Source organism: Gobius niger (assembly GCF_951799975.1).
Source record: "Gobius niger genome assembly, chromosome: 2".
Classification (NCBI taxonomy): Eukaryota; Metazoa; Chordata; class Actinopteri; order Gobiiformes; family Gobiidae; genus Gobius; species Gobius niger.
Window position 1 is genome coordinate 41,216,789 of NC_136853.1, and position 288,358 is coordinate 41,505,146.

The 288,358-nt window shown below is 40.2% G+C and overlaps 7 protein-coding genes across 8 annotated transcripts; 4 read left to right on the plus strand and 3 right to left on the minus strand.

The window, feature by feature from the left end:
- Positions 1-11,449: 11,449 nt before the first annotated feature.
- Positions 11,450-13,859, minus strand: med21 (mediator complex subunit 21). Its single transcript, XM_079552549.1, has 4 exons — positions 13,797-13,859; positions 13,452-13,566; positions 13,082-13,182; positions 11,450-11,689 (listed from the first exon to the last, which is right to left on the minus strand). The coding sequence occupies exons 1-4, from the start codon at positions 13,836-13,838 to the stop codon at positions 11,507-11,509; spliced, it is 441 nt and encodes a 146-aa protein (XP_079408675.1). The 5' UTR covers positions 13,839-13,859; the 3' UTR covers positions 11,450-11,506.
- Positions 13,860-13,892: 33 nt separating this feature from the next.
- On the plus strand, positions 13,893-21,162 carry fgfr1op2 (FGFR1 oncogene partner 2). The gene is made up of 6 exons (XM_079552536.1): positions 13,893-14,183; positions 15,262-15,398; positions 15,735-15,852; positions 16,178-16,320; positions 17,514-17,627; positions 20,911-21,162. Exons 1-6 carry the CDS (start codon positions 14,159-14,161, stop codon positions 21,046-21,048), a joined length of 675 nt encoding a protein of 224 aa, XP_079408662.1. The 5' UTR covers positions 13,893-14,158; the 3' UTR covers positions 21,049-21,162.
- A 2,684-nt stretch (positions 21,163-23,846) lies between these two features.
- On the plus strand, positions 23,847-49,209 carry tm7sf3 (transmembrane 7 superfamily member 3). The gene is made up of 12 exons (XM_079552454.1): positions 23,847-24,124; positions 32,109-32,263; positions 37,256-37,400; positions 39,960-40,080; positions 42,125-42,296; positions 42,486-42,663; positions 43,569-43,655; positions 44,150-44,230; positions 45,555-45,707; positions 47,144-47,244; positions 47,329-47,491; positions 48,940-49,209. The coding sequence occupies exons 1-12, from the start codon at positions 24,049-24,051 to the stop codon at positions 49,191-49,193; spliced, it is 1,686 nt and encodes a 561-aa protein (XP_079408580.1). The 5' UTR covers positions 23,847-24,048; the 3' UTR covers positions 49,194-49,209.
- A 6,510-nt stretch (positions 49,210-55,719) lies between these two features.
- Positions 55,720-83,910, minus strand: gas2l3 (growth arrest-specific 2 like 3). The gene is made up of 9 exons (XM_079552449.1): positions 83,726-83,910; positions 79,824-79,879; positions 67,460-67,640; positions 63,321-63,439; positions 61,909-62,047; positions 60,332-60,395; positions 60,010-60,151; positions 58,932-59,039; positions 55,720-57,347 (listed from the first exon to the last, which is right to left on the minus strand). The coding sequence occupies exons 2-9, from the start codon at positions 79,845-79,847 to the stop codon at positions 56,067-56,069; spliced, it is 2,058 nt and encodes a 685-aa protein (XP_079408575.1). The 5' UTR covers positions 79,848-79,879; positions 83,726-83,910; the 3' UTR covers positions 55,720-56,066.
- Positions 83,911-121,659: 37,749 nt separating this feature from the next.
- Positions 121,660-175,712, plus strand: arid2 (AT-rich interactive domain 2). Of its 2 annotated transcripts, none has more exons than XM_079552371.1 (21): positions 121,660-122,152; positions 122,277-122,370; positions 125,506-125,603; positions 144,868-145,001; positions 149,774-149,992; positions 151,189-151,256; positions 151,649-151,718; positions 155,804-156,045; positions 158,209-158,305; positions 158,523-158,732; positions 160,196-160,360; positions 162,188-162,266; positions 162,348-162,482; positions 164,162-164,358; positions 164,494-166,556; positions 168,197-168,369; positions 170,208-170,346; positions 170,422-170,507; positions 172,550-172,676; positions 172,793-172,884; positions 175,568-175,712. In XM_079552371.1, exons 1-21 carry the CDS (start codon positions 122,061-122,063, stop codon positions 175,695-175,697), a joined length of 4,710 nt encoding a protein of 1,569 aa, XP_079408497.1. In that variant the 5' UTR covers positions 121,660-122,060; the 3' UTR covers positions 175,698-175,712. The 2 variants fall into 2 exon arrangements, with proteins under 2 accessions (XP_079408497.1, XP_079408498.1); XM_079552372.1 differs by having other exon boundaries at positions 155,807-156,045.
- A 6,057-nt stretch (positions 175,713-181,769) lies between these two features.
- Positions 181,770-202,393, plus strand: scaf11 (SR-related CTD-associated factor 11). The gene is made up of 16 exons (XM_079582894.1): positions 181,770-181,931; positions 183,012-183,058; positions 184,269-184,417; positions 188,572-188,655; positions 188,741-188,820; positions 188,910-188,983; positions 189,052-189,089; positions 189,159-189,229; positions 190,980-191,096; positions 191,183-191,277; positions 191,359-191,612; positions 193,893-195,813; positions 197,044-197,354; positions 199,674-199,817; positions 200,149-200,268; positions 201,714-202,393. Exons 2-16 carry the CDS (start codon positions 183,040-183,042, stop codon positions 201,807-201,809), a joined length of 3,573 nt encoding a protein of 1,190 aa, XP_079439020.1. The 5' UTR covers positions 181,770-181,931; positions 183,012-183,039; the 3' UTR covers positions 201,810-202,393.
- A 4,271-nt stretch (positions 202,394-206,664) lies between these two features.
- slc38a2 (solute carrier family 38 member 2) lies at positions 206,665-222,747 on the minus strand. The gene is made up of 16 exons (XM_079552479.1): positions 222,585-222,747; positions 220,229-220,339; positions 220,068-220,152; positions 219,869-219,984; positions 215,144-215,217; positions 214,890-214,982; positions 214,549-214,621; positions 212,593-212,675; positions 211,766-211,824; positions 211,451-211,621; positions 211,285-211,364; positions 209,915-210,015; positions 209,478-209,602; positions 208,458-208,602; positions 208,232-208,329; positions 206,665-206,774 (listed from the first exon to the last, which is right to left on the minus strand). Exons 2-16 carry the CDS (start codon positions 220,336-220,338, stop codon positions 206,676-206,678), a joined length of 1,512 nt encoding a protein of 503 aa, XP_079408605.1. The 5' UTR covers position 220,339; positions 222,585-222,747; the 3' UTR covers positions 206,665-206,675.
- Between the last annotated feature and the right edge of the window lie 65,611 nt (positions 222,748-288,358).

The window sequence follows — 288,358 nt, forward strand, 5'->3', positions numbered from 1 at the left end:
AAACCAGGTCTAAACCAGGACTAAACCAAGACTAAACCAGGTCTAAACCAGGACTAAACCAGGACTAAACCAAGACTAAACCAGGACTAAACCAGGAATAAACCAAGACTAAACCAGGTCTAAACCAGGGCTAAACCAGGACTAAACCAGGACTAAACCAGGACTAAACCAAGACTAAACCAGGACTAAACCAGGAATAAACCAAGACTAAACCAGGTCTAAACCAGGGCTAAACCAGGACTAAACCAGGACTAAACCAGGACTAAACCAGGACTAAACCAGGACTAAACCAGGACTAAACCAGGTCTAAACCAGGACTAAACCAGGACTAAACCAGGACTAAACCAGGACTAAACCAAGACTAAACCAGGTCTAAACCAGGACTAAACCAGGACTAAACCAGGACTAAACCAGGACTAAACCAAGACTAAACCAGGACTAAACCAGGAATAAACCAAGACTAAACCAGGTCTAAACCAGGGCTAAACCAGGACTAAACCAGGACTAAACCAGGACTAAACCAGGTCTAAAACAGGACTAAACCAAGACTAAACCAGGACTAAACCAGGACTAAACCAAGACTAAAGCAGGACTAAACCAGGACTAAACCAGGACTAAACCAAGACTAAACCAAGACTAAACCAGGACTAAACCAGGACTAAACCAAGACTAAACCAGGACTAAACCAAGACTAAACCAGGACTAAAACAGGACTAAACCAAGACTAAACCAGGACTAAACCAAGACTAAACCAGGACTAAACCAAGACTAAACCAGGACTAAACCAGGACTAAACCAAGACTAAACCAAGACTAAACCAGGACTAAACCAGGACTAAACCAAGACTAAACCAGGACTAAACCAAGACTAAACCAGGACTAAACCAAGACTAAACCAGGACTAAACCAGGACTAAACCAGGACTAAACCAAGACTAAACCAGGACTAAACCAGGACTAAACCAGTTTTAGTCACACGGAGGACACAGCTCCAAGTGGAAGAAGGAGCTTTGGTCAGATGAGACAAAAATTGAACATTTTGGCGTTTGACGTTATGTATGGAGCAAACCTGACACTGCTCATCGTCCTGAGTGCACCATCCCCAGTGTCAAATATACGGGGGGGAGCATCATGCTGTGGGGCTGCTTTTCCTCAGCGGGGACTGGGAATACTGTAAGAATAGTTGGGAACATGGATGGAGCCTAATACAGAGACATTTTGGAGGAAAACCTGCTGGAGTCAACAAGAGAACTGAGGCTGGGGCGGAGATTCGCCTTCCAGCAGGACAATGACCCTAAACACAAAGATAAATCTACAATGGAATGGTTCAATAAAAACATATTAATGTGTTAGAATGGCCCAGTCAAAGTCCAGACCTAAATCCTATAGAAAATCTGTGGAAAGGTCTGAAAACTGCTGTTCACAAACGCTCTCCTTCTAATGTGACAGAGCTTGAGTTGTTTTGTAAAGAGGAATGGGCTAAAATGTCAGTCTCTGCATGTGCAAATCTTGTAGAGTCAAACCCCAAAAGACTTTCTGCTATTACTTCAGTAAAAAGGGGGTTCCACAAAGTATTCATTCATGCTGTATGAATACTTATGCACGCCGCACTTTCACTTTTTTATTTTTTGAAAAATAACAGAATCATGTATCATTTCACTTTCACTTCACAGTTGTCTGTTACTTGTGTGTGAACATTCAGTAAAAAAAATAAAAAATAAAATCTTTATGTTTAGGGTTGTAAACATGACAAAATGTGCAAAAGTTCAAGGTGTATGAATACTTACGAGAGGCACTGTAAGTAAGTGAGATTTCTTACCGATTCAAGGTCATGTTTTCCCCTGTTCACTTTGAAAAGGAAAGTAGATATATTCAAAAAACCAGTAACCATAAAAGTTTATAGCGTTGCTTTTATCTAGACACCGGCAGTAGATAAAGCACAACAATAAAATGATTATCACTGTGCCCTATGTGTGTTTATATATAAAAGCAACTTCCTTCAAGCTATCAGACGTATAAGTTGTCCTAATATAAGTTTATGATGGGTATTGTCCTAAGGTCTGTGGTATTGATTTATAGAATAATAAGATAAATACTTGGTACAATGATTTGTTTTTGTGTTTGGAGACGTGTGTATAGCAAGTTTACAAAGTACAACTGGTAGTAGTAATTAATCCCTATTTTATGAGTACCACTGATATAATGCCATAAACAGGTTTTGCTACTACTACTACTAGCAATAACAATGCAATGTACTATATAATGTACTATATTCTACTACAGACAGTTTTACTCAGTTTGGTAGAAATTTTAGGCCGTTTTCTCTCAGTCATCCCTTGTCTTCTTTAGTACATCTTTAGATATTGTACCAGTTAAGAATCTTCCACTATATGACCAGGGGCTAAGCTACTACAAATTCTACTACAAAGTGCAGACGTCAGTAGTAATTTTCCTAATTTGGAGAGCTCCCGTGTTCCTGAGCCGTGATGACATCAGCTCACCCTCTGGATGGGTGTGCCCTGCCTCGTTCGCCTGTGACTCTGGGTGTGGTGCACTGTTATAGATCCATGGCTGCACTGAAGACAGGGCTGCTTTTATATTCACTGCCAGGGCCGTGCAGAGAGCTGCAGAGGGGCAGGGGCTCATGAAACAAAAGGGGCACTACACGAAATATAATGTAGAGAAATAAAAGGCATGGGCTCCACACACTCCACTGCCCTTTATATAGAGTATGTTATGTGGGAGAGTATTTTTCCTGAAGTCCATGATCATATCTTTTGTGCTGCAGTGGTGTCCTTCTGACACAGTGATGAGGTTGATTCGTATTGTCTTTTTGTTTAAGTAAACATGGCCCAATTGTTGAGGACTTTGTCAAATGGTGGAGTCGTTGAGACCATTTACTAAAAGCAGCCGCCTCCTGAGAATTCACAGGTCAATCCCACGCAGGGGCGGATCTAGGAAAAAACATCACGGGGTGCCAAGCAGGGTCAGGGATAACTTACAATGTTGAATGTTTACAGGGGGGTACGAAAGTTTTGCTTGATCGCAAGGCAGTTTTTCCGTTTAGATACAGCTGAGACTCCCAAAATTAAACACAAATAGCAACATTGTCCATAGCAATGGTTCTCAACCTTTTGGAGCCCCCCATTATAACAGTTCATTAGGATCGTGACCCCCGCCCGGGTCAGACAATGGGAAAAACAGGGACATTAACCTATATAATCCTTAAAAAACAATGGCTAAATACCATACCAATACCATAATAATAATATATATTTTTATCTATATGCTCTGGTGACCCCCCAAATCTGTCTCGCGACCCCCAGGTTGAGAACCCCTGGTCCATAGTATAAGAACAGGGGGTCTAACTCAATCAATCAATCAATCAAAGTTTATTTATATAGCACTTTACAGCAACACCAGGAGGACCAAAGTGCTTCACAGAAAGATAAAACACATTTTAAAACACCAAATAATTACAACATAGACACAATTCAGTGCTCAAAGTATTAAAAGCAAGTTTGAAGAGATGAGTCTTGATTTAAAAAGGGACAGGTCCATGAGAACACGCAGACTGAGGGGGAGCTGGTCCACAGTTTAGGCGCGGCAACAACAAAAGAACGATCGCCCCACTGTTTGTACCGGGACCTGGGCACGTCCAGAACCATTTGATCGGCAGACCGGAGACTCTGCTGGGGCGATGTACGGTCAACAACTCAGTTAGATATAACGAAGCGAGTCCATGGAGGGCTTTTAAAACAAGCATCAACATTTTAAAATCAATCCGAAAACGGTCCGGGAGCCAGTGCAAGGAGGAGAGGACGGGAGTGATGTGGCCCAGGTAAAATTAAATTATTTGTAATAAAAATAAAATTTAAAAATGATCATCTTTGGAGCCACAGGAGTTGCACCTGGCTCCTTATTTACCTCTAAAGTTGTGATAATACTTTGTCCTGTCAAAAAAAGAAGTAACTGAGAGTGAGCCTCTGAAGCACCCGAGTAGCTTCTAGAGCAGATGTGAGACATCGCGTGACAATGTGGGGGCAGCTGGGGTGGCAAGACCTTTACTAGGGGTGGCAGCTGCCCCGTGCCACTCCTCTAGATCCGCCCCTGCTCTCACTTCTGCTGGTGTGATGTTCACTCCTTGATGTGGATGAACCCATGTTTCTTGTAAACCAGGGGTCTCCAGCCTTTTGTACACGGCGAGCTACTTTTACACAACAAGAACATCGGAGAGCTACTTATGCTTCAAAAACATTTGCGTAAAATGCGACTTCACCCTGGAGAATTAGTAGCCACACAGTATTTAAAAGAAAATGACTTGAATTTAGTCCTTACACTCTACAATACTGAGCCAAGTGTTTGCAGATTGTGTTCAGCATATTCAGAACAAACAAAAAATGCAAGTAAAATGTGAGTAGTCATGCGTATAGAGATGTAGAAAGTCTTCGGTGAGCTACTGCTTTGAGATCCCTGCTGTAAACAAACAAAACATAAACACACCTCTTTTCATCTTTAACATTGTACAATTAGTCATAAATTAGATGAAAATTTGCAAGTCATTTCCTAAGTCATTCCTCAGATATTTCAGTTTCATCTTTCCAATGTGAGGAGCAGGCCATTGTTCTTGGCCACGGTGAGTGATATCCATGGATATAGTTTCAGTATGAAGCATCAGTGACACAGCACATTTTATATTTAGATTTGGACCAAGTACTTTCTGGACTCCAGCCCAACAAATCCAGTGACATCAGTTCACATTATAGAATTTGGTGATTTTATATTTTCACATGGATGGAATCATTATAACTTCACTATTACTAAAGAAAATCAGCAGACGGAAAATCCTAACTCTGTGATAGATTTGAATCACAAACCGTGTCGAATAATGCTTTACATATCATAGGATTAGTGATGTCATAAGCTTCACTCTGGTCTTATGAAGCAGAAGGTATTTGAGATCATGTGACCACTGCAAACCAGGCCTCAGATCTGTTGTTCCCATGTTTTCCAGCCAGACACTATCGCTCTGAGGTTTTGATTCTTCATGAGAATAAATCGACGCTCTCAACATGAATCTGTGCGCTTTTAAGAATGTTATGTTACATGAACACAACCAAAAGAGAATACGGCAGGTTCTCTCTTCTTTAAGAATGAGTTAATAAGTTTGATGAATAATTAAATGTTGTAATAGCATCATGTAAAGTGGTTGATGTTATTTTACAGTATTAGACTATAGAGTGCACCAGTGACATAGGAAGTAAGGCTGAAAAATATGTCATCAAAGTATTGTTGTTGTTTGGCATCCGCACAGTAAATTATTGATTACTGCGCAGTAGAGGGAAGATTACTGCGCGGATTTCGAATCACTCCTGGTATTATTACGCCTTACAATATAGTTCCCCCTTTTATCCGCTTTGAAAATCCACAGTGTTTAATTTTGTGTAATCATACTTTGTAGTGGAACACTTCACGTAACCATATTTAAATAGGGAAAACGTGGAAGAGCTTGGTAGCTTCTATCTTGACCTGTTTTGGAGCTATAGAGGAGAGAGGGAGAGGCTAAATGCTAACGACGTATGTGCTGTGTTTACGTAACTGAAGGCACGGGTGAAGATCAGACAGGTCCTAAAGAACTCGTCAAAGCTACGGTAAGAACATATCTCAGTTTGTAAAAACGGTGGCCTATTCCTTTAAAGAGGTAACCGCAGTGCTGTGTCGGGATTTGGGAAACGACCTCACAAGAAGCTGAAGGATTTTTATACTTTCTGTCAGTGACCCAAGCCCTGATAATTGGAAATACGTGTGTTGTAATAAGAGTCTCTTTTTTCAGATTGTTCTCAAATTGTCTGAACTCATATACGCCACTTGATCTAACACCAGAGGCGATTGAGCAGCACAAAACGAAAAACATCTTATGACCCTTACTTTACTATTTACAGACCATAATTTTATTCTTTGTATAAACTTTGGGGAAAAGCTTGTTGTTTAACTTGTCATGGGAGTTAACTTTCTTACTTCTAATGTGAAAAAGAAAAGTCGGTAGAAAGAGGAAGTGAGGTTGACGTGACGATGAGGTAATGGCAAGTTATATCTGGAAACAAAACAAGACTTAAGTGGGAAAATTACACACATCTCCCTCCTCTCAGAATGTGGTTTGTGTATTCACCTCTTAACTCCCACCTGAATGGATCCCACTCTCTGCAGTTTGGCTTTACCCTAATCAAAAAGCTTCTTGGGAAAAAAGCACCAAAATAGCCACAATAAATGAGAAGAAAACAAGGATGTAAACGCAACAAAAAAATGTGACAAAAATGTGACAAAAATTCAACAAAAATGTGACACAAATTCAGCAAAAATGTGACAAAAAATCAACAAAAAATGACAAAAATTTAACAAAAATTCAACAAAAATGTGACAAAAATTCAACAAAACTGTGACAAAATGTGACAAAAATTTAACAAAAATTCAACAAAAATGTGACAAAAATTCAACAAAAAATGACAAAAATTCAACAAAAAATGACAAAAATTCAACAAAAAATGTGACAAAAAAATCAACAAAACTGTGACAAAAATGTGACAAAAATTCAACAAAAATATGACAAAAAATTCAACAAAAATATGACAAAAAAATCAACAAAAATGTGACAAAAATTCAACAAAAAATGACAAAAATTCAACAAAAAATGACAAAAATTCAACAAAAAATGTGACAAAAAATCAACAAAACTGTGACAAAAATGTGACAAAAATTCAACAAAAATATGACAAAAAATTCAACAAAAATATGACAAAAAAAATCAACAAAAATGTGACAAAAATTCAACAAAAAATGACAAAAAAATCAACAAAACTGTGACAAAAATGTGACAAAAATTCAACAAAAATATGACAAAAAATTCAACAAAAATGTGACAAAAATTCAACAAAACTGTGACAAAAATGTGACAAAAATTCAACAAAAAATGACAAAAATTCAACAAAAATTCAACAAAAATTCAACAAAAATTCAACAAAACTGTGACAAAAATGTGGCACAAACTCAACAAAAAAATGACAAAAATTCAACAAAAAATGACAAAAATTAAATAAAAATGTGACAAAAATTAAACAAAAATGTGACAAAAATTCAACAAAACTGTGACAAAAATTCAAAAATGTGACACAAACTCAACAAAAAATGACAAAAATTCAACAAAAAATGCCAAAAATTCAACAAAAAATGACAAAAATTCAACAAAAAATGACAAAAATTCAACAAAAAATGTGACAAAAAAATCAACAAAACTGTGACAAAAATGTGACAAAAATTCAACAAAAATATGACAAAAAATTCAACAAAAATATGACAAAAAAATCAACAAAAATGTGACAAAAATTCAACAAAAAATGACAAAAATTCAACAAAAAATGACAAAAATTCAACAAAAAATGTGACAAAAAATCAACAAAACTGTGACAAAAATGTGACAAAAATTCAACAAAAATATGACAAAAAATTCAACAAAAATATGACAAAAAAAATCAACAAAAATGTGACAAAAATTCAACAAAAAATGACAAAAAAATCAACAAAACTGTGACAAAAATGTGACAAAAATTCAACAAAAATATGACAAAAAATTCAACAAAAATGTGACAAAAATTCAACAAAACTGTGACAAAAATGTGACAAAAATTCAACAAAAAATGACAAAAATTCAACAAAAATTCAACAAAAATTCAACAAAAATTCAACAAAACTGTGACAAAAATGTGGCACAAACTCAACAAAAAAATGACAAAAATTCAACAAAAAATGACAAAAATTAAATAAAAATGTGACAAAAATTAAACAAAAATGTGACAAAAATTCAACAAAACTGTGACAAAAATTCAAAAATGTGACACAAACTCAACAAAAAATGACAAAAATTCAACAAAAAATGCCAAAAATTCAACAAAAAATGACAAAAATTCAACAAAAAATGACAAAAATTCAACAAAAAATGTGACAAAAAAATCAACAAAACTGTGACAAAAATGTGACAAAAATTCAACAAAAATATGACAAAAAATTCAACAAAAATATGACAAAAAAATCAACAAAAATGTGACAAAAATTCAACAAAAAATGACAAAAATTCAACAAAAAATGACAAAAATTCAACAAAAAATGTGACAAAAAATCAACAAAACTGTGACAAAAATGTGACAAAAATTCAACAAAAATATGACAAAAAATTCAACAAAAATATGACAAAAAAAATCAACAAAAATGTGACAAAAATTCAACAAAAAATGACAAAAAAATCAACAAAACTGTGACAAAAATGTGACAAAAATTCAACAAAAATATGACAAAAAATTCAACAAAAATGTGACAAAAATTCAACAAAACTGTGACAAAAATGTGACAAAAATTCAACAAAAAATGACAAAAATTCAACAAAAATTCAACAAAAATGTGACAAAAATTCAACAAAACTGTGACAAAAATGTGGCACAAACTCAACAAAAAAATGACAAAAATTCAACAAAAAATGACAAAAATTAAATAAAAATGTGACAAAAATTAAACAAAAATGTGACAAAAATTAAAGGAATAGGCCACCGTTTTTACATACTAAAATATGTTCTTACCTCACTTTAGTCGAGTTAATATATCCCCGTCTGGTCTTTGTCCGTGCGCTCTGTCACGCAAACGGAGCACATACGCAGCCTCTCCCACATGTCACATAGCTCCAAAAAAGCTCACGATAGAAGCTACCAAGCTCTTCCACGTGTTCCCTATTTAAATAAAGTTACGTGAAGTGTTTTCATGCGAAGTTTTTTTAACACAGAAATGTAACATGTCGATTTTATAAGCAAATAAAGAGGGGGACTATATTGTGAGGCGTAATGATACGAGGAGCAAAACGTCCGCGCAGTAACTCCTAAAGGTTATTGACGGAAGTGAGCGGGGGAAGTCTTTAGGAGTTACTGCGCGGACGCTGTGCTCCTCGTATCATTACGCCTCACAATATAGTCCCCCTCTTTATTTGCTTATAAAATCGACATGTTACATTTCTGTGGAAATATACTTCGCATGAAAACACTTCACGTAACTTTATTTAAATAGGGAACACGTGGAAGAGCTTGGTAGCTTCTATCGTGAGCTTTTTCGGAGCTATGTGACATGTGGGAGAGGCTGCGTATGTGCTCCGTTTGCGTGACAGAGCGCACGGACAAAGACCAGACGGGGATATATTAACTCGACTAAAGTGAGGTAAGAACATATTTTAGTATGTAAAAACGGTGGCCTATTCCTTTAAACAAAAATGTGACCAAAAAAAAAAAAAAGAAAACATACAAAAGGTGACAACACAGCAACAACGCGAGGAAAAAGCTCAGTTTCCTGGGTCTTAGCTTTCAAATGAGGTGTTACACAGCCAAAAGAGGACAGAATGCATTTGGTTTAGGCGGGTGGTAAGAGGTTAATGTATTCATAATGTACTCATGTTGATTTGATCCACTGTTATTTCATTAATGCTTTAATGTATTCAAGTTGGTGTAAGTCTGTTTTGGTTTTGAGAACCCCTGCTCTACTGTAGGTCTCCTGTCCTATCATCAGCAGACACCCATGTACTCACGATCCCTCCCCTGTATGTCCAGAGCAGCTCGATTTAGACTCCATAGCACCGAGCATGAGTCACAACCTATTCTCTTCCCTAGTCCTTTAATTCATTTTCATGTTGAACACAGAGTATTAATACATTTTAGGATTGGAAAAGCGGAACAGGCATTGACTTGGGGAGTTTATTTGACAAAAAGGCTGAAAACAATAAATGAAAAAACATGCAATGAGGAGACACTGTCAAAATATACCCATGTAACGAAAAAATGTCTGTGAATATTAGCTTTACTGATGCACCTGTACAGCATAAACATGTTCTTTTAAAATAAGAAACGCAAGATACAGCTGAGGACGTTTTTTGCTGGGTTTGAGCTTTCTAGAAAACGAACACAGATTGGATTGTACAGGTCCTTGCAAATGAAAGAGGTGAGAGTTCAAATTTCAAAACCATAATCACAGTAGTCCATTGGTAGTCCATGTTTTGTGTGCCAGTGCCATACGTGCACTCCATGGAAAAGGATACATGATTAAACAAGTATTTCCTCAACTTCACTGTAAAGTAGTCCTCAAAGTCTCAAAAGTGGCTTATATCTTGGTAATGACAGCAAACAAAACATCGTGTCCATGATGCACAAAAACCCAGACTTCTAGGAGCATGTTCTGAAAATCTTGTGCAATTCTTGTAAAAAATGTACATGCAAGAATCGTTTTTTTCTGATCTGTTGTTAACCTTAAAGGGATATTTCAGGATTTTTGACATAGGGCCTCATTTCCTAGTTATCCAGAGTGTTGCTGATTTCTGGAGATATTTCTTTATGTAATTCATGCAGTTCTTATATTTGAAGAGTTTAGTGGTGCTGGGCTAATGCTAGGCTAGCGCATTTCTATGGTATCAGCTAGCCTGCATTAAAAACAGTCTGACTCCACAGAGCACCTGAGGCAAATCACTTATAACGCCCGACTTTAAAGGAATAGGCCACCGTTTTTACATACTGAGATATGTTCTTACCTAACCTTAGACGAGTTAATATATACCCGTCTGGTCTTTGTCCGTGCGCTCTGTCACGCAAACGGAGCACATACGCAGCCTCTCCCACATGTCATATAGCTCCAAAAAAGCTCACGATAGAAGCTACCAAGCTCTTCCACGTGTTCCCTATTTAAATAAAGCTACGCGAAGTGTTTTCATGCGAAGTATATTTACACAGAAATGCAACATGTCGATTTTATAAGCAGATAAAAAGGGGGACTATATTGTGAGGCGTAATGATACGAGGAGCAAAACGTCCGCGCAGTAACTCCTAAAGACTTCCCCCCGCTCACTTCCGTCAATAACCTTTAGCCAATTAACCTTTAATAAAACCAATAACCTTTAATTAACCTTTAATTAAACCAATCAACCTTTAACAACCTTTTTATCTGCCTTTAAAATCGACATGTTACATTTCTGTGTAAATATACTTTGCATGAAAACACTTTTAATAGGGAACACGTAGAAGAGCTTGGTAGCTTCTATCGTGAGCTTTTTTGGAGCTATGTGACATGTGGGAGAGGCTGCGTATGTGCTCCGTTTGCGTGACAGAGCGCACGGACAAAGACCAGACGGGGATATATTAACTCGGCTAAGGTTAGGTAAGAACATATCTCAGTATGTAAAAACGGTGGCCTATTCCTTTAATGCAGGCTAGCTGATGCCATAGAAATGCGCTAGCCTTGCACTAGCCTAGTACCACGTAACTCTCCAAACAGAAGAACTGTATAAATTACAAAAAAAATATCTCCAGAAATCAGCAACACTCTGGATAACTAGGACATGAGGCCCTATGTCAAAAATCCTGAAATATCCCTTTAATGTAGCATTGAACCTGTAGCGTTAACGTCCACATTGTCCATTTCAGCCGCCCGTTACGGTCAGGAGGCCTCGCTGGGTGAGGCCTGTGTTGGGGCAGCGTTTCTGGTGCGGAGCTGTGACTGTGCGATGTCGGCCAAAGCGCTCTGGATCTTCTCTAGCAGGACGTCCCCTCTGTAAACCACCTCCTCCAGACGCGCCGCCGCATCGTGGTTCTCCTCCTCCAGCTGACGCAAACTCGCTGCCTGAACACAGACAGATGCAGGGGACATGTTGGTTTTAGGTGATGGCAAAGTGATAAACTCTTATGTGCAGCAAGTGCCCTCTGGTCTGGATACTCACGCTCTTTTTCTTTTATTGGCAAACATTTAATATAAGATAATTGATCTCACAATGGAGAAATTTACTTGTTACATTCAGCTCTTAGAACACTCAGGGTGTACAAATAGTACGAGTGTGATAATCTATCAATATTTTTGATGACTTCATGCATAATAATGAGGCAGCCGTGCTCCACTGATTTCACAGTCAACAGAGGCCAATAATGATCTGGAATTCAGTCAGGACAGCAGGGAGCAGCACTACAGTTTTAAGCACTTGGACCAAACACTGTCGCACAAATAAATTACTTTCAATAATAGTTTTCATAATTATAAAGAAGATCAATTTGGGATTGATTTATTACTTTTTAAATAGGACTGTGGTTTCTTGTTTATTTAAATGTAAATGAAGTCACCGACAGATCTATGGACACATTTTCAGTGTGTAAATCAGGGATAATTTATAGAAGTGGCACAAATTACATGAAAAGAAAAGTAAATTATGAATAATATGTAGTATGTTAAAATAAAGGTTAAAAGTAGCATGTTTTTTTTAAATCGTGATGTATCGTAGGTTATTTTTGTGCAAAATATCGATATTCGCAGTATCGTCGTATCGTGAGATAATCATTATCGTAAACCATGTATCGCATATCGTGTCAAATTGTGAGGTACCCGTGCAGGTTTACATCAGTGACGCAGGTAAGTGATGTAAATACAGGGATTATTGTGTTTGCTAGTGCTAGTTGTTTTCTAAGATAAAATAAGATAATCCTTTATTGATCTCACAACGGAGAAATTCACTTGTTACATTCGGCACTCAATAAGATCACTCAGGGTGTGCAAAACAGATGTGCAAACAGTTAGATAGTAATAAAAAAGAGGAATCCTATGTACAATAAGTAAAAGCAAAAATCTCAAGGGGCGGAATGATAACAATGAGGAAATAAGAATAAACAAAAACAGAATAAAAATCTAAACAGACTATAGAAAGTAGAATATTGAGGTGCAAAGTTTACAGTTCTAGTGCACGTTGTCAATAGCTGACGCTGGTACAGGGAATAAAGTGGCGATGATCCAGAGATTATTGCACACGTTACTTTACAGTCTTGTTATACAGTCTAACAGCAGTGAGGACGAAGGACCCCAGCTAAGATAAACCTTTTAAAATAATCAGCTTGAGCCTTTAATGCAGTTGTTGGTCTGTACACAGGGTTTTTGAATGTCATAATGGCTCCCTTTAGCGACCATACAAGGAAGTTATAATCCATCTGTGAGATACAATGTTGTTCCTGTTTATGCTTCGTATCCACTGACCTGTAAAGCTGCCGTCGACTCCTCACTGGGCAAAGAGTCGATTAGTACATCCACGTCTTTGGCTGTTCTGGCGATAAGGGCAGCAAAAAGCTGGGCGTATTCTGAACAATGACGAACAAAACATATGTAATAAAGTGGGGACATTTCTGATTATTCCAGTGTATGGTTCAGTGCACTATACCTGAATAAAACATAGATAGGGAGATAGGTCAGAGTAATGAATAGCAAGCAGCTAGTAGAATTAAATACTCGTAGTCCAACTAACACAACACTAACACAGCTATCACTACTTTATTGCCACTATTCCTCAACAGAAAAATCCACAAAACAACAAAATCCAGTATGTGAGAATAAGCAAAAATGTATCTACCTTCAGTGGGGTTGGCAGGCTGGTCCTTGTTGATGGCAGTCTGGATGTTATTGAAGGAGGCTGGAGGAGCACACTGTTGCAGGACTCCGATGGCGTTACAAAACTGATCAGCCAGCTGGAAACACCAACAAATAAACCACATCGTAATTAAGTGTAATGAGGGAGGGACAATTTATACATTAATGATACAATGAATGATGAACGCTCGGCCCGTGTTATCGACAAAATGAGCAACACCTTCCTTTGAAATTAATGAAATAAATGTTAAAAGTATTAACAACTTAGTCTTCCAGCATGTGAAACGAACTAACATGTAAAATAGCCCAGAAAATGACAAATATATACCGAATTGACCGCGTCCTGAAGCTGCGTTAGCCTGTCCGCCATGTTTTCTGTATTTGGTAATCTCGCGAGGTTTCCATAGTATCTCGAGATTAGACGACAGAGCTTTGCAAATTTAGCATCTCAGCACTTTTTGCTTTGGGTATTACTAGATATTGACGAATTACAATCGCATTTCAACATATTTGGCCGTTGTAGTGAATTGTTTGATAGTTGTTGATTTTTAGATAGGATCGTACGAACAAAAACGCCGTCCATTCTTGTTTTACCCATGTTTTTACCAAGTAGGTTAGCCTGATGCTAATGTTAACTGTCAAACATCAACAGGAAGTCACGGATAAGCTATTATTATATACTATTTCCAAATGTCTTGCGCTGTGGGATCACCAGGTAAGGTCATCTTTAATGATATCCTAAAATCTTATGTCTGAGTACATTATAATAGTGCAGTGTCAACATTGTGGTGGCTAACTTTCAATTTAGCATAACAACTGGCTTGTCACTAGCATAACATCTAAGGAATACTGAGTTAGGTAATTACAGTATATATTACCGTATACATTTATATGTAAGATGTATTTTATTTGATCAGAACATTGAAATAAAAATAATTTAAAGCTTGGGAACGATTTCACTATTGGTCCAGGACAGTGGCGTTTTTGTTTTTTCTGAGGCGCTTTAACTGAGATGCGGTCACTTCTGCTCTTCTTCTCAAATAGTTTATTTATTCAAAATATAATAATAATAATAATAATAATGCATCGGTTTTATATAGCGCTTTTCTGGACACTCAAAGACGCTTTACATTGCACTATTCATTCACTCCATACTCGGTGGTGGTAAGCTACTATAATAGCCACAGCTGCCCTGGGGTAGACTGACGGAAGCGAGGCAACCAGTCTGCGCCATCGGCCCCTCCGACCACCAACCACTCACTCACACACTACATTCGCTAGGCTTCCTGGTGTTACCAAACGGTCTCCCATCCAAGTACCGACCAGGCCCTTCCCTGCTTAGCTTCCAAGGTCTGACGGGATTGGGCAGAGCAAAGGCGGTATGTGAAAGTGAACAGTCCTTCACATTTGACATCAGTGTGTATATGACATAATTCACATAACACAGTTTAAAGTAGACTGAGGCTACTTTTTTCTCATTGTCTCTAACAAGCATAAGAAGCTAAACAAAAAAAACATCATATTGTGTTTGAGAGTTATGACTCTTAAACACAGTCCAGAGTGAAGGGAAGAACATGCAAACGACACACAGAAAGGTCTTGTCCAGGTGGGAATCGAACCTAGGACCTTCTAGCTGTGAGGCACGAGCGCTAACCGCTGTCATGTATTTACACATGATCTAAATATGTAATATGATACGTTTATTTTCTTATTGTACGTGTGAAATTGTGAAATTAAACCAAACTGAACATCTGTTGGAAATGCTGCTAGTAACATATTCTTTTGCATTACAGTCATGAACTGCTCTCTCGAGAAGGTTTTGGCCGATGCCAAGTGTCTGGTGGAGAGACTCCGTAACCATGACAACGCCGCAGAGATGCTCATCGAACAAACAACGTCTTTGAACAAAAGAGTAGAGGCCATGAAACAGGTAGATGTGAAACATTAAAGCATGAATTAATTCAGATCTACCACATACATATATACCAAAGATAAAACCCAGACTGGTTATAGTTCTTTTCACACATCTTCAAGGGCATATCTTTTGATGAACGTCAGGAGATACTCTTAATTAGTAAACCACCCAAAACTAAGCCTGATGAACTGCATAATTTTTAAGCATGTCCCTTAGAGACCATGGAGTTGTTTAAAATGGATTGATTTTAATAACACCTGTCAAAACCAGCCTTTATGGCAATACATCAAGTGACAGTAAGAAAGTCATCTATATAAACTGACTAATGCCTAATTATGATTGTTTTGACAGTACCAAGAAGAGATTGATTCACTGAACCAAGTCGCAAGACACAGACCTCGGTCCAGTTTGGTTTTGGGAATTCAACAAGAAAACCGTCAAATCCGAGAGCTGCAGCAGGAAAACAAAGGTGTGTGCAGGGTTTACATTTCTGTGTTAATCTTGTGTGGAATGAAATTGTATCTGCTGATTTCCATCGATGTTATGATTCAGTATGTTATGTTTACCTCTTTGTAGTCATCTTATTGAGTTGGCTCGTTGAAGGTTTATTATTCTTTGTTGAAATAATATTTTTGTGACCATAATAGTAACGACTACTTTCCCTCAGACTTAAACTTTCCCTGTGCACCACATTGTGTTGCTTCTTCTCTTTTCAAAACAGTTACCTCTGCAATTATTTCCAACTGATTATTTTTGCTTGATTTGTTTTAAGCATATTTTTATTTTCATCACAGAGTTGCGGACTTCATTGGAGGAGCATCAGTCGGCCCTGGAGCTGATCATGACCAAATACAGAGAGCAGGTGTTCCGGCTACTCATGGCCAGTAAAAGAGACGACCCTGCCATAGTCACACAGCTCCAAGAACAACACACTACAGTGAGTTTACTCCTTACATTATAGCCTACTTATTATCATTACTTGTTATTATGTTATCAAGACATACTATTTTTTTTATTTTATTTTATTATTTATATATATATATATAAATCTTAGTGGTTACAAGACAAAAAGTCTGATAAAACTACAAACACATTTTGCAGTTTGACATATCAAAAATCAAAATACTGTATTTCCTTCATGAGTTCTGTTTTTTGAAGCATTGGACCGTGAAGGCAAAGTGCCCAAAAATGATCAAGGTAATTTATTTACAGTCTTTTTTTGGAAAGTCATGACCCACTGAAAACGGTCCCACGACTCACTTTTGGGTCCCAAACCACCAGTTGAGAACCACTGCCTTCTAGAGCTGAGGCTTAGATTCTCTATTAAATAGAGAAATAGGGTTACATTGTAATGTAAAGTAAAATGCTGGTTATTGTTCACATGTTGCCATCATATGGAATACTTCTACGTATTATTTAGGGTTTAAGTATGACAGATTCATGTTTTTTTCCATGTTTTGACTCGTATTTGCTCAGTAAGCATTCTCCCTTATCCAGTTAATGCTTAGCTGCGTATAGTTTTACCTTAGTTATACCTTTATCAAAACTGTCCCAGGAGAACCATTTCAGACCCCACCCCAGGTTGGACAGTGACTTGGACTTTTTCTCAAACTGCATCAGATGATTTACCATCATTGATACTAATGTCAATGTCAACTTTATTTGTAAAGCACATTTCCAACAACACTGGGTGCTATAAACAATATAAAAATAGAGTAAAAAAAACACAAGAAAAACACACACAATAGAGTCAAAATGTGTTTTAGACTAGAAATCTAAAGCACATTATAATTAATCATGATATGACGGTTGAGGAATTACTACTGTAGTATTCTGTAGAAATGTTGAACAAATACTGAAATATCTCACCGCAAACCTAGTCAGTGAATGATTAGATAAGATGAACCAAAGCACACGCAAATAACTCCAGAAAAGGCAACGAGTTGTGGATCGTTACCTTAAACGTAACGCAACGTAAAGAATACTACAATTTTGACAAATAAGTGACAAATACAAGTCATTTTTGGGTAATTCTTTCTAACCAGACTTTGGTTTGATTCAGTGTTTCACTGTGAGAAGACAAGGTTTCAACAAGTTTAGTTTGTTTATATCTTGTTTATGTGTTTGTAGGAAATGCAGGCTCATATAGACAAGATAAACGAGATGGCGTCAGTGATGAGGAAGGCCATCGAGATGGATGAAGGACGGATCTGTGAAGACGAGGAGCGAATCAAACAGCTCGAGGTAAGAGAGTGTTTACACAGCCAGAATACAGTATTAGTAGTAGTATATATATGTGTGTCATTCAACGCTGTAGACTAGACTTCTGCGCTCACGGCGGGTTCTCTTTAGCTTCAAACCTGACACGTAAGGCTGGACAGACCCAAGCTTTTTCCTCCTACACACCGTACCAGACTTGAATATTATCCACGGACTGTGGGTGGCCACGAGCACAGACAAGATATCGGTTGCAAGATATCAGCCTTGTCTTTAGCAATGCTGGTGTTGCGCCAGGTGGAAGATCGGGCCCATAGACTCTTCACTCATTTGTCATTGGTCATTATTGATACTCTGTGCTTGTGTTTGTAGCTTTGTTGCAACTTTCTATCTGCTCAATCACTGTAGATTAACAGCACACGAGCGCACACAAACTACATTTAAAGCTGTGACCTGATTCTCCAACCTTTTTGTCTTGTGGACCGATTTATCCCCCTGAGCTGTTACTGCAACTCAAAAATCCGCCCTTGTCATCTAAACTAATTTATATTCTCATTGACGTCATTGGAGGGCAAAGCTCACGTAAATCAGTGCTTTGTCTGCAGCACTGTTTACCCAGATTAGACCCAAGATTTGTCTTGACAAAAACTTAGCATAGTAAACTGACTTCAAGATACAACAGTGGTCCCGCTTTTTTTATTCTATATTGAACTTTTCATACCTATTACCACCTCAGAATATAGTGTCACTTCCAAATCCCACAAGGCCTAAAATAAACTTGAATTAGACTAAAAATGTCTTGGTGTAAACCATGTCTAACTTAAAGCATAAATTAAAAGTTCTCTAATTAAAGGCCATATACCCACATATCCTTCCTCACCTGCACCGGCCACACCTGAAATAATTCAATAAACAGTTTGCACCTTGTAGCATCCCAGTCGTAATGAAGCATACAAGTGGATCTTGTGTCTGTTTCCTTCTTTATTTCTATCATTAGAACAGTGAGAGCTAAAAGCAAAAACTATTTACAATATAGCATCCATAGATAGGATTAGTAGTAGAAATATTCCATAAAGTAAATACAATTACCCTTTTTCCCCATTCCAACTGGGAGCTAAACACACAACCATAAGGTGCCCTGTATCCTGCCCACCATGATGTAATACCCCACACAGGATATTACATCATCGGACATAAAGTACTTCAAATAACTGAAGTATTATGAAGTCCATTACACACCTTTATTGTTTTTGTTTCCTGTCTGTATGTTTTTGTTCTATGCTGCAATGAAATACAATGCACCATACATTGTACTGCCTCCCTGGGATGTCACCGAAAACTATTAATACAGCTGTGAATACAATACTATAAAAATACTATTTAAAAAGGCATAAAATCCAATCAGAAACAGACCATTATCACATGAGAACTATGTGTCAAATGCCCAAAATGTGTCAAAAGTGGCAACGAGTTCCAGTGTTTTGGAGCTGCCACAGCGAAAGCACCATCACTGTTTGTAACGTGACCTGGGCACCTCGAGCAGGTGGTGTTGGGGCAGAACGTTGGGCTCTGCAGGGCTGGTGAGGGGACAGAGTCTCACATAAATGTGCAGATGGAACCGAAAACGAACAGCAAAAGTTTGTACTGGATTCAGAAAAGGACCAGGAGCCAATAGATACAGACGACATCGCGTTATAGAAGGGGGCAGGACTTCGCCAAGGGGGAAATTAGAATCTTTTGGGAAACACAATAGAGCTCCACAGTCCCACCCACTCCCGGTCACGTGTCGGGGTCCAACATAAAAAAAAAACATGTATTATTAGCTTTGACTTTTCGAAAAGGTCAGTTATTAAGAGTTTAACATCACGGTGCCGGCTAATCAGCTATATGCTAACATGAAACATACAAGGTAAAATTGAAGATTTGTCTAAAATGTTATAAACTGCAAAATTTATAGAAGTAATTTTGTCGTATTTTTAAGTATTGTTTGTTTGTTTCTTGTAAAATACCTGCGCAAGTGTCAGCACAGTTAGTTAGCACGTAGCTGATTAGCCTGTATTGTGCCATTAAACTCTTAATAACTGACTTTTTTGAAAAGTCAATGTTGAGCTCTATTATCCACTCTTTTAAGCCATTTTCTGGTGGAATATGAACTTATTTATCACACATAAATAAAGTCAAGGGTAAATCGGGCCCATGTGGATATTTTCTCACAGCAGATTGTTCAGTGGAAGTCATAATTCAGCATTTGTTAAAGTAGTTTTTGAATAATTAGAGAAAGTTTATATTTTTCTCCAAATTGTTTTCCCCTTTTAAAGAGAAGATATTATGCTTTTTTTCAATCACATAGCACCAGTCTATAGCACACTACAATGATGACCAAACCTTCTGTTGGTCTGTAAATGCAGTAAATTAGAATAACTGCCTTGTATAAAATTGCTCTCTCAAAATGGCTGTAGTGAATGTCTTGAAATAGGCCTCTGTCTCTTTAAGAACCCCTGACCCTTTCGGACACGCCCCCTCCACACGCTGTCTGTGGCATCAGTGGGGAGGGGGTTCTGCTGAGGAGCAGTGGTTGGTTACTCGGCTGGTGACGAAAGCTCGGAGGCGTCTCCAGGAGGTGGAGGCGTTCCTAGGAGGACTCAGGCAAACCTATCCCTAAAATGGCCGCCATCAGAGTTTTTACAGATTACTCAAAAATACGTGAATGTGCCAAGGCAACATTTCAGGCATGTTTTTAATGAGGGAATGACATAATAACATGATGTAAAGCTTGAAAAAGTCGATTTTGCATAATACCCCCCCTTTAACAATTGACTTTTTTGAAAAGTCAATGTTGAGCTCTATTTTCCACTCTTTTTAGCCATTTTCTGGTGGAATATGAACTTATTTATCACACATAAATAAAGTTAAGTGTAAATCGGGTCCATGTGGATATTTTCTCACAGCAGATTGTTCTGTGGAAGTGAAAAAAACTGCAGTTGTAGGAAGCACTAGCTAGCCGTTAGCATTAGCCTGATGCTAACATGAAGCATCCTGTTAGCATTCTCTGTTATTTATGTATTTATGGGTTGTTGATCCACTTTGCTCCTCTCCATGTCTTTGTGTAGAAAACTTTATTCATAATTCAGCATTTGTTAAAGTAGTTTCTGAATAATTAGAGAAAGTTTAGATTTTTCTCCAAATTGTTTTCCCCTTTAACTGTTTTCAAACATGACCATATATGGGCGATTCCAGAGACGCCGTCTGTGTCTGTGTGATACGGTCATGTCTGCGAGACCTGATTTCTGTTTGTTTTCATCTCTTTCAGCTGGAGAACAAAGGCCTGCGGGAGCTGCTGGGCATCAGCCGTGAAGCGTTTTTGGTTTTGAAGGGAGAGGACGCCTCCGACAACACCTCCCTCTCTCCCCTGCTGACCAGCGCCGACATCAGTCTACGGAAGAGTTAACTCCACGGCGCCCCCCAGCTGCTGACCCTGCTTTAGGTTGTGTTCACGCTTACAGATTATGTAAAAAATCTCAGACGGAGGGCAGTGAGTGACCGATGTTACTCTATGGGCCAGACTAAAACAAAAACAAACTTACTTTTTAAAAACCTTGTGGCTCATGGTGCTCCTTGTTATGAACGTAATGAAGCATGTATGTAATTATGCCTCCGCCTTTTTTTTTATAATTACTTCTGCTACAAAAAAAGAGATCGACCTTGGATTTGCCCAGTAATTAAAGACATATATAAATTTACCACAAAGCTCAATACTGCCCCCATCAGTTTAAAACTATTGGCTCTTTAAAATATGTGAACACAACCTATTACTCCTGCCTTTGACCTACAGACTCTAGATCGAAAACCCATATTTTCTGATTTCATTCCAGCATGAGAATTCAGTGCTGCGTCATTTTTTTCTTTTTTAATCGATCAAAAACTGCTACAGCTCACACACTTTTGTTTCACGGTGATTTTTTTGTTGACTGCATGTGGGAATCTGTGGCGTGTGTTTATCTTTTGTATGTGTGACTGAGAGAATGTAAAAAAAACAATGCTTGAGATAAAATAAATTGAAAAGGTGTTCAATAGGGGATGTGCAGCTCGATTATGGGCTACATTTTTTTTTTTTTTTAATTCGTTTAGTCCACTAGATCTCGCCAGAATTCACATGATGATGATGATAAGAGGATTTGGAAACAGCTTTTTCTAGAGTACCAGCTTTGGATAAGTTTTCCGATTATGATCTCCAGTGTGAGTTCTTTTTGAAGGATGCAATTTAATCCTGGTTAAGTGCAAATTTAACCCTTGAATATCGGCCCTGGTTAAATTTCTGATAAAGTATATCTTTTGGTGTTTTAACCTCAACTCACTAATAAGGTTATATTGTTGAGGATCTTTTTTCTCTTCCAAATTTGGGCCCAGTTTTAAGAATGAACAAATAACGCATTGATAGATACAGACGGCATCTCGTCATAGCCGGGGGGGAAATAGAATTTTTAGAGAAACACAATTTTTCACTCTTTTTTGGCATTTTCTGGTGGAATATGAACTTATTTATCACACAAATAAAGTCAGGTGTAAATCGGGTCCATATGGATATTTTCTCACAGCAGATTGTTCAGTAGAAGTGAAAAAAACGGCAGTTGTAGCGAGCGCTAGCTAACCGTTAGCATTAGCCCGATGCTAACATGTAGCATCAAGTTAGCATTCTCCGTTATTCATGTATTTATGGGCTGTTGAACCACTTTGCTCCTCCCCATGTCTTTGTATCATTATTTAGTAGAAACTATGTTCATATTTCAGCATTTGTTACAGTAGTTTTTGAATAATTAGAGAAAATATACATTTTTTCAAAATTGTTTTCCCCTTAAAGGGTATCTAACCCCCCCCTTCCAGAGGCTCAGCCTGAGAGTGTCAGATTTGAAAAAGGCCACCGTTTTTACATACTGAGATATGTTCTTACCTTAGCTTTGACGAGTTCTTTAGGACCTGTCTGATCTTCACCCGTGCCTTCAATCACGTAAACACAGCGCAGACGGCGTTAGCATTTAGCCTATGCGAAATATCTGGACATTTTAGTCATAGTTTTAGTCTCACGGACTTTTGAATTAGTTTTAGTCCAATTTTAGTCGTCAAAAATATTACTTTGACTAAAATTAAGACAGATTTTAGTCGACAAAATTAAGACACTGTAATATAGAAGGTGCAGTTACATGTATGACCTGAGGTGGCAGTAGTGAGTATAAAATGGCCAACTTGCATGTAGCTCCTTTAACTTTAAAATGCTTTAAAATGTCTCTTCTCATCTTGCGACAGCCAGTGCTTGTTAACCGCTTAACCGAGTGCATTTTCTCCGGTTCAGCATGTAGGCCCGGGTAATGGCTCATTTGAAAGCTAAGACCTACAAAACTTTTCATCATGTTTTTGTTGCTTTTTTTTTTAGATGTTTTGGTCACATATTTGTGGCTTGATCACAGTTACATTACATTTGAAAAAAGAAATGCGGAAAAAATGTGACAAAAAAGCAACGAAAATGTGACAAAAAATCCTGAAAACGTCATAAAAGAAACGCAACAAAAACGACTTGAACATAATACCACGAACAAGGAAAAAAACTTTTGATTACTTTTGTAGACCTTAGCTTTCAACTGAGGGGTGACACTGTCCCACAGGCCAGGGGTAGGCAACGTCAGGCCCGGGCGCCAAATTCGGCCCTCCAGCATAAAACCTTTGGACCCCAAGAGAATTTTGAAGAAACATGTATTCATAAATTAGAGACCAACTATGTGAAAAGGACCCTAAAATGTGAAAAACATGTCAATATTTTCACATTTCCCAGCAAAAGAGCCCATTAGGTCATGTAATGTGCAAAACTTATATTTGTAGAAAAAAGGTGCTTTACTTTGGGCTAAAATTGTGTGTTTCGACCCTTGGTGCTTTGGCAATGAAGAAAATCGGCCCTCCATGACATAAACTTGCCTCCCCGTGCTAGGCTCTAAGCTCTCCAGTCCAGAAGATTTGGGTAAAAGTGGAGAAAATGTGCTCAGTTAAGGTGGGAGTTAAGAATAACATTCCTGTCCCACAGAAGGAAAATTGCTGTGAAAGCAACTGAAGTAGGATGTAGCATTTTCATGATATAATAGCCTATATAAATGTTAGTGTATTCATTATAGATCCATGAGTATATCTCACGAGGTTAAGCTATCGCGAGAGTTGGCGTGACGCCTCTCGTGCTCTGTCACTGCTGCGTTTGTGGTCTATGGTTTGTCCGCGCGGCAACAGCGGCTGCAGAAGGAGACGGAGCGACACGCGCACCGCCAAAAATCTCCTTTCGAAACCATCATGCTCAGGCGCTCCCCTGTCTCAATACGGAATACTGCATGCCAAATATGAACAATAATGAAATACTAACAAAATCAGTGTAGACTTGTACCGCTACGAGACTGCGCGGCGGAGGAGGAGGATGTCCCGCTGGAGGTGGAGAAGTTTCCCACTTCTGCTGCTTCTCTTCGCTTGTGAAGTTCATACGCAAGTGGAAAGTAAGTAATTACGCATTTCTGTAATCAAACTCTGAACTCAATACGCGCAGCCTTTAAACTCATTTCTCCATTCACTTAATTGACAGATCAGCCAATTCAACCAATTCAACGTTATTACTATTGCCCTACGTTTCGAGGTTTATTTGTCAATATTGCAAGTTGAGTAAGAACGATTTGCCAAGACGTGACCGATTACAACAGCGCATGAGTCGTTCTGCTCAGAGGTTTGTTGTGTTTGTGGTTTGAGGCCACATAAGAAGGACTGTGTAGTAACAAATGACATTCATATGATAAAAAAAAATATATATATACATGCTCACTCACTTGACTTACCTCTTGTTTTTTAGTTTTGTTGTTATTACAATGTATTTACAGTTTGCAGCAAAGGGCAGCATCCATCCCATAGCCCTGTGGTTCCCAAACTGTTTTGACTGGGACCCCAAATATTGACACTTAAACCCCTGGGGGTACTCGAGGACCTAGCAGGGGGTACTTGGAACTATTTCAAATTGGAAAAAAGGGGAAAATGTAACATCATTTTATAGGAAAAGCTATATTTTTCTGTAAAATGTGTTGCTTTGGGAGAATTTTAGGTTTATTCTAAATAAACTGTAACACCCTTGAGGTAGGGGGTACACGGTTGACCACTGGAAGGCCAAAGGGGTACGAAAGACAAAAAACGTTGGGAGCCACTGACTTAAACAACCCCATTGATAAAGGGCAGAAAAACATTTTTAAAATCATCTTAATGTGTATTTAAGCTCTGAACCCTCCCTCTCTCCCCCCTCTGGGGCCAGGACTCCCCTGAAAAAGAGATTCTTAATCTCAGTGGGACTATCCTGGTTAAACAAAGGTCAATAAAAAATAAAAAAAACACCTGAACTGAGCACATTTTCTGCAGTTTGGCTTTACCCAAATCTAGAAGCCTCTTGAAAAAAGTGTCAAAATAGCCACGAAAATGAGACAAAAACGAGGATGAAAATGCAACAAGAGAGTGACAAAAAAGTGACGGAAAAGCGACAAAAATGTGTGACGAAAATGCAACAGAAAAGTGACAAAAAGTGACGGGAAAAACCTCAGAAGAGCAATAAATATGAGACAAAAACAAGAATGGAAATGCAACAAAAGAGCGACAAAAAGCCGATGAAAAATTGCCAAACGTGTGACAAAAAAAAACGTAACAAAAAGTGATAATGAGGTGATTAAAAAGTGAGTAAAATACAACAAAAGAGCCACAATGACGCCTCTAGGCCTCACGATCACCCGAGGGGTCCCGAATCCCACTTTGGGAACCACTGCTATAGCTAACCTTTGTACTTTACAAGTTCCACATTTTTTTCCACACACTTGACTTCACACAGTTTGATTCCTCAGACTGTGGCCAGATTTCTGCGATAATTCTGCCCGTGTCCCATTTTTCTCCTGCATCTCATTCCTCCATCTGCATCGACCTGTTTGTCCGTCTGAAAAGAAGAATCTAAAAAAAAAAACCCACAATATAGTATTTAACAAAGGGCCTAGAATCCACTGATGCTGGATCACCTGGATTACTATGTCTTTTGTTGTTGTTGGTGGAGGTGTTTTTCTAAGTTCTCACTTGTTTTTAAATACTTACTCAGTAAAAAATCTGGGTAAATTGCCCTAACGAAAATATGCGTCATAATTCGTCATGCTGCACGGTCATACCAGTGTAGACAGTCATCATCTTGATTCCAAAATGAATGAATTTATAAGCTAATCGCTACACGCTTGCTAATGCTAACACGGCTAGTGCTAATGTCAACAACAGCTTATACTCACTGAGGAGGGTCTGCGCCTGATAAAAATAATTCCAAGTTTGCACTGTTCCATGTAGCCTTTAGAGCAGAGTCAACTCTGGTAGAATCGAGTCCAACAGCTTGTTTTTTCACATGTTAAGTAGCCATGTGCTCCGGGTGCGTCTCAGCCTTTCAAAGTAATCCACTAGAACTGGAAAGGCCTTTATGCGCCAATAGGACTTCATTCATTTTTTCATTTATTCATTTATTTCAGGCAATGGCTCAGAAAGTACAGCAAACAGTATGTAAACATGACGTTTCTGTGGTGTTTAAAAAGCTGTAAAATACTTCATGTTTAAGTCCCAAGTAACTGTCCTTCTCTCTTGTTTGCACGTTCGCAACTTGACTCAACATTGGAAGGGCGTAGGTTTGGTGTCTAATGTTGGTGGAGACTCTTAAAGGGGCTAGATGCAAGTTAGCCATTTTACACTCACTACTGCCACCTCAGGTCATACATGTAACTGCAGCTTCTATATTAAGCTCATGCATGACGGCACTTCGGACCCGAAGTAATACTGTTTTGAGTGACAGTGCAGGATTTTAGCAGCAGTTGTGGTGAACAGGTCTGGGCTCATTCTACACATTAGGACATGGCTGGGACATGTAGGGGGAGGGAAATACATAATTTCAACATTTTTAAACTCTGTGTAGTCCCTTTAAGGAAGTTACGCCCATGCAGCATTGGCCAAGCAAGTACTTCAAAAGTGAGGAATTCTCAAGAAATTCTGTGCCATCCATTTGTTTCTCAGTTTAACAGAGGGTTGAGATATGACATGATTGGCTTTAAAGGGGCAAGATGCAAGTTCACCATTTTATACTCACTACTGCCACCTCAGGTCTTACGTGTAACTGCAGGTTCTATATTAACCTCGTGCATGACGGCACTTTGTACCCGAAGCAACAACTTTTTGGGTGACAGTGCAGGATTTTAGCAGCAGTTGTGGTGAGCAGGTCTGGGCTCATTCTACACCTTAGGACACGGCTGGAACATGTAGAGAGAGTTAAATACATAATTTTAACATTTTTAAACTCCGTATAGTCCCTTTAATGGCACGTTGTCATGTACATCATCAGCAAAACAGTGAAATGCAATGCTTGTACTTTCTCAAAATGGATCCCAAAGGTGAAAAAAAGGCAAAGACAACTGGGCCCAAAATGCAACCCTGTGGTACGCCAGCTTTTACTTATTGTGCATAAGATAGTAAAGATACCTGTTTTTTTTTTTTTTACTATTTAACTGTTTGCACATTTACTGTCTATTTTGCACACCCTGAGTGATCTTATTGAATGCTGTGAGATCAATTAAGGATTATCTTATTTTATCTTATCTTAGAACTAATAGGGGCAGATTGAGATTGGTGACAGATACGATCAGAACCAACCTAGACTTTAACACCAACAGGCCATTCCAGACGAGATAATAAAAAACACATTGTTTAAATTGTGTAATTATACTTTGTAGTGTAACACTTCCCGTAACCATATTTAAATAGGAAAAACGTGGAAGAGCTTGGTAGCTTCTATCTTGACCTGTTTTGGAGCTATAGTGGAGAGAGGGAGAGGCTAAATGCTAACGCCGTCTGCGCTGTGTTTACGTGACTGAAGGCACGGGGGAAGATCAGGCAGGTCCTAAAGAACTCGTCAAAGCTAAGGTAAGAACATATCTCAGTATGTAAAAACGGTGGCCTATTCCTTTAAGACAGGATGGAAGCTTAGAAATCAGTGTATCAATCTCCTTTTTGAGTCACTGCACAATAACCTAAAAACAAATGACACACAACCAGTGAGTCAGTCGCATAACTCGGCTCAAATACCTCCTTGAGTAGTTTTGGCGGAGGGCAGTCTGTTGGACAGGTCTTTGGTGACTGGTTTATTGATGAGTGACCAACTGCCTGTTACTTCTTTAAGTGTAAAGATACTGCATGATACTTTTTTTGAAATTCAAAGGTTAATGCTCCTGGCTGAACGCTGCAAATCAGTAACTCATTATTTTATAAAGTTAAAGATTGTCTCGTGCTGTAATCATCCATCCTCAAATATAGGTTAACCTGGATTATCAGCGAGTTGTAGCAGTAAAACCAGATTAGCACAATTACACATGAAGAATTATCCTTCAGAACTATTTTCTATGCTCTTTGTGCTCCTGTTGACTGGCTTTGTTTACCGTTTATTTGCATCAGACCTTGTGCTTGTTGAGGTCAGGTTGACTTTGCACAAGACGGAAAAGCTTCATTCATCCAATCAATTTCCAATCCATGAAAACACATGATGAAGTAAATCATCATGTGTAAATCTGATCAGTGTAGTTCTCTGATAGAAAGATAAAACATAACAAGACAAAACAATACACGGGATGGAGGCAAAAATGGTCAGTGCTTTCGTCTCAGCAACAAGGTCCTGGCTGGGTCCTTCAGAGTCTGCATGTTGTCCGTGACTTTGTTTGGTTTTTTCTTCTGTTTCCCTATAAAAACAAAGCAGCAACCTGTAAAGTACTGTTACAGAACAAAAATGGTATAGACCTACTTGTGTGTTAACTCTGGAGTTAGTTGTTAAGGTGATATTTCTACTCTATTGAATAAAGTGACTTGCTTTTCCTCGTTATACTTAAAGCAGTACTAAGTAATTTGTTTACCTTAATAAATCCTTATCCTAGTCCCTGAGGGGGTAATACAAGTGTTTATGGGATGATTGGAGGGTCTTTCATCTCCCCCCGGTGTCTCTGGCCAGAAAACCACAATTGCAACTTGACTGCCACCAAGACACACTAATGGAATCACAAAGAAGAAGCTAACATGCTAGCGGGCAAAGCTAACTGTGGGCTAGCGCCACTTTAAACAGCATTTACAGCCAAGTTTGAGTGAAAAAAAATATTTCCATTGTGTAATTGGATGCACAATGTCCCTCTCTCCCTTCGCCTTTTCTGTCAGCGTAGTATTTACTCTCCAAGATAATTAATAAGTAAAAAAATCGCAACTTGCTACGACATCTGAGGTTGCGCTTGTGGCCTCTAGGGGCAAGAGTTACTTAGTACTGCTTTAAATTAGGGCTGCAACTAACGATTATTTTGTAATCGATTAATCGATCGATTATTTTTTCGATGAATCGAGTAATCGCTTGGCTGTGAATGGTGTAGGAAAATTTGAATTTTTCTATTTTTTTTAATCACATATAGCTTAAGTGGCGCTGCTTGAAGATGTGTTGATGGAGCAAACTAAAGGGAAATGTTTGTTGGAGGCTTTATTCATGAAATTTACAATGAACAAAATGTACACAGACCCAAACTATATAAACAAAGTTGGATTTCATCAAAAATACTGCATTTTTATGTCATTTTTGCTCCATTTAAGCCTGTGTGAACCAAAAAACGATTAATCGATTACTAAAATACTTGTCGACTATTTCAATAATCGATTAGTCGTCGATTAATCGATCAGTCGTTTCAGCCCTACTTTAAATGTTCAGAACAAAAATAACTCTTGAAATGTGACTCATCAAGCAAATGAAGATAGGATTATGGAAGGGTTTGCAAACTACTGCTCGGCGATCTTTGACCTTAAGTATTCCTAACTCAGGCACTTCGCTGCAAGTGGCAGTTTTTATTGAGATGTTGAATAACGACCATAATGAAATAAATCCCCAATGAGACATGGCAGATTCTACCATGCTGTTCTTCAGTGCCCTACATTAACCCATGGGCTCATTAGAAAAGAATGCTTTGATGTCACATGATTCGGGTCACTATTGATTCAGTTCATTGACATAAACGGCCGTCTTGCTTTTACATAAGCGCTTACTCTGACCTGGATTGACGTTACCTGGGCTTCGAGCCAAAACTGAGTGGACTAAATGAGTAGTGAGTCACCGCTGCTCGCGTGTAGAGGCTTCTCAGTCACAGGGAAGGCCCTCATCATCACAAACTGGATTCTGTGGAACTATTTTTTTTTCCAAATGTCTTGCCTATAATCCTGCTTCTAAACTGTAAAATGTGTTGGTGTTGAACTGTGACAGCGTTTTGTTAGGGCATAGGGCTGATATATTTATGTTTAGTAGATGCTTTAGAGCAGATTCTAAAACAAAAAAACAGTCTCTTCTCTTATGGTTCTGGAATTATACGCAAAAGTCTGCAACATAAAAATATATAAAATACGAGCTGAGGTCAACAAACCCATGACCGATTTTCACCGCGATGTTTCTCAGCTCCCCTGAGGCTGAGGAGTTGTGATTTGTCTTTCCAATGCAAAAACATGGAGTCGAGTCTCTACCACTTCCAGAGCTATCGGCCTTTTATCGCCCAATAGCATCGGCTGATATTGTAAAATACCCACATATCGGCCTGATATAGTGATGACTCTGAACAAGGCAATTTCATTTTTGCATGGACGTTTTATTGTACAGCATTTTACCCTTAAGTTTTCTTGTGGCATTTGATTGTTTTTATGTCATGCAATGTCCTTTTAATTGTTGACAGCGCGAGAGCCGTATAGAACTCCTTTTTCCCAATGTGTTTTGATTCTACAAATGGCTTAGACGGCTTAGAAATAGAAACAAATGATTTTTTTTCTGGTCCAAAGCTTGTGGAATTGATTCAGACCTTCCCTTAAAGGTACTTTATGGAACCTTTGACCTTTGTATTTGACCTTTCAGTGACCCGGTGGCTCTATGTGTGGTTAGCATGGTGCCTTTACTTTCCATCATTGGCCTCTATGATGCTTCAGGATCAATTGTTTTTAGAGTTTCTTTTCTCACCAGAAAACCGACAAAGCAATTGATCCTGGAGCATCGTAGAGGCCAATGATGGAAAGTAAAAGCACCATGCAAACCACCCACTGGTCATAAAAAGGTCAATTACAGTATGCTCAAATATCTTTTTGTTTTCACATAAAAAAGCACCTTTACGCAAACGTCACTATGGCCGTCATCGAAACGCAGCATTAAAGCTAAAATGTCTCAACCAAATCAAATTAAACCAACAAAAAACAAAAGCACGTCTACTCTCCAGGAATGTAAAACATAAAGAAAACATATGGTGAAGCGCGCACTGCCCTGTTTCTGACAAAACACTGACACGAGGAGAGGCTTGTAACGATCATGTTGTTTATGAGACATGTGATGTTAGTATCACAGTCAGGCTTGGCGTATTTAGATTATGAGAATTAGTTATTTGGGTTAGTTAACCCAAATGTAACCATTTCAGCAAAGTTTTAGGCATCTAATACGAGCGATCGCTGTTATTCTTTACTTCCACAATTTTCGCCGGATGTTTTGGTGAATGGTCGGCAACAGCTGATGCATCCAGGCCTCTAACACGGTTTTATAAAATGATCGATCTGTTACAGCGCAAGAGAAGCAATGCCCTGTATATGAACATTGTTTTTTGCCGATCATAGGATTCTTATCATTTGTTTAAAACGTAAAATGCCAACCATGGACCCCGGACGTGACGACATTGTGATCGCTCGTTGTGTTATAGGGCTCTGGGGGACCAGCAGCAATATAAGTCTTGGGACTGCGCCAGGTTTTGCGCCCACTTCGTATTCGCTGTCCATTAAGTCCATGTTCACGAACCATTCGTCGGTACAAAGCCGTGCACAAATGAGAGCCTTTTTGTTCAAAGGATGGTCACCACGGACAAACTCTACATTTATGTTGGTTTGTGCCATTTGTCTGAAACTTGAAAATGCCGCTCTGAAGGTTTTCTTCATTATGGTTATAACGTCTATCTTTGTATTGTTGCTGTCACGAGGGTTTTTCATGACTACCATGATCAGTTCTATTTCTTTTTATATATATATCGTTGTTATTCTCTTCTCCTTTCTTTCTCCACTATCTTATGATTGTGTATCATATGCATCCACGCACACATTCACTCCACACACCCCAATATTTCACACACAAAACACTCAACTGTTTGTACATCCTATTCCATCTACCTCTTGTTATTTGTGACCTCATGTGTTCCTCCTCTGCCTATGTGTTGTATGAATATTTTTGTCCTGTATGTCAAATAAAGAAAAAAAAGAACATGGGTCTTCCCCTTGACATCCAAAGAACCATATTCCCGTGTCCCTGTGATGACCACAGTGTTGCACTTCGAGAAACCTGTCAAGCTTTTCTCATCTCTCTTCCCCCTCTCACCGTCTCGTTACTGTTTCTCTCTCCCGTTTCAGATCGAGTGGTGTTTCTTCCCGGGGCGTTTCAGAACTTGTCCCTGTCCCAGAATGAGACCGTGCTGGTGGAAGTGTCCCGAATCCAGATCGACACCGCCTTCATCACGCTGCAGTTCCACACGCAGCACCAGAACGCCACCCTGGCAAACACCAGGGTGAGAAGAAAACACTCCTGAATACTGTATACCATAGTACAGGGGCAGGGGTGACAGGTGACAGGTGGAGGGACGATTTATTTCAATATTGCCAAAATGCCAAGGGCCAAACCTCCCAATTATGGCCCCCGTACAGGGTGCGTGTGTTTTACTAAAGGTTTAAGACAACCAGGAGTGACAACAAGTGCTTCAATTCACCTCCTGAACATAGCGCGGGGAAAAGCGAAGAGATGAGGCAGTGGTTATCAGGTTATAGAGACGAAGTTTCCCCTCGTCTTTCAGGGTTTGCGCACGTATGAGCAGCGGGCCATCACGGACTTTTAAACATCTCCACAGAAACGCGAGGAGGGTTTCTCTGCTCAGTGCGGGTCTGAGTAGGCCTGGTTTAATCGCATGTAGCGGGGTAATAGCGACTTCTTACCGCTCTCTCCGCGTCCTGTTTTCACGTCCGTTCTCACTCCTTTCTCCTCTTAGCCTACAGTAAACTACACAGGTTATCGGAGATGTTGTTATTGTTCTCCTGCGCTGGCACTTGTGTGGATTTGTGGGATTTCTCAGACGAAGGGGGGACACGGACTGAGCGATGGTGCGAGTGGTTTGACGCAGCAGGTGGAGTGAGTGACAGAGGCGCCGGGCCAGGGGGAGGGGACAGAAAGTGGTTCGCGGTAGCTCGAAATCTGATCAAAAGCAAGGAGAACGGACACGCAGAAATATCCGAGTCCTGATCGGGAGGTGTTGCCCGATTCCGATCGAGTCCGTAGCCACGTGATCGGATCGGGACATCCCTAGCTTTAATAGCTTTAACACTTCTCAAAATGATCTTTTTCAAAAAAAAAATTTTGTTCAATTTTTATTTTATTTTATTTTTAACATTTTTTTCCCTAATTTTTAATTTTTGGATTATTGTCACTTTTTTGATGGATTTTTGTCATTTTTCTGCTGGATTTTTGCCGTTTTTTTTAATGGATTTTTGTATTTTTTTGCCGGATTTTTGTCTTTTTTTTAATTGATTTTTGTCATTTTTTTGCTGGATTTTTGTATTTTTTTGCTGGATTTTTGTCATTTGTTTGATGGATGTTTGTCACTTTTTTGATTGATTTTTGTCACTTTTTTGATTGATTTATGTCATTTTTTTGCTGGATTTTTGTCACTTTTTTGATGGATTTTTGTCATTTTTTTGCTGGATTTTTGTCATTTTTTTGCTGGATTTTTGTCATTTGTTTGATGGATGTTTGTCACTTTTTTGATTGATTTTTGTCACTTTTTTGATTGATTTATGTCATTTTTTTGCTGGATTTTTGTCACTTTTTTGATGGATTTTCGTCATTTTTTTGCTGGATTTTTGTCATTTTTTTGCTGGATTTTTGTATTTTTTTGCTGGATTTTTGTCATTTTTTTGCTGGATTTTTGACACTTTTTTGATTGATTTTTGTCATTTTTTTGATGGATTTTTGTATTTTTTTGATTGATTTTTGTCACTTTTTTGATTGATTTTTGTCACTTTTTTGATGGATTTTTGTCACTTTTTTAATAATCGTTTGAATAATCGTGATTTCAATTATGACAAAAATAATCGTGATTATTATTTTTTCAATAATCGAGCAGCCCTACCAGAGGGCCAGAGGCTCTGTGCTGGAGGGCCTGATTTGGCGCACGGGCCTGACGTTCCCTATCCCTGCCATCATGTAAAGAGTGAGAACAGTTTACTTTTCACCAAACAAAACAAAAACTCAGCTCAAAGTTCATTTTATTTTGCACATGTGAAACCCGTGTAAGTCAGGAGCATTAGCATGTGAGAGAAGACTGAATTTATGCATTTCTCAACCCAAATCTAGCTTTATTCACATTGCTCAAACGCTGCTGGACTATTTCATCACATGCATTTTTTTTTTTTACCAACGGTCCTTTTAAATCACAGATATCGCCACATTTTTTCATGAAGCAGCAGAAAGTTGTGTGAAATCCGAGACATGCCGATGGCGTATGACTGAGCAGATCCCTCTCTGATCTGTAAAAGAGCTCTTTGTTCCTGTGACCCGCTTGGCAGAGGCGGTCAGCTGATTCACATACAGTTCAGACAGAACGGGGTGAAGGGAAAACCCGGCTGAAGACTCTCCCGGAGGTTACGACAACCGTGGGGGCACTTGGGCAGAAAAGGGCAGTTTATTTTTGGGGGGGTGGGAGCAGTGTTGAAGGTAAATATTGGTGAAGATGAATGTTTCTGGATCTGCGTCGAGGTCTAAAGGGGAGACTGGTTGACGTCATTGTAGGCTAAAGGTTGCGACAGACGAGACCACGTGCAGATGGAAAGTGATAGTGTAGAGGAGTGTTTCCCAACCGGGGGTACTTGCAACTATTACAGATTGAAAAGGAAGGTGAAATCGAATGTTATTTTGAAAGGCAGAGCTATATTTTGCTGTAATATAGTAATAGCATGTAGATTTGAAAGAGTTTTAAGTTTATTTTGAACACAATATTGTATTTATACTGACAAAGTACTAAGTAACTTGTTTACTTGGGACTACGCAAAGGATATTAAATCCTTTCCTTAGTCCCTCTGGGGGATACAAGTTTTAATGGGATGATTGGAAGGTCTTTCATCTCCCCCTGGTGTCTCTAGCCAGAAAACCACAATTGCAACTTGACTGCAACCGGACCAGAGCCACCAATAAACACTAATGGAATCATGAACAAGAAGCTAACAGGCTAGCGGACAAAGCTAACTGTGGGCTAGCGCCACTTAAACAGTATTTACAGCCAAGTTTGAGTGAAAAAAATTGTAATTGGATGTACAATATCCCTCACTCCCTTCGCCTTTTCTGTCAGCGTAGTAGCCTATTTACTCTCACGGACAATTAATAAGTTAAAAAATCGCAACTTGCAACGACACCTGCAGTTGCGCTTATGGCCTCTAGGGGCATGAGTTACTTAGTACTGCTTTAAAGGAACAGGCCACCATTTTTCCATAGATACAGACGGCATCTCGTCATTAGGGGGCGTGGCTTCGCTGAGGGGGGAAATAGAATCTTTAGAGAAACACAATTTTCCACTCTTTTTAACCATTTTCTGGTGGAATATGAACTTATTTATCACACATAAATAAAGTCAAGTGTAAATCGGGCCCATATTGATTTTTTCTCACAGCAGATTGTTCAGTAGAAGTGAAAAAACGGCAGTTATAGCTCGCGCTAGCTAACCGTTAGCATTAGCCCGATGCTAACATGTAGCATCGAGTTAGCATCCTCCAGTTTTTTATGTATTTATCGGCTGTTTAACCACTTTGCTCCTCCCCATGTCTTTGTTTCTTTCCTTAGTAGAAACTATATTCATAATTCAGCGTTTGTTAAAGTAGTTTTTGAATAATTGGAGAAACTGTTTCTTAACTGTTTTCAAACATGACCATATATGGGCGATCCCAGAGATGCCGTCTGTATCTATACTGAGACGTTCTTACCTGAGTTGATGCGTAGCTGTCTGGTCTCTCGCGCTCAGTCACACAAAAAGCCCAAAGATGTTGTTAGCGTGTCGCGTCTCCTCCTCCTCCTAAGGTGTTATTACGCCTTACAATATAGTTCCCCTTTTTATCCGCTTTGAAAATCGATTTGTTTCATTTTGTGTGACTACTCATTTCACTACTCTTTAAATAGGGAAAACGTGGAAGAGCTTGGTCGCTTCTAACTTTAGGAGGAGAGGCTAAATACTAACAACATCTTTGGGCTTTTTGCGTGACTGAGCACACACGTAAAGACCAAACAGCTACGTATCAACTGGTCTAAGCTCAGGTAAGAACATATCTCAGTATGGAAAAACGGTGTCCGGTTCCTTTAAACACGGACGACCGCTGAAGGGTCCAAGGGGTTTTCTTTAAATATGCTGTTTTGGAAAGGCTGCAGGATAATCAAAGTAAAATCAAAAGTGTAATTTGAGTGGGCGCATACAGCCAGCTGCAGCGTCTGCAATCGTTAAGGTCATATATAATGTTCTCTGCAGGCTAAAGAGTAGGTCCTGTCTCCATTGGCCTGGGCTCTGGGTAAAACCCTGTAGTTTAAACCTCTTGAAACATGTTCTGAAATGCATTTGATCTGTACTGTTTAAAATTACAATCCATTTTTAAAACAAAAATATCAGATTTTGTTAGATAAATTGAATTCTTAAAGGGGGGGTGTTATGCAAAATCGACTTTTTCAAGCTTTACATCATGTTATTATGTCATTCCCTCATTAAAAAACATGCCTGAAGTGTTGCCTTGGCACATTCACGTATGTTTGAGTAATCTGTAAAAACTCTGATGGCGGCCATTTTAGGGATAGGTTTGCCTGAGTCCTCCTAGGAACGCCCCCACCTCCTGGAGACGCCTCCGAGCTTTCGTCACCAGCCGAGTGACCAACCACTGCTCCTCAGCAGAACCCCCTCCTCACTGATGCCACAGACAGCGTGTGGAGGGGGCGTGTCTGAAAGGGTCAGAGGTTCTTAAAGAGACAGAGGCCTATTTCAAGACATTCACTACAGCCATTTTGAGAGAGCAATTTTATACAAGGCAGTTATTCTAATTTACTGCATTTACAGACCAACAGAAGGTTTCGTCATCATTGTAGTGAGCTATGGATTGGTGCTATGTGATTGAAAAAAGCACCCCCTCTTTAAAATCTTTCATGCTTATATGCAGTTATTTTAGGTGTGGATTATAGCAAGTTGTATGTTTATCAGTGCATCCTGTTACTGTCTCAGTTTTTTTCCGTTATCGTCTTATCTCTTTTCAGTTTCCTCTTTCAGTAACACAGTCTTTAAAGCTCTCACTCAAACCAAACAGCATGCCCAAATGTATTTAATTTTAATGATTAAAACTATTAGAGGATAATATTAACATGTTCTATTGGAGTATTTTGCTATTGTCTGTTATGTTTGTGCACCTGCTCTGCCTTGTTCATGATAAATAACTATCACCCACTCCTTGTTCATCCGTTTAACAATCTGTTTTCCCTCCTCTGCCAGCTCCCAGGTTCTGGCGGGTCTTTCTCGGGAGTTGACCCAGGGCTGCTCTCTCGTCTGGACCCAGGGCAGACGGCAATGGCTCTGTTCCTGTCGACCTCTGAGCCAGTGTCGGGCACCGGCGTCATCCTGCCCTACTCCAGCTCTGGTATTTATATAACGCAGCAGTCACAATCTGCAGAGCCGTGCAACAACAAAGGGCACAGTTTGGTCGAGGTGGGACTGGAGGAGATGCAAATCACTGTCATTCGTTGAGTGCAGTGTCTCTTTCCCAGGGGTTTAAGCAAGTTCTAAACCCAAAAAAGGAAAATAGGGCAATATATATTCAAAATAGTCGACTGAATATTGTGAATTCAGTTAAATGGAGACTTTGCATTGCAGGATTCTCCACATGTTGTTTTTGTAAGACTGAAAGTTCTTCTGCTTATTCAGTGCCCTTTTGCAGATATCACACAGGAAGTTGCAAATGTTTTGTGATGTCAGATGCAGAAAGTTTTGATCGTGAACCACGTTTAAACTTCTTGCAAAAACACCCACAGCTTTGCCAAGTATCACCTGCAGATGCGATTGTTGTGATAATTGTTCAAAGCTGCGTTTCTCGAAAAGTCTTGGTGAAAAAAACTATAGTATACTGAAATAGTTTTAGTAAAAAAAAGAAAATTAGCGATCAGTACATCAAGTTGCTATTATTGTTAATTTATCCAGTGGTTGAAGAAGTACTAAAAAAAAAAGGTGCAGATACTGGACCAAAAATGTACTTAAAGCAGTACTAAGTAACGTGTTTACCTTAATAAATCCTTATCCTAGTCCCTCTGGGGGTAATACAAGTGTTTATGAGATGATTGGAGGGTCTTTCATCTCTCCTTTGTGTTTCTGGCCAGAAAACCATGTTTGCAACTCGACTGCCACCGGACCGGAGCCACCAATACACACTAATTGAATCACGAAGAAGAAGCTAACAGGCTAACGGGCAAAGCTAGCGTCACTTTAAACAGTATTTACAGCCAAGTTTGAGTGAAAAAAAATATTTCCATTGTATAACTGGATGTACAATCTCCCTCTCTCCCTTCGCCTTTTCTGTCAGCGTAGTATTTATTCTCCAAGACAATTAATAAATTAAAAAATCATAACTTGCTACGACACCTGCAGTTGCGCTTATGGCCTCTAGGGGCAAGAGGTGCTTAGTACTGCTTCAAGTAAATGTAAAAGTTTCTGATAACAATATTTTTTACTGAAGTTAAAGTATAAACGTATGCATTATAGAATGTACTTCATAAGTAAGTTTAAAGGAATAAGCCACCGTTTTTACATACTGAGATATGTTCTTACCTGAGCTTAGATTAGTTCATTTGTGCCTGTCTGATCTTCACCCGTGCCTTCAGTCACGTAAACACAGCGCAGACGGCGTTAGCATTTAGCCTCTCCCTCTCTCCTCTATAGCTCCAAACGAGGTGAAGATAGAAGCTACCAAGCTCTTCCACATTTTCCCTATTTAAATATGGTTATGTGAAGTGTTACACTACAAAGTATAATTACACAAAATTAAACAATGTGGATTTTCTAAGCGGATAAAAGGGGGAACTATATTGTGAGGCGTAATAATTCCAGGAGTAGTTCGAAATCCACGCAGTAATATCTTCACTTTCGGACGCCGAACTACTCCCGGTATTATCTTTTGTTATCGATGATGGCTTAAAGAAAAACATTAAACGAGAATTACAGGACTTTTTACTCTAAATATATGAGGTTACATTAACATGAACAACTTACATAAACTGATCTGTTCATTACAACTGAAATGTGTTCGCTCAGTGGCTGATTATCTTTTATTAGGCTACTATAGGTTTTTTTTTATCATAGTTTCTGACCCAGCTCTGATTAGTTGACGTTAGCATTAGCATTCTGCCACCTTTATTTAGTAGAAAACTATATTCATAATTGAGCATTTGTCAAAGTAGTTTTTAAAGAATTAGAGAAAGTTTAGATTTTTTCAAAATTGTTTTCCCCCTTAACTGTTTTCAAACATGACCATATATGGGCGATTCCAGAGATGCCGTCTGTATCTATAGGGATGTCAAGATAATTACTATATTGACTTATCGTTCAATAAATAACAGATAAACGATATTATTAATATTTATCGTGTATACAGAGTATAGTTGAGAGTATCTTGTATCGTTAGAGTCAATAATGTCGTTTATCGCGATACTTTCCTGCCTCAATATATCGAACTTCAAATCTGTTATCGTGACAGGCCTACTTCAGTATCAGATATGTGTAGCCGATACTCGATATTGTATTTTTTGGGTTATCGGCTCCGATATCTGACACCAGTATCGTATCAGTGCATCCCTAGTATTGTGGCTTGCGATATTACATACATTTGTAATCTGGAGATCAATATGTTTTGCTTCAAGTTTCTATGACATGAAATAGTCTTCAGAAAAACTATTATTAATTTTAGGTATAAGGATGTTTTTCTTTCTTGTCTCTGGTTTATTGCATTAACACAGTTAATTACATTGCTACACGACTATTGCATTAGATTTGCTTGTTTCCCTTTTGAGTCTTTGGGTCAAACCGGGACAAAGAGAAACCGGAGTCACATTTTGAAAAGCTGAAGGGAATTTGAATTAGGGCCATCGATCTGAACGGAGCCATGAGATCTGATCAAATAAATCATAATAAATGTTTCTGTGTGTTTCAGACCCTGTGCCCGGAGCCTGCAGCATGAATTTTGACCTGGACATCGACCCCAACATCTACATTCACTACAACCTCTACGAGACAACCATACGCTTTGCCCCGGCCAACTTAGGATACGAGCGGTGAGGACAGACACGTTTAAAGTCTTATTGTCTGATTAGATTCTTACAGTAAAGTGCATCAGACGAGACAGCGGTTATCGAATTACCAATTTCAGGAATTTGTTTTGTTCACTTCCAAGTCCTGACCAAAAGGATAATCTCTGAGCTCTTACCCAGGACTTTCAAGGACATCGTCAAAGTCTAAACCACGACTTAAGCAGGACCGAGCCAGAACTACACTCTTTATACATTTGGACAGGATTTAAAACTGGACAAAGCAAAGTCAAAACCTGGAGTAGTGAAGTAGAAATAGAAATTAGACCAGCAGTACCTGGAATAAATCAACTTGGTTTATGGTAATAGACCCTAATTGATTTTTTGATTTGACCCTAATTGATTTGATTGATTTATTATATACAGACAAAATGTTACTATTACACACTTTGGCATGTTTTCTAATAACTTATTATACGGCTCTTCACAACGCAAGTCGAACACTCCCATGACTTGAATGGGATTTTCCAACGTTCTACCGGTCATTATTTTCTGCTAGAGGAAATAAATTCTGACCGCTGCCAATGGCAACGGGTTTGTGCTTCTAATACAGGTCGTTCATATCACTCGTACATACGCACGTAGTAAAAGAGGACACTGTCTCTGTCCCGTCACTGTGAGAGAAGTTGGGGGAATTTCTTGTGAAACTAAGAACTACTAGCCTTGCTGTTACTAACCTAGCAACGCACAAAATTTTGGGAACTGTTTACCGCGGAAGTCCTTAAATAAACCTTTCAGCCTTCATAAAAGTGTATGAAGTTTATGTTGTGTGTGTTCAGTTGGCAAATGGCCGTGTAATAATGGGGATAATGTATAGAACGCTGGTCATTATCGGGAAAATAAGCACCGACAGGGCGAAACCTGAAGGTTTATTATCCCTTATTATACGGCTCTTCACAACGTAAGTAGAAGCTCCATTGACTTGAATGGGATTTTCCAACGTTCTACCGGTCATTATTTTCTGATAAAGGACCACTGAAAAAAACAATGGCAACGGAATTCGTGCTTGTAATACAGGTCTTTCATATCACTCCGCACGAGTGTTAATTTCGTCGACTAAAATATTTAGTCTTAATTTTAGTCAAAGTGTTATTTTTGACGACTAAAATTGGACTAAAACTAAATTAAAGTTTTTCATGAGACTAAAACTATGACTAAAATGTCTAGATATTTTAGTCGACTAAAATAAGACTAAATAAAAATGAAAGGGAGAGACTAAAATCATCCAAACTTCTATTGACCGTCTGAAAAAGCCTCAGATCATGTAAATTCACTGCCAAAGGATCAGCTCTGAGCTTTATTCATGTGGAGCAGCTCCATGAAGTCGAGGAGCACGATTAAATATCATTATAATGAATATCATCAATGCAAAGTCGACTAAATTCGTCTTAAATTTCATCAACTAAATTTACTTGCAATTTTAGTCGACTAAAACTAGATTAAAATTGAAGATATTTTTTTGACTAAAACTAGACTAAAATCGAATTACATTTTCGTCAAAAGACTAACTTTGGTTTGCCCTGTCGGTACTTATTTTCCCGATAATAACCAGCGTTCTATACGTTATCCCTTACTTACCTGTTGGTCTTCCAAAAAAAAGTGGTCTTGTAGTTGAACCGCAAGATTTAAAGATGTTTTTTTTTGCATTTTATTGTTTCCCAATAGCAATTTTCAGCAAAAGAAATAAAATAAAAAAGTGGGGTTATTTATTACTTTCAAAATATAAAGGGTGGCTCAACTTACCCCATTCTCCACTATGTAGTATAGCTGAACACAGTCTTTCCCTGAAGGATAATTAATCAATTATGTGCTTATTATGTATTATACAAGTAAAACATGTTTGGTGCTTCATGCAAAATATACTTGTGTTCAGCCCGTGTCCCCTTTTTCGGTGTTTTCTGTGGCCCTTCTTGACAAAAATTGGCCCCTCTTGACTAGAACTGTACCAGAACTAGACCGGGAGTAAACAAGGACTAAATAAAATCTCACTGAATCTCCCTCTCTCTCTTAGGGGTGAGCTCCCTCCGGCCTGTGGCGCCTCTTCTGCTCAAGAGTCTCATTGGAGACTTGAGTACGACGTGTTTCAGTTTTTCCTCCCAGAAAACGACCTCTCGGAGCGCAGTCTGTTCAGGGCTCTGCAGGCTGTGGCCGGCACTGAGGGCATGGTCTCCAACGGCAACAAGGTGAGCCAAACCTGCCAAATGTCTTTTTTAATCTAGCTTTAAGTGTGTCGGGCTGAGAAGGTGAAACAGGTCCGTCATTACGCATAAAAAGTAATGTGATAATGCTGAAAAACAATGACAATATTCTTCATGGTCCATGCATTTTCGATCTGTTTTTTGCATCTGTTAACATGTTTCCCTCTCTCTCAGCTGCTGACCCTGTCCTCTGCAGACCAGACCTTGGCCGTGTTCAGCTCTATCCCAGGACAGGGCGTCATTTACTCTGTGATTGTGAGGGACCCTCTGTTAAACACCTCTGCCTCATACGTCCCAGTGCACACCTACGCCTGCAGCTTCTCCTCCAGCCTCGACGGCTGCTACACACTCGGTCAGACTCTGGGTTCTGTTTGTGTTTAGGAAATCATTGCAGTTTGATCTGTGAATGCAGCAACAGTGCTTTATGTATGAACTGTTGTGTTACTCTTTGTATTGATGAATATTGATCATACACAAAATATCTTAATATTGTGCTCACAAGAATATTTCTGTGAGCACCAAGCCTTTATATTATAATATGAAAATGATGCAGTTATACTAATGATTATTTGATTTTGATGAATAGCTCTGGAGCTCAATTGTGAAGGTCCAGACCCTTGTACAAAACGCAATGAGTACGAGGGTCTGGTAAAATCAGGCTAGTAAGTTGGATTCTGGTCTGAAATTGTTAAAATCCTTACAGTCCAAATTGCTCTTCTTCAACAGGGGCCTCACCACCGCCCCTTTAAAGGCAGCAGGGAAGATCCTCGTCTGCAGAGAGCAATTCATCATGTTTAGAAGCTCGTCTCTAAAAGATCCATAAAATGATTTAAAAAACGGGGTTGGGACCGGGTCTAAAAGACATGTGGTGGACCTCACTGAGGAGAAAACTTCATCAAGCAGCTCTGCATTAACCAGGACAAAACTGTCCAGTGTTTCCTCTGGAAAAAAATAGACAATCAGATGTATTTAAAACCATCTGATAGTGTCGATCTTTCCCCTGAAGTGGTCTGCAAACGCCTCACAAAGGGAGTCACTTGGGGTAAAATTGGTCTTGTTAAAATCAGGATTGATTAAATGTTCTATAGTATTACGTTATTAGCCTGTTTTTACGTTAACGACTTATTGCATTTTATTACGGTATCGTCCGTTATTACGTTATCAGTTTCTACAATCCCACACATCAGCCTGAGAGAAGCTGTGAGACGCCTCCTGAGGCGTTTAGTAATTTATGTCTTTTTTTTTGTTCTTCTGCAGGTAAAATTTCCACCAAAGTCTTCTTCACCATCAGTGGTTTGGCCGGTCTGTTTATCTGCTTCCTGGGTCACAGGTTCTTTAAATGTGGTGAGTATATATACTGTACTGCATGTGTGTGTGAACACTTCCTGACTCCCAAAATGTTTGTGATGCTCAAAGAGTTTCAGGTTTGTCATTCAATAAAATGTCACAAAGTAAATAAGTGAAGTATACTTTCAATATAACTTCACTCGAGTCTCAGAATAAATGAACTTTCCCACTCGCTGACGGGCTGGTCTCATCTGTTTTGCATGTGATATCAAATGTGTTTGTTCCAGGGTGAACTCGTGACTGCGCCGTGGTTGAATGAGAAAGTGTCCAAAAAGATAATCGTCGACACTGCAGTGGATTTATTGTGATTGTATAATAACATTAATTCGTCTATTTTGCTGCTCAAATGTATTTGATTATTGACTGTTCAATCGATTCCCTGTGCACTGATGGGGAGCCGTTTTATCAATCACGTGATAATGAACATTATCAGACACTGTGTTTAAAGCAGCGTTTCGTTCGTCTGATGTTTATCAACCCTTGTTTTCCAGAGCTGTTTTGTATGGGGTTCAGTTTTTCTGCATTTTTCTTCTTTGTGCTGATCTCGAGGACGACTGACCTCGACTACGACCGTGAGTAGTTGTTTTTTTACAGGAATGGTTTCCACAGGGAATTAAAAAGCATTAAAATAAGTTATATTATATATATAAACCCTGACCGGAGTCTCACACTCCGACAGGGTTTCCCAGACAATTCGGGCCCAAAATCACCAGACCAACTCCGGGGGGCCCCCACTGTAAAATACAATTAGTATTTATAATACATTCAGGTAAACAACATTTAAAATCTGCTTCATCGATGTTTGTTTTGATATTTGGCTTGATTTCACTAAAATATCAATCAAAAATTCATCAAATTTATTGTTTTTTTTAATATTGTTTTGAAAACATCTCGCAACCTCCACTTTGGGAACCCTGGTCTCAGGCAGTGTTTCCCAAGCAGGGGTACGGGGACCCCAGGGGGTACAAGAGCACATAGCAACAGTTACCTGGTACTATCACGGTGCTGCAACAGTTAGCGCTCGTGCTAGAAGGTCCCGGGTTCGAGTCCCACTTGGGACGGGGCCTTTCTGTGGAGTTTGCATGTTCTCCCCGTGTCTGTGTAGGTTTCCTCCAGGTACTCCGGTTTCCTCGACCACTAAAAAAACATGTGCAATAGGTGCATCCTCCAGCCGCTGCCCACTGCTCCCCACGGGCCGTCCAGAGGCGTCGATGGGTCAAATGTACACATTTCGTTGTACAGTTGTTGTATAACGACAAATAAAGCACCTTTACTGTTATCTAAAAAGAGGCGAAACTAACAGCATTTCAATATTATTGTAAAAGATTTATTTTTTTAATGATAATTTCAGTAAAAGGTTTGAATTTCACAGTGTTTTAATACAAAACTAAAAACAAATAAATCTGAGCTCAGTAGACCATTTTCTAAATACTAGTTGGCTTCATCTTACAGTTTAGTTGGTGTTTTGAGTAGAAATGAAGGACTCACGGGTACGTTGAGAATCACTGCTGTAGCAGGATCTCCTGCAGCCAGACCTGCCATGGGACAGAGTGACCGAGACATTTACACAGTTTTGTGAGATGTCTTGTCTAAGGATGCAACTGATTATTTGTTTTTTTTACATCGTCATGTGCACAATGTTGCTATTGCTGTTGGCCAATCGAGGAAATGTATAAAGGTGGCGTTTATGTGGACTCACAGCACCTTCAGCTGGATTGGAACGTGTGCTACTGAAAACTATAAAGATCTGTTATTTTCCTCAGCTCAAGAGTTACAATTGTCAAATTGCTTTGACGCCGTCAGGCAGGGGGAGAGTCCCTTTGGTTACCGTATTTTGACAAACATCCTGCCTTGTAACCACATCGCCCTCTCTGTGCCTGCGCTCTCTCTCCTCAGTGCGGTTGGCCCTCTGTGCCCTGATCGGCGTGATGGGGGGCGTCGCCCTGGTCATGAGCTGGTGGAGGTTCGGTTCCGTTATGGCCTGTGTCGTCGTGGTCGGATTGATGATGGGTTTCCTCATCGCGTCCACTGTCCTCTTCACTCCTCTGGGTAATAAAGTAACTCCCAGTAGTGACTTTGCATTGTTGCTAGTGTCAACGTAGTAGAATCTATGCAGTCACATCAGATGTTACTTAAGAGTGTAGCAGTTTTGATTTGTTAATTTGCTCATACAGGTAAACAATTCCTCGTATTTTTTTTACCCTTTATCCTTTTGCAGAAGTTGTTTCCTGGTTATGATGTGAATCCTTAAACGTTTGGTCTATCCATAAAGAACGACAACAACTTTCTCACAATAACAAATGGTGACGTTATTTAAATGTAGTGTCTCAGGATGTGCTCCTAGTGGTTCAAAAAGGCACTACAACTGTACAAGAGTTTCTTTATTAAAGGGATATTTCAGGATTTTTTACATAGATTCAGATTCAGATTCATTTATTGGCCATTTGCAGTTTGAAAAACCACATTGGAAAAAAATGTGCAAAGAGCTCAAAGTGCGATATGTAAAACAAGTAAAAAGACACAATATAAAAAACAGAACAAACAAAAGTGCCTTGTTTAAAGTGATCACAGCTTGAGGAAAGAAACTGTTCATATGTCGATCAGTAGAACATATGATGGAGCGATACCTTCTCCCTGAAGGAAGCATCTCAAAAAAGGCTTTAGCAGTGTGGCATGAGGCGTCATTTGCTAGTTTTAAAGCTCGATTCAGTAGTCCTCATTTCCTAGTTATCAGGAGTGTTGTTCATTTCTGGAAATACATTTTTTGTAATTCATGCAGTTCTTATGTTTGAAGAGTTTCATGGTGCTAGGCTAATGCAAGGCTAGTGCATGTCTATGGTATCAGCTAGCCTGCATTAAAAACAGTCTGACCCGCTCCACAGTGCACCTGAGGCAAATCACTGATAACACCAGACTAACCATATAAATGTCTGTGTTGATCATAATTAATCAATAATTTTTGGAATATAACTGACCTTGCATCACATGAATGATCGCATTTTGAGAGACTATTTTCTAGCAGATCACTCCGCCGCTGCGTAGCTTACACAACCGCGAAGCTGATCAAATATAAGGTCTTTTAAATCCAAAATGGTTAAAATTACTCTATCGACACAGACATTTATATGGTTAGTCTGGTGCAGGCTAACTGATACCATAGAAATGCGCTAGCCTTGCACTAGCCTAGCGCCACAAAACTCTTCAAATATAAGAACTGCATGAATTACAAAAAAAAATATCTCCAGAAATCAGCAACACTCTGGAAAACTAGGAAATGAGGCCCTATGTCAAAAATCCTGAAATATCCCTTTAAGCTGGAAAGCGCAGTCACATGTGAACAAGTCATTCTCTTTCTGAAAGCTAAGCCCCCCAGAGTTCAGCCGCTGAGCTTTAACCACTCAAATTAGCCACTTAATAACTTTAATAATATATAATATACCCTCACATACTTGAGTTAGAATGAAAAGTGTCATTGTGTTCTGCAGGAGACTTGGACATCTTCAGACGCTCAGACGCCGTTTTCTGGGTGACTTTCTGCTCCATCATGATCATTGTGCCACTTGTCTTCATACGGTGGCCAAGAGAGGTCAGACCCCGCCCCTTTTTCAAACCTATTGCCAATCTTTTTATTGTAACGCCAACAGTTTGGGGTTTTCTTTTGTTTGCTCAGGGAAACATCACGACCTGTGGAGTGGTGGGGGCCTATGCCGTGGTGTTAGGAGTGAACGCCTATATCTACACCAGTCTGTCCTACATCACGCTCAACATCCTCAAACGGTTTCTCAACTCCAACTTCAGCTCTGCTTTCACCGACGTGCCTTTCCAAGGGATAGGTGGGATCAGTCATTATGTTTTGTACACTCTGACATGTACTATATCTAAACTCATCCTCCCCAACTTCTGACTGACTTCATTCATGTCGTCTTTCATCCATAAATCTCTTTCTCAAGGCCTTTCATTAGCTCTAACCTCAGCATCCTTCAACAAAACATGCACTTCCCTCCTCTGTACATGTTCAAACCATCTAGATTTGGACACTTTTACAAAACAGTTGATTTCATGCCTATTTCCAAACCATGTCATGAACAAAAGTATTAGTAAAGCTCCCTTAACTCATTGACTACCAATGACTTCTATAGACGTCAATTAGGTTTTTCAATGGGAACAGCTGAAGCAAAGCCTTAAAGGGGGGGTATTATGCAAAATCGACTTTTTCAAGCTTTACATCATGTTATTATGTCATTCCCTCATTAAAAACATGAGGGAATGTTGAAGTGTTGCCTTGGCACATTCACGTATTTTTGAGTAATCTGTAAAAACTCTGATGGCGGCCATTTTAGGGATAGGTTTGCCTGAGTCCTCCTAGGAACGCCCCCACCTCCTGGAGACGCCTCCGAGCTTTCGTCACCAGCCGAGTAACCAACCACTGCTCCTCAGCAGAACCCCCTCCCCACTGATGCCACAGACAGCGTGTGGAGGGGGCGTGTCGGAAAGGCTCAGAGGTTCTTAAAGAGACAGAGGCCTATTTCAAGACATTCACTACAGCCATTTTGAGAGAGACATTTTATACAAGGCAGTTATTCTAATTTACTGCATTTACAGACCAACAGAAGGTTTGGTCATCATTGTAGTCTGATATAGACTGGTGCTATGTGATTGAAAAAAGCGTAAAACCCCCTCTGTAAGCATGTCTGGTGTTAAAATCTTAGTTGTGCTGCCTAATGCTGCCACTAGATGCAATGTGGGAATGCAACAATTCCAGGCCGGCTAAATGGAGTAGCTGAGGTCAGCTTTAAAGTGGACATATTATGCATAATTCAGGCTAAAAAAGCATTATTTTTGGTGCCCCAGCATTTTTTTTTTCACATTCTATTTGCCTGGAGCTCCCTCTGCAGGCAGTAGAGGGAACAACACGGTGATAGGGCACTGAAAACAAACTAAATTCATGGCGTCGTGACTCTCTGCTGAGCTGATACAGGAGATAAATGTATTGTTTTTATGTGTGTCTTTTCTTTTAATATGGACCATCATTTTAGTGTCCGGGATAAAGTCAATAATAATAATACTGGGGTCATACAGGTGCTAAATAGTGTGGGCAAGCTGGAAATAACCTACAGCTTTTTGTTGTCGTGTTGCACCTATTTTACCATTTGGAATTGCCTGTATTACAGTTCTAGGGCCCCAAATCTGATATGTAAATGAGATACTATTGAGCACGCCTGGATGACTGAACCACTATTGCAGATCTTACCTCCACCTAATCCCAACCTTCTCTCCTCAGACTACATCTTGCTGACCGTGTGGGTGGTGCTCGGCGTCTCGGGGATCGTCCTGCAGTTGTTGAGGGAGAGAGCGCGGCCGTTTTTCCCTCCGAGCCCATATTTAATGTGGCTTCAGGAAAGAGAGCGGCGAAAAACCAACGTTCTGGACCCCAGCCACCACTTCCCCCCTCTGCCCAACCGCTTCCTGTCCCGACTCAGGCAGCTGACCCGAAGGAGTGAGCCGGCCGGTGAGCACACCCCCCTGCTGCTGTAGAGTCGAGAGGGACCACCTCGGAAAGAAGTAAACGTGGGACATGTTGTGGGACTAAAAATTATAAAAGATGTAAAATACTGCCTTAGCACCTTTTCAGTGGACCTTTTCATCCTCTGAAATTCCCCCTGTGACTAAAATGTCAAGTCAGGCCAGGCCAATCTTGTAAGAAATGAAAATAACGTTGTAGTCCAAGTGTTGGACGTCTCGCCTCTCGTCCAACAAGCTTCGTCAGTGACACTAACGACCTCTGGCCACAGTCGGACTTTTAACACACAAATGTTTCCCTATTTTATCAGCTGCACTTCATGATACATAGACGAGTTGAGTTATCTGTCTGGTCTTTGTGCGTGGGCTCAGTCACGCAAAAACGCCAAAGATGGCGTTAGCATTTAGCCTCTCCTCTGTACAGGGGCGTGGCTTCGCCGAGGGGGAAAATATAATTTTTAGAGAAACACAATTTTTCCTTTTTTCCTTTTTAGCCATTTTTCTGGTGGAATATGAACTTATTTATCACATATAAATAAAGTCAAGTCTAAATCGGGCCCATATGGATATTTTCTCACAGCAGATTGTTCAGTAGAAGTGAAAGAACGGCAGTCATAGCTTGCGCTAGCTAACCGTTAGCATTAGCCCGATGCTAACATGTAGCATCAAGTTATCATTCTCCGTTATTTATGTATTTATGGGCTGTTGAACCTCTTTGTTCCTCTCCATGTCTTTGTATCTTTATTTTGTAGAAAACTATATATGGTAATTTTTGAAAACAGTTAAGGGGGGAAATAAGTTGGAGAAAAATTTAAACTTTCTGTATTTATTCAAAAACTACTTTAACAGATGCTGAATTATGAATAAAGTTTTCTACTAAATAAAGATACAAAGACATGGAGAGGAGCAAAGTGGTTGAACATTTCATAAATACATAAATATCGGAGAATGCTAACATGGTGTTTCATGCATCGTGCTAATGCTAACGCTAGCGCTAGCTACGACTGCCCTTTTTTCGCTTCTACTGAACAATCTGCTGTGAATAAACATCCATATATATCCATACATAAAAATGTATTATCGCTGCTGTTGTGTTGAAAGGTCAAAGGTTATCTCATCTCAGGAACTCGGGCATCAAAATGATCTCCCAGTGGAAAATACCACTTGAGGAGGTTTTTATCCGCTTAGAAAATGGACATGTTTAATTTTGTGTGACTATACTTGGATCATGTAACTGCTCACGTAACCGTATTTAAATAGGGAAGCCCCACAGAGGAGAGGAGGAGAGACTAAGCTAACAACATCTTAAGTCTTTTTGCGTGACTGAGCACACGCGTAAAGACCTGACAGTTACGCATCAACTCGTCTAAGCTCAGGTGAGAACATATCTCAGTTTGAAAAAACAGTGGACTGTTCCTTTAAACGTTAACCAGACCTGAATCATGACTATAGTGGGACTTGACCAGGCCTAAGAGTAAGTACAGGCTATGTCTAAACTTGCCAGAAGACTCGGGAGTAATCCTGATTCTGTAATCGTCAGTAATACTGTACCTGTACCACAGTTTGAGAACACAGAGCCTTTGCCGTAAGTGCCTTCACTGTATTTTGCACTTTTGACGCCGTTACGGTGCTTATGCCTCACCCCCCCCCCCCCCCCGCTTTCTACACTGCTCTTCTCATGCTGATTTTAGAAACGCCCTGGATATTTGTTTGCAATGTCTTTGTCTTATGGGTCAAGATGGAAATTCAGCTCATGTAAAAATGAACGATTGTTTTTCGTTTTTAATTAAAAACTGTAAAAAATAATAATTGAGAATCACAGTGTGTTACTGAACACAGTGTCTGCGTACATTGGTGTATGAGAGTATGATTGGGTGAGTGGATCCTTGCTGTAAAGCGCTTTGAGTGCCTAATGTAGGTGGAAAAGCGCTATATAAGTTGAGACTATTTACCATTTACCAAGAATTTAAAAAAGGTTTCAATTCAATAATGACAAACCTGTTTTTAGGTAACTAGTAGGGCTGGGACGATCCACTTTTGTCACGATCCGATAGTATCACGATACTCAGGAGCCGATCCGATACGTAGTGCGATACAGTAAGTAATTATAAGTAACATGTCTACTTTAAAATGTGTAAAAAGTGATGTGTCCAAAGTTTAAAAAAACAAATGCTATTTAACAAGTGTTAAGATTGAAAAGTGCATTAACACAAAAAGTAACAAAGTGCTGTGTAATTGTTACTGGAAAACAGGAGTGTTTGATAAAAATGCCTCCAAACACAAGTCTTGAAAGTATTGCGATACTTCATAAAGTATCGATACTTGGTATTGCAGCACAAAGTATTGCAATCAAAGTCCAATCCGATGTTTTGTGCCAGCCCTACTATCTAAGCTGGCCATGAACGTTGTCAATTTGATCTCGACCACTAGGGGGCAGTGTTTAACCAAGGTTTCAATAGAAGTGAGAAGATTGTTTTACCTTAGGCGTTTCATTGTTTCTTGTAGAAAAAAAAAACATACAAAAGTAGACAATTAAAATGATTAATTATTCTTAAAGGCACGATGCACAACATTTTGGATTAGGCTGTGGCCAGTGAAGCAAAACATGCTCCTAATGACCAGCCCGACTCAGAAAATGATATTTTTTACTGTGGTTTAGCAAAGAATGGATTTGGATGTGAACCTAACCTATTCAAGTCTAATATTTGGCTGCCTTCAGTCGACATTGAGACGAACTGGAGACGAACTGGAGACGAACTGGAGACGTCCCGCTCCCAGTAAAGTTAGTCAGGTCTGAGGAGAGATTTTTCAACTAAAAATATTTGTAATAAAATAAATGCTTGTGTAATATTCTGTTTATTGGGTGAAATATTACATTGTGGATTCAAGTAAAAGGCTGCATAGTAACTGTAACAATGATACAGTATTAAAATTTGATGTATGTGGAAATAAGCTCAATACAAGTTCATTTAAGTTTACCAGAATGCTGAAATGTAGGTGCTTACGGAGTCACCCCAGGTAAAGTCTGGAGTCTGGACAAACATTGCAAACCTGATATAACACCGGATGCAAAAAGAATCTAAACCAGGATTAGAATTAGAATTGAGGAAAACCAGCAGTACCGCCAGAAGAAGCTCAAAGCCTTTTCAACTAAACTTAGAAATGCGTTGGGAAAGTAAGGAATGAGTCTGGATCACAATCTAAAAGGTAAACACTCAAAAGGTTTCTTTGTATCAGTGTGATAGTCTTAGATTGCAAAATGAGGTGAGAATGAAATATTAAAGTCCACCTCCTCGTCTCCTGAATGGACCAGACACACCTAGTTTGCAAAATAGAAAGCGAGAACAAATTTCACAAGTAAACTATGAATCAGTTCACAGGAAAGATCGTCTCATTGGTCAAAGTGACGAGACCCGGGATTCTCATTAGTTGCTGAGCTCAGCAAAGGGAGGGCCTTTATTATTATACTGTATAACAGGGGTAGGCAACGTCAAATCCGGCCCTCCAGCGCAGAACCTCTGGCCCCCCAAGATGACTTTGAGAAATATTAATAGCAAATAAGATAATACCTGTTAAAGTACTCTTAAAATGTGAGAAATAGTGTCAGTCTTTGAAAATCCCGCTTGGTCATACAGTGGGGAAAAAAAGTATTTGGCCAAAATCCAATACAATGTCTATGTGAAAAAAAAAATTCCCCACTGTATATAATGATAAACAGTGATTCTCTACTGCTGGGTTGGGACCCAAAAGTGAGTCACGAGCCTATAGGGAACCTTTATTCAATATTTTCCATCTGAAACGGCATGGAAACACTAACTGTATCTGTTAAAATGAATGTTATTGGGTTGTTTTGATCATAATTTCAGTCACTTAAAGGGAAATCTACTGCTTGTTCAACAAAAACCTGCGTGGAAAATACAATATTTTATACGATATGACAAATTACAGTTTTATTTAGGTCCTCGGCTCGTCATCCGAGGGTAACGGTGGGTCCCAAAGCCCGGCCACCTGAGAACCAGTGTTAATTTCGTCAACTAAAATATTTAGTCTTAATTTTAGCCAAAGTGATATTTTTGACGACTAAAATTGGAGTAAAACTAAATCAAAAGTTTTTCATGGGACTAAAACTATGACTAAAATGTCCAGATATTTTAGTCGACCCTAACAAGACTAAATAAAAATGAAAAGGAGAGACTAAAACCATCCAAACTTCTATTGACCGTCTGAAAAAAGCCTCAGATCATGTAAATCCTCTGCCAAAGGAGCAGCTCTGAGCTTTGTTCATGTGGAGCAGCTCCATGAAGCAGAGGAACAAGATTAAATATGATTATAATACATATTATCAATGCAAAGTCGACTAAATTAGTCTTAAATTCAGTCGACTAAATTTACTTGCAATTTTAGTCGACTAAAACTAGACTAAAATTGAAGATTTTTTTTTACTAAAACTAGACTAAAATCGAATTGCATTTTCGTCAAAAGACTAAATTAAAATATGTTGTCAAATTAACACTGCTGAGAACTGATATAAACATTGGCATTTACAGAAAAGTTATTTACTTTAGGCTACAATGTTGCGGTTCGGCCCTTGGGTGTTTAGACAATGATGAAACTCGGCCTCCACGATGGAAACTTGCCTCCCCTGCTGTATAATATTACTTACATTACATCGAATTGCAGGTCCAGCTGCTCAATTTTATGCAATCTATAACATTTGTAAAACATTAAAAATGAAAGACTATCCCTTTCACACAAGACGAAAGAAAACCCCAAACCAGATTTGCTTTAAAAACACTTGTCCATTTATTAAACATTTAAAACTGGACAAAAAGACATGAAAAAAAAAAATCAACATTCAGCTGTGACGAACACCAGTTCCTATAAAGTGCCAAGAAAAAGCCTCACAATAATATATTTATTTGCTGCTTTACGTATATATATATTCACTCACGTACACCAACACTACGTACATAGAAAACTAGAGACTTTATCGACAAAAAACATAGAAAAGTCTGAAAAGTAGATTATGCAGTAACGTTATTGCAGCCACTAGAGGGCAGAGCGAGTTCTTGAGTTCAGTAGTTCCTTTCTATAGAGAGTGCCAGTTTACAGTGTGCAAAACCGATCCCGAAAAGCCATAAAATCCCCCCATCCATCCCATTGTAAGTCCTTTACATTCTCATAATCATGTTCTGTCAAAGGCACAACGGCAAAATGGTTTCTCATGGCACTGTCTGGTACCACTGAGGAAAACCCTTCCACCAAAAACTGTTTATAAATCAACCTGGCCAGCATTTTAGGTTAGTAGATTAAAGGGATATTTCAGGATTTTTGACATAGGGCCTCATTTCTTTGTTATCCAGAGTGTTGCTGATTTCTGCACATTTTTTTTTGTAATTCATGCAGTTCTTATATTTGAAGGGTTTCGTGGCGCTAGGCTAGTGCAAGGCTAGCGCATTTCTATGGTATCAGCTAGCCTGCATTAAAAACAGTCTGACTCCACAGTGCACCTGAGGCAAATCACTTATAACACCAGACTAACCATATAAATGTCTGTGTCCATGAATAATGATGAATGATCGCATTTTGAGGGACTATTTTCTAGCAGATCACTCCGCAGCTGCGTAGCTTATACAACCACAAAGCTGATGCTGCTCACATATAAAGGTCTTTTAAATGCAAAATGGTTGAAATTATTCTATGGACGCAGACATACATATGGTTAGTCTGGTGTTATAAGTGATTTGCCTCAGGTGCTCTGTGGAGTCGGACTGTTTTTAATGCAGGCTAGCTGATACCATAGAAATGCACTAGCCTTGCACCACGAAACTATTCAAATACAAGAACTGCTTGAAGTACAAAAAAAATATCTGGATAACTAGGAAATGAGGCCCTATGTCAAAAATGCTGAAATATCCCTTTAAATTGGCAGCATGAAGCTAATGAGAAGAAACTACTATGGTTGCAAAATAAAAATGAGGTCAATGAGAGGCAAGGCTCTGCACTAAGCCTGCATCTGAATGTGTTAAAAACTACTATGATATAAAGACTAAAACTATCAATTAATACCTCGAATGTTCATCTTTACGTTAATCTTTAAATTCATATCAAGAAAGTACAATATTTGAAGATTAAAATTGTATCATAGGGAGCTACTATCAACCAATGGGGGTTCATCTCGTAACACAAGGCACTGCATAAAGCCCCTGATCAGATAAATCATTACGATTGGTTGGAGTCATTTTTACTACTACTACATGAATGAGTTTTGCTGACCAGGTTAATTGATAAACACAAATACAAACACGTGACCATTAAAACGATCTCTCCAAACTTCATTGACTTTGGTTTTCCTTTAGATATGTTAAATCGTGGCAATGTTATTAAAGGGCATTTTCACACAGTGACTTTAATCAAATGTCATTTTTTTCTTCTTTTGATGGAAAAAAACAACAAGAACAAAATCTAAATCATTGGAAGCTTATAGTTTGATTTAAACTTGCTACAATTCATTTTAACATGGTCAAGTGTGAAAGTCACGTGTGAAAATGCCCTCAGTCATCGAGGTTAGTGTCTTAAAATGCAGTTAATGGCTGTAACAAAAGTTGTAACAAAAAATGTAAACAAAGGAGATTAGTGTTAACCTTGTACTTGGATATGAGCTCTGGAAAAAATACCACACGCCACAAAATATGACATGACCAACCACTTCCTATTAAAAAACTACAAACCACAATTAAATAACATACAAAAATTCCAAAACAAACAGCGATTATTATTATTATTATCATTATTAATCTAGATCGGATTTGGGTTAGAGACAGTGTTAGATCGAGAAGTGCTGGGTTCAGAGGGATCGACCAGAGAAGAACCAGCCGGCTGGTTTTTTTAGGCTACGTTTTTTTGTTTTCTTTTCAAGTTCATTTCGAAATATGGCTCCTCGGTTTTAGCTTTACCCTGCGTGGGTTTTTTGCGGCCACTTGCGTCCATCTTGGTGGCTTTAGGAATGCCGGATTTTTGTGCGGTCGCTTGCTCTGACTTAGCGTTGTTATTATTGCTAGCGTTAGCGTTAGCTTGTGCTTTCGGTGTCGACTTGGACTCGGTAACGCTTTTCTGACTTGGTTTTGGATTCGTGCCGCCAGCCGTGGGGACCCGCCCGTGGACTGGCGTCGGGATGTGCGAAGTAGCAACGGGTTTAGCATGCGGAGCGCTAGCCGTTAGCTTACTCTGCGCGGGCGTTTTAGCTTTAGCCTGGATATCGCTCGCTTTGCTGGAGGTGCTTAACGCAGGGGACGCCGCTCTGGAGCTGGAGCTGGAGCTCGGTGTGTAATTCTGGGCGGCCCGGACTCTCCTCGCCGTTTCTAAACGAAGACGAGAGGCCGGCGATCCGGGGCGCCGCTGGGCTAAACGCGAACGTTGGTTAGCGCCCGTGGGAGGTTTAGCCGTGTCAGCATTAGCTCGGGCCGGGGCTGTGGCGGGGCGGGGTAAGGGGATGCCTGTGGGGGAGGTGAGAGGGCTGGACGGTTTGGGACATTTGGAAGACGGTTCGGGGCAGACCGGACTTCGCGGCTGCTCCTTGTTGCGTGGATTAGCTCGTAGCTTTAGCCTGGATGCGGGGTTCGAAAGCACTGGCGAGGGCGTCATGGCTCTACGCTGGGCCACACCCCTTTGACCACACGGGCTGGGGGTCTGCTTTGGAGTAGACGGCAAAGAGGATGACGCGTTTTTGGTGATCGAAAGCGGGAGCTGAGTTGGTTTTTTAGGGGGCATTTGGAGGATGTTTTTGGGCACGGGGGCTGCGTTTTTCCTGGGGAGAGTCGGCGTGCACACTGGGGAGTTGGCGTATGATCTGCATGTTTGCGGAGGCTTACAGGGGGCGGTGGAGGAGGAAGAGGAGGAGGAGGAGGAGGAGGATGACGTGGAGGACACGAGGTCGTCGACAGCCGCGAGAGGGTCCATTTCCGGCGGAGGGGGCGGGGGCGCTGGGGTCCCGCCGTGGTGGTTGTGGTGGTTATGTCCCAAACCGGGAGGGCCCTTCTGAAACGCCAGTATCTTCTGCTCGAGAGTAGTGAACTGGAGCACGCGTTGAGGGTCATACTTCATGAGGAACCCGCGCAGAGTGTCCCAGCCGCCGCCCACCCGCACCATCACGTGTTTGCCATGCAGCATCTGGAGAGAAAAGAAACATTGCGTTCACAGGAGTGCACTACAGGAGACGTTATGTAATTAATGCACGTTTGATTTAGAGATGCATAACATAAAGCTTAGAATCCATCCAATTTCCACACTGCAACTACGTATTTTTATTGGATGGATGGTGTTCCTTAATTAATACAATCATGCTATTTCTTTAACACTATGTAGAATGTACTGTTTAAGACATAAGAATGTTATTCTGTGTTCATCTGTGTTCCATCTTTTAAATCTTAAAAAGTCCTCAAAATGGCACCCGAAACCAGAAAAAGTCATGTGACTGATATTACATAGTTTGCAAAATAAGAGATTGTCAGTGACAGTCAATCCAAGAGAGTAATATAGTCTCCTGGACATTAAAAGAGAATGAAGAACATTCGTTTCTCTATAAAAAAAAAAAAAAACAGACAAAGAAACAAAACAAAACCACAAACAAGTATTGAACAGGTATCAAGAGAAATGTCTGGGTATTTTTGATTAAATTCAAAAACAAAATTGAGACAAAATACATAGGACTAAAGTGTATTGTAAGACAATAGATTATGCCTTGAATTATTTATTATGGATCCTTTAACATCACAGAACATGATATACTTCTGATGCACTTTAATCCTTCACCTTTAATAGTATTGTTTGTTACCAAATGAAAAGAAGCTCCGAACATCTTCTCGAGCAAACATCTTAAAATACCTTGCGTGGATCTATAAATGTGTGTTTGTCCGTAGGCTTGGCACGGACCACTTTATGATGTAACTAAAGCAGAGCCGTACGACACTAACAAGCTTCAGAGAAACACGCTAACGAGATTATGCCGACAGGACGTCGCTGCCAGCTTTTGCTCCGTCACCATCGCACTCAAACTTAACTCAGCTGCAAGGATTTGGTGCAAAGTGATGTCAGTTCATACTGTGATGCATAAGAAGTCATTTGAATTCCTAAAATACTGTGCGATAATAGGATTTTGAAGGCTGTATGAAGTCATGTGAACTTCTAAACCTCATGCAACTGAACTACAACTGCTACTTTAATACTTTTTAAGTAGACTGAATTAGATTACTGATCATTGTAAAAATGTAAAACAAGAAAAAGCTTCCTAAAGTCTGTCTGTTCAATAATGATGGACATACTGTGTTCAGGAAGCAAAGTGTTTGAATGGGGAGCTGCAAAGGATTAAATTCTGAATTTTGTTCAAAAGCAACATTTCATGCCATATCGGGAGAAATAGTTATTTTCTGTCCCTTTCCAAAATTGTATAAAATTCTCAGGTCTAGTTACAACGAGAAACCCTCTGTGTCTTGAAGTCTTGTGAGTGTGATCGGGTGGGAACTTCTGAGTACCTCACGGTTCGATACAATACATGGCTCACGATAAAGTATCGATATCTGAATCTGAAATCTGAAAAAGTATCGGTATCGTCCAGCAAAATATCGCAATATATCACAAAATCGATATATTGTCACACCCCTAGAACCCTAACCAAAAGGATACATTAACCAAAGAAAGGCTTGTTGTCATCATTTCTATGTTAAGTATTTGATTATTTGATAAAACGCCACTCACTCGGATGAAGATGGTCTTGTCTCCCAGTCTGTAGCGTCCCTCAGACAGATACTCGATAGACACTCTATTGGCGCAGTTACACGGAGGTTCATCCATACCACCAGCCTCCTACAGAAAAAACATTGAACATATCACATTAAAGAAAAAGGTACAGAAATGGTTTGAGGAGGAAAAATATCCTCAACAAATCCATGCTTCACATTTAACTGGGAACATTTATTTTAATATATTAATAGTATTTGATCTTTTCATTTGAGTTCCTTCCGACGTCCACATTGACCACACACTTCGACACTGCATCCATTTCCAAATAGTCCAAGCTCAACCTTGTCAGTCCATGTTGGCATCTTGTTAAAAGCCATCACTCAATCGCGCAGCCGTTAGATGGGCTGCAGTGCATCTCCAATAGTGACATAAGCCGCTTATTTAAATGAGTAAACTCTTGGGAACACACGTACGACTTGCTTTAACGAAACATTTTCTGCTTCAATGTGTCCAGAGTTATTTTTAGCCAGGCCCCTCTCCTCTGAGACCAAACCGCCAGCCCACAGTGGTGACGCCTGGGTTATCTAATCTGGGAATATGACTAAATTTAATCATTTAAACACTCATAAATTCATGTGACCTTAAATATTAATCGTGGAGCTTTTTAAAAGTGCATGGACTTTGTGATGTATACGATGTAATATGTGCATGGCCTTAGGTGCACGTGTCAGTACGAGTCTTGTAGCAGACAGCACATGGTCGGCTACGGTGTGTCACGGACCCCCGGGGCCCACAACGAAGCGCACGGTCGGCCATCTTGGCTCTGCCTGAACTGGGTCGCACATGCACCAGCGCCGTGATGCTAACGTGATCAGCTGTGTCTATATTCGAGGTGCAGGCGAGTGGAAGAGTGATGAAAACACATGATCAGAGTTTGTTTGGAGTGCAGCGAAGTTAAAGGAGAACAATGGGCAACTTTTCTCCATTCAGGAACAAAGCTTTTAGTACAGACTTTTACAAGGAGCCCTGAAGGAAAAATGCTCCCCAAAAACAGCACAGACACAATCACAGCAGAAGTTGATGTGACCCTAACCTCGGACTGGTACAGGCCTCCATGTTGGCAGCACACGCTGAAGGTTTTCACGGCGGGAGGCGGCTCTTCAGCCAAAAGTAACGTCTCCTCCAACTCGATCTCCTTCTCCAGCTTCACCAGCACAGGAGGCTCCACTCCATACCTGAGCGACACAAGAGTGAGGTTTTTTAGACATCGAAGGGTCTTAGATGTGAAGCTTTGCATATTTTAAAACCAACTGTGCAAAGAAGATCTTTATAAGCTCTACTTCAGATGCAAATCACTGTCTTATTCTGGGCTCAACAAATTAACAAATTACATAAGGCTATTTTCCTGCACTCACTTTAAAAGGATCCGTCCAATTTCGAGCAGGCAAAGGCAGACCTGTCGAGGTTCTTTGTGCAGCACTGAAAAGAAAAACAATTGCTATAGGTTAGAGAGATACATTATTAGGGATGCACCGATACCACATGCTTGTACTCATACTCGTACTCATTAATGAGGTCCCGATACCAGAAACCGACACCAGTTACCGTGTGGCCAGCGCACCTACAGGGCGCAGCTCTCCACTGAGGTGAGAAAATAGCAACAAACTGGAGAATTCTTTAGTGGAAATACAATATTCCACATAGAGCGGACTTTATTATAGACGACACTCCCTAAATCAGAGTCTGTACTGGATTTAACCAGAGCCAAGTGTTGTTAGAGCTGCAGCGTGAAGTCTGCACTGTTTACAAGATACAGGCTAATGTTGCTAACTCGCGGCTAACAGTTCTGGGGCTTATTCATCTGAAAAACTAACTCGGCGGCTAAAAAATCCTCAGAAAATCTAAATGAAAGAGATACAGCATGTCCATATTGAACGAAAATGAGCTGCAGAAAACAATCAAAATGCTAAGTTGCTATAAACCATGAGAAAATCTACACAGAGCTGAAGTAAAGGTGAAGAGAGACCATTTAGCTGCAGTAATAAGAAACCATCTCAATACTATTGTTAAATAAAAATAGATAAATGAATAAAGCACCAGCATTGAGGAGCTTTTGTACATGGGCTGTTGTGTCTATGATCGACAGTGCAATAAAAATTGAAAATAATAATGAATGAAAAACAAAATGGCATCTGTTCTATTCTGATATAACTTCTCTTAAAAGTGTCACCTACTTTACTCAAGGAAATGTAAATGAATAAATTAACTAATTACAAACCAATCTGCTGTGAAAAGGTCAGTCTATAAACCGTATATTCACTTCAAAAAGTATGTTGAAGTAAATGCCTCGTACTCGTATCGGTTTTAGAAAAAGTGGTACATAGAATATAAAAAAGATTCCTCATAAATCCACCCAAAACATGCTGTAATGAGGTTGAATTAAAATGTGTTTGAAATGTGACCTAATGCGCAGAGAAAGTTCATTATTCCCTCGGAGGATGTGAGGCTAATTTATGCAGGATGAAAAAAAAGAAATAAACAAACATTTGGGAGCGAGGCCTCATTAGTTTGCGCATGAAGCATTAATGACCTTTCAAAATAAAAGCTCTCACTGGCGTTTTGGGAGGCCTGTAGTTTTTAATGAAGTGATCCTGATACTGTGTACTCAGCCTGATTACCCCCACAGACACATCCCATTAAACCATTAGGGAGTTAGGGCCTAATACTTAGATATTAGAAGATTACGAAACAGATCGAGACTTGGGTAAAACACTTAAGCCCGAGTCAGACTCCTGAGACAATATATTAAATTAACTGTGCAGACATTTGTTACAGGTAAAGCTGAGGCGAAATACCCTGGTAAAGGTTTAAAAGGAATCATCTTGTATTAACTAGGAGGAGGTCTTTAAGAAACAGGATAAATAGTTCACTCAGAGTTTAAGGAGGAGCATTAGAAATGAGGGGGCCAGGAAAGACACTGAGCTCATCTTACCCAGTCCCTCCGACTCAAACAGGTAGGTCTCCTCCACTCCGATGGTCCGGCACCAGGACAGGAAGTTGGCCGTGTTGTCTCGAGCAAAGAATGAGCCGGGAGATGCGTTGGTTTTATACGCCACTTTCCTGGGAAAAAGCTGTATTAAAAAAAAAACATTTTAAAAGGTCAGATATTTTGCAGCGACAAACAGTTTGAACTTTGAACTTCAATTTAATGTACTCATGAAATCAGTACAAGTAAAAATACAGTGCGCTTTGTTTCATTTGGCTCATGAAGACAGGATATTTTGTTGTTTTCAGAGGACTAAATAACTTAAATCTTTTGCGAATTGAAGCTTAAATCGTCGACTGGACTGACGATTTAAACCCTAAAAATCTGAAAAATCTATTCATCTAATTATAATTAAATACAAGTTAACATCTCTGTGCCTCATAAATTCATCCCTCAGAAGAATTGGGATCCTGGAAATGTGTTAGCAAAGTTAGGAACTAGCAATTAAATGTTTGTGTTTTTCTTGTTTGTAATAAAAAACAAAATCAGGTACTGGCCTTTAAGCTTCACTGTGATGAAAATCACTTGGGCAACGGAATACTTTGACAAAACTAAAACGTAAAAGACTGATTGTTACTTTGTCAAGTTTTTGTGGCCCTTTTGTTGCATTTTCATCCTGGTTTGTCACTTTTTTCTTCACTTTTCATGTACATTTTTGTTGTTGCGTTTTCCTCTCATTTGTGTTACTATTCTGACACTGTTTTCAAGTCGCTTTAAGCTAAACTGGAGAAAATATGTTTGATTCAAGTGGAGGTTAAGAGGTTAGAACAATAAACAATATTTCCCTCCGCCAAATATTTTTTACATGGTGTCACAATTATGAACAAAACATGTCTGTTAAAGGCGCTTTATAAATAAAGTTCTTCTTCTACTAAATAAAAACACCATTTTGTCCATACATTGGATTGTATTTAGTTATTTTCCAATTTAATTTATCATTGCATGTTTTAGCTTTTTAGTTGGGACAAGGCCTCGTGGAAGGCCCAGGACACGCTGGTGGGACTATGTCTCCGAGCTGGCCTGGTGTCACCTCAGGGTCCCCCCAGAACAGCTGGAGGAGGTGTGTGGGGATCGGGAAGTCTGGGCTGAGGCTGCTGCCCCCACGACCCGGCCCGGATAGAGCGGAAGAAAATGGATGGATGTGAAGCACTGGCGCTCACAACTTCATTGAGCAATGAGCCATTCACAGTCAAATTCAAATTACAATTTTGATTCACTTTCACTTCATCTTTCCATGTAAACCATTTCAATCCATTTTTCAAGTGTTCATCCTGATAGTATTTTGAGCGCCGTGTTTTCCCTTCAGTGCTTTTAGACCTAAAGATATTTTGATATTTTTTCAGTTGTGCCTGACTCACCTTGTCGACCGCAGAGGGGCAGCTCTGGGCCACTTTGGTCTGCAGCACTCTGATCAGCTCACACAGCTTCACCCCGTTGTTCAGCTCCTCCATGAAGAACTCCGCTCTCACGTGTCCCCCTGAAGGCATCACAGAGACCAGCAGCAAAAGGTTAGTCCGAGCCAAGAAAACCTGATCATGCTTTTCACACAGAGCACCGGGATCTCAGTTTAGACCCGCCGTGTACCCTTCGTGGCTCTCAGTTATTAACAGAGCTGGGAACCGTTACGTTTTCTTCGATACCAGTACTTTAACAATACTTGGCTTTTGATACCAATACCTGAACAATACTTTTTCTGATACCTATACTTAAGCATTTGTCATATAGCACCATAAAAACATATTAATAATGTTATTTTATTTTGCATTTGTATCATTTATTTGAAATAAAACAGCCAAGAAAATTCCCTTTTCTCACTTTTCAAATTCATTCCCCCAAATTTTTTCAACTTTTTGCCCCAATCGTTCAAATTTTTCCAAAGTTTTTTCTAATTTTGTCGACCTTTTCCCCCAATTTTTCCCCCAAATGTTTCAACATTTTCCTCAATTTTCCCAATTTGTCAACTTTTCTTTCCTATTTTCTCCTCATTTTTCCCTCAATGTTTTATGACCAACAGCATCAAAACTTGAATCTAAATATTTTTTTCTATTTTTTTCAGTTCCTGCTTTCATTTTTTTCCCCGATACTAGTTTAACCTAAACCTTTTTTACGATACCAGACCAGACTGGTATCGTTTAACGGTGCCCAGCCCTAGTTATGAATGCATTTTTGTCCTTCTATAGGTTTCAACAATAGAGGAAAGACTGTATGTGGCTGAAACTTGTCCAGCCGTTCCCATTTTATCCTTGATTTTCTGACCCACATTTTTTCTGACTGTTGTTTATCTTTGAAGGACACATTTCTTCTAAGGCCGTTCTCCTTGTGCATACTTCTGAGACACACCGTTGTAACTCCAAGTTTCACTCTCTGCCATTAGGAACTTCAGCTTGTTTTTGTACATTTGAACGGTCCCTCTTTCACCGCCTCACAAAGGCCATATCCTGTCCCATGACCTTCCCATTGTAAACCGACAGGTCAGAGTCAAAAGACGAGAGAAGATTCATTCACCGTCACAAAAGCAATTCCACTAAGTGACAAAGATTGGCGAACAAAAGCATATTTTCAGCACAAAAGTTTGGCCCAGAGGCTCGAAACCCGACGCGCCGCACGCCACCTGTTTGTGGGGCACCCGGAGAGGGACCACAGGACACAGGTGAATTTACACAAAAGTATTCAAGCTTAGAGCTGAGACTAATTTAAATATTGTGTTTTTTGCTCCATGTAAGAAAAAAAGTACTTACAAATTTAATGTATGTTGTTGATTTAAAGAGACTAGATGCAAGTTGGCCATTTTATACTCACTACTGCCACCTCAGGTCATACGTGTAACTGCAGCTTCTATATTAAGCTCGTGCATGACGGCACTTCAGACCCGAAGTAACACGTTTTTGAGTGACAGTGCAGGATTTTAGAGGCAGTTGTGGTGAACAGGTCTGAGCTCATTCTACACATTAGGACACGGCTGGAACTTGTAGGGGGAGGAAAATACTTAATTTTAACATTTTTAAACTCTGCATAGTCCCTTTAAAACAATTTCAAGAAAGCAAACAATCAATTACCAAAATAGTCACATTAATGTCCATGTGAAGTGTAGTCGCTTAAAAATCAAGAAATAAAACTATTCGAAAGAGTGTAAGATAGTGATAAAGATGTGTAATTAGAGATGCACCGATTCAGCTATTTTGCTACCAATACCGATACTGGGGTTTGAGTATCTGCCGATATCCGATATTTACCGATACCAAGAGACTTTCTTAAAAGTGGCTTTCTATGAGTGAAAATTTTTAATGACTCTTCTCCATTGTAAGATCAATAAAGTCTTATTTTATTGTCATGTTACAGATCAATTATCAATTATATCGATTGATAAACTCTTTCATAAACATTTAACAAGGATGACTTTTCTACACTAAATATCCTTGGTTAAGGGGACTACACAGAGTTTAAAAATGTAAAAACTACTACTGTAAAAATAACTTCGGGTCCGAAGTGCCGTCATGCACAAGCTTAATATAGAAGCTGCAGCTACGCATAAGACCTGAGGTGGCAGTAGTGAGTATAAAATGACTAACTTACATCTAGCCCCTTTAAATGGCTTTAGGTTACATTAAAATAAAAAAACTCATATTAAGTGATCTGATCATTACAAATATGTGAGATCAGTTATTTCTTGAACTAAAATACAAACACTTGGCCATGTACATGCCCATATTCCCTTAGATTTAGGTGGTAAAAGTTGTGTTTTTAAGGCGTTGAGCGCCAAAACTGGTATCGGTTCAGTATCGGATATTTGTAGCTGATATCCGATATTGTATTTTTTCCAGCATCGGATTGGTGCATCCTGATTTGTACTAGTTCCTTACTATGTTTTGAACTGCTTTAGGACGCCTTAGCCTTGATGTTTTTGCAGTGAAACAGTTGCCGCTGTGGGTCAGTGGTCGTGGCATCAATAACTCACGCTGAAACCTAGTACTTGCAAACATTCTCACCGGAAAAGAGCAAACTTAGCCCCCGCCTCAAAAAGCAGCAGTTTCAGAGACCACAATAGAGACAGTTTTGGTTTCCTCACTGCTCCATTGTGTCTGAGCGGACAATAGGCGTAATGACTGAGGGAAGGTGGAAAGAGAGATTTGGTGCCGCTGTTGGAAAAAACAGCTACTCAATACAATCACATAGAGCCCTGTGTCAATTGTGCGCTGGTATGTTCCTCGCCTCGGGGACCAGACTGACTACTGTGTGGCAGATGAAAAGTTGATTATACACACACGCACATGTCGCACACTGGGTTTCAGGCTTGTAGTAAGACTAAAATGTAAACAAAATAAAACTACCAACAGTATTGTCAAGACCAGACATGCTCCTGTTTCTACACCGGGAGTTTTTATATTATTCATATGTTAAATCAGGGGTGCCCAAAGTGGGGCCCGTGGGCCAAATTTGGCCCTCCGGAGCAATTCTGTTGGCCCGCCAGAGAGTGACCTTCTTTTGCGCTGCAGGTGGTTAATACAACTCTCTCCCATTCATTCTCAATGGTAAATATGGATGCAGTACACTTTTTGGCCACCAGCGTCAAATTGGAGGCGCTGTTTCACTCCTTTCGCAAAGTTAAGGAAACACTGTTGTGGTGTCTTGGTGTTTATCAATCACAGAGCGTTGCAGCACATAAACTTTCCCATTTTTCCAACTTTTGTTGCAAAGTTGGCATCAACAAAGGTACATGTTAAAAACTGACTTATAAAATAATGTATGCCCAACTGAAATTTTCAAAATTATCTAATGTGGCCTTTCCTTTGAGTTAAAAAATTAATGAGGTTTAGTCACTGTAGATCATTGACGGTATATTTTGAAATGAACTGTCAATGCTGGAGATAGAGGCATTGTTTACATTTTGCACTATATTGCTATAATAGATTTTGTTCTACTAAAACTTGGCTTTTGCCATAGTTAACGTTTGTTTTAATGTAGCATGTTATTTGCATAGATAGAATCAAATGCAAATGTATAGGCTACCAAAAAAGAAAATAAAGTCACTCACTATTATTATATGCAGTTATGTGTGTTTCACACTTGACATCGCCGCGTTTAACCCGCGACTCACAGGCACTTTTTCATTTTGGCCCGTGGAGACTAAAAGTTTGGGCACCCCTGTGTTAAATCAACCATTTATTGGCTGCCGATATTGGTGTTTTGATCACATTGAATCATCATTAACATCTTTATCATCTTTGTTAAATAAGTTAAGTCTCATAAAACACAGAAGACTAAACAGACACAGAACAGAATTCAGTCTGAACAAACCTAGAGCTACCGATCATCTTCTTTACTTTTGGTAATATGCGATAAGAAAGCACTCGAGTTCTTGGATGTTTTTTTTCATTCGACAGAACCCTGCACTAATCGCATTGCAACATTTCAACATCCCAAAAAAAATGGGGGCTTATTTATTGTCGTCTTCATCGCCAGTATAGCCCATAGTGTGTCAGTCACTCAGACTCCTTACCCAGGATCCCTGTGAGCCAGATGGCCAGGTCCTCCTGCATGGGGAACAACGTGGCCTCGTGTCGGACCGCGAGCCACTGGTCGTACTGGAACACATCGGCCAGACCGGGACCATGTCGCTGGGACAGAGGGCCGCGTGGGCTCTTTGGACTCAGCAACGGGGCCACGAACTTCTCACACACCTGGAGGAAAGACAGACGGTTCAGTCTAGCAACAATCAACATTCCACACTTTTTACTAATGATATAATGAGTGGGTTTAACACCACTACAGGTCGACCGATATGGGTTTTTCTAAGGCCGATGCCGATATCCAGGGCCGATATTTAAAAAAAGAAATTGTCCTTTACAATCCTGTGTATGATGCTTGAAAACTGTGACATCAGGGGGCGCTTTTTTAGGGGCATAGGGCTGATTTACTCAGGACATTCATGTTTAGTAGATATTTCATAGGGAGCTTGTTTGAAAGACAAAAACCAGCAGACTCAAAAAAAACGGTAAGTCTATCTCTCAGAGTTCCGAAGTTATGAGCAAGTCTACAACATAATAGGGCAGCATTTATATATTAAGAGATAATAAAATAAAGTGCTCAGTTTAAGAACAAGATGCTTGAGATTACGCGTTTCTTTTTGTTAACTTAATAGCTTATCTGAATTTGAAATACTCCATATGATCTAATTCCATATCTCATTAAAAAATATATTGATATATCTTAAAAATCGATATAATCGCCCAGCCCTACTACAACATAAAACATATAAAACACAAGCCAAGATGTATAAACTTGTGACTGATTCTCATTTCAATATTTCTCCTTTCCCCTGAGGCCTTAGAAGTTGTGGAAGGACTCATTTCAATGATCTAACAGAGCTCTTTCCGATACAAAACTTTCTCTTTCGGTTTTAGAGATACTGGCCGATAGCCGATAATGTAAAATACCCAAATATCGGAATCTTCATAGCAAGCAGTAACTAAACATGTTATGGACTTTCAGGGAGACATTTGAATGACAAATTTTGCATTTGCGAATTACTCGAAGCCTGTGTTTACTTCGTCGGAGCCACTACACTCGATACAACACCGTGGTCATAGGAAGGACGCTCTCTGCTGAGTAGTAACATTTATATTAGTAACATTAATCTCACAGCAGCAAATACAGCATTATCATACCCTAGTAACCCTACTTAGTCCTCCACGCTTGCCAGATACAAAGAGCATTATATAGAGGGAGCCAGTCATGCAGAGATTCAGATGATGTCATTGCACACTTTGGTTTGATGTTCGCTTCACTGGAGAGATTTCTGTGTGGCCCGACTCGCTGCGTTTTTCTACCGCACGGCCTGGATTGGCAATGCCACGAAATTGAGCCTTTACTTCGGCTTTTGTGTCCTGTGATGGATGTTTTATTATTAGGTTACAGCGAGTCCTGCGAGGTCAAACTATTCCAGGTAGTTACTTCAAAAAGCTACTCAAGTACTGGCTGCCTCTGCTCTCCTCCTCTCAAAGGCATCACATTTAGGGCTTTTCCACCAAGGTGCTGGTTCTGGGCTGGTTCAGAGCTGATTCGGAGCTGGTTCTGGTGCCGGATTGGTTCCATACTGACTTGGTGTGGCCAGGTGGTAGGTATTACCCAGTTGATGTGTTCTTTACAAACTAAAATCTTTTTTGTTGGGTGTAAAATGTTTAAACTAAATAGAGTGTGTGTGATGCTTAAATGAAAAGGTCAACCAAACAACTAAACAAAACAAACCCGGGATAGTTTAGTTTACTGTTTAGTTGGATATTGCAAAAAAAAGGACAAATGTGAAACAATGAATACCTGAACATAACTAACGTGACAAAATAAACTAAGGGAACAAAGCAACCTCCTACTTAGGCACAGCTCTCATTTTGGTGGAAAACCAAGTGTGACAATTGTCATAGCAACACTTTGGGAAGTCAACATCAAAAATGGATAGCAACATCTTACTACAGCCACTTCTGGTGATAAAATACAGAAAAATAAGTTTATGTTTCAGTCACAGCAGCCGTTAACATTTTGATTTTTTCTTTCTAACTCTTGTTTTAGCACAGTTTCCTCCACAGAGACTGTTTTTGGCTTCTCCAGGAAGTTCTAAGCACAAACTAACTAATATTGATTGTTTGTTGGAGGAGAGAGCCACGCCCCCAGCCGCTGACATCACTGGTGCTCGTTTCTTGGTCCAGCTTTTTAATTGGTTCCCAACCGGCACCAGATTTTGGAACCAAGAGCCAGCGTTTTTTTCAGTGGAAAACGAAAGAACCGGTTCTGAAACTGGAGCTGGCCCAGAACCAGCACCGGCACCAGCTTGGTGGAAAAGGGCTGATTGTGTCATATATCACTGCTGTTTGTCCATCCCTGTTGTTTACAGATGTCGTCTCATAGGAAACCCAAAGCAGATGTGTTGCGTTCGGTTCCAGACATTACATAAGTCCGCTGTGTGTTTCGCCTTCATGATCGTCAACATCTGTTTGAGCTACAGCCCTATAATCTTCACGTCGTGCGCTGTCAATGAGCAAAAAGGCCCCATTCAATCGATTAGTAAAGGGGTTATTGTGCTGGGACGAGGCTGAGACAGTGAGAGGGAGAGAGAGTGGAGTCGACAAACAGAAAGGGAGCATTGTGGTGTCAAAAACTCCAATATGGTTTACTCCAGCTGGGGTCGAGAAGTTGGGGAGAGAGAGAAAAGAGGAATGTAGGATTACGCAATATCACAAAAACATGGAACTTTGCTTTATTATGGCACACGCGGCTTGTAACATGTACTCACTGCAGTTATAAATCATCGGTGCAGTTTTGAGCCGTGCCACAATGGAATTTAGAGTTCCAACCGCATGTGATACTTTAAGTTTAAGGCGATGGCTGGTTTGCTGTAGAAAAGGTGTGTTGTGGTTCACTTGTAGAGCACAAACTGTTCATTATTCTCAATTTTCCAGTCATTTCTCATCATCATGTTAGGGAAAAATTCTATATCTGGCAAGCTATTTTTGTTTCAAACCCCAGAAATCGAGCCATTTCATGAAAAGTGTGGAAAGTTGCCGTTACTGTGCTGGCAAAGTTGACTCAAAAACTCTTCACTACCACGTTATCGCTCTTCAAATTCAATGTACAGTTTATATAAGGGATAAGCATTTATATATCGGGGGGAAAAAACGAACTGCATTTTGCGATTAGGATTTCAAGACTTGCAATTAATACACACGTTTAACTCACAGTGCACATTCTAAATGGCTTCAGAAGCGTCCACACTTGAGAGAAAAACATTATTCTCTGTACTTCCATGCTACTGTTAGGGGCAACTAATCAAGTCTGGGTCAGAAACTATGATAACTATGATACAAATACCTAATATCGGCCAATGTGTATTTTAGTTATGAAATGCTGTTAAAGAATAACTGAAGCAAATTGTAATGCACAAGATGTAATTATCACTTTTACGGATGCACCGATCCAATACTGGCATCGGATATCGGAGACGATACTAGAAAAAAATACGATATTGGGTATCGGCTACAAATATCCGATACTGAACCAATAGCAGTTTTGCCTCTCAACGCCCTAAAACACAAGTTATTCCACCTAAAACTAAGTGAATCTGGGCATGCTGTATGTCATTGTAACTATTAGAAACAGGAGAATTCAAACATGAGTTAGTTTTAACCTTCGCTAATGTGTTTTTGATCGCCACGCACAATTCTGCGGTTAGCAACAGCATGCTAAAGCTATTAGAGTTTAGAAAAGTAACTGATCTAACATATTTGTAATGATCAGATCACTTCATGTGAGTTGTTTACATTAATGTAACCTAAAGCCTGTCATATACCCAAGGATATTGAGTGTGGTGAAGGCATCCTTGTTAAATGTTTATTCAAGAGTTTATTAATAGATATAGTCAATAACTGATCTGTAACATGCCAATAAAATAAAGACTGTATTTATCTTACAATGGAGAATAGTCAGTGTATGAATGAGAGAGTGAATGGGTGACTGGTTCCTTACTGTAATTGGCTTGTGTAGGCAAGTTTGCTTGGTGGAGGGACGATTTTCTTCATTGTAAAAAGACCAAGGGCCGGACCTGCCAATTTTAGCCCAATGTAAAGCACCATTTTCTACAAATGCCATGGTTGTATGTACACGATTAGGGCTACCATTAAACAGTAGTCTGGTATCGGGAAAAAGGTTTAGGTTCTACTGGTATCTCAATGTAGTTACCGGGGGGAACAAAATGCTGTTTTGATGTTGTTTGGTCAAGGGACAGCATTAAAGGTCGTTTTCCCCATTTTTTTTATTACAATATTTTCTATATTTCCCCAATGTATTCCCCATTTATTTTTGTCCCATATCTTCACACAATTTTTCCTTATTTTGAGCCACATTTTAGCCACATTTTCCCCAAAATTATTCCCCATTTTTCACACATTTCTTGCCATTGGAGATGAACCCGATAATGTAAATTTGCAAATCTTCCAAACATTATTGTTCCGTTTTCTGTTTCTAAACGACAGATATTTTTGTATAGGTATCGAAAAAAATCATTCAGGTTCTGTTTGAAGATTTTATAAAGAATTGACTGTATTTCACCCATTTTTAGAGAATTCACAGGCTGTCACAGATGTCTCATTTGAGTCATAATATCATAAAAAGGGCCGGATTTGGCCCCCGGGCCTGACGTTGTCTACCCCTGCTATAATGCGCTTGGGCCTGATAAAGGTAGAAAAGCACTATAAGTTGAGTCCATTCACCATTACATTTTTTCACTGAGGGAATGCCACTTTAAAGAAAACCTCTTGGTATCGGTAAATATCGGATATCGGCAGATACTCAAACCCCGGTATCGGTATCAAAAAGCTGGATCAGTGCATCTCTAATGACTTTATATGCACCGTTTATGCAGCCTGTCCCAAGGCTAGTGTTGAAAATCCAGTGATCCTTTCCATTAGTTCATAGATATAACTGATAATTGATCTGTTACATCATGACAAGAAAATATATTGACCTCACAATGGAGATAAGAGGACCACTTTTTCACTCTGGACACTGGTATCGGTTAATATTGGATATCGGCAGACAATCAAACCTCCAGTATCGGCACCAAAAAAGCTGGATCTTTAATCTCTAATTTTCCGTCTTTAGAACAACTTAAGTCACGGTTTAGTCCATTTAAAGACTTGTTTTAGATCGTACTGCACTAAAAAAAACATTATAGGTGGTAGTTGAAGTAAAAGTTTGAGAATCACTGCACTAGTCAAATAAAATTAAGCAAACTCTGCGGTGAATCTGCCTTCTCTCCCCCGGTGCCCCCCCAGACATGCTTGTTTTAATGGGAACATACAAACGCAGTGATGTGGATGTTGCACTTTGTCTCAAATCTCCGTGAAGCAGCAGTTTTCGGTGTTTCTCACATTCCTGGGGCTAAGAGGGCAGTTTGGGCTCTCTCTTTCTCACCCCCGGCTCAGTGACCTCTGAACTTTGAGGGGGGGGGCGGAGCTTTAGAACAAACACACGGCAGGAGAAAGCTGTCAACACCTCGCTTCAATGGGCCAACAGTGCGTTATGTAAGAGAAGGCCTTTGGGAAGGAGCGGGTTCAGTGACTGTCAATAATCACTATTAGTTTAGAAACAAGGGCCTTCAACCTTCTTTCTCTCCCAAAACCAAAAGAGCTGCTCGGGATAGAAATGCAACTTTTTAATTGTTTATATCTCACTTCTTCCTGTCTGCAGTCACATGAGGCGGAAGATCAACTTTTGAGCTTTGGCACATTCAGGACATTGGTCTATAAGCCATAGTCCATAATCATCTGGTGGTGATACAAAAAAAACTACAATATTACTGAATACTGAGAGTTGTTGGCAATTCTCCATTTCATTTAGAAGTTACTTGGAATGGGGCGGAGATTTAGTGGTAGTTCCAAAAGTTCAGGCTGGAGATCTCTGGTTTAGATAATGCAAATGATGTGCGCTGTAGAAATCAGTCTTCATCACACCAATGCAACAGTTCAAGTGACTATACAGAATTTAAAAATGTTAAAATTATGTATTTTACTCCCCCTACATGTTCCAGCCATGTCCTAATGTGTAGAATGAGCTCAGACCTGTTCACCACAACTGCCTCTAAAATCCTGCACTGTCGCTCAAAAAGTTGTTACTTCGGGGCTGAAGTGCCGTCATGCATGAGCTTAATATAGAAGGTGCAGTTATACGTATGACCTGAGGTGGCAGTAGTGAGTATAAAATGGCCAACTTGCATCTAGTCCCTTTAAACAGACAATAGGATCATAGTAATAGTTGTATTCACTACTGCCACCTCAGGTCATACATATAACTGCACCTTCTATATTAAGTTCGTACATGACGGCACTTCGGACACCTTTTAGAGTGACAGTGCAGGATTTTAGAGGCAGTTGTGGTGAACAGGTCTGGGGCTCATTCTATTAGGACATGGCTGGAACATGTAGGGGGAGGAAAATACATAATTTTAGCATTTTAAAACTCTGTATTCACCTTATTCCGGAGGTTCGCGTGGGCGCCGCCATGAATTGTGCCCGCCCCTTTTCTCCTATGTGTTAAAATGGGGCTGGAGAAGTCCACATAAAATCAGTCACTACACGAAAACAAAGCCGTTTTCAGGCCGCGCAGAGAAACGGTGCAGTGTCGACATGTTGGTGCAAATGAACATCGGACATTTTACACAAATCCATCGACTAAACATTAGATTTGAGCGGAGAATATTTTCCCTCGTTCTCCGTTAAAATGAACGGGCTTCGCGCTCGACCGGAAGTGTCAGGAAAACGAGGTGCCGAGACAACGCAAAAAGTGGCAAAAGTGGGCGGGGCGGAATAAGGTGAATAGTCTTTTTAAATGAATGCAACGTGAATATTTGAGGCACCAACCTTAACAATGGCATTGATATAACTTGATTGAAGTGTAAATGTTTGATCAAAAAAGCTGCTTGAAAATAAAATGCACAACTAGTACAGAAAATTGAAAATAGAAAATGAGCGCTGCTTTGGGTCCCATAGGTGTAACAAGTTGTAGTGAACTCACGGGCCCTCTTCCAAGGAGCCGACAGTGCATGGAAACAGCAGAAAGACTGGCTGTGAGTGTGAAAAGCAGTCAAAAAGGTATGGAGGCACTTCATAGTTGCGAAAATTAAAAGTCCTTTATTGTGGCATGGACAAAAAGATTAAAAACGTACAGAAAATTGTTGGAACCTGGAGTAAAAACTCACCAGGTCATCCAATCTGTAGCAGCTTCATCTGCTTGGCCACTGTGCAGCACAAGCCAATTTTTGAGTGAGCAATGAGCATGCAACCAGAAAGGCTGTGCCCACATCGAGTTACATAAGTGTTTACAGCCTTTGGGAATGAGCGGCTTCAGGTATCGTCAATATGCAGCTAATTGGAACACAGACCGCGACAGTGTTGACATTATGTAAAAAATGTTTTCCGTAATTACAGAGAGGCGATAATCCTGTGAGTAATGCATCACCTGATGGACTCAGGTGCCAAGCTCATTTATGTGGTAATCTAAAGCTGGTAAACAATGTGTACATACAGCAGGCTAAGTCTGCTTTTTCCGGCATGAAATACCCGCATTAAAACAGGAATGTGCCCACGTAATACTGGACACAGGGGCAAGTTGTGGCTATAATTCCTCTGAACAGTGGGAGCAATCAAATTCTATGTTTTCTTTTGTCTTTTCTTTTGTTTTTATAACATTGAATTCACCAAGTGCTTATCCAAAGGAGATATCAAAACTGACCGATTATTCTCAAATATTCGCCAATGTCACCCATCCAAAGAAAATGTTTGGTCTCTTCCCTTCCGGGACTCTCAAAGAGTTTTTCTATAGGGATTTTGCAGATTCTCTCTGCACCAAGGTGGTTCCCCAATAAACCTACAACATGCAAAACAGGCTGATTCTCCATCTATTGTGGACAATGTACTCCCAACGTCAGCCCAGGACAAATTAACTTAACCGCAACATTGTTTATGCTTTTATGTCAACACACCATATGGACTTCACCTCACTTTGAATCTAAAAATCACATCCAGCTGTCAGTGCTGCCACGCAATTAGCCAAACTGAAGGTACAAGAAGAGGAAGCCAGAAGTTACAGTATTTGAACTTAATAGCCTAATCTAAAGTAACAGCCAAAACTATAAAGCAAACGTACAGAGGGAATGATCACATCCGAGTTGGATCATCCTCTTGAATCCTGCTTCAATTGTGGTTCACTGACTTCACTCCTAAGCAAAGCTCGTACATAAATAATGAGTCATAAATAAGCCGGCAGCAGATCATGAGAGCATTTACAAACAAACACATGAAAGCGAATCACGATTTCCAGCATTACAGCAACAATACATTACTGTTTCTATAGACGTGCTTCACACAACACACTATAGCAAGACTTATGTCTGTAAAGTCCCACAGTTTTACTTTAAATATTACTTCCTGGCCTACTTTTGAATTATCAGTGTGACAACTCCATTGTCTAGATTGGACACATGACTTGAGACTTCAGACCATTTAATGTTCTCCGTCATCTAATTGAGTCATAAGTTTAATATGGAAAGTTCTTTGGACTGATCGATTATAGGAGGTAATTTAATAATTGAAATCACGTCTATTGAAAGGAACATTTGTCAATGTAAACAAGTCTTCTCTTTACAAAACACTGCAAAATAGAGTTTGCAGGGCGCGCATTAAGTTAGTTAGCTTAGTTACCAAGTTATTTATCTTTATTCTCAATAATGGTATTCTTGTAATCTGTGTGTGATCTGTTTGAAAAATCTCCAATAGATTCCTTGAAATGGACTCGATTGAGGACTTTTGTATTTCCCATTCATAAGATATGCATCCTGAACAGTTAAGGCAACCGTAATTCTTCTTCCCTTGAGATCGTTGAAGGACAGGCCCACCTCCATTTGAGATAATATAAACATGATGAATGTCACTCAACCTATTTGGCCTGTTTCTCATCTCTATTGTGAATTTCATACCTTCAGTAACTGTGTATTGCCTTCATATTCATGCAGCTGCTGATAACCCAAGCTCCCGTATGCTCCTCACAGCAGATACACGAGTGCATACAATTTTCAGGTTGAGTGAACAGTGCTGTGTGTTGTTGAGTGTTCATCGAATGTGACTGTGCTCCACATGAGCACTGAGGCTGGAGACAAGAGAGGGCTATGAGGAAGATCTATGAGATCTGCAGTGTTAACGTGTAGCTTCACTGGAAGTGGATCAATAGTGAGTCAGGGAGGGTCACATACCGTCGATGTACAAGATATGCTACATATCATATCATTGATATTCATTTCCTGCTTCACATAATATTTTATGTTTATGCCTCTCATCAGTTGTATGGTACAAGTGGTCTCTGTGATCTGAGATTGCTTTCATTCTTGTGTTGTTGTCTTTCACTAAAACATTTCTCTGGGTGTGGCCTTAGGATTAAGTTACAAATTACACTCCTCCTCTGTAATCCCCAACACACTGACCGCTCCCGTAAAAACTCTTGTCTCAAACAGGTTCGTTGTGGTGGCTTCGAACCGCAGCATCTCGACCGCAGCTCATCAACAACTGCAGCCTCTTCACGACTTCCTTTCAACACTTCGGCTTTAGAGAGCTCTGTTCCCACATGTTCAGCACACTGCGCATATTTCACATTTCCGCGCCGTAACAAGTGGCTTTCCAAATCAGGCCGATGCAGAAAAGCCCCCTGCAACTAAAGACATATGTCTGAAATACTCAAGAGGTGCCAGGAGTAGACAAAAGTTAAATAGGTAGTGGACTATCAGTCATTACCCAAGGGGAACACAAAACAAGGGTCACATTCCCCCCAAGTAGTACGTTCAATACTACAAGTGCATCCCATCACAGCCCAGCTCCAGTAACATGAGACTTTTGTTGTTTAAATGGTTTTGGATGTTGCTGGGAGGGGTTACACTGGAAAGTATTGCACATTCTTCTCCTTCCTCCGCAAAAATGTGCAAAGTAAATCCTAAGGGTCTGATTGAAGGAACGCCGCCAGATACGCTCCCAAAACAATGCGACACAGGTGCTAATGCAGTTGTTCAGCCAGCGTGCGTTATAAATATATAGATATAACATGATGACTATGGCATCCTACGAGACGGCCAAGAAAACGAGCCAACAAGATGTGTACAGCTATAACATGACCACTCCCTGATCTCAGTATTGCACAATGTCCGTGAATGAAGAGCGCAAAACGGATTGATTTACAAAGCACGATGAAAGATTGATACTGCTACTTTGAATTACTATGTTGGGTGTCAGTGTCAAGCCAATTGAGATCATATCAAATCACGATGTTTTTGTATAGCCCAATATCACATCAGGAGTTGCCTCAGTGAAACAAAAAACACAAACTCGACCGTGTCTTACAGTGAAGTAGGGCTGTGCAATTAATCGAAATTCGATTACGATTTCGATTACAACAGTAAACGATTACAAAATTAGCATAATCGCAAAAAATCGATTATAAAACATTTTTTCACAAAAAAAAAATTCTAATTTTTTTTGTTTGTTTTTTTCAAATTTTTAATTTTGGGATTTTTGTCACTTTTCTGATGGATTTTTGTCTTTTTTTTGATGGATTTTTGTCACTTTTTTGCTGAATTTTTGTCTTTTTTTTGCTGGATTTTTGTCACTTTTTTGCTGGATTTTTGTCACTTTTTTGCTGGATTTTTGTCACTTTTTTGCTGGATTTTTGTCACTTTTTTGCTGAATTTTTGTCATTTTTTTACTGGATTTTTGTCACTTTTTTGCTGGATTTTTGTCACTTTTTTGCTGATTTTTTTTGCTGGATTTTTGTCACTTTTTTGCTGAATTTTTGTCATTTATTTTACTGGATTTTTGTCACTTTTTTGCTGGATTTTTGTCACTTTTTTGCTGAATTTTTGTCACTTTTTTGATGGATTTTTTTACTGGATTTTTGTCACTTTTTTGATGGATTTTTGTCACTTTTTTGCTGAATTTTTGTCACTTTTTTGATGGATTTTTTTAAAGGCAACAAATAATCGTTTGAATAATCGTGATTTCAATTATGACAAAAATAATCGTGATTATTATTTTTTCAATAATAGAGCAGCCCTACAGTGAAGTACACATAGGTTAAAAAAGGTACATGATGCGGTTTATCCAGGGTAAAAAAACTTTGATCTTAGTGTGTACTTGACCTTTCAGTGACCCATTACATTGTGCCTTTACTTTCCTTAACAGTGGCCTCTATGACGCTCCAGGATAATTTTTTTTCAGGTTTCTGGTAGGTTTCACTGCTGAAAGAATCACTTCCACAATTACTCATACATTCCATCCAGGAAATCTACCAGAAACCCCTAAATACAATAGATACTGGGGCGTCATGGAGGCCTCTGTAATGGAAAGTAAAGGTGCTATGCAAACCACTCACTGAAAGGTCCGATACAATATCAACTTTTTTTCCACATGAAAAATACATAATGCACCATCAACCATTTTTTTTGGCAGCCATTTCAGGACATGCACTAATTTTCACTCACCGTAAATCGCTTTCAAGTGCATTATTTGTAGTTGAAATTACTGAAGAGGCCTCGGCTGTGAATTGAACTAAGAATCTTCTAGTTAATGCGAAATTTTTGGATCACACCAGTATCTGTATGTGAGGTGAACCCGGTCCCAGTGACTACTTTTTTTCCTTTACCTAAAATTCATTATGAGTTTAGAGGCAGCATGTGTTGACACTGGGGCGACTAAGCTCAGTATTTGACATAATGCAACTGTGGAACCAAAGGAAATTGCTTTTCTCCAACAGGAAATATCGTACAAACTCCCAATTGAGTTTCATAAAGTAAAGGCCGCTCTGAAACCCATGTCTTGCAGAACAAACAGAAGGAATCTTGAGCTGCGGTGTTCGTAATAGTAATGTGCGAGTTTGATGGATGATTTTGCATATGTCCACTTTAAAGAGTATTGCACACTCAATATCAAAGCCCATAATCCAACATTATATCGGTTCTGAGCCGTTCTGTGACATACACTTGGCCTTTTCCCATCCTCTCCACCGATTAGTGAACGGTCTCACCCACTTTGCTGGTTCTTTGCCGGGTGCCAGAGGTAAAATACCCATTAATATTTCGCATTTTCAAAAAAATACAAGCACGACACAGGCTAATCATGTGCTAACTACCAGCATTCACACCAGGCAAATTACCGAAAGTGGGCGGGACTGTCGGGCTCTATAAAAAGTTGTGAACGGTGATGTGGTTGGTTGCCATGTCAGCACCAATCCCTACTTTGGCGTGACGAGTTCGAGAAGAGTTTGCATGTGAATCGTCTCACCTGGATGCCAGCCTGGACGGCCATCACTGCAATCACTAGAGTCTCACTTCTTCATTCTGCGAAAAGAAAAGACAGGAGCTTTTTTTAAGACCCAAGTACAAAAACACACTTCGACCTGGTCCAATCTTTGCTTGTTTTTTGGACCCCAGTGCCATTTGGAACAATTGAATTTGATTAGCCTGAATTCAATTAGTTTTGGAGACAGCAAGGACTCCACAAATAGACAACTGGATAATGCAGCTGGACAACCAATTACAGTGTTTTAATTTTGAGATAAACACGAAGCGGTAAACGAAAATGGCAAAACCAATTGATCTTTCATTTTCTTCCTTTCTGCCACAGCAAAACAACTTCCTTCTAGGACTGGGACGGGCACAGAGACTCCACTGTGCAACTCTTCGTGGTTATAGTTTTTATGACCAAAGTAATAATCCAATTGACCTCGCCTAATACTCTGCAATTTTAATCTTTTTTTTTACCATCTTTACAAACTGTTTGATAAACCACAAAAATAATCCCTAATCTTTATGGTTTTGACCTCTGTTCCGATAGCCCGCTCCACGTCCGCCCCGTCCTGGTGCGTTCTCACATTAGTATAATTGGCTGCTGTGTTATTGTGTGAACCAGACTCCATAAATCACATCTTGTTTCAAACAGAACTCTTTTAAAAGAAAAACCTGACCTCGGTCTAACAGGGTCCACACTGTCTCCATTCACTTAAGTTCATTCAGGACTTTGAACTAATGACAAACATGTCCGGCTCCAAGTAGAAAACACAGCTTGAATTATCACTGAAACAAGGTGTGCAATTTTCTTGTCAGGCTCAAGTGAAAGCATTCTCATGTTTGTACCCCTTTAATGAAAGTTTCAAGTCTAAATTTATTACATCTTTGTAGTAATACATTTACCGCTTTGGGTATGAATAAATTCTACTCTGGTCATATAATTGGCATCACAGATTTTCTTGGTTGTCACAGTTCTGTGAAATACAATAAGTTCTGCCTCTGTACAACCGCAGTAAGATCAATCTCCAAACCACGAGAATGAATCATTTACTTCAGTCTTGCAAAATGACCATGGCTTGTGCAAATATTAATCGAATTTCGTAAAACTAGATTAAATCTAAAGAATGATGCCAAAAATCTCTATTATGAGCATCACATGTTTTAATCAGCAGATCTACAACTATAGGGCTGGTTACTGTTAACTATACCAGTGTGGCATCAGAAAGAACAGTTTAGGTACTACTGGTATTGACAGAAAAAATGGTATCAAAAACAAGTCTGGAAAAAAATACAACATTATTCTTTAGATACCCAGTTTTGATGTCTGTTGGGACATCACTAAAGAAAGATACTTGGTTTGTCAAATGATAGAGATTTAAATAGCATTTAATGGAATAAATAAACATTATTGTTCTGTTTTATGGTTCTAGATGACAAATATTTGAGTATTTGAGTTAATCGTAAACCAAGTATGATTAAAGTACTGGTATTGAAAAACAAATGCAGCCCCCGATCTACAGTCAATCTTGTGGCAGCTACAGTTCATTGTTTTAAACAGTTTGGACTTTAAGAGTTGCCTCGTGGGTAAGACCGGACACAAATGTCCCGGCTTCAGACCGACAATTTGCTGAGTGTCTCTCCCTGCTCTTCATCTCCTTTTAACCAATTCTGTCCAATAAAGCCTATGGGCCATAAACTAATAATACATGAAAAAAAGCATCCACGTGTCGAGTCATTTTTCTGAAAGGATCTCAAACCATATTAATCAAAGCCATATGTTTTGTTTTTAAAGGGATATTTCAGGATTTTTGACATAGGACCTCATTTCCTAGTTATCCAGAGTGTTGCTGATTTCTGGAGATATTTTTTTTGCAATTCATGCAGTTCTTGTGTTTGAAGAGTTTCGTGGCGCTAGGCTAGTGCAAGGCTAGTGCATTTCTATGGTATCAGCTAGCCTGCATTAAAAACAGTCTGACCCGCTCCACAGAGCACCTGAGGCAAATCACTTATAACACCAGACTAACCATATAAATGTCTGTGTTCATAGAATAATTTTTAACCATTTTGCATTTAAAATGACTTCTATTTGAGCATGGTTGTATAAGCTACGCGGCGGCGGAGTGATCTGCTAGAAAATAGTCCCTCAGAATGCGATCATTCATGTGATGCAAGGTCAGTTATATTCCAAACATTATTCTATCGACATAGACAATTATATGGTTAGTCTGGCATTATAAGTGATTTGCCTCAGGTGCTCTGTGGAGTCAGACTGTTTTTAATGCAGTAGCATTAAAGTAGCTGATACCATAGAAATGTGCTAGCCTTGCATTAGCGCCACAAAACTCTTCAAACATAAGAACTGCATGGATTACAAAAAAAAAATCTCCAGAAATCAGCAACACTCTGGATAACTAGGAAATGAGGCCCTATGTCAAAAATCCTGAAATATCCCTTTAACATAAACAACAAACAACAATAGTCAACAAAATCAATAGTGATCAATATGGAGGTAAAAGATTGTGATTTATTTTTCAATGTATCACTGATGGGACCCCCAAAAACCCAATGTCAATAAGACGATCCTCCCTCGCTCAACGTTTGTCCCAGTTAAACGTCACACACCACAGTGAGACTAGATCCTCTGACGGATGAGTGGATTTCACTGAATCTACTACAACAATATCTCGTTACGGAGCGGCTCCATTGAACACAGTGGAAAGTCTGCGATTTCTGCCCGGGGTGAGAGCCGCTGGCCGTTTGTGATCTGGGACTCTCTGAGGAGGAAGTGAGGGGTTAGGTCTGTGGCCTCTCTCACACAGGACGTGGAGGATTGGCCCCCGAATCTCCGCTGTTCCGAGACTGAGCGGGGTGTTTGACAGAGTACACTGTGGGGGGGGGGGGGGATCCCAATAACGCTGATAATTTACCAAACACAGCTGAGGCAATAGTCCCCGCTGCTGCTGCAACCACCAGCCCCCGCCCCCTCCCTCTCTCTATATCTACAGGGAGACAATCACCTCTCTGCACCTGATGTCCCGGGACACCAAGCACCAAAACCAATGCATCTTAATCAAGAGAGCTCATTACAGATGCATACATGAAGAAATTAGGCTTTTGTTTCATGCCCTGTAGTTGTCAGAGGTACAAAATAGAAACAAAACACCTAACCCACCCCTTCTTTTGCTCATCTGGGTTTTGAAATCAAAATAGAAAGACTCAAAACTATCCAGCAGAGGAGAAGTCTGGCGTCACGGCTACAATGTCAGCATCGCATATTCAACTCCACATAAAAACACAATCTTCGGCCCAAAACACATAACTCTGGAGCCTTTCGGAAAGTTTAATCGAAATGAGAATGCAGGCTGAACCATCACATCGCTCTTCATTAGAACAACAATCATCTAAAAGTGCAAGCAATAGTTTAAACCACAATGCTCTGACCAACTTTGTACAATTATAGAGTTAGGAGCAGTTCAAGTACAGCATTTTTAGCTTGGTCCAGGACATTGGAAACACCCTTAGCCTATAGATTTTCAGCCAGTAACACTAGACTGATCAAAATCAATATCTGGGGCTCCGGTAGAAGAAGCTGTGTCCTTGGACTGATAAGACTCGAGGCTTGTGTTATGCACAATTCAGAAGTAATATCATAGGTTGGATGTTTTGTACAAGCTCCTTACAGCGCATTCCAACTACTATGGTTCCCTTGCATCATCACCTGTTATTGCTATCATAACAAAGTAAGAAAAAAAAAGATAAAACATTCAATTTCACTGTTAAAATCACAACACTGCTTAACTGGAAGTGTCTTCACAGCCGCATTAGAGAAGATGCAAGTCAGCAGCAAGCAGAGTGTCCCGATACAACCTTCTCAACCAACCGACACTTCTTTCTTACCTAAAGAGCAAATCCACGCGCATGGCTTTTCTCAACTGCATCACAAAACTGGACGGGATCGTTTCGAAAGCTGCCGAGCCTCTCCGGTGTTGCTGGTGTACTTTGGCGGGACGTCCTCCTGCCTGTGCGCGTCTCTCCACGAGTGAGCCGTGACAGGGCAGGATGGATGTGCAAAGAGAGAGAGAGGGAGGGAGAGAGAGAGGGGGAGAAGGAGGAGGAGGTGCCTTGACTAATGAAGTGGCTACGCTATGCTAAGCTCCTATCAGGACCCCCCCCTGCCTCTATACCAGCCCCCTCAGTACAATCCGATCGCAGTGAGGGACCCGCTCACAAAGCCCCTTTTGTTTAGGAGTGAACCACACACACACATTGTGGGTGTAAGCGGCACTTCACAGGTCGGATGATAGGAAGAAAGAGGAACTCCCCAATCAGAGTGTAACGGCATGGAAGGGAGACGGGACAGCGGAGTGGGGGGGTCTCACAACAACCTGCGCTGGGATTAGGGCTGGACAATACGTGGCAAAACAAAAAGTATGATTTTGATAACGGTCTTCTTGAACAGTGCGATTAAGACATGGTGATATTTTACCGCGTTTCAACATGCTGTAGTACCAGGCAACATCAGGCCCGAGGGCCAAATCCGGCCCTTCAGCACAGAACCTCTGGCCCTCAAGATAATTTTGAGAAACATTATCACACATTTCAGAGAGTACTTTTAACACCATTAGAGTTAAATGGGAGAAATAAAGGTAGAAATACTGTCAATACACCCAATTAAGTCACGTATTATGTACATGTATGTAACACTGGCAATTGACAGAAATGCACTGGAAAAAGAATTATCGTTTTAAGGAAGAAATTACATAAATCTACTTGAATTAAGAGATTAAATCTAAGGTTTGAGTAGATTTGGTCTGGGCTTAGACGAGATAAAACCTCTATTAGTAGTTATTCTCTTATTTTGTGTCATTTCACGTGAAAATCAATTATTTGTCTGATTTCAAGTGGGTTTTATTGTTGTTCCGTTGGCGCTATAGCATTTGTATCCTGGATTAGTTCAAACCGACTCAAATTCAACACAGAAGAACTTTTATTCAAGCAATTTTAAGTCATTTATCTAATTTAAGATGGTCTTTTTTCCAGTGTTGTGCTTTGGGCTAATAATCAGCGGATTTGGCCCCCGGTCTATTTACAATAAAGAAAATCGGCCCTTCGCCAAGAACACTTGCCTACCCCTGCTGTAGTACTTTCAACTAAATTTAAACAAAACCTTTTCAGCAAAGTGTGTCTATACACGACTTACACATACAAAATCACAAACAAAAATAAGGAAAATCGTGGCTTTTACTCATCTTTTAGTTACTGTATGTTTTGTTTATTTGCTAGCACAGCCTTAAACAAAAAGGCAATGTGTAAATCTCAGGAGAATGCAAGATACTAGGGATGATTTGACATGTGATGCATTATTGTAGGAAACATAGAAAGCGTTGATTTCTGTGTAAAAAAATATCTTATTGATCTTTATTTAACCAGGATAGTCCCACTGAGATATAGAATCTCTTTTTCAGGGGAGTCCTGGCCCATGAAACTACACTGTCTGTACCTTAATATTATGCAGTCTCTTATACATTGCTTCCTGAAATGAATATTCCCAAAGGAATTATCCCAACATGGGACTGACAAAGTGAACCCTCACTTGTGACCCCTTGTGGCTGGACTGCATTAAAAGATACACGGATTATTAACTTCTCAACCTCCCCCTGAACCGAGCACATTTCCTCCAGTTTGGCATCACCCGAATCTAAAAGCTTCCTGAAAAACGAGACAAAAAAGCCACATAAAAAAAAAAAAAAAGGGCGGCAAAAAAGCAGCAAAAGAGTGACAAAAATGAGACAAAAACAAGGCTGAAAATGCAACAAATGAGTGAAAAAAAGCCAAAACTCAATGAAAAACTGGCAAAAATACAATGGAAAAAGTGACGTATCACGGCAACAAAGAGTTAGTCTTAGCTTTCAAATGAGCCGTTACTCTAGGCTGTAAACTCTCCAGTCGAGAAGCTTTTAGCACTCGGTTAAGGTGGGGGTTAAGAGGTTAAAGCAGTTGTTATTGTGTTTACGGATGAAGAGGAAGTTGGACAGTTGGCGTGGGAAGAAAGGGGAGACGGTGAGCCATCGGTGCCCTGGTCTGACGGGCCGGAGCAGGTTCTCCGATCAAACATGACGTAATGTTTCAGTCACAGATGTGCCAACAGCTGTTATGACTGGATCTGCTCCGATGACGGAAGAACCCCCAGTTTCTCCATGTAACGAGACAAACTCCACCTTTAACAAGTCAAACTAATAAATACTGCCTGAGGTTTTCGAGGTTTTGGAGACGAAAATGTAAAAAACCCAGGGAGCACACAAGTAAAAAAAAGAAAAAAAGACTAATAAAAAAAGGCCGCTTTGTCAAACTAAAAACATGACATGGAGGTGGCAATAACATCTAACAGAAAATGGTCGAACAAATTCACAAAGTTACATTTTATGTCCTTTGCAATCAGAAACATATTCCGGCTCCATGTCTTATCGCAGAAGAATTTCTATTAAGTACGTTTCTTGTGCTAGTTTAGCAGTTAATATTGCAGTCGTCTCAATGTTTTATCCTCCTGCCTCAAGGATAAAATGTGCACTAGGGCTGCACGATATATCGCAAAAAATCTCGTGTCGCAATATTGGATGATGCAACATCTGTATCGCAAGAAGCCACAACATATCGCAAGATTCGTGACTCAAAATCGACCAATAACAAAGAACAGTTTATAAATGCTTAGTTCTAGTTTAACATTTACTAACTTCATTGAATTTTAGTTAGGGCGATTTTGGAAAACGATTATTATTCCCATATCGATCGATCTCGATTTTTAATTACATTTTTTTGTTTAAAAAGAAAAAAAAACAATAAATGTGGTCTTTCCTGGACGAGCATGTAAACAGATGATGCGGCCAAACTGAAAATTGCAGCTAACTCAGCAGCAAAGACAAGCTCTGCAACATCCCCATGTCACCCCATCACCGGGCCAAGCAACACACAAACATCTGCAAAGGAGATGCAAAAAATTGGAATGTTTGAAGAATGTCAAAAACGACAACGAGCGCATGTTTATGTGCGGAGCCTCAAAAGGCCACGACGTCACGGATTGAAGTGCATAAAGAAGTAGTAAAGTGAGTAAACCGCGCATTTATAAGTAAAAAAGACTTACAAGTCACTGTTAGAAGTCCAGCTATGTCACCGCTGCAGCCTCAAAACAAATCCACATGGTCCAAATCAATAGTTTTCCTCTTCAAAGGTAAACTCTTCCTCCCGGTGCGCTTCCTGTTCCTCTGAGGCTCCCGCGTGTTTCCGTTTTGCCCTTTAAACGAGTTAGCGCAACTTTGTAGCCGATTTTACACCTAAAATCACCAGGTCCTCTCCTCTGGCTTCCGCATGTGCCGTCCTGTGCTTCCTGTTTGTTTGGGCCGAGTGTTTCCCTGGGATTGACCTGGCAGGCGCTGCAGCATTGCACCATCCATATTTTTTACAGAATGCAACATGCGATTATTGTGATCGACCATTATTAAAATCACGTTTAGATTAAAATTCGATTAATTGCCCAGCCATGATTTTAATCTTGTGTTGGTCCTGATGTAGTCTTTTATTAAGTCTTCTTTTGGCACAATTTGCTGAAAAAGTCATTACTTACAATTTGTGTTTAATCAGAATGGAACATATCGTGTTGAAATGGTTTTGTGAAATATCGCAATAATATCGTCATTGTAATATTGCACAACCATATCGCAAGTTACTTCAATATCATTCAGCTCTAATGTGCACCATGAACTAGGGCTGCTCGATTATTGAAAAAAATAATAATCACGATTATTTTTGTCATAATTGAAATCACGATTATTCAAACGATTATTTGTTGCCTTTAAAAAAAAGTCTATCTTTATTTTATTTATTTATTAATCAAAACACTATGATGATGTTTTTTGTTTTCTGAACAGTCATAAAAGTACAAATGATTTCAAGTACGCCTTGATTAAAGAGAGGTCCCTGTTTCACACCTGCCCCCTGCTGGCCAGCCATCACACCTGTGCAAGTAAACTGAGCAGTGCGGCCTGATGACATCATCACACAGCGCTGTTTGTTTTTATGTCAGACAAAAGCATGAGCCATGGCACGTGAAAAGCGAAGGGAAAATAATCCCAGCGGCCTGAAAAAACGCAAGTCTGCTTTGCAAAAAAAAAAGTGAAAAAAATTGAAGAAAAAAAAAAAGTGAAAAAAATAAATAAATAATAATAATCGATTTTTTGCGATTATGCTAATTTTGTGATAGTTTACTGTTGTAATCGAAATCGAATTTCAATTAATTGCACAGCCCTACTATGAACTTGAATTTAGAACGTAAATTTACAGTAATCACCACACTTGTACAGCCCTTTGCTCTTTGCAGGACAGGTCAGCCAACAACTTTGGGACTTCATTTCTATCAATCCTTAGACATGCCGTGCCAGTTGTGATCCATAGAAGAGTTTCTCACAGCATTTAGCTCCGACATGACATTTTACCCGGACTCGCTTCCTTCACCACCACAGCTGCAAAACAGAGAGTGGCACAAGAAGAAAGTCGACATTCGAGTTGGGAGAATAGAGCGGCTTCTTTTAAGCCCCCTGCGTGACGTTGACGGGACAAAGGCCAGATCTTTTGCAGCACGGACTCCAGTTGTGCTGCAGAGAACAGCCCCCCCTGAGGAGACCAAAGGCTCCCACACACATCCAAATGTCAAATGGAGAAGAGGCCCCTCAGAACGGGACGGGACAGAGGCACGGGACACAATACGCTTTCTATGGAGGAGTTGAACTTGGGACGGGCCATTCAAAGTTCAGCCGCACCACGCACATTCCCACACGGTCAACAGGAGGAAAATGGCTTCACAAAGCGAGCTTAGTTGAAAGTTATATTACAGATAGAGATGCAACGATCCAGCTTTTTTGCTTCCGATGCCAATACTGGGGGTTTGAGTATCTGTATATATCAAGAGACTTTCTTAAAAGAGACTATGCAGAGTTTAAATATGTTAAAAATACGTATTTTCCTCTCCCTACTTGCAATAAATATCCTAATGTGTAGAATGAGCCCAGACCTGTTCACCACAACTGCCTCCAACATCCTGCACTGTCACTCAGAAAGGGTGTTCATTCAGGTCCGAAGTGTCATCATGCACGAGTTTAATATAGAAACTGCAGTTACGTGCAAGACCTGAGGTGGCAGTAGTGAGTTTTAAAAAGTCATCTTCCATCTCGTCCCTTTAAAAGCAATACTGTGAGTGAAAAAGTTGGTCTTCTTTTCTCCAGAGCGAGATCAATATAGTCTAATTTTTTTCTTGCAAACAAGATGTTGTCAATTATAGGCTATCAACTAAAGCAGTACTAAGTAAATCTTGACCCTAGAGCCCATAGGCGCAACTGCAGGTGTCGTAGCAAGTTGCGATTTTTTTACTTATTAATTGTCCGTGAGAGTAAATACTATGCTGACAGAAAAAGCAAAGCGAGAGAGAGATATTGTACATCCAATTACAAAGTGGAAATGATTTTTTTCACTCAAACTTGGCTGTAAAGACTGTTTAATGTGGCGCTATCCCGCAGTTAGCTTTGCCCGTTAGCCTGTTAGCTTCTTCTTTGTGTTTCCATTAGTGTGTATTGGTGGCTCCGGTCCGGTGGCAGTCAAGTTGCAATTGTGGTTTTCTAACCAGAGACACCAGGGGGAGATGAAAGACCCTCTAATCATCCCATTAACACTTGTATTACCCCCAGAGGGACTGCGGAAAGGATTTATTAAGTTTAACAAGTTACTTAGTACTGCTTAAATTAAACAATGGAAAAACATTAAAGAATAATAACTGGACTTTTCTATATTAAAAGATATGCCCGTTTTTTTAGGTTGCATTAAAATAAATAATCAAGTAATTTTCTGTCCCAGCCTTGATTTGTTGCCGCTAGCATTAGCTTGCTGCCGCTTTGGCTAGCCACAGCATTTTGCGCCGCGATCGGAAATATGTTAATTAAAACTAACTCAGCGATTGAATTCTCCAGGTTCTTAGCTTCAAAATGACTCACATGCCCATATTCACTTATATTTAGTTGGTGAAAGTTGTGTTTTTAGGCAAATGCAGTGAAATTAAGCAAAACGCCAATGCTTTAAAGCAATTGTTTTGACTGTTTCTTGTGCTACCGATATTGAACAATATGCTAAATTATTACTCAATAGCAAGTGCATGTCTTTGGTCATTCATTGTCCTGTGTAGTTCGACACCACGTCCTCCTCAAAACGGGTCTTCGTTCCTCCTTTTGAGTCGGCTTACACGCTCCTTTTGTTATGCTCATATGCGCAGAGAAAGGGCCGCCGCACATTCGAGAACAAAGCTATTTTGGGAGATCCTGTCGTAAATCCTCATTCAAACAGAAGTGTGGGAAACGATTAGAACGGCCGAGTCTGATTCAAGTTAAAATGTTCGCTCCCGTCCGTGACAAAAGCATTTTCGACTGATCTGCTAAGCCGCATAAAAGAGAGGATTATTGACACACAAAAACCGGGAACGCAGCATTGAGACTAACAGGAAGTCTGGCCTTTGATGATTGTTTTGAATGAATTATTATATTGATTTTAAGAAGCCTAAAATGACCATGTTTGAAATTAGGTCAAGTGGGGAGGAATTGCATGAGAACAGGTTAGCTCTGGTAAACAAGCACGTTCGATAATAATTGACTAGGGCCTCACTGATATGGATTTTTGGGCCCCAATACCGATATGAAGGGGGTTAGCGTGGCCGAAAGCCGATTTATAGCCTGATAAATTAAGTAATCTAATTTGATGCAGTCTAATTTTCTTTTAATCCCTCAAATAGCCTATTGTTACACATTTATTATTATTGTAAGTGAAACTCTCCACTCCCCTGAATTAGAATATAGGTAATCTATATGTCACCTACTGTATATCAACATTGTATGGAAATAAATAGAGTTTGGGAATGTGATGTCATACCGCTGAGCATTATGGGATTAGCAGCAATAATAAACCAAGATTTTAAAAAGGTGTATTTACCAGCAGTAACTTGGCAGCTAACAGAGCCTTTTTTTCTTCACTTTTTAAACCGTTTTTAGCCAATGTTAGTCTATGGAAATGCATGCTAACAGCTGCAAACATGGCGGATCTCCATGGTAACAGTGGAATTTACCGAACTCTATACCATGTTTTTGTGAATGAACAGGCCACGTTGCACTAGACTAAAAGACAGAGGAGAACCTACTTGAACGAATCAATCTATTGACAAGCTCTCAGTGAAGTCTTGACATGATTTTTTTGTTTTCTGTGATAATAACTAGAGAAGAGGTGCAACTATAGGGCTGGGCAATCAATCGAAATTGCAATCTCTACTTTAGTCAATCCAAATAAGCGTCATGGGACTTTATGATTGTCAGATTTGCAGCCATTTCTTTGGTAGAAACAGCATCTAATTTTGGTGTTTGGCCGAGACAATGGGAGATTTTTGTGTGAAATGATAATGGAGGAAACTGCATTTGTTTTTGTTTGGGCTGAGGTTTGAATACAAGGTGTGTCTATTGGTACATGAATTCCATTGATTTGTGATAAATTTTTTTCCATATCGTCCATGTGTAACCTCAAAATAATGGCCCTAAAGTACATTTTATAATTTTGGATTTCTCTGCGTCTTAAAATATGTACATGGAAATCAACCATACCAGGACCTGGGCTTACATTTTCATAGAGAACGCTCAATGTACAGTATGCAATAGCAAGGAGTGAAATATCTTGGAATACAACTTTGAAACGATGTGGTAGGGCTGGGTGATGTGGCCAAAAAATTAAATTGACTTTTTTACTCAGTTTGGACGATTACAATTTTAATTGAAATAAACTTTAAAGAGGGGTTATTATGCTTTTTTCAATCACATAGCACCAGTCTATATCGCACTACAATGATGACGAAACCTTCTGTTGGTCTGTAAATGCAGTAAATTAGAATAACTGCCATGTATAAAATTGCTCTCTCAAAATGGCTGTAGTGAATGTCTTGAAATAGGCCTCTGTCTTTAAGAACCTCTGACCCTTTCCGACACGCCCCCTCCACACGCTGTCTGTGGCATCAGTGGGGAGGGGGTTCTGCTGAGGAGCAGTGGTTGGTTACTCGGCTGGTGACGAAAGCTCGGAGGCGTCTCCAGGAGGTGGGGGCGTTCCTAGGAGGACTCAAGGCCTATTCATACTCCACAAGACGCGAGAACTTTGTTCTCGCACCCAGAGCTGCGAGAACAAAATGACGTCATTTTCTTCTCGCAGCTCCTGTTCGGCAGCTCTGGCTGACACTTCGGCCCAGCAGAACTTTGTTCGGCAAGGCTGCGAGAACTCTGGCTGGATTTTTAGTGGGCGGGGTTATTTTGGCGGAAGCGGGAAGCGAGAATCCAATGTTTACGTCCTAACACCGGTGCGGAAAACGGAGACAACATGGCTAGTTTTGCGGCACCGCTCGCGGCAGTAAAATACTTCGCTGAAGGATTACAAGGACACGCACTTGGCAAAAAAGTCCTGGAGAGAAACACACAGACTTTTTGGGCGAGGACGAAGAGGAAACAGAAGAGCCTGGTGTTACCTGCGTGAAAGAGGCGAGTGATAAAGAAAAAAGTGGTTCAGGCTCGTGGACGGAGGGAAAACAGGCTTGTAGACCCTTTCATCAAACACCGGGAAACGTCACCAACATGTTCAGTGAAGGTTCTTGGATGGACAAAACCTGTACTGAGCTGCACAGACGTCAAACAACATGGTTTTACCGAGTGACACGGAGGTAAGCTTTTAACGTTAACGCTAACGTTTTCTAACATAATAAACCAGCGGGAGATGTGGCTAAACATGAAGTCAGTCTTCAACATGTTTGCAATATCGTGACTGATACATTTTATAATAGTTTAAACTCAAATGGCTCATTTTATTTCGGTCATTCCTTGTTTGTTTTGGATGCGGAAAAAGGGGGTGTGGCAGTTCGGCAGCAACACGTCTTGTGGAGTATGAAATGTCAGAGCTCAGACGAACTTTGTTCTTGTTCTTTTTGCCTCAAGAACAAGAACAAAGTTCTTGCGTCTTGTGGAGTATGAATAGGCCTTCAGGCAAACCTATCCCTAAAATGGCCGCCATCAGAGTTTTTACAGATTACTCAAAAATACGTGAATGTGCCAAGGCAACACTTCAGGCATGTTTTTAATGACGGAATTACATACTAACATGATGCAAAGCTTGAAAACTGCTCACTCCTGCTCATTAATACATTTCATATAATGTAGCTAAAATTAGGCCCATTCAGAAAATATAACCCTTTATTTAAAAAATATTTCTGTTTTCGTCTGTTCTTAAAAGTGAAACCTCTTAATGGAGTTAATGGAGTTTTCAAAAATGTTTTAGTTTTATCGTCTTCATGCCTCTGCTGTGATTGACAACCGTCTCCATGGAGACTCAAGGGAAAGGGGCGGAGTTAAATGGTCCACTCAAAGCAGAGTGAGAGAAAGGCACAGGAGCAGACTGGAGGAAAGTGGGAAACTCTGTTAAACTCTGCTAAATTGGCCACAAGCCGCATGTTGGGGGAACATGGAGCGGCCGACTCAATTTTACAATTTAGCCATTTTCAAAATTGTCTGTTTTTAAAAGCAATTAATTCTAACGCCCAGCCCTATGATGTGGAATTTTTAATTTGTTTTTTGAATTACCTCATTCAGCATGTTCTGAAATGTTATTCTTATTTTTTTTAAACAATTCACATTATCAATGTTCTCTCACGTGTTAATCCTCACTGTTTATATAAAACATTTAACAACATAATTGAATCGGGCAAAGCAAAAACATCTGACATAATGACATCTGTATCTGTTTTGCTGCTGTTGTGGGCGGGTCGTTCGTGTGCAGCGTTTGACCCCAGCGCTTCTCCCTTTGTATCTGCAGCTCTAATCGTATAAGAGGATCAGGTCTATTCCAGACGGAGCCACGTCCATCTCCACGTCTCCGTCATCACAAACACTACGGCGGCGGCGGCACGTGGGGGCGGCGTGCACCCATCCTCCGATCTGCCCCGGGAGACGGGACGGGCGGGCGCTCGTGCAGAAGGAGAGAGAAATGGGACAGAGACGTTATGTAATTGGAGTTAAAAGTAGAAAGTTGATGCCCTTTTGGAGTTAGTTGTTGTGCGGCGTGTCGGGGAAACAAACACGTACGCAGGCGCGAGGAGATTTAAGGACACGTTTCCTTTGTATTACCCTAATGTTTCTTGTCTTATTTGACATTAATTATTGCTAGAATATGATGATGTCATCGGACCCAGGGGGGGGCAGGAGCCAGTTTTTCCTATTAACAACATTACACTTTCACAAGTCGTAGCTAAAAAGAAAATATATGACTTGGGTCCGTGATCTCTCTGTACAAGACCAAAATTTCCTTAAAAAACAAATGATTTTTCCTCTATATATTAGTAAAGGCCTTAAGAATGCTGTGATGTCACCTGCAAGCCAGCAATAGCAACTGCGAAGACACCTAGCTTCTTCACCAAATCTTCATGGGCAACCAAAGAAAATCGTTTCTCAGTGTGCAGCGAATTGCAAAAAGCTTAAAAGTTTGCAATTCCAGATGGCATTGCCCCACCTTTATTGATTGCCTGAGCTTAGGATCGGCATAAGAGCCGGTCACCAAATACACTTCCTATCACAACCAGACCCACATTGCTGGGTTGCAGGTGACATCACAGCATTCTAAAAAGGCCTATACCAGGGGAAGGCAACGTCAGGCCCGAGGGCCAAATCCGGCCCTTCAGCACAGAACCTCTGGCCCTCAAGATGACTTTGAGAAACATTATCACACAAATTAGAGAGTACTTTTAACACTCTTGACTTAAAAAGAAGAGAAAAAAAAAGGTAGAATGGTTGTTATTCTCTTAATTTAGATAATTTTGTGTAATTTCAAGTGAAAACAATTGTCTGATTTGAAGTGGGTTTTATTCTTGTTCCATTGGCGCTATAGTATTTGTATCTTGGATTAGTTCAAATGGACTCAAATTCAGCATAGAAGAACTTTTATTCAAGCAATTTTCATTTTCATTTTCATTTATCTCATTTAAGATGGTCATTTTTCCAGTGTAGTGCTTTACTTTGGGCTAATAATCAGTGGCTTCGGCCCTCGGTCTATTTACAATAAAGAAAATCGGCCCCCCGCCAAGAACACTTGCCTAGCCCTGGCCTATACTATTATATAGTGGAAAGAATGTTTAGTCTTTGAGGACATTTTTGGTCTTGTACAGAGAGATCATGGACCCAGTGACTGATATTAATGATCTTTTTTCTAATCCATCCATTTTCTTTTTAGCTAAGACTTGTGAAAGTGTAAAGCTGTTAATAGGAATAATTTGCTCCTGCCCCCCGCTGGGTCCGGTGACATCATTTTCTAGAACCTGCAACCCAGCAATAGTTGTTCATCCACCAGACTGGTGTTTTTGATTTCTGCGTTTATTTCAAAGTACTAAATACTTATCTGCTCATGTACTGCAGATAAAAGGCACATTTTTAGATGAACATTGTCTTCATTGCTGTAGCTTTCAGTTTGAAGTGGACTCTGGCCAAAACCACCACGGCCCTTCCCCTTTGCGGCGGTCCAAACCTCTCAGCTCTGGACTCTCTGGAGAATACTAACTCTCTCTCGATTAAACCACTTCCTGCTGAGCCCTTTGTGTCTGCTCTTAATTACTTTCTATTGGAGGGGCATTTCATTTAGAGCCAGGCCTCATCGCTCTCTACAGATGGGGCCCGCCGCAGTGTTTCAGAGGCCAACGCATTCACCGGAGGAGAATGGAACAGTAAATATACATCAGAGAAAGTCTTTAATAAAAGTGTAGTTCAAAAGCAGTTCACCTCCCCCTGGGGCCTGGACAAGCTGACTCATCGTAGTACCAAAGGCAAACTCCGCAGACCTAATTCAGGTCGGATTAAAATATTTCCTGACCAACGCTGCTCCTGAAGCAAGAAAACAAGACATTAGTTTGCAGTTGTTTGCAGCGGTTAGTGCCCTCGCCCAGGGGTGTCACGATTTACATTTATTGAGTCACGATTATTATGAGAGAAGATATTGCGATTTAATGATTATTCACAATAATCGACCGAAGCTATATTTTTAGTTTTCGTATGTGAAATGCTTTTTAATACTTGAACTTGAAACATTCACGGTTTCTAAAACTTAAAAAAAGGCTATAAAGATTATTTTTGCATTAAAAGAAATACATTGAATAAACAAAACGATGTCAACTTCACTACTTTATACTAACCATAATTATCAGAATTATTTTATTATATATTATTCACAGTCTAGGCTAGGGTTTAAGTCAAAACCAAAGCCAATATATCGGTCGACCTCTATGCCTCTATGCAATTTTGTGGCTGCAATGTTTGTTTTAATGTGGCATGTTAGAATAAAATGCAAATGTATACAGATGAAGCAACCATTATTTTTTGCAGTTACATGTGTTTCACGGCCCACAGGAACATTTTTATTTTGGCCCTCGCAGACAAAAAGTTTGGGCACCCTAAACTAAAGACTAAAGACTAAAAGACGGAGGAGAACCTAGAATTAGAATAACCGTTCCAGTGAAAAGCTTTCAGCAAAATTAGCATAGTGCTAAATCTTGTGCAGCCATCTTTGTAATGTAACTGCACAATGTCCTTTCCATAAACTAAACTAAAAAAAACTAAATTTCTAAACAATCATCGGATATTTTGATTGGCTGATGCCGGTATGCACCACTGATATATACCAGATGTTGAACTGTCACAGCAGGGGGCGCTGTATAATTATGTTTAGTAGTTACTTCAGACCAGGGGTGCCCAAAGTGGAGCCCGCAGGCCAAATTTGGCCCGCCGAAACAATTCTGTTCCATTCATTCTCAAAAGGTAAATATGGATGCAGTACACTTTTTGACCATCAGCGTCAAATTGGGGGCGCTGTTTCACTCCTTTCACAAAGTTAAGGAAACACTGTTGTGGTGTCTTGGTATTTATCAATTACAGAGCGTTATAGCATCAACTTTCAGTTTTTCAATTTTTTATTGCAAAGGTTGTTGACATCAACAACAGTATATGTTAAAAACTGACTTAGAAAAGAATTGATGCTGAACTTACACTTTCAAAATAATCTAATGTGGCATTTTCTTTCAGTTAACAAATGAGGTAAAGTTACTGTGGGTGCTGTAGATACAGGTGTTGTTTTTTTGCACTAAATTGTTACAATGGTTGATTTTTTTTCTACTAAAACTAGGCTTTTGCCATAGTTACCATTTGTTTTAATATAGCATGTTATTTACATGGATAGAAACAAATGCAAAAGTAGGCTATCGAAAAAATAAAATAAAGTAACTATATAATTTGCAGTTATATGTGTTTTTCGTGCTTGACATCGCCGTGTTTGGCCCGTGACTCAGAGGCACTTTTTCATTTTGGCCCTCGGAGACAAAAAGTTTGGGCACCCTTGCTTCAGACGGAGCTTGTTTGAAAGACAATCAGTAGATTCCAAAACAAAAAACAGTAAGTCTCTATCTCTTATGGTTCCGAAAATATGTAAAATAGATGCACAATTTTCACCGCGATGTTTCCCCTGCTCCCCTGAGGCCTCTCTATCACTTTCGGTCCCGGAGATACCGGCCTTTTTAGCGGCTGATTTTGGCCGATATTGAAAATATCCTAATATCTGCCAATATATCGGTCGGGCCCTCATTGTAACTGATTTTCATCACGTTTCTCAGTTCCATTGAGGCCTAAGTTGTGGCCGGGCTCATATTAAAGCTCTGATTAAGCTCTTTCCAATGTAAAAAAAAAATCTCTCCATCATTTTCCGTTCCGGCAATATCGGCTTTTATCGGCAATAGATCACCCGATAGCCAATACTGAAATTACCCCAATATCAGCCCGATATATTGAAATACCTCTATGACAACAATACCAATTGAAATTCACGCCCAGAAAACTGTCCTAACCCATGGAATTATCAATTGTCATCTTCAAAACTTTCAGGCACAGTTAGTGACAAACAAACAGCTCATTAAAAATGTATCTTGATCCACTTAACGTATGGCACCTCCACACATCGTCAGGCTGTTGTTTTCAAAAGGGTTGCCATGGTGTTTGTTGTGGTTACCATGGAGAAGCTCCTCCTCAGTAACATCAACAACGACCCTAGATGAATGATTGGTTTCGTGCGTCGCTCCATATGACTTTCAGCAGCGCATAAGGGCAAACGAAAGATTAAATACTGGACAAACACAACAAGTCAGCTTCTCTCAATATTGTCAATATTATCTTTTAGTCACATTTGAAGTAAGAGGGCGATGGTCTTTAGCCTCGTGTCCTGGCTGTGATGGAGCTGTTGAGTCTGGACTAAAGCCCCTTTATGGCTCGTTTCCACCAGCCCTACCCTTCTCTACTCTACTTGGTTTGGTCCTACTCTACTTGGCCTGGTTGTGTTTCCACTATTCTGTAGAATCTGATACTGTATCCATGGTTACCAGGGTGTATCCATGGATATGGCTTTGCTTTTGACTGTGTCCATTGGAAACAGTACCTGCTTGGCCTGGTTAGTACCAGGGCCAAGCAGGTACTAAAAAAAGTACCAGTTAACTGTAAAGTGGGCTGGTGGAAACATTTCAAATGCAGGCAAAGTAGAGCAGGGTAGAGTAGAGTAGGGTAGGTGGAACCGAGCCATTAAAGGCTGAATGAAAAGGAGCCACCTGCCGTTCCCGTTTTGATTTGTTGACGTTAATTCAGGGCTCGCTCCACTCCATGCACCAAACCCCCCTCTCGGCTTAGCGCTTACTCAAGAGACCAGCCGCATTCAGGTGCATCATCGTGACCTTACAGTAACAACACGTAAACTGACATAATGGCGTTTCCCACAAACAGAAGAGACCTGATGGTGTATCAGCTCAAAACAAGGATCTGTTGACTCCACACTTGCAACTTTGTTTACGGCCATGAGAGTCAGCAGTTCTCACACTTTTCACACCAAGTACCACTCTCTTCCAAGAGCCACCTCAAAGTCATTAATTCAAAACTGAACTGGGTCTGAAAATTACATGATCTCCAATTGATATGAAGTGTGAAATTGTAAATGACACCAAGTACCACAGAACTATCACCTTCCTCACCTTCCTCAGTATAGTCATAAGTGCTCTGCTGAGTCAGTGCATTGTGTGCTCCTGTAACCTGCTGCAGTCGGGCCCCGTGCCAAAGGCAGCCGTTATACAGTACAGTAGGTCCACTCACTCTCTCCACTCTCAAAGACCCAACGAACTAATGACATCAGAGTTACCGCATTGGAGCAGCTTGAAACCCAACAACTCTCTCTGCTTCAACCTCACAAACCATCAACGGTTACATGTTTGCCTTTGCTTTCCTTTGTCAAGTGTCAGCATTTCCACGGACTAATTGGAGCCAAACGTGCGCGTCATCGACCCGGCAGACGGTGCGACATTTGTTGTGAATTTGCAAACGGAATATCAAAACACAACTGTAGGAATGCAATTTCCTTGATTCATATGTACACAAACCAAGCGCTCACCATACGTTTAAGTGGCTCTACTTCCGGGTCCACCGATGTGCGAGAAACTACAAAAAACCCTTTAATACCACGATAAATATTTCTGAAACTCAACAGAGAGTTACTGAACATACTTATTTATCAGGCCCATTAGCCAAAAATGCTGTACCTATTGCTATAAAAGTAATATTTACCAAAATCGCTACATCCGGGTTAGCGGAGATAAATGCTAACGGCGCAGAAGCTACGCTAACGATGGAAGTACCGACTTTAGTAAATATTACTTTTGTAGCTGTAGATGCGGCATTTTTGGCTAATGAGTCTGAGAAATAAGTAGGTTCAGTAACTCTCCGTTGAATTTCAGAAATATTGATTGTTGTTTATGTTTTTTTCTCTCATATTTGCCGGTCTGCTAGAACCGGAAGCAGAAGTCGTGACGTCACACTTAAACGTATTGTATGCTTAGATTGTATCCTACCTGACCATTATTTTGGCGTGCTGGATCGAAACAGGAAGTCACTTCTTGGACGCCGTTGCTATGATTTGAAGTTACGCACAGCCACACTGTAGGTGAATGGGGCAAAAATGTAGAGATTTCAATTTGAGATTTTAAATTTTTTCAATTGATTGCAAGTTTTCTGCCATTTTATGTTTTCATATAAGAGAACCACATTTAGATTATTAGTCGTCTTTCATGCTACACGTGGACACCAAACATGTCAATATTTGTGCGTGCGTAAAAAGACGAGGGACTGCCGCAATGTTGGAACTATTTGTGAGGAATCTCCGGCTTGCGAGCAGACTAAACTTCATGGCAACGGGTGAGTTTAGTCTTCTTTTTAAACATTAAAACAAGATTGTTAAGGGAGATGCAAAAAATCTTAACATTGACCACTGCGACAAAACAAAATCAATGTTTTCACCTTGCATCATCTTTATGGCTGAAACGACAAATCGATCAATCGACGACTAATCGATTATTGAAAGAGTCGACAACTATTTTAGTAATCGATTAATCGTTTTCTGGCTCACACAGACTAAAATGGAGCAAAAATGACCAAAAAAATGTAGTATTTTTGATGAAAACCTACTTTGATTTTATATTTAGGGTCTGTAGTGTTTTGTACAATGTAAATTTCATGAATAGAGCCTTCAAAAAAACATTTGCCTTTAGTTTACTCCATCAGCACTTCCTTAAACAGCGCCACTTAAGCTATAATAGGGCTGCTCGATTATTGAAAAAATAATAATCACGATTATTTTTGTCATAATTGAAATCACGATTATTCAAACGATTATTTGTTGCCTTTAAAAAAATCCATCAAAAAAGTGACAATAATCCAGCAAAAAAGTGACAAAAATCCATAAAAAAAGACAATAATCCAGCAAAAAAGTGACAAAAATCCATAAAAAAAGACAAAAATCCAGCAAAAAAGTGACAAAAATCCTGCAAAAAAGTGACAAAAATCCAGCAAAAAAGTGACAAAAATCCAGCAAAAAAGTGACAAAAATCCAGCAAAAAAGTGACAAAAATCCAAAAATTAAAAAAAAAAAATTTGAAAAAAATTGAAAAAAAAATTGAATTGAAAAAAAAAAATTACAAATTAAAATTAAAATTATAATCGATTTTTTGCGATTATGCTAATTTTGTAATCGTTTACTGTTGTAATCGAAATCTTAATCGAATTTCGATTAATTGCACAGCCCTAAGCTATAATGTGATAAAAAAATTGAAAAAATAAAATTTTACTACACCATTCACAGCCAAGCGATTAATTGATTAATCGTTAAAATAAAAAATCGATAGACTAATCGATTACAAAATAATCGTTAGTTGCAGCCCTAATCATCTTAAGCATTTAGAGTCATAACAGTATTAGCAGCTTCTTTGCCATTATTTTATGCTTAATTATAATAAAAATCTGGACCTCTCGAGTAGTTGTGTATTGTAGGATTTGTCACCACACTCACTCACCATCCACACACACACAAACAAAGAAACAAACACATTAACCACACACCTAAAGACTGATTTGTAGTGGAGACAAGCTGTCAGGACTTAACACTGAGCAGCAGCAAATCATTACATCAGCTGGTTGGTGCAGTTCTAAAGAAAGACCGAAAAACTCAAAGTCTGTTTAAGAAGAAGGCTTTATTATTATTTCTCGCACACACAGCATTTCTCAAGTTGTATAAAAAAAATCCATTTACCAAAAACCTCCACATCTTTCACCTGGCCCTCTCTCTCTCCAAAGGTCGCGTTGAGGAGATATAGAGGTCACGGGGGCGATACCGCTCAGCCCAATTATCCGGGATTGTAGTTTGTCTATAATACTCTTCCTGCTCATTGTGTGTGAATGCAGAGGAGCTTTAAACAAGGGAGGGGGGCACCTTTCACCTTAATCAGCCTTAAGCAGAGAAACACATGCTTTCTGAGGGTCCAAAGTGAAGTAAATACGCTTGCACAATAAATGGGCCAAAGTATCTCACTGAACTCCACATAATTGACCTTTATTCTGAAAGTCCGGCGCTTGAACTTGTCCAAAAAGGAGTTGGATAAGAGTAGTTCAGCGGGTTCGGGGGTCATGACGTGTTCCCATTATGAGCGTCTAGATATGGAAGAAACAAAAAGGTGAAAAGACTAAATATCTTCAAGTTCTTTTGATTAATACGAGAGCTGAGCAAAATCTGCACCCTTTTTGAAATGACATGATATGGCTAATCTTTTATACATTATGTTGTCAGTAGCCATTCTGGGCCCCACCACCTGTTGCCTTTTTCCAACTGTTTTCCACTAAAACACAAACAAGCACCATGGTGGTTTGCGCAGAAAACAAACAACATTCAGCATGAGTAAATAGGGGAGAAAGTCGAAATCAAAAAGAGCAATAAAGTTGCTCTTTGCACCCGTGGCTGCCCAGATTGTACACAACAACAACAACTTGAGCCAGACTGACGACTACTAGCACTAATAAACTAAAATAATAACAATAATTTGATTCCTGGACTTCACTCGGTGGGTTATCATCAAGGGTGCTCTGGTTTGAAAACATGCACAAAAGACCGGCCTCAAGATATAATTGACTAAAATATTTAGTCTTAATTTTAGTCAAAGTGATATTTTTGACGACTAAAATTGGACTAAAACTAAATTAAAAGTTTTTCATGAGACTAAAACTATGACTAAAATGTCCAGATATTTTAGTCGACTAAAATAAGACTAAATAAAAATGAAAAGGAGAGACTAAAATCATCCAAACTTCTATTGACTGTCTGAAAAAGCCTCATATCATTTAAATTCTCTGCCAAATGAACAGGTCTGAGCTTTATTCATGTGGAGCAGCTCCATGAAGTCGAGGACCTTGATTAAATATGATTATAATGAATATTATAAATATAAGTCGACTAAATTAGTCTTAATTTTAGTCGACTAAAACTAGACTAAAATTGAGAAGTTTGACTAAAATTAAAATACATTTTAGTCAAAAGACTAAAACTAAAATAAAATATGCTGTCAAAATTAACACTGCTACTAAAGTTAATGTACGTTATTTTTTTGTAGTATTAATAATTTAATGTTTAAAAATCGTTGTTACAAACTGCAGTGACTTTTCAGTTTTTTACAGTGATTGCCTTCACTAAATAAGTTGAGACCAGAAATAGCACTTTTCTATTTACCTTCATTAGGCCCAAAGCGCTTTACAGTAATGAACCACTCATCCATTCATTCTCTCATTCATACACTAATGAACACAGACACTGGAGGCAAGGTAGGCGAAGTGTCTTGCCCAAGGACACAACGACAGTGTGCACCTTCAGGTAGGCCTGTCACGATAACAAATTTGAAATTCGATATATTGAGGCAGGAAAGTATCGTGATAGACGATATTATTGACTCGAACGATACTAGATACTGTCAACACTCAGGCATAAAAATGACAGTAAACCTTTGTTCTAAAAGTGCATCATCATATCCTAAAATACCACAGAAGCTGCAGTAAACAATAGATATAATGTAGGGCTGGGCAATTAATCAAAATCACAATCCCTAAATCTCAATAATCGTCATAGGACTTAATAAATCGACAGGTTTACAGCCATTTCTGTGGCACAAACAATACCTAGTTTGGGACAGTGGAAGACTTTTGTGTGTTAAATGAAACTGGAGGAAAGCATTTGTATTTGGTAGAGCTGAGGTTTGAATAAAAGATGCATCTAATTTTATGAATCAGCAAGATGCATTTAATTTATTATTAAAAAATAAAATGGAATCGAAAATCGAGATCGATCAATACCGGGAAAATAATCGTGATCATTTTTTTCCCAAATCGCCCAGCCCTAATATAATGTAACTCAATTTGCTTCAGTTAGAAATCAAAGTTTTACAAAAAAAAATGCTAATAAATTTAGAGACGATAAATATCGAGCCCAAAAATGTATAGTTCATCTGCTATGTATTGAACGATAAGTTGATATAGTAATTATCGTGACAGCCCTACCTTCAGGAGCTGGGATTAGAACCCCCGACCATGACACGCTCTAAATAGATACAGACGGCATCTCGTCATAGAAGGGGGCGTGGCTTCGCCGAGGGGGAAAATAGAATCTTTAGAGAAGCACAATTTTCCACTCTTTTTAGCCATTTTCTGGTGGAATATCAACGTATTTATCACATACAAATAAAGTCAGGTGTAAATCGGGCCCATATGGATATTTTTTTCACAGCAGATTGTTCAGTAGAAGTGAAAAAACAACAGTTGTAGCAAGCGCTAGCTAACCGTTAGCATTAGCCTGATGCTAACATGTAGCATCAAGTTAGTATTCTCCGTTATTCATGTATTTATGGACTGTTGAACCATTTTGCTCCTCCCCATGTCTTTGTATCATTATTTAGTAGAAACTATGTTCATATTTCAGCATTTGTTACAGTAGTTTTTGAATAATGAGAACATTTTCATTTTTTCAAAATTGTCCCCCTTAACCGTTTAAAAAAATGACCATATATGGACGATTCCAGAGATGCCGTCTGTATCTATGCCCCACTGTCACTGTTGATGCACATTAACTAAATAAAATGAATATATAGCAGTTATTTTGTTTTAAATGGGGGGGAAAATTCGAATCATAAATCGATTTTTTAGGAGGAAAAATCGTCCATCTCTCAAAATTTGTCCTCTAGACTTGATCAGCTCAAGGGCCACAGAGAACCATGAACAATAATGCAGAGCAGATTTTAAAGATTGCAAAACGGGAGAATTGTTTTTTGGGTGGATGGGTGAAGGTAAACTATCCTACACGGGATAGAGGAGAGTGAGTGCTAGTAGTTACTCAGCCATTTAACTCATGAAGTCTCTTGTAATTCATGGAGGCAGTTGATCTCTCGCTCATGAATTTTCATTGTCAAAACACTAATGGATAAAAATTAACATAGTTTAATTTCTGACCAAAGGAAACCCTAATCCACCCGCATTAATAATTCATCCTGTGGTCCCCAGTCAGATAACCACCACCACACCCCCGACACACTTGAGCCCCTCCCCGGCCTGGCCTGTTGCGAGCTATATCCTAAATAAATGAGGGCTAATCCACGATTTCATTATCTCGTCCATTGTGTTGGGGCAGAGCGGTGGCCCATATGTGCCACGTGCATTCTACCTCATTAAGCCTCTTTGTCTCAGGAGCGTGTGCTGTATCTTAACTTTACAGGGCTTTGGCAGACCCCACGACACAGACCTGACGCCAGAGATCAGCAGATGGTCCATTATGAAGAAACTGGGATGAGGACTCATTTAGAAACCAACGAGTGGCAGCTTTGTGAGGAAAACAACAACTTGGGCATTATTTAATTCACAACGTTTTAAAAGAGAGGCTTTCAAATGATTAAACAGAGCTTTGCTTTCATATAAAGCTTAACCCCTTAGCTCCCACCTGAACCTGAAAGCTTCTGGAAAAAAGCTGTGAAAATAGCAACAAAACTGAGACAAAAACAATGATGGAAATGTGACAAAAAAGTGACGAAAAATGTCTCAAAAATGTCACAAGAAATTGACAAGAAATTGACGAAAAAAGTGACAAAAAATTACAAAAATATGACAAAAATTTGATCCAAAATTTGACAAAAAAATAATTTAAAAAAATTGAAGAAAAAAATGACTAAAATGTGACAAAAAAATGACAAACAAATTACATAAATGTGACAAAAAATGACAAAAAAATGACAAAAAAGTTACAAAAATGAGTTGAATACCCATCAAAAAAAAGATGGAAAAAAAATCTGTTGACGTGAGGAAAAAGATCCTTTCGGTTCAGGCGGGAGTTAAGAGGTTAAACAAAATAGTGTGGGAGACTGGGGTGGGTTGCGTCACAGAAGACATTTCTTAGCTTTACTGCCATGGTAAACCATTACTGTTGGACTGACCTAAACTAGGGCTAAACAAGCACAACACACACACACATTTCAGCTTACGAAACTAAGTCAAAATGAAGAACAGATGGGGCCACAATCAAAGCTTGAGAACCATCATAAACTTTTGAACTGTGACTAAGTGGGAGTGTCTAGTGTGTCTATAAACAGGGCAATTTCATTAAGACAACAGCACCATAAAGGGACTAAGTCGGAATCCTTATTCCCATCAGTGACTGTTCCTGTAGAGGTTACGACACAATCTGCCCCCCCTTTTTGACCTGTATTGACGTAAAGGTCAAATTTTTTATCAGGATCAAATAAATGATGAATAAAATGAATGTCACAATGAACAAAATCCACCAAGATATTTGACAGCAGGAAACTATTCAGAGAATTACCAAACATGTATGGAAAAGAGAAAAAGCAGATGCAAGTTGGACATTTTTATACTCACTACTGCCACCTCAGGTCTTACGCGTTACTGCAGGTTCTATATTAAGCTCACCTTTTTGAGTGACAGTGCAGGTTTTAGAGGCAGTTATAGTGAAAAGGCCTGAGCTCATTCTACACATTAGGACGTGGCTGGAACATGTAGGGGAAGGAAAATACATAATTTTAACATTTTTAAACTCACTATAGTCCCTTTAAATAATTTAACTGCTCTGATACTTTAAAATGCATATGACACATTTGACATTTTTTTCAACACAGTTATATTTAGGATTTTGCTGAAGATTGCACCCGGCTTTCTTTAGCTTGAGCATTTTTTGTGACGTTTCTAGTTTCACTTCCTTATTGGATGGACACTGAAATGAAGTGACAAAGAAGAAGGACAAACATTTTTGATTGTTGCCATGCCAACCATGTTAAGTCAATGGGAAATTAGTCAAACTGCTATGAACTTTACCTTCATCTATGTCACTTCCTATCAGGAGCTTAAAAATTCTAATAAAAATAACTTTTCTGCCCAACGTGTCTTCATTAAAATTGCTGCTTGACTCAAATAGAATAATTATGCAGCTCATGAACTTGAACTGATGTCATCCTTCTAAATAAGTCACATTTTCAAAAGCATTAAAACCTGTCACATGCACTTTAATACCTTTTGGAATGAAATCACTGCTTTTTCATTTTGTGACAATTCATTTAAGAACTTTTTCATGCCAATACTTTGAGATCTCCATTGGTTTATCAAGTATAGTCACACAATCCCAATCTCTCAATCTGTGGTCTACACTCGACAGATTCAGTCCTTCACAATACAACTTGTTCTGTTGTGGCTCCGGCTAGAACTATTAAAGCTGTGAAACTGAATTATCCACGGGTCGACTGTCAACATCCATTTTACAGCTGTCCACACTTAGGCCACGGCATCTACTGCATTTGCACATTTAAATGCTTTCAATATTGCACTGAATATGAACCGAATGTGCCAAGTCGATCACAAATAAAAATATCCAGAAAACGTCCTGGGCCAAAACATTCCATATTATCGCTTCAAGAACAACTTCAACGCAAGCAAGTTCCAAAAATAATGTGCACAGCAATTCTTCAGAGCTGTCCATGTCAGGAAGCACCTGCCTTTACCTCATCCAGCTTCCTTTAACAGGAAAACTGGAACTGGCACAATCGCAAGTTCGTAACACTTATTCTGTCATTTTAACACATGGATAAAACAGTAACATTAACTGTGTCCACACCCAACTTTACTTATCAGCTTGACTCATTTTATAAACCTGGGATCGTGACTCAACTTTCTGCACGGGTCGGGTCACATAAAGCATTTCTTAGCTTTACTACGATCCAGAATAATGAGTAGATACATCATGACTGAGGCTGTAATATTTAATAGGAACAGAACAACACCAATATTAATTATTGCAATGATTTTATCCAACCCTCCCAAGTAGATACCCCGATGTGTGACCGCACCCTTTCCCAGACAATTGATTTTATCGATCTCCTACAGTTGTCCATTTCCATCTCAAGCACCTCCTAAATAGTTATAATGAAAGAGATTGTAATTAGGGCTGTAAATGCAATCAAAACTGAAAAACAATCATGTCCTGCACAAACAATAAATATCATCATGAGTTCCTATTATGTATTACACACAATAGACCAGGGATAGGAAAGTTTGCGTTGTGGAGGGCCGACTTTAATCACTGCCAAAACACCAAGGGCCGAAACTCACCATTTTATCCGAAAGTAAAGAACTTTTTTCTGCAAATGCCAATGTTTTACATTATTATTGTTTACAAATAAAACTGTAAATTGTCATATATCGTCTAAAAAAACAGCCCAATAACATTAATGTTAACTGATTCCATGCCGTTTCCAATGGAACATTTTGAACATTTCCTATAGGCTCATGACCCACAGAAAATGGTTCTGCAATCCACTTTCTACAAGTTGAGAATCATGTTTTACATTATATATATATATATATATATATATATATATATATTATATTATATTATATATATGAGTAAGTGGGGTGCTCTGCCAGGAATATTTTTAAATACTGACACTATTACTCGCATTTTTAGAATTTGATCATATATTTGCATAGAAATATTTCTCAAAATCATCTTAGGGACCAGAGGTTCCGTGTGTAGGGCCAGATTTTGCCCCCGGGCCTGACGTTGCCTTGCCCTGCAATAGCCCATCGAAACTCCTCAACTCACATTAACATTAACACGAGAGATGACTGAAAAATAAACGGCTGAAATTGCACCAGGTAATAATTGAATTCTAGCTTTGACACTTGTTTCTCAGACTTAAAAACTGCAAATTAGAAATCACAGACACGTTTTCCTCAAAACTGATCAGCCCTAGACGACAGTGAACTGTATGTTTGGACACCAAGAATAATAGTACGCGGGCCTCATTAAACCCATAAGCATGAATATTTTTCACAGAAACGTTTATTAAATTGACACTATTATTAAACACTGAAGCCAATGCCAGCAGATCTATGTCCTGATACTTCTCTCCTTGTTGTTCCGATCATATTATTGAATAGTACATGGCTTACAGTGAAGGCTTACGCGTGCAGAGCTGTCAAATCCTATTACAAGCCATTACACGAGTGTGAAATACTAACAGGGAAGCATGTCGAAAGGCTAAATGCAGGCAAAAAAAATCTTAGGCAGGAATAGGTCAAAACTTGTTCTCTGTCATAATGGAGGCAGAAGTTACTGCTCATTGCCCACTCATTCTCCATTGGCAATGCTCATCCAGTGTTGCATGATAAATCTAACAGCAATAAAGTCTCATGAAGCCTCATAACTTACACTGAGGCATGAACTTTCTTATATGTTAGTTCTTAGTATTCTCTAACACCATCATTCAAAGTCATTAACATTTCTAGAATACCAAAGGAGCGAACAAGCTCTCCCAGAACAACCTGTTGCAACCTTTTGTCACTTTTTTTTGCTGGATTTTTGTCATTTTCTTTGCTGGATTTTTGTCTTTTTTCTGGATTTTTGTCTTTTTTTCTGCTGGATTTTTGTCCTTTTTTTGCTGGATTTTTGTCCTTTTTTTGCTGGATTTTTGTCCTTTTTTTGCTGGATTTTTGTCTTTTTTTCTGCTGTTTTTTGTCCTTTTTTTGCTGGATTTTTGTCATTTTTTGTCTGGATTTTTGTCTTTTTTTCTGCTGGATTTCTGTCTTTTTTTTTCTGGATTTTTGTCTTTTTTTTTGCTGGATTTTTATCACTTTTTTCTGGATTTTTGTCTTTTTTTGCTGGAATTTTGTCATTTTTTTCTGGATTTTTGTCATTTTTTTTTCTGGATTTTTTCTTTTTTTCTGCTGTTTTTTGTCCATTTTTTTTGCTGGATTTTTGTCAATTTTTGTCTGGATTTTTATCACTTTTTTTCTGGATTTTTGTCTTTTTTCTGCTGGACTTTTGGAAAGCCAGCACTTTTCTGCTGGCTTTCCTAAGTTCTTGCCTATTGGGATTGTGGTTTCACCTTTAGTCCCTCACAGACCACACAGCTCATCCAACAACACATTTGTCTCGTTTGACAATGAAACGCACCTTTATCGGGTCAAACATCCGTCTCAGTAATGTCCCTGGGCTGCTGGAGCTGCTGCTGCTGCTGCACGCGCATCCACGTTGCTGATGGATTCGGGAGGAAAAAAAACGCTCACTTAACAACTTTCACTTTCCCGATACGTCGTTTCAATCAAGTTTACAAACTCACCAGGCCAGTCGATCGTTAGGTGAACCAGTCTGTGAAGTTTATGCGTCTCGATCGCGTTTATCCTTCGAAAAGTTCTCTTAGTTTTGCCGTTGCTCAGTTGGGAATTTCAACTCATGTTTTCCGCTCGTGGTGTTTTGTGGGAAGCGCTGTTCGAACCCGCCAATCAGAGCGCGGTGTTTGGTGGAAAGGGGCGGGACCAAACGTCAGACGCTTATAACCTGTTAACCTCTTAACTCCCACCTGAACGTGTTTTCTCCAAATCCTCCAAATCTAAAAGCTTCTACAAAACATGGAATGAAAAACGAGAAGAAAGTGAGGATGTAAACACAACAAAAAAGCGACAAAAAATGACAAAAATCCAGCAAAAAAATGGACAAAATTCCAGCAAAAAAAAGACAAAAATCCAGAAAAAAGTGACAAAAATCCAGCCAAAAAATGACAAAAATCCAGCAAAAAAGTGACAAAAATCTAGCAGAAAAAATGACAAAATTCCAGCAAAAAAAAGACAAAAATCCAGAAAAAAGTGACAAAAATCCAGCCAAAAAATGACAAAAATCCAGCAAAAAAGTGACAAAAATCTAGCAGAAAAAAAAAGACAAAAATCCTGAAAAAGTGACAAAAATCCAGCAAAAAAATGACAAAAATCCAGACAAAAAATGACAAAAATCCAGCAAAAAAAATTGTCAAAAAACAGCAGAAAAAAAGACAAAAATTCAGAAAAAATTGAAAAAAAATCCAGACAAAAAATGACAAAAATCCAGCAAAAAAATTGACAAAAACAGCAGAAAAAAGACAAAAATCCAGCAAAAAATGACTAAATTCCATCAAAAAAAAATAATCCAGAAAAAAGTGACAAAAATCCAGCAAAAAAGTGACAAAAATCCACCTAAAAAATGACAAAAATCCAGCAGGAAAAAAAGACAAAAATCCAGCAGAAAAAAGACAAAAATCCATCAAAAAAAGACAAAAATCCAGCTAAAAGGTAATAAAAAAGTGACAAAAACACATAAGGGAAATAAAAAGTGACGACAATGGCAAAGAGGAGAGAATGCACTTGGTTTTGGCGGGTGGTAAGAGGTTAAACAGGGACATTGAAGAGAAACTGCTGCGGAAGAGCTTGTAGCAAGAGTTTGAAGTGCATGTGACATTTTAGACACACTTTTATTATTATATTTTTATTATTACCATAGTTATATAACCTAAATAAAAAATAAAAAATAATAGCAACATCTTCTCTTTTATCTTATCATATATTAATTAATCTGAGATAGAATTTCCATAATAGGGGTTATGCGCTAACGACTTCCGCTGTTATGGGCCATGAAGGAGTTCTAAGGAAATTTCCCTCTTCCTCTATGTTCTACAATTCTATTTCAGTCGGAGGGCAAGTGCCAGTACAACTCCATGGGTGAGAAACAATTTTTGAAAGAAATTTCCAAAAAACAGAATGTCGAAATGTTTTCCCTGATCATTATTTCATAGTGACTGGATTCACAAACCTGTCATATTATTCTTAGGCTGAAAGTCCTTTCTGACCAACAACATGAACATGATTTTGAATGTTGTCACCACTTTTGGACTCCTTAAATAATTAGACCATAGTTCATATGTGCTGGAAGAGATGACTTTGAACTTTGTGACTTTTTTCATGCTATTTGCCCCAGGAGTTACAGAGAAATTAGCAATAAACCAAGACTAGAAACCTGCATTTTGACAGAAACATAGTTACCGCCATAGAATTTTCAGCTGCTCCACCTCAATGTGAACGCAGCCCAGGGCACAAAGTTGCACATTTTAATCCAATGTGGTTTTGGTCCTGCAAATGGCTACAGAACTGAACTGAGTTGGGCCTTAGAGAGCTTGGCAACATCAGGCCTGCGGGCCAAAACCGGCCCAATCATAGAACCTCTGGGCCTCAAGATGATTTTGAGGAATATTATTATTATACAAATCAGAGATCAAATGCCTGTTAAAGTACTTTCTAAATGTGAAAAATACAGTTGATTCCTTTAAAATGTCTGAGCAGAACACCCGTTTAGGCGATATATGATGTACATTGAACAACACTGGCATTTGTTGACAGTGATTCTTTACTTTGGCCTAGAATTGGAGGGTTCGGTCCTTGGTCTGTTGATGATGAAGAAAATCAGCCTTACATCAAGCAAACTTGCCTTCCTCTGATGAAAAGGGTTTGATGCATTTGTGCACTAAATAGACTGACAATAGTTACTTGGGTCACCAAAACAGTGTACAATATTTAAACAGACTATGTTAATTAAACATCTGTTCACAATTGATCTTACAAACATTTGGCTCTTCGCCCAACTTTCCCAAAAACTTTTCTTTGAGCAAATGCCACTACACCTAAAACTGTGAACATTTCCTACAAGAATGATTTGTGAAAATTGGTGGTGTTACTCTCAATCCATCCATCCATCCATCTTCTTCCACTTTTCCGTTTCCGGGTCGTGGGGGCAGCTGTTGGAGCTGCCCAAATCACATTGCACCAGCCCCTTATGGCTCCTCTTGCAGGTGGTGGGTCCACAGAAGGACAGCCTCACGATGAAACAGGCCTGTTGGTCTCTCATAAGGGGCTTCTGAACCGCTCTTTGTCTGACCCGTCACCTAGGACCTGTTTGCCATGGGAGACCCTACCAGGGGCACGAAGCCCCGACAACAGAGCTCCTAGGATCATTCAAGTGCTCAAACCCCTCCACCACGTTAAGGTGGCGGTTCCAGGAGGGGTACTCTCAATCCCATTGGCGTAAACAGTAAATTAAGACTATAGATTACATTCAGCAATATCAAAATGCACACAAAGGATCAGTGTTCTCCGAGTTCATGTGCAGCCCCATGATATTGGGCTATACAATTGATTGATTGATTAATTCAGCTTCAGTTTTCTGACAGCCTCGTGGATGAAGCGGTCTTTCAGTCAGCTGGCCCTGCCCCGGAGACTCCACAGTGTCAGAGAGGCACAGTGTTCCGCTTATATAGACTTTTGTTCCTTCATGGGTGAGTGAAGTTAATCAATAACGCTGATAAGATGTCCAGACTGTCCTCACACCAGACATTTCCTTTAGTACATGTGTCGTCCGCACGTTAGGCTGCACATTTTCCATTCGCTTTGTGATCCTCTTGTTCTTTGTGACGCACTTTGTGATTTTATCTGTGAAAGGTGCTTTATAAATAATGCTTCTTCTTCTTCTTTCAACATTTCATTCATTTCATTCATCAATAGCATTATCTGTGACTTGAATAAAGCTGACCTGTGTATGAACTTTACAAATATGAATTTTCTACCATGTTACGAAATCCCTTCTGAAGTCTGAAGTCCTTTATGGGGGGAGAACATGTCATATTCACTTTCAGCCCCACCCTGAGTCTTTGTCCAGAGGCGCCAGCAGCGTCCACTTCAAACTTTTTGGTTGAGAAAGAGCCAGTGTCCAGCTGCCAGTGCCTCTGCACCAGCTGGTCCTCCTTGTAGCCTGAAAGTAGATACTGTTCTTCTGACAGAGCTACAGTGGGGCAAAAAAGTATTTAGTCAGCCACCAATTGTGCAAGTTCTCCCACTTAAAATAATGACAGAGATATGTAATTTACATCATAGGTGCACTTCAACTGTGAGAGACAGAATGTGAAAAAAAATCCAGGAATTCACATTGTAGGATTTTTAAAGAATTTATTTGTAAATTATGGTGGAAAATAAGTATATTTGGTCAATAACAAAAATTCAACTCAATACTTTGTAATATAACCTTTGTTGGCAATCACAGAGGTCAAACGATTACTATTGGTCTTTACCAGGTTTGCACACACAGTAGCTGGTATTTTGGCCCATTCCTCCATGCAGATCTTCTCGAGGGCAGTGATGTTTTGGGGCTGTCGCCGAGCAACACGGACTTTCAACTCCCTCCACAGACTTTCTATGGGGTTGAGGTCTGGAGACTGGCTAGGCAGCTCTTTGGTCTTGGCCATAGTGGAGTTTGGAGTCTGACCGTTTAGACAACGAGTTCAAACAGGTGCCATTCATACAGGTAGCGAGTGGAGGACAGAAGAGCGTCTTAAAGAAGAAGTTACAGGTCTGTGAGAGCCAGAGATCTTCCTTGTTTGAAGTGACCGAATACTTATTTTCCACCATAATTTACAAATAAATTCTTTAAAAATCCTACAATGTGAATTCCTGATATTTTTTTTTCACATTCTGTCTCTCACAGTTGGAGTGAACCTATGATGGAAATTACAGACCTCTGTCATTATTTTAAGTGGGAGAACTTGCACAATTGGTGGCTGACTAAATACTTTTTTGCCCCACGAACAAACTGATTAACAAATAAACCAAAACTACTATTGGAGTTTTATAGTTCGAGTTACTAGCACTGTATATATATTATGCCACAAAAACTATTGGATTTGATTTCTTGGATACGTGTCATTGTGAATTGTTTAGTGTGTACTCCAAGTTTATAGGTCCCTCTGCAAATAATTTAATTCAACTGACAAAATATAGTGTTATCTTTCAGAGATATACTGAAGTTGAGGTGTGATAAGACATAAGAGCATATAGGGCCATAGAACCTTCAAAAACCTTTAACTTTACTGACCTCTAGTGGCTGATAAAGTTTATTACAGAGAACACTTAACATGAAAATAGGTCAAAGTCAATGAACAATGCATTTGTCATTGCTCATTGATTGTTTTATTTATCTATATAGGCCGATTCGAAATATAAAGATTATTTTCAACAGACCTGCCTTAGCCTAACTCTCTGCCATCACATTTTAATTTCTATGATTAAGCCTCAATCTACAGCCAGTACATTTGCTTTAAACATAGATTATTAAAGTATAACACATGGGCAGCTAATATTCAGAGTCAACACTTTTCATCTTTGCAAAGGCTAGATTAGAAGTTTTTACAACAACACAGGGGCGGACTGGCCATGTGTCCGTTCTGGAAGAGCACAGAGGGGCCACTGGCTCGAGGGCCACCAGTCCCGCCTCAACCGAGCTTTACCCAAATCTAAAAGCTAAAAAGAAAAGCATCAAAATAGTGTGAAAAAGAGAAAAACACGGACAAAACAACAACAAAAAATGATGAAATAATGAAAAATTCAACAAAAATGTGACAAAAACTCAACAAAAATGTGACAAAAACTCAACAAAAAAGTGACAAAAACTCAACAAAAATGTGACAAAAACTCAACAAAAATGTGACAAAAACCTAACAAAAAAATTACAAAAACTCAACAAAAATATGACAAAAACTCAACAAAAATGTGACAAAAACTCAACAAAAATGTGACAAAAACTCAACAAAAATGTGACAAAAACTCAACAAAAATGTAACAAAAACTCAACAAAAATGTGACAAAAACTCAACAAAAATGTGACAAAAACTCAACAAAAATGTGACAAAAACTCAACAAAAAAGTGACAAAAACTCAACAAAAATGTGACAAAAACTCAACAAAAATGTGACAAAAACTCAACAAAAATGTGACAAAAACTCAACAAAAATGTGACAAAAACTCAACAAAAATGTAACAAAAACTCAACAAAAATGTAACAAAAACTCAACAAAAATGTGACAAAAACTCAACAAAAATGTGACAAAAACCTAACAAAAAAATTACAAAAACTCAACAAAAAAGTGACAAAAACTCAACAAAAATGTGACAAAAACTCAACAAAAATGTGACAAAAACCTAACAAAAAAATTACAAAAACTCAACAAAAATGTGACAAAAACTCAACAAAAATGTGACAAAAACTCAACAAAAATGTAACAAAAACTCAACAAAAATGTGACAAAAATTCAACAAAAATGTAACAAAAATTCAACAAAAATTCAACAAAAAGTGACAAAAAATCAACAAGAATGTGACAAAAATGAAAAAAAAAAAATACATACAAAAGGTGACACAGCACAGCAACAGCGCGAGGAAAAAGGTCAGTTTTGTGGGTCTTAGCTTTCAAAAGAGGTGTTACACAGCCAAAAGAGGACAGAATGCATTTGGTTTAGGCGGGTGGTAAGAGGTTAAAATATGTATTTGTGGAAGTGTCGCATTTACGCTAATTTGGGCCAGGCTGGTCAGAGTCCAGGGCTGGTTTTCAGTCCCAGTCCGCCCCTCCTGGCAATGATGTTGACTGATCCCGGTGAATGAACTGGAATGTCAGACTTCTTGAATGATTGAGTATCTTATTCCAAGATGTGTGTCTTTTTATATTCGTCTAATGGTGCACTTTTGTCACTGCACGGAAATCTGGACCAGTGCCACAAAACCATACTCGATACAGGGGCGGACTGGGACTGAAAAACAGCCCTGGACTCTGACCAGCCTGGCCCAAATTAGCGTAATTGTGACTTCCACAAATACATATTTTAACCTCTTACCACCCGCCTTAACAGTAACGAGTGCCTTTTCCCCAGTTCGGCTTTTTATTATTATTATTTTGACTGGAATCACAAGCAAAAAGAACGGGAAAGGTGGTCGTAGAGACAGAAGTAAAATCATTCATATGAATAATAAATAATAATGGTCCCAAAACTGAACCCTGTGGCACACCATACTCCACGGAATTCCTTTTAGATACATGTTTTTTTATACTGGGCTTTACCCAAATCTAAAAGCTTCTCGACTGGAGATCAACAATGTAACGCCTCATTTGAAAGCTAAGACCTACAAACGTGATGGAAACTTTTCGTCACGTCGCCACATTTTTTTTGTTTTTTAAATTGTTTTTTCTATCATTTTTTGTTGTGTTTTTCTCACGTTTTTGTAGGTTTTTTTTGTCCGTGTTTTTCTCATGTTTTTCTCTTTTTCTCGCTATTTCGATGCTTTTCTTTTGTAGCTTTTAGATTTGGGTAAAGCTCGGTTGAGGCGGGACCGGTGGCCCTAGAGCCAGTGGCCCTTCTGCGCTCTTCCAGAATGGACACATGGCCAGTCCGCCCCTGACTCGATATAATTACAGGCCTATATATATTAACTCATATCATACTCATACCATTATCCATGTGCTTAAATACACACTGTAATGTTTGAGATAAGGAGCACTGCCACACTGTCTAATCTTAATCTGTGCCACAGTTCATAGGCTACTTAAAGACATTTTGCCACACAACCAGCTAAGCCTATCAGGCAGCCACTGGATGTATAATGCACAAAACATTTGCGTCATTGCGCATGTCTACCTCTCTAAACCGGGAGTGTGCCGACAATAAAGGAAACCCTCCCCAAAACCACCGCGCTGCCTCTTTAAAACTCGCTACAGATCTTCACTAAGTACAATATGTTCCTAAAATAATGAGCTCATTCGTAACAGAATCGCGTTTGTCCAGCAGAGGGCGGTGCGTAACAACAAATCCCCTGTGCTTTTACATTGGGCTCTACATGCAGCGGCTTTGACAGCGGTGTAAGGACTGTTGGTGTCCCACTGGGGGCCTTTGTCTGGAGGAGCTTGGGTTCACTCTGGCCCCATTTGCGCCATATGCTGCAGGAGGACGGGCTGTCTGAACGGATGAAGACCTCCGAGTGATGGCTTCAGTGACTGGGCAGTGTTAGTAGAAAGAACACACCAAGATTAGTATGTTGGAGAACTTCAATCAATAGGCCGCAGTCAATTGTGAGACACTTAAACAGTTGTGTGATTAGTTTTAGTATGTTATTAATAAAGTTAGGGAAATAGGCTAGGAATACATAGCCTAATGAAAAAACCTAAACAACCAATGTCACTTAGGCAAGGCAAGTTTATTTGTAGAGCACAATTCATACACAAGGCAATTCAAAGTGCTTCACAGTTGCATAAATATAAGAAAACAAATACGATCAATAAAAACATCAACATAGAATTAATCAATTACAGTAAAAGGCAAGAGTGCAGATAAAATACTTTCAGTCATTTTCATGGGTAAAGAGAACTGTTTTCAGCCTGGATTTGAACATTGTCAGAGTTGAGGCCTGTCTCACGTCCTCGTGAAGACTGTTCCAGATTTTAGCTGCATGAAACTGAAACGCAGCCTCACCGTGTTTATTATTGACTCTGGGAACCACCAGGAGGCCCCTCCCTGAAGTTCTCAGGGCCCGAGATGGTTCATACGGCTGTAACATGTCAGAGATGTACTTTGGTGCTAAACCATGAAAAGACTTGTAACAAGCAGAGCTGTTTTAAAGTCTATTCACTGAGCGACAGGAAGCCAGTGCAGAGACCAGAGCACTGGACTAATATGGTCGTATTTCCTGGTTCTTGTCAGGACTCGAGCAGCAGCGTTCTGGATGTACTGCAGCTCTAGCAGTGAGCAGCCGTTACAGTCGTCTAACCTGCTGGAGACAAATGCATGGATAAGTCTCTCTAAGTCTGGTTTCCTCTGATCTTAGCAATGTTTTTCAGATGGTAAAAAGCTGCTGTTGTTATTGCTTTGATGTGGCTGTTAAAGTTCAGGTCTGAGTCCATGATCACTCCCAGATTTCTAACCTGATTTTTTGAGAGACTCAAGGTGCCTGATAACACTTTGTCTTTGTGCCTGTGGACCAAAAACAAAATACTTAATAATCTATTTAATATGTTGATAGCACAAATCCATCCAAAGCTTATAGAAGAAAGCGGGACACAACACTGAAACCATGCAACAGCAACAAAGATTTATTTCAACACTATGGGTTTAATTGGGTTTGTATTTAAAGTAAGACTAACAAGCAAGTAGGATTATTGCAATATCAGCCACGCTCTAAGACATACACAGGTAATGTAATGTGTAGTTAAAGGGAGACACGACAGGAAAAACTCAATTTCTTCAGAGCCAAATTGGTCTCTGAACATAAGCTCACCTGGAAACAATAATTATACCTAATCTTCACAGGAACGTGTTTAAATATTGCGCTGATTCAATGTTAGGTCATAGGTTTATATGGGAAATCATAACTTCAAGGGCCCTTTTCTCTCATTGTGGCGACATCATCTCCACGTCAGTAGCACCTGAAGACTTCAAATTTTCCGGCCTTGGACTCAACAATAGTTTGAAGATTTTTTCAGAGGGATTTTTCAATATCTAGTTCCGAGGCTGATTTATTGAGTTTTGAATGTCAAAAAATAGGGCCAAAATTCAATTTTTCACTGATTTTTCCACAGAAGATCCAAAATCCCCTCTGAAAAAGTCTTAGTAACTCTTTTACCTGTAGAGTTCGGGTTGTGTGATGTCATATCTTTAAGCATTATGGGATTAGCAGCAATTGTAAACTAATAGAGATTTTAAAAGCTAAAATACTGGAGTTATTGCTTACATTAAAACACTTGAACACCAGTGTGTTGTATTTACCAGCAGTAACTCAGCAGTTAAAAAAAGTTTTAAATTTTTTTTCTCCACTTTACTGTTTTTAGCTCATGTTATTCAGTTGAAATGTATGCTAACAGCTGCAAAGATGGCGGATCTCCATGGTAACTAAAACCATACATTTGAATGTAGCTCAATCCGTTATTCAGATTTCGTTGCAGAAAATACGGGAAATTTGGGACATTTTTAGGCATAAAACACCTTGTTTTTATGTGAAAACAAAAAATGACAGAAAACTTGCAATACATTTTTTTCTCACATTTATGCCAGTGATCTACAGCAAAAGTTTCACATTGATATCTGTAAATTAAAAAAATAAAATCCCTATTCACCGGCAGTGTCTCGCTTTCGATAATGGTGAAGTACCAGCACTGTACAAACACAACTAGTCTACAAGATGTAATAGTAAAATAACATAACTTTTACGTAACTTTTTACGTTTAACGTATTAATTATATGGCAAAGAAATCACACATGCGACCGTTTACATATAAGCATTAGCCACTTTGCAACATAAACATGTCACAGATGAAACATGCAGTGGCTAACGTTAGCGATAACGGCAAATAACTGCTTTCCGCTCGCGCCAGCTGAGTAACTATTCGCGGCACTGTCGGGATTAACGCTGATAATTGCTGACATATCAATGAAATAAAGTCTAAGGGGATTGTTTGCTATAAGAGGCTCTATGTCAATATATCCTGAAGTGACAGTTACCAATACAAACACTAGGGACGCTCAGCCGTGCTATGTCAGACTAGGGTACTGCTAGCAAGCCGGCGTCGTTAAGTCCATTTTCCAGCTGTTAAACAGATATCTCTAACTATAATGTAGCTGACGTCGTGCGATATCGTCCACATGTTACCACGCGCGTTTTCGAAATAAAATAAAAGTGCGAGTTAAACGACAAAAAGGCGGAAAATGCGTGATAAATTTTTAGCGGCGCTAACGAGTGAGCGACAGAGCGCGCGCCGAGTGAGCCCACAATTCAAGGAGTTCAAACCGGCGCGTGGTGGCGAGCCGGCGAGGTCCTCCGCCGCTTTGTTTGCGGAAAAAACGGAACAATTTCCCCACAAATCACGCGAATACACACATTTTTGCGCTGTCTTGTGTCAATTCCTCAAAATGGGGTCTGCTAACGTACGTCTCCGCCATTTTGTGACAGGTTTTTCATTGAGCAAAAGGGGTACGTGTAATGGTTGAATGTAACCCCATCAAGGCGAAGATACATCCGACCGCCCTGGCAGCTACAAAGAAAAAGGGATCAGGGGTAATTCTCACCATCCCGTGAGATAAAAGTCATTTTGAAGCATCCTTGCAAGGGACAGGCGCAACTTACCCTCCCCCCCCCCCTCCCCTGTTCACGCTTTCGGCAGCTATAACGCACAAGCGGGCTGGCGTGTTTGAGTGAAGAGGATGCAACAGGAGGAATACATGCTTTTAACACTAATACTGCAAGAATCATAGTGATAGTTAAAGCGATACTGTCAATCAACTTCCATACTTCTGAAATCAGCATGACACGGTTATTAGATTAAAATAAAATGACATCCTTATTATGGGAAAGCACGTTTTGACCTACATCCAGAATATATTTTTCACTCTATGATCATTCATAAACGTAATACATGTTATTACTGTATATTATGGTGCTTTGCGGAGTGCAGTACTCGCAGTCCTTGCAGTATATCATTGTGCATAAAGGTTTACATTTGAATGAGCGACTGGATATAAACTCGCTCTCAATTGACTATTCTTTCTCTCACTTGACCAGCCTCTTGTGGGTCAGTGGAGCACTTCCAGCTGACTCAAGTGACAGTGAATAGGGGCTGCTATATAAATATATATATTATCTGTAAAAAATGTGCTGTATATGATTTTAGGGTAGCATTTTAATTACATTTCCCACAATACATGCTACAAATGTGTCAACTGTATCACCATGTATTTCTGTTGAATGCCCCACTGTGCGTCAACTACTGTCAAAATGTGTTAATTTGTCAACAGAAAATACATTTACTTGCTGTTAAGTATTTTCCCTCATCAACCACACGTCTCCACTGCCATGTTGCACTGACCATCCATATACTCAGAATTAAATATTTCATGAAGTAACTGTGGCTTGCCCTCTATTACACGCCTGATTGAGACAACACGAGCCCCTATGGTAATTGGTGCTATCCCCTCCCCCCACGGGACGTTTCCCAGCCGCCTCTCTTGACCCGTTTCTGAACGCACAGGGTCGATTGTCAGACGGTCCCTTAAAAAAAGAAAACAGTCCATTGTTCAATTTTTCTTGCTCGGGACACACGCTGCAGTACCGGCCGTGTGCGCGGGGGGCGCTGCGCGCATGGCAGGCCGGGCTCCTCCGCGGCCTTCTGCTCTTTTTGTCTGAACACTGATCCCTCTCTACAGTGTGTGCGATAGCCTCCGAGCACACTGTCAAACCACTCCAAACCGATACACCCGCGAGCAAAAAAGCTTTAATCGTTCACATTTCGCCATGGTAGACCGCCCGTGTTTTTGTCCGTAAGTGTGAATTCGTCCAGGGGTCGGTTTGTGCCTCTCTCTGTGCATCAGTCTTTATTAGCGGAGCCTCAAGCCGCCGCTCTCAGCGCTACAGCGGCTATTTCTTTAACTTTTTAAACACTCGGCTTCGCGAATGACTGAGCGCCGGCGGAGTATGGGATCCTTGGTGTCTTAGGAAGCGACCGAAGTGGAGTTTGAGCGTCTTGGCGTGCGAGAACGATGGCAAATTCGACGGGGAAAAACCTACTAGATCAGCGGAGGAAAAAACAGGCTTTCCTGGACGAGCTGCGGCAATTTCACCAAGGCAGAGGGTGAGATTCGGACGGCTTTTTTAACTAAGACATTCAAGTTTAAATCAACATCCCCCCGCGTTATAAGTTACTTCGATGTGTCGCCTGGACGTGTGCGTGATTATTTCCTGTGTTATCGTTGCAGATCGGCGTTTAAGAAGATTCCTATCGTGGGTGGGAAAGAGCTGGACCTCGGCGCTCTCTATGTTAGAGTCGTATCTTTAGGTGGCTTCGCGAAGGTGAGTGAGAACTAAAAGTGGGTTTTCTCGACACTTTGCAGGGTTTGGACTCGTCTGCACCGTGCAACAACTCGGGGAGGACAACCCGGGACAAGTGTAAGCCTCTTGGAAAGCCTTAGTAGCAGGGGTGCATGGCCTTGTGCTAGGAGTTTGCAGTGTATCTCTATGCAATGTGGTGGCTTGTGTTGTTGTGTGCTTAATTGAGAGGGAGCCCTCCTCGGGAGTCGGTCAGAGCGTAGTTTGGAGCGACTCAAAATGAGCGGGCACATTTCACATCGATTACACCGACCGTGGAAACGCCGCTTAGGCTCCACGCGACTTGTTTTTTAACGGAAAAAACGGCTCGGGTGTTCGCTCTCGCTGTGGCCGTCTTCCCTCGGCTTCACGGCTCGCTTCGAAATGTAGGCCTCGCATACGGGGCCCGTACAGTGAACACACCGTAAATGTCACTTTAACCCGCTCCAAAACGCGGAGTCAGTCGCGGCCAAGCTGAAACATGTGTACTTTTGTTGACATAATTAGCTCCTTAGCCGCCCGCTTTGCAATTTGGAGCCCAACTGAAAAAGTTAGCTTGTTAGCCGCGTTGCTAACTAGCCTCAACAGTAATGATAGTATCCTAAAGGGAGTCAGCCGCTTGTGCAGTGTCAGATAGAAATGTGCCCCCAAAAATGTCAAACGTATTTGCAGTTTGTGGCGGACGGACGCAGGAAAGTTTATTTACGCGAATGGTGTAGCTGTGTAAAGTATTTAAAGGGTTAGCTTTGTTTTCCGAAATAGGCATATGAGCTACTTATTGTAGGCAGTAAGTGGAGAGTTGACAGTGTGTTCACAGGTTGCAGACTGGAGCATTTATAAACAAAACCACGCTCTCCTTTGAATGGGGCAAGTGGCACTGGGTTTTTAACGCTTGCTTTTAATCCTTTACTACACATGTTTTTTTTTTTTAAATCTTTTTATTTTTAATCAGTCCCTGTCAAATATTTATCAAGTGCTCCACTGAAACCATGTAACACAATTCCAGTTTAAAAACACAAATAACAATTTTAAAGTACATTCACGCTGTTGTTGTATCTCTTCATTATTCTAACAAGAGTCTTTTACTTTTGTTCTCTTTAAAGGAACAGGCCACCGTTTTTACATACTCTGAGATATGTTCTTACCTGAGCGTAGACGAGTTGATGTGTACTTGTCTGTGGAAGAGCTTGGTTGCTTCTAACTTCACCCCTGTTTGGAGCTATAGGAATATGCTGGGAGAGGCCAAATGCTAACAACATCTTGGTCTTTGTGCGTGAATGCGGGCACACAGTTCTTCCATACTGTGATATGTTCTTACCTGAGCTTAGACGAGTTGATACGTACCTGTCTGGTCTTTGTGCGTGTCCGTGGAAGAGCGGGGTCGCTTCCAACTTCACCCCCATTTGGAGCTATTGGAATACATTGGGAGAGGCCAAATGCTGACAACGTCTTATATTTTATATTTGTGCGTGACTGAGGGCACGCATAAATACCAGACAGGTACACATCAGCTCGTCTAAGCTCAGGTAAGATACATATCTCAGTGTGTAAAAACGGTGGCCTGTTCCTTTGAGAACTGCTTAATTTAGCCACAATGTAATATCTCAATAATAGATGTGTTGTTATACATTTGAAGTATGATAATCTACTGACGAGGAGAGTGCAATTGTACTTGTCTTATTTTAAAGTAGAATGTTCACGTTTATGATGGGAACAATTTGCCAAAACTGGAGTACTCTCACCCTATGTGTGTTTTTTTTTGCAATCCATATGTAATTTTGTTTCAAGATTTTAGATTATTGTACAATGTTTCAGTCAAAGTTGATGATTAATCTTCTAACCTGGATTGCATTGGTGTAAAAATCAACCACTGCTTTGCTTCCACATGTACACACTCCAAGCATATCACAAATTGTGTCAGGACATAGACACCTCGATGTATTCATCATAAACCACTAAACGGGCGGGCTGCACCAAATTCAAGGCATTGTTTTTTTTTTAGAGGTAGCCTGTTTAAAGCACTCCTTTTTGTAAAGTGGCAAGGCAACTATGCACAACGTTTTCTAACACGCTTTGTATGAAGCAGAAAAGATCAATGATACAAACTCCCTCTCGTATGGCTGTAAAATAAGGTCTGGGAAGAATATTTTCAGAAAGTATTATCAGCGCAAGAGATACAGTTTACTCCTCACTCAGAACAAACGCATCAATGTGTCCTTTGTCTACTTTTTAAAGCAAACTCCCTGCACACCAAATATCTTTAACAATTCATCTTTTCAGTCCTGTTGCACTTTTCACTTGTATTGCTACTTTAAAACATTGATTCAGCAAACACTTGATGAATTATCCTCATCCTTCTCCTAAACAGTTGAACTTCCTGACCTTTGGCTCTTTCCGTTTTGGATAACAAGCTCCATTTACATCTATAGCTGTCACGGTCACATGGCGCTCAGCAAGGCGAATATCGTGGGATACAAATATTGTTTTTTTCCCCCCTTTTTTGCATTTGGCATTACAGATTAAACACTTATGATTATCAAGTACTTACTGTGTCCAGATTTTAATTGTTTACTTGCACAGCTGCTCCCTTTTTGTTGTGTTGATTTTATATACAGTGTAGGATAAACCTGTGGATAATCACTCACAAGTATAGATAAAAACTGTAATTTCTGACATCCTTAGTTAGAGCAGTATAAAGTTTTTTTGTTTCTGCCTGCTGCTACTAACTCCAATTTCAGGAACGTTAACTTTTTAAGCGATGGACTGGACGGAAAATAAGAATCACATGCATTTCATTACACGTTTGTAGAGGTCTTAGCCACAGAATTTTTCTATATTTTCTTATCATTGGACTGTATTTTGCCTAAATAATTGCATCTCTATTCTTATTCGCTTCCCCAATTGCGCATTGTTTGTATCTTCTACAACCACATTTACCGAACGGAACACCAAACTATCCCTTTAACGGCGGTTGGAGGAAGTCATTGATAAGACGCTGTGTGCTGCTATTCGAGTCAGAGGCAGATAGCGGCAGTAGCAACAGCTTGATTGTGCTGCCCTGTTTTTTGCGATTTTGTCTGTAAAACATTAACATTTGTTTTTTTTTCTTCTGTCCTCCAGGTCTCTGAGAAGAATCAATGGGGTGAACTGGGCGAGGAGTTTAATTTTCCCCGGAGTTGTTCGAACGCAGCCTTTGCTTTAAAACAGTACTACCTTCGGTGAGTAGAAGTAACAGCTTCCTGGTCTCTCCTCCTGCAGGTGGAAGCATGTGGGCAGTGTTTACAAATGTGTAGCGGTGCTGTTGGCGCGAGCCTGCACTCTGCATCTGACCAGCGAGACGTGACTCAAGGAAGATTGTGGATTTATGTTGTCATTGTTTTATTTTTTTATCATTGCCAAGGAGACATTGTCCTAGGAATTGCATTGCACCGGCTAAGGCTGCACATTTTTGCAGGAGTTATCACATTTTTCCTTCCTTTTTTTTTATTGTGATTGCAACATTAAAGCTTCGTGTTTAAGATCTAATTGACCGCACACATTTGTACAAAGATCTCAGGAGCGTTTTGAGAAACATACATTTGCTTAACGAACACAAGATTCACATGCGTATCTTTGTTGCCATGTTAAACCACAGGGTTAGCAGATTTCTTTATGGACACTTGTTACTAGGGCTGCAACTAACGATTATTTTGTAATCGATTAAATCTATCGACTATTTTTGCAATTAATCGATAAATCGCTTGGCTCTGAATGGTGCAGTAACATTATATTTTTTCAAAAAAATTTTTATCACATAACACTAAAGTGGCGCCGCTTGAGGACATGTTGATGGAGTAAACTTAAAGTAAATGTTTGTTGGAGGCTCTTAGTTAGGGCTGAAACAACTAACCGATTAATCAACAACTAAACTAATTACTAAAATAGTTGTCAACTATTTCATTAATCGATTAATCATTTTCTAGTAAACAAAGACTAAAATAGAGCAAATAGACATGGCAATTATGTATTTTGGATGAAAACCTACTTTGTTTTTCATTTCATTTTTCATTTATTTATTCATTTGAGCAGAAAAAGTATGCCAACATTTACAGAAAGAAAAAATACAAAACAAGACTTTGTGCTCAAAAGGAGTAGGAAGAAGTTCAAAGAACTTATAGTAAACCTACCCCTTATCTCTCATTCAAGTAATCATCACATTAATTTTCCGCTATACTCATGCAGGAAACAGATGCATGAGTCTGGGCTTACATGTTGATATACATTGTTTATGATCGTACAAAATGTCAAAGAATTTCATCATTTACAGTCTACCAAAAAATAAAAAAAAAGGATTTATCATTTACAGTTAAATAAATAAATACACCATATTGTATATAAGAGTTATGCCAAGGCACATCTCTCTTTCGTTCTGATCACACAAAAATATATATAATATCGCTCAGCCCTGTTTTTAAAGTTAGGCTCTGCAGTGTTTTGTACATTGTGAATTTCATAAATATCTGTCTTTGCCTCGTCCAATCAGAAGCAGAATTAGCCCAAAGAGCCTCCTTTAAATGTTTACTTTAAGTTTACTCCATCAATATGTCCTCAAGCGGCGCCACTTTAGCTTTATGTGGTCAAAAAATTGAAAAATACCATTTCCATGCACCTTTCACAGCCAAGCGATTAATCGTAAAAATAATCGTGGATTAATCGATTATCAAAATAATCCTTTGTGCTAATTCTGCTTCTGATTGGATGAGACACAGACAGATATTCATGAAATGTACAATGTACAAAACACTACATACCCTAGCTATAAAAACAAAGTAGGTTTTCATAAAAAATGCTAAATTTTTATGTAATGTTTGCTCTATTTGAGTCTGTGGGAACGAGAAAACGATTAATCGATTACTATAATTGTCGACTATTTCAATAATGGATTAGTCGTTTCAGCCCTACTTGTCATCGGATCTATTGGAACTATTGACCCTCTATGCAATGGTTTGCTGCTAATTTCATGGGTAGCACATAAAAAAACTTGATATGTCAGTGGCTGTGAGTATAATGAGCCGCCTGTGTCTCCAGCTGTCCCATCACTGACACCTGCCTGCGAACAAAAGCACATCGTTTGCCGCAAACAAGCCATTAAATCTCATTACACTTTTCCTTTTTTTCCTTCTTATATTCTTGCAATTTGGTCACGCATTACAAATCACCGGACAAGTGTCTCTTTTCTAAGCTGAGTAAATCTCTCACTCTATCGCACAGGTGTTTGAGAACTCCCTAAAGCAACATGTTAAGCCAAGATCCCCCATATTCCAGCGCTGCTGCCGGTCAAGCTAATGTATTCTGTATTATTTAGTATTGCAGCAAAATGTCACTGCCATTTTGTTCTCAGGTTTATTTATATGTTCGCGAGACATGAAGCCTGTGGAGCCATCATGTCCTCCTAATAATAAGAAAACACCGCTTCTCTGTGCCTTTCTGAGACACTCTATTCAATCGCAATGAGGAGGAGACGGTTTCTCTTTGACCAAAAGCATTTTTTCCCTTTCATTCTCTCCAGTTGTCGGTTAATGGCATAGCTGTTTGTCTCTAGGTGAAAAGCGAATGCTCTTCAGTTGGTGTTTGTTTTGAAGTAGTAGTGACTCATAGCAGGAGTTAGAAATGTTGTCTTGCAGGTGAATGACCTTCTGATTTTTTATAAAGAGAGCTTGTGGGACTCTGAATGCAAGGTGTTAAGGCCACAGCTGGATTTTGAAAGTAATTTGGAGCGGTGTTATTTTCTTTGCGATTAATTTTAAAGCCTTTTGAGCCAACCGAAAAGGTGAAAAAAAAAGTTTTGGCTTGGTTTTAGTCCACAGAATCTCATGCAATTAATTCATACCACATTAAGTCAACCTCACAAAATTGCATGGTGTACGTCTTCAAGATTATACCTTCTCCCACATGTTCAGAGGTCAGACTTCAGCCTTGATGTCTGGCGATTGAAAAGACATAATTATCAAAGTGTTTCGTTTGTAGCTTGTTTTTTGTGTCATTGAAGCAGTACTAAGTAACTTGTTTACCTTTGATAAATCCTTTTCTTAATCCCTCTGGAGGTAATACAAGTTCATGGGATGAGTGGAGGGTCTTTCATCTCCCCCTGGTGTCTCTGGCCAGAAAAACACAATTGCAACTTTGCATGCACCGGGTACGAGCCACCAATACACACTAATGGAATCACGAAGAAGGAGCTAACAGGCTAATAGGCAAAGCTAACTGCGGGCTTGCAACACTTACAGTATTTACAGCCAAGTTTGAGTAAAAAAAATGATCTCCATTGTGTATTTGCCTGTACAATATCCCCCTCTCCCTTTGTCATTTCTGTCAGTGTAGTATTTACTGTCATGGACGATTAATAAGTAAAGAATCACAACATGCTATGACACCTGCAGTGCCGCTTTTGGCCTCTCGGGGCATGAGTTACTTAGTATTGCTTTGCGTTTTGAGTTTTTCCTGGCAAAAAGATATCACTTGTTTGGATGTCCATCGTTTCCCGATCATTTTAAGTCACTAGCGTTTGATATTCTCAGTGTTTAAGTGTCAATTTGCAATTCGGACAGTATTTTCAAACGCAATTGTACAGGCGACTTTCACTGGCAGGGTTTTAGCGCCAGAGGTCAGACCAGCACAAAAGGCTTCGACACACTTCTCTCAATAGAAACGAATGCTTTAGTCGTATGGAAGAAGAATTGAACTGGCAAAGTGGCCAGAGTGAAATAAAATGACCACTCGGCTGTGCATTTCCCTATGCAGCTGGACAGAAAGTTTCATCGCAAATCTAATCGAAATCACAATCTTAACAATGAACCTAAGAATATGTTCCCATGGAGTTGGAAGCGACCAAGCTGTTCCACGTTTTCCCTATTTAAATATGGTTACATGAGCCTGTACACAATCCAAGTATAGTCACACAAAATTACACATGTCGATTTTCTAATTGGATAAAAAGGGGAACGATACGACTATATTACAAGGCGTGTTATCGAATATCGCATCAACTCGTCTAAGGTGAGAAGATATTTCAGTATTTAAAAATGGCCGCCTATTCCTCTTAACACTGAACATAATAATCTTATGTTCCTATAGCATCTGCCGCTAGTTGCTTGTAGAGATGTGATTGTACATTAAAATCTACTAGTCTTCCCGATTTGTCACCAGTTTGTTGGTTTTATCGCAAAACACAGAATATGCCACTTATTTCCCAAGATCCATTTTCCATTATAACTCTTAATAGTTGTTTCTTTTAATGCGAACTTGACTATTTGTCCAACCAAAGCAAAGAAAGAATCCGTGTCTGTGTCAAGGCTCGTGTGATTTAAAGTCACCGACACACAAAGGGCGATGTGCCGTCGTGTGGGGATGATTTTCAGGTATAGAGCGACGAGTGGGAGGCAGACAAACGCTACAAACACATAAATCAAATCATAGACACGGCTTTTAACGGGTGGAGAAGTGCTGAATAAAGTATTCTTGTCAAGGATCTCAGAGTTTGCCTTTTAATATTGTTTTTTTACAATCTTAGTCACTTCACACCCTTCTTTATAGACTCTGCATAATGAACGGCAGGGCACGAGTGGGACATATGGACTAAAAGTCATGTCCCGATATATTTTGGTTGAATATCGACATACGATATATATCCCGATGTTTTTTCCGCAAAGTGAGAGCTATGAAGTGAAATGTTACGTCAAAGTCAAAGCCAAATACGAGTAGTTGTATTGAAAACTCACTATAAAATGTAAACATAAACACTGTATAACAAAGCTCTGTAAGGTAGCTCTGTAAACACTATAGCAAATGCATGTATGTGATTTTCATTCTGCTGCGTTTATCTGAGTGTCCTGGTTCTCTGGGTTGGAATGGATGGACCAAAAAACAAGTTTCCATCTTCATTATTGTATTTTTTAAGAATTTTTTTGTTCCCAAATTCATCCATTTTTATCTGGTCCTCTCGTGATGCTTTTCTTTCATTTTATTAGACATGACACAGTGTGATATAAAAGAACACGACTCAAATGTGTCATGTATTGTCATGTTTTGATGAAGTTCTTTTTATCGGGTGCATTATCTCGGGTAAAAATCATCCGCCGTTAGTGATGGTGTTTTGAATTTGAGCGATGGTGTTCTAGGGTTTAATAAAATTAGCCTAGAAAATGAAATGATAGATAAAAGATAACAATATAAAGTGCTCAGTTTAAAGCAGTACTAAGTAACTCTTCCCCCGAGAGGCCATAAGTACAACTGCAGGTGTCGTAGCAAGTTGCGTTTTTTTAACGTATTAATTGTCTTGGAGAGTAAATACTACGCGAAGGCAAAGGGAGAGAGGGATGTTGTACATCCAATTATACAATGGAAATAATTTTTTTCACTCAAACTTGGCTGTAAATACTGTTTAAAGTGACGCTAGCCCGCAGTTAGCTTTGCCCGTTAGCATGTAAACATGTTTTTTTGGCCAAAGACACCGGGGGGAGATGAAAGACCTTCCAATCATCCCATAAACACTTGTACTACGAAAAGGATTTATTAATAGTACTGCTTTATGAATAAGAAACTTTTTTTATTTTTTAAATAGGCTTGATAATGTTTCTTTTTGTTAACTTAATAGCTTATCTGAATTTGAAATATCCCGATATACACAATATGGTCTAATTCCATATCTCATTTAAAAATATATCGATATATCGCCCATCCCTAGCCACGAGCAGTAAACACCTGCTCTCGTCTATATTGTTGTATTTGTCTATTGAGCTACTATCTGTTGGCGATATTTGAATTATCATTGTCCTGCTGTGGCTGCAGGTGTCAAAACCAAGCTCTCATGTGACCTCTGCTGCCTTATAAGCAAATGAGCCATTACACGCACAGCCGAGCACTATAGGTTACTGTATTTCTCGTCTGCACTGCCTTCTGCTGTTTATAACCCCCATAAGACGATGATGCTGGAGTGTGGAGGTCTAAACTAGTGGTTATAGCTGTTGTTGTGGTAGGTTTCTTAAGGAATTGCAGCATTCACAGTTACTTAAGCACCGTCCAAATTGCGATTCCAAATAGATCTGGAATAAATCTCGCGGCTCTTGTTCTATCACCGTTTTTTAATCACGTCCACAAGTATGCAGCTCTCAGGGCGCAAATTGGGTTACTACACGCCTCTACAGTTTCTCGCTCGTGACTCCCATTTAAAGATTTAAAATTGGCCTGACCTCAAATATTGGCGCGCTCTGGAGAAGTCGACTTGTGAATTTGAGCATGACATACTGAGGGGAGGTCAAAAGTTTAGCAGCGCCGCTCCCACTCGGTTTGATATTGAGAGGTTTGTGTTTTTAGTTCACCGAGGGGATTGAACCAAAATAGAACAAAGGTGAGCGTTTAACTGCGAGAAATCATGGAAGTTTATAAATAAGTAATGAGCCAAGCAGTTCGCGCAGGCTTGTTGTATGAAAAGTAACATCTTTGTGAAGAGTTAATCCGGCTTTTTTTTGGACTTTCTCTTGACTTTTCCTCCTGACCACCGTTTTTCCATGCTGAGATGTGTTTTTACCTGAGCTTAGACAAGTTGATGCGTAACTGTCTGGTCTGTACGTGTGCACTCAGTCCGGCAAAAACACTGTGAACATAGCATTTAGCCTCTCATCTTCTCTATGGGGCCAAACGGGGGTGAAGTTAGAAGCGACATGTCGATTTTTTTAAAGTGGATAAAAAGGGGTACTATATTGTAAGGCGTAATAACACCTTAGGGGCCCTTCTTTCTGCGTGGTGTTATTACGTCTTACAATATAGCACCCCTTTTTATCTGCTTAAAAAAATCAACATGTTTAATTTTATAATAGTCAAGTAACCGTATTTAAATAGGGAAAGCGTGGAAGAGCTTGGTCGCTTCTAACTTCTTTCCTGTTTGGTCCCACAGAGGAGAGGAGGAGAGGCTAAATGCTAACAACATGTTCGGTGTTTCTGTGTGACTGAGCGCACGCGTAAAGACCAGATAGTTACGCATCAACTCGTCGAAGCTCAGGAAAAAACATATCTCAGTATGGAAAAGCAGTGGCCTGTGCCTTTAACCATCAAAACGTTTATTTAGTGGACGAACATTTGCCATATTTCAGACTAGGGCTGAAAGATGTATCGTTGTCGTATCGATATCGAGATGTGAACATTCAAGATATTAAATTTCGACCGTAGTGCAGCGGTTAGCGCTCTCACTTCACAGCTAGAAGGTCCGGGTTCGATTCCCACCAGGGACGGGGTCTTTCTGTGTGGAGTTTGCATGTTCTCCCCGTGTTTGCGTAGGTTTCCCCACCACTAAAAAACATGTACAATAGGCCAGGATGAATGAGAGTGTGTTTGAGAGTGCGCATGGGGGACGACGGATGGAAATTAGCCCAAGTCTACAATCCGGTGTGGCTTGTTTACATGCACGAAACCCATATATGTTCATTAACATGCACTGTCCCGACCAAATAAACCGATAAATAAAAAAAAGAAATAAACAATATAGATTTTCTTCAATAAAACTGCACTCTTTTGTATTATGATTTTACTTTTCTGAAAAATGCTTTGTTTTCACCTAACCCATAGTTATATTGTATCGATATCGAGATGTCTGGCATGAATTTTGTCTATCGTTCAGCCCTATTTCACAGTGACTCACACACATAGATCTTCCATTGGCTCGTCCCAACTCCAAACTCTAAAGTCACATGACGATGATTGTGAATGAACAAAGTAGGGATTGCGATTTCCAGCTCTAATCTTACACTCTGTTAGTTTGGAAATGCAATATCAATCTAAAAACGACTGAAACAAAACAACCAGTACTTTACCTTCCCAGTCCTCCCAGCAAAAATAAGACCCTTTTCTTGCTCCCCTTTGTTGCGCCGCTGTTTCAATAAAGGCTGTAGCAAGAGATCGAAATGTGAAGAAATTGTTTCCTGGATACATCGGACCTCTGGATAACAGCCAGTGAAGATCCAAAGATTACTCAGACGCACTTGCTCCAGGTCTGTTTTCGATCAAAGAACAACATTGTAACTTGGTAAAAAACTACTTGACTTTTTTTTATTTATTTTTTTCTCAAGTTCTACCTGTTTTAAAGTAGTGGGTGATTTCCTGACACACCACCTGCCAGGAGCGTTGTGCGACGTGCCGTGTGCTGGCCCGGTGCCAGGCACTCGGTTAGAGCTGCAGGATATGAATAAAAATAGCAAATTATATTCAATAACAGTTTTGACTTCTGCGATATGTTACGAAACCATTTCAGCGCCGTATTTTCCTTTTTAGAATTCAACAAATCGTGAGCGTCGTGTCAAAATGGGTTTTCAGCACTACACCAGAAAACAATTTAGGCCGAAATGGAAGTAAATTAGGAAAATGTGAACGCAGAACATTTGCAGTTGCCATGCGCGTTACGAAGTTGTTTAGGGGGAAAAAAATTATCTCTGTCTGCTGGAAGGGATTTTGTAATATAGTGGATGTTACCTCAGCAATAACAATAATTTGGAGATATTGTGCAGCAAGTATCTGTGCATTAGGTCACTGGGTCAAATGGGGGACATCCAGAGCAACCCGCCTCATGGAGAACATCGACTACAAAGGATTGACTCAGATTTACTCAGATGATCAGAGGTTTTCGGTTAAAACAGGCTTCACAGCTCCTTCTCCTGCTTCTATCGCCCCGGAGCGTGTTTTGCCCTGAGGTAGCGCTTGCTGCGAGCGGTGTCGGATGGTGAGAGGTTAATGCGATCCGAGCGTTCGCCCTCTGAAGCCTAAACGTCTTTTTGTTTCCCGCACCTTTTCTTGATTGTGTTAATTTAGTGTCACTTCTCGGCCAGCGTTTAGTCTTACACCTCGTCATCATTTTGCCACCGGAATTTGAGTCAATCTCGCACCTTCACATGGGAATTTCAAGCACCGTTTTGGGTCATCTGATACCCCGTTAACATCTGGGTGAAGTCTCTCTGTGCTCTGTTGTACATTAGTTGTGCTTCTTCTTGCTTCCCGCTTTTTAATGCACTCATGTGGTTCATTAATACACAAACAAAAAGGTTTCCAAAGTCTTCAGTTCGTATCTCACAACTTAAATATTCCACTGAAAGTTGTACATTTTGGTTTAGGAGCAATACTGCTTCTGGCTCCTCATCTAGTGCTGTTTTTAAAGATTCCTGTGCTTCTGTAGTTTATGGAAATGTAATCATGTTCAAGTAAAAAACACTTAAGTTATTATCTGGTACTTTGACATTTTTCTGTCCCACCATATACAGTATTTCAAATGCCCTGAAATCCTAAAAATATGTTTTATTTGGTTGCGACAGTGCATGTTAATGACGTGCACTCTCAAACACATCATCTTGGCCTATTGTACATGTTGTGGAAACCAAAGTAATTCGAGGAAACCTACGCAGACACGAGGAGAACAAGCAAACTCCACACAGCGAGGCCCTGTCCAGGTGGGAATTGAACCCAGGACCTTCTAGCTCTGTGTCAGTTAATAAAGTTTGGAAATGATGAGTTCTCCCTCGACAGTTGCAAAGACAAAAAAATATTGTTAATGTTTAGGGCTGTGACAAAGGATCCTATCGCAATACTTTGTGCTGCAATGCCAAGTAATGATACTTCATCAAGTATTGTTACATTTTGTGTTAATGCACTCTTCAATCATTAACACTAGAGGTCGACCAATATGGGTTTTTCTTAGGCCGATGCAGAGTTTTAGGGATTTTTATACGAGCAATCGCTGTTATTGTTTACTTCCGCAATTTTCGCCGGATGTTTTGGTGAATGGTAGGCAACAGCTGATGCATACAGGCCTCTAACTCGGTTTTATAAAATGATAGATCTGTTACAGCGCAAGAGAAGCAATGCCCTGTTTATGGACATTGTTTTTGCTGATTATAGGATTTTAATAAAATGTTTGTCAAATATGAAAATGTAAAATGCCTACCACGGCCAACGGATGTGACGACATCGCGATCGCTCGTATTGGCAGATGCCGATATGCTCGGCCGATTTTATTTTATTACTTATATACTTATTTGATCAGTTTCTGTCCCAGATTTGATTAGTCGCCGTTAGCATTTGTACTGTTGTTAGCCACAGCATATTGTGCGGCAATCAAAACTACAATCGCAGAGGTTAAAACTAATTCGGCATTGAATTCTCCAGGTTCTGTGCTTCAAACGGACACGCAGCATGTCCACATTCACTTTAGTGAAACTAAGTTTAGTCAAACTTGTAGCGAACCAATTTTCATGGCGATGTTTCTCTGTTCCCCTGAGGCTGAGGAAGACTTGATTTAAAGCCTTGACTTCATTCTTTCCAATGCAAAAAACATAAAGTCTGTATCATTGTCAGTGCCAGAGATATCGGTGCTAGATTGGCCGATGGTAGATGGGCCGATGGTAGATGGTGTAAAATCCCAAAATATTGGCCCGATATCATCAACCTCTACTTAACACTTCAGTAAATGTCAAATGGCATTTGGTTTATAAACTTTGGACATGTATCGGATCGGGCTCTGAGTATCGTGACACATATTTGGTCGTGATAAAACTGTATCAATCCTGCCCTAGTAATTTTGCTGTTGGCAAATAGTAAAGGTTAGTTTGCTAGAGCAATAATCTAGCCAACTTGAGTCCTTCACTAAGCCAGTTTGTTTGGGTAAACTAATGGTTAAACTATTATTCCTTTTGGCTGTTGTTTCAAGGTTGACCACAGCACATTCTCTGCTTCTGTTTTCCTCAGCATCATCTTAAACCTGTCAAAAGCCAGATTGATATTACAGTGCAAATAACATTAGCACAGTCATTAGTCAGGGAAGGATCAAGTCGAAGTCGTTTGAGAAGACAGATTTTTATTGGGATGTTTGCTGCTGATTGGATCAAACCGCCTGTGTCTTTAGCAAAACCGCAGCAAAGTTTCGAAACGCTACTAAACAGAAAAGCGGTGAAGAAGATGTACAGTATATGAATGTTATTTGTGTTTGCAAGTCAAGCCCTTGTGTTTATCTTGTTAATTGTTGCCCTTAAATATACAACCTGCCCACTTACAATGCTGGATTTGTAGCATCTACCCATCAAGCCCTTTCAAGATTTATTCATTCATTTATTTTAAGAGCGAGCGACTGATAACCGAGCACGAGGTTACATCATCTTCTTTCACAGTCACCAGCTAATTTCATATCGGCTTTCACACTACATCCATAAATCTCCTGGTTTGCGCGTCGAGGGAGCCCATGCGAGGCCGAAACACACCGTTAACCATTCTATTTGACTAAAAAGTAGAGTGCCCCGAAGTCTGTTTCACCCGTTCGAACCTGAAAGACTTTGCTCTTTCTCGTAACCATAAATCTCCTTCTTTTTTGCTCTTCCTCTTGGCCTCCAGCTGCAGCCTCCTCCTATCCACAATCCAGCACTGTCCCTCTGCACATTTATCAAACCATTTCAGTCGGACAGATTTTGCTTTATGCCTGAAACCGCTGAGGGTAAACGGCAAAGCAGTGCCTATGATCAGACATGAGGGACTTTGACATGAGACTCTTTATTACTCTTGAGCTAATGCTACCTTTTTGACACATTGCCTGAGCTTTTAACTGTATCCCCTTTAGTTTTTTGTAAATAATGCTTTACAAAAGTTGCATTTGAAGTGATTTTATGTGTGACTTAACCAGCCGAAGAGGAGCATTGGCCACCACTGATAGCTTAATCTCCCTCCCTCAGATCAGCCCCGGCCTTTTTGTGCAGCTTTTTAGCGTTTGACAGAAATGCTTAAAAGATGTTTTTCCATGAATGGGGAAGTGAATTGAAGACGCACTCGGGCCGCGGCAAATGTGGGTCGAAATGGTTTGGCTCATGGCTATAAGGGGAAGATGGACCAGAGAGTGTAGTGTAAGATAAGCTCGTGGAGTTGCCTTTTTTGTGGTTAAAGGGATATTTCTGGATTTTTGACATAGGGCCTCATTTCCTAGTTATCCAGAGAGTTGTTGATTTCTGGAGATATTTTTTTTCTAATTCTTGCAGTTTTTTTATTTGAAGAGTTTCGTGGCGCTAGGCTTGTGCTAGGCTAGCACATTTCTATGGTATCAGCTAGCCTGCATTAAAAACAGTCTGACTCCACAGTGCACCTGAGGCAAATCACTTACAACGATATAAATGTGTCGATAGAATAATTTTTGGAATATAACTGACCTTGCATCACATGAATGATCGCATTTTGAGGGACTATTTTTCTAGCAGATCACTCCGCCGCTGCGTAGCTTATACAACCACGAAGCTGATGCTGCTCAAATATAAGTTTTTTTAAATGCAAAATGGTTAAAATTATTCTATCGACACAGACATTTATATGGTTAGTCTCAGGGGCGGACTGGCCATATGTCCGTTCGGGAAGAGCACAGAAGGGCCACTGGCTCTAGGGCCACCGGTCTGGCCTCTCACTTTACCTTACCCTTATCCCGGGCATAACCGAGCTTTACCCAAATCTAAAAGCATAAAAGAAAAGCATCCAAAAACAAAAATGTGCTGGAAAAACAACAAAATGTGACAAAAAAATGACGACAAAGCAAGGAAAAAAACAAGGAAAAACAAGAGACGAAAACACAACGAAAAAGCCACAAAAAAGTAATGAAAAAGCCACTAAAACATGACACAAATGCAGCGACAACGTGACAGAAAGCTACCGTCACTTTTCTAGATTTTAGCTTTCAAATGAGGCGTTACAGTGTTGCTCTCCAGTCAAGAAGCCTTTAGATTTGGGTAAAGCCGATCTGGAGAAAATGCTCTCGGTGACGGTGGGGGGTAAGAGGTCAACATATGTTTTTGTGGAAGTGTCGCATTTACGCTAATTTGGACCAGGCTGGCCAGAGTCCAGGGCTGTTTTTCAGTCCCAGTCCGCCCCTGATTAGTCTGGTGTTATAAGTGATTTGCCTCAGGTGCTCTGTGGAGCGGGTCAGACTGTTTTTAATGCAGGCTAGCTGATACCATAGAAATGCACTAGCCTAGCACTAGCCTAGCGCCTCGAAACTCTTCAAATATAAGAACTGCTTGAATTACAAAAAAAACATCTCCAGAAATCAGCAACACTCTGGATAACTAGGAAATGAGGCCCTATGTCAAAAATCCTGAAACACATAATGATTAGGAGTGTGACAATATATCGATATTCCGATATTTTGCGAGACCATACCGATAATTTTTATTCCGATAATGATACTTTTGATGACGTTGTGCATATTAATGAGGCAGCAGTGCTCCATTGATTTCACAGTCAATAGAGGTCCAATAATGATCAAGAATTCAGTCAGGACAGCAGGGGGCAGCACTACAGTTTTAAGCACTTGGATCAAACACTGACGTAGGTTAAAATAAAGGTTAAAAGTAGCATTTTTTTTTCTTTATTGTGATGTATATCGTAGGTTATTTTTGTGCAATATATCGATTATCGCAGTATCGGCGTATCGTGAGATAATCGCTATCGTAAGCCATGCATCACGTATGGAATCGTGAGGTTCTCAGAGGTTCCCACCCCTAATAATGTTTTTCATTTCCACTAACTGTCTCGTGTTGACTACTATGCACAAACATGAGAAATGAATATCCACGCTAATAATTGCACTGTTTTATTGGAGTACATCAAACCTTTGCTACTTGATATCATTACCATTGCAAGTTCGAAAATCTGGCAACCCAAACCTGTTGCGTCTAAGTCAATCATTGCTTATTCACTTTTAGACAACGAAATCCCGCTTCAGCACTCGTAGGGGAGAATCGACCGTGGTATTATGAATTGTACATGGCATTCCTCTGACCTTTCCCTCTGTCTCTGTACGTCAAGTAATGAGTAAAAGTCCCTGGCATGGCTCCACTGTACTGAGTATCGGGTAATTATTATTCTCCATGTACTTTCAGCGGGTCACGTTAAGGTCACTGGACTCGTGTCTTTCTGCACAGTAACTTGCAGCTATCCTCTGATAAATGACACAGCCAAATCCCAAGTAACTCTATGCGTTGCTTGGGAGGCTTTCCGACCTCATGACCTTCTTCCTGTAGGTCTGTGGGCCACTGGATTTATCTTCCTCACAAAGGTGGCACTTTGTAGATTACTAAACGATTGTATGTTGAGAAATGTTTACCATCTGTTTTACTTGAACTTCCCAGATCCCCAAGCAGCTGGTCGGCTAACCTTTTGAATCCTACCTTTTTGTGTTGCAAGAATAAAAGGAGAAGCCGTGCTCAGATGTTGGCAGGGCTCATACTAGAGTAGGACACACTGCTACAATGAAACATGTTTTGAAAAAGGCAGAAAGTCTGGTTACATTTGGGCAGTAACCAAACGTTTTAGTACCAGTGGGTGCCAATAACTACCGCCATGTCAGTGGTGGCGGCTGCTCTGTTAAACCGCACTTAACCCCTGGCTTTGTAAGTGTGCAGCAGGAGGACTTCCATGTGCTTGTCCTCGTCCAGCAGGGGGCAACGATCACCCGCAGTCTGGATACAAGAGACAAATGAATAAGGCATGGCCCAGGACAGTTCTCCTAAAGCTATACTAAAAGGACTCATTTTGTATTGGGTGCATCGCAGTGTTAATTTTGACAACATATTTTAATTTAGTTTCAGTCTTAGTCTTTTGACTAAAATGCTAATTTATTTTAGTCGAGATTTAGTCAAAAAAATCGTTTCAATTTTAGTCTAGTTTTAGTCGACTAAAATTGCATGTAAATTTAGTCGACTTTGCATTGATAATATTCATTATAATCATATTTAATCTTGTTCCTCTGCTTCATGGAGCTGCTCCACATGAACCAAGCTCAGAGCTCCTTTAGCAGTGATTGTAAATGATCTGAGGCTCTTTCAGACGGTCAATAGAAGTTTGGATGATTTTAGTCTCATTCAGTCTTATTTTAGTCGACTAAAATATCTGGACATTTTAGTCATAGTTTTAGTCTCATTAACAACTTTTAATTTAGTTTTAGTCCAATTTTAGTCGTCAAAAATATCACTTTGACTAAAATTAAGACTAAATATTTTAGTCGACGAAATTAACACTGGTGCATCGCTACATAATTTCAGGTTGCCTTTGCTTTTTCCATTTCATCTTTATATCACCATACTTGTTGCATTGTAATATCAAATGACAATGAACGTAATAGGAAAATAATAGAGCTACATTTTGGGCTGTTGCTCTCCTGTAGGTTACAAAATTAATATCACACAACACTTTCCCTGGAGGTGCAGCAGCAGAGTCCGTTTTTAAAGCGAAAATGCACCTTGAGAGCCGAAGTTGGAATAGGATATGGATTTTTTAATTAAGGCTTGAACAGAAAAGTAAAAAAAAAAAAAAAAAGATAAGGCAACCAAGTATCACTCTGCACATGTCTACCCCCCCATCTCTCTCTTTCTGCAAACTCTAATTTCTTTCCTTGTGCTCCGAGTCTTGTGTGTGAGTCTTTTGTGTATCCGACCTCCACACACGTGTCACGAGTTTGGCCGTTTGCAGCTGTGTGTCTTGCCCATCCTCCCTCTGTCTCTCGCTCTCTCTCTCTCTGCCCCCCCCTCTCTTCTCGCTTCCTCTCCCCTTCCCTCCCTCTCTCTCTCTCTCCCTGTGCACTTGTTGTAACATATGGAGCAGAGGAAGCCTGTTGTGGTTCGCGTTGGCTTTTATTTGCGCGTGTGTCGTCGGCTGCCCCAGAACGGGAGGAGGAGGAAGGGGGGGCTGGTGGTGGTTTGTCGAGGCTATATGAAAATGAGGAAGTGCAGCTGTGGGGGTGGGGGGGGCTTACACCACCACACACCACCACACAGCACCACACAGCTGCACTCTTTGCCTGTAGTTGTGCAGTTTGTCTTCATTTGTCAAACTGTAAATTACAATGGACACATGACTTCATTCTTGTTTTTTGATTATGGAGTCGTCTTGGTTCTAACTTTAAAGTTGTCGTGCCGTTCTGATGATAATGCCTTTTTTAGTGTATTATGGCAGGGACATTTTCTTATCGCTAAAGTCTTTATCTGACTGAGAAACGTATTTTTTTTTAAACTCAGCCAAAATGAATAATGCAATGGATGAACTTATAAATGTGATGAATGTGTACAGTTCAGTTTTAGGTAAACATTTCCTAATTTAGTTCTAATTTAGTACGAAAACGAGACAATGAAACCAATGAAAACAAGACAAAAAACCCTACCAAAACAAGACAAAAAACCCTATCAAAACCAGACAAACAAGCTTACTAAAACAAGATTAATAAAAACCTACAAAACCTACAAAAACAGGACTACAAAACCCTACTAAAACGAGACAAAAAACCCTATCAAAACAAGACAAAGAAGCTTACTAAAACAAGACAAAAAAACCTTACCAAAACAAGACAAAAATGCCTACAAAACAGAACAAAACCTACAAAAACAGGACAACAAAACCCTACAAAGCAAGATAAAAAAAACTATCAAAACAAGACAAAAAAACTACCAAAACAAATTAAAAAAAAACTACCAAAACAAGACAAAAAAGCCTACAAAACAGAACAAAACCTACAAAAACAGGACAACAAAACCCTACAAAATAAGATAAAAAAACCCCACCAAAGCAAGACAAAAAAAACTACCAAAACAAGATTAATAAAAAAACTACCAAAACAAGACAAAAAAGCCTACAAAACACAACAAAACCTACAAAACAAGATAAAAAAAATACCAAAACAAGACAAAAAAATACCAAAACAAGATAAAAAAAAACTACCAAAACAAGACAAAAAAGCCTACAAAACAGAACAAAACCTACAAAAACAGGACAACAAAAGCCTACAAAACAAGATAAAAAAAACAAAACAAAGCGAGACAAAAACCCCCTACAAAACAAGACAGAAATAACCTACCAAAACAAGATAAAAAAAACTACCAGAACAAGACAAAAAAGCCTACAAAACAGAACAAATCCTACCAGAACAAGACAAAAAAAAAACTTACCAAAACGAGACAGAGAAAAAACAAAACAAAAATGTGACGACAGCGCAACAAAACAAGTTACTATGACTTTTGTAGGTCTTAGCTTTCAAACGAGACATCACACTGGCCTATAGGCTTTTAGATCAGGGTAAAGCTGAGCTGGAGAAAATGCACTGGGTTAAGTCAAGTCTTGTTTTAAGTCAATTTGTGTTACAATGAAACGTATCGTGTTGAAATGGTTTTGTAAAATATCGCCATTATATCGTTAATATCGGCCGTATCGCAAGTTATCTCAATATCCTTCAGCCCTGGTTTAAACTATGTGTCTATTTCTATCATGTAACCGCTGAAGTTGTTGCACTAAATGAATGTGTAACGCCCACAGTTTGTCTTGTAACCTTCCTACACAAACTCTTCTACACTGTGCGGAGTTTCACATCTGCTGATTCATTTCTATACATTTGCCGCGTTATGTTTTTTTTTTTTTTTTCATGGCGATAATGCAGTCTTGCTGACGCTGTGATTTCCGTCGGTTTCTGACATATCCTGCGACAGATCCCCGCGGCCGCCCCTCGTCTCTTCTTCTCTCGATACAGTGCGAAGCCGCGGGCGGAGTATTTTTAGCGCGGGCGGCTGATGACAGAGGTTGTCCCAGGCAGTAGCAGCAGAGCGGGGATTACCTCGTCGTCAGTGGATCCTCATTCAGAAGCAGCGTGCGAATGACTCACAGCTCAGGGCTCGCCCCGTCGGAGTGAGGGAGTGCGAGGAGGTTCAGTCCGACCTGCATTTGTTTTGTCTGGCACAGTTTTATCAGGCTGGGGAAAAAAAATACAACCACCTTCAAGTGAGAATAGCGCAGAATTATTACTATTAATTCTATGCTTGCTAAATGTGCTAGATAAAAAGTTAAAATCTGTGTTCTTGTTGTGGATACGGTTTAACTATGAGTGGTGTTTCAGTTGTTTACTGAAGGACATTATTGTACAACAGTGGACTTTCCAAAGCTTTTTTGTATAAACAAGCGCTGTAGAGTTTGTAGAACAGCACAAAGCTGATGTAGATTTTTACTTTGTGTATTTACATTTTACATATTATATTCTTGCACCTTAACAGATTATGCTAGTTGTTCAAAGGGGGCTAAAATTGATTTATCTTAAAGCAAAGCTAAGTAAAAGCGCCACTGCAGGTGTCGTAGCATGTTGAGTTTATTTTACTCATTAATTGTCCGTGAGAGTAAATACTACACTGACAGAAAAGACAAAGGGAGAGAGGGATATTGTGCATCCAATTACACAATGATGATTTTTTTCACTCAAACTTAAAGCTGTAAATACTGTTTAAGTGGTGCTAGCCTGCAGTTAGCTTTGCCCGTCAGCATGTTAGCTGCTTCTTCGTGATTCCATTAGAGTGTATGCGTTTGTTAAGTGTGGCGTCATGACTTCCGCTTCCGGGTCCTAGCATACTAGCTAATGTGCGAGGAAAAAAAAACATTAAAAACTCTTTAAAGCCACAATCAATATTTCTGAAACTCAACGGAGCGTTACTAAACCTACTTTTTTCTCAGACTCATTAGCCAAAAATGCCGCACCTACTACTACTACTACTACTACTACTACTACTACTACTATTTTTTACTTAAGTTACTACTTCCGGGCTTAGCGTAGCTGCTGTGCTGTTAGCATTTATCTCCGCTAACCCGGAAGTACCGATTTTGGTAAATATTACTTTTATAGCAGTAGGTTCAGCATTTTTTGGCTAATGGGCCTGATAAATAAGTATGTTCAGTAAATCTCTGTTGAGTTTCTGAAATATTGATTGTGGTATTAAAGAGTTTTTTTGTCGTTTCTCGCACATCTCGGGACCCGGAAGTAGAGCTGTGACGTCACCACTTAACAAACATAAAGAGTTTGTGAATGTGACGTCATATCGCTAAGCTTTATGGGATTAGCAGCAATTGTAAATGAATGGATATGGATATTTAAAAGTTAAAATACTGGAGTTATTCACATTAAAACACTTGGACACCACAGTGAGTTAGATGTATTTACCAGCAGTAACTCAGCAGCTAACGGAGTTGTTCCACGGCTTTTTTCTACACTTTCTACACGTTTTTTTTTAGCTAATGTTAGTCAATGGAAATGTATGCTAACGCCTGCAAAGATGGTGGATCTCCATGGTAACTGTGGTATTTCCCAAACTCTATTGCGCCTCCGACCCGAAGGCAGGAAAGTTGCAGTTGTGGTTTCTGGCAAGAGACACTAGGAGTCTAGAGGGATTACAACAATGATTTATTAAGGTAAACAAGTTACTTAGTCCTTCTTTAAGTGGACTAAAGTGTGCAGTCGGCGTCACTTGGGGTTAATCAGACTCTAGCGCTGCCGGTGTATCAGGACTGATGACTCATGCTTTTGTTTCGCTTGTGATAATAATAGTCAATAATAATATCTATATCTTCTATGCTGCTCTGAGATAATCATGATCCCACTGACTGACTGACCATTTGTGTGTCTGTTTTTTCTTGCAGATATTTGGAAAAATATGAGAAGGTCCATCATTTTGGCGAAGACGACGATGAATCGCAGCCGGGGAATCCCAAAAACTCCCTTCCACTCGGTGCAATCCCAAGCTCCTACAACTACCAGCAACACGTGGTTTCAGGTACACACTGCTGCACTGACTTTGTTTTGTTTAACTACTTGCCTCTGTTTTTCATCTGCTGTGTTCGGTCTATCCACCAGATGTTGCCAAAGCGAAACATAACACCTATATATTTTAGCGCAGTACGCAGTCACACCTAATGTTGTAACCGTTCGGCCCATTTTCAGTAAAAACATCATATTATAGTTGTTCTCACACAAGCCTTTATAAACCACTACCTTTTGCACCGGACTTTCTGTGACTCACTTCATTTCCTTTGTGCTGAGCGAAGATTTCTTTGATCCAAGGCTCCGAAGTGTGTGGAACCATTATTATGTTACCTTCCAAACCACAGAAAAGTGTAGAAACGGTTATTCAGTGGCAGCTTTTACTTTCTCAGTCAAGTTCAGTGAATGCTTTTGTTTGAGTTTGTGATCTTTTTATGAGCGTAGCGCCTTTACTTTGCATCACAGTGGTCTCGACAACGCTCCAGGATCAGTTGTTTGTTGGTTTTCTGGCGAGGGGGTCCGTCAGCAGCGAAAAACGTCCAAATAATTGATCCTGGAGACCACTGTGAGCGCCATGCTGACCACTCAAACAGCCGCTGGGTCACTACGAGGTCATATACACACAAATATCAACCTTTTTTTTGCATAAAACGTTGCATACACGTGAAACTCGGGAAAATAAGAATATCGTGGAAAAGTTCATTTATTTCTGAACTTAAAATGTGAAACTAATACATGATATAGACTCCTGATATGCAAAGGCACATATGTCAAGCATTTTAATTTAAATGATTGTCGCTTACAGTCCATTTTCAAAGTATTCTAGTTTTCTGATGTTTTATTTGTGTTTTTTACATGCTGTGAGCTAGCCTGGCTAACACCAGACTAAAATCACAAGTGATATTTAGTCTGGGGACCACCAATTCATTTTCTCGTAGGAGAGGTGTGGTTTACGAGCGTCCATAGTCGTTTATTGGGCGATACGAAAAAAAAAAAAAAAAGTCTCATGCGTCTGCACGTAGCCCCAGCCAATCGTATCATCGTATGAGATGACGTATGACGTACCCGCTGTAAACTTTTGAGCTAAATTATTTAGAACAAGGTCTAAAGCTTGATCAAAAAATACCATTGTGTCTGCTGCTGTCATGTTGGATCCGTAAATAAACTTTTTTTTTTATTATCCGTAAATAAACTACAAGCTTCCATATATCGAATAGCGCGTCATCGTCTTGCCGTCCCTCCTCGCTCTGTGATTGGTTCCCAAATCCACCGGAGATTTGGCCATGGTCCCCAGGCTGTTGTGCAGTTCGAAATAATTCGAGCGCACACAGCAGCCTGGTGTTAGCCAGGTTAGCTGTGAGCCACAATTATCAAAATTAAAGGAGCTATACCTGATAATACAAAGAAACAGGGTCACTCAAATTTCAAATTTACCATTTTTACCAAACTAATCTCAAACCTTCCTAATGCATTTACAACATCAACATTTGTCACAGGGACTGAGTTTAAACCAGGTTTCACAACTTTCAGAGGAAAACTATCACACTTCACTGTAAAAAATGCCTACTAGCCTGACATTTTATGACTGTTTAAAAGGCTTTAAAACCAGTGTTTTTTGGATAAATGTCTACTTTTACCATATACTAAAGGACAAAACAAATTTTATTCCAATAACAAACAAAAAAAAGTCAAGAAAATCAAGGACAGCTCCTTTAAGAAAGTCTTGATATATCTCACTCTTACAGCTTGTAAAAAACACAAATGCAAAATCTCAGAAAATTAGAATATTGTGAAACTATATTATATAGTATAGACTATATTGTCAGCTCAAAGTGTCACCTGTCATCAGCTAATTCATCCAAGACACCGGAGTCCCTGAGACTTTAAATGGTCTCTCAGTGGTTCAGTAGAATTCACCATCATGGGGAGGACTACTAACCCGACAGTCGTGCAGAAAACCATCATTGACACCCTCCATAAGGGCAAAAGAAGTTGGCTGTTCTCAAAGTGCTGTATCAAAGCACATTAATGTAAAGTTAAGTGGAAGGAAAAAGTGTGGAAGAAAAAAGTGCACAAGCCGCAGAGATGAGCGCAGTCTGGAGAGGATTGTCAGGAAAAGGCCATTCAAAAGTGTGGTGGACCTTCATGAGGAGTGGACTGAGGCTGGAGTCGGTGCATCAAGAGCCTCCACACACACACAGATCCTGGACATGGGCTTCAAATGTCAGATTCCTTTTCTTGAAACAACCTGGTCTTCCTTAACACCTCAGCAGCGCCACAGGCCGAGAGCAACCACATTAAGCAAGTAATTCAAGTAAAAGGATAGGAGTATAAGTACATATGCATGATTATAGTTTTCAGAGGGCCCACATTTCCCTGTTTAAAAGATTTTTTATTGATTGATTTCATGTAATATTTTAATCTTCTGAGATTTGTTTGTTTTTTTACAAGCTGGAAGCCAAAACCATCAAAATTAAAACAAAGGCTTGACATATATCACTATATATCAAGTCATGAGTCCATACCATAAAAGTTCCACATTTTAAATTGAATTACAGAAATAAATGAACTTTTTCATGAGTTTCCGAGTTTCACCTGTAATGCGAAATCAGTGCTTAAACTTCTAACCATCTTATATCGTCGTTCCCATCAAAAACATACCTAAAGTAGTATTTCACTTTATTCATGCAGGTCTGAGAAATCCTGTTCACTTTCACTGTTTCTTCTTGTCCTGTTTCTACTTGGATATTATAACACAAACTAATATTACTGCGCTGTCCAAACAATGTTGATGTGAAACTTTGAGGTTTCACATCTTATGGGCTGTTTAAGGAAACTATAATTGGACCGAATTTTGCACATAACACATTTTCTTGTGGTGAAAATTGCTTTGTACCTTTTTTCACATCACGAAAAACTTCCCGCAACAAACTTTTAACAAACCTGCTGTGATCAACATTTCTTTGCCTTAAAAAAAACCTGCCCCAGTTTCGTGTTGAAATGGATGGCATGGCATCAATATCTTACGAATAACGCAACACGAAGGCACATTTGAGCATTAGATTTTGTCCTGTGCAAAATATGGGTTGCAGGCTGCGGCAGGAGGACATGGTCTGTTGTTTTGGCAGTCACTGGGTTACTTCACAGTTGGTCTCTACAATCCTAAAACAATCCATTAGCGCTTCTCCCTTTGATGTATATATTTTTAATTTCATTTTCACCCCACAAATCTTCTCTGTCAACCCCACTAGGGCAACACTATTTTTGGAATCATTATTTTTTGCCTACCTCGCAACACACTGCCCTACTGTAGTTGTACGCGGCAAATGGTAGATTTGGACACCCTCCTGTGAGCCTCCATACCCTGCCAACTATAATCTGTATCGCCCCCACGTCAGTCAGACTGTTAAAGCCGCTGAGTAGTATCATTTAATGCCTGGTTATTTGTCCACTTTTGACTTTGGGATTAGCGGTGTTTTAATTATAAAACGCCGGTCACCATTGGGGCTGTCACAGTATGAAAATTTTACCTCACGGTTATTGTGACCAAAATTATCACGGTTTTCGGTATTATCAGTGCTTATTACATAAAAAAAATACAGACAAAGCCTTTTCACATCAAAGTAAAGGAACTATAGCGATGTGTTGTTGATCGTTTCGAGGGTATTACATGTACTATTTATAGCGTCAGAAACGAGCTTTCGCTTTGCAGATTTGGGAAAATGCCATCATTATTAAACTCATAATACTGCGGCGAGAGTGAATCTATTGCAATCTGCCACCGGGAGCCCCGTAACCATTGTGCCATTGTACGGAGGTATCCGGACACGGCTTATATGCTGGCGGTGGCGCTGCAGCCGCACTATGGGGCGACTCATTACCTTCTCCCGCAACCCAAAGTCCCACATCAGCATTTCAGCTAAAACGCTAACGTTAGCTTACTGCTATAGAGCTGTGGGAGACGGTCACGCAGGAGAGTCAGAGGTTCGAAGTATTGCTGCTTTAGAGACACTTTTTCCTGCACGTTCCGCAAACAGGAAAACTGTCTCTATCAACTGTCCTTCAGCTTTCTTAAAATACCCAAAATATGTCCAGACTTCAGACTCGGTCTCTGAGGCTGATAGATCCTGCGCGCTGTCGTGTCGGACATGATTCCAGCTTCGAGAAAGTTTTGTTTTGGTTGTAGCTACAGAGGCGCCTGCGGCAGCTTCAGCAAATGAGACGGTGGCTCATAAGGCTCTCTTTGCCTAAACCGTGGGCGCAGTAATCCACCGCGGTAAAATATTTTTTCAAAAACAAGACGGTAATTATTATTGTCAACATTTTTACCTGGGTTTACCGCTACACCGGTAACCGTGACAACCCTAGTCACCATTAAAAGTTATAGGGGACTGTGATGTTTCTCTCATTGAGACGAGACCATGCTTTGAAGGAACAGCTCGGTGTCCTTTATCTTTAAACTTGGATGAAGAGATTAAAATATGTAGACTGCAGTAGTAAAAGGTGTTGTGAACAGTTTGATGTATTCAGTTCCAGAGGGGAATAAGGATGCACAGATGCAAAGGGCCAAATGGGTCATGGGTAACATTCAGGTGTGGGAGGCTCATCTATTATGTTCGCAGCCAGTGTTCGCAATCTGTTATTTCCTCTGTTGTTTGTGATTCTGTATGTTAATGATCACCTGTGACTGTGTGTACAATGAGTGATTATTTTGGTGATTAAAGTTCTCTTCATTTGCCTCAAAGGCGGACTTATAACGCAGTGTTTGTTCCTTTCCGCTCCCAGACTATCTGCGCCAAAGCTACGGCCTCTCCACAGACTTCGCCCCGCCGTGCGACTACAACAAACTGGTGCTGTCTCTCCTGTCGGGGCTCCCAAATGAAGTGGACTTCGCGGTCAACGTTTGCACTCTGCTTTCCAACGAGAGCAAGCACGCCATGCAGCTGGACAAGGACCCCAAACTGGTCACGCTACTGCTCGCCCACACCGGGGTTTTCGATGACTGTAAGATCACCGTTCTTCTAATCAGATGAAATACTAGATTATGTACTGTAGCTGACCACATGTAGAAATTGTAGCACTTTTTCCTCACCAGGCCCAAAAAAACAAACCTGTTCCCACAATGTAGTGTGATTGGAGTGTAAGCGAGAGTGTATAATTAATGCTTAGGAATGAATGAAGTGTGTGACCTGTAGTCCTAGCCTGCCCTGGGACTACAGGTGGAAACTAGCAAAGTGCTACAACCTAGTACAATGCATCTCTCCTTTTCGAGTGTAATATATATTGTACATTGTCCGTGTTTAAACAAATGGATAAACTAAACCAGCTTATATGTATACGTAGTAATAATAATAATAATGGCTTATGCTTGTATAGTGATCTCGGGGTCTTGTTCACGAGCATGGGATTGATAGATGGATCGGTGCGGCGTCAGCAGTGATGTGGTCGCTGTATCGGTCTGTCGTGGTGAAGAGGGAGCTGAGTCGGGAGGCAAAGCTCTCGATTTACCGATCAATCTATGTTCCCACCCTCACCTATGGTCATGAGATTTGGGTCATGACCGAAAGGACAAGATCGTAAATACAAGCGGCCGAAATGAGCTTCCTTCGCAGGGTGGCTGGGCGCACCCTTCAAGATCGTGTGAGGAGCTCAGTTACCCGGGAGGAGCTCGGAGTAGAGTCGCTGCTCCTTCACATCGAAAGGAGCCAGCTGATGTGGCTCGGGGATCTGTTCCGGATGCCTCCTGGTCGCCTCCCACGGGAGGTGTTCCAGGCATGTCCTACTGGGACACGGCCTCGTAGAAGGCCCAGGGCACGCTGCTGGGACTACGAGCTGGCCTGGTGTCGCCTCGGGGTCCCCCCAGAACAGCTGGAGGAGGTGTGCGACTGTGTGTGGATTGGGAAGTCTGGACATCTCTGCTGAGACTGCTGCCCCCGCGACCCGGCCCTGGATAAAGCGGAAGAATATGGATGGATGGCTTGTTTAGAGCTTTACAAGCCTGTGTTACCAAATTTCTCAAAGCGCTGTACATTTGAAAAGGCAATAGGCAGGATTTAGTTATGGGGATTGTTAATTGTGTGGCCTTAATTTTCACGACTTTTAGGAAAATCAAAGCAACCATGATGTTCAAATGAATATGTGGAGAGTATTGGGAGTGTGTGTAAACTATGCTAATGTATGGTCTTATTGTGTGTTTTCAGCGCTCGGCAGCTTTTCCGGGGTTTTTGGGACCGACTGGAAGGAGAAAACCTCCCGGGACTTTGTCAGGGTAAATCTGCTTTTGCGTGACTTTTGTATTGTTTAAACTGGACTCATCAGCAAAAGGCTGTGTTTCCACTAAAGAAATATCTATGAAATGGTTAATGGTCACATTTATATAGCGCTTTTTTACCTCCGTTAGGCACTCAAAAAACGCTTTACATCAAGAAACCACTCACCCATTCACACTCACTGAGACGGAACAACTTTTTTTTTACAAAGAGCTAAACATCCAGCCTCCGTGTGGCCCTACTATGTACAGTATAAAATCATGTAGCTTAGACTAGGACAAATATGCTCTGAAATGCATAGAAGCTTTGTATCAGACTCGCAATTGGATTATTTCCATTTCAATGACAAACTGGTATATTAAAAAACAAATAATTCCTTTTTGTGCTGCAGTTCTGGAAGGAGGTGGTTGAAGACACTGAAGTCAGAGAGCTCCTTTGGGACAAGACCAGTCAAGCACAAGGTAAAACCACATTTCATAGACCATATTGATCCCCTGCCCCACAGATGGTCGCAGAGACAACACACATCATTCTCCTTTTTGATTAGTACAGTGTAATTTAACATATTTATCACGGCCTCCTCTTTTAAACCCCGCTATCTGCATAGTGTGTGTCAGCCGCTGTTATGATGCACTTTGAACAATCTGTCATTTAAGATTTGTCTGCAGTGAAGCTCTTGATGTGAAAGTTACTGACGGCTGCTGAAGGCTGTTTGCTTCAAAGGCCTCTGTTCAAAGCTGAGGCGCGCTGTGATATGTTTTTCATTGAAGACGGGCTTGGCTCAGGCTGTGTGGAGAGTGCAGTCGGCGTCTTCTCTCTGGTTAATTAGGATAAATGCGGTGTCTTATTGATCGATTATGGATTTGGGATGTATAGTTTTGAGTCACAAAGGAATTGTTCTCACTTGTTCACAGTGGAAACTACTGCTCTTTGACAAGTTCACACGGCACTAAGTAAATAAGCCATTTCTCGTTTTTTGTCGTGTCTTGGTCTGTGTGATCCGTAGTTTTTCCATAGTGAAGTTTTTCAAGAAGTGCTCTTCGGGACTAGATGCTTGAGTTGACCTTCCTCCTCCAATCCACATTTATTTAAGAGGCTCTACAATGTAAGGAAAGGACGTGATAAATAAATGCTTGTGAATTGGCTTTAGTTTCATCTGTTGAAAGTGCTCGACATAAGCTCTGAGGGAAGGAGCGCTTTGCCCGATTGCATATGAAGGTATTTCCATGTTGTTACAAAGTCATTCTGGATCACGGGCAATCTATATCATTAACAGGAAATTAGAAATTATTATCAGACAAAAAAAAAAAAATAAGCTCTTATATTTATGTGTATATATTAGATCTATACTCTGAACACTGGCGTCACTGTGAAATTATACAGAAGTATACATTTCTAAATTTCGTGAACTTTATTAATTTTAATTTTAACATTCTGACTCACTCCCACATTCAGAATTAGCCGTGCATATAAACTGTACCAACAGAGCTACAACAAGAAGTGTAACCAATGGTAATTGTATTGTTCCAATGTATGGATCGAGCTTTGGTCTGTCTGCCTTCTCAGTTGTTGGAGCCAGGCTCTGGAATTATTTACCAACAGACATAAAACTAAAAACAAACGATGCCACATTTAAGATGAAATTAAAACACTACTTAAAATCCACTCAACATGGTTCTCATAAATAACAAAAATGATTAACATGTATGATTTCTTCTGTTGTCATGACTTGCGTGTCATGCATGTCATGTTTTAATATTTAATGTTGTTGCTTTAAAGGACAGGTGCTGTAAATTAGCACTTGTGCTAACGCACTAAAAACATTCCATCTGGTTTGCCCAATGTACATGTGATAAACGGGAAGAAAAAAACAAACAAACAAAAAAACACTATTGCACCTCATGGACTGAATTTCAGTTTAAAATACTTTCTTGGGGTTAATGGTTCAGGTTCTTATGACTAGTCTATGTATAAAGATAATTGGTTTATCTGTAATTGGGTCCCTCGTCCACCTGATACCTAGGCTATAGTCAGAGCAATCATCCTGACTGTAAACGAGGATGGCTCATGCCGAAACGGATTAGCGTTTACTTCCCATGTGTCAAGGTCAAGGCCCGCGAGATGATTTAATGATTTAATGTGGGCCTTTTGAGGAGCATGAATTCCTGAGCATGTCAAAAAAAGAAGTAAGTCTCTGGCCCATTCCTGTGCGGGGTTATGGATTTTTGAAGAAATAACCAGTTTGCTCATTGCAGCCACTAGGGGGCAGGTTAGATTTAAAAAAGGAAAGAATTCCACACGCTGATATAAGAGATCAGGTTATAAACAGCATATTGTAGCCACGTGGTAAATGGTCAGTCTGTCCCACACTGCAAAAAGTAAATATCAAGCATTGTCTTAAATGACTTGAATTGAGGAAATATATCTTGCGGTTTTCCCTAATTTAGTCATTTTTCCTGATCGGACCAAGTTTACTTTGCTTGTTTGAGGACATTTCAGACCAGTTCTGAGGTAAATCTCGCTTGAAATAAGAAAGTAAAATTGCCAATGAGATAAGACCAAGAACATGACCTGAAATAAGGACGAAGTGTATTAAAACGTGTCAGAAACATCTCAGAACAAGTGAAATAATCTAGGACAAATGCCCAACAACAATTTACCTAGTCAAAACAACTACAATTTGGATTATTATGCTCAATTTGAGATGTTTATGTTAATCTAGTTAATTACTTTTTGCAGTGCAGGGTGGCTGTGGCTACAATAGTAATTTACTGCCATCGAATGTGGAGTGAATGAATAATGGCTTCATGTAGCACTTTTAGAAACATGTGACACAGTCTGATGAAGCGTAATAAGTTTAAGCCGTTGTTATTTATGAGGCCACAGTCCGTTAAAATATATGCGACCCGCCGTGGGGGCTGAATTTCGGCCCACGACCCAAACAACTTCGACACCCCTGCTTTACTTCATGCTGTAGCCAAATAAACAGCTTTGTTAGTATTTCTGTCTGGATAGTCATTTACTGTATGAAACACACTGATGTGCTACCCTCTACATTTGTATTTTATTTGTTATTTTAAAACCTGCTGCTTTGCACTTGTTCAGTGTTGTCAGCGAAGCAATGTTTTTGTTTCCATCTTTTCCGGATTTGCTCCACATTAGCGCCACATTTATCCCGTCTCTACAGTGTAACTCCTTGCACGCCTCTCTTTTCCTCCGCTCATCTTTTTGGAAAGTCGATTCCAGTGCTGGGAGCGCTTCTCGCTCAAGGTCTCGTTGCCTGATGTTTTATGTACAGTGGAGCAAAAGTATTTCCCCAGTTCTCCATTGACTTCTTGTTGGAATACTTTTTTCGCCCCACTGTATATATATGACATTATATAGTGTTCCTCACGAGCCGGATGTGGCCCAGGGTCCTCATCATCGGCGTCTGTGTTGCTACTATTGCCCTGTCCTGAGTCTCCAATGTTCTTTAGTCACTTAAGATCATCAGTATCACTTGAATGGCCACGCCGCTGTTGGACTCCACTGTGAATCAATAAATAAGCTCCATCTTAGGGTGTATTCAAACCAGAAAAGTCCTTTGCTTCGCTTGTTTGTTCCGGATCAGAAGTGAACCTTTTTTTTTCCCGTTTGGTGCAGTTCGTATTCAAACTGTGCTTTTTGCAAGAGAACTATATTTTGTAAACACACGTGTGTGACGATCGAGGCTCCCATTGGACACCAAGGACCACAACAAATGAAAGGAAAATGAAAATTTGACGCCTACTATGATAATTAAAGAAATCAGCTTCACCGGAGCAGCTGGTGGAAGAGGTGTTTTGTGCGGATGAAAGGTCGTCTGCTGAGATGTTTGTTTCTATTATGTCCACGGGACAAACTGTTGGTCTTGATCCTCCACTTTTCTTTAATGCGTCTCGTACTTTCATTTAAGTTTGGCGAAGTTTTTTCCACTTTGACACCGTGCTGCGACGACCGCGGCTGTTCAGGAGACGCTCGAAGCCCGTCTGCTTCATTTTCTCGCTAGACACGAACGCAGTTGAGTTAGTGCATCTGCCCAAATATCCAGGAGGCTCCAGGTCTGTCCACGGCTCATTGTTTGTAGCATCCATCCAGTATTAGTATTAGCAGCCGCGAAGGGATAACTTTTCTCACGGTGCCTTGCTACGGTGGCTTGTTAAGCCCAAAAAGGCGCATGTATCCCGCAGTTGTTTCGGATCAACAGTGGTTCATATTCACACCTGGAGCGAACTGGACCAGAGTCCGTTTGGAAGCGGACCGAGACCACCTGAAAAAGTGGGTCTCGGTCCGGTTCTTTGATCCGCAACAGGATTCGTTTGTTTTATTCACACCTGAATAAAAAATCCGGACCAGCGTTCAAAACGAACCCTGATCCGTTTAAAGTGGAGTAAACAGTGCAGGTCTGAATACACCCTTAGCTTCCATTTTGACTTAATTCTTGGTTCTACAGTAAAGCCAGGCTGCCCCACTTAAACAACCCTAAACTTTCTCCTATAACCTAACCCTACCCCTGTCTCCTTTTCAGAAGACACGGATCACTGGCAGTCTCTGTTCCACCCTCCGCGGAACCCGGGCATCAGCGACATGGAGTCCCAGAGAGTTCTGCAGGTGGCGGTCATCCTCAGAAACCTGTCCTTCGAAGAGAGCAACGTCAAACTCCTGGCTGCCAACCGGACGTGCCTGCGCTTCCTTTTGCTGTGCGCCCACTGCAGCCTCATCTCCCTCCGGCAGCTGGGGCTCGACACGCTCGGCAACGTGGCTGCAGAGGTGGGTGTTATTCCAAAGTGGATTAATGCCAATAAATGGTGCTGATCACAAGTCTTGACCTATAGAGGAAATGTGCATAAAGCTTTCATTACGAAGCAGGGACAGATGTTACTTAATGTGTCCTGAGACGAGGATGTGGTGATTTAAGACTCACTACCTGTATGCAAACAAGAGCGGTCAATTTTAGCATCCAAATGACTTACTATCATTGGGAGAGCTGGTTGGAACATTAATGTTGTATAAACCTGTGTAATCCTGGTTTTGGAGCGAAAGCTGTGCGCCTCTGAGCGTTGCAGAAACATTGACTAATAAAATGCGCTGTGCTGCCAGATGGTGTGATGTGTCACCTCCGCGCCGTCTGCTTTAGAGAATACATTAGACTTGTATTAAAACCAAGAGGAAAGAAACGAGCTGATATTCTGAATGAGCCTAAAATGCACGAGACAAATGTGCAATATATTTCGGAGATTGTCGGGGGAGAATTCACTCTTCCATAAATGAATGTGGGCTATATTTTTAGATAATGAATGCACAGTGCCCTTGATGCAGCAGTTCGAAGCTTTGATGTTATTAGGCAGTATGCCCTTGGTGCATATTGTTAATCTGACGTGTTGAGACTTTGATTTAAGTAGGTTACTGCTTTTGTGAATTATCTATGGTCTGAAACGGCCAGTTCTATCGTTTGTCTTCACTTGGACAATTGTAAGTTCACTGCAGATGCATCACAGTTCTACAAGTTTTAACATTGGATGCCCTTTAGAGCTTTGCAATTAATCACAAAGACTGCAATTACTTTTGAACTCTTTGCAAGCAACAAAATATTGTATTGGAGTTTCCTTGTTCATAACACCTGCTAATCCTGTGGTTGAGACTTCTTCAAGCATGTTCTGAAATGCCGGTGATTCTTGTATTTGTTCATATTTCATGTGCAACACAAATCTTTATTTTAAAGATTAAATCTCAAATTTTATAAGTTGCAAATGGGGATTTCCCAAAACCGTGCAGCACTCATGACTTTCAGCGACTGAAGTATGAAGAAGTATAAAATATGCCTGTCATGTTTTTTACATTCTAATCATTAGATTACCCTAAATAAGTTTGTGTGCTGCAGTGTAATTTTGACAACATTTTTTAGTTTAGTTTTAGTCTTTTGACGAAAATGTAATTCAATTTTAGTCGAGATTTAGTCAAAAAAATATCTTCAATTTCTAGTTTTAGTCGACTAAAATTGCATGTCAATTTATTCGACTAAATTTAAGACAAATTTAGTCGACTTTGCTTTTATAATCTTCTTTATAATCTTAAATCAGGTCCTCTGCTTCATGGAGCTGCTCCCACATGAACAAAGCGAGAGCTGTTCCTTTGGTTCTTTCAGATGCTCAATAGAAGTTTGGATGATTTTAGTCTCTCCTTTTCATTTTTATTTAGTCTTATTTCAGTCGACTAAAATATCTGGACATTTTAGTCAGTGTTGTTTTTGGCAGCCCTTTTAGTTTTAGTCTTTGTCTTTTGGACGAAAATGCTTTTAGGTTTAGTCACATTTTAGTCATTTCAAAATGTGATGTTTAGTCAGACGAAAATTAAAAAGGTTTTTGTCACGTTTTCGTCTGTTTCATTATAAGAAGTTATAATTAATTTCGATAAGTCTTGGAAATTGGGATCAATAATAGCTTCTATAAGCTTTCTATAGCTTTTGACAAACAGATTACACCACGATAGGCACTGGCAGAAGTGGTCGGCCGACTGTGAACAGGACTTTTCCCAAAAGCGCCCGCTCTCCTCGTCCTCTGATCATCGCTTCGAGATTTTTTTATTTTTTTTTACCAATAGCGCTGTCTGCACATACGTAGCCGACCTCAACGTGCTTTCTGTGTTCATACGCCACTTTATTGAAAACTGTCCTTTTAGCTCGTCATCGTTATTAAAAAAAGGGGCGTCAACGAAAAGATATCGTTATCGTCTCCGTTGACGAAAACAACACTGATTTTAGTCATAGTTTTAGTCTCATGAAAAACGTTTCATTTAGTTTTAGTCCAATTTTAGTCTGCAACAATATTACTTTACTATTGACTAAAATTAATACTAAATATTTACACTGGTGTGCTGTACATGTATAGTATTTTTACTTTTTAATGTGATGAAATCCTTTTTCTCTTCCTGCAGCTCTGTTTAGATCCCATAGACTTCAGGACGACTCACCTGATCTTTCACACTATCACCAAATGCTTAATGTCCAGAGATCGCTTTCTAAAAATGAGAGGTGAGTCTTGGAGCCCTGCTTTATATTATTGCCACTTCAAAGAGTTTGTGATATGCACTGGCACTACTCACTGTTCTATCACCATCACAGGTCATCATTTTTGTATCATGCATCTTTAATCGCTCTGTAATGCAGCGGCTTGTCTTAGCGCTTACTACTTGCTGTATCGTTGGCGTTTGCTGATGTGTAAACTAAACCCCGGTTCTCCCCGTCTTAGCCATGGAGATCCTGGGCAACCTGAGCAAAGTGGAGGACAACGGCGTGTTGATCTGCGAGTACGTGGACCAGGACTCGTACAGAGAGGTGATGCTGCTGCTCACGCTGCCTGACCTCATGCTGCTCATGGCGTCTCTGGAGGTGCTGTACCTACTGGCTCAGCTCGGAGAGGTGCCCTGCAGCAAGATCTCCTCCGTCGAACACAGCATAGGTTCGTACGACTGCTTACCAAACGGGTCATAAAGAGCAGTGGTTTTTTGGGGGGTCGCCAGATCATGTAGATAAAATATACATATTTTTATTAGCATATAATATAATATTTTATTGTATCAGTGCCATTATTTTATTTTATCCATTTGTTTTATTCCTGTGTTTTTTAAGAATTATGTAGGCCAGGGGTATAGGCAACATCAGGCCCGAGGGCTAAATCCGGCCCTCCAGCATAGAAGCTCTGGCCCTCATTTTTTTTAATGATTTTGAAGATGATGTTACTACACAAATCAGAGGTCAAATTCCTGTTTGAATACTGAATGTGCAAAATACAGACAAATCTTTCAAAATTCCTAAATAAAACACCCATTTAGGTCATGTATAGGGCTGGGTACGAGGCTTTATTCGATATCTACTGTATATTAAAATATTGTGGCATCTAGAACCAGAAAACGGAACAATAATGTGTGGAAGGAAAATGTGGCTAAAAATGAGGAAAAATCGTGTTAAAATTGTTTTGGGGGAAAAAATAGGGCAAAAATAGGGAATCAATTTGGGAAAATTAGTAAGACGGAAAAGAACAATTGCGAAAACTTGGGAAAAATAAGAAAGAAAAATAGATTGGGTGAAATGGGGAAAAAGAAATGGAAAAAATAGGAGAAAAAATGGGAAAAACAAATCATTTGATTTGAGCTGAAACAACAAAGTGTCTTCCTTTAATGTTTTCCCTGGACTAACAGTTTCAAAGCCTGTTTTTTTTTTTTGCTCGGTACCTGCTTTAGATATCAGTAGAACCTAAACTTTTTTTTTCCGATACCAGACTGGTGTTGGTGTTGTTTAAGTATGGCCATAATCATGTACAGAGAAGGCTGGCATTTGTAGATTTTGGCATTTGGGGGTCGCGGCTCCAAAAGGTTGAGAACCACTGATATAGAGAAATAACCTGTGCATGGATCTAGGAATGAATGTAGAAAGAACTTGACGAATTCAAGCATGCAAATGAATGGTTAGGCTTTTCAGTAGATGTTTATCTATACATAAAAATAGCAATTGGAAAAAAAACCTTCTTTCTCAGAACAAGAAACTGACCTATATATATTTTATTTGTCCTGGAAAGTATTTTAAGCCTTTACCATTTCCTGTTGAATGATGGTTAAAGTCTAGGGGTGGGTTAGTTCTCTGATTGCACGGTTTCTGTTTTATGCACTAATGGCTCGAAGAAGATGAATTCACATATAATGTATATAAATCAGGGATTAGGGAGGTTTTCAAGCTGATTTCTGAAACAAGCGAAAAGGATAACAACCCACGTGTAGGATTATTTACAGTTCAGCACGCAGAGAGAACTACCCCGTCGTATGCTTTCACTTTCTTGTTTTTAGCCAAGACTCTCTCATATATTGAACTTATTTTTTTTGTGAAGATAAACCCAAAGATACATTGTTTTTTGCCCTTCTCTTTCAGACCTATTGGTACGACTAGTGTCCATAGACCTCCACACGTTTGGACCTGATGCCCTGACAGCTGTGCGGTTGATAGAGCACCAGGCCAACGCGGAGCAGGCTGCGGAAGTGCGCCCCCAACTGGTAGAGCAAGTCCCGGCAGCGGCGCCCGGAGCCGCAGCACCAGGTGAGACAGGCTGAGTGAAATGTGCTGAGTACAGTCGAGACGGTGCATCCTAAATATGGACTCGGGGAAAGGAGAGACGCATATTGGGTGTTGCTGTAGGTTTCACGTTCAATAATTTAATGATTGTTTGTTGTAAAGTCTTTAAATGTTTAGCCGCTCCCTAATGTTTCAACACAAATTGCCTCTAAGGGTGACAAAGCAATTGAAAACCTTCAATGAATATATGGGGTGGTTCAAGAAAGGGTACAGTATATGCAGCACTATTACTATATGTTTGCTGACCTCTAGTGGGCAATCTGAGGGTGAAACGAGTCTCGAGATTTAGACCTGATAGTCAAGTCCTGGCTTATTCTGGGTTCTCCGCCTTTTAAACTTTGGCCTTTATAGAGCAGAAAATGGATGAAAGGTTGGAAGGTGCGCTTAAAGGGATTTTTAAGGATTTTTGACATAGGGCCTCATTTCCTAGTTATCCAGAGTGTTGTCGATTTCTGGAGGTTTTTATTTTTTAAATTCATGCAGTTCTTATATTTGAAGAGTTTAGTGGCGATAGGCTAGTGCTAAGCTAGTGCATGTCTATGGTAACTAGTAGCCTGCATTAACAACAGTCTAACCCAAGCACACTGCACCTGAGGAAAATCACTTATAACACCAGACCAACGATATCAATGTGTCAATAGAGTAATTTTTGAAATATAACTGACCTTGCATCACGTGAATTACCGCATTTTGAGGGACTATTTTCTAGCAGATCACTCCACCGCTGCGTAGCTTACAGCCACGAAGCTGATACTGCTCAAATATAAGTTCTTTTTTGTCTCCGGTGCATTGTGCTTTGGTCAGACTGTTTTTAATGCAGGCTACGGGTTACCATAGACATGCACTAGCCTAGCTCCACTAAACTCTTCAAATATAAGGACTGCATGAATTTTAAAGTATATATCTCCAGAAATCAAGAACCCTCTGGATAATTAGGAAATGAGGCCCTATGTCAAAAATCCTGAAATATTGCTTTAAGGTAACCGAATGTCAACAGAAGCAAGACCAAAGAGTTTAATAGGTGATAAAGGACAAGCTTGTCGGTATGACACACGATAACGCCTAGGATTTGTCTGTCTAGCTGTTCCTGTAAGTATTTAGGAATCAGCTCATTTACATGTTTAGTTCATACATTTTAGTTTCTTCATTCCACTGCTGTATACCCACATAGATCAAGGTGAGGATGTAAAGTAAAATCTTCAAAAGGTAATTTTAGCTTTGCCACATGAAGTGCTTCTCTGAGTCTTATTAAAAGCACAGGACTACGTGCTATTTTCATGCTGAACTGTTCCAACAAAAGTGAAAAAGTAGTATTTAAAGCTAGCAAATGCTCTGACTTTGGCTGCCAACCTATTGTTCCAATGCCAAGTAAAAGAATTGCCATCACTGAAAGCGTTGGCATCACAGAAACAGTTCGAAAAGAGATTGAATTAAACATATTTGCTGTACACATTTGCTCAATTTGTCCGATTAAAGGCACGGTGCATAACTTTCAGACTAATTTTTATAGAACGAGCAGACCAGTTTGCCCCTTTGTGGTGTTCGTATTGTGTTCACAGACGTCCCTCATTGTCGTATTTTTAGCTTTTGGAAGCCGAGAAATGGCACGGACGCTAAAAACAATTAGCATAGTGGAGGCAAGTAGTTGTAAACATTGCCTCGTAACGTGCTTAGGAACTCTTCCAGAAATGGGCACATGTCTTTTCTCTGAATATAATGAAAAAGGGGACGACTTGTTCTCCTTTTACATGAACAATTTGTATTAACATGAATGTTTCTTTGCCTTTTCAGTGACGCGGGTTGCAGTGCAGCCCAGCCAGCCTCCATCCGGCATCGTCGAACTCGATGGGGAGAAGTTCACGCTGCAATGGTATTTCACATCTCATAAAAAAAAAACTGGAGATAATCTGAACTAAACTGCATTTCAACTTCATTTGTGTCTTCATTTCAGGCTAAACGCACACTTTGAGACGAGTCCAGAGGGCAGCGTCTCCAGATCGGATATGTACTCAGAATACCTGGCCACGTGCAGCAAAATGGGCCGCACCAACATCGTCAACTCCACGGGCTTCCTCAAATGTCTACGGTCAGTTCATCCTTCCCCAAGATCTTGTATTGATGCTTGTAGAGTGGATGATGGTTACTCGTTATGCTTCCAAAAACATCTTTTCCCACGACCATGGGATGTGTCATAACCTCTGCATTAACCGAGCGCATTGTCTCCAGTTCGGCTTTACCCTAAACTAAAAGCTTCTCGACTGGAGAGCAACAGTGTATCGCCTCATTTGAAAACAAAGGCCAACGAAACTGATCCTAACTTTTTGTCGTGTTTTGTTGCTTTTTTTAGTCGCTTTTTTTATGTTTTCATCACGTTTTTCTGGTTGGTTTTCTGGCATGTTTTTCTTGCTTTTTGTTGATTCATTTTCTCGTCTTCGTCTCGCCATAGTCAATCGTATCAGATGATGTATCCACTGTAAACTTTCGAGCTAAACTATTTAGAACACGGTCTTAAAGCTTGATTGAAAGATGGAGTTGCTGCTGTCATATTGGATCTGTAAATAAACCTTAAAAAAAAAAAAAGTTTTATCCGTAAACAATCTGCAAGCTTCCGTATGTCGAATAGCTTGTCATCGTCTTGCCGTCCTTCCCCGTTCTGTGATTGGTCCCCAAATCCATGTGAAAATTTCAGCCATGGTCCCCAGGCTGTTGTGCAGTTGATTTGAGCGCACACAGCAACAGGGGTATTCCCAGGCTAGCTTTGAGTGGCTTTTTCATCACTTTTTTCGTTGCTTTTCTGTCGTGTTTTCCTCACTTTTCCGGCACGTTTTTGTTGCTCTTTCGTCGCTTTTTTGTTGCATTTTTCTCACGTTTTTGACGCTTTTTTCAAGACACTTTTAAATTTGTGTAATGCCAAACTGGAGAAAATGTGCTCCATTCAGGTGGGGGGTTAAAGGAACTGGCCATCGTTTTTACATACTGAGATATGTTCTTACCTAAGCTTAGACGAGTTGATGTGTAGCTGTCTGATCTTTACGTGTGCGCTCTGTCACGTAAACGGAGCACAGACGGCATTAACATTTAGCCTCTCCTCCTCTCCTCTATGGACCCAAGCGAGGGTGAAGTTAGAAGCGACCAAGCTCTGCCACGTTTTCCCTATTTAAACACGCTTACATGAGCCTTTACACGATCCAAGTATAGCCACACAAAGTTAAACATGGATAAACATTAACATTCTAAGTGGATAAAAAGGGAAACTATATTGTAAGGCGTAATAACACCTTAGGAGCACTTTGACGTCTGCGCAGTAAAATCGAAGGTGTTATTACGCCTTGCAATATAGTTCCCCTTTTTGTTGTTGTGATGTTTTATTTAGTGTAACTATGCTTGGATCATGTAACTGTATTTAAATAGGGAAAGTGTGGAAGAGCTTGGTCGCTTCTAACTTCACTGTTTACGTGACTAAGTGCATGAGTAAAGACCAGACAGGTACAACATCAACTCATCGAAGCTCAGGTAAGAACATATCTCAGTATGGAAAAACGGTGGCCTGTTCCTTTAAGAGGTTAAATGAGATTCTACTCGATGCATCATTTGGGGTTAAGTTCTCTTTGCTGCTAAAACACATTATCATTCATGCAGTAATCAGCCAACAGGACACTCCTTTTGCTTAGTTGCTACTTGTAGGATCAAGTTCCATTCATAGTTGGCTCTGTTTGTTTTGTTTTTTCTGAATGTATTTAAAACGTGTCAATGATATAATCTCAGGACGGTGTTTCCAAACCACACCATGCGGCGGCAGGAGGAGTCCAAGACGAGCGGACAGCTTCATATTCTTCTGGTCGGTATCAAACGGAGACCCATCCCTCTGCCGGTTCAGCTGTACTATCAACAACAGCAGAACCCAGCGGCGCCTCCTGTGGCTCGGCATGAAACTCCGGGAGACCCACAAGCTCCTCCTCCAGGTGTGAAAGCGGTCGAACGAACTTAAAAAAACAAAAAAAGCATATTATCCTTCCCTTTGTTGTGAAGAGATGAAAATATCAATAACACAAATACAGTTTTTGACAGAGCTTAACTGTCGCCGTCTCTCTGTACAGGTTTGCCACCAGGACATCCCGGACAATTTACTCGACCTCCTGCCACTCCGTCTGCACAGGACGCGCCTCACCCCTCCCAACCCTGTGCCGCGCCACGCCCCCTTGTACCCTCCCAGACGTCCCCTCAAATCCCCACACAGCCTAACCCAAACATCCGGTCCCCTATGGCGATCCAGATCCCAAATTCGTCTTCGCCCGTCCCGCAAAACCACAGCCCACAGATCGCCCAAAACACAGCGCTTCCTTCGGCTTCTTCTGCGCCACAGCAGCTTCCGCCGCTCCTCCCCACCGGGACCCCAGTCACGCTGTTTCAACAAGTTCCCCCCGGACACATCCTAACGGCGCGGGTGCAAGGCGTGTGCCCGCCGATCACGCAGCAAGCCCAGCTTTCTCCGCAGTTGGACTCTTCTCAAACTTCCACATCTTCTGCGAATCCCCAGGGCCTCGTCCCGAATGCCGCCAGTTCGCAGGCGTCACGGCTCGGGTTTCAGAACATCGCCCCCAAACCGGCCCCTGCTGCTTCTATAGCCAATCAAAATCAAAGCGTGGTAATAGTGAGTCCGCAGCAGACGCAGAGTTACAATCCTGCCATTCACCAGATCGTTTTAACTAACCCCACATCCCAAGCTATTCAGATTGCGACAGGACAGCCCCCTTCCTCTGCCCCCAATACGCTTTCGCCCAATAACCTGCAGTCAAACCAAAATGTCAGCCAGGCCCTGTCCGTCAAAAGACCACAGCTATCTCCAGCGCCCCCTATCGCCCCCACACAGCAGCCTACCTCCACAGAATCTAGCTTAATTAAACAGCTACTGCTTCCAAAAAGAGGTCCCTCGACGCCCGGGGGTAAGCTAATTTTACCCGCCCCACAAGTACCATCTCCAAACAGCGCCATCGCCCCAAACACGCAGGTCCTGTACCAGCCGCCTCAGCCGCAGCAGCTGAACGTCCAGCTTGTCCCGGGGCAGATGCAGACGCCGGTAGCACCCGCTTTGCTAATGCCCGGGCAGATCATTTCCACGAGTACATCGGCGACGGCGATCATCCAGCAGCCGGGAGTGACGTTCACTGTGGTTCCCAACACGGGCTTCACGAGTTCTTCGGCGGCAGTTACTGTTAGTCAGGGAGCAGTGGCCCCGAGTGTCCTGCCAAACTCGCTCTCATCTGGGACGGTCCCGCAAACCCCGCAGGCGCCGCCCGCCGTCCCGCTTTCGGCGCCCCTCAGAGGAGACAAGATTATCTGCCAGAAAGAGGAGGAGGCTAAAGACGCCACGGGACTGCACGTCCACGAGCGGAGGATAGAGGTCATGGAGAACAACTCTGTGAACGAAGGCGCTGCCAAAAGTAACGGGGTGACCGAGGGGGCCAAGCTGCTAAACGGGCGCAAGTGCACGGAGTCGGATCTACCTCCATACCACTCAGGGAACGGCCAGCAGGGGGCACTCAATGGCCCCACCTCCGAGGAACATCCAGCCAATGGGAAGCAGGCACATTCTCCAACGCAGGAGAGAGGGGAGCCCGCGCCCAAAAAGACTCTGGTGAACGGGGTGTGTGACTTTGAGAGGGACGGCACGGGGGCAAACTTCAACAAAAACATTCCAAATCACTTTGCTTCCAAACAGTTTGTGGGGAATGGGGAGGTGGACCCCTCGGAGAAGCCTGTCCCTCAGCAGGACACTGCCAAAGCCCTGGTCAACGGCCCCCAGACTGTCTCTAATGGACCTTTAGTGGGCGCTGTGCCTGTTCTCAGACAGCAGCTATTTTCAAGCTCCTCCCCTCCCTCAGTCACTCTCGCATCCCAGAGTCAGTCCACTGCGAACGGGGTTTCGTCAGAGGTGCGGGGCATCAAACGTCCCGCGGAGGAGGACCGGACGTCGGCCCCTGCGATTCCAAACAAATTAGGGGTGCGGATCATCACCATCAGCGACCCCAACAACGCAGGCAGCAGCTCCACCATGGTGGCGGTTCCTGCCGGCACAGACCCCAGCACAGTAGCCAAAGTAGCAATAGAGAGCACCTCCCAGAGGAACGGCAGCGCGCCACAGTCTACAAGTACAGCGCAGGTGAGTCCGGTTTCCCTCACACTGGGCCACTGCGGGGGGAACGTATAAACATGCAATAAATGTATGAATCACATAAACCAGAAGACACATGTTTTTTGAAACTAAGTGTTAACACCTTGAGCTAAATGAATATGGGATCTCACTTTCTACATAACTATACGCAATCTGTGAACAGTTGGGTCAATATTGTAAAGTATAAGCACTAAATTCAAAGTCATTTTCTTTGAAATACTATCTTGGCTGCTAATTCTCCAGGGTGTTGTCGACCTAAGTCGCATTTTACACAAGTGTTTTTGAAGCATAAGTAGCTCTCCGATGTTCTGGTTGTATAAAAGTAGCTCGCCGGGTAAAATAGGTTGGAGACCCCTGATCTATTGTAATGCAGTTGTGAAAGACAGGATATTCAAGATGTTCTATAACAAAGACCTATGAATTAACTATTAATGAAAGAGGGTTGTAATTTTAGATGTAATATTGACCCAAAAGGTAATTAGCCCTTTTATTTATTTTTTACATGATCAATTTCTAAAATGTCACTGTAGGCTTGGGTAAAGAGCAAAATAACATTAATGTGTCACTGTCCTTCTGATTGGACCAGAAAGTAGGGCTGGGTGATTTGGCCCAAAAGTCATAACCCGATATATTTAGGTTGAATATCGATATACGATTTATATCCCGATATTTTTTCGGCAAAGTGAGAGCTATGAAGTGAAATGTTATGTCATAATCAAAGCCAAATACATGTAGTTTTATTGAAAACTCACTGTAAAATGTAAACATAAACACTGGATAACAAAGCTCCGTAAGGTCCACATAAATAAAAACATATTTTAAATAAAAATGGCCTATAAAATAAGTATTACAGCGCAAATTTGAACTATAGCGATATATGCGATTTGGTCTAATTCCGTATCTCATTTAAAAATATATAGATATATCTTAAATATCGATATATCGCCCAGCACTACCAGAAAGCCACTCTGAGTTTGCAAAATTTCAAAAGTAAATGATCAAGCTCCCTCCCCCTTTTTTTTTGGAGTGGGCCCGGCAGGCCGGTTCACAGAAAAGCTCGGGGATTCTGATGAATTGCTGAGATCAGCAAAGGGAGGGACTTAAGAAAAAATCTATCATTTACAACTTACATTACATCAAACTGCAGGCCCAGGCGCTCTTTTACACGTTGTCTATTGAGTTTGGAAAACATTTAAACTTGGAAATGTAAACGATGGAAATAAAACCTACATTTTTGGGGATATTTTTAAGAATGTCTCATCTGCAATCTCATCTTTCTTGCTTCATTATTCACGTTAACTTTTGGTCTGGGCAGTGCTTGGACAGATGTGTGTTTGGTCTGATGTGAACAAGGAGATTTACAGGCTTTAACTGTGTGTCCAATGGTGAATGTGTTGCAAAGTCTTAGTATTGCCTTTGCTGGAGGTCAAGAAGGTGAGGCCAGTTGAAGTCTGTGGCTCTCGCCGATACCCACCTCCAAAAGTAACGCGGCCGAGAGAACGACTCGTGCCATGAGAGCAAACGTGGCCCGGGCTACTTCTCTGCCTACAATAACACATTCTCAAAGATAATAATGCACTTCCATGTTATCACTCCTCTGTACTGACGGTCACCTCTATCCTCCACAGCCCACAGTAACGCCGTCCCCACCTCCTCCTCCCCCGCCGCTGTCCCAGCCTGCTCCGGTCTCCAGTCCCCAGCCCACGCCTCAGCAGCCCCCCTCAGCAGCGCCTGTACCTCCCCCAGAGCAGAGCAGGAAACCAGGCCAAAACTTCAAGTGTCTGTGGCAGTCCTGTAAACGGTATGGCAGTTCATCTCTCCTTTGCCACGTCTGGTTATAAGTCCGCTTGTTATTGTTTTGGTGAGGGCAACTTGATTATTTATACCTTGAGAGGTGATGTAATAAAGGGTCACACCTAAAATGCTACTGAATGATTATTAGCCAACAGCTCCAATAATACACAGACTACAAATAGTTTTTCAGCGATTGAATTTGGGTATTTTACAACATCGGCTATCGACCAATTTAGCGCCGATAAAAGCCGATATCTCCGGGACCGAATGATGATGGACAGAGCAAAGTCAGAACTTTAAAACGAGTCCTCCCACAACTCAATAGGTCTCAGGGGATGAGAGAAACAGCACGATGAAATGATGAATGATTTGTTAGCTACAAGTTTAAAGCCACACCGCGTAGAATTGTACCTAATAAATAAAATTGAAATACAAGCATTTATTTTATGACAGATATTTTCATCATTGAAAAATATCTCATAAATGTACAAACAAACATCTATGAGGGTCACCTCTCCTAAGATATGACTGTAAACTTTACTGGGAGCAGTGTTAATTTCGTTGACTAAAATATTTTGTCTTAATTTTAGTCAAAGTGATATTTTTGACGACTAAAATTGGACTAAAACTAAATTAAAAGTTTTTCATGAGACTAAAACTATGACTAAAATGTCCAGATATTTTAGTCGACTAAAATAAGACTAAATACAAATGAAAGGGAGAGACTTAAAATCATCCAAACTTCTATTGACAGTCTGAAAGAGCCTCATATCATGTAAATTCACTGCCAAAGGAGCAGCTCCATGAAGCAGAGGAACAAGAATAAATATGATTATAATGAATATTATCAATGCAAAGTCAACTAAATTCGTCTTAAATTTAGTCAACTAAATTAACTTGCAATTTTAGTCGACTAAAACTAGACTAAAATTGAAGATATTTTTTTGACTAAAACTAGACTAAAATGGAATTACATTTTCGTCAAAAGACTAAGGCTAAAACTAAATTAAAATATGTTGTCAAAATTAAGACTGACTGGGAGTGGGCACGTCTCCAGCTCGTCTCCATGGAGATGTGATGAAAGGCAGTAGAATTTGAGATTTAAACAGGTTAGTTTCTCATCCAAATCCATTCTTTCATTACACACTGCAGTAACAGCATTTTCTGTGTTGAGCTGGTCATTAGGAGTGTGTTTTGTTTTGCCCGCAAAAGTATAGTCCAAAATGTTACGCAGTGTACCTTTTAAGTACAAGTTTCACTAAACCTCAAGGAATATGAACATGCTGTAGAAGAAGACGAAGATCTTGTAGGTCATTTTGAAGCACAGAATCTGGAGAATCCAATCGCTGAGTTAGTTTTAACCTCCACAATTGTATTTCCGATCGCCGCTTAAAATGCTGCAGCTAGCAACAGTATGCTAATGCTGACGGCAGTATGCTAATGCTAATGGCAACTAATCAAAGCTGGGACAGAAACTATGGTTGAATCACCTAAAGTAATGAAATAAAATGGGCCTCTGTTGAAGTGACCAAGTATTTATGTTTTTACAGGATTATAGACCAGATCTTTAGAAAAATCGGTCAAAAATTAGAGCAGAATATATCTGCTTCGGCCAATAAAAATCCCCAAAAATCGGCCTTAGAAAAATGGATCGGTCGACCTCTAAGCTATACCTTTCCTTTAGTCGTATATTAGTAACACTAGTATATTGTTTCTAAATATATAATATAAATAGATGTACATAGGCTGCTATATTGCTTTGGTGTCACATACTTTTTTGGGGGGGTGAAGAATATGAATATGAAACCATTAAAACCTCTCCTTTCATTGTCTCTTCACGTGCAGGTGGTTCGAGACGCCCAGTCAGGTTTTCTACCATGCGGCGACGACACACGGAGGGAAAGAGGCGTTCGGAGGGAAGTGTCTATGGGAAGGCTGCGACCCGTTACCGCGACAAAGACTCTCCTTCATCACGCATCTACAGGTACAAATCACACCGGACTGAACCCAGTAAGACCAAGCGAATGAAATTAAATCCTGTTTTTGTTTTATTTCTCAGGATAAGCACTGTTCTAGAGAGGCTTTACTGGCCGGACTGAAGCTGGAGGAGCAGAGGACGCAGAGTCCTAATCAGACTCCATCTCAGTGAGTAGCACCTGTTTATCAAGTTGTTATCGTAGAGTAGGTGATCGTCTTCTAGGGACTCGCTGTCTGTCATACTTTTGAAAATGTTTATTCGAACAGGTCTAATGTCTTTAAAGTGGACATATCATGCAAAATCGACTTTCTTGAGGTTTAAACCATGTTTTAAAGCCCATAATCCAACATTATCGATTTTGAGCCACACACTGCTGGAGCTGCTCACACGCACGTCCAATCTTAGTTATTTTTTTTAGAAAATGATTCCTATAGCTGCCAGCAGGAGGAGCCCCGGTCAACATTTTCAGCAGCTCCTTCTCCTGCAATTCAATGTTACTATTTAATACACAGAACTTCTGACCCCCAATATGATTTTGAGAAATACTATTATGAAAATAAGGGATCAAATACCTGTTGAAGTACTCTAGAAATGCAAGGAATAGTGTCATGATTTTTTAAATGTCCTTGCAGAACTTCCCACTTGGTCATGTGTAATGTAAAACAGTGATTCTCAACTGGTGGGTCACGAAACTACACGGAAACGCACTGGAGTCTGTTCAAATTAATATTATTGGGTTGTTTTGATCATAATTTCAGTCTCAAAAGCAAATCTACGGCATGTTCAATAAAAACATGTGTGGTAAATGCAATATTTTATACAATACATGCCAAAATACAGTTTTATTTGGGTCGCAGCTTGTCATTAAGGTAATGGCGGTCTCAGAATTTACTGCTCCATATGCATGACATTTCCACTTTAAAAGAAAAAGGAAGTGCTGATCCTCACTGCTTCAGCGGGACCGACTGTAGTCCAGTGTTAATTTTGACATATTTTTGTTTAGTTTTAGTCTTTTGATGAAAATGAAAAAAAAATGAATCTTCTATTTTAGTCTAGTTTTAGTCACCTACAGTTGCATGTCAATTTAATCAACTAAATTTAACACTTTGCAAACAATTCTGCATTAGTAATATTTATTATAATCATTTTTAATCAAGGTTCTCTGCTTCATGTTTCTTCGCTCACATGAACAAAGCTCAGAGCTGCTCCTTTAAATGATATGAGGCTCCTTCAAACTGTCACTGGAAGTTTGGATGATTTTAGTCTCTGCTTTTCATTTTTATTTAGTCTTATTTCAGTCGACCAACATATCTGAAGCTCATAGTCCTAGTTTTAGTCTCATGAAGAACTTTTCATTTAGTTTAAAGGAATAGGCCACCGTTTTTACATACTGAGATATGTTCTTACCTGAGCTTTGACGAGTTCTTTAGGACCTGTCTGATCTTCACCCGTGCCTTCAGTCATGTAAACACAGCGCAGACGGCGTTAGCATTTAGCCTCTCCCTCTCTCCTCTATAGCTCCAAATTTTCTAAGGGGGGGACTATATTGTAAGGCGTAATAATACCAGGAGAGTTGTTCAAAATCCGCGCAGTAATCTTCACTTTACTGTGCGGACGCCAAATTACTCCTGGTATTATTACGCCTTACAATATAGTCCCCCCTTTTATCCGCTTAGAAAATCCACATTGTTTAATTTTGTGTAATTATACTTTGTAGTGGAACACTTCACGTAACCATATTTAAATAGGGAAAACGTGGAAGAGCTTGGTAGCTTCTATCTTGACCTGTTTTGGAGCTATAGTGGAGAGAGGGAGAGGCTAAATGCTAACGCCGTCTGCGCTGTGTTTACGTGACTGAAGGCATGGGTGAAGATCAGACAGGTCCTAAAGAACTCGTCAAAGCTAAGGTAAGAACATATCTCAGTATGTAAAAACGGTGGCCTATTCCTTTAAGTCCAATTTAAGTCAGCAAAAATTTTACTAAAATTATGACGAAATATTTGAATCGACAAAATTAACACTGTCGTTGTCTTGTCATGAAACGAGCCAGCTAGTTCTACTCATTAATACTACAAAGTATTTTACCCAAAGACTAGATGCTGTTCCCTTTGGGCCACCTGAATGTGCTGCAGTTATTTCGGGTGATGTCAATTTGCAGGAGCAGCACGGTCATTGTCATGTCTCACATTGTGCACATAATGTGTTCCAGGACTCCACCAGCAGGGGGCAGCACTCCGACGGCACAAAGAGCACCCAAAGCTATTGTCAATCACCCGAGTGCAGCTCTCATGGCCCTGCGCCGCGGCTCTCGAAACCTCGTCTTTAGGGACTTCACTGTGAGTACCACCAGCCTCACCCTTTTACATCGACACATTGGTTTTGTTGATTAATATGTGCAAATAACTCGATAAAAGCCACTTTGTATTGACACCGATTTGTTTCTCTTTTCCAGGATGAGAAGGAGGGACCAGTGACGAAACACATAAGACTCACTGCTGCCTTAACGTTAAAGAACATAGCTAAGCACTCAGACTGTGGTCGCACGTAAGTAATTACTCCTTTCAGAATTACAGTCCTAAAGTATTCTTAAAGGGATTTTTCAGGATTTTTGACATGGGGCCTCATTTCCTAGTTATCCAGAGTGTTGCTGATTTCAGGAGATATTTTTTTCATGCAGTTCTTATGTTTGAAGAGTTTCGTGGCGCTAGGCTAGTGCAAGGCTAGCACATTTCTATGGTATCAGCTAGCCTGCATTAAAAACAGTCTGACTCCACAGTGCACCTGAGGCAAATCACTTATAACACCAGACTAACCATATAAATGTCTGTGTTGATAGAATCATTTTAACCATTTTGCATTTAAAATAACTTATATTTGAGCAGCATCAGCTTTGTGGTTGTACAAGCTACGCAGCGGCGGAGTGATCTGCTAGAAAATAGTCCCTCAAAATGCGATCATTCATGTGATGCAGGTCAGTTATGGTCCAAAAATTATTCTATCGACACAGACATTTATATGGTTAGTCTGGCGTTATAAGTGATTTGCCTCAGGTGCACTGAGGAGGCATAAGACTGTTTTTAATGCAGGCTAGCTGATACCATAGAAATGCGCTAGCCCAGCACTAGCCTAGCGCCACGTAACTCTTCAAATATAAGAACTGCATGAATTACAAAAGAATATCTCCAGAAATCAGCAACACTCTGGATAACTAGGAAATGAGGCCCTATGTCAAAAATCCTGAAATATCCCTTTAAGAACCCGCACTTCTTAAAGCACTCAGCCGTCCATGAAATGTGTGGTTTTGTTTTTCTACACCACTAAACTATTAGAGATGCACGTATTTGTTAGTCTTTGATTAAAATGAACTGCTAATATAAACGATAGTTAAATGTTTCCTAGTTTGACCTTGTATCTGCAACAAACTGCAGTAAACATGATCTAGCTTTAAACTCATGAAAAAGCTTATCATTTGGAACCTTGCACTTTTTATATAACTGTGCTTTCTGCTTTTATAACCCTAATTGGTCCCACTTGATTATTATGGGAAACATAAAAACATTTAGAAATACAAAGGATAGACGTCTGCACTGATGTCATTCATAATCTAGTTTAGGGCAGCCTGACCGGGTCAACACGGAGCCCCAGATGGTTTTATTATTTTGTTTCTGCACCATTTCCTATCGTTAGGCATAATGTTGTGAATCTTTGACCTATAATAAGCCGAATGCCCATCTCGACCGCTGTTCTAGTTTTTATTCTATTTTTATTTATTCTTAATTCCTTATTGTTATGATTTCGCCCCCTTGGATTTTTGCTTTTACTTATTGTACATGAGAGGATACTTCTTTTTTATACTATTTAACTGTTAACACATTACCTGTCTATTTTGCACACCCTGATATTAAATGCCGAATCGAATGTAACAAGTGAATTTCTCCGTTGTGAGATCAATAAAGGATTATCTTATCTTGAAAGCGAGGGGAAAGTCAGGACGGCGGCTCCGTAGGCAGGAGCGGACCAGAGCGGACCAGAGCAGCAGGGGAATGACAGGACCTGGGATCAGCCCGACACTGACACCGCCACTTTTTAAATAATTTAAATTCGTCTGGGAATCACACGGAAAAGTTTCAAAACGGCGTTGATGTTAGACCATCAGATCACTCGTAAAAAAAATACCAATTAGGTACATTACACATACACATAATCTATCTACATTATGTGTATGTGGATCTCTCAATTAAAACAAAGCTTCTGTCCCCTCCTTATTGACAAAAAAAAGGATTCTATGTTGTTTTTATTTCTCATTCCATTTTAAATGTTGCACCCTTCGAGATTGGGTGAGGAGCTCAGTTACCCGGGAGGAGCTCGGAGTAGAGTCGCTGCTCCTTCACGTCGAAAGGAGCAGCTGAGGTGGCTAGTGCATCTGTTCCAGGTGCCTCCTGTTCCCCTCCCGCGGGAGGTTTTCCAGGCATGTCCTAGTGGGACAAGACCCAGGACACGCTGGTGGGACTATGTCTCCGAGCTGGCCTGGTGTTGCCTCAGGGTCCCCCCAGAACAGCTGGAGGAGGTGTGTGTGGATCGGGAAGTCTGGGCATCTCTGCTGAGACTGCTGCCCCCGCGACCCGGCCCCGGATAAAGCGGAAGAAAATGGATGGATGGCATTTTAAATGTTCTGAATATCGGCGACATGAGGCCACAGTTTCAGACCCTGGACTTTGTCCAACTGTCGCCTTCAAGGGTCAGAAATGTTTTTCTCACATAGTTATTCCAACTATGTGAACAAGGACTTTACACATGAACGGCCGTTCAGTTCTTTCAGTTTCTGTCGATCTCCGTACACAGCTCTGGTTGTAAAAATAAACTTTAAGCAAATATTGGAACGAGCTCCAAATCAGAAAAACGCTTTAAATCATCAACTTTCCAGTGGTTAAAACGGTCCAAATCAGAGCTTTCTTTGTTGCTTTGCGCTAACTATCAATATTGTTTGGTAGCCAAAAGAAATCTCTTACCCAAAATGCAACGGGCGACCTGAGATGTGCATTCGGCTTATTGTTTGGTTATTGTTCTAAACTATGGCAGAGTAATGAAAGGAAAATACTGTCGATCATTGGTTTGATTTTTGTTTTACTTCACATGTTGTGACTCTAACCCCATAATGTCAGAAAGTTTAACTCCCCCGTGATGTGAACCGTCTCTCCTGTACTCAGTGTTTTTTCCTCTCTTCCAGGTTGGTAAAAAAGCACGAGACACACCTTTCTGTGCTTGCACTAAGTAACATGGAGGTCTCCACCACGCTCGCCAAATGCCTTTACGAACTGACGCGCTCACTGCAGACACAGACCCAGGTGCAACCCTAAAGGACAGAACTCGCCCCCTCCTTTCCCTCTCCTTTCCCTCTCCAGCCCCGAGGACACGAGGGGGGTGTGTGTGATCCGAAACGGGACACCCCCCGGCACCCGCCCTGTCCCAACCACCACTAACTCAACGCGAACTCCTCTTTTTTGCCAACTATCTGTCTCTCGAAACCATTTTTCACTCTCAAAACAAACTGCCACGGGGTCTTCCACCAGCCGCCCATCAGGGGGAGCTCTACTCGGACTGCTTCCCTGAGGGACCCTCCCCAACATCCACAAACCCCCCCCAGGAGAAACTCGAGCACACTTTGGTTTCTTTTTCTAGCAAATCGGACGCGTTGGAAGAATTTTGACTGAAACTCAAGCGGCGCGGCAGTGATTCGGCGACTGGTGAAGCGGACTAGAAATACGTTGTTTTTGTTTTGTTTTTCTTTTAGAAATTTGGTAGCTTGGTTTTTCTTACTTGAGTCATATATTTTCACTTATTTATTATTGAATTAAATACCATTACAATTAATAAAAAAGATTCTTGTAAATACGATGTGAATATATATAAAGAAAAATCCTCTTTCACGCCCGATGGAGCAGCCACTGGAGAGCGCTGCGGAGTCATAGAAGCATTACTTTTGGTAGGATCGAATAGTTTTTTTTTGTTCCGTTTTGCGTTTTATAAAGATCCCTGGTCACTTGTATCTAATGTGATTCTATACTCAGCAGTGGATGAATGTACTTAATACATGTAAATACTTCTCGCAAAAGGTACTGTTTGCTGTAAAACTTAGGGCGGGGGATTAAAAAGCAGTTTTTTGTGGAACTGTGACTCTTTTGTATAATAACTTGTAGACTCATTTTGCTGGCTGAAAGAGTATAATATATCTTGTCATTTTGTAGAAGAAAAAAAAAAAAATATCAAAATTATCCTCCTCCTTCCCCCCCTTCACTCCCACCGAAAATTTCAACACGCACACGATTTAACATATACCCACTGTGTACATGTTTTGTCATAGTACGGGCGAGAGAGCACGTACCTAGTGAGGTTTTTTTTTTTGGTATTTGTACAATTGGTTTAAATACATGGATTTTTATACTACAGGTTTCCTTCCTTGTTTTGCTTTTACGTGCTGCAGGTATGATCTTCACTACGTTTTTTTTCTATCCTGATATAGTGTGGAGCATTATTGTATTTTTTTTTTTTCCCCTTCATTCTTAAGTCATTGCCACATTCCTGTACCTGGAAACGCTGTCCTCTTCTTACGGTGTGTTGTGTAACATTAAAATGACTGCCTCCCGTTTGCATCGACCCGGGCCACTTCCCCCCCAGATCTGCAGTGTCCGTAGGATGTGTGACTATACATAGACCTAACAGTCTGTTAGAGATTGGCTTTATTTACTTTGGTGACTGTTTATAGTTTTTAAATAAAACACTGATCATTTTGCTCTGGTCCATGCTTTCAATTACATTCTGTTTTTATTGTGATGTTGTTAATCCTCCCTCAGCCTAAAGACCATGTGACCTGCAAGAGCCAGACTGATATAACGGCGCCGACAGCTTAAGCCAGGGGTGTCCAAAGTGCGGCCCGGGGGCCAAACACGGCCCTCATACCAATTTTTGGCCCTCTGCCTTCTTGCTGAATCAGTACACATCACCAGAGATGGTTCTTTTTATTTGAAATGTAATAATTCTACACAATTCTAACCTAACAACTAACATTTTATTGTGAGACAGAGCTGGCATGAAGGTATTAAAGCAGTACTAAGTAACTCTTCCCCCCAGAGGCCATAAGCGCAACTGCAGGTGTCGTAGCAAGTTGCGATTTTAAGTTATTAATTGTCTTGGAGAGTAAATACTACGCTGACAGAAAAGGCGAAGGGAGAGAGGGTTACTGTGCATCCAATTATACAATGGAAATATTTTTTTTTCACTCAAACTTTGCTGTAAATACTGTTTAAAGTGACGTTAGCCCGCAGTTAGCTTTGCCCGTTAGCATGTTAGCTTCTTCTTCGTGATTCCACTAGTGTGTATTGCTTTCTCCGGACCGGTGGCAGTCAAGTTGCAAACATGGTTTTCTGTCCAGAGACACCAGGGGGAGATGAAACACCCTCCAATCATCCCATAAACACTTGTATTACCCCCACAGGGACTACGGAAAGGATTTATAAGGTAAACACGTTACTTAGTACTGCTTTAACCGTTTCTACTCTAAAGAGCCACATATAGCTCCCGGTCCCGGTATTTGGACGCAAAGGGACACAAGGGGGCGCCCTTCCAACCTTCTCAGTGTAAATGTGAATCAACTTTCTTCAGAGTTAGACGGGTCAGACACCATGAGCGACAGTAACATGACGCCAAATACAATGTGCTCTTTGTTTCTTGTTAAAAGGCTGAGGCCTCATTGCTCTTCAGTCACAGATTGAGAAGTGAAGAAGGAAGTCATGGAGCTTCTGCTTTAGACAGAACTTCAGGCTTCTGATAATAATAATGCATCGGTTTTATATAGCGCTTTTCTGGACACTCACTCGAATAGTGCTTTACATTGCACTATTCGTTCACTCCATACTTGGTGGTGGTAAGCTACTATTGTGACCACAGCTGCCCTGGGGTAGACTGATCTAAGTGGTAGTAAAATAATGAAATGAAAGTTCTAATTACTTTTTTATTAGGTTGAAGAAAATATCCATGTATATTATCTGCTGTAGAGTCGTGTGTCCCAGTTCCCCTGAGTTGTCGTGGGTCATGGTGTAATGTTCTAAAGCAGAATATCCATGACTTCCTTCTTCACTTCTCCGCCTGTGACTGAAGAGCTTTGAGGCCTCACTATTTAGCATCATGTTACTGTCACTCACGGTGTCTGACCTACAGTGTAACTCTGAAGCCAATCAAATCACAGTGACTCAGAGTGGGTTGTTCTCAAATCTGCACCAAACGCCAAGATCTAAGCTCTAAGAATCAAAATAATAAACCCAGAGTAGAAAGGGTTAAGCATAAATAAAGGTGTGGGGCACAATTTAAACCTCTGCTAGTCAAAGGTTATGCGGCACTGACCACAGATCTATGGCCCTTCCCCCTGTGTACGCGTCAATATGCGGCCACCCCTGGCTTAAACACTGACTGGCTCAAATCGTTTGGGGAGAAAACGAGCGGCTGGAGCTGCATTTGTTGCTGATTGGATCAAACACACTGCAAATCCTTTTAAATATCGGTTTTTAAAACTCTTATGTGTGTTCGTAAAGGATGTCTGTTGTTGCTTGTTAAAGTGATAGTCTGTAAGTTTGCAAAGTGAGGAGAGATAAGAGTGAAATTTGAAAGTAAATCAAATTTGTCCTCCCTTCAACCAGTCCTAGTTTGCAAAATGAGAGCAGGAATAGAGCTTTCAAAAGGAAGTGGTTGAGCTCCTCCCCCTCCCTCCTGATTGGACCTGACAGGCCAGCTCACAGGAAAGCGCTTCTCATTGGTCAAAGTTGTATCCCGGGGATTCTGATTCGTTGTAGAAATCAGCAAAGGCAGAGGCTTTAGAAAAGATATTATTTAATATTACTTATGTTACGTCAAATTTCAAGCCCAGGCAGTCAATTATTCACAATCTACTATATTTGTAAAACATTTAAACTTCCAGACTATCACTTTAACCTCTTAACTCCCACCTTAACCGAGCACATTTTCTCCAGTTTGGCTAAACCCCAGTCCAAAAGCGTCTGGAAAAAAAGCTTTGAAAATAGCGACAGAACTGAGACGAAAACAATGAGAATGTGACAAAAAATGACAAAAAATTGACGAAAAATGACAAAAAAAATGGACGAAAAAATGACAAAAAAATGACGGACAAAAAGTGAAAAAAAAATTAAAAAAAAAAATTATAAAAAAGTTACAAAAATGACTTGAAACCCCCCCAAAAAATGACGTGAGGAAAAAGATCCATTTAGATGAGTTCTGTAGATCTTAGCTTTCAAATGAGGCGTTACACTGGCCTACAGGATTTGGGTAAAGCTGAACTGGAGAAAATGCTCTCGGTTCAGGCGAGAGTTAAGGGGTTAAAGGAACAGTTTTTACATACTGAGATATGCTCTTACCTTAGCTTAGACGAGTTCTTTAGTACCTGTCTGGTCTTCCCCTGTGAAATCCGCGCAGTAATATCTTTACTGTGCGGACGCCGAGCTACTCCTAGTATTATTACGCCTTACAATATAGTTCCCCCTTTTGTCAGCTTAGAAAATCCACATTGTTTAATTTTGTGTAATTATACTTTGTAGCGGAACACTTCACGTAACCATATTTAAATAGGGAAAACGTGGAAGAGCTTGGCAGCTTCTATCTTGACCTGTTTTGGAGCTATAGTGGAGAGAGGGAGAGGCTAAATGCTAACGCCGTCTGCGCTGTGTCTAGCAAAAAGACCAAAGATGTTGCTAGCATTTGGCCTCTCCCAGTGTATTCCTATCGCTCCAAATGGGGTGAAGTTAAAAGCGACCAAGCTCTTCCACAGGCACACAGACCAGACAGGTATCACCTCGTCTAAGATCAGGTAAGGACATATCTCAGTATGGAAAAACGGTGGCCTGTTCCTTTAACCTCTTAACGTCCACCTGAACGGATCCCATTTTCTCCAGTGTGGCTTTACCCTAATCAAAAAGCTTCTTGGGGGAAAAAAGCCACAAAATAGCCACAAAAAATGAGAAAAAAACAAGGATGTAAACGCAACAAAAACGTGACAAAAATTAAACAAAGATGTGACAAAAAAATGACAAAAATTCAACAAAAATGTGACAAAATTCAACAAAAATGTGACAAAATTCAACAAAAATTCAACAAAAATTCAACAAAAATGTGACAAAAATTCAACAAAAATGTGACAAAAATGTGACGACAAATTCAACAAAAATGTGACAAAAATTCAACAAAAATTCAACAAAAATGTGACAAAAATTCAACAAAAATGTGACAAAATTCAACAAAAATGTGACAAAAACGCAACAAAAATTCAACAAAAATGTGACAAAAATTCAACAAAAATGTGACAAAATTCAACAAAAATGTGACAAAAACGCAACAAAAATGTGACAAAAATTCAACAAAAATGTGACAAAAATACAACAAAAATTCAACAAAAATGTGACAAAATTCAACAAAAATGTGACAAAAATTCAACAAAAATGTGACAAAAATTCGACAAAAATTCAACAAAAATTCAACAAAAATTCAACAAAAATTCAACAAAAATTCAACAAAAATTCAACAAAAATGTGACAAAAATTCAACAAAAATGTGACAAAAATTCAACAAAAACGCAACAAAAGAATAACAAAAATGTGACAAAAATTCAACAAAAAAGTGACAAAAATTCAACAAAAATGTGACAAAAATTCAACAAAAATTCAACAAAAATTCTACAAAAATTCAACAAAAATTCAACAAAAATTCAACAAAAATTCAACAAAAATGTGACAAAAATTCAACAAAAAGTGACAAAAATTCTTAGCTTTCAAATGAGGTGTTACACAGGCCTATATAACAGCCAAAGAGGACAGAATGCGTTCGGTTTAGGCGGGTGGTGAGAGGTTAAAGGCCCTATGCCTGATATTTTTATTGCAGACAATGAAAGTGGTAAATTAAAACATTAGTTGTGATCCAAACTCATTCGTAACTTTCCTAATATATTTGTAGCATCCACATTCTTTACAGGGACAAGTTTATAGACACATTTCAGAGGTCACTTTAACAAAAATGCTAGAAAAATTACCTGAAAGTTCATAAAATTGATGCAAATGTTTTTTTCTCCTTTAATCCACGCTTTTCCCCCACAAATGTTTAGAGTTAACAATGTACAAAAAGAGGACAAAATAAATGTCATTCCATTTCTAGAAGTAAAATCAGGTATATCTCCTTTAATGAGAAAAATAAATGTTAAAAAAAAACCTCACAACAACAACAAAAAGCAAGACAACTTGAATAAACTGTTCAGCTGTTCATAACAGGTGACTGACGACAGCTGTGGAAGAGATTTGAGATTTAACCATAAAAGCCACATGCGGCCTGTTACTGTAATCCCACGTGCCTCCAGCGCGCGGCGCCGCTTCCCTCCACTCTCAGTTTCTCAGCGAGACATGTGGCTGGGACTTTTTCAAAGCTACGCTCCGATTTTAGCGAAAAACACTCACTTTCTCGACCCGTTTGGATTTCAAAAGACGATCCCGCATCTTTAGCGCTCTTTTGAAAGTGCTCACGAGCCGCAGCAAACGTTTCAGGTGAGTAAAGATTTGATCAAAGAAGCTAAGTAGCGCTAAGTGCTAACTAATTGCTAAAGAGCTAACATGCTAAAGCGACGCAGGCAGGTGTTAGCTTCGTGCTAAATCTGTGTTTAGCACGTTAGCTGGCTCATGACCTTCAGTGCATAAACTGGGGCTAATATTAGACACTATATAGCCTTGTTTACAACCGAGCTAGCAACAGCCATTTAGCCGTATGAACGCAGGCTTTTAGCTAAAGCGTCCGCGGCTAACGAAAGCTCACATAGCCTTGTTGACACCGTCGCGTTGGCACTGTCTGCTAGTATTTCTGAAGTCTGTTTCCAGGCCGAACCACTTAGAAACTGTGTGCACCTTACACCAGTGCCTATGCGAGTTCCTACTTTCCTAAGAATCCATTAAACTAATATAATAGTTACTCTGTCGCCGCACTAAAATGGTTTGGTGCGTGTTGTGAAATGGTTCAAGAAATGGATCTGGTTTCTGGTTCCAACCTGCTGCACTTTAATCCTCGTTTCTCGGGTTTGTTTATGTGTCTAGAGTAAATCACAGCTCTCAGTAGACTCCACTGCGCGATTACACTGTTACTGTAAAATAAGAAGTTTAACACAATTTCTCTAGTTCATAATTACTGGATCAGATTTGTTATTCTCAATTTGTTTTGTTTTTCTGCGTTGCCCTTTGTCACTATCATCGCTTCATTACGACCTAGAGCGGATATTGTCAGTGTTGGGGAGAATACTTTGTAATTATAATCATATTTACTTACAGAGTACTTGCCATAATATGTATTTTGTAACGTATTTTGTTACTTTGTCCAATCAGAGTATTGCATTGTTTGTAATGTAGCATTTCATTTTAGGAGGAAAAACGGGTCATCATTAAAGGTTCTTAATATTGTGCAGTATGAAGCTGAAATGTAATGTGTGAGTGCTGTGATGTAGTTGATTTTAGGAAAGTAAATGTGTTATAAATCATCTCAAATGAAAATGTTACTTTCTTTAAAAGCTGATGCACAAAATGAAGTGATTTCTAGCGTTTCTCCTTCATGTCTTCTCTGTGTTTCTCTTGTTTTCACAGTTGTCATCGGGACAGCGCTGGGCCGGACATGACTGGGTCTGGAACTGGTGAGGCCTTTTACTGTTGTTTTTCTCATCATTCATTAACAGTAGATGAATAAAAATGTAACATTGTGCACATTTTATGCTGCACTATTGTTCTTTGCATGTGCTTCTCCAACAACGCTTGTTTGCGAGCACTGTTTTCATATTTCTGTACGTAATATTATGTTAGTCAGTCAGTTTATTGTAAAAGTTGGCCGGCCTGGTGGCGCAGTGGTTAGCGCTCGTGCTTCAAAGGTGGAAGGTCCCGGATTTGATTCCCCCGGCTGGCTGGGGCCTTTCTGTGTGGAGTTTGTTCTCCCTGTGCCTGAGTCGGCTTCCTCCTCGGCCAGAATGAATGAGAGTGTGTTTGTGTGAGGGAGTGACGGTGGTGGACGGGGTCGATGGCGCAGATTGGCAGCCTCGCTTCCAAGGCCGTGGGAACCCAGGGTGCTGAGGGCGCTTGCAGCACCCCCCGGTGGATAGTTTGTGAACTGGCAGGCAATATTTACCCCTTAACTCCCACCTGAACCGAGCACGTTTTCTCCAGCTTTACCCCCAGTCCAAAAGCTTCTGGAAAAAAAGTGTGAAAATAGCGACAAAACTGAGACGGAAACAAGGATGAAAATGTGAAAAAAGTGAGAAAAATTTGACGAAAAAGTGACAAAAAATTTACAAAAAATACAAAAATGGACAAAAATTTGACAGTGAGAAAAATTGGACAAAATTGAGAAAAAAATGACGAAAAAGTGACAAAAAAGTCACGAAAATTTGACAAAAATGAGACGACTGCCCAACAAAAAAGTGATGAAAAAAAATCTGATGTGAGGAAAAAGATCAATTTAGTTTTGTAGGTCTACAGGATTTGGGTAAAGCTGAACTGGAGAAAATGCTCTCGGTTCAGGCGGGAGTTAAGAGGTTAATAAATTGGATTTATGCACAGAAAAAGTATTTTGGGGGTAAATTTTGTCCCTCAGCGCCCCCTATCTAAAATATCTTCCCACGGCTCTGCTCGATTCTGTGATTCTACCACAGTTAAACTAACCATCAGAGAGTGTGGTGCGAATGGATAAAGATTGGATTATGGCACTTTGAGAAACTTGGCAACACAGGCCTATAAAGCGCAATACAAGCGTAAGCCATTATTATTGTTTTGAGTTGGCAATTGGTGTTTGAAATTCTACAATAATGTCAATATTGTTAGTTACGCTGGTCTGATGAAGTGCCTTCTCCACAGGAGGAGGTCAGGGCCCTCCGGAGGGCACAGACCCTGAGGACTCAGAGAAGTGTCCCATCTGCCTCAGTGTCCTGTCGGGGGCGGAACTGGCGATGCCCGACAGCTGCTGCCACGTGTTCTGTCTCCGCTGCCTCCTCACGTGGGCCGAGGTAAGACTTAACTCTGCTTTATACGTGGGTGGGACGTGTTGCCATAGGTGACTTTCAGAATCAGAATTGTTTTTGTTATGAACAGTTTCACAGGGGATTTTTTTTTATTCAATTGTGCAACATGAAACATAAAATATATAACACATACCTTTAGATAAATAAAACAAAAAAGCCTTAACACTATAAGTCTATAAGTGTGAAGTAGATTAAATTTAAACTATGATAAAGACAACAATAATTTGACATAGAACAGCAGCGTGAGTGTTACAGATGTGCATTAAGTGTTCGCAGCAGATATGAGTGTGGACATACCACACAGTGCAATAGTGTAAAGCAAATGACATTATTATATTCATGAGTCTGATACAGAGTTATTGGGTCTTGTAACCGTTCATGAGTCTGATGGCAGAGGGGAAAAAAACTGTACCTTTTTGGCGAGAGGTTATGGATCTGAATGGACCGTAGCCTCCTGCCTGAGGGAAGAGGGTTAATAGTCCGGGTCGAGGGTGAGAAGCGTCCGCTGTGATCCAGCCTACACGCCTCCGGGTCCTGGAGAGATGGAAGCTGAGAATCCCCTTCTCAGCAGCACTCACGATACAGTGCAGTCGATGTTTTTCCCGGTCCTTTGCACCGGGTACCACACGGTGATGGAGGAGGGGATGGACTCGATGATGGCCGTGTAGAACTGCACCAGCTTCCTTCTAGGCAACTGAAGTTTCCTCAGCTGCCGCAGGAAGAACATCCTGTGCTGGGCCTTCTTGATGAGGGAGCTGATGGTTGGCTCCCATTTGAGGTCCTGAAGTCCGCGATCATCTCCACTGTGTTCTGGGTGTTCAGCTCCAGATTGTTGTGGCTGCACCAGGACGCCAGCCGGTCCACCTCTCTTAACTTGGCAGACTCATTACTGTTCGAGCCCGATGAGGGTGGTGTTGTTCACGAAATTTATCAGTTTTACAGACTGGTGACTGGAGGTGCAGCAGTTTCTGAAAAGGGAGTAGAGCCAGGGGGAAAGTACACAGCCTTGAGAGATTCCATTGTTTGTAGTCCGACTATCCGAGACAATCTTCCCCAGGGCACGTGCGGTCCGTCAGGAAGTCAGTGATCCACCTGCAGAGGGAGTCGGGCACGCTGAGCTGGTAGAGCTCGTCTCGCAGCAGTCCCGGCAGGATGGTGTTGAAGGCAGAGCTGAAGTCCACAAACAGGATCTTCGCGTAGGTTCCTGCGAAGTCCAGATGCTCCAGCAGGGTTCTAGACTGCGACCAAAATGCTCGCATATGCGACTATTTTTAGAGAATGTGCGAGTAAAAAAAATAAGTGGTAGCATCTGTGTGAGCAAAAAAAAAAAAAAGAAAGTCTAATAGGCTTTATGAGGAGTGCTGCAAATAACGTTATAAACAGCGTCTCCAGAGCACTCCTCTGAGAACACACACACTTCGCACGCACGCACCCAAGCTTCCACTATTATTGAAGAAGTCAGCTGGTAGTTTAGGCTAAACGTTTTGTCCAGGCAAGTGCCCGTTCTCCCTGTTTGTCCGAGGGACAGGTGAAATACAGACAGCAACAGAAGCCACGTGTTCCGACATGAATTAACCTTCTATTACTTTCTGCCAATGCGCACTTTCCGACAGCTCATTCCCTTAAGAAGTATCTATTTTCACTTTTATGTTCGCCTTTTGGGGCGGTAGCGCTGCAGCCCCGAGCGGCGAGCTCACAAGCGCAGGTCAGACAGAAGCACGCGCACCAGAGGAGGAAACAGGAGCAGAAAGAGTTTAGCGGTTTATGTTCCTACCTGAGCTCGCTCTGATCTCCTCGCGGTCAGAAAAAGCTTGTTTCAGAGCGCAAATGTAAAGCTAACGGAGAGCTAACGTAAAGCTAACATAAAGCTAACGGAGAGCTAACAGCAGCTGTTATGGCCCGCCCTCCCCCTCAGCCACTGTAGATTCAGCTCCTGTATTTTATTTAGGCTTTAGGCTTAAACAGGTACTTTTTGCCTGTGATTAATACGGTCTTAATTGGCAGTAATACATAATTTTATAAGTGAATATCCTGCAAGTGACAGTGATATTGCAGATTTGGAAAGAAAGAGACAAACAATTGTCAAGGAAGATGAATAATAATGGATTGAAAACACAAAATTAAAGCAGATGCACAATGCAAACAAATATATAATAAAACTATATAAAATCACTATTATTTTAAAAAGTTTTAACACTATTTTAATCATTGTTCGGATCAATTATAAGTTATTTCGAACATGTTTATAACTGTCCTTGTTTTAATTTATTAAAATGGTGAATTTTGATATTGTGTCTGGAGTCTGTGCGAGTCTGTGCGACCAAATGAAAAAGTTGGTAGCGCCAGCGCTACTAAAATAAAAGTTAGTCTTGAGCCCTGTCCAGGATGAAGTGGAGGGCCAGGTTCTCTGCGTCGTCCACAGACCTGTTGGCTCTGTAGACGAACTGCAGCGGGTCCAGGTTGAGGTGGGGCAGGACCAAGTGCTTAAAAGACTTCATGACCACAGACGTCAGCGCCTCCAGCCTGTAGTCATTAAGTCCTGTGATCCTTGGTTTCTTGGGAACAGGGATGATCGTGGATGTTTTGAAGCAGGAGGGCACGTGGCATGACTCTAAGGAGGTGTTGAAAATGTCTGTGAAGATGGGAGCCAGCTGTTCCGCACAGTGTCTCGGGGCAGAGAGGGAGACACCATCCGGCCCGGGGGCCTTCCGCGGATTCAGTTTTTCCATATGGCACATATTTTTTTGATTAAATGACACAGGGTCGGACGGAACGGTTTCTGAACCAGTCTGTGCCCAGAAGTGAGTCCAAGTCGCTCTAACCTGGCTTTACCGCTGTTTTAGGGCCTGTAGCTGTTCACGGTTAGGACCGGTTTGGATTAGGAAGACCTGTGCCATGTCTCTCTATGGCTGTGGAAAACGCACACGAAATTTCTCATATTTAGTATTATAATCTAAGTTAGGGCTGCTCGATTATTGAAAAAATAATAATCACGATTATTTTTGTCATAATTGAAATCACGATTATTCAAACGATTATTTTTTGCCTTTAAAAAGATCCAGCAAAAAAGGGACAAAAATCCAGAAAAAAAGGGACAAAAATCCAGCAAAAAAGGGACAAAAATCCAGAAAAAAAGGGACAAAAATCCAGAAAAAAGGGACAAAAATCCAGAAAAAAAGGGACAAAAATCCAGAAAAAAGGGACAAAAATCCAGCAAAAAAAGACAAAAATCCAGCAAAAAAGTGACAAAAATCCAGGGGAAAAAAGACAAAAATCCAGCAAAAAAGGGACAAAAATCCAGCAAATAAAGTGACAAAAATCCAGCAAAAAAAGACAAAAATCCAGCAAAAAAGACAAAAATCCATCAAAAAAGTAACAAAAATCCAAAAAATAAAAATTAGGATTTTTTTTTTTTTTTTTTTAATTGAAGAAAAAAAAAAGGTTGAAAAAAATTATCAATTTCTTGCGATTATGCTAATTTTGTAATCGTTTACTGTTGTAATCGAAATCGTAATCGATTTTCGATTAATTGCACAGCCCTAATATAAGTACTTACAAGGCCGTGGGAACCCAGGGTGCTGAGGGCGCTGCAGCACCCCCTGGCGGATAGTTTGTGAACTGCAGGCAATATTAACCCCCTTAACTCCCACCTGAACGTGCACATTTTCTCCAGCTTTACCCCAGTCCAAAAGCTTCTGGAAAAAAGCAACAAAACTGAGACGAAAAAGTGACAAAAAAGTGACAAAAAAGGGAGAAAATTTTGACGAAAAATTGAGAAAAAATGGACGTAAAGTGATAAGAATTTTAAAAAAAAAAATGCGAAGAATTTGTCGAAAAAGTCACGAAAATTTGACAAAAATGAGACGACTGCCCAACAAAAAAAGTGATGAAAAAAAATCTGACGTGAAGAAAAAGATCAATTTAGTTTTGTAGGTCTTTCAAGTGAGGCGTTACACTGACCTACAGGATTTGGGTAAAGCTGAACTGGAGAAAAGGCTCTCGGTTCAGGCGGGAGTTAAGAGGTTAATAAATAGGATTTATGCACAGAAAAAGTATTTTGGGGGTAAATTTTGTCCCTCAGCGCCCCCTAACTAAAACATCTTCCCACGGCTCTGAGTCCTTACCAGGTTTCGTTTTAGTTGCAGGCTACTCCTTCATGTCCCGTCGACCGGAGACCCTTCACCAATGTTTACAGATGGGACGGACATCTCACATGCGTTCAGGTGAGTCACGTGTCGCTTCTCAGCTCATATTTAGACGGCTCATGTATGAAGCATGTTTCTAATCCAATCTATTCCGGATGTTTAGGTCCCTGTGCAGAGGAGAGTCCTTCAGCCTGAAGTTGAGAGCTACTGCAGAAGAAATTCCCAATACAAATCTGGGCTCAAGTACTGCGCTATATTTTATCAAAGCAGTTTTCACGAGATGCTATATGTCACAAAAATAGCCCTGAACTTGTACTGTCCTGTATTTCCAGCAGTAAGAGAGCTTTGAGACAGAGGAAGGTGGAGAGGACGGTTGATGGAAAATCTAAAGGGCTCGTCAGAAAATGTAAGAACCACTTTTCACATTGTACTTTAGTAATGTGTTGGCTCATGCAATGTTTTTAATACATTCAGGCAACGATGAGGATCCATCTTCACTGACGAGAAAAAAGGTATGTATATCTTTCTTCATTGTAGCATTAATCAGCTCATTGTCTTCATCGATGTCTCTGCTGTTTCAGGTTCGAGGGGCAGAGTCCTGTAGCTGGTCGCCTCCTGCTTTTGTTTCACTGACGACAACAACACATGAAATGTACGTGACACGTGTTATTGTAATCAGAAAGTTCATTTAAAGGGTTGTCGTGACTAGGGCTGGGTACTGTAAAAAAAAAAAATGATGCCGGTACTTTAACGATACTTAGTTTTCGGTGCCGATACCTGAACGATGCTTTTTTTGGTACCGATACTTAATTATTTTTCATTTAGAACCATAAAACAGATGAATAATGTTGAGGTGAAACTTCCTTTAACAACAGGCGGAAAAAAACTTTCCACGTTTCTTATTTTTTCCCCCATTTTGAACAATTTAAAAGAAAAATCCCCCCTAAATTTTTCCCCAATTTTTTGTGTTTTTTTCCCAATTTTCCCCTTAAAAAAAAAAAAAAATGTCCCCAAATTTCCCCCCAATTTTTTTTCTTTTCCCTTTTTGATATTTTTGATTCCCCAAGTTTTTCCCAAATTTAACCACTACTATTTGCATTTTTTTTTCTTGTCTTTCACATTTTTTTCCTTTTTAAATTTGTATAACCAACAGCATAAAAACTTAAATATAAAATCTTTATATTTTATATTTCTTTTCGGTACCTGCTTTCGATACTTTTATTTTTCCGATACCGGTAGTACCTAAACCTTCTTTTTCGAAACCATACTGGTATCGTTTAACGGTGCCCAGCCCTAGTCGTGACCTTGATATTGTCCACACAATTAGGGCTGGGTACCGTTAAACGGTACCTACTTGGTACCGACCGAAAGGCTCCGTTAGGGGGCGGTATCGAAAACCCTTTTTTTTTTGGTGCGGATTTTCGGTACTTTTTCTCTCTGAACGTCAATAAATTATCCGCAGTGAGTCTAAAAAAGCCTGAACTCATGAGCAGCTTCAGCGTAAATGCAGAAGCGAAGCAAAGCTCTGACTTACTATAGCTTTGGGATGGCAGAGCCGCAGTCTGAGCCAGGACTAAACCAGGACTTACAGTAAACTGGTTAAAAACCAGGACTAAACCAGGACTGAATAAGAAACTAGACTCTTAGACAAAGAGAAAAGCAGTGACAACACGGAAGTGACAAAACGGAAATGACAACACGGTATGACAACGAGAAACACATCGGCTTTACCTTTAGCTTTAGCCCCAGAGCCTGAAGTTACTGCTGTTGTTTAAACTCCAGCTGCACCGGAGCATTTGGGATCAAAGATTGTTTCTGGAAAAGGTAAGGGCTCACTCTGCATTAGCCATGTTTGGAACAGTTATGGTGCATTTTCAGTGACAGAGTGAGCGCTCTCACTATGTAACAGATCTTTGACGTGTGAGGAGCTTTCACTGTCGAACAGCATAGTGAGTTTAGAAAAGTTTATCTGAAAGAAAACGGTGCCTGATGTGAATCTGTCTCTGCAGCTCAGAAGGTAATAATGTCCTTTCTCTTTTTATCACGGCTTTATTGGGAATTCAAAACATGAAAGTTACAGGTGACGCTGCTGCTCCTGTTTTCTGATGTGCCGTGTTTGTGCCGCTGTGCTGTTTGTTTTCCTGAACAATACTTTTTATACACATTATTTTAACTCAATTAAAATAACAAAGGTATCAAAAAAAGTACCGTTAAGGCACCGGTACCGAAAAGCAGGTATCGTTAAAGTAGTGGTATCGGGGAAAAAAACGAACGGTACCCAGCCCTAGACACAATACACATGGGTTACATTTCCATCAGGCTTTATATAGTTGCATCAACCCCTGCAATTCCATCTTCTGCCATTCAGCCCTAATGTTGACCCTTATCTTCCACTCGTGCAGTGCACAGTCGGTGGACGATGAGGACGTGCTGCTCAGTCACAGAGTCGAGCGCTGTAAAACTCAGAGCTGTGTGTGGTTCTCTCCGGCTGCTCCCATCTCTGCCACCGAAAGGACAAGGTGAGAACACAAAATCTGCTTTTCAACCTATTCTTTAAAAAATGTATGTTTAGATTTATTAAATCAACTTTGTTTATTGGTAACAGGGAGAGTTTCTCCATCAGACACAGCAGTGCTTTTCCATTTGGTCTCAATTCATCTCCTTTTTCTTCGTCGCCAGTGTCTGCTGCAAGTCATTTTGGTAAAGCAAGAATCAAAAGTCCTTTATACCTGCATGTGGTTATTTGGAAACAAATTACTACAAGTTGGATTCTTTCTTTAGTGTTTGAAGGTGTGGTGTGTGCCATCACTTGTCCCAAAGGAGGGGAGAAAAAAGGCGGCCGTGCGTCTAAAGCTGTTCCTAAACAAACGGTGTCCAAACGCTCCAGTCGTGTTGGGAAAACTCAGAGCGAGGTCGCTGTCTCTGAGCCCCAGTCCCCTCAGACTTCGGGCGCGTCGGACTCAGAGTCTCCCCCTAGCGCACCCACCAGACCAGGCCGCGGAGCCAAGGCAGCGGGCAAGAGGAAAGGCAAACAGGTAAGGAGGGGTTTAGTGTTGTTGAAACCGAGTGGGCAGTCTTTTGGTTCGGTGGCAAAGTGGCTAGTTTTCCACATTGGGTTGGGCGATAATTTACCTGTACCGGTAGAAATATTCCCCATGATTAGAATTTGTCTCATACCGGTATAAATGATGACTCGCGTGCAAGAAGTAAACAAACTGGAGCGCAGGCCGAGAGGGAAAGCTGGTCCAAGCGTCGTCAACTTTGACACAGATTTAGCTTTTCAAACCTCCTGTGACTATTTTTGCAAAACAGGGCAAGCAACAAATCTTGTGTTACCCTCCAGGATTTTACTTAAGTCACCGTCGCGTCCTGGGAGTTTTCTCGAAACACATCCAGCTGCTCTCCGTGTGTAGTAAGTCCCACGAAGTGTCTTGTCTTCTCGCGAGTCTGATTTATGACAGATCACAAACGCAAAAGCTCAGTCTAAATTGTCCTTTTACATGTCAGTGTCCGGCTAATAGCAGGGAACCGCGTCTGGTTGTCCCAACGACATAAAAGCCGTCAATGTTCCAGCCGCTAGGAGAGTTTTATTGTGAAAGAGTCAGACTGAAGAACATCATCATGAAAGAAGCAGCAGGTTTAGGCCACCACTCACGCATGACTGTTAGAGGATAACATTAAATCGCTATTTATCAAGCTGGGTCAGGCTGTGCAGTCGTTCTATCTCTGTCATAGCCTTGACTGTGACGCTCAGACTCAGCCACGGAATGTTTGCTTGCGTATCAATATGACGCTCTGAGAGGGTATTTATCCCTTTTCTGTGGAAGCACAGACAGACTTCCATGGTAGGACTTGCGCAATGTCTTGAGTTCATGACTCCGGGTCCCGCACCAATGGTAAATAAACTCTCCTGTATAAAACATCCAGAATTCTGCCTATTTTTCTCGAACACCATTGTTAATTCTCTCTCAATGACAAGGATTTTTTAAGTGAACTTCAGTAATTCAGGGAATTAGATTATGTCATATCGTGATACATACCAACAAATATTGTGATAAATCTCCAGCCAGTGTTGTTTTCGTCAACGAAGACGATAACGATATCTTTTCGTTGACGCCCCTTTTTTTAATGACGATAACGTAACGATGTCGAGCTAAAATTGGCTCTTTGGGGACTAGAACATGACCAGACGTTTACGAGTTTACGTCAATGAGACGAGACGAGACAAAAATGGGAGAAAGTTTTTCGTCAGATCGTTCACAAACAGAGTTTGTGCGCGGAGTGAGAGAACTCACGGTAAACAGGACCCGGAGCGGCGCCGTGCTGCTCATGATGCGGCAGCGGCGCCTCTTTCTCTCTCTCTCCCCGTGGCGTGCGGTCACTGCTAGCGTACATCCTCCTCGGAGCATCTGACATCCAGGTCACAGGGACTTTATTGTTTCTCAGAACAGTTTTCAATACTGTGGCGTCTGAACGCAGAAAGCACGTTGAGGTCGGCTACGTATGTGCAGACAGCGCTGTTGGTAAAAATTAAAAATAAATAAATCTCGAAGCGATGATCAGAGGATGAGGAGAGCGGGCGCTTTTGGGAAAATTCCTGTTCACAGTCGGCCGACCACTTCTGCCAGTGCCTGTCGTGGTGTAATCTGTTTGTCAAACGCTATAGAAAGCCAGTAGATAACTATTTATCCCAATTTCCAAGACTTATTGAAATTAATTATAACTTCTTATAATGAAACAGACGAAAACGTGACAAAAACTTTTTTAATTTTCGTCTGACTAAATGTGACTAAAACTATCACATTTTGAAATGACTAAAATGTGACTAAACCTAAAAGCATTTTCGTCCAAAAGACTAAGACTAAAACTAAAAGGGCTGCCAAAAACAACACTGTCTCCAGCGCTCAACTCTTGTCTCAAAGCAACATGGTTTAATTCCTGGATCATGTGAAGCCTTTCTAATGGAGATCTATTTGTTCTCTGTATCTGAGGGGTAGAAGTACAAACTTAAATTTCCACAGTAGGTTAAGGAGTGTAAGGAGTAGCCAGGTACTCCTAACACCTCATTTACACTGCATGGCCCGTTTCAGTAATGCGTCTTTGTTGTAATGTCGGCTTTTAATCACATGTAAATAAGCAAAGCCAGCTCATTTCCTAAAACAAGATAAAGGAGCGTTTTTCCATTTCCTACATTTTAACCTATAATCTAACTTACGTACCTGCGCCTCAAGAATTTTCCTTCTGTCGATAGTTGGCGAGTGTGTCTGCAATAATGTGGATTCTTTTCATATAATGATTTAAGTGTTGTTTTGCAGGTGACCAACAGAAAAGCAAGCGGCAAAAGGAAAGCCCCGGCGCGGAAGAAGCGCTCTGCTGAAGTGGTTAGCAGCAGCAACGAAGAGGAGGAGGAAGAAGAGGAGGCCACTACAAAACAAGATGACAACACAGAAGAAGAAGAAGAAGAAGAAGCAGAGAGCACTAAACCTGAAACTGCAGTCGAGCAGCCTGACCTTGAAAAAAATGGAGAAAGCTTAGACGATTCAGAGCCAGTACCTGCTGAGAGTCACAGTGACGAACAAAACGAGTCAAGCTCTGAGAAAGACCCAGACGAACCACTAATAAATGATGTGAGCCAGGAAAGCAGCGACGCTCAGGACAAAACGGATAATGAAAGTGACGAAAAAGTCGAAACTGCATCGTCTCCGTTAAAGTCGGCTCCCAATAGTCCGGTTTCATCATCGGGGGACAACCACAGTGTCAAGGATGAGGAGAAAGAGGATAGTCCAGCGGAGGAACAAGAGGACTCGGAGCTTTGGGACGATGAAAAAGCGGCTTCTCCAGAACAAGGGGCGATGGATATTAGCGATGAAGAGGATAAGGAGTCTACAGCAGGCGAGAGTGTCGAAAAAATCGAGCTTTTTGCAGAAACTGAATCTAAAAGAGAAGAAACGAATGAACTCAAAGATAAGGCAGACGAAGCTTGTGATACTCCAGAAGTTGAAAGCGAGTCGCCAAGACAATCAGAACAGTCGGTAACGGTGTCTGAAAGTGTTGATGCCATTCCAAAAGATGAGGAGGAGTCGAAGGAGAAAGAGCAAGAGCAAGAAAAAGACGCTAAAAACCTGGGGTTGTCCGAAGACCTGAACGAAGTCCCGATGGATTTTGGTTCCCCGTTGAGCGAGCACGGAAGCGGGACGCCGATGGAGAAGGACGGTCCGGAGGAGGAGCGGAGTGGGGACCAGCCAAAAGAAGAGGACGTCTCAAAAAGCGAGGATAAGAAAACCGAGGAGAAACACGATAAAGACAAGAGTCCAGAGAGGAGCAGACCGAGGCGCTCGCGGTTTCACTCGCCCACTACGTCCTGGTCGCCGAAGAGGGACGCGAAGGAGTCGAAGCGGGAGAAGAGATCGAAATCTAAGGAGCGCAACGGCAGTCCGAGTCGTTCCGCTCGGAGAAGCCGGGAGCGGGACGGTGACTACCACAGGAGAGACCGAAGCCGGGAGAGAAGGCGCAGGAGGTCAAGGAGTCGGAGTCGGTCAAGATCGAGAAATAGGTCATACAGAAGGGGCGACAGGAGTCCGGCGGAGGAGAGGAGGGAGGAAAGGAGAGAGGAGAGGAGGGAGGAAAGGAGAGATGAGAGGAGGGAGGAGAGGAGAGATGAGAGGAGAGAGGAGTCCCCCCCTAAAAATGAGAGACGAGGCGCTTGGTGGCCCGGCGGAGAGGCGCGAAAGTTCGGAGGCGGGAGATTCGAAAACGGAGTGCCGAACGACGAATCGCCTGAAAGAAATGTGGTCGATACAAACCCGGATTGGGTGGAGAAGCAGAGGCTCAGCATGAGTGCCGGGGCACCGAAATGGGATGACCCGCCCCGAGGCAGAGGCAGAGGGGGCAAGGGAGGATTCGACAGGGGCAGGGGAAGAGGAGGCGGAAACTGGAGTTCTTATAATCAAGACGAATCTGGCGACAACAGGTGGCCACGGAACAACTTCTCAGGAACAGGAGGTGGAAATTCTGCTCCGGGAAGCGACGCGTACAGTCGGTTCAACGAGAACAGAGGCGGGAGGAGGAAGGAGTCGGACCCCTCGGAGGCCATGGACCGCTCCGGCTGGTCGTCTGCCTCGAGTTGGGCCGTGCGGAGGACGCTGCCCGCAGACGTACAGGACTATTATTCCAAAAGAGAGAGAGGCGGAGCAGGCGGGTGGAACCGACAGGAGGACGAGCAGCCAGCAGCCGCAGGTGAGACGCAAAACAGAAAATAACCATTTGTATTAGGGTAATATTTTTCTCTTATTTGTTTGTTATTGATACTTGGCCGACATAAAACAGTCATATTTAAAGCATTTGCTCACATTTCATTGACCAAATATTCACAGTTTCAAAATTCTATGGGAAAAGTTCAACAGGTTAGAACGGGAATCTCTCCAGTCCTTTCTTGGTCGCTCGCACAAAGCTTTTTCTCCACATGCTCGATAATCACATTTTAGATACTTTTTCCTTGAGTGCTGAAGATTTTTAACAGAATCTGCAAACTTTTGGGTTCATAAAGTAGAGTATGAGGACAAAATTAAAGTCATTTTCGTGAAATAGCATCATTAGACAAGTCTCTTTGATGCGTAAGTAGCTTACATTAAAGGGATATTTCAGGATTTTTGACATAGGGCCTCATTTTCTAGTTATACAGAGTGTTGCTGATTTCTGGAGATATTTTTTTGTAATTCATGCAGTTCTTATGTTTGAAGAGTTTCGTGGCGCTAGGCTTTATGATGTTTTGTCGTCTCCTTTGTGTCACTTTTTTGTCGGGTTTTGGCTGCTTTTTTTTTGGTTGCTTTTCTGTTGTGTTTTCATCACATGTTTGTCACTTTTTTGTTGCGTATTTTTTGGCCAATTTTTTGTGGCTTTTTCATAGCTTTCATTGCTCGTCCTTGTCACTATTTTTATGCTTTTTTTTTAAGTTATGCCAAACTAGTGTGTAGGCTCAGGTGGGGGTTTAGAGGTTAAAGTACCTCATAATGTGAAAAGGTTTGAAACCCCTGGCTTACAATATGTAGTTAATACAAGAGCTTTGTGTTTGAGGTCATGTGTGTGTCGGATACAGGAGTGTGTTTGGTCAAAACATGTGATGTGATTAATTGCGATTAATAACTTTTTCAATTAATAGTGAGTTAAAGCTTTCGTTTTGACCTGATATTATAATTGTGTCGTCCTACTGCTCAATTGTCATTAGATAATATGTGATTTATATAAGCAGCCTGTCCCGTGGCTCGAGAGGGAAAAAATGCTTTGAAGCACGTTTCTTTTACAATAATTCACTTGCTCCCAGTTCACACATTCTTGTTACGTTTCTGTCCATTTCCTCAAAGTCATATGTAATTGTAATCTTCAGGCTAACAGCTGAATTAGTTCTTTTTATGTGTAAATTGTGTACAAAGTGTGTGAAACCTAATCTTCACCTCTTCATTCTTCCAGAGCCTCCTAAACCAGACCCTCCCTCTCAGACTGTACCGGGAAACGCCCCTGTCCCAGTGCTCGTGTCTGCTCACCCTCAACTCCTCCATCACTACCCCGGGGCTCGAGGCCCAGTCTCAGTGAGCCTTCAGCCAGGCGCCCCATACGCCCTGCCCCCCTCCCAGGTCCCCGTGCACCTGCACACAGCGGTGCCCCTCCTCCAGGTGCCGGCAGTGGGGGCACAGGGCTTGCCTCCTCCCCCTCCACCGCCACCACCCATGCAGCAGGGAAGCCAGACTGCAGCCGCTCAGCCCGATGGACACAGCACTCAGGTGAGGGGGTGATGATTCTGAACAGTGGGGTCAGAGAAAGAGGAGTGTTCATTTGAAAAGACGAGTTTCCAAAACTGACAAACTATAAATCAGTCAAAAACACGATGTCTTTTTCCACGTAGTGCGCTTCAACGTGGCATGAGATGGTGTCACGCGTTTAGCATTTGAATAAAGCTTATAGTTGACATAGCATTTTACCTGCATAAGAGCTGTTGGGAACTAAAGCTAGACAAACAAACCACATTGACCCATTTAAATGACACTCACTCAGCGCCTGAGCGTCGTTGTAAAGATGGATCCGTTAAAAGCCTTTTTCGTCTACATCTGGCTGTGGGTGCGGTTTGACGGGTGTTCAGACGGGGCCTTTTGTTCACATCGTTGTTGTGTTCTAGATAACTCCACATAAGAGAGCGTTATCGGCCTTTCATTCTTGGGCATAGGACCTTTCCCACTGACAAAATGCAGAGAATAATATACGTGCTTTCCTTTATCTGCTCGTCGCTCGTCCACATGAATATTGTCACCGCTTTGCCTTGTCCGTTTTTGTTTGGCCCATTCGCTTTCCAAATGTGTCTTGTTGTCAGATCTTGGAAATGAGATCAAAAATGTTCTCTCCGGCAACTCGTCTGGATATCTAGAGTCTGAATTGCACAAACCTTAACAGCAGTGCTTAGTTCCTTGGCGTTTGAACATGTTTTGTTGCAGAAAACGTCCAAAGATGGACTATCAAAGCGACTCCGACCGTTGCCAGCGATGCAAAATGAGCGCTTGGTTGTCTTGCTCTACACCCCATGATGCTTTGATGTTTTACGTCATGATCTGTTTTTAGCCGCTGTAAAAGACGGTATTGGACTGCAGTTGTTGTGGGCGGCGCTTCTAGGGATGCACACGCTAGAATACACATAACTGAAGGAGCAACAAAACAGCGATGAAGTTTGTTGTTGTTTTAGTATACTGCTCCACAATGAAGAGGTCGTGCAGGTCAAGTAACAGACCGAGAGCTTGTTGCTGAAGAGTGAGCATCTTCACTCAGCGTTCGGTGCAGGGCTCTACATTAACAAGATTTGGGCTGTGGTGGTGATGCCCGTCTCCCTAATCGATGGTGGGTTAAAGTGGTTTATACCATGGTTACTCGATTCTGATTGGCTAGTGCATTATTTTGGTATAACCGCACACGTAGTCCGGTAGTTAAATCACTGGGATATCACTCCGCTGTGGCATCGCCATAGCAACGCATGACACAGCTGAATCAGATAAAGGCGTAATTAGTGACTGACAGGAACGTATGAGATGGATTTTGTGTTAATTTCAACGTTTTTGGCCAAAACAAAACGTTTGATAAATGGGAAGTAGAGGAGAGTGAGCAGCTAGGTTAGCTACTGTTAATAACATATGAGCTTTACATTTCTATTGAAAACGGTTAAGGCTATTCATAATTTTCAGGCGTACATAAAATGATCCTCCATTTAAGCATATTTGTCTGGATTGGTAAAGTCGAAGATAAAAGTTTCAGTTCGTGGGGCCCAGGTGTGAGCGACTTCACCGCAGCTGGAGTTAAACAGCGTAAAAGTGAAATAACTCCTGCCCACGAGTGCCGCATATCGGTGTTTACTTCCAGGGAAAAGTGTTTCCGGGTTAGTCCTGTTGTGTTGTGATTCTGTGCTGATGTTGTGTCGTTGAGCCTGACTGAGATCCTCGTAATAGCTGCGAAGAATGACTCGCTCTGAGACGAGCCTTCAGTGACCGGCTAATAACCCACAGAAAATAGTCCCGTGGTCTGGCATATTTAGTGAGTTTAGTAAATGAAAACAACATTTATTATAAATGTTACGTTTGTGGGACCCTGGTATAAGCGGATTAAACAACGAGGAGCCGCATTAGACGCACTTCATGGAGTAACATCACTCCACTGCACGTCGTGGTGTTCTTTACTCCGCGCCGTGCATTATAACCGTCTAATGCGGCTCCTTGTTGTTTAATCCTTACCTGTAGGTCATTTTCCTACAGTGTCCCTTCATTCACGCTCTTTAAACATCTCAACATCCTACAAACATGTTCCACACAGACATCTGCTTCTGTTTGAGTTGGAGAAAATAGTACTTGTTTCAGGAACAGTGCATATTGGAGAACAGCCACAAGGCTATTAATGGAAGTAGTGGTGCGCACTGAATGGTGCTGCTGCCGGATGCTCTCTCATCGAATGCAATTTCTCCATCTGTGAAATCAATAAAGTACCATCTTATCTTATCTTAATGAAGTGATTGAAATGTTCCACTTGAAAATGTCTCGTATTAAGCCTGGTTCTAATCTCTCACACAGATGACCAGTAACATGGGAGGTTATGGGAAGCCACTGTTCTCCACTCCGACCAAAGTGACACAGGTGGCCCCGACCTCGAGCTTCTTGCCGTCCTCCACCACTCAGCTGCAGCACCACAAGGCCGACAGCTCCAAGAAGGAGAAGGTACTTCACCGCCACGCTGCATGTTTCTGCTTGTTTCTGCATATCTCTGCTCGTCTCTGTCTCTGAAATACATAGCGCTGTAGGGGCACGAGCTCCATTAGTGAGGCAGTCTTTACTGTGTGACAGTAGGAGAACTCGGTTATAGATGGTTTATAGAGAAGGAAATACTTGTCAAACCACAACAAGTTCTGGAAATATTGGCACATAATGTAATAGTAATTCTCTCGTTGTTACATATTACACATGATGTCAATATAAGTAGGAATAACGCAGTCCAGACTTTCTCACCTCTTTTGAACCATGTCAAATAAGTCATTTTAATTTCCAACAGAAACAACAGATCCAAGAAAGAGCGATAAATGAAGTGAAGACGGCCATGAAACCGTATTACCAAAAAAATGAAATCACGAAAGAAGAGTACAAGGAGATCGTCCGCAAAGCTGTAGAAAAGGTATGACTTTCCCACTAAACAGAATCACGTGTGGTCTTGGACTGTGGGGGGTGAAGGTCCCCGTGTTTAAGAAGGGTGTGTTCCAATCAATGGCTGAGGGAAGCCCTTCTCTTTGGCCCTCATGGCTGGGGGGGCTGACATTGCTGTGATACCATCCCCTAGAGCAGGCTTGGGCAAACTAAGGCCTGGGGGCCACGTGCGGCACCCCTAGCCCTTTATACATTGCCTAATAAAGGGGAAAAACACCAATGTTTTCTTTACCATAAAGAAAATACATAACTGCTGCTATTTTGTTGCTCGTCTAATTGATAATTGTTCGAAACAACCAAATTCACAACTGGTCTGGCCCTCGAGGAAAGTTAAAAAACCTAATGCAACCCAATGGCATCAAAAACGTTGCCCATATCTGCCCTAGTGGCTCGGGGCGACTCCAGAAGGTGTAATAATAATGGGAACCAATGGGGACTTCATTCGTTATCATAGAGCTGCGTCCGGTGACGCTTTGGGAACCTCAGGATCTCATCATTTGCTGATGATGATGATGGTTCTGTTGGTTTCACCAAATCAGGACCTTCAGCTGCACTGGGGCTGTTTGCACCGAGTGTAAAGGGACGGATAGAAATTAATTCCAAGGCCGTGGTTCTTAATGGGAAAGGGTGACTTGTTCCCTCCAGGGTGATATGGAGCCCTTGTCTTAGGTGGAGGACTTTTATTTGATTAGTTGATTGGAACAAAGAAGAAGAAGAAGAGGAAGATCTTTATTTATATAGCGCCTTTCACCGACATTGTCACAAAGCGCTTTACATGAGACAATTGTACATTCACTCCATACTCGGTGGTGGTAAACTATGTTTGTAGCTTCATTTTGCCCTGGAGAAAGGGGACTGTACACGTCTGCGCCAACGGACCCTCTGACACCACCATACATTCACTCACACACATCATTCATCCTGGCCTATTGTACATGCTTTTAGAGGTAGGGGAAACCGGAGTACCCGGAGGAAACCTACGCAGACACGGGGAGAACATGCAAACTCCACACAGAAAGGCCCCGTCCTGGTGGGAATCGAACCCGGCCTTCTAGCTGCGCTACAGTGCATCTTAATGAACACACATGGGACTCCTGCCTGGCATGTATTGGTGCTGCATCACACCGATGAAGGAAGAGTCAAAATATTTCTCTTGATTTACTGGTCAACCAACATTCCTACTCTCACACACGGTCAAAGAAAACACCACGGAAACAATGGGTCGAAATGAGCTTCCTTCAGGCAGTTACAGAACCTAGAGACAAAACACAGAACACACACAGGCGCCCCCACAGTTCAGTTCGTGTATGGCTTGAGGTATAAAGGATGTGTTTTGCTTTGGAGCCAAAACTTCTAAACCCACAGTATCTTATTGCATTTGTCGTATTTATTCTCCCCTCTCTGTCTCTCGTGCAGGTGTGCCACAGTAAAAGCGGCGAAGTGAACTCTGGTAAAGTGGCCAACCTGGTGAAAGCCTATGTGGACAAATACAAACACGCTCGCAAAAAATAAACAACTGCATACTCTCAGCTGCTCCAAGTGCAATTTCTTCAAGCTGGAAACTGGCCTCCAATCCTCAAAAGACAAAGCGGAGACGCCACCTTTTTCTTTTTACCTTTTATCAAATGAAGATTTTTCTATAGATTTGTCATATTTTGTTAAAATCAAAAACCCTAAATTGTAATGCAAAGAGCCCTTTATTTTGCATAGATGTGTGTGGACCGCTGAAAGGAGCGCAGGGTAGCAAGACGCTGGGGGATTCGATATGAACTTGGAATGATGGTACATTGTAATTATCCGATCACCTGAAAGATTATGAAATATCTATGTTCTTTTTAAAAAATTATAATGTTAAAAAAAAAAAAAAAAAAGACACGAAAAGCTTAGTTTGGAAGAAGAGTGTTGCCTTTAAGAATTTGTTGCCCGAAAGTTTATTTTTGGGCTGTAATTTGTTAAAAGTTGATTGTATTTTTTTGCAAGACCCTGATTGGTTGTGGCCGATCAGAAGTGTGCGTGTATTAGGTCTGAATGTGTCAGAAAAGTGTGAATTTGGAAACGTGTCCAGTGAGTAGTGGAATAAAAATAACTGCTTTCTGATCCAGATAGGATTTTGTTTGTATCATTTTTTTTCCCTTAGTCGTCCTTATCAATAGCGTTCATGTGACATAGTGTTATAATAGGGTGACAGTTTAATATTGAGGTGGAACTTACTAAAATGTGTTAAAATACAATACATTTCCATAGCAGTGAATAAGTATGTTTTCAGCCTGGACCTAAACCCAGTCAGGGTTGAGACTTGTCTCACGTTCTCACTGCGGCAGTTCCAGACCTTTCCTGCATGAACCTGAAACGCAGCCTCACCGTGTTTAGTCTGGGAACCACCAGGAGACGCCTCCCTGAGGATCTCAAGGCCCGAGGTGGTTCATATGCAAACTAAGCCCTGATTAAGACCTGGTGGTCGAAACATGTTGGCTTGACCATCTAAATAATTACTCCTTGTGCTGTGCATATTTGTTTGGAGTGCCTGGGTTTACTGTTTTTTTGCAAGTTGGATCCCTTTCCCAAGAGCACCCATACATCCTTTTTGTAATATATTGGGACACATCATCAGTCATATTGTTTTTTTTACAAGTTGTGGTTCATATGGCTTTAACATGTACTTTGGTGCCTGACCATGAAGAGACTTCTACACTTTTGAAGTTCTCTGAGAGACATAAACCCATTGCAGAGAGCGGAGCGCTGGACTAATATGATCGTATCCCCTGGTTCTTGAGCAGCAGCATTTTGAATATACTGCAGCTGTAACAGCTCGTTTAGAAAGGCCAGTGAACAGGCTGTTACAATAGTCTAACCGACTGGAGACAAACGCATGAATTAATCTCTCCAAGTCTGGTTTGACACTTTTTTATTTTAGCAATGTTTTTTAGCCGGTAATAGCCCACTGGTGCAATGGACTTAAAGGAACAGGCCACCGTTTCTCCAGACTGTGATATGTTCTTACCTGAGTTTACCTGAGTCGAGTTGATGCGTACCTGCCTGTTGTTTGTGCCCCTTGGAAGAGCTTGGTCGCTTCTAACTTCACCCCGTTTGGAGCCATAGGAATACATTGGGAGAGGCCAAATGCTAACAACATCTTTGTGTAAGTGAGCGCACGCACAAAGACCAGACAGGTACGATTCATCTCGTCTAAGCTCAGGTAAGAACATATCTCAGTGTGGACAAACGGTGGCCGGATCCTTTAATATGACTGTTAATATTCAGGTCAGAGTCCATGATTACTCCAAGATTAGATCGATATAAACCGGGTTACACCGGGTCCCGGGGCGCTGCACTGAAGGGGTCGGTCGAGTGGACCAAGAGAAGGACGAATGGCTCTTTGGGTCAAAAAGAGTTTCCACGCCATGATGCATTTTGATACCTAAGATGTTGGATGATCTGCTCTTTTCTCTGATTTTGTTAACTAGTCAACCTATAAAACATATTAATATCTGAAAAACAATCGTGTAGTGTGTACTCAGCTTTCAAAACCTAGTACACAGATAATAAGGGCAAATCGGAGATACTTTGGTGACCACAAGAGGGCAGCCTTTCGCAACACATAGGACTGTCAGAGCAGACCGCCCATCTGGTTAATCCCTCTAGCGGCGAATATCAGTATAACAGGCTTATTATGAAATCTATCATTTATCTACAATGTTAAAAACTGTGCGGGCATATTTCAAACTAAAGTTTTTTTTGGAAACGTTTCATAAACATTGCCCATCTGTGTCGCCAAATATGACATTCAAAACAAGTTTTAAGAGTTAAATGTTACATAATTACCAGAGAGTTACCAGATTCTTTAGCTAAAACCAATATGGAAATTAACTTAAAGAGACTCTCATTGACGAAACCTTTTATAGAGATAAACCCTTGACTGCTTTAGTCGCCTGAACCCAGCACAATTTCTCCAGCTTCTTGAAAAAAAAACGTGCCGGAAAAGCAACACTGACAGAATAAAAAAAGTGAAAAAAAACAATAGTCATAAAGTCATAAAGAACGACAAAAACGTGACAAAAATGCATTGAAAAAAACCTACAAAACGCAAAAAAATGAGATAAAAACACGACAAAAACGCTTAAAAATGTGAGTAAAAGCAGCGACAAAAAAGATACAATCCGTGTTGTCGGTCGTAGCTTTCAAACTCTGGCCTATCGTCTGTTATCTCCAGTTGAGAAGCTGAACTGGAGATGATGCACTGGGTTAACGCTCGGGGTCAGAGGTTAATTAACACCATGCACTGATGTAAATGATGCCTTCAGTTACTCCACCAGAGAGAAAAGCAAAAACACAAATTGTATTTTGTTTTAGGTTTATTGGGCATAAATAATTACAGAATATACAAAATGTTTCATTGAAACAAGTGTAACACTGTTGGGCCATGCCCTCTTTGCTCCTGAGGTCCTGTGTGATGTGCAAAAAGAACCATAAGTTGGATTTCAGGCTCAAAAAGGAACAAAAGTCTGTCTCTGTAACAGCAGTTTTTCAGTCAGTCTAAAACAGTGAGATGAACAGGTGAAGACTCGACTGCACTGGAACAATCATATCAAATTCACCAGTATTTTGTTGATCCAACTCCAATGCATTCATTAAAAAAGACCATACAGTAAGAGTATATACAAGTAGAAGACAATATAGATATGTACATGTATATTTACACATATATAAATATAGTAAAATAGTATAAATTACATTGACTCACTGTGTTCATAAATAGATGGTAGTTCGTAGGAGCACAGTGTGGTGTTCAAAGTTCTTCATAAACAAAGCTGTGCAGCTTGTAAAACACTAACGGATAACAATGGTTTGGTTGTGGCTGATGAAAAGCCCACTTAACGTTCTTAGTTGTTGTTTTTTTGCAAGTTTATCAGGTATCACAACCACTGCATGTGGTCAAATCCTCTACAACTCTTCTCCCGTAAAGAAAAGTCTTGAGACGCAGTAGTGTCATTTCTGCAGCAGGATAACATGAGTTCAGCAGGTTATACAGATAAATACGGTTGTTGCTTCCAGTGTACCCTGAAAACATTGTGATTTTCTGTGAGTTTCCCATGAGTGTTAAGTGCTTCTGGATATACAAAATTATGCTTTACAAAGGACATTTTTGGCAAAGTAAAAGCAAGGCGTTTCGAAGGAGCATAATCTAGGAGGACCTACAGTATGTACCTTCAATCTGAAGTAGAGTAAAAAACAAAAGACCAAACACCAAATGGTACAATTTTACTCTTCCTCCCTTTAGTTGCAATAACGGCCTCATTTCCCCCTTTTCCAAATTGCTGGATGAAGTAGAGTTAGCCTATAGGTTCACACAGAAAGGCAGCGTTAGTCTGAGCCCTTCTTACTGTCACGAGTTCTGGGAAAAACTTACTTAACTCAAAGCAGTACTAAGTAACTCTTGCCCCTAGAGGCCATAAGCGCAACTGCAGGTGTCGTAGCAAGATTTTTTTAAACTTATTAATTGTCTTGGAGAGTAAATACTACGCTGACAGAAAAGCGAAGGGAGAGAGGGATATTGTACATCCAATTATACAATGGAAGTAATTTTTTTTCACTCAACTTGGCTGTAAATACTGTTTAAAGTGATGCTAGCCCGCAGTTAGCTTTGCCCGTTAGCATGTTAGCTTCTTCTTCGTGGTTTTCTGGCCAGAGACACCAGGGGGAGATGAAAGACCCTCCAATCATCCCATAAACACTTGTATTACCCCCACAGGGACTACGAAAAGGATTTATTAAGCTAAACACGTTACTTAGCACTGCTTTAATGCTCTTTCAATTAGATTTTGTCTTGTCATGTAATTATTTTGTTATCAACCGTTTTGAAAATGTATTCCCCATTTTGAATTTTTACGGAAAAGGAACTCAAGTATTTCAGTTTGTGTGGTTGGGAAAATGGCAATTCAAGTTTGCTGCCTCAGAAAGTAATTTACAGTGATCTTTGTTCAGCAGGCAGTCGGTCTTTTCGCACCTGAGCTAAACTAGGATTTTTTTTTTTTCTGAATCCGAGGCACCTTCAAAACAATGCATCTGTACCACAACTACATAAAAAAAAAATAAGCAAAACAAAACATAAAAATATATTACAATAAAAAGTAAAAACAAGTAAAACGCCGGCGTACGCGGCCTACGAAAACTATACAAAGTTTGATACATTCACAGGGAATGGCATTGGTTTACGGCTCCGGATGTTCCGCGCTGAAAGTGTTTTTGTTTTGTGTGTTTCTTCTTGGTTTTGCAAAACGTTTTTTCCGTAAAATGTGTCAGAGCAGTCCAGTGCAGCAGTTCTGTCTCTCTTTTTGCACGGGCGGCAACGGGGGGGGGGGCGAGAGCGGCGGCGTGGCTTTAGTGCCCGTCGTGGTTCTTTGTGCTGGTCCAGTCCAAAATGATCAGGGTCATGCTGCCGGTCATCACGATAAATCCGAGGATGAGGAAAGCCGTGGCCTGGACGGAGAGATTCAAAACGGTCAGACATGGTGCTTTGCAAAGGGGAGTTCTTTCAGCTGTGCTTTACAACAGGAGGGAGGGGGAACCATCATCAACACAGGATGAGTCTATTTCTATTTCTCTATCACAGCGTGCGACCCGGCTGTCTCTCCGGTGTCTCACTGTTTTTTATGACCAGAGAGCAGTGAACAGAATTGCCCATTGGGATGAATAAAGTTGTTTTGATTTTGATATCTCTCTCACGTTCTCTATCTCTCTCTTTCTCCATCTCTCTCTCTATCTATCTCTCTATTTCTCCCTCTCTATCTATCTCTCTATTTCTCCCTCTCTATCTATCTATCTATCTATCTATCTATCTATCTATCTATCTATCTATCTATCTATCTATCTATCTATCTATCTATCTATCTATCTATCTATCTATCTATCTATCTCTCTATATCTCTCTCCCTCTCTCACTATGTATCTCTCTCTCTCTATCTATCTCTCTCTCTCTCTCCATCTCTATCTATCTCTCTATATCTCTCTCTCCCTCTCTCACTATGTATCTCTCTCTCTCTTTCTCCATCTCTCTCTCCATCTATCTATCTATCTATCTATCTATCTATCTATCTATCTATCTATCTATCTATCTATCTATCTATCTATCTATCTATCTATCTATCTATCTATCTATCTATCTATCTATCTATCTATCTATCTATCTGTCTATCTATCTATCTAGCTCTCTATCACCCCCCCTCTATCTATCTATCTATCCCCCTGTTGTTACTGATTCAAAGCGTATAACATAAAAACGAACAGCCAGGCAATTTCAAAAGATGAAGTAGAGTTTCTGTGCTTGTTCGGTTGATTAACAATGAAAGAAGTATTTACTCAAGGAGCTCACGACCCTCTGAAAACGGTTCCCCGACTCACCAATAATTTTAAATAATCCATCAATCCCATTGCCTATACTTAAAGTGATAGTCTGGAAGTCTAAATGTTTTACAAATTCTATGAAATGTGCACAATGGACTCCCTGGCCTTGCATTTTCATGTAAAGTAAGTAATAATATAGAAATACATTATAAAATCCCTCCTTCCTGGATCTCAGCAACTAATCAGAGTCTAGCATCCTCCTGCTTCGACCAATGAGACGAGCTTTTCCAGTGAACCGGCCTGTCAGGTCCAATCAGGAGGGAGGGGGAGGAGCTTGATCGTTCGCTTTTGAAAATTATGTTCCTGCTCTCCTCATTCTGCAAACTAAGAAGTGCTTTCTGATAAAAGAGGGGAGGAATTTGATTGTTTTGTTTTCAAATGTCAACCTCTCCTCACCTTGCAACACTTTAAATGCCTGATACGACGCTCATCATTCCCATGAACTAGCATTTCTTTGAGGAAAATGCTCAAATATACGTTTAAAAAAAGCCAGTAGCAACAGGTAACTCAGGAGCACAAGCCAGTTCCCTTACCCCAATCTTCTGCACAGACTTCATGGACTCCTTCTTGACCAGCTTGATGTAGAAAGCAGACGGGAGGATGAAGATCAGCATAGCAGCAGCAGAGGCACCTAGAGAAAGGAGAGAGCTTATTAGAAATCTGCTCAACTTTTGGCTCGCTGGCTTTGAAATAAGAAATGTTTTGATTTAGCTCATGGGGTGATTATCTCTACGTAATCATTGGGAACCGTGAACTCACCGATGAAGCCGAAGATGTCCCTGATGGTGGGCACGAAGATGACGAGGGCGTTGGTCCCGGCCAGGAGCACCACAGTGATGAGAGTGTGACGCACCCAGCTGAACTCTTTGGAGGCGCACATGAGCTGGTTCACAGAGGTACGGATCTGCGCACACAGACGGGGGCAGCACGGGTTAAGAACGAGCGATCAACAGGTAAATCAAACTCTTAATAGAACATTTAGCATATAATCATCCTGCTATATGAACTAATACATGTCAATGGTATAGTACTGAGTCATTATCTAACTATTTCTCCAGAATTGTACCCATTATAGCAAGAAATAAATGCAGAACTATTACATTTTTTTCTATACTTGGTTTTCGATACCAATACCTGAGCGTTTTTTTCCCCCCCGATATCTATACTAAGATACTTTGTCGTCTAGAACCAGAAAACAGAACTGTTTGGATTAGAAGATCTGGAAATGTATGATATCAGGTTCATCTGCAATGTCCAGAAATGTGTGAAAAATGGGGAATAATTTGGGGGGAAATTGGGAGAGATTGTGGCAGAAAAAAAAAAAAGAAGGGGAAATATTAGTAATAAAATTGGGTAAAAATGAGGGTAAACATTGGGGGAAAAAGAAAAATGTGTGAAATATTTATGGGGGAGTTGGGCACACGTTAAAAATTTAGGGGAAAGTGTGTAAAAAAAAATATGGGGCATCATTTATTTGAGCTGAAACGACCAAGTTACTTACTTTAAACTCAAAAAGGTGTCACTTCGGGTCCGTAATATCGAAGCTGCAGTTACGCTTAAGACCTGAGGTGGCAGTAGTGAGCATAAAATGACTAACATGCCCCTTTAATGCTTCAGGTGTCAAAACTCAGATCTAAAGATGTAATTTTTCAGTACTTGCTTTTGAGGTTTTGACTTTTTCGATACCAGTAGCTCCTAAACCCCTGAGGATAACCTTGTCTTCCCGCTTCAGTGCCAGTAAGCGAGGCTAAAAGGGCGTTCTGTCTGGTGTTTACTCACTGGGAAGAGCACCACAGGGACGGTGAGGGTGACGGCGGTGAGGACGGCCAAGCGCACGATGAGCAGGACCACGTCAGACTTGTAGATTTTGGAGTAAGTGTGAAGCAGCTCGGGCTCAACGTGAACTGGAAATAAATCAATAATGTGGTTAGTTACAGATACATCACAGCTAAAAAACAGCGGTGGAAAATTGATGAGGGTTTTTGTTTGTATTGCGTCTTTATAAAGCCCCCAAAGCATGTTTTGTAAATAGAAGCGACCTCTATCAGCGCCTTGTGCAACTCGTTTCTGAGAATGTTACGGATCCGTGCGGCAGGTGTGGCTTTCTCACAGTATTATATAACACGTCCGGGTTTTTTTATCTTTTATTTGAACAGTCTGTGGCTGAAAGCAGACGGCCGATGTACACAAGTGTCAAGGGAATTAAAAATACTCACTGTTGAAGGTGAGGTATCCGAAGAGAGCAGCCAGCAGGTACATGATGAACATTGCCAGGAAGGAGACGTTGGCCACGCCCTGCATCTTTCTACGGGAACGGCTGGTGATGAGACGGAGAGAAGAGGTTGAGTTTCACCAAATATATCAAACGCAGTAGGTTAGATAATGAATCATAAAAAAGTAAATATGAATGAACTACATTGTTAGTCAGCCTCTGTATCACTGGCTAATAGGGGTGGGAACCTCTGGGTACATCACGATTCGATACATGGCTCACGATAACCTTACTGCGATAATTTTTTTTACCTTTTTTTAATCATTTGTTTTCATGTGCTTTGTCCCCCTTTTTCTAAAATAACTCGATAAGTGAATGAATCTGTCACTGGCATCAATTCATTTACTATAAAAGTAATAGACTGTATTTGTGTGACAGGGTTTGGTCCAAGTGCTTACAATTGTAGTGCTGCCCCCTGCTGTTCCGACTGAATCCTTAAAGGGATGTTTCAGGATTTTTGACATAGGGCCCCATTTCCTTGTTATCCAGAGTGTTTTTTTTTTGTAATTCATGCAGTTCTTGTATTTGAAGAGTTACGTGGCGCTAGGCTAGTGCAAGGCTAGCGCATTTCGACGATATCAGCTAGCCTGCATTAAAAACAGTCTGACCCGCTCCACAGTGCACCTGAGGTAAATCACTTATAACGCCAGACTAACCATATAAATGTCTGTGTCGATAGAATCATTTTAACCGTTTTGCCTTTAAAATACCTTCTATTTGAGCAGCATCAGCTTCGTGGTTGTATAAGCTAGAAAATAGTCCCTCAAAATGTGATCATTCATGTGATGCAGGTCAGTTATATTCCAAAAATTATTCTATCGACACAATTTATATGGTCAGTCTGGTGTTATAAGTGATTTGCCTCAGGTGCTCTGTGGGGTCAGACTGTTTTCAATGCAGGCTAGCTGATACCATAGAAATGCGTTAGCCTTGCATTAGCCTAGCACCACGTAACTCTTGAAATATAAGAACTGCATGAATTACAAAAAAAAAAATGTCTCCAGAAATCAGCAACACTCTGGATAACTAGGAAATGAGGCCCTATGTCAAAAATCCTGAAATATCCCTTTAATCATTATCGGCCTCTATTGACTGTGAAAACTGTGGACCACTGCTACGTCATTAACATGAAAAGTATCGGAATAAAAAGCATCGTCTCGCAAAATATCACGATACATTGGAAAATCGATATATTGTTGCGCCCCTACTGGCCATGGTGGCTACCACAACTTCCCCTGATGATATGCATGATTAAGACTAGTTACAAACTGTGAAATTATAGACAAAGGAAGTCCAAGTTTCCAGTGTACTCACTCCTTCAGCTCCTCGTACATGGGCAGGATCGCCGGGTGGCACACGAAGGCGAAAGTCAAGATGGGCACAGCGTACACAGTCTGAGAAAAACAAAACATTCAGTTACAACTTCTACTTCATTTAAGCACGAAACCCGCTTTCCTTCTTCTTTGATCCCTCGTCCTACCTGTGAGTTGACGACGACGTATTTGGGCGTGCAGACGTCCTCGCTGTAATCCACGGCCGTGCGGTTGAGATGGGAGAGGGTGCTGTTGATAACTTTAGTCACGGTTTCGTTCAAAGCGGCTTCGTCCAGGATCGGGAGAGGGCACGGGATCTGGAACTTCTTGATGATCACCTAAAGCAAACACACGCCATTTAAAAAAAAAAACTATGAAGCCGTTTTCAGTGGGCGGAGAGTCTCCACCGCTCGCACACAAAACACTCCCTGACGAATTCTCATGTGCCAGTCATGCGCCTCAAACAGGTGGGACAAACTCACCACAATGAGGAAGAAGACCATGCAGAGGAGGGACAGTCCACTCGTGTATCCAAGGTAACCTACAAGCGGCACAAACATACAGAACTTACTCATGTTTTCGTGACTATGACATTGTAGTGTCAAAAAGTAAATATCAAGCACTGGCTTAAATGACTTGAATTGAGGAAATGTATCTTGTTTTGAGCGGTTTTCACTCATTTAGACACTTTTCCTGATTGGACCAAGTTTACTTTGCTTGTTTGAGGACATTTCAGACCAGTTCTAGGGTAAATCTCGCTTGAAACAAGAAAGTCGAATTGCCAATGAGATAAGACCAATTTTCTTACCCCATTCACTGGAAAAAATGAAATCTTATTTTAGACAAAAATGACTTAAAAGTGCTTGAAATAAGACTTTTAATGCTGCTTTTGATACGTTTTTGACTCGTCTTGAAACAAGATTGCCAATGGAACTAGACAGATTTTTCTTGTCTTTGACCATTTTGTCTCATTTCAGGTTTTTTTTTTGTCTCATTTTAAGCGTTCAAGTTAATTTGTCTTATTTTGAGCAAATTAATGCTTGTTCCATTGGCAATCTTATTTCAAGACGAGTCGAAACCTAGTCAAAATCTGCATCAAAAGTCTTATGGCAAAGAAAATGACCTGAAATAAGGACGAAATGTATCGAAACGAGTCAGAAACATCTCAGAACAAGTGAAATCATCTAGGACAAATGCCCAAGAACAACTAAAATTTGGATTATTATGCTCAAATTGAGATGTTTATACTGAGTTAGATTCTGTAAACTAAAAAAAAACATTCTTTGGGATTTGTTGGACATTTATTTACCAAGGTTTTTGAGCAGGGACAGCGGCAGGATGATGGTCACGGACACGATCAGCACAAGGTAGTCCCCGTTAGTGTACCATTCACTGCAAAAACAAAACATCCTTTACGTTAGAGACCAATGTATTATGACAACAAATGCATTACACTCAATATACTGCTTTTTCTCTCTCTCTCTCTCTCTCCTTAAACCTACGCTGGAATGTGATCAAGCCTGTCTGCATCTCCGCTGACATCGCCGCAGCCCTCGAGACTGAAATAGATCAAAGCGCTCACGCCAATCGAAAGCATCCACTGGTTCTGCGAGTCCACACGCCCCACTCGATCATCTCTCTCTTTCTCTTTCTTTCTCTTTCTTTCTTCCTCCTCTTCTGCCCTTCCACTCTCAACTCAAGGACGAGCGCGATAACCTTCAGACGGACGCCTCGTGATGAACCCGGCCAGCCACCGTTTTGCCCGGCAACTGTCTCTTTTTATAGGTAACAAACGCTCTTAGGGACTAGATGCAGGTTGGCCATTTTATACTCACTACTGCCACCTCAGGTCATACGTGTAACTGCAGGTTCTGTATTAAGCCCGTGCATGACGGCAATTTGGACCCAAAGTAACAACTTTTTGAGTGACTGTGCAGGATTTTAGAGGCCGTTATGGTGAACAGGCCTAATTCTACACATTGGGATGTTGCTGGAACATGTAGGGGGATGAAAATACTAAACTGCGTATAGTCCCTTTAAAGGAAGTAACTTGGTCGTTTCAGCTCAAATAAATGATTTTTTTGCCCCATATTTTTTTTACACCAGTGTTAATTTTGACAGCATATTTTATTTTAGTTTTAGTCTTAGTCTTTTGACTAAAATGTATTTTAATTTTAGTCAAGATTTAGTCAAAAAAAACTTTGCAATTTTAGTCTAGTTTTAGCCGACTAAAATTAAGACTAATTTAGTCGACTTATATTTATAATATTCATTATAATAATATTTAATCAAGGTCCTCGACTAAATGGAGCTGCTCCACATGAACAAAGCTCAGAGCTGTTCATTTGGCAGTGAATTTAAATGATCTGAGGCTTTTTCAGACTGACAATAGAAGTTTGGATGATTTTAGTCTCTCCTTTTCATTTTTATTTAGTCTTATTTTAGTCGACTAAAATATCACTTTGACTAAAATTAAGACAAAATAATTTAGTCCACGAAATTTTACACATTTTCTCCTTATTTTTTAATGTGTGCCCCATTCCCCCTAAACATTTCACCCCTTTGTTGTTTTTTCCCCAAATTTTGCCCTCATTTTTACCCAATTTTATCACTAATAATTCCCCTTTTTTCCCTTCCCTTCTTTTTTTTCTTACCACAATCTCTCCCAATTTCCCCCCAAATTATTCCCCATTTTTCACACATTTCTGGACATTGCAGATGAATCTGATATTGTACATTTCCAAACAGTGTAGTTCTGTTTTCTGGTTCTAGACGATGTAGGGGGAGTAAAATACATAATTTTTAAACATTTTTAAACTCTGTATAGTCTCTTTAAGCCGTCGTCGGACTTTGACTACCAAGTTCAGATGACGCTCCAACAACTTTTGTCTGAGTAAGACTGAGAACTAACTCGAATACATTTATGACCATGCTTCATCAGACAGCTGTAGATATAAATAAATCACGATCTATTATCTTTTTTTTTAATGGATATGACAATTTATACTGTACTATTATAAAACTACAAAGGAATTACAAATTGGATGAGACTAATACACCAATTTCCCCAAGCTACAATGGTTTTCTCCTGACTATTGGCTAAACCATAAGCCATACTTGCAAACTCTTCCCATCTAATGTCCTATATCCTCTCACTAACAGCGCACACGCTCATTTGGATACCGCAACCCCACGAATTTCCATTTCATTTTCGAGAACTGACAGAGCCTGTTATGTTATTTGTGCGTGTCTGACGCCGACTTACTCGCTGTTGCCAGTGAAAGCCTGGATCACGATCGGCAGCTCATACTTGACGATGTAGAGGTAGCTGGACATCGCTGTGGAAAGAGAAAAAAAAAAAAAATCAACTTTAAATCACTTTCTGACGTCAAGCGTTCAATTAGCTGTTCCACTCTTCTCTCTCTCAAAGGACCAGTTCAAATGTTTCGGGGGGGGGGAAAAACAACACACCCCTTTAATTTCCATAGCTGGCATGAGACACTGAAGAAGCATTGTTTTGCGAATACCGAGTTACGCACGAGAAGGTGGCTAAAAACTTACGCAACAGTCTTTTCCCCCCACAGTGTTTTATTTTCCTCCACTCACCGCCAATGTTCTGCATCGTGATGGAGCAGGAAGCGGCGAGTTTTCCTGGCATCCCGAACGCTTTGTACCCGAGCTGCTCGTACACCAGGGCGCCTTAAAAAAGAAGAAGGTGCAACGTGTTAAAAGAAAGAAAAAAAAGACAAGACGCAGCGCATTGCAAGATTCTGCACTAGCGCGGGGGCCTGTTTAAAACGCCACTGGGAAATAAGTCGGGGTTGGGAGTTTTTATAGGGGATAAGCTGAATTTTACGTACCTCCTTCGTTGGCCGTCTTTAGCAGCAAATGCACGGAGTATAGTGAGAAGATGGCCACGGATACCAGGAGGATGCTGTAACAGGAAAAAAACAATAGAGATTTAGCTCCAGGTCACCATATAATACAATACACAACACAAAGAAGTACAAAAATCTGGATAAAACTGAGAAAAATCATGATCAAAACTGAACTTGTGCACTGCAGTGAATATCAAGCATTGGTGAATGTCTTGAATTGAGCAAATGTTTCTTGTTTAAAGCAGTTTTATCTCATTTAGACTTTTTTCCTGTTCTGACCAAGTTTATTTTGCTCTTTTGATGACGTTTGTGACCAGTTCTAAGGTAAATCTCACTTGAAATAAGAAGGTAAAACTGCCAGTGAGATAAGACCAATGTTCTCCAAGAAAATTACTTGAAATAAGGACAAAATGTATTGAAACAAGTCAGAAACGTCTCAAAACGAGTGAAATAATCTGGGTCAGGAGCCCGCCTACACCTTTCATTGTCAAAACATCTCAAATTCGGATTATTATACTCAAATTGAGACTTTTATATTAATCTACTTCATTACTTTTTGCAGTGTGTACATTTGCACCCCCAAAAGCAACATATTGAATCTTTTTTTAGTTATAACTTCAAGATCCCAGCATCTCGTCACAGAAGGGGGCGTGGCTTCACCGAGGGGGAAAATAGAATCTTTAGAGAATCACAATTTTCCACTCTTTTTAGTCATTTTCTGGTGGAATATGAACTTATTTATCACACACAAATAAAGTCAAGTGTAAATCGGGCCCATGTGGATATTTTCTCACAGCAGATTGTTCAGTAATAGTGAAAAAACGGATGCTAACATGTAGCATCAAGTTAGCATTCTCTGTTATTTATGTGTTTACGGGCTGTTGAACCACAATGCTCCAATCCATGTCTTTGTACTTTATTTAGTAGAAAACTATATTCATAATTCAGCGTTTGTTAAAGTAGTTTTTGAATAATGCCATAACTTTTACTATAAGAAAAAGGAGAAAAGAAATGAGAAAGTTTAGATTTCTCTCCAAGTTGTTTCCCCCTTTAACTGTTTTCAAACATGACCATATATGGGTGATTCCAGAGATGCCGTCTGTATCTATCTTCACGTGTTGTCGTTTTGCATAGAGGTCGGGAGGTCGTCACTATGAGATCCTCTTAGCTGCAGGGACAGTGCGATCAGCGGTGTGTATTCATAGCGCAGGTGAAAATTAATCTCTGGTTCAAATTCTAAGCGAAACCATTGCCTCTCCCTCCTCTGCGAGTGACAAGTGCAAACAATCGACTTGTGTCTAACAGCTTATATACAGGGGCTGGACTGGGACTGAAAAACGGCCCTGGACTCTGACCAGCCTGGCCCAAGCACTTCCAAAGACATATTTTAACCTCTTGCCTCCTGTCTTAACCGAGTGCCTTTTCTCAAGTTCAGCTTTACCCAAATCTAAAAGCTTCTCAACTGGAAAGCAACGGTGTAACGCTTAATTTGAAAGCTAAGCCTACAAAAGTGATCGCTGCATTTTTGTCACATTTTTTGTTGCTTTTTCATTACTTTTTTTGTGGCTTTTTGGTGGGATTTTGTCACTCTTTTTGACACTTTTTATTCCTTTTCCATCACTTTTTTTCACTGCTATGTCGTCATGTTGTCACTTTTCTGTCGCTTTTCACCGTCGTTTTCATCGCTATTTCAACGCTATTTCAACGCTTCTCTTTTAAAGAGGGGGTATTATGCTTTTTTCAATCACATAGCACCAGTCTATATCACACTACAATGATGACCAAACCTTCTGTTAGTCTGTAAATGCAGTAAATTAGAATAATTGCCTTCTCAAAATGGCTGTAGTGAATGTTTTGAAATAGGCCTCTGTCTCGTTAAGAACCTTTGACCCTTTCCGACACGCCCCCTCCACATATCCCTAAAATGGCCGCCATCAGAGTTTTTACAGATGACTCAAAAATACGTGAATGTGCCAAGGCAACACTTCAGGCATGTTTTTAATGAGGGAATGACATAATAACATGATGCAAAGCTTGAAAAAGTCGATTTTGCATAATACCCCCCCTTTAAGCTTTTAGATTTGGGTAAAGCTCGGTTAAGGTAAGAGGTTAAGGAGAAAATTGAGAGGCCAGACTGGTGGCCCGAGAGCCAGTGGCCCTTCTGTGCTCTTCCAGAATGGACATACGGCCAGTCCACCCCTGCTTATATATAGATTTATAATAACAGGCCGGTGCTGATTTACTGATTACCTGTTAGCAAAAACACACACATGGCATCTTTCAGTCTCCTTCAGAAAATTAATAATCTAATTTCCTCATCTGCCACTGTGCGTGACGCCGCAGCACCGCGCCCCTCATTCATAGCCTATGTTTAAACTAATTCTCTGTTGACGTTGTAGCTGCGGGATTAGTCCGTTTTCGCTAAGCCGCTTCACCTGACACTCCCTCTGTTTGTAAATACAACAGACGCCATTTGCTTGAGTCATGCGCTGCACACGGCCTACGGTTCTTACTATTATATTGTTCTATGAAGCCTTTTGTTTTGAATTTCTGGATGAAAAAATACAAGCTACACCTAGAGCAAGATAGGTGTGGTCCATTTTCTTGTAAAACGTGTGCTTCAAGTAATCCAAGTAGTAGCAGAAAGAAAGAAAGAAAGAAAGAAAGAGAGCAACACTATAGTTCAGTTTTAAATCCTTGTACAATATTAAATCTCCGAATCTATGATATTGACTCCTCTATATCTATATTAATCTATCTACATTATTCCCAGTGACACTGTGTTCAACCATGGATAAGATTGTGTCACATCCAGTGCTTTTGACGCTTGTAAATTCATCCCATCGTCTTGCCTACAGGGGGCACTGTTGCTATCTGTATTTACGCAGCTGTTGCTTCTGCTTTCCACGTTTAATCTCGTCAAAACACGATAGTACGCTTGAAAAATAAACAACTTTTGACCCTGAGGAAATCTTTTGGAAACCTGACGGTGAAATAGTACAAGCCGTCCGCGTCCTCCATTGGACAGACACAACCACACCTGCCGTTTGCGTCAGGGCGACCACAAGAATACACGTAACGGCAACTTCCGGTTTCTGTGGCGAAAGTTCAGCTTCAGGGGAAAAAACCAATAGTGGTAATGGAGGCTACGCATTGTTTCCGGGTAAATATTGACTATGTCGTAATGAATTAAAAACTGTTTATGTCAAATTAAACGCATTTAAAGAGAAAAAAAAGGCATTTTTGAGAATAAATTCACTACTTCACTACTTTTCTCCCCTTTTTTTTTGGGGCAATATTTTTTGTTTGTTTTATTGCTTTGTGTCTCAATATTTTGATTCTAATTCTTGCACAATGTAGCTTTGACTAGGCTACCCATAGATAGGCTATATATAAAGGCAAGATGTCTTAAGGCAGAGTCACTTCCAGCATAATGGGCGGCCATCTTGCCACAGGGAAGCTTTCTGGCGAGCTCAAGTAAGTGAGTGATTAGTACGAACACAAATCCTCATATCTCGCTCAAATCTTCGGTCTGGTTTCTTACAAAAGTTATTAACGTGGCTATAATTCTGTACATGTTGAAATCAAGATTTTAACCATAACAAATCAAACCGTTTGAAAATCGGTAGAAGATTGAGCAAGTTATGGTTATTCAAAAGTACATGCAGAATAAAACACACTGTTGCGAGTGAGCGAGCTCCCTGTGGCAAGATGGCCGCCGTGTGTGGACGTTGCCCTCCATTGGCCAGAAACGCGTATGAGACATCTAGCCTTTATATATATCTATAAGGCTACCTGCATCAATATTGTAAGTAGTTCGGGATGTTCCACTGTTGCCATGGAGATCCGCCATGTTTGTGGCTGTTAGCATACATTTTCTATAGACTAGCATTAGCTAAAAACAGTATAAAAAGTGGAGAAAAAAGCAGTGGAACAACTCCGTAGCCGTTGAGTCACTGTTGGTTAATACATCTAACTCACTGTAGCGTCCAAGTATTTTAATATGGACAATAATAGAGTAAGGGAGATTCCGCGTTTTACCATGGAGATCGGCCATATTTATAGCTGTTAGCATACATTTCCATAGACTAACATTAGCTAAAAACAGTATAAAAAGTGGAGAAAAAAGCCGTGGAGTTACTTCTGGTAAATACATCTAACTCACTGTGGTGTCCAAGTGTTTTAATGTGCACAATAACTCCAGTATTTTAACTTTTAAAATCTCCATTAGTTTACAATTGCTGCCCATAATGCTTAGCGATATGACGTCAAATTCCCGAACTCTAAACTGTGTAAAAGCTGGAGAAAAAAGCCGAGGAACAACTCCGATAGCTGTTGAGTCACAGTTGGTAAATACATCTAACTCACTGTAGTGTCCAAGTATTTTAATATGAACAGCAGTGCTAATTCCAATGCTAGCTGGGGTACAGTAGTTAGTTCGGGCAATAGGTAAATCCGCAGCTGTTTCCATAGTAACGTCAATCTATTGAACTGGAACTAGCTTCAGGTAAAACGGCTTAAAAACCGAACAAACACAGGCCCAAATGCACAGTTTCAGTTTGTGGGACCATGGCACAAGCGCATTAAAACAACAAAGAGCCGTGCGTTATTCAGTTTTAATGCACTCCGCTGTGTGTGACTCCACGTCCTCGTCGTTTAATCCTTACTTGTGTATAACATTCTGTTTGCTTTGTTATGTTTACTTACACAAATAGTGCAATCCCTGTGTTGGCCATGGCGTAGGACAGTCCCAGGATCCCGCTGCCCATGATGGCGTTTCCAAGGTTAAACACTGACATGCCAAAAGAGGCACTGCCTGGATTCTGTGGACAATACATACAACACAATTACAAAACAATAATAACAATATCATTTCTTTACGGAGCAGAAGACCGACTTCACTTACATATTCAGTCTCATACTTCTTCTTTCCCAAGGTGCCATCGGGAAGAAAGTTCTGAATCTCCGCTTCCAAGTCTGTGCTGTAAGGGCTGCGCAAACAAAACGCCATTAGTTATATTATAATCGAACGCCTGATGTTCCTCATTAAAGAGATCCACGCCTTACCCTCCAAGCGCCACTTTCTTGTCCTGGTACCCGTAGTCGTTGCTGTTGCTGCTGGAGTTGTCATCCTCCGTAAAAGTGTTCAAATGGTTCATCTCAGTGGGCTGCTTCATGCTGCAAAATCAAGAGAGAAATAAATTATACGTTTTAATGTCGAGCCGATCATCATTCTGAGTCAGCATCAATGCCCAGGTGATTGTTCAAAAATAGCAGCAGAAGTCCTACTCCTCTCTGTTTCTCTTCAATGTTGTTTATTTTTGGAACCTTTTCTGTTCATAACATTGGAGACGACTGTGTAAGGTGACATTTTGACAAAGCTTTTAGCAGAATATTGCCGCAGAAGCAAGGAGGCATGGAGGATTGATTTGATTTATACTTTTTTCAAACTGTTTCACTTTTGGCAGATCACATTTCCTCCAATATTCATAAAAATGTTTGTAAATAAATGCTGCGTGCACGCTTTAGAATCACGCACAGCATTTTCCATCAATAAAGTGCGCCTCACAGGCCATTTATTCTCTTTTACGCGTGGTCAAGAGTCCATATGAATGTTTCCTTTATTCCAGCTTTTTTTTTTGTCAAACTGGTTTGTTTAACTCATCTGTTTGGCTCTGCTCACAATTACCCCTCCCATACTGTATTATTGTGGTCATGCGTCAAGGCGCAGGTAAAGCTTTCTTTGCAAAATTACCCACATTGTCCACCTCCTTTATTAAACTAACAGCTACGGAGGCCTATGTTGGTTCACAGTTGCAGAAATAACAATTCGGCTCACGTTTATCTTCATATTTTCAGGTGCTTCCAATTTTTTCGTTACATAAGCCTGCGTTATGACGTGCGCTCACGTTTGGAGTTCATCAATATTCATAGGCAAACGCCCTGTCAAAACGCACAAACGAGTCAAAACACCTTTTCACCTCCGCGTCCCATTTGCAAGATAATAATACATCATCACTTTTAACAATAGCTTCAGTTTCTTTGATATGGCTGGAAACTACAGACGGATCGGCGCATTTTGACGCACAGCGGTTATTTCCACGTCCGCCTCTTTGACTGACAACGACAACACCCAATTATTCCCGCCCAATTTGAGCAGCTTTACTTTTTATTTCTTTTACTTTTCATTTCACCACAGCAGGACCGGTTTGTTCCATGATTGTTTGAGCAAGAGAGGCGCGCGCAAATGCCCTCCCGTAGCGCCCGTCGTATCACGTGACGCGCAGCTTTTTAAAACTGGAAGGGGGGAGGGTTGAGGAAGAGAGGAGAGAAGTGAGGAAAGAGGGAGGGAGGGGGGACACCGGCGCGAGTGGAAAAATACCAGAAAGCCGGCATCTCTCCCCAGACAGCCCCGTGTACAGACAGACGCCCACTGACAAAAGGTTACCCCTTCATAATCATAACTTTTTTTTTGTTCCATGATGCGCGTCTCTTCGCCATTGTTTATAATCGACTCGGACACCCGGCCTGTATCCGTTTAATGACATTACAGGAGTCACCGGCCCCGATGGAAACAAAGGCACGTGTTGGCAGTCCGTATATGGGCACGACTTTCCCACCCTGACTCATTCAAGACAAGTCAATACCACTGCGTTTACAAATCCCGCATTACACACTTGAAATGACTAACCGTATGGAATTTTTGGGGGGGGAATTAGGGGTCGAGTCGGGAGCCCCTGGCTGCACCATCACTGTCACACGCCTCGTTTCATTATTTATTTATCAAAAAACATGGGACGACCTCGTGAAGGAACGCCCGAGGAGGAGATCGTGGCACAAATATTGACACATTTTGCGCAAAGACGGGAGGGAAAAAAAAACGTTATGCCTCTTCTCATTGAGCAGAATAGGAACACGCAGAACAGCGTAAAAAAAAACTGAACAACTTGCCGTTTTGTCAAGAGTGTCCAACTGCGGTGAAAACAATAAACATAGCTTTCAAATGAGTCACACGGCGTCTTTTATCCACAGTTTTACGCACGAGACGGGGATGAAATTGGCTCCGTTGCAACAGCGTAATTGTTCCTGTTCGTGTCATATAAGTTTCCTTTTCCTCAAATAAAAGGAGACAAGATAAGTAAACCGTAGAATTCCAACTATGCGAGCACGAGGTCGTAAAAGCCTAATTGTAACACGCCTTAATCCTCTCCCCCTTTTACGCACAAGACGGGGAAGAATGTGATGCGTCCTACTTTCAATGGAATTTCGCTCACATTAAAAATTGTACTTTATTTTTAAATGTTAAATCATATTATAACACGCAGAGAGAAAACTGTAAGTTGCAAAAAAGCCAAATATTACAGCGTGGATTGTGCCGCCCACACCGGCAAATGGTGACAGGCTGGCGGCGTGTGGTCCTTACCTGCTTCAAAAGACGAATCCTTTCTCCAAACAGGTAGATGTAGCGATTCAAAAGAAGTCCGGGTGATTTATCTATTCCCAAAAAAATAATTGAAGTATTGTCCTTGTAAATATTGGGGTTGTTAAAAGCGAAATCGAAATTGAGTGCGAAAAAGCGCGTGGCAAAAAAAAAGATGTAAATCAATGAAAGACCCGCAGTCGATTCACTAAAGATACAAAAGAATGATAAGAATAAATAAAAGATGTTGTTAAGTTTGATTGTTAGTGTAGCGATGCCTCTTTTATAAGAGATGCTTCCCGTTCGGTTTGGAGAGTGGGTTCTGCCGGAGGAGGGGTGGGTCGGGGCTTATAAAGATGAGCATTGCATCAGCCTCAATGCAAAAGATCCTGGCAGGAAACTGAGGGACAGAGACGGGAGGGAGGGGGGGGGGGGGGGGGGGGGGCGTGGCTACGCGAGGAGGGGGCGGGGCAGTGCAATGGAACTTTTACGCACAACCAACCCGACGTGGATTTGTGTACAAACAGAGCCTGGCTGCTGAGTGACCTACACAGCCAGGACTTCTCCCTGACGCGAACCAGAACATTCCGGCGCGAGGCGCTGTTTAGGAGGAAGAACAACGGCCCTGATGATGGAGACGATTTATTTTCTATTTTTAAAACAATAATAAAGGAGCGCGAGATTCCACAATATAAACGAATAACTATACACTCAAATACTACTACTGTTTACTACTACTACTACTACTACTACTACTACTACTACTACTACTACTACTACTACTACAACTACTACTACTAGTACTACTACTACTACTACCACTACTACTACTACTAGTACTACTACTACAACAACTACTACTACTACTACAGCTACTACTACAGCTACTACTACTACTACTACTACTACAGCTACTACTACAGCTACTACTACTACAGCTACTACTACTACTACTACTACTACTACTACTACTACTACTACTACTACTACTGCAACTACTAGGCTACAACTACTACTACTACTGCAACTACTAGGCTACAACTACTACTACTACTACTACTACTACTACTACTACTACTACTACTACTACTACTACTAGTACTACTACTACTACTACCACTACTACTACTACTAGTACTACTACTACTACTACTACTACTACTACTACTACTAGTACTACTACTACTACTACCACTACTACTACTACTAGTACTACTACTACAACTACTACTACTACTACTACAGCTACTACTACAGCTACTACTACTACTACTACTACTACTACTACTACTACTACTACTACTACTAGTACTACTACTACTACTACCACTACTACTACTACTAGTACTACTACTACAACTACTACTACTACTACTACAGCTACTACTACAGCTACTACTACTACTACTACTACTACTACAGCTACTACTACAGCTACTACTACTACTACTACTACTACAGCTACTACTACAGCTACTACTACTACTACTACTACAGCTACTACTACAGCTACTACTACAACTACTACTACTACTACTACAGCTACTACTACAGCTACTACTACAACTACTACTACTACTACTACAGCTACTACTACAGCTACTACTACAACTACTACTACTACTACTACAGCTACTACTACAGCTACTACTACTACTACTACTACTACTACAGCTACTACTACAGCTACTACTACTACTACTACTACTACAGCTACTACTACAGCTACTACTACTACTACAGCTACTACTACAGCTACTACTACAACTACTACTACTACTACTACAGCTACTACTACAGCTACTACTACTACAGCTACTACTACTACTACTACTACTACAGCTACTACTACAGCTACTACTACTACTACTACTACTACAGCTACTACTACAGCTACTACTACAACTACTACTACTACTACTACTACAGCTACTACTACAGCTACTACTACTACAGCTACTACTACTACTACTACTACTACAGCTACTACTACTACAGCTACTGCTACTACTACCACTACTACTACTACTACTACTACAGCTACAGCTACTACTACTACTACTACTATTATTACTAATAGTACTAGTAGCATTAGTAGTAGTAGTAACTAATACTACTACTACTTCTAGTATTACTACTACTACTACTATTATTACTACTAATTCTACTATAGGCTACTACTACTACTACTACTACTACTACTACTACTATAGTAATATTAGTACTACTACTAATATTACTACTACTATTGCTATTACCAATACTACTACTACTAATTTGCTACTATTACTAGTACAGTACTGTAATCTCTATTACTATTATTAAAAACACAACATTCCCAAAGTAAAAAAACAAAAACATCTCTTATCGAGCTCCACTCGTCCCCGTTCAAAATAATAGAAAACCAAATACAGTTGAGTGGCAAACATACAAGTTTTACAGTCACTTTACATTTTACAAGGTTGGTTTAGTAGCAAACTAATAAACACTGACTATTATCAGCCAATAAACGAATAAAGACTAATGACAGCGTGGTCAGACGGACAGAGATATGACATCCATTCACACACAAAAGGTGAGAAAAGTGTCTCACTAAAGGTGAAAAAGACTGAGGTGATTAAAACCAACAGTTGCAGGAAAAGTGCTCAACCACTGGAGCTGTTGTTTCCCCTGATTCTTAAAACCAAACAACAACAATCAGATGATCCAAAGCCTTGTGAGATTTGTGACTGTAAGTGCAAATATTCACAGCACACAGGTGTAGCTTCATAATTAAATGTAACTCATTAATGAATTCATAACATGGCCCGGACACACTTCAGAACATCGTATCGGAGCATTGGTTAATCATTGTTTATGTGGGTCTGCACAGAAGAGAGAAAGCTTGGAAAAACCTAGCAGTGGTTCTCCTTGTTCCAGTGGTGAACTGGTCTTACGTAACCGGGACATGACCAGCCCAGAGACATGTGACTGGACGACCTTGGATTAAAACCACCTACTGTATATCAACACAGACCCTCCATCGCTACCTGATCTGAGGAGAGATTTATTATTAGAGGCTGCTTCAGAAGAGCATACACTAAAGTAATGTCATGTACAGCAACGGGTCCTAAAGTGTCCCCCTGTCCTTGACTCTTGAACTAGAGGAAGCCAGAGCGCCCAGATGATACAGACGGCATCACGTCATAGAAGGGGGCGTGGCTTCGCCGAGAGGGAAAACAAAATCAATTTTTGACTCTTTCTGGTGTATGAACAGATTTTTATATATCTATATTAATCACACATGAATAAAGTTAAGCCTAAATCGGGTACATATGGATATTTTTTCACAGCAGATTGTTCAATAGAAGTGAAAAAACATCAGTCGTAGCTAGTGCTAGCTAGTGTTAGCATTAGCACGATGTTAGCACGAAGTATAATGTTAGTATTCTCTGTTATGTATGTATTTATGGGCTGTTGAACCACTTTGCTCATCTCCGTGTCTTTGTATCTTTAAGGGGTAGAAAAATTAATTCACCATTAGCGCCATAAAGCCGTACTAAGTAACGTGTTTACCATAATAAATCCTTTCCGTAGTCCCTGTGGGGGTAATACAAGTGTTTATGGGATGATTGGAGAGTCTTTAATCTCCCCCTGGTATCTCTGGCCAGAAAACCACAATTGCAACTTGACTGGCACCGAACCGGAGCAACCAATACACACGAAGCTAGCATGCTAATGGGCAAAGCTAGCTGCGGGCTAGCATCACTTTAAACAGTATTTACAGCCAAGTTTAAGTGAAAAACATTATTTCCATTGCATAATTGGATGTACAATATCTCTCTCTCCCTTCGCCTTTTCTGTCAGCGTACACTGTAAATTCCAACTAAGGTCGCAACATGAAATAAAGTGTTATAATTACTAAGAGACCTGAAATTTTCAGCTTTTACCCTTTATTCCATATAAGAGGTACATTTTCAAGAGAAAATTATGATTAATTGCTTTTCCATTTTACAGCAACGTGTTTCTGCTCCAAAAACAGGGTTTTACAAGTACTGACTAACTTTACATGATGCCAGTAATGATTATTTGTCGTACTGTTGTGCTCAAGCTCAATCTAAAGTATCCATTATAAGATTCTGTCCCACTTACTAGGATTTGCCTGTTTTGAATAATATCAGCTGAACATTGGCTTGACTTGCTTTTCTCTTTATCCAGTACATGGTTTTAGTAACTCTCACTAACCCCCCCAGTGTCCTCTACTGCCCCCCTGTAACGGGAACTTGACTGTCTAGTAATCGTAACTGACAAAACTAAGCTGTAACCTGTGCTGCCCGTGATTGGTTCAGGTCATATGTCACATGTACAGAAAGAGCCAATCAGGTTGCTCTGAACTGTTTTGAATTCAAAAGAGAAGTGTTCGACAGCCTCAGTGTATCATCAGCAGGAAACAGGACCTTTCCTGTTTGATTTCTCATTAATCGACATAAGGTGAGTGTGTCTTTGGATATATTTATGTTTGCTCTGAGAGTTTGATGTATTGTTACTATTTTCAGTATTTTTTTATATTTGAAAAATGCAATAACGCTCTTACCTTATAACACATTTGTTATTTAATTTGGTGACTGCACAGTGGCTTGTCTAATATTAGTGATACAAATTTAAGTAGTAAAGCTCCAGACGTGTCATTTAAAGACAGAAAATAGATACTTAAGGGTAATTTACTGAGTGTTCTCCTGCAAAAGTGCAGCAGCAGCAGCAGCACAGTCATTTGTGCATTTTTTACTCATGGACCATCTACATATTAGCTTTGGCCATATTACTGTAATACTCATTACTTCAAATGTTAAATCAGGTGCAGCCTGTCCACAACATCTAATACTACTGGTTATGATTAAAGTTTTTCTTTTATTCCCAGACAGTGACGGCTGTGAAGATTTAGAGACTGACTCTACATCAAGGCTGAAGGTAAGACTGCACTGATCAGTGTTTTAAACAGCATGTCATTTAGTAAAATAATCTTTGAAATGGTTTTTTGTGTCCAGTGTCAGACTGAGGAGTCCAGCTGTGGAAAGACCTGATGAGACGGAGCTGAACACGCTGAGGTGAGACACTCAAATGACTTTAGTATTAGTACACAAGTGTTTAGACTTCAAATATAAATATATAAATATCAATCCTGATTTTTTATATGATAGTTTATCCTTATTGTCATAAAACTCTGAGGAAGTCCATAGTCTTTTTTACCTGTTTTTACTGAGCTTACTGATTGTAATTCTTTGTTTTACAGAAATCTGAGCTGCTGTGAAAACTCTGAGACCATCTCAGCATCCAGGCAGTAGGTAAGACGGCACTCATCGTTGTATTCTGATAAAGTGGCCATAAGTTGGATGTGAAATAACATTTGTGAATGGTTTGTGTGTGTCCAGTGTCAGACTGAAGAGCAGCTGTTGAAGGATCTGCTGAGAGACCGAACACACAGAGGTGAGACAGAGTCAGAGCTGAGATGTTTGGATGAGACAAAGCAACATTTTACCTGTTACCTTGTATCTAAAGTATTTTTGTTCTTTTTATGTCTTACAGAAATCTGACCACACTGATGAAGACTTGACGGTGATTTACAAAGACCCCCTTCCTCCTGCTGTGAGTCTGCAGAACCTGCTGCATGTACAGAGTCTGTGGAACCGTCTGAGACACTTCAGCTCCTCGTCTTCATCGGCTCAGTACAGACTAATCCACCTGTTTGGACTGATGTGAACTATAACTGCAGAAATACAGATGTTCTATCATTAACTGCACCTAAAAATGTAAGTGTTTTACACTGTGTTAATGTTAAATAAATTGACTTTATAAATACACTTTGTTTTGCTTTATTACAACATTTATATCTTGTACTAAATTTGTAAAACTTAATTCATGGGAATAACCAATAAACCATAAAAGGAACAGGAATATTCCATTAACCAGTACTAAGCATAATAGTACAGGTTAAGGCCATATTTAAGTAACAAAAGTGAACAGTACTCAGAATTCCCAGTTGTCAGTACTAACATGTCTAGTAATCAGAACTTGTATCATTAGTAATGAACACTGTAAAAGCCGTCTTAATCATACTAGCGTTACCTGTAATCATGGCTTAACATTGGGAGTAATAGTTATGCATCGGGTTTACAACTTATTCGAATTAAGTGCAATGAGTTGGAATTTACAGTGTAGTATTTACTCTCCAAGACAATTAATACGTTAAAAATCGCAACTTGCTACAACACCTGCAGTTGCGCTTGTGGCCTCCAGGAGCAAGAGTTACTTAGCACTGCTTTAAAGGGACAGACCACCATTTTTCCATACTGAGATATGTTATGTGCCTGAGCTTAGACGAGTTGATATGTACCTGTCTGGTCTTTGTGCATGCCCTCAGTCACGCAAAAAGACCAAACATATCGTTAGCATTTGGCCCCTCCCAGCATATTCCTATAGCTCCAAACGGGGGTGAAGTTAGAAGTGACCACGCTCTTTCACGGGCACAAAGACCAGACAGGTACAACTCATCCAAGCTCAGGTAAGAACATCTCAGTATGGAAAAACGGTGGCCTGCGTCTTTAAAGTAGTTTTTGAATAATTAGAGAAAGTTTAGATTTTTCTCCAAATTGTTTTCCCCCTTAACTGTTTTCAAACATGACCATATTCCGATTCCAGAGATGCCGTCTGTATCTATACTTTATGTAGAAATGACTTACTGGTACATAAAGGAGCATCTGACGACATTTGAAGAGCTTTACAGTTTAACTAAGACACTCACACATTTTCTTTATCAAATCTTTTCTAACCAGGAAAATCCCAGATTCTGAATCTCATTTTCAACTGACCCTAGAAATAATCCTGTTGGGACATATTTTTATTGGTAGGTTTTCTGAATGGAATCTATACTTACCCATGAAGACAGATCCATCAGCAGTGAATACAAGACACCCTAAAAACATTGGTCGTGTCCTAGAGGTCCCCCAATATGGAAAGGAAAGGCCACTGGGTCAATGAAAGGTCAAATGTGTTGGTCAATCATTATTATTAACAAGTCCAAACTGAAATCAATAATCACATGCAAATTGCCCACAGAACTAGGATTATAAACATTACAACTTGTTCTATCGATGCGTTGCTTTGTCCAGGGCAAACGGTGTCTGTGTTTATAAGAGTGCAAATGGGTGAACACAGTGTTCTTTTGTCCGAATTTACTGGGAAATCAAATAGTCTTTGACGTTGTTCCTCCCATGAACTGCAAACACAATTTAAATCCACCTCCTGCTTTGTATCACTGCTCGGTCAATGCAAAATACTTTAAAGGAAAGAGGAAGTGAAAAGGTGCACCGGCTAGAAAAATACAGTTCAGGCACTATTCATTCATGCCCCTCCATTACTCCTGTTGTTGTACTGGAAATGTTGATATTGTTTTTTAATTTACAACATCCATGTTTAGTTTAGTTTACCACAGATCTTTCTGATTGTTCAAAAATGGCACAGCTTTGATCAGTGGAATGGGCTTCGACTGGATACTTAACCTCTTAACCCCCGACTTACCCAAGTGCATTTTCTCCAGGTCAGCTTTACCCAAATCTAAAAGGTCACAGCCAAAAGGCCAGAGCAAGGCCTCATTTGAAAGCTCTTTTTTTTTTTTTTTCCACATTTTGTCACTTTTTTCCTCACAGTTTTGTCACATTTTCAACACTTTTTTGTCTCTTTTTCGTCAGATTTTAGTCACTTTTTCTTCAACTTTTCCCCTTTTTCTTTATCACTTCATCACTTTTTTGTCACATTTTGTCACTTTTTAAAATCACTTTTTAGTCAGATTTTTGTCACTTTTTCTGTACTTTTTTCTCACTTTTTGATCAATTTTTTGGTCACCTTTTTGTGACTTTTTCATCATTTTTTTTCTCCCTTTTTGTAACTTTTTAAAAATCCCTTTTTTGTCACATTTTTCACTTATTCATCACATTTTGTCACTTTCATTTTAACACTTTTTTGTCCGATTTTTGTCATTTTTTTATCACTTTTTTCTCACCTTTTCACTTTTTTTCTCACATTTTTTTCCCTTTTGCATCACCTTTTTGTCAGATTTTCACTTTTTCTTCATCTTTTCCCCTTTTTTTTCCCCTTTTTCATCATTTTGTAGTCAGATTTTTCTCACTTTTTCTGCACTTTTTTCTCACTTTTTGGTCACTTTTTTCACTTTTTCATAATTTTTTTCTCACTTTTTGTAGCTTTTTAAAAATGACTTTTTCATCACATTTTGTCTCAATCATTTTTACACTTTTTAGTCACATTTTTGTCACTTTTTCATCACTTTTTTCTCACTTTTTAGTCACATTTTTGTCACTATTTTGCTTTTCTATTGGGATTTGTGAACTTTTCGTTTTCGTCTCATTTATCTTCACTATTTCTACACTTTTTTCAACAACCTTTGAGATTAGGTTAAAGTCAAACAGGAGAAAATGTGCTCAGTTAGAGGTTAAGTCACTATAACATTTGAGTTTTTCTGTATTATCATTTCAAGATTTTACTACACGCTTTACATCATTTACAATGTAGTTAAACCAATGAGCACCTGAAGTTTCACTCATGACAACATTGACCGAGTTACGGCTCCAGCTGCCTCCGTCGCTCCAGCTGCCGCCGTCGTTCTCCTCCATCGATGGGAAACGTCCTGATCTGTGTCAGTTCAGATCAGGGGCGTCGTCCGGCTTCAAAGCAGACCTCCCTGACTGCCGGAGATTACGCCTCCACAGCGCCCCGGGTCACGTGACGGCGGCCATTTTGATCTTTCTCACACTTGGGTCGAGTTTCAGGGTGTCAGGTGTCCTCTGTGTCCCTGCGAGCTGGAGGTGAAGTTTTCCGCTCATGTTTTATTGATGAGAACATTGTCATCGAACTCGGCTTCTTCAGTGACTGTAAACACGACGAAACTGCGGTTAATACGCACTTACAACAGCTGGAGATACTGCTGAATCATAACACATAAGTATATATGATCTATTCAAGGTCAAATTCAATCAGAACAACTTCGAGAAAAACATGTTCAAAATGTTGGAATTCAATCAGCAATTTGGGTAATTTAATTGAGTTTTTATGCCTTTTTCTGGTGCCAGTTGTGCAAATAATCAAGTACTCAAGTTTTTTTTCCCTTTTTTTTTACAGTAAAATACAGTAACATGCAACAACAAAAGTTTTTTTTAAGCTTTAGCTGATTTTTTAGTTGCAGTTGTCAGTTTTTGCAAGCTCAGCACACACTGTAAACATGTCCAGGCCCACTAAAGACCCTGTACCTGATTTCACTTTAAGGGGAGACACTACAGGCAAAACTAAATTTTTTTTACTTTTTCAGGTTTTGGGCCAAATTGGTCTCTGAACATATAAGCGTTCACATGGAAACAAAAAATATGCCTAATCTTCACAATAACGTGTTTAAATATTGCACTGATTCAATGTTTTCCCATAGAGTTACATGGGAAATCGTAATTTCAAGGGCCATTTTCTCAAAAGGCATTTATCTCTCATTGTGGCGGCAACATCTCCACATCAGTAGCACCTACAGACTTCAAATTTTCCAACCTTGGATTGAACAATATTTTGAAGATTTTTTCTGAGGGATTTTTAAATTTCTAATTCCTAGCCTGATTTATTAAGTTTTGAATGTTAAAAAACAAGGCGAAATTTACATTTTTACACATTCTTTCACTCAGAAACAGCTTGTTTTCAAACTAAGCAAGATTTCCAAAATGAAAAAGTCTTTGTAACAAATCTATCAACAAAATAAACATTTGAATTTGGCTCAATCTGTTGAGTGGGGAATTGGAAATGTGGGAAATGTGGGCCATTTTTATGCACAAAACAGCTTATTTTTATATGAAAACTAAATCAAATCAAATCAAATCAAATTTATTTATATAGCACATTTAAAACAACTGCTGTTGACCAAAGTGCTTCACAAAAGGTCTACAGTACAGAGAGAAAAACAACAACATATAAATATAATAATAAAAAACAAAACACAATATACAAAACAGCAAAGCACTAACAGCTTAGATTTGGCCAGATATGTGCTAGACAGTGTTAAAAGCTTTTGCATAAAAGTGTGTCTTAAGCAAAGATTTAAACTGGTCCAGTGTCTGTGCAGCTCTGATGTGGAGAGGAAGGTCATTCCACAGTTTTGGAGCTGCAACAGAGAAAGCCCTGTCCCCTTTAGTCACATATTTGGAGCGAGGGACCTCTAAAAGCAGCTGATCAGCAGATCTCAGAGCCCGAGCAGGGGCGTGACGTACCAGAAGCTCAGACAAATACAGAGGAGCAGCACCATGGAGACATTTAAAGACAACAAGAACTAAAATCACAGAAAACTTGCAATGCATTTTTTCCTCAGATTTATGTCAGTAATCTACAGCATTAGTTTCAAATTGATCTCTTTAAATGTAAAAATGTTCCCCATTGACCTGGAGTGTCTCGCCTTAATTGAGCTGAAAAGAAGTGCTATGTTTGACCTCCTCCAGTATTGAACATGCAATGACCATATCATTTTTGTCGATTGTGAGCTCGCAAGGCTAGTTTTTGTTTGCATTACCGAGACATTGACCCCAAAAAAGTGATCGTGGACGTTGGAAATGTGTTGAGAATGTCGGGAATGACACTCCCTCTTTTATTGAAATAAACAAACACAAAATCAGGTATAGATACAGACGGCATCTCGTCATAGAAGGGGGCGTGGCTTCGCCGAGGGGGAAAATAGAATCTTTAGAGACACAATTTCCCACTCTTTTTTGCCATTTTCTGGTGGAATATGAACTTATTTATGACATTAATAAAGTCAAGTGTAAATCGGGCCCATATGGATATTATTTATGTTATTTATGGGATGTTGAACCACTTTGCTCCTCTCCATGTCTTTGTATCTTTATTTAGTAGAAAACTATATTCATAATTCAGCGTTTGTTAAAGAAGTTTTTGAATAATATCCAACTTGTTTTCCCCCTTAACTGTTTTCAAACATGACCATATATGGCCAATTCCAGAGATGCCGTCTGTATCTATAGGGCCTATAACACGAAGTGGTAGTTAATACATGCATTTTAGAGCCAGCTTGTTGTCTAAACTATACAAGCTGAGCAGGTTTTCTTCAAATAAATCCCCAGAGACATGATATATTTGGAGTTATGTTACTGCAATTTTTAAAGCCATTGACAATATGTAAAGACATGAAACAAGGCATCACAGCATTTGTAACTTTTTTTAAAATTTGAAACCATTGCAGTGCACAGAGAGGAACATCTGTGCACCAGGGGCGGATCTAGAGGGGTGGCAGTAAAGGTCTTGCCACCCTGTTGTCATGTTGTCATCTGCTCTAGAAGCTGCTTGGGTGCTTAAAGAGGCTCACTCTCAGTTAGTATTTTTTTGACAGGACAAAAAAAAATAAGGAGCCGGGTGCAACTCCTATGGCTAATCATTATTATTATTATATTTTTTTTTTATACAAAAGTTAAAATTTTACCTGAGTTATAATAACCCCCGACTTATATTATGGGTAATGCTACTATAGATACAGACGGCATCTCGTCATAGAAGGGGGCGGGAATAGAATCTTTTTAGCCATTTTCTGGTAGAATCTGAACTTATTTATCACATAAACAAAGTCAAGTGTAAATCGGGCCCATATGGATATTTTCTCACAGCAGATTGTTCAGTAGAAGTGAAAAAAAGGTAGCTGTAGCTAGCGCCAGCTAATTGGTAGCATTAGCCCGATGCTAACGTGAAGCATTCTGTTAGCATTCTCTGTTTTTTTTTAAATGTATTTATGGGCTGTTGAACCACTTTGCTCCTCTCCATGTCTTTGTATCATTATTTAGTAGAAAACTATATTCAGAATTCAGCATTTGTTTAGACGTTTTTGAATAATAGATACAGACGGCATCTCTGGAATCGCCCATATATAGATACAGACGGCATATCGTCATAGAAGGGGGCTTGGCTTCGCCGAGGGGGAAAATAGAATCTTTAGAGAAACACAATTTTCACTCTTTTTTGCCATTTTCTGGTGGAATATCAACTTATTTATCACATACAAATAAAGTCAAGTGTAAATCGGGCCCATATGGATATTTTCTCACAGCAAATCGATTGTTCAGTAGAAGTGAAAAAACGGCAGTTGTAGCAAGCGCTAGCTAACCGTCAGCATTAGCCCGATGCTAACATGTAGCATCATGTTAGCATTCTCCGTTATTCATGTATTTATGGGCTGTTGAACCACTTTGCTCCTCCCCATGTCTTTGTATCATTATTTAGTAGAAACTATGTTCATATTTCAGCATTTGTTAAAGAAGTTTTTGAATAATTAGAGAAAGTTTACATTTTTTCAAAATTGTTTTCCCCCTTAACTGTTTTCAAACATGACCATATATGGGCGATTCCAGAGATGCCGTCTGTATCTATTTGTGTATAATTTTGGGGGGCTCAGTTTTCATCTAAACGGAAAAATTGCCTTGCGATCAAGCAAAACTTGCGCACCCCCGCTAAAAACATTTTAGCAGGGATTTTGTTTCTAGATCCGCCCCTGCTGTGCACATTTAACGAGCCGTGTGCTCTGAATGAGCCGGAGCTGGCCGTCAAACATCAAGTCTCAAAATAAAGAGATCTTTATTCTGCAGCACATTATGTAACGTCATTATGTTTTTAAACGCCCGTGACCTCCCGTTCATTTTGGCTTTGTGCTCTTGTGACTGATTGAATTGCGCACATACCACCGCCGCGCTGTTCCTGATGCCTCCAGGTCGAAACAAGAGGAAACTCGGAATAACTTTGGTGCAAAACCGGACACACCGGTCTATCCGTTGTAACGATGCTGGATGGAAGATAAATGAACTGTCAAGCATGAGAGAATACAATGAAGAAGACTTTTATGCAGCCCGTACAGCAGCGCGAAACTATTCATAATATGGGTTTATGTAAGGCGAGACACTGCAGGTGAATAGGGAAAAAATGTATATGTACAGATATCAATGTGAAACTTTTGCTGTAGATCACTGGCATAAATGTGAGAAAAAAATACATTGCAAGTTTTGTGTCATTTTATCTTTTCATATAAGAACAAGGTGACGAAAACTGAATAATGGATAGAGCTACATTCAAATTTATGGTTTCATTTTATCGATAAATAAGTTACCAAGACTTTTTCAGAGGGGATTTTGGATGTCTTGTTTGGTTTTAAAATAAGCTGTTTTTTAGCGGAAAAATGTGTACATTTTTTTTTTTTTTTTTTTACAAAAGTTAAAATTTTACCTGAGTTATAATAACCCCCGACTTATATTATGGGTAATAGATACAGACGGCATCTCGTCATAGAAGGGGGCGGGGCTTTGCCGAGGGGGAAAATAGAATCTTTTGGGAAACACATTTTTTCACTCTTTTTAGCCATTTTCTGGTAGAATCTGAACTTATTTATCACATATATAAAGTCAAGTGTAAATCGGGTCTATATGGATATTTTCTCACAGCAGATTGTTCAGTAGAAGTGAAAAAAAGGCAGCTGTAGCTAGCGCCAGCTAACCGTTAGCATTAGCCCGATGCTAACATGAAGCATTCTGTTAGCATTCTCTGTTTTTTTTAAATGTATTTAAGGGCTGTTGAACCATGTATTTGTTTCTTTATTTAGTAGAAAACTATATTTATAATTCAGCATTTGTTAAAGAAGTTTTTGAATAATTAGAGAAAGTTTACATTTTTTCAATATTGTTTTCCCCCTTAACTGTTTTCAAACATGACCATATATGGGCGATTCCAGAGATGCCGTCTGTAATTATTTGTGTATAATTTTGGGGGGCTCAGTTTTCATCTAAACGGAAAAATTGACTTGTGGTCAAGCAAAACTTGCGCACCCCCGCTTTCGCCTTATTTTTTGACATTCAAACATCAATAAATGGGGCCAGGGATTAAATAATGAAAAATCCCTTCCAAATATTGTTCAGTCCAAGGCTGGAAAATTCTTTCGGTCCGACTGACGTGGACATAGTGTCGCCACAATGACAGAAAAATGTGTTTTGAGAAAAAGGCCCTTGAAATTGCATTGTCCCATATAAGTCTATGGGCAAACATTGAATCAGCGCAATATTTAAACATGTTATTGTGAAGTTTAGGCATATTTTCTTTTTCCGGCTGAAAGCTTATATATTCAGAGACCAATTTGGCCCAAAACCTGAAAAAAATGTGTGTGTGTGTTTTGATTGTAGTGTCTCATGAATCCACACTCACATGATCATCAACATACATGCAGGTCTTTATCAGCGCTTTCAAACTGCAGTTGTTTTTGCTGAGTCACTCTTTTTCTAGGTACTGCTTATCCAGATATTTATCTTTGCTTCTAGGAACACACTGCTCGCTGTATCCGGTCACTCGGAGCTTTCGAACTTATAACATCTATTATAATTGACGTTTATGTATTGCCTGGGTGTTTGGGCAATGTAATTAAATTCAGAAGTGCATTAGATTCCGTGGGTCAATCAATGTTTTTGCAGCCAGTAGAGACACAACCTCTAAATACTGGCAAGTCCATGTGCAGTAAATGTGAAATAATGCGACAAATGTTTAAAAAGTAATTGAGCACCTGTATATAACTGACTTTTAAATGTTTGAGCAATTGCGTCACTGCTGTTCTTTGGTCTCGCGGTCGGTGAGTGGGGACTGTGTGCTCCCAAAGTACAGAACATGTTTCGGACAGTCGGGGGCGGAGTTTATTTTGTTTGGTTTTATTGAACAGCAATAGTTGCGATACAGGGGTTAAAAAATAATAAAAATAAAATAACAAAAAATAACAGAAAACACTTGTCAGTAGCACTTACGTTAAAGCATCAAGAGTCTTAGTAGCATTGTTGCCATAGATACAGACGGCATCTCGTCATAGAAGGGGGCGTGGCTTCGCCGAGTGGGAAAACGGAATCTTTTGGGAAACACACTTTTCCACTCTTTTTAGCCATTTTCTGGTGGAATATGAACTTATTTATCACATACAAATAAAGTCAAGTGTAAATCGGGCCCATGTGGATATTTTCTCACAGCAGATTATTCAGTAGAAGTGGAAAAACGTCCGTTAGCATTAGCTCGATGCTAACATGTAGCATCATGTTAGCATTCTCTGTTATTTATGTATTTATGGGCTGTTGAACCACTTTGCTCCTCTCCATGTCTTTGTATCTTTATTTAGTAGAAAACTATATTCATAATTCAGCATTTGTTAAAGTAGTTTTTAAATAATTCCATAACCTTTACTATAATAATAACTCCAAATTGCCCATATATGGTCATGTTTGAAAACAATTAAGGGGGAAAAAAAGAGTATACACACTTTTTTGGGGGATTGCTAAAGCTGTCAAAAGAGCGGCAAAAATGCGCCGGAAAAAATTACAATAACACAATAAACAAGTGACAAAAACACGACTAAAATGTGATGAAAAAGCAACAAAAGAGTGACAGAAAATTGACAAAAGAGCGACAAAAATCTAGCCAGAAAAGGAACAATAACACCATAAAAGAGTAACAAAAAACAACGAAAACACAGCAAAAACGCTTAAAAAATGTGACATACATGCAGCGCCAAAAACATTACAATCAGTTTTGTAGGTCTTAGCTTTCAAATGAGGCATTACTCTGGCCTGCAGGCTCTAAGCTCCAGTCGAGAAGCTTTTAGATTTGAGTAAAACTGAACTGGAGAAAATGCGCTCGGTTAAGGAGGAGGGGTAAGAGGTTTAAGCAGTACTAAGTAACTTGTTTACCGTAATAAATCCTTTCCCGTAGTCCCTCTGGGGGTAATACAAGTGTTTATGGGACGATTGGAGGGTCTTTCATCTCCCCCTGGTGTCTCTGGCCAGAAAACCACACTTGCAACTTCCCTGCACCGGGTTGGAGTCTCCAATACACACTAATGGAATCACAAAGAAGAAGCTAACAGGCTAATGGGCAAAGCTAACTGCGGGCTAGCCCCACTTAAACAGTATTTACAGCCAAGTTTGAGTAAAAAAAAATATCTCCATTGTGTAATTGGATGTACAATATCCCTCTCTCCCTTTGTCTTTTCTGTCAGTGTAGCATTTACTCTCACGGACAAGTAAAGAAACGCAACATGCTACGACACCTGCTGTGGCGCTTACGGCCTCTAGGGGCATGAGTTAAGAACCAATTCCAAAGATACTATACTCAAAAATATGTTAAAGTTACAGATTTACCCACAGTGGAAAGACAATATCACTCAAGTAGTAAAACCAACAAAGATTGAGAGATAAATGAATGAAAAATGAAGAGTATACACACTTTTTTGGGGGATTGCTAAGCTTTATTGTTTTGTCAACACTTGGTTTGTGGAAAAGTACCATTCGCCTCTCTTCAATCATTCATTTAAACGTGCGTCTGATACCTTTGAGGCGCATGTGACGTGATATTGAGGAAGCCAACCTCTCGGAAAAAACACACGAGTGAATAATTGAATAAGAAACAGTGAAAGGCCAGTCTCCCCTGAAGGCTTTCCTCGGCCGCCGCACGTCGCTGTATGTGTCTTTGTTTGGGGCTTTACCAGACCTAAGACGGATCAGGAAACTGGGTCTGGGCTTCTGGGGTACACTCAGGGGGCGAACCTTCACCTCCTTCAAACGGGATGATTGTTTGCGCCCAAAGGTGTTCCTTCCTGTGCGATGAAAGTGGGCCATGTGAACTGGTCCAGACTCTACGTGCACAAAGTGGGTCCAGCTGGGGGGATTTTCTGTTTCTGCGTCTCCTTAACTTTGCGTTACTGATATTTTTGAGTGAAATGTAAATAGCTCAGACTATAATACTTGGACTGGACATGTGATTTTGGAGCTGGTTTATTAAGACCGACCCAGTGAAAAGCCCCACGGGAGCATAGTTCGAAACTACAGATGATTTTAAGGTTTGAACAAGAGAGTATATGGGGATAATGCACGACGAGGTGTCCATTATCAGAAATAACTGGACGACGCGGAGGCGTGAACCGTCTGATGCGAAGTGGAGTCCAGTTATTCTGATAATGGACACCTCGTCGTGCATTATCCCGCTTATACCATGGTCTTGCCAACTGAAGCTGTTCATTGGGGCCTGTTTGCATATTTTTTTTGTTAAGTTCTGTTGAGTTATGTCACTTTTTGATCAGTTTTACCTGAAAGTAGTTCAAGCTCAGTTGTTTATCGTTACTATGGAAACAGCTGCTAGTGGAGTGATATAGACCATGATTTAACTGTTTCTTAACTGGTGTACATTATCACTTTTTAACGGACACGGTGCTAACAAGCGTGCATTATTTTGGTATAACCGCACACATAGTCCGGTAGTTAAATCACTGGGATATCACTCCGCTGTGGCATCGCCATAGCAACACATGACACAGCTGAATCAGATAAAGGCGTAATTAGTGACTGACAGGAACGTATGAGATGGATTTTGTTTAATTTCAACGTTTTGGCCAAAACAAAACGTTTGATAAATGTGAAGAAAAGGAGAGTGAGCAGCTAGGTTAGCTACTGTTAATAAAATACGAGCTTTCCATTTCTATTGAAAACGGTTAAGGCTATTCATGATTTTCAGGCGTACATAAAATGATCCTGCATTTAAACATATTTGTCTGGATTAGTAAAGTCAAACATAAAAGTTTCAGTTCGTGGGGCGCAGGTGTGAGCGACTCCACCGCAGCTGTTTCCATAAACAGTTGAGCTCGTTGAGCTAGCTAGCTAGCTTCAGGTTAAACAGCGTAAAAGTGAAATAACTCCTGCCCACGAGTGCCGCATATCGGTGTTTACTTCCAGGGAAAAGTGTTTCCGGGTTAGTCCTGTTGTGTTGTGATTCTGTGCTGATGTTGTGTCGTTGAGCCTGACTGAGATCCTCGTAATAGCTGCGGAGAATGACTCGCTCTGAGACGAGCCTTCAGTGACCGGCTAATAACCCACACAAAATAGTGCCGGTAGAATGGCATATTTAGTGACTTAAGTAAATGAAACAAACATTTATTATAAATGTTGCGTTTGTGGGACCATGGTATAAGCGGATTAAACAACGAGGAGCCGCGTTAGACGGTTATAATGCACTTCGCAGAGTAACATCACTCCGCTGCGCGTCGTGGTGTTCTTGACTCCGCGTCGTGCGTTATAACCGTCTAATGCACGGCTCCTCGTTGTTTAATCCTTACATATAGTGCAATATTGAAAAACAAGAAAAAAACAAACACTAGAGAACCCCATACAAAGCACTCCATCATACACTCTACTCTTGGTGTTTTTTATGATTGTAAGTAGTTGTTATATGGTGTTCCACAGGGCACCTGCTTGGGTCCAATGTTTTTTGTTTACTTCAGTTTTGGTTAATGATTAGTCATACTGTTAAAAATATGACATATAATACACTGATGTGAATGCAGATGATGATTTATTAAATTGTCCAGCATTGTCAATCAATGATCGAAGCTGTTCAGAATGAACTTAACACTAATGTTGATTGGATGAAACTTGTCAAGCACTTAATATTATTAATAACCTAAGCTCTATCACTGATACATTCTTGGTGAAGCAGGTAACTCCTGGCCCTTAAGGCCTTTAGACAGTCGCCTCTCTTGGGCTGATTACTGACTACACTGTGTCAAAATCAGTCGAGGCATCGCTTTGATTCTGAGATTCATCAGCATATTGTACAGTACACCCAGTCTCTAGTCCTGTCACTGGACTTCACTGCTCAGTCATTTGGTTCAGTGCTTCACAAGGGCAGCTGAAAACAAGGTCTCTTTTCTGGAATACGATTTGCACCACTATGTTCAAAATCAGCCTCATGTGTTACATGCAGGATGATCATTTAAAAACTATACCAAATCATTTGTCAAAAAATTTGTATTGCTGGGTTGCAGGTGACATCACAGCGTTCTAAAGGCCCATAGCATTATATAGAGGTAATTATTTTGTTTTTGAGGACATTTTTGGTCTTGTACAGAGAGATCATGGACCCAGTGACTGATATTAATGATCATTTTTGTAATTCATAAATTTTCTTTTTAGATACGACTTGTGAAAGTGTAATGTAGTTAACAAGAAAAACTGGCTCCTGCCCCTGCTGGGCCCTGTTACTTCAACCCATTCTAGAACCTGAAACCCAGCAATAGTGGGTGTTGTTGCTCACATGTTACATCTCAGTTCAGCTCAGATGATCCAGTTGTCTCATGTACAAGATCTACTGGTGTGAGAAGAACCACAGATGCACTTCTTTAAAGGGACTATACAGAGTTTAAAAATGTTTTGATTATGTATTTTCCTCCCCCTACATGTTCCAGCCATGTCCTAATGCGTAGAGCCCAGACCTAATCACCACAACTGCCTCTAAAATCCTGCACTGTCACTCAAAAAGGTGTCACTTCGGATCCAAAGTGCCGTCATGCACGAGCTTAATATAGAAGGTGCAGTTACACGTATGACCTGAGGTAGCAGTAGTGAGCATAAAATGGCCAAATTGTATCTAGCTCCTTTAAACAGACAAATGTTAATTCATATCTAACAACTAAATATTTCTCTCTCATGTTCAAACTTGCTTGTTGTACAAATAATGTCTAACCTTTTATAAAAGGTTGTGGGTAAAGGCACGCACATCCACAGGTCTGAGTAAGTGTGCAGGATCAAGGAATGAGAAATTGTAAAAGAATAAAAGATCCGCACAACTTAGTAGCTCCCAAGCTTTTTTAATGCTCCCCCAGTAGTGTGACTTTTCGGGCCTTTGTCTGAAGAAGGGCCGAAACGTCACACTTCTCGGTGAGCATTAAAAAAGCTTGGGAGCTACTAAGTTGTGCGGATCTTTTATTCTTTTAACCTTTTATAAGACCCTTTACAAAAAAAAAGATTTTGACTCAAAGGTATTTTGACAAAATTCCTTTGAAGTGAAAATGTTTAGTTTAGTTTGTTTTGAGCAATTTTACATTCATTTTGTCGTCCAAAATTCACACAGTGTGGATGCTCAAAATGGAGAAGGCTGAAGCAATAAGCTTTAAGTACCTCCCGCATATTCAATTCAATATACATTTACATAACATAATAAATGATAAGGCCTAGATTACACTGACTTTAGATACAAATCCTTCCTGAGCTGAACAGATACAGATTTTTTAACAATTCAATCATCAGTTTCAAGCTTCAAAACTTGCCATGAAGCGTATTTAAATGCACATCGCAGCAGCTTGGTACATTTACAAACGTGACAAACAAGGTCATATTACGGCCGTTCTCCAGGGTCAAAATGTGATGACAAAAGCAAACCCCTTTTCGCTGCATATTGACAATTTAGATTAACCACAACGTCAGCAAATCACTCTGCAAACTTGTCACATCAGGCATAAAAAAAATAAATGATTACTTTTATGGGGCAAAAAGAATGTTTCCTTACAAAAAAAGAAAAACAAATCAGGCCTTTCAATATGACGACACTAAAATACTACAATACCTGAAATACTCTTCTGACATCGACTGAGCTTTGAGGTCACAGGAGTCAGCTTGACATAGAGAGACAAAACGATTTGGACTTAAAAATACATAGCTATAAATGCCAAACATTTTGACGTTTTGAAGAAAGAGTTCAAAGAGTTTCTGACATTTCAATTTAAAGAAAACATTTTTAGGAGCAGGACTTGCAGGGTTTGGAACCATGCAGTCAAACGGGTTGAATAAGGTTTGGTCTATAAGTGTTTTGAACTATAGTGACTTGAGTTTGTAGGTGTGTAGGTGTAGTTGGTCATTTTATACTCACTACTGCCACCTCAGGTCTTACGCGTAACTGCACTTCAGACCCGAATGAACACCTTTTTGAGCGACAGTGCAGGATTTTAGAGGCAGGTCTCTGAATTGATACTTTACATACTACTATAACTACTATAACTATAACAATTATTTACAGAAGACACAATCTTATTGGATTTCACTTTTAAATGGAAGAGGAGAGTTCAGCTTTCTGACCGTACGAGGACCACTAATCTCGAGGCTCCAAGCAACATTTTTATTGAGAATTAAACTTTTTAATTTCAGCCAGCAGGCATATATTTGTGTTTATTTACGACAATTTCTCCATGTTTGGTGATAGATTGTAAGCAAAATTGTTCCTGGTCCCAAACAGAATTAAGTGACCTGTTTTGCCCCTTAAATCAGGGGTAGGAAAGTTTGGTCGGTGGAGCAATTGAAAGCAATTGAAGTAAAGCATCACTTTCTACATGTGCCAGTGTTGTACATCATATACACTGGAAAAATGTCCATCTTAAATTAGATAAATTACCTAAAATCGCTTGAATAAAGTTTTTTTTATGTTAAATTTGAGTGGGTTTGAACTAATCTAACATCAGATAAAAACGCTAATGCCAATGGCACAAATAGAAATCCCACTGGAAATCAGAGAAATTAACTTTTACTGTAAAAACTATTTCTTTTTCGCTTGAAATTATATAAAATAATCTGAAAATAATCTAAGGCCAGACTTAATCTACTCAAACGTTTGATTTAATCTCTTTATTGAAGTAGATTTTAGTCATTTCTTCCTTTTAGAAATGTGAAAAATACTGTCAACTCCTTAAAATGTCATAGCAGAGCACCCTTTTAAGCCATGATCCTAAAAGAATAATCGTCGAGCACTTTAACAGGCATTTGATCTCTGATTTGGGTTATAATATTTCTCAAAATCATCTCAAGGGCCAGAGTTTGCTGATGGAGGGCCAGTTTTCGCCCCCGGGCCTGACGTTGCCCTGCCTTAAATACTACCAGATCTAAACCCAGTCAACAGCAGAGTATAACAGGTTTAATCAGAGCTTAACCAGGTTTAAAATGGGACTGAACCTTGACTAATGCAGTTCTAGACAAGAACTAACAGAGAAGAGGACATTTACCATCATTTAAACAAGACGCTGACTTTCACCAATGCTTTTTTATTTTTTATTTGACCTTTATTTAACCATCTTTTCAAGCTTAAGCTCATTCATACTTCACAAGACGCAATAAGTTCTTGTTCTTGCACCCTGAGCTGCAGAACAAAACTAAGTCACTTTTGCCTTGTCACCATGGAAATGTTGTCAGTTACAAAACGTTATTTAACCAAGCAAGTCTCACTGAGATTAAGAATCTCTTTTCAGGGGAGTTCTGGCCCCAGAGGAGAACATGCAAACTCCACACAGAAAGACCCCATGTGGGAATCGAACCCGAGGCACGAGTCTAACCGCTGCACCACCGGGCCCCAGACTAATATAGCTATAGCTCTATTCGTCTGATACAGATGAAAGATTTGTAATATTATTATTAGATGTATTTTTTGCAATTCTAATAATTATACAAAAAGTATACAGAAGCAACATACATTTATTGTTGTCTATCAAATGCAAACAAATACATGCAACTGCTTATGTGTATTTCCTGCCCCTCATCCCCATTCACCCGGCCTTGTTTAAAGGCACACTACGTAACATCGTGGACTTGGAACCCATATGTTTATATATGCACGTGCTGTCCATGTACAGGTGTATATAAATATAGCAATGATGGTGCTATGTGGGGCAGGATCAGACGGCAGCAATAACCTGTCACCATTCCATTTTTAAGAATGTTCTATAAGACAGTATTCCAAACCTGACTCTGTACCAAAGACTATGTAAACTTATTTCCTATGTTTAATTATGCTTATGTATCTATATCCTAAACCATGTGTTGATTATGGTTATGTATATCTTAATTGTACCATAATGAGCTGGTCTCAGAGAACAAACCGGAATGTAAAAGAACGGCAGTTGTAAAGTTTGTAGATACGTTTAAAGGATTCGGCATAAATAGCCTACTCCTTTTGGGCACTATTGTGTTTCTTTTCTTTTGTAACAACTTGGAACTTGGAATTGCTCAAATAAACTAAACTATACTATACTATACTATACTATACTATACTATACTATACTATACTATACTGTACCATCAGTGCAAAACATGATCAACACAGAAAATGATATTTCTGTTTGTCTGTTTGTTTGTTTGTTTGTTTGTTTGTTTGTTTACTTTATTGTCCCCATGGGGATTTTTGTCCTCTGCATTTGACCCATCCTTCGATGCCGCTGGGGCTGCAGTGAGTAATCAAAGAATGGATTTGGACGAGATCCTAACCTGCATAAATCTAAAATTCTGCTGACTTAAGTCGACGTCTCCATGGAAACGAGCTGACGCTGAGCCGCTCACAGCAAAGGCTCATGTTTGTTTGTACATTTAAGAGGTATTTTTCAATGACAAAAATATTTTTCATAAATTGTATTGTATTTCAGTTTTATTCAAGGGGTAAAATTCTAGGGGGCGTGGCTTTAACCTCTTAACCCCCGCCTTCACCCAGTGTATTTTGTCCACATTCGGCTTTACCCAAATCTTAAAGCTTTCAACGGGAGTTTTACAGCCTACAGACCTCATTTGAAAGCTAAGACCAACACAACTGATCTAAATGGAGTTTTTGTCCCTTTTTTTTGCTGCACTTTCACCACCTTTTAGTTGATTTTTTTATGTGGCTTTTTTTATTGTTTTTTTGTCCGATTTTTGCCACTTTTTGTTGCATCTCCATTGTTTTTTGTCATTGTTTTTTTTTTACCTTTTCTTTTGGAGGGAGGCGGCTTTCTTTTGTCACACATTATTTTATACTTTCTTGTAGCATTTTCATCCTTGTTTCGTTCCTGTTGTTATTTTGACACTTTTTTTTCAAGAAGCTTTTAGATTTGGGTAAAGCTGGACTGGAGAAAATGTGCTCTGTTCAGGCGGGGGTCAAGAGGTTTATAGCCCATCAGATTAAACCTCACTGTGGGTTCTGTCCCATAACTAATGCGAACCGTTTTACTTTTCATTTCGACCTGCGATCGCCCCGTTCATCTGAACCCGCTCACCCTCTCCCCACTGAGCGGCTTCTTGGAACGGTTAAACTCCCCGGACCATCTTCACATTACAATATAGACAGGCTTTGGTTCCCAGAAAGAGATCTTTTTCTTTTAAATAAAGGAGAGGGCAGAGGGTTGGATATTTGGGGGAGAATTAAGAAGCTCTTGTCCAAAGTCTTCGTCTGAATCTGTGTGTTTTCCACAAGTGGGCATGAAATTGAGTTGGTTTCATTGCAGTGTCTCTCAAACCTTCTGACCTTCCAAGCAGCAACAGGCCCAGCATAAACTGTCTAAACAAGAAAAACACCAACTGCATTACTAAGGCTTAAATACATTCATACATTTAACCTCTTAACTCCCACCTGAACGGATCACATTTTCTCCAGTTTGGCTTTAATCAAAACGCTTCTTGGGAAAAAAAAGCACCAAAACAGCCACAAAAAATGAGAAGAAAACAGGATGTAAACGCAACAAAAAAAGTGACAAAAACTCAACAAAAAAAATGACAAAAACTCAACAAAAAAAATGACAAAAACTCAACAAAAATGTGACAAAAACTCAACAAAAAAATTACAAAATTTCAACAAAAATGTGACAAAAATTCAACAAAAATGTGACAAAAACTCAACAAAAAAAATGACAAAAATGTGACAAAAATGTGACAAAAACTCAACAAAAATATGACAAAAACTCAACAAAAAAATTACAACATTTCAACAAAAATCAACAAAAATGTGACAAAAACTCAACAAAAAAATGACAAAAGCTCAACAAAAATGTGACAAAAACTCAACAAAAAAATTACAAAATTTCAACAAAAATGTGACAAAAATTCAACAAAAATGTGACAAAAACTCAACAAAAAAAATGACAAAAACTCAACAAAAATGTGACCAAAATAAAATAAAAACATAAAAAAGGTGACACAACACAGCAACAACGCGAGGAAAAAGATCAGTTTTGTGGGTCTTAGCTTTCAAATGAGGTGTTACACAGGCCTATATAATGGCCAAAGAGGACAGAATGCATTTGGTTCAGGCGGGTGGTAAGAGGTTAAATATTTCAAATTTAAATGAATAAAGTCTAACATTTCAGATGAGAATCACCTTGAGTGCCCCCTGAAGAGGCCAAAGTACAAGCAATGAGTTTATTACACCTATTACACCACCGACTGTAACATTGTCTGGTCAAGTACTTTTCCAAGTTACCTTCAAAAGATTCTACTCTTGCAAAAGGCTTTTGTTCGTGTTGCAACATTTTCAGATTATAGTACATCAAGTGCTCCTCTTTTCATGAAGTTACAGATTTATGACATAATATTTATCAATCTGTACATTTGCCCAGATGATAAGACAAGGAAAATCTCCCTCCTACTTCAGCAATTATTTTGTTGAGAAATGTCAAGTTCATTGTTTTAATACCAGACAGGCTCTGACATGACATCTTCCACTGTGCAAAAAGAAACAAGTGCAATTTTCTCGAATTCAAATTCGTGGAGCAAAACTATGGACTGAATATGCAGGGGCGGACTGGGACTGAAAAACGGCCCTGGACTCTGGTCAGCCTGGCCCAAATTAGCGTAAATGTGACACTTCCACAAATACATATGTGAACCTCTTACCCCCCGCCTTAACCGAGAGCATTTTCTCCAGTTAGGCTTTACCCAAATCTAAAAGCTTCTTGACTGGAGAGCAACACTTTAACGCCTCATTTGAAAGCTAAAATCTACAAAAGTGATGGTAGCTTTTTGTCACGTTGTCGCTGCATTTTTGTTGTTTTTTTCATTCCTTTTTTGTGGCTTTTTGCCGTGTTTTTGAGTCTTGTTTTTCGGGTTTTTTTTTTTCATGTAAGTGTTTTTTCATCGCTTTTTTCATTGCTTTGTCGTCACGTTTTCGTCACATTTTGTTTTGTTTTTGTCACTTTTTTGTTGCTTATCCAGCACATTTTTGTTTTTGGATGATTTTCTTTTAACCCCTTAACTCCCGCCTGAACCGAGCACATTTTCTCCAGTTTGGCTTTAACCCCAGTCCAAAAGCTTCTGGAAAAAAGCTGTGAAAATAGCAACAAGACTGAGACGAAAACAATGATGGAAATGTGACAAAAAGGTGAGAAAACATTGATGAAAAAGTGGCAAAAATGTCACAAGAAATTGACGAAAAATTGACGAAAAATTGACACAAACTCAACAAAAAAGTCACAAAAATTAAACAAAAACTCAACAAAAATAAAACAAAAATGTCACAAAAACTCAACCAAAAATTCAACAAAAATTCAACAAAAATTCAGCAAAAATTCAACAAAAACTCAACAAAAAAATACAAAAATTAGACAAAAATATGACACAAAGTCACCAAAAAAGTGACAAAAAATCAACAAAAATTCAACAAAAATTCAACAAAAAAGTGACAAAAACTCAACAAAAAATGACAAAAATTTGACAATAATGTGACACAAACTCAACAAAAAAGTGACAAAAATTCAACAAAAATTCAACCAAAAAGTGACGAAAATTCAACAAAAATTCAACAAAAATTCAACAAAAATTCAACAAAAAAGTGACAAAAACTCAACAAAAATATTACAAAAATGTGAAAAATTGAGACGAAAACAATGATGGAAATGTGACAAAAAGGTGAGAAAACATTGATGAAAAAGTGGCAAAAATGTCACAAGAAATTGACGAAAAATTGACGAAAAATTGACGAAATTGACGAAAAAAAGACAAAAAATTTACAAAAAAATGGAAAAATGACAAATATGTGACAGAAATGTGACAAAAAAAATTACAAAAAAATTGAAAAAAAAAGTGACAAAAATCTGACCAAAAAATAAAAAAAAATTGACCAAAAAATTACAAAAAAGTTACAAAAATGAGTTGAATATCCAACAAAAAAATGATGGCAAAAAAAATCTGATGACGTGAGGAAAAAGATCCTCTCGGTTCAGGCGGGAGTTAAGAAGTTAAGCTTTTAGATTTGGGTAAAGCTCGGTTTCGCCCGGGGGTAAGGGTAAGGTAAAGAAAAGAGCGAGTGGCCCTTCTGTGCTCTTCCAGAATGGACCATATGGCCAGTCCGCCCCTGTGAATATGGATAGTTTATGACTAACAGCACAAAGAGCCTAAAAAAAATCTAATGCTCACTAAATATGAGCCTTAATACAAACTCAATCAAAATAGAAATGTGATCTATTGAAATGATTCATTGATGATGTTGCAATGGGATTTACATTTGTTATGTATTTGATCAGAAGTGTGATCTGTAATTTGTTTAGGGGTGTGACCCGAAGTATAAGCCCATTGTTGTTTCTGTGACTCTCCATCACGTTTCCTTTTATTTTTAAGTAATCAAAATTTCTGGTGTTATTTCTGGGAAAATAAATAAATAACAAAAGTGAGTGTGGAGACAGACTAAATATGCAGGATAACGGAAATATTCATAAATTAGAGAGCCTAGATGCAAGTTGGTCATTTTATACTCACTACTGCCACCTCAGGTCTTACGTGTAACTGCAGTTTCTATATTAAGCTTGTGCATGACCCGAAGTAACAACTTTTTGAGTGACAGTGCAGGATTTTAGAGGCAGTTGTGGTGAATAGGTTGGAGCTCATTCTACACATCAGGACATGGCTGGAACATGTAGGGGGAGGAAAATACTTTGTTTTAACATTTTTAAACTCTGTATAGTCCCTTTAAACTCATTTCACAGGCCCTTTAACCTCTTCTCCCCCACCTTAACAGAGCGCATTTTCTCCAGTTCGGCTTTAACAAAATCTAAAAGATTCTGGAATAAAGCAAAATAGGAACAAAGACGAGATGAAAACGAGGATGAAAAACACAAAAAAGTGAGGAAAGAGAAACAAAAAAGTGAAAAAAGATCTGCAAAAAGGCGATGAAATAAAAAGCATCAAAAAGTGGTGACAACAAGGCAACAAATGTACTCAAATGTTCTTTCAAATGAGGCGTTACCCTGGCTTATAGGCTATAAGAAGCTTTTAGATTTGGGTGAATCCGAACTGGAGACAATGCAATTTGTTCAGGCGGGGGGTTAGAGGTTAAATGTTGTGGTATTTGTTTGGAAATAGATGAAAAATGAATCTCCCCCTAATTTGGGGGCACACAAAACAACACTGTTGCCTTCAGACTATTGGAGGAGTCGAAATTAAACATTGTTTAATTTTGTGTAATTCTACTTTGTAGTGGAACACTTCACGTAACCATATTTAAATAGGGAAAAGGTGGAAGAGCTTGGTAGCTTCTATCTTGACCTGTTTTGGAGCTATAGAGGAGAGAGGGAGAGGCTAAATGCTAACGCCGTCTGCGCTGTGTTTACGTGACTGAAGGCACGGGGGAAGATCAGACAGGTCCTAAAGAACTCGTCAAAGCTAAGGTAAGAGCATATCTCAGTATGTAAAAACGGTGGCCTGTTTCTTTAAGGACACATTAAATATGTCCTCAGCATTTTGTCGGAGTCACCTTTCAGTTCTTTCCATTTGCCTGAAACCCTTGAAACATGACAATTATACACAGATCCTAAAGATATGCTGGACAATTCCAAAATGTATGAAAGAAACAAAACTCCATGTACAGCATTTTTCACGAGAGGTCAACATAATAACACGGTCTAAAGCTCTCAATTCAGTTCAGCATTATATGGGCCATTTAACCAGGCTTGGGACTGGCATAAACCATAGAAGCCCAATGCTGCTGGTTGGCCGTGTGTTTTTCCCTGTCTGTGTTGTTCTTTCGTAGCCACTGTCGCAGCCTCGCGGACCCCCTGTGTTCGTTTGGGATCAGCGCTGCCCCCGCGACTGAGGCCATGTGTATGTGAGACTATATGACATGAAAAGGCGTCCAAAAGATAACCCACTTCCTCTGTAGACTCTTGTTTGCCTTTCAGTCTGATGGATAGCAGCGTCCTTTGTGATCCAGTGGCTCATTGCTCACGTAGGCCGGGCGTATACCTCCACCAGCACCAGCGCATGTAGGAGGAACGCGGAGCACCGGGTTAAAAAATGCCATTGTCCCACTCCGGGGAGCAAACAAAACAAGGAGGAGGAATGCTGGTGTAATGGAGATAGTTGGTCAAAAGGACGCGAGACTTCAGGATGCAGGTGCGGCACTCGAGCCTTATTTGGATTGGTATGGAGCGGAAATACAACATGAAATGCAGATTATTACGCACAGAATGGGACTTATTACACTATACTGACCAGCCTGAGTCCCACATAAGACAGATTTCAATCAAAAATGGTCTAAAACACAAACAGATGAACACAACTGCCTGGGAATGTGCGGCTAATTTGTTCCATAACATGTCAAGATTTGGAAATGTAAGTTAATGCTTTCTTTGTCATTGCAGTTGTACAACAAAATTACGTTCAGGTGTTGGGTTAGTCCTGAGCCGCTGCGCCTGAACACACCACCACTGTGGGCCAAAAAACCCAGCGCCTCCTGGGTTTGTCCCTGTTTCGGAGCGTGGTGTCCTGCACTGGTCAGCCCCTCCACCTCCTCCCTCCTCTTTCTCCTGCGCAGCTCCCTCCGCTCCACAACAGTAACAATAATAATAATTGGTTTTATATAGCGCTTTTCTGGACACTCAAAGACGCTTTTCATGGCATCATTCATTCACTCCATACTTGGTGGTGGCAAGCTACTATTTCTTTCTAGTCTTTTACCATCTTCTGGGAAGAGCATAGCAGTTAAGTAAGCAGTTAAGTCCTCTGCGGAAGCAATCATTCACGCCTCCGCGTCGTCCAGTTATTTCTGAAACTGGACACCTCGGATTATCCTTCTTTTACCATAGTCCCACAAGTTGAAACTCTTCATTGGGGCCCGTTTTTTTAAGTCCTGGGCAGGAGTTATTTCACTTTTTAGTTTTACCTTAAGCTAGTTCCAGCTCAGTTGTTTATTGTTACTATGGAAACAGCTGCAGTGGGGTGTTATTCACCTTATTCCGGAGGCTCGCGTGGGCGCTGCCATGAATTGTGCCCGCCCCTTTTCTCCTATGTATTAACATGGGACTGGAGAAGTCCAGATAAAATCAGTCACTACACGAAAACAAAGCCGTTTTCAGGCCGCACAGAGAAACGCTGCAGTGTTGACACGTTGGTGCAAATGAACATCGACCATTTTACACAAATCAATCGACTAAACATCAGATTTCAGCGGAGAATATTTTCCCTCGTTCTCCGTTAAAATGAGCGGGCTTCGCGCTTGACCGGAAGTGTCTGGACAACGAGGTGCCGAGACAACGCAAAAAGTGGCAAAAGTGGCAAAAGTGGGCGGGGCGGAATAAGGTGAATAGAATTTAACTGTTATTTAACTGTTGCCAGGCTAGGTGTACATTATCACTTTTTAACGGACAACTTCCAGCCAATCAGAATCGAGTATTCACCCAGATCGTGGTTTAAACAGTTTTTTTCTTCAGTGAACGTCCATGAGCCAGAACAATAGAAGGCATGTGTGGCCTAGCTGTGTGTCTTGCACAGGATACCTCCTTGTTTGTCCCTTTTTTGTTTCCTGTTGCACCTCTTGTGACGCCTCCACTGTGCTGCAGGTGTGGGGGCTCTCGGTGCCTCTTCAGTGTTTCAGAAGAAATTTGTACACTACAAAAAGTAAATTTCAAGCAATGGCTTATATGATTTAATAAAATATATAATAAACATATATCTTGTTTTGAGAGGTTTTCACTCATATAGACCTTTTTCCTGATCTGACCAAGATTATTTTGCTAGTTTGAGGACATTTCAGACTGGTTCTAAGGTAAATCTCGCTTGAAATAAGGAAGTAAAACTGCCATTGGGACCAGACCATTTTTCTTACCCCATTGGCAGAAAAATGTACTTGAAACAACGGCGAAATGTATTGAAACGAGTCATAAACATCTCAGAACAAGTGAAATAATCTAAGTCAAATGCCCAACTACATCTTAACTAGTGAAAACAACTCAACTTTGGATTATTATGCTCAAATTGAGACATTTAAACTAATATAGTAAATTACTTTTGCAGTGTAGGTCTCCAATGTCTTTAGCTCATGAGCTCGCTGTTTGTTTACTTTTATAAAGCTGTTGCATTCATGGCTAGAAAAGGAAAAAAACACAGCTGTACCAAGAGAGAGGGAAGATGCAGTTTAGGCAGCACTTACACCTTTGGCTTTTAAATCTGTTAAGCAGTGTTAATTTTGTCTACTAAAATATTTTGTCTTAATTTTAGTCAAAGTGATATTTTTGTGACTAAAATTGGACTTTGAGCTTTGTTCATGTGGGAGAAGAAACATGAAGCAGAGGACCTTCATTAAATATGATTATAATTAATATTTTAAAGGCAAAGTGACTAAATTTAGTAAATTTAATTTTTGTCAAAAGACTAAAACTAAAACTAAATTAAAACATGTTAACGCCGCTCTGGGAACAGGATTTGTTGGGAATATGAATGTTGAATGTCTATAGCTGGAGCACATACTGTTTTCCCTCAAACAAGTCTGTGCCTGATATACAAGGAGCTTAAAAAAGAAAAAAAAGAGGAGCATAACATCTTCACTGTATTACAGATCTTCCTGGACGAACTCGTATCTTGGTGATAACTCAAACATGGCCGAAAATGGATTTTAAAGACCATTGAATTGCTATGTTTAGTGGAGAAAATAGCCACAATTTGAGGTAATTGCTGGTCTCAAACAGTCTGTCCATCATTTTCTATAATTTGCCTCCTACTGCGTTGCGCCACTCACATTGTCAGCAGTAGAACCTTGGCAACACACTCCCCTCGTGTTATTTGTGATGCGAGAACGGTGGATCTAAGTTCGCTCGATGCACAGGCTGTTGGGAGACGGGGCAGCTGGACGAAAGAGTCTGTTCTGGCTTTGACTGACACATAAAAAATGCTGCTATTTTCGTTTTATAGATTATGTCACGGTCCGTCAGCTGGAGGGTCTTTCTTTGACTGTGAAAAGCTGTTGTCTCTTTTTAAATATTACAGTTGGTGTTCACCGCTTAGCTGATCGTGCCTTTGATTCCTGATATTAGCATTGTTGGCAGCAACCTCGTCTCTCAGTGCGGCTGCATTTTTTGCCCTTTTCTGGAAACTGCATTTCTGGTTTCTCTGTTCCACATTGTTTTACTGCAGGGGTCGGCAAGTTTCCTCGGTGGAGGGTCGGTTTTCTTCATCGTCAAAAGACCAAGGGCCGGACCCTCCAATTGAAGCAATTGAAGTAAAGCATCACTTTCTACATATGCCAGTGTCGTACATCATATATACTGGAAAAATGTCCATCTTAAATTAGATAAATTACCTAAAATTGCTTGAATAAAGTTTTTTTTATATTAAGTTTGAGTCGGTTTGCTAACTAATCTAAGATCAGATAAAAACGCCAATGGAACAAATAGAAATCCCACTGGAAATCAAACAAGTTAACTTTTACTCTAAAAAATATTTATTTTCACTTGAAAATAATCTAAGGCTAGACTTAATCTACTCAAACGTTCGATTTAGTCTCTTTTTTCAAGTAGATTTAAGTCATTTCTTCCTTGGGAAATGTGAAAAATACTGTCAATTCCTTAAAATGTCTTAGCAGAGCACCCTTTAGGCCATAATCCTAAAAGAATAATCCTCGAGTACTTTAACAGGCATTTGATCTCTGATTTGGGTTATAATATTTCTCAAAATCAGCTCAAGGGCCAGAGTTTGCTGATGGAGGACCAGTTTTCGCCCCCGGGCCTGACGTGCCTATCGCTGTTTTACTGGATACTTTTACACGTCTTTGCTGTGTTTTTGTTGGGTTCTGTGTTGTTTTTTTTACCGCAGAGTCCATAATGGTAGCCTGGTTTGACCAGACCCTTGTACTCATTTCATTTCGTTCAAGGGTCTGGACCTTCACAACTGAGCTCCGTTATCAGGTGGGAGGGTGAACTCCTTTGAAACGATTGGATCTGAATTTCGCTAGCGTTTTGTGACGTACTTAATGTGCCCGAGTGAGTGAAGCAGCGATCATGACTATCATAACTCTACCATGACTCTATCATAACTCTTATCATAACTCTATCATAACTCTATCATAACTCTATCATAACTCTATCATAGCTCTATCATAACTCTATCATAACTCTATCATAACTCTATCATAACTCTATCATAGCTCTATCATAACTCTATCATAGCTCTATCATAACTCTATCATGACTCTATCATAGCTCTATCATAACTCTATCATAACTCTATCATAACTCTATCATAACTCTATCATAGCTCTATCATGACTCTATCATAGCTCTATCATAACTCTATCATAACTCTATCATAACTCTATCATAGCTCTATCATAGCTCTATCATAGCTCTATCATAACTCTATCATAACTCTATCATAACTCTATCATAACTCTATCATAGCTCTATCATAACTCTATCATAGCTCTATCATGACTCTATCATAACTCTATCATAACTCTATCATAGCTCTATCATAACTCTATCATAACTCTATCATAACTCTATCATAACTCTATCATAACTCTATCATAACTCTATCATAACTCTATCATAGCTCTATCATAGCTCTATCATAACTCTATCATAACTCTATCATAACTCTATCATAACTCTATCATAGCTCTATCATGACTCTATCATAGCTCTATCATAACTCTATCATAACTCTATCATAACTCTATCATAACTCTATCATAGCTCGATGATAACTCTATCATAACTCTATCATAACTCTATCATAACTCTATCATAGCTCGATGATAACTCTATCATAACTCTATCATAACTCTATCATAACTCTATCATAGCTCGATGATAACTCTATCATAACTCTATCATAACTCTATCATAACTCTATCATAACTCTATCATAACTCTATCATAACTCTATCATAACTCTATCATAGCTCTATCATGACTCTATCATAGCTCGGTCATAACTCTGTCATAACTCTATCATAACTCTATCATAGCTCTATCATAACTCTATCATAGCTCTATCATAACTCTATCATAACTCTATCATAGCTCTATCATAACTCTATCATAACTCTATCATAACTCTATCATAACTCTATCATAGCTCTATCATAACTCTATCATAACTCTATCATAGCTCGATGATAACTCTATCATAACTCTATCATAACTCTATCATAACTCTATCATAGCTCGATGATAACTCTATCATAACTCTATCATAACTCTATCATAACTCTATCATAGCTCTATCATGACTCTATCATAACTCTATCATAACTCTATCATAACTCTATCATAACTCTATCATAACTCTATCATAGCTCGATCATAACTCTATCATAACTCTATCATAACTCTATCATAACTCTATCATAGCTCGATGATAACTCTATCATAACTCTATCATAACTCTATCATAACTCTATCATAGCTCGATGATAACTCTATCATAACTCTATCATAACTCTATCATAACTCTATCATAGCTCTATCATGACTCTATCATAACTCTATCATAACTCTATCATAACTCTATCATAACTCTATCATAACTCTATCATAACTCTATCATAACTCTATCATAGCTCTATCATGACTCTATCATAGCTCTATCATGACTCTATCATAACTCTATCATAACTCTATCATAACTCTATCATAACTCTATCATAACTCTATCATAATTCTATCATAACTCTATCATAACTCTATCATAACTCTATCATAGCTCTATCATGACTCTATCATAACTCTATCATAACTCTATCATAACTCTATCATAGCTCTATCATGACTCTATCATAGCTCTATCATAACTCTATCATAACTCTATCATAACTCTATCATAGCTCGATGATAACTCTATCATAACTCTATCATAACTCTATCATAACTCTATCATAATTCTATCATAACTCTATCATAACTCTATCATAACTCTATCATAGCTCTATCATGACTCTATCATAACTCTATCATAACTCTATCATAATTCTATCATAGCTCTATCATGACTCTATCATAACTCTATCATAACTCTATCATAGCTCGATCATAACTCTATCATAACTCTATCATAACTCTATCATAACTCTATTATAGCTCGATCATAACTCTATCATAACTCTATCATAACTCTATCATAATTCTATCATAGCTCTATCATGACTCTATCATAACTCTATCATAACTCTATCATAGCTCGATCATAACTCTATCATAACTCTATCATAGCTCGATCATAACTCTATCATAACTCTATCATAACTCTATCATAATTCTATCATAGCTCTATCATGACTCTATCATAACTCTATCATAACTCTATCATAACTCTATCATAACTCTATCATAACTCTATCATAATTCTATCATAACTCTATCATAACTCTATCATAACTCTATCATAGCTCTATCATGACTCTATCATAACTCTATCATAACTCTATCATAATTCTATCATAGCTCTATCATGACTCTATCATAACTCTATCATAACTCTATCATAGCTCGATCATAACTCTATCATAACTCTATCATAACTCTATCATAACTCTATCATAACTCTACCATAACTCTATCATAACTCTTGAGAGCATTTCTTGCATTCCAAGGCTTCAGTTTTAATTTCTGGATATTTCTGGAGCTGAGCCAGAACAGATTGAAGAGCTTCCATTATTTTCAATGTGGCGCAAATGCTTGACGCCACCTACAACACCCGGTTTGTTGAAATTCAACCAATGTAACGCGGCCACTGAGATCCGACCCAGACGTACATGTAGGGGAATGAATTTACGGATGGCTAAAGCCAGGCTACCATAATGGGCCTGAAGAAAGCAACTTTTTAAACCTAAACCGCGAGCTTCTCAGCTAAAGAGACCAATAAAGAGATCCCACGACACCTGCAGCACAGTGGAGGCGTCACAAGAGGAGCTACAGAAAACAATAAGGACAAATGAGGAGATGGTGAAAGACTGGAAGAGGAAGGAGGCAATAGAGCTGACCAGTGCAGGACACCACGCTCTGAAGCAGGGATAAACCCAGCAGGCGCTGCATCGTTTCAGAGGATCAGAGGATCACTGAAGAGAGACAGCCAGGTTTCCTCCGGGTGCAACAGCTTCCTCTACCTCCAAAAACATGCTGGTCAGGTTGGCCCACAGTGGCAGCGGCTCAGGACTAACACCTGACCACTATTTCGTTGTGCGATGACAAATAAAGCACTTACTTACTTACAAAAGTCTGTGGAGATGTTGATTTTGTGATTTTTACTGCAGGAACCTGACCTGGATTTTGAAGTGAGTGGGACAGTCGGGCCACATTAATAGAGCCTTGTGGAATTATTGTTATTGTTCCCACAGAAAAATGTGTCCTCTGCAGGCTCAGCACCTCATTCAAAGCTGCTGTACACTGCAAAAAGTACCCGACTAAAAACAAGGGAAATTTTTTTTAAACAAGACAAGACAAGAAGAAATTCTGCCAATGGGGTCAGCATTTTTTTCTTGCTAAGAATTCTTATTTCTAGAATATTTTTCTTATCATAAAACAAGAAAGAAACACTAAATTTAAGCAAATAAATAGCTAGAATGAAGCAAAATGTCATCAGAAAATGGAATAATTTAAGGAAAACATTCTTATTTAGTGAAAAATTGTGGGATATTTTGAAAAATGTTCTTAAATACTAATATTTAAGGAAAATATTGCCCACGCCCGGGGACCCAGGCTGATGGTCAGAACCACCTGGCTGGAGGGTTCACCTATTGTACATGTTTTTAGTGGTAGACATGGGGAGAACATGCAAACTCCACACAGAAAAGCCCCTTTGGGAATCGAACCCGGGACCTTCGAGCTGTGAAGCTGAGACTCTAACCGCTGTGCCACCGAGCCGCCCACTGTAAAGAATGGAATGTTTTATCTATCTGTGACAATCAGTTCTTAAATTAAGTAAATATTAATCTTATCTAAGACATTATTACTTTTTAGGGAAAAAATAAGAACTTATTTCTTAAAGTACATTTTTTACTTGCTTAGAATCCACTTTTTGCAGTGTAGGGAACCCTGTCAGGCGTGGTGGGCGACCGCCTCGATTCCCAACTTTTGAGCTAGGTTTAATTCAGGACCGTCTAACTGGAGGATCTTCTAGTTGATGGGGAGGAGGACCTGGAAGAAACAGGCAAAAGGAACCGGCAAACCGTATCAACCATGGAGCCGCTGTCAGGACGCCAGCGTGAACTTGTCGAGCTGTGGGTGAAGACAGTTCACAAAAGACCCTTCTTCAGATCTGCATTCTGACAATGAGAGCAAAACTTTATGAAGCTGCTTTATTGAGAGGGCACCGAAATGTCCAGGAGCGCCTGATCCGCAACATGCCAGCGCTCTCCCGCATCCCTCTCCACGTGTTATTAAATTCCCCACGGTCTTTATTCAAAGTTTTGCCCTGAGCATCCCTCGATTCGCCGCCATAACCTTAGTAATCCTCTTAGTGGTGGGAAAGTGGTTTAGCGGGCGAATTCTTTATGACAGGAGCACAAATGGGGGATCAGGTTAGCCTTAGGGGCCCCGGGGCGCGAGGAGGGGGCCGCTGTCCGAAAACTTTCCACGAGCGCTGGGGCTGAAGTCGGGGCAGTGAACCCTGTGACTCTTGATGGGGTGGACGGTGTAGGATGTGCTCACTACAACAAAGAGACACAAGAATGAAACGGAGACAGGGAGACTGGAGAAAGTGTGGCAAAGGTCGCCCCGCACACGGCAGGAGCAGGACAATCAATGAACAGTATCGCCAATTAGCCGAATTTTGGATTGGATTAGCCCACGATAGCGTTATGTACTTTCTGAAAGACCTTAATGCCTTTATTACATTGCTGGGGGCAGTCGTAGCCATTCAGGTTCGAGGAATTCTTCGTACCTAACTCTGCATTTTGGTGAGGAGTTAGTTTGTTTTGAAAAGTGTTATTTGTGTTTGTAAGTCTGCAGTGGCACCTCGCGTTCCTCCGTTGTCGCCATAATAATCCACATTTTAGTTGTTTTGACTAGTTATGAAGTTCTTGGGCATTTGTCCTAGATTATTTCACTTGTTCTGAGATGTTTCTGACTCGTTTCGATACGTCCTTATTTCAGGTAATTTTTCTTTGCCAATGGGGTAAGAAAATTGGTCTTATCTCATTGGCATTTTACTTTCTTATTTCAAGCGAGATTTACCCTAGAACTGGTCTGAAATGTCCTCAAACAAGCAAAGTAAACTCGGTCCGATCAGAAAAAGTGTCTAAATGAGTGAAAACCGCTCAAAAGACACAAGACATTTCCTCAATTCAAGTCATTTAAGCCAATGCGTGATATTTACTTTTTGTAGTGCAAGGGCGATTTTTGTGAAACTGAAACTTCCCACTAAAAGCTCGTGAGGTTTCAGTTTGCATTGTTTTGCCTTTCAAAACATTCAAACCACACGTCGTCCTCTGAAACCTGTCAGCCTGAGCGCCCTCCCATCTTGATGCTGACCGCTGGTTTGTCATTGAAGTCAATTGCACGATGAAAGGATTAGAGATTGAGCCATTTTTAACTGGATTGTTGTGAGATATATAGAAAATGAATGTCATACTAAAGCTAACCTGTGTGCAAATCTTGCATTTTTGCCATGAGTTGGAGTTTCACATTTGCTTTTTAGCATGCTACTAAGGTTAAAGGAATATTTTAGGATTTTTGACATAGGGTCTCATTTCCTAGTAGTTAGTGTTGTTGATTTCTGGAGATATATATATTTTCTAATTCATGCAGTCCTTATATGTGAAGTGTGGTGCTAGGCTAGCGCATGTCTATGGTAACTATAGCCTGCATTAAAAACCTCTTCAGAATCAGAACGTTGCCATATCTGATTTGTTGAAAGCTCCCTTCACGTGTAGTAATGGCAGCCGCAGGTAAACAAACTACTGTAGATCCGGTAACCGAGCAGATCACTCCGCCGCTGCGCAGCTACAACCAGGAAGAAGATGCTGCTCAAATATAAGTTCTTTTAAATGCAAAATGGTTATATTTCAAAAAATATTCAGTCAACAGACATTTATATGGGTAGTCTGGTGTTATAAGTGATTTGCCTCAGGTGGACTGTGCTTGGGTCAGACTGTTTTTAATGCAGGCTACTAGTTACCATAGACATGCGCTAGCCTAGCACTAGCCTAGCACCACTAAACTCTTCAAATACAAGGACTGCATGAACTAAATAAATAAAAAAACTCCAGAAATCAACAACACTCTGGATGACAAAGAAATGAGGCCCTATGTCAAAAATCCTGAAACATCCCTCCTCCCTCCCATCATTTATTTGTCATTATACAACAACTGCACAACTAAATCCCTCAACGCCGCTGAAACGACCCGTGGCACCAGATGTGGAGCCAGGCTGATGGTCAGAATCACCTGGCTGGAGGATTCACCTATTTTCAGTGGTATAGGGGGAAACTGGAGAACCTGGAGGGAACCTACGCAGACACGGGGAGAACATGCAAACTCCACACAGAAAGGCCCCGTCCAGGTGGGAATCCAACCCGGGACCTTCTAACTGTGAGGTTACAAGGGTTCAAAGTCGGGTAAAGTAAAGTGTATGGAGGAAAAGAAGTGTATTTTCTTTGTTGAAATACATCACCATGACAACGTAAAGTATGGGCAGCTCACAAAGGGGGGAAAAAACGGTTGTGATGGCCGTCGACACCGCATTAGCTTCCCCTCCATGCGCGGCTTACTTCTAAAACATTCCTAACCTCTTGTTCCTCGATTGACTTTTCTGCTCTCACAGCTGCACGTGACCTTCACTCCCGTCGCAGCAGCAGATTGTGTTTCAGATGTACTGTCCTGGTATTAGGATCTCTTATAACACGGATCCCGTCCAGATCGTGAGCAGTGGGGCACTGAGCTCACCATGGGGCAGAGGGAGGTAAGCGGGTTCAGCGCACAGGGTAACACCAGGGCACTGCGGGGGCATTAGCCGTGGCTCTGAGCGGATTAGCCTATCGAAACTCGGCTGCCTGTATTACTCGATATCCGACACATACCACACCAGTGAGGACCACGATAAGGGGCCAACACGTCACGGTGTTTCTCAGGCAAAGAGGTCAGCTGCCATTATAGTGAGTATAGTGGAACTCACACAAATACAAGCACTTTTTAGGATCATTCGTTGTTTATTTAAGTATATATCGCACTTTGGAGGTGTACCAGATGAGTGCAATTCTCAAAGAGACTTTAAAGTACCCCCCCACTAACAACCAAATATTTCTCTATAGGTGAGGGGAAGCAATATAAAACCCAAGAATGAAATTTCTCAGTTCGCAACTAAACAAATCAGTTCGAGACACAACCATGAGGACGGAGGCGAGCTGCACTACTAAGTTCCAGCCGCGCCGAGCGTCAGGAGAGCGGCACTTTTATTGGTGGCCGATCTCGCAGATGGAGACAGGTGATTGGGCGGTGGGGCAGGCGCTACACCAATCAGTGTTACCATAGATGGGAACCAATCAGGAGCAGCGAGAGAACGCAGTCCACCAATCGGGGCAGGAACTCCAGCAGCAGTGTTTCCATATGAAGCAAGGCGTATAGATCAACACACACACATGGGGGAGTGCAGACGTAGAGGTGGGATTATATCCATGAAAGCAGAGTCAGTGGTGATTGTTCTGGGAGCTGCTGTAGAGCTGTTGGTCAGGTTTGAGTCTTTAGCAGGACGGAATGAAGGGCTATGTGGGCCGCAATTGGCTAGCCTGGCATTCAGACTAATCTCCGATGTTTATTAATTAATAAACAGGAGACTTGTCTGGCGACCCTGTCGTAGAAAAGCTACTGCTTGAGGCGGGACTAATGTGGGACAACCGAAGCGCAGAGCCGGTTTTTCCTATAGGCAAACTATGCAAGTTGCTTAGGGCCCCCGCAGCCGCAAGGGTCCCACATCTCAGTCAAACTACGGTGTTGTTACACTAATTGATCAATGCGTTGTTACGGCCTATTTGTCTCAAAGAGCAGTTTTATCCACACGGTTCTTCATTCATGTACGCAGTTACTTAGAGTAACTCTGGTTCTCTGAATGTGCACCGTCTAAAACGAATTGGGCTACTCACAGGCTAATTCTCAGTGGTCATACAGAAATAACTATCAAGTGAAGGTTTCAGTTAGTTTTAAATCAGTGGTTCCCAAACTGTGGGTCAGGGACCGGAGGTGAGAGAATGGGACCATTTAGCATTTTAAAAAGTTAAATAAATACCAGTTTCAGGGCCTGAATTGAGGTCATTATGTTCCACTTCTGCCCTGCTCTTCTGCACAGTTTTTGACCGTAAATGGATTTGCTTTTAGTTGAATAACCATGGGATGCGAACTGTTGGGCCCCGTGTGGATTTTTGCTTAGGGCCCCAGAAGGGCCAGAACCAGCTCTGCCGAAGCGCATAGCAGCCAATGAGAACATAGCGGATGTGACGACAGAAACAGCGAAGAAAGTTGTCGTCATTCGGACATTAACAATGGCGCTCCTGCCACACGGAGTTCAGGAAATGACTTCTGTCGTTTATGTCAGAAAAACTTAAGAATACAAGCAAACCGGAGCATTACGTGAAGTGGTCGCTTGTGTTGAAAAACTACAAAACAAAGGCGCAACAACGTGACTCTGCTCTGATTGGTCGGTAGGCTCCATATCGCTGCGTCACTTCCTTTGAAAGCGCGCAATGGAGTGTTGCCAGACCCTCTTCAGTAAAGAAGCGGAGTCTGGTTGGCGAGACTAGCAATTGGCTCTCAGGCCGTAGTTTGTCCATCACTGATCTATTGCATGTTCACATTTGTTGGCGTGTCTGACTTGATCCACATGGTTTATCCACAGCACTCATTAATCTATTGACATATAGTTGTGCTCAAAGGTTTTCATACCCTGGGAGAACTTCATCATGGGCCTTGTTGACAACATATAAGTGCACCATACCTACTGTGAAATATATAAGTGAAGGTCCATCTCAGTCTCCTGACCTCAACATCATTCAACCACTGTAAAGCTCAAATGTGCAGTTCATGCAAGACAGATCAGGAACTTATAGGAACTAGGGATGGGCGATACCACATTCTTTGGAATCGATATGATACCGATACTTTTGGGGTCATTTTTGTCAATACCGATACCGGTCATTTCATATGGGTGAATGTATTTCAATCAATATACATTTCTAAAACTGGTTATTTTATATAATTAACTGGTCAATTAAAATGATATTACTTTAACTGGTTCTGTTTGTCAGCTTAAATGACAAACAGAACCTAAACCAGAATGATATGCCTGGCTCAGTTCAAGCCTTTGCTGTTGTGACTGTTTTGGCTCAGAACAAAGAAATAAATCATCCTTTTGGGTTGATAATTGCTGCCCCTCCTTCTTTTTACATATGCAAATTAGTATCAATACTTTTTGCCCAATATCGATACTTAAAAAGTAGCCGTTTGGTATCGATATATCGATACTTTGGCATCGATCTGCCCATCCCTAATAGGAACTGGAGGCTTTTGCCAAGAAGAATGGGCCGCTTTACCATCAGAAAAAGTAAAGAACCTTCTACCACTAAAGACTTCAAGCTGTCATTGATGCTAAAGGGGGCAACACACAGTATTAGAGACTGAGGTATGTAGACTTTTAATCAGGGTCCTTTTGGTACTTTCTTTTTTTCCTTATGATTCAAAAATAGCAAACTCAGTTGTTTAACCATAAATGGCTTCACACAACCACTAACTATGAGTGACAAAAACCTTTTGCTGTTATCTTTCACATTCTTTCAAAAATCCATTCTGTCAGGGTATGTAAACCTTTGAGCACAACTCTATATACTTTCTGTGTCTCAGGAGGTATATTAGGGCAAGAAATTGTTTTAGATGGTACAAGTCGGCCATGTCAGAGCAGCAGTGTTTTATTTTTAGATTTGACCTGTGTTTAGCCATGGTTAAAAAGTCATTGACTCTTTAGCAAAAGTGAAATCACAAGTGTGCTCGTTTGCTCCTGTCTCTGTTTGGTCACGTCTGCTGTGAAGAGGAAGTGCTCAACATGCTTTTGCACTGACCACTTCCTGTTATCAGAAGAGAGCCGGGGTGTTCGGAAAGGGGGCGTAGCCAAAAATAGACCGATCATTCACGAATATGATCACAGCGGAGGGGAAATTAGCAAAGAGAGGAACTTCTCGAGAAAGCTATACAGTACTGCGAAAAAGTAGTTGAGTAGGTCTATGTTGGTGCAAAATAGAGGTAGCAGTAGAACAATGTCAGAGTGGTGACCAAATGTGTAGACCATGTGCAAAATATAGGTGACAGGATGTTGAAGTTGATCTAGCCGACAGGAAGACCAAAGAAGAGTGGTTTAAGGATGTAGTGAACAATATAACGCTAGTCTGTGTGAGAGAAGAGAAATATAGAGCAACCAAATACAGTTGACAAAAGATAAATGATTTTTGGACAATCTTACTGAGTTCCAGGCTACACCATAGTAGCTCCTTCCTATTGTGAAGGCTGTCGGCTGCTTTTTTGCTTTTGCCTTGTGCTCTTGTCACCCGTCGGAGCTAGAGCGCCGATCCTTCCCCTTTCTTTTGTCATTGTTCTTTTTGTTTGGTTCATTTTGCGTCACTACACTTGGCCTTGATAAAGTCATTGTTTGGTTGTGTTATGCCAGGCAATCTTAGTTTAGTGTAGAAACTATTTACAGATTGAATCATTGTATTATTTGACCTCCGGAAAACTAGCTTTAAAAAAATCCCGCCCAAAAGTCTCCAGAGAAGCAGGAAGCAAAGTGAGGCAGAGGTTGAACCTGTGATATTCTTGCTGTGAGGCAAAAGACAACCTCCACCATAGCTCCACCATTGCCTCCAGACTGCACGATATTTAAGTAGCTGCGATAAAGATATACTTTAGTAAACCATTTCAACACGACATGTTCCATTCACATTGAACACAAAAGATTTCCATCATCCAGAAGTCAAACAAAAAACACAAAATCAGGAAGAAAACAAGGGTAAAATTCAACTAAATTAGGAAATGTTTAATTGATTGACTGCGGAATTCTTCCGCAGTCAATTATTGGTTTTCATGTTCTTTATTATTATTCCTCTTCCATCTTTTTCCCAATTTTCTAGAGCTTTCAGCACCTTCATGCTTTGTGCAATTTATGCAAGTTATGCATCAAAATGTTCCGCATGTTGAGGAGAAGGTGCTATTACTTTTGGGACTTCTGCAATTTACGTTTTTTCCGCAATCGGCCAAAATGTTGGAGATTTTTCCCATTGACTTATAATGGGGCTGCCGCAAATCCATGCTTTTCTGCACTTTTTTCTGCATTTTCTGCAATTTCTGCACTTTGTGCATGTTCAGCTTATGCAACTTGTGGGTTTTGAGAAAAAATTGGCCTTCTGCAGTTTTCCAGTTTTTCTATACGGGAGTTTGAAATTTTTGCATTGGTGTGTATGGGGGAATCCAGCCAATCAGGACACTCCAGGCCTTTCAGCCATTTGTGCAGCTTCTGCCAATCAAGCACTGAGGCCATTTCAACAGTTTGACCAGTTTATGGAATTTAAAAGTCTATGCAATATTAACAATTGATACAAATTAACCACTTTATGCATTTTAAACCGTTTATGCAACTTAAGAGTTTATGCCATTTAGGATTTATGAATTTTAAAGAGTTTATGCAATTTACATAATTTATGCAAATTAACCCATTCATGCATTTTACCACTTTATGCAGTTTATACAGTTTATGCAAATTAGATTATGCAAATTAAGCAATTTATGCAATTTGAACAGTTTATGCAATTTCTGCATTCGCTTCCCGCAATTCCGCAGTCAATCGCAATGGCGCAGCCATTGCATTTCTAGTTCAAACTGAAATTTTGCACATTATTAAACACTTACCCTGAACCGAGCACACTGCAGTTTGGCATTACCCAAGTCTAAAAGCTTCTTTGAAAAATTGTCAAAATAGGGACGAAAACAAGGATGAAAATACAACATAAATTTGTCAAAAGAGCGAAAACGCAAAACAAAACAGCAACAAAAATGTGCCAGAAAAGCAATAATAACACAACAAAAAAGCAACAAAAGAGAGACAAAAACACTTCAAAACTGCGCCAACAACACAAGTTTTCTTTCAAATGAGTCATTACTCTGGCTGGGCTGTAAACTCCAGTCAAGAAACTTTTAGATTTAGGTAAAGTCAGACTGGCGGTTAAGGCGGGGGTTAAGAGCTTAAAGGACCTATATCATGCAAAATCGACTTTTTGGAGATTTTATCAATGTTGTTCTGCTATTTCCTGATCAAAAACATCCCCAGAGTTTTTTGGCTTCATTCACGCAGTTCTGAGCAATCCTCCTGAATCCTCCTCTCTGAGCAGCTGCTGATTTGCGACACTCTGATGGTTTTTTACTTCATAGGAAGCACACAACATCTGTAACGTAATGCCTTACGGCCTGATTTTAATTTATAAAACAGTGTTGATCATTATTTCTGTTGTAATAAATAAATACAAATAAATTAAAAAAGGAAGTGTCTGAAGCGTCAGGGAACAACCGCAGCCCCTGAGCGTCTGAACAGATGTCATGTTTGCACCGAAAGCTGTGAAGAAGGAGCTTTTTCTAACCTACTCTGGACGCCTGTTTTTTTTTTCTTACGTAACGATAATGTCGCGGAGAAAAGTGCGTTTGGTTACGAGAGGTGCAGGACTTTATTCAACCTTCCAAAGAAGAGGCCACTCGCCAGAAGTTGCAATTTCTTTCCGGGATTTGGCGACTCTCAGTCAAATCCCCTGTTTTTTGTGATTGACTCTTGACCAACCTTCGCCAGAATCAAAGTGGATTAACTTTTATAACCAACGCAAGTCCAAATAACATAAACACCCGATGGAGCGGCCAGGACAGAGCGGTGGTGAGTCAAAACGTGTGTTAGCTTGTGTGTTAGCTTGTGTGTTAGCCATTTACGAAGCTGTGTTGCAGATATTCATATTTATTTTAACTGCTAATTTTCCATGGGCGGATTAGCTTTGAATAGCATGATGCAGATCCTTTACATTATGCAGCCCTATACTCACGACTATTATACTTGTTACAGATATAATAGAACACATAGAAAAGCTGCAAAAACAGGCTAGAAAGAGACGAAGGTTAAGCCGATGAAGACAGAAGTAAACAAGAATGTGTCGACTGAAAACTCTCAATGCCGCCCTTCAAAGTTCTGCAGGAATGTCTGAGCTCACTGCGAGTTGATTTGATCATTGCCACAAAGTACCTCGAAGGCTCTGCAGAAAAACCACTGCCGTATGACTTGAGGCGGCCGGTCCACACTGACATGTTATTATGCCGCATCGCACTCCGACTGTAAAAATGCTTCATCCACTCGTCTCTCATGGTTCTGACCTGGTTTCACTCAGGTGCCAGTGGTTCTGAGGCTCATTCATGAACCAGACTGACCTGAATGAACCGGGCCAGACAAACCGCGGGTAAGCCAGGGCAAACGCGGTGCACACAGACCGACCAACCGAGCAATTATCGATTACTAAAGCCCTGACTGAGGAAATGTTATCCCCTTTCTGCTGGTGCATGTGAATTGTGCATGAACAGATTGTGAAAAGTGTTGCCCGAGTTTGAAGAGGCCTGAGCTCTGTAATTTAATTTGGTGAAAATCTCACTTTGAGGGCAGACACTTATGTAAGTCCAAGTGTAAATGGGATCTGCAAATAAAAGGTAATGTATGCAGGTAATTCATGTAGAACTGCATCAGTTTTTTTTCATTGGGATGAACAATGTCTCCAGATACGTATAAACACAGTTACTCTTGTCATATGTATTAATATTATTTCTGCACCTTTGGCTGTACATGTTTTTGTTTTATGTCGATCTGTTTGTCGTTGTTTGAGGTAATCCTGGCATCGATGTAAAATGTTTTTCAAGGTATCTGAAGGACTGATCCCCATAGGGCAGGGGTCTCCTACCTTTTCAACCCGATGAGCTACTTTTGCACAATATGAACATTGGAGAGCTACTTATGTTCAAAAACACTTGCAAAGATGGTATTTCAAAGAGAGAGACTTGAGTTTAGTCCTTATTCTTTACTATATCGAACAAACTGTTCACATATTGTGTTAAGCATGTTAAGAACAAACAGAAAATGCATCTAAAATTTGAGTTTTCAAGCATGTAGAGATGTAGAAAGTCTTTGGCGAGCTACCTGGAAAGGCTTGGCGAGGTACTGGTTGGAGATGCCTGCCAAAGGGTAATTTGCAGCGGGTAACCAGGGACCCATCTCCAGATGTTGAGCCAGGCTAATGGTCAGAATCACCTGCCTGGAGGATTGTAAGGTCATGCTCAATATGGCCTTACATTATACACTAGGTGTAATGTAAGGCCATACCACCTTTGCTATACCCAGCCCAGTCAGCCCTCGGAAGCTAAGCAGGGAAGGGCCAGGACAGTACTTAGATGGGAAACCGTTTGGGAACACCAGGCAGCCAGGGGTGAATGTAGTGAGTGAGTGGTTGGTGGTGGTCGGAGGGGCTGATGGCACAGACTGGTTGCCTCGCTTCCGTCAGTTTACCCCAGGACAGCTGTGGCTACAACAGTAGCTTACCACCACCAAGTATGGTGGGAATGAATAATGAATACAGTGTAGCGCTTTGAGAATCTTGGTAATACAGGCTTGTGACGCGCATTACAAGTGTATCATTATAATAAACAGGTGTTTTTGTTACACTGAACAGCAGATTAAGCCTTGATGCAGTCGTCAGCACGTTGTTAAGGTAGTCACAGTAGTAGTAGACATTGTAACACAATATACTGTGTATCAACACTTGAACACTTCGGCCCTTGTTCTCTGTGTAGTTTTTGCTTCTTTTCTGGTATCACACAAGATGAAAAAGATGATACAATAAACATTGTCATTATCCATCCTGCAAAATCAGTCCTTATGCTGTTGCTCCTGCCTCCTTCTCCAACCCAACAAAACTGGAGCCTCCCCTTTAACGGCAGTACTATTTCATGACTTACAAGTACATGGTGAACACTGTAATATTTCATTTTAAGTAACACAGTCCATCCACTACAACATGTCTCCTGTCAGTGCAGCAGACAGCTGGAGAAGATCCCACCGCCCCATAGGCTGCAGTCTGTTCTGCTGCATAATGTTATATAAATCCACTCATATCTGGAATGACTTGTGACATTGGCTCTATTACAGTGTTTTGATAATAATATAAAGTTCTCAAGGGTTAAGGTGGACTTTATTGACCCATCCTTTGAAGCAGTCTGGGGACCTATCTCCAGATGTGAAGCCAGGCTGATGGTCAGTATCACCTGGCACAGAGCATAATATTTACCCTTTATATAACCAGTTGGTGGCTGTGTCGAAGTAGTATATTTTTGGGAGGGATGGAGCTCTTATCAGCACTCGTGTGTTCCTCTAATCCAACAGGTGCTGGGCTGAAGGCTGAGTTTTGTCCTAGAAACACAAAGTGCCCTCCCACTCACTCAGTAAAAGAGGAAACACTTCGAAAGGTCACAGGTGGGATTCCAAGGCCTCGCGCTTCAATGACAGAAAAGAAAGTTACAAAAAAAACAAACCTGCTCTGTTCCCAGGCCTTGATAATGGAGTTTTCTGAGTCACGTCTGATCAATGAGATACAGATACGAGTACAGTACAGTTTGTTTTTGCTGACACGAGGCAACTATGTAACATGGGGTAAAGCTCTAAAAGTCGATTTTCCATAATACCACCCTTCAAAGTATATATTTTTGGAGATTTGGTGAAAACTATGGCTTGTGTAAATTGTTGTTTGTGGCGTAAACAAAACCCCTAGGATTAGAGTTTAGATCTTTTGCCGCCCAGATATCAGTCATGATAGTCGGGTTTCGGTCGAGCAAAAATAAAACAACTGTAATTACAGTTAGAAAGACAAGAAGGTTTCACTCATCATCTAGAGACCAAGAGGCAGTTTTTGGATGATAACTACACAACAAAAAGTAAATATCAAGCATTGGCTTAAATGACTTGAATTGAGGAAATGTATCTTGTTTTGAGCGGTTTTCACTCATTTAGACACTTTTCCTGATCGGACCAAGTTTACTTTGCTTGTTTGAGGACATTTCAGACCAGTTCTAAGGTAAATCTCGCTTGAAATAAGAAAGTAAAATTGCCAATGAGATAAGACCAATTTTCTTACCCCATTGGCAAAGAAAATGACCTGAAATAAGGACGAAAAGCATCGAAACGAGTCAGAAACATCTCAGAACAAGTGAAATAATCTAGGACAAATGCCCAAGAACTTCTTAACTAGTCAAAACAAGTAAAATTTTGATTATTATGCTCAAATTGAGATGTTTATACTGATCTAGTTAAATGGTTGGATGGTGAAATTCCAGTGATATCTGATGACGTCACCTCCGAACAGCTCTGCCCCAGGAGGAACCCGGCGCTCTTTCACTCAGCACATTTCACCTTGATTGAAAGCTCAAGTGTTGGAGCACACACTTCGAAGCCCGAAGGCTCATCCATTGGTTTATATTGTCCGCACAGTTCCTGCTTTATGCTGTCTCATTGCATTAGTTACACAACCACTGACATAAGCTGTGACTCAACACATCTCAACCTCAGCTTCAGCCTCAAACCTTCAAGTCATCTGAGGTAACTTTGGCTTTTTAAATGAATTTCATTTTACTGAAGTGGATTTGATTTCATAACACTCCTTCTTCTTCTCCTCCTCCACCTCTTCTGCTGTCTTATCAACGGTAAAGCTCCAATGATTGTGCACATATTTCCATTTTATGAGTAAACCGATGAACAGCAGAGATTATACAGATCAGCAAAGGCTCAAAACTCAAAAACGCTAATACAGCGTTACGAGCCAGTGGGGTTTATGCATTCCTTCCACTTACATGCATAACAGAAAAGTTAGTCCGAAAGGTTTGCTTGTGAAGTTTCGTAAGACCAAACACTTAAAGGGGGGGTATTATGCAAAATTGACTTTTTCAAGCTTTACATCATGTTATGTCATTCCCTCATTAAAAACATGCCTGAAGTGTTGCCTTGGCACATTCACGTATTTTTGAGTAATCTGTAAAAACTCTGATGGCAGCCATTTTAGGGATAGGTTTGCCTGAGTCCTCCTAGGAACGCCCCCACCTCCTGGAGACGCCTCCGAGCTTTCGTCACCAGCCGAGTAACCAACCACTGCTCCTCAGCAGAACCCCCTCCCCACTGATGCCACAGACAGCGTGTGGAGGGGGCGTGTCGGAAAGGGTCAGAGGTTCTTAAAGAGTAGTAGTAGTAGTAGAAAATATATTGTCCCTGTGGGGAAATTCATTTGCAGTGAGTACAAAAATACAACAGTGACCACAGCAGACAGATCCAAACATTGACAACATACAAAGAACAAACCAAGGCCCGTCAACCTCAGTTTAAATTATGTTAAAATCATTATCTACATTCCTTAAAAACCTTAAAAACCAGCTGTGCAGAATAAAAAATAAATAAAAAATAAATAATAATAATAAAAAAAAATAATAATAATAATCACTGTTGGTTACTTCATATTGTTGGTTTGTTTAATTGTAAAATGGCTTGTGGCACAAATGACTGCCTGGTCCTGTTTTTAGTCAGGGCGGGGCTCCTGTAACTTCGACCTGAGGGAAGCAGCTCAAACTCTCTAAACAAAGGATGTTTTGAGTAAATACAATATTATGTCTGCTTTATCCAGAGCTCGAGCAAAATAAATGTCCTGCAGACCCTTCAGAGGAACACCGAGGATTTTGTTTGCATCTGTACATATTTTCCTAAGGGAGTTCTTTTGTGCCTCAGTCATGGCCCCGTACCAGCAGATGATACAGAAGGTCAGAACACTCTCCACAAAAGCACTATAAAACATTTTCAACATGTTTCTATCCACCTGAAAGGACACCAATTTCTTCATAAAGTATAGTCTGTTGACCCTTTTTAGTGATGTGATCTGTATTTTTATCCCACTTTAATTTGTCGTCTAAGATCACACCCAGATACGTGCCCAGATACGTGTGCTCAGAGACAGAATCAATGACTTCAGCTTTGATGATGGTCGGGCTGCGTGTGGACTCCCACCTGAAGTCGATGATCAGCTCCCTCGTCTTTGTTGTGTTCAATAGAAGATGGGAGTCGTCACACCAGGAGATGAACTCGTTTAAGACAGGGCCGTGTTCAGTCTTGTCCTCCCGAAGCAGGCTGATAAGGGCTGTATCATCAGCGAACTTTACCAAGTGCCTGCCAGGGTGGGAGCTGGTGCAGCCATTGGTGTAAAGACAGAGGCCTATTTCAAGACATTCGCTACAGCCATTTTGAGAGAGCAATTTTATACAAGGCAGTTATTCTAATTTACTGCATTTACAGACCAACAGAAGGTTTGGACATCATTGTAGTGTGATATAGACTGGTGCTATGTGATTGAAAAAAAGCATAATACCCCCTCTTTAAAGGTTCATTATGTGACTTTTTATGCTATAACAAAAAGTTCATGTTTGTGTGTATTTTACTCTGTAGTGACACAGCGGCTTTGAGTGGTCAGCATGGTGCCTTTACTTTCAATCGCAGCGGTCTCTAGGAAGCTCCAGGATCACTTGTTTTGTAGGTTTTGTGGTGAGAGAGTCCGTCACCTTCCAAACAATTGATCCTGGAGCTTCATAGAGACCACTGGGATGGAAAGTAAAGGCACCATACTGACCACTGATACAGTCGCTGCATCACTACAAGGTCAAATATGCACAATTATCAACTTTTTTCCCACAAAAGTTGCATAATGCATCTTTAAGTAACGGTCTACAGTACTGTCTGCAAATGTGGAGGCTTTGAAAATGCACTGTGTCTGGATTAGAAGCTAAGCGGAGGATTACTTTTGCTTTAGTGTTTAAAGCAGTGCTAAGTAACTTGTTTACCTTAATGAATCCTTTTGGTAGTCCCTCTTGAGGTAATACAAGTATTAATGGGATGATTGGGGGGGTCTTTCATCTCCCCCTGGTGTCTCTGGCCAGAAAACCATGCTTGCAACTTTGCTTCCTACAGGTCACATATTAATAGAAGAAGAAGCTAACACGGGCAAAGCTAACTGTGGGCTAGCGCCACTTTAACAGCATTTACAGCCAAGTTTGAGTAAAAAAAAAAAATCTCCATTGTGTAATTGGATGAACCATATCCCTCTCTCCCTTTGTCTTTTCTATCATTTTAGGATTTACTCTCACGGACAATTAATGAGTAAAAACACGCAACATGCTACAACACCTGCAGTGGTGCTAGGGGCATGAGTTGCTTTGTACTGCTTTAACAATACCATGTCTTTCTAAACATAAACCAGCTTTCCATTTTTGCCTTTTTATTGTAAATCTGATTCATTTTGTGTGCTGACGCCATCTAAAACCGTGTGTGCTGTGTGTCAGAGTTAAAGCTAAACTTCAATTTGGATTTTTCGAAGTGCCCATTGTGACGATAAGACTCACGCTCAGCCTTGACCGCTAACCACGCACCGCGGAGGAGTAAAAGACTTCAGCAATGCAGACAGCTTCAGGTGAGCGTTATGATATGAGTGGAACTAGGAGTATACAGTACATGAAACCCTCAAGGGGTGGTACGTCAAAAAGGCTACAAATACTGCTATAACAGGACTCTTTGGAGACTGTGACACATCATAGAGCAGTTTACCTTGCTTTTAGGTTTCCTTGCTTTTAACAAATCAACATCGACGACCAAATCTGCTGTCTTGTAGATTTCACCCAATGCCATAATGAGGAGAACATTACTATTACAGTTCATCTGAGGGTGGGCCTATATTGCTACAGCTGAACTTTCCCACACAATACTAGCGCCTTCGATAAATTGTGCTAAAGGTTTTTGGCAACAGTGCACCCAACAGCACTCCTCTCCCCAGCACACACTATATCCACTTACCACCTTAGCAATGTTTTTTCACTGTAAGCAAAGGTTATGTAACCACACTCAAAGCAAAGTCAGACTAAACTTGAGCCTAGTTGAGTCAAAAATGGATTGGTTAAAATGTTAGCCACACCTAGAAAACGAGGACCTGCTGTAGTAGATTGCAGTTTTCTACAGTAGCAGGTTATCAAAATTAGCAAAAGGATTAAAAGTGATAGATTTGAGCACAATCAACTTCACATCTGAATGAATTATATGCTATTCTATGTGATATATTATAATATGACATATAGTTTCAAGGTGTCCCTGGTTTAAAAAGATATTGTCAATAAGGTTGTGTGCGTTCGTGTATGAAATATCCAGCAGGCCTATGGAAGATTTTTTGTCTCAAATCAAAATGTGAATTTTAAACGTCTGAGAAATGTATGCTTTGAATCTTTTTGACATTGAAACATGTTTTTTTTTTTCAGTCACTGAATTTTCACTGCTCATTTTTGAAGGGTTTTAAATGAAAAATGAAAAATGCACCTTTTAAATATTCACTGTATTATTCTTCAAAACATTCAATTCAGCAGTATAAATTCAGAGTGTGAAATTTCCCCCCAAAATCAAATACATAAATTCACCCTTAGAATATTCAATGTAAAAAAATGAAAATTCAACAGTTGAAATTCAGAGTGTCAAATTTGCAGTAGAAAAAAAATGAAATGGAACAATTCCCCCTTTAAAATATTCAATATTTAAAGAATTCAAGCCCTTAAATTCAACTGTAGAAATTCAGAGTGTGAAATCTGAGTGAAAAAATTCACACAGAACATCCTCAAGGCCTGAGCAATCAATCCTGGATGACTGAGAGCCGAGACGCAGGGTGTTTCCTATTGGTTTGTGTCTTTAGTGGGCGGGACTTACAGATGAGGAGTCAGGAGTTGGACGAGTCAGATCTAAGAATTTTGATTGGTCCCTTGCACAGTTTGCTCATGAACCAGAATTTGGCTCGACTCGCTCTGGATCGATCGCTCAGGCCTTGGTGTCCAGGATGTTCTGTGTGAATTTTTCGCCGCGAATTTCACACTCTGAATTTCTACTGTTGAATTTGAAATATTTAAAAACAATACAGTGTATATACAGTGAATTTTTCATTTTGAATTTGAAACACTCGTTGAAGTGTGTCAGTGTCTGAAATTCTAGGACAAAAAATATTCAAACATGTTATTTCAGTGTAAACAAAAATTCAATGCAGAAAATTTCACATTAAAAATTAACTTTCTGATGACACAATAAATCTCCCATACAGGCCTTGATCAGATGTACCTCGCTGAAGGATTAACCAAATGCGAACTTTCTGTCTGACTGACTTTTGTTTTATAACGTTTTGATCTCACCAAGGGTTTAGTCAGTTTCAGTTGTAAACCATTACGGGAACGTGCTAGTACATGCCAACTGAGGACAACTACATACCGTAAGTAGTTCATTAAGGTACCAATTATAATCCTGTAAATTCTGCCTAAAACAAGCCGCCCAAACCAGCTTGAACACATGCCCAAAGTAGATGTACCCATGGGTGCGGGTGCATTAGCAAAATCATAAACTGTGATCGTTTGACAGAGAAAAAAGAACATCTTCCTGGCTGAGTTTAACACAATGTCAAAGTCAGGGGAAGAGTTCTTGATTATTTATGCATGACACAGCAGTTTTACCCCTTTCTACGTGATTATTTTAAATGTAATAGTTAGTTATGTGCGCGGTTCAGTCTAAGACGCACCGCTGTTTACTGTCCACACCCAGTGATCTCAGTGACTCAACAAACCACAACACTCTAATGCTCCTCAAAGATCTTTTTATAAAGCACTTGCACTGATTTCAGACGGGGAGAGAGGGCGGCTGAAGAGGCCAGGGGTTCTACCAGAAAAAATATGTTAAAGTGTATATGACACATTAAGTAACATTTTTGCTAAAACATATTTAACACGATTATATTTAAGATTTTAAAGATTGTACCCTAAATGGCCTTTAGTTTGGCCATTTTTGTGACGTTTATAGTTTCACTTCCTTATTGAAACTGTTGCCGTGCCGACCATATTAAGTCATGGGCATAACTTGCCAACATTGGGTTGTGAAAAATAGGGAGATTTTTTCTCATCGGTGTATTGTGTAAGTGTGTGTATAATTGTTGATGTCATTTTTTACTTTGTATTTAACTGATGGAAATATTGTTTCTTTGATATTCCATATTATTCTGTTTACCATTGAGGACAAAGAAAAACTGAGCAGTTGTAATTGTTGAAAAGAGTGCCAGAATTAGGGAGACCAGTTCTGTAAGAATGAAAACTCGGACACGTGAGCTCAAAAGTGAGGACAAAGGGTCAAAAAACCTATAAAAAATAAGCTATATTTAAGACAATCTTGAATGAAATTAAAATAAATAAATTCATGTTAGCATCGTGCTGCTAACGCTAGCTACAACTGCCATTTTTTTTCTTCTACTGAACAATCTGCTGTGAATAAACATCCATATGGACCTGATTTAGACTTGACTTTTTTTTTTGTATGTGTTATATAAGTTTGTATTTTGCCAGAAAAGGGCTAAAAAGAGTGAAAAATTGTGTTTCCCAAAATGTTCTGTTTCGCCCCTCGACAAGGCCACGCCCCCTTCTATGACGCAATGCCGACTGTCATTCATGAACGACTTTAACAAATACTGAATTATGAATATAGTTTTCTACTAAATACAGATGCAAAGACATGGAGAGGAGCAAAGTGGTTCAACAGCCCATAAATACACAAATAACACATAATGCTAACATGATGCCACATGCAAACGCTAGCTAGCACTGGCTATGACTGCCGTTTTTTGCTTCTACTGAACAATCTGCTGTGAAAAAACATCCATATGGACCCGGTTTAGACTAGACTTTATTCATGTGTGATAAATAAGTTCATATTCCACTAGAAAATGGCTTTAAAGAGTGGATATTGTGTTTCCCAAAAGATTCTGTTTTCCCTCTCGGTGAAGCCACGCCCACTTCTATGATGAGACACCGTCTATATCTATGTCACTTCATGTCAGTAGCGTAAAAATTCAAATAAAAATAACTTTTCTGCCCAACATTTCTTCATCAAAATTGCTGTTTCACTGAAATAAAATGATAATTATACAAATGATGAACTTGCAACTGATGTTCTTCTTCACAATAAGTCATCTTTTCAAAAGCATTCAAACCTGTCATATACTTTAAATCTTCTCATGATGATGATGAGACATTTTTGTTTCACTCCTCTGTACTCTTGCAAAGAGGGTGCCGCGAACAGCCTGTAGCAAAGGGCCCCCATAATGATAGAAACGGCCCTGACTATAGGCAGAATCACTAACACGGTACAGTGACTTTCCCTTTGGACGTCAGCGGTTTAAACGAATGAGCTGAGTCATGCTACTTTGCACAGACTGAATCAAGAGGAAAACAAAAGGAGGCACTGTTAGACTGTGCAGTTTCTTTGACACATTCATGATTTATTGGACTGCTATAAGTCACAAACGAATGGGTGACGTATGATGAGTGAATGATACATGATACGTTACTATACACTGTAGTTAAGGGGAGAAGACAGAGAAGCTGAAAGGAGGCTGAAAGGAGGCTGAAAGTTCAGTTGGCAAAGAAGGAAGAAGGAAGCGAGAGAGGATGCACCGATCCAGCTTTTTTGCTACTGACACCGATACTGGGTTGCCGATACCTGATATTTACTGATACCAATTTCTTAAAAACGTATCTCTCTGATTAAAAAAGTGAATTGACTCTTTTCTCCATTTTAAGATCAATAAAATCATATTTGATTGTTGTGATATTACTGATCAATAATCAATTATATCTATTGATAAACTTTTGGATAAACATTTAACAAGGATCACTGGACTTTTCTATGATAAATACTCCCTTATAACAGGCTTTAGGTTATCATTTGGTTATCAGTTATTTCTTAAGCTAAAATACAAACACTTGGCTTCAGCAGTGGTTATTTTTATTTTATTTTACTACTTTAAGTATTTCTTCATTAGTTTCTGTCCCAGCCTTGATTAGTTTTCATTAGCATGCTAGCTTTAGCATACTGATGCTAACCACGGCATTTTGCGCGGCGATCAACATGCGTTTGCGGAGGTGGGAACAAACTCAGCGACTGAGTTCCCCTGGATGTCCATATTCACTTAGATTTAGGTGGTCAAAGTTATGTTTTTAAGGGGTGAGAGCCAAAACTGGCATCGGTTCTGTATCGGATATTTGTAGCCGATATCCGATATCGTATTTTTTTCAGTATTGGCTCCGATATCGGATGCATTGGTGCATCCTCACTTTGTATGAATAGCTTGAAAGGCATTTGAAAGACTATGATTGTCAGAGAAAGACAGGAGGCTACTAAAGGTGGGATATTCCAGTCTTTCCGCAACTAATGAAATTCTAGTCTGTAATTGAATATGGCCAATCTCAATTATCAACAAGGTGAGCACTGAGCACATTTTCTCCGGTTCGACTTTACCCAAATCTAAAAGCTTCTCAACAAGCGAGCAACAGTATAATGCCTATTTTATCACATTTTTCTCACATTTTTTGGCATGTTTTTGTTGCTCTTTTGTTGCGTTTCCGTTGCTATAATGACACATTTTTTCCAAGAAGCTTTTAGATTTGGGTAATGCCGAACTGGAGAAAATGTACTCGGTTCAGGTGAGTGTTAAGAGGTTTAATCGACAGGTCAGCTGCTAATCCTGTGGCAGTTACAGCTCCTTTGGCGAGTGTGGGTGGGGCTTGAAGAATAAAAAGGAAACCTATTTTGAAATATCTCTTCCATGAACCTTGATCATAAAAATATTCAGTTTTAATATAAAATATTAAGATAAGACAATATTGCTCAGCCCAAATGCCACAGCAGTGTCTTATACATTTGAAGCTAATCCCGTCTGCAGCTGCATAAACACCGCCCACAGGCACAGACAGTATATTGGACACACGAGCGTTGAGGGAACAGGGGTCGTCAGTTTAATGAAGTCCAGTTTCAGTGGATTTACTGTATGAACTCTGTACAGCTGTCTGGGTCACTGTGTTTGACCCCATATTTTCAATCATTCATATACAGTAGCCTTCAGCCATTTCCTACAGATCTGGACAAATCCCTCAGACATGGCATTATCAACATGAGAGCATATACAGTAAGTCATGCATATGCCCTCCATAAGTCACATTTCCAAGAAGTAATATCGCTAAAGCTTGGACACAGATCTTTACTGGATCTATGAATTCAGTTGAGCTTTTTGTTTATGGGGTGATATGATTAATCTAAGAATTTGATTAAGTTTTATGTACATATTTTTGTTGTATTAAATTGCTTTATGAAACAGGAATCCTCAGACATCCTATAAATCAGGGGTAGGAAAGTTTGCTCGGTGGAGGGTCAGTTTTCTTCATCGTCAAAAGACCAAGGGCCGGACCCTCCAATTGAAGTAATTGAAGTAAAGCATCACTTTCTACATATGCCAGTGTTGTACATCATATACACTGGAAAAATGGCCGTCTTATATTAGATAAATTACTTAAAATCGCTTGAATAAAGTTTTTTTTAATGATATATTTTTGTCGGTTTGAACTAATCTAAATCACATAAAAAGGCTTATGCAAATAGAAATCCCACTGGAAATCAGACAAATTAACTTTTACTGTAGAAAATATTTATTTTTCACTCGAAATTATACAAAATAATCTGAATTAAGAAAAAAACTGTGCTTGTTCCATTGGCAAGAATAGGTTTTATCTGCTCTAAGGCCAGACCAAATCTACTCAAACTTTAGATTTAATCTCTTAATTCAAGTAGATTTAAGTCATTCCTTCCTTTAGATCAGGGTTGTCCAAACTTTTTTCACCGAGGGCCGTATATTGACATGTATAAGGCATGGAGTGCCACAGATCAGTGGTCAATGCACTCAAACATTCAACTGCGTGTATTTAAGAGAGGTTTAAACCATTCCCCACACTTGTATTTAGGCTTGGAACCATTATGCTAGCTCAGTCTCACAATAAAAGTTAATTCTCGAGTTTTTAATTGTGCGGAATAATTAAAATTGCCGGGAAATTATCATCTCTGGCCATGTGTCAATAAAACAAGAAGCTTGAGGGACACCAAAAATTGGTCTGAGGGCCTGCATTTGGCCCTCGGGCCGCACTTTGGACACCCCTGCTTTAGATGATTGTTCTTTTAGGATTATGGCCTTTTGCACATTTCTAGAGTGCTTTAACAGGCATTGGATCTCTGATTTGGGTCATAATGTTTCTCAAAATCGTCTCGAGGGCCGGAGTTTGATGATGGAGGGCCTCCTCTGTCTTTCGCCTCTGTCCACTTTAAAAAGACTTAGTGATGTAAAGAAAATCAATGTGAATGCAGCAGAATCAACCATATTACTACAACACACATAAAAAGCTCATTGACCAGAAATAATTGGTGAAAGCTTGGTGAAGTCTATCCCAGAGTTTTACATTTCCTCATTGTCAAAACATCCTAAAGATTGAGCTAAACCTGTTTTTTCATGGGATAAGGAAAGGAAAAGAAAAAAAACCCAAACACTTCCAGCTAAGAGTTGCTTCATGCCCCGACATGTCCAAGACTTTCCCCAGAACCGCCGGCCCCTCACAGTAAATCTTTAAAAGCTTGGCCCAGAGTCAACAGACCATTCAAACAGCTTTGTATTTTCAATTTGCTTTGTTTCATCCGAGGGAGAGATTAAATAGAACAATTGATTTCATTACCGGTGACTTTATAGGTGAAAGTTTCATTCATGCATGAGATTCTGAGGTTTTAAAATATTTGGTTCACTTCCAAATGCTTTAGAAAACAAAACAAAACACAGCCTAAAAAAAAACACATTTCAAGCTGAGATGTTTGTGAAGGTTCTCAGTCGTCCAGGGATTAGTTAACGGAGCACATTTTCTCCAGTTCAGCTTAAAAAAAGCTTCTCGACTGGAGCTTTCAGACTATAGGCCAGCGTGACACCTCATTTGAAAGCTAAGACCTTGACTTTTTTGTTGCGACATTCTTGTGACATTTTTCAAGTATTTTTGTCACGTTTTCGTCTCTTTTTTGTCATGTTTTTGTTGCTTTCGTTACTTTTTCCCTTGCTTTTTTGATGTATTTTTTGGAGTGTTTTTGTCACGTTCTTGTCACTTTTTAGTCGCATTTTTGTTGCTTTTTAATTTTGTTATTGTTGCTTTTCCGGGACATTTTTTGTCAATATTTTGTCACTCTTTTGTGGTTCTTTTTTGTCACTTTTTTGGTTGCTTTCTCATCCTTGTTTTCGTTGCTATTTTGACACTTTTTTTCAAAAAACTTTTAGATTTAGGTAAAGCCAAACTGGAGAAAATGTGCTTGGTTCATGTTATGAGGTTAATTAAATTTTAAACTGATCAGAAGTTTGACATTGCTGTTATGCTTATTCATTCTGTCTGATAAATCTTCTGGACTCAAATAAAGTGATGTTTCGTGACCGACCAGGTCACTTCCTCAGGCTGAGGTTTAACTGAAGCAGAGTCACCTGACAGAGCACAGTGTAGATAATCACAGCCTGGTGCATTAGTACAGCTGGCATTTCAATCTGGATAGACTCAAGCAGACAAGAGCAGCAAATAGGAAGATTTATTGACATGTATATTCAATCAGTCAATCAATCAATGGTGTTGTATAGCCCAACATCAGGAGAGGAGTTTCCTCACAGGGCTGCACTAAACATTAAGGCAATAAAACAGAGCAGTAAATAAGACAATGTAAAGTTCGGACATATTACTGTAAATGCTCTAATATAGGCCGGGGCCTTTATTTACTCAAGCGCATCGAGGACCAGGCCTTTATTGGAACCAGGCCAAAATTAGAGACAGGCCTTTATTTCTATTTGAGCAAAAGGGACGACCAGGAAAACTGATATTTGCGTCCGTTTGAACCGATAATATTAGGTTAATTTATTAATTATCATTTCAAACACTCTCCCAGCGGCTGGAACATTGACGCCTTTTATTTAGTCGGGACAACAGGAACCGTTTTGCTGCTGAAAGCGGAACATTCACAACAATGTCAGATTTCTCTACTTTTGTTTTCACCGCGGTCTTGGATTATCTTTTGTTTTCTCGTGTAAAGGCGAGTTTAGACGGAGAGTTTGTGTTTGTGATCGATCATGAGACTGATCGGAGGAGTTATTTTGAGGCGTGGGACTGACCTGCACACGGAGCAGCTGGACGTGCTTTGAAGACGCGATGGCGACTTAATGAAAAAAAAACCCTGGAGGGTCAAACAACCCTCACATTTGTTGCCCTGTTTCCGAATATAGTCACAGGAGGTTTGAAAAGTGGCTAAATCTGTGTCAAAGTGACGCTCGGATCAGCTCCTCCGCAGCGTTCCCCCATCGGCCCGGGTTCCCGTTTGTTTACTTCCTGCACGTGAGTTAACATTTACTCTACTATGAAACAAATTCCTATGGGGAATATTTCTACAGCAATAGTTTCTAATAAAAGCCCCGGCCTGTTTTAGAGACCGGCTTTAATTTGCCTCCGCCAGCCGCAAACCCGGCCACAGTTAGAGACCCGGCCGGTGATGGAATACAGGCCAGTATTAGAGAATTTACGGTAAGTATCCAGGCAAACATAATGTCCAAACCAGAACCACAGAATGAGAGATCCACAGGGCCGATGGGAGTCCCTGAGCAGACGGGCCAAGATCACCGACCTTCCAGTCCATGTGGTATATTAGTTTTGGCGATCAGACCCCGGCAGTAGACATCGATGTTTGTTTTATTGTCAGTGTGGATGAACAGGTTGGAGTTAGGGATGTCTTCTCCGGAGCCTGGACTCTGGAGGATGCAGCAGGGAGAAGCCGGTGGCAGAAGAGGTGGAGACGGGGCGGAGGCGGGTCGCAGCACAGCCTGGAAGCGAACGAACCACGATTGCTGGAGGCTTAAAAGTGGGACCGAGGGCGATGATCAGCTACTACGGAGGTGTGGCTCTTCCGCTGATGGGCTGAGGTGGAGGTGTGGCTCTCATGGAAGCTGGAGGTAGGTGAGATGCTGAAATCAGTCTCCCAGGTTGAATTTACGCAAAATTCTTGACGCAAATGAGTGACGTTTTAAGAGTCATTCAGGTGGTTGCACTTAACCAGTCCCACTAAAGGGAGGGAAGCCCGTTTAAATCCAACCCAAGTGTCATGGTTCCCGTTCTGTTCTCCCGTGGTTTCGTTCATGTTCTTCTTCCAGTGTCATGTTCTTTGTGTTTTATTTTGACTCGTCTGTTCTGTCATTGTGATTTTGCTTTACTTCCCTTCCGTTGATCGCCTGCCCCCGCCCTAACGTGTTTCACCACTTCCCTGTTCCTACTGTATTTGTTTTCCCTTGTCTTTGTTGGTTCACTGTGTGGTTTGTGTGTTCATACTGCTCATGTTCTGTTCCTGCTTGTGAATTTTTGCGTTATTGCCTCTGAATTTTTCCCTAAAATTGCATTTGGGTCCATTTCCTTTTATTCGCGACACCAAGTTCATACTGTTTCTGTATCCCTAAGCAAAACACTTTATTCTTTATTTTAGTTTTAATGCATTTATTGTCATTCCACTGTACAACTTCCAATGCATAATCACTTTCATGCTGTATAATGTTTAGCCAAAAATACTACACCACTCTCACAGCTAACCAAGATAGTTGAGTTTCTTATCTGAGTTATGTTAATTTATGTGATCTGCTGTGGCATTTCCTATCATTACAACACACCGCCCTTTGCCCTGAACAGTGTGTCCGATTGGGAAAGTGTCCAGGGATCTTGTGGTAAAAACAGAATGAGTCACCCGTATGTCACACCTGGCTCTTATCTTATTCACAGGAAGACCACTCTGGCAGGCCTCCATGTTTACAGCGGCAATGTTTGAATAACAGTCCGAGTCAGGAAGTGTCATAAAGTCATAAACCTCTTAAACAGTTACAAAAAAGTGGCAAAAAAAATGAGACGTGAGGATGAAAACGCAGCAAAAAAAAGCAGCAAAAAAGTAACAAAAGAGATGACAAGCGATGCGATCAGTTTTGTAGGTCTTAGCTTTCAAATGAGACGTTACACTGGCCAATGTAAACACCAGCTGAGAAACTATTAGACTTGGGTAAAACTGAACAGGAGGAAATGTGCACGGTTCAGGTGGGAGTTAAAGAGGTGAGAAGTGGCTGGTCAATAGGGGGGCTAAAAATATCATCATTATCATATATCAATAATACAATGCATTATATTTAGCAGGAAAGCCTTTCAGAGATTCATTTAAAAAGGGTTTTTACACTGGATTCTTTCATTACTGTGTGTGACTGCACTGTCTCCAATGGAAGGGCGCCGGTCTGACATAAGTAAATACAAGTCCTAGAACTTTTGCACAGCTGAATACAGGCTTCTCTCTTAAAGGGGGGTATTATGCAAAATCGACTTTTTCAAGCTTTACATCAGGTTATTATGTCATTCCCTCATTAAAACATGCCTGAAGTGTTGCCTTGTCACATTCACGTATTTTTGAGTAATCAGTAAAAACTCTGATGGCGGCCATTTTAGGGATAGGTTTGCCTGAGTCCTCCTAGGAACGCCCCCACCTCCTGGAGACGCCTCCGAGCTTTCGTCACCAGCCGAGTAACCAACCACTGCTCCTCAGCAGAACCCCCTCCCCACTGATGCCACAGACAGCGTGTGGAGGGGGCGTGTCGGAAAGGCTCAGAGGTTCTTAAAGAGACAGAGGCCTATTTCAAGACATTCACTACAGCCATTTTGAGAGAGCAATTTTATACAAGGCAGTTATTCTAATTTACTGCATTTACAGACCAACAGAAGGTTTGGTCATCATTGTAGTGTGATATAGACTGGTGCTATGTGAGTGAAAAAAGCATAATAACCCCTCTTTAAAGCAGTACTTACTTGTTTACCTCAATAAAACCTTTTCATAGTCCCTCTGGGAGTATTACAGTGTTAATGGGATGATTGGGGGGTCTTTCATCTCCCCCTCGTGTCTCTGGCCAGAAAACCACAATTGCAACTTTGCTGCCACCGGGTAGGTGTCACCAATGCTAACAGGCTACCGGGCAAAGCTAACTGCAGGCTAGAGTCATTTAAACCTGGAGGAGGAACTCAGGGCCTCAGAGAACTTTCATGTTTTTAAGAGCAGGCTCAAGACCCACCTTTTTAGCTTAGCCTTTAACTGACTAATCTATTTATTTAATCTTAATATATAAAATATATATAGGTTGTGCCGGTTTGATTGATTGATTGATTGATTGATTGATTGATTGATTGATTGATTGATTGATTGATTGATTGATTGATTGATTGATTGATTGATTGATTGATTGATAGATAGATATATGGATAAGTCCCTGAAAATGATATATTTATTTTGGTGGAATGGTTCCACTTTGCTGGATTTGCCCCCAGGTCTATCTAATTTTGCAATAACAAATCCAATCATTTTGAAAGATTCTGTGTCTTGTCTCATCCACATGCACAACCTCAGCGTTTCACACTGACATTTGAACGCTGTGTAGATAGAGGCCTGCATGTTTGGAAACACAGTGAGTTCTTGGAAAGGCGTCGTGTCCTTAAACTCACAAAGAGGGGAACATTATAAGCTTTTCAAAGGGTTGGCACATTTGCAACCTGAATGTGAAAGAATACATCAGAGGCGTAGAAGAGGACACGAGGTCTTGGAAGTAAAATAGATGGATTTCAGGCACTGCGGGAGGGGGGGATACAGTGGAGGAGCGGCGCATGGGGAGCTCTGTAGTTTGCCTGCAGTGAGTACTAGACAATGTCCTGAGACGCCACTCCTCACGGTCTAATGCTGTTTCTGTCACCATGTTGTCATCTGGGACCATCAGTCAGGCTTATATTAGCTGCTCGAAAGACACTGCAAGTCAAATACGTGCATGTGTGAGAGAGGAGGAGGGGGAGGAGCAGGTCAGCTAAGGCTAAACTTCTACGTGCAGTAAGGGAAGCAATGCCTCTTTCACACCCTCGCTTTAAAAATGTCCCTATCACACAAGCCCTGACCTTAACCTGACCCTGTCCTTTGCCTCCACAATGTTAAGACACACTGCCATGTACTATGCATGCAGCAAACGTCCCCAGCCATCTTGGAAAAAAAAAAAATGAAGTTATAAGATAAGTTAAAATGTAAGGACTGTGCTGAGGAGTTTAAAATATCATGAAAGCCATCAACATGAAAGCAGAAATACATCCAATATGTTAATCATGCAGCTACAGAAGATGGTTCTGACTAATAGGGTTCAAGATCTGGACATCAATCATTCAATCAATCAAACTTTATGTATAAAGCATTTTTCATGCCGAAAGGTAACACAAAGTGCCAGGGTCATGGGTCCCGGGTCGTTGCACTGTGGACAATAAAAGACATTGTAACTTAAAGTGACTGCTTTTGAAAATATGAGTTATTTACATGGATGACATCAGTTGCATAATTATCATTTTATTTCAGTGAAGCAGCAATTTTTATGAAGCTACTGACAGAAAGTGATAGATCCTGACGACATCTCTGGAATCGGCCATATATGGTCATGTTTGAAAACGGGGAAAACAATTAAAGAAAAATCTAAACTTTTTCCAACTATTCAAAAACTACTTTAACAAACGCTTAGTTTGTTAAAGTAGTTTTCCACTATAAAGATACAAAGACATGGAGAGGAGAAAAAGAGGTTCAACAGCCCATAAACACTTAAATAACGGAGAATGCTAACAGGATGCTTCATGTTAGCATCCTGCTAATGCTAACGGTTAGCTAGCGCTCGCTACGACTGCCGTTTTCTCACTTCTACTGAATAATCTGCGGTGAGAAAATATCCATATGGGCCCGATTTACACTTGACTTTATTTGTATGTGATAAATAAGTTCATATTCCATCAGAAAATGGCTAAAAAGAGAGAAAAATTG

Bases quoted from the DNA above. Each gene is read 5' to 3' on its own strand.
- med21 (XM_079552549.1), bottom strand. From the start codon at position 13,838: ATGGCGGACAGGCTAACGCAGCTTCAGGACGCGGTCAATTCG. The intron at 13,567-13,796 runs GTATATATTTGT...TGGTGTTTCCAG, and splicing joins TTCAGGACGCGGTCAATTCG to CTGGCTGATCAGTTTTGTAA. The intron at 13,183-13,451 runs GTAGATACATTT...GTCATTGTTCAG, and splicing joins GCCTGCCAACCCCACTGAAG to AATACGCCCAGCTTTTTGCT.
- fgfr1op2 (XM_079552536.1), top strand. From the start codon at position 14,159: ATGTCTTGCGCTGTGGGATCACCAG. The intron at 16,321-17,513 runs GTGAGTTTACTC...ATGTGTTTGTAG, and splicing joins TCCAAGAACAACACACTACA to GAAATGCAGGCTCATATAGA. The intron at 17,628-20,910 runs GTAAGAGAGTGT...CATCTCTTTCAG, and splicing joins AGCGAATCAAACAGCTCGAG to CTGGAGAACAAAGGCCTGCG.
- tm7sf3 (XM_079552454.1), top strand. From the start codon at position 24,049: ATGTCCCGCTGGAGGTGGAGAAGTTTCCCACTTCTGCTGCTTCTCTTC. The intron at 32,264-37,255 runs GTGAGAAGAAAA...CTCCTCTGCCAG, and splicing joins CCACCCTGGCAAACACCAGG to CTCCCAGGTTCTGGCGGGTC. The intron at 45,708-47,143 runs GTAATAAAGTAA...TGTGTTCTGCAG, and splicing joins TGTCCTCTTCACTCCTCTGG to GAGACTTGGACATCTTCAGA.
- gas2l3 (XM_079552449.1), bottom strand. From the start codon at position 79,847: ATGGCCGTCCAGGCTGGCATCCAG. The intron at 60,152-60,331 runs GTGAGTGCAGGA...TGTGTCGCTCAG, and splicing joins ATTGGACGGATCCTTTTAAA to GTATGGAGTGGAGCCTCCTG. The intron at 57,348-58,931 runs GTGAGTGGCGTT...TTTTCTCTCCAG, and splicing joins ACAAGACCATCTTCATCCGA to ATGCTGCATGGCAAACACGT.
- arid2 (XM_079552371.1), top strand. From the start codon at position 122,061: ATGGCAAATTCGACGGGGAAAAACCTACTAGATCAGCGGAGGAAAAAA. The intron at 149,993-151,188 runs GTAAGATCACCG...GTGTGTTTTCAG, and splicing joins CACCGGGGTTTTCGATGACT to CGCTCGGCAGCTTTTCCGGG. The intron at 158,306-158,522 runs GTGAGTCTTGGA...TCCCCGTCTTAG, and splicing joins TCGCTTTCTAAAAATGAGAG to CCATGGAGATCCTGGGCAAC.
- scaf11 (XM_079582894.1), top strand. The intron at 184,418-188,571 runs GTAAGACTTAAC...GTTTCGTTTTAG, and splicing joins GCCTCCTCACGTGGGCCGAG to TTGCAGGCTACTCCTTCATG. The intron at 191,613-193,892 runs GTAAGGAGGGGT...GTTGTTTTGCAG, and splicing joins GCAAGAGGAAAGGCAAACAG to GTGACCAACAGAAAAGCAAG.
- slc38a2 (XM_079552479.1), bottom strand. From the start codon at position 220,338: ATGAAGCAGCCCACTGAGATGAACCATTTGAACACTTTTACGGAGGAT. The intron at 214,622-214,889 runs GTGAGTGGAGGA...CTCTTTCCACAG, and splicing joins CACGATGCAGAACATTGGCG to CGATGTCCAGCTACCTCTAC. The intron at 208,603-209,477 runs GTGAGTAAACAC...CTGTGTGCGCAG, and splicing joins TCCCTGTGGTGCTCTTCCCA to ATCCGTACCTCTGTGAACCA.